Below are 244,714 nucleotides of genomic sequence, written 5' to 3'. Positions count from 1 at the left end.
GAGCTGTGCTCCAGTCCCCATCATCCAGACCCCCTTGCATGGCAGAACCACATCAATTCTACTGCTAAGCAGCCTTCTGTGGTTGTGGAGGAGGCATTTCATTTGTCCCATTATAGTGAATGGGAATCCTTACTTGTTCAAGGAAGGGCTGCAGGATCTGACCCTCTGACTAGCTACCTGCAAAGTTTGTCAACATTCAGTTGTGTATCATGTTCTCAACAGAAAAGGTTAGCGCTGAGGCTGAGAAGGCACTTCCATGCCAACCTCATTTTAGGTGCTCTTCCCTGTGGGTCCCAAGAAGTAGCCGTTCCCTGAGTACCTATGCAAAGGGAAAGGAAACCGAGTTATAGTTAACCCCTTGTTCATGGTGCCCCTACACTCTATTACAGTCATTATTAATGACTCATTAACAATCAGACTCACTATCCTTTTTTCAGGGCAGTCACTAGAATGTAACCATAACACACTAATAAGCACTGAACTGGTCTGGTTTTCTCCTGTAAGGAGAGGGAGGGGGTACACAAGCCAATACATCATGGGAGGACTCCAATGTATAAGGCACATAACAGGCAGCATCCCCACTCCCTACAATAAAGTTAATACAATATATTAAAATTAGAAATAAACATCTCCCAACCTCAACAGGCCCACCAATCTCAACCAAAGAATCTGGCATCAGGGCAACCAAATAGCCGTCAGGAAAACCACTGTACCAAAGAAAGCTTCTTGGGCAACAGCTTTAAAAGACTGTGGACATTTATGGTGTCATATAACAAGTAATGTAAATGATAATTCCCAACACAAAGAATATGGAAGAAAATGACTTAAAAGATTCAAACAAGTAAAGCCAAAGCAGTGGGGGGGGGGAAGGGGAGCACAAATCAGATAAGGACAAACTTGCCTAAATGCATCACCCTTTCATCATCTGCATCATCTGCTAATAAGGGATTTTGGTAGACTTTCTCTCCGAGAGAGTTCCATTGCTGATGGCCCTAGACTCAGGGCATGGCTACACTACAAAATTAAGTTGAGTTAATTTAAATCGACATCTAGCCGCTGCAGTAATTAATGAGTGGAGCGTGTCCACACCACGCTCATGGTCTCGGTGGAGTGCATCCTCACTAGCAGTGCTTGCATCAATGCAGAGAGCAGTGCACTGTGGGTAGCTATCCCACAGTGCAACTAGCCTCAGGGGCGTTTGGAAAGGGCTTGTAATGCCTCATGGGACCAAAACATTGTCGCAGGCTAGAATGGGAACACGGCTTCGACATCTCACAATGCAGTTTCCTCCGTTCCCTGATATCAATGGCAAACAACCCATACTTTTTGTGTCCTTTTTCAAAAGCCTGGCTTAGCCACGCATACACCATAGCCCGAGAGACATGAACCCCACTCAGCTGTGCACTCTTGTTGTGAGCATTACAAACACCTCTCACCTTAACCTGCACTATTTCCAGAGCCGAGACAGGAGCTGCCATGCGGAACATTGCAATGTCCTTCGAGCAGTCCTGCTGCAAGCTAGAGCATGAAACAATTTCCGGTTGCTGCTGGCAGCCACGCAGCGGCTGAACATATTGCTGGTCCCAGGAAACAAGCACTGACTAGTGGGATTGCATCGTTATGCAGTTATGGGATGACGAGCAGTGGCTGTAGAACTTTCGAATGGCCACTTTCCCGGAAATTTGTGTAGAACTTTCCCAAGCCCTGAAGCACAGCAACACTAAAATGAGATTTACTGTGACAGTAGAGAAGCGAGTGGTGATTGCTCTGTAGAAGCTTGCAACACCAGACTGCTACCGGTCAGTGGGGAATCAATTTGGAGTGGGTAAATCCACCGTGGAAGTTGTTGTGATCCAAGTTTGCAGGGCTATTAATTGATTTCTGCTAAGAAAGATGGTGACTCTGGGAAATATGCAGGACAGAATGGATGGTTTTGCCACGATGGGGTCCCTAATTGTGGTGGGACGCTAGATGGCAAATGTATCCCAATTTTGGGACCACCTTGCCAAAGAGTACATAAACCAAAAGGGAAACTTTTCAATGGTGTTGCAAGTGCTGGTGGATCACAGAGGGTGTTTCACCAACACCAATGTGGGATAGTCAGGAGAGGTGCATGACACACATCTTTAGGAACACAGGTCTGTTCAGAAAGCTGCAATCCGTGACTATTTCTGGACCGCAAAATAACGATTGATGACATACAAATGCCAATAGTGATCCTGGGATACCCAGCCTACCCCTTGCTCCTAGGGCTCATGAAGCCGCACACAGGCCACCTGGACAGCAGTAAGGAGCGGTTCAACAATAGGCTGAGCAAGTGCAGAATGGTGCTGGAATGTGCCTTTGGACATTTAAAGGGTCACTGGCGCAATTTGCTTACTAGATTAGACCTCAGAGAAAGCAATATCCCTATTGTTATTGCTGCCTGCTATGTCCTGCATAACATGTGAGGCAAAGGAAGAGAAGTTTCTGCAGAGGTGGGGCTTGGAAGTGGATAGGCTGACAGCTAATTCTGAGCAGCCAGATATCAGGGCAATAAGAAGAGCTCAGCAACTCTGGGATGCTTTGAAAACCTATTTCAGTAATGAGCCACAGTAATGTGCGCTGCTTATCTGCATTGTGGTTTCCCATACCGTCCCCTCCATTGCATCAGTTTCCCTGAACCTCCCCTTCCCTCCCCCAAACCCCAATGCTTGGAATAAATAAAGAGTATTTCAGTCTCAAAACACTGACTGTTATACATAGAATCATAGAAGATTAGGGTTGGAAGAGTCCTCAGGAGGTCATCTGGTCCAACCCCTGCTCAAAGCAGGACCAACACCAACTAAATCATCCCAGCAAGGGCTTTGTCAATAACCTCTAAGGAGATTCCACCACCTCCCTAGCTAACCCATTCCTGTGCTTCACCACCCTCCTAGTGAAATAGTTTCCTAATATCCAACCTAGACCTCCCCCACAGCAGCTTAAGATCATTGCTCCTTGTTCTGCTATCTGCCACCACTGAGAACAGCCTAACTCCATCCTCTTTTGAACCCCTCTTCAGGTATCATCCAATACATAGGTCTGTATTATTTTACTACCAGGCATATAGACACAAAATGTATCAATGTATTTAAAATGTCATTCACTACAATAGCCTCATAAGATGCAGATCTCTTTTTAAGTCAGGGTCCCAAGAGAAAAAAAAAATCTATTGCAGGCTGTTCATAGACTCAAGCAGACATTGCAGCATTGGTCTGTGCTCCCGTCACAAACTTAAATGGCTAGAATATTTTTTTAAAGGACAGTTTGGATTATGAAGCACAACAGGTAAATTCTGGGGCAAATTCCACAGCCTGATAATAAGGTTTAGCATTATTTTAATTTCTGAGTTTAATTTAAAACAGACACACAAAATTCTCATAAATAAGGAGATTTGGAGCCAAGGCTGGCACACAACACAGTGGAAATCTTCCAATATCCTTCATATACCAGCCGGGCTATTGCTTCCAGCTCTGAATTTATCATCGCTCTGAAGAAGCATCATTTATAATTTCTTGGTTTACTCCCAGTAAAAATACAAAACCTTGTTACTTTCTTGGAACAACAGTGGTGTCTAGAATCCCTCTCTTTGATTACTTTATTATAATAGTATGTGTAGCTATAAAATAGGTATAATGATACAAGCAGGATTTTTCTGATAAATTTAGTACAAACAAAAACTAAGGGCCTTACTTATATTACACTAGTGGGCAGCCAGTCACCAGTAGGGCTACTGTGATTATTGGACCTAAAAATGTACCCTAAGCTCAACTGAGTGAAGTACACGAAAGTTCACAAAATGTAACAACCCCCTAAGACTTTTTGCCTGCCTAGGAATTAACCATGGAAAACAACTTGACCCATTTTCAATAAATGAATGTTATGGATAGGTGCAAGAAAACCAAATAGAAAAATTGAATTAGTCCGAACAAAAATGGCCTACTGATACAAGTCAAGGATGGTGGTGAGATATTTAGTAAACTAGAAAACGTGGGAAAAAGTTACCTATGCCAAGTTTGGCTTTACAGACATAGATATAATTGGTGTACAAAATAATCAGGATAAAATGTGTCACTCATTGTTACTCTTTTTTGGGGGGTGGGGAGGGAGGGGGAAGAAAGGAGAGAGGGCTTTTCATTCAATCCTGAAATCAACTATACTGCATTCATCCTTCCTTGTTAAGAAGAAAGAATCCAATCAGATGACATCCATGACCAGAGCCTGAACCAGGGTCTAAGCAGCAGGTGCCATGGTTGACTTGCCAGCTAAAGCATCCACTTGTAATGAACCAGCTGTCCAGTCTTCAAAACACACAACAAAAGATGAGTTTCACTCATTTATTTTTTAATCCTGTTTCTGCACTACCTTGCATCTGTCTGTTAACAGCAAGATAAGTGAATGCCTTTCACACATCAGGACTGAGTGTAAAATGAACTTTTTCCTTTAAATCAGAGAAGATTATTAATGATGTTTCTATTCTAAAAGGAGGGAGACTGATAGGGTCTGACTAAGTTTGTTTTGTATAATCACTCAACCACAGTTTCAATATAAATGTTTGTTTTAATTCCTTGTTCTCTTTAGGTTTAATCAATAAACTGTCAACCTGAATTAATGTGTTTGCTGTCTGCCAAGTAACCAAGTAAATCCAAGGTTTCTGTCAAAAATAACTCTGAGCCTATCTATCACTGTTTAATGCTGGACAGTGAAAGAGTTTACAAAGATCTTTAATTCCTTAGGCCTTTAAAATCAGTATCAATACAACAGGGCCCCACTGTTCTAGGTGCTATACAATCAGAATAAATGATGGTCCCTTACAATTAATGATACAGTTTTAAAAACTTTTATTTAAATAAACAAAATAAATATTTGTAAAAATATATTTTAAATAAATCGAGACCACAGCAGTTTTTAAACATAGGAATCCAGCACCACCTTGTGGCCAACCAATGAAACAATTATTTGTTAAAATCATAGTATCATCCAGTTCAGATTCAGAACCTGTAGTTAATGGATACATTTTGGAACCATCTAAATTTGGCAAAACAAGGTTTTACCAAACCTCATAACAATTTTTTCCATGATTTTGTTTGGATTTAGTTATCCCCCTCTAGCATGTACAAACTCACTTATTGCAGGATTGGATTAACATAGGAAAGCTCGAAATAGTGAAACTGACTTTTTTATATTCGGTGCCCAAGCTGAGTGACATGAGTAGTAAACAAACCACATAAGTGTTATGAAGTATAAATTTGTAAAGCAGCACAAGAATAAAGCATTTTGGAGTGTGTTCTTTCAAGGTTTTCTCGGTCTTAAGACCACCATTTAGTCATATGCAAACCTGCACTCATGCAAAGACTCCTGCTGGGAAAGCACTTACTGGACCAGGGTCTACATTGGTAAAGAATAATATAAACGTTGAGACGTACAATAGAAACACAGCTACACTATTCATATATTGACAAATAGCATTGAGAATAACTTGCAGCCTTATTGACTATTTGATGTAGTAGGGTCAGATGAGTTCACCCAAGTTGCTCAGAAAAAACTGGATCAAATGCTGCCCGCAGTTACACCCATTCACCCCACTGGGAGTGAAGGTGCATTCATGGGAAGTTACCAGGACTGCATGAGTATTACTGAATGTGGCCCACCGTGTCACTCTTTGCGCAATCTAAACACGGAAATTGGAAGTTATCTAGTTTGTTTTAAGTAAGTTTAGCTTGGTAGCCATTATTACATGATTGCTTAAGACTCTAGGACTAAAGATTTGTTTACTTTAATGCAGCAAGCAACAGATATGACAGGTGCAACAAATAAGTTGTACCTACTGAAAGCAGAAACTGCAGCTGTTTGTTTCCAACCAGAACACCTTCTATTGCCCAAACCAGAAAAAGTCTTCTACCATTCTAACAGTCCAACTTTTTCCATGTGGTGAATCATTTTGTAACATACATCACTGATAGAGCCAACCTTTTCTTAAGCCCCCATCGGTTGATGATCAAAGTATTTCATTCTGTGCAGCAACAAGGAGTATTTGCTGGTCCAGAGACTGGAGAATAACTACTCTTTAGCTAGGTTTAGCATACAAATTTCACAACCTTATAATGCAATGGACTGGAAAACGCTTTTGTTGATTTGCATCCTATCCTCAAGAGCTTCTCAAAGTCTTAAAACATTTTACAATAATTTAAGAATTATATGCTTTCAGGCACAAACCCACTTGTGTTTTGGATTATTTCACACTACTAGAGGCTGTTGATAAATAGTAGTGAGTCACTGCACGGGTATTTGAGGAGCAAACACCTCTAGAAGTACAGAACTCTGCGAATTTTTCCACATTGACATCCACACATTGTTTTTTTTTTGTTCAAGAAGAGCAGAGTCCACATAGCATTCATCAGCATTTAACCAATTCCTTGCTTGTAGGCGCTGAGACTACTTCACCACACACAAACTGTTCCTAAAAAAAAACAAAAACGAAGTGTTATAACTAATTTCCACTGCCGCCCTCACAAGCAGTATAAAGTAAGATAATTTTGTTTTATCTGGCAAAACAGTTTTATTATAGCCACAGATGCAACTGAAGCCTGAAATTAAACTTTCATATAAAAATATGCAAGAACTGATAACATACAAGTATGTTTCAATAGGCTTGTCATTTGGCTAACTAAAAAACATCATTGCTAATTTGGATTACGGAGGCTGTGCAATTAAGGTTGTAACTAGCTTCCTATTATAAGAACAATTTTATCTACTCTTCATTTCATCTATCCTCCTACCAAAAAGGAGTTTCTTTTAAGGTATGTACGGACTGTGGGTAAGAAGGAATTGGGGGAAAAAATATTAACGTGAATTTTGGAAAAAAATTCTAATTCAATATTTAATTTCAGTGTTTGAAAAATAGTATCAACAACTAGCTCCTATATATGGCATAGAAACTTCACATTTGATTTATGTGAGCTCCTTAACATAATCTAGTCAGTGCACAGGACGGTTTCTGCTAGTTTGAAATGTTTATTCACTCTGAGTTTTTGAACATATGCATATATGATTAGATCTCAATTATCTTTATGAACATCAAAGCTCTGCTGATGGACTGCTGGGGCAGTAAAATGTGTAATACATAACAGAACAAAAATGTATTTACATTATATGACTTTATCCTTAGAGTGCCCCTTTAATTTATAAAAAAAACCCCAAAAGAATGCATCTACAATGACTTTTTTCTCATGGAAAATCTCCCACCATTGCTGGCAGCATAAATGTAAACTGGCTGTTGGCATTACCATTGTTATGTCACATAATTATCTGGAGCAGATCTAGCCACATGAGGGAAAAGACTGCCTGCAGCCATCTATACTAACACCTATGCAGGTCTTACCAGTGCAACCACACAGTTCCTGAAATACAGGTAAGAAATTTCCTAGTGTATCCAGGGCCTGAGTGCAACTTCTCAGGCGACCTACCTGGATGAGCCATTTAAAGCTACCAGTGGCAGCTGTATGCATGCAGTCAGATGTCCTGGCTCAGAACATGTCCAGACTAGAACAGTGTGTCAACCAACATGTTATAATTAACATGTTTTTAAACTAGAGTGGAGGTTTAACATCTTCACGAGTGTTTTACACAGTCACAGTTGACCCTAGAGGGAGCCTGGGGTCCTCTGCGACAAACCAGCATGCTATTAAAGCGATAAACCTTGATTACACTAAGGACTGGATAGGGTTTAAAGATGTACCAGACACCTGTTTGCCTCGGAGTTGCCTGCTGCCACAAAGCCACCGAGGGAGAGAGACACTTGCGTCCCCAGGCTCCCACTCACCCCTAGGCTGGCCCCATTCTCACCTGGTCATAGATCACCCTCACAATCAAGGAGCAGCTGGGGCAGGTGGCCACATCCTCCCCATTCTCCAAATCCTCCTGCAACAGAGCCAGGGACACAGTCATTGCTCCGCAGCTGTGCTGCACTGCTGGTGTAAGGTTGTATTCCTCTGCCTGACCCGATGTGCTGCTTAGCTGTTATAAGCTCATGTGAGCTAGAGTGCTCACTAATATCTGCTATCCTCACTCTGCCCTTACTGCCTTGATATTCACAGGGACTAAAGGGAGCAAACTGGAGGGGAGGGATGGGCAGAATCTGTGTGTGGGAGAAACAATACACAAGAGGATTAAACAGCTGGATGAAGGAGAAGGGATGGGGGCAAAAATCAGGGACAAGGTGCAAAAACCAGGGTTAAGAACCACAGTAAGGTACTGCCAGACAGTGGCAGAGGAAGACTCTGGGATAGGGAGGGGGAGAAGGGAAAACATTACCACAAATGGGAGCCATTTGCAGTTGTTACAAAAATACAGCAGGGAGCCGCTGCTCCCACACCCTCCACAAGACAGCACAGGGTTACCATACGTCCGGATTTTCCTGGACATGTCCGGCTTTTTGGGCTCCAAATCCCCGTCCGGGGGGAAATACCAAAAACCCGGACATGTCCGGGAAAATTCGGACATGCGGGGCCGGCGGTGCTGGGTGGGGCCGGGCTGGCGGTGCCGAGCCGGGGGCCAGGCGTGCTGAGCTGGGGGCTGGGGCCCGGCAGTGCTGGGCGGGCCGGGGGTGCTTGGCTGGGGGCTGGCACCCCAGGGACCGAGCCGATCCAAGCTGGAGACGCCGGGGGGGCCAGACTGGGCCACGCCTCCTCCCCCCACCCCCTCCTTACCTGCTTCAGGCTTCCCGCGAATCAAATGTTTGTGGGAGGCAGGGGAGGGGGTGGAGTTGGGGCGGGGACTTTGGGGAAGGGGTGGAGTTGGGGCATGGGCGGGGCTGGGGGCGGGGCCCCGTGGAGTGTCCTCCTTTTGGACACTCAAAATATGGTAACCCTAAGACAGTATAATTCAGCACCCACTTTCCAGTCTATGCTCTTAAAAGCACAGAGCACCCAATGACTAGACAAAGCAGCTCTTCCCTTCTGATATGATGTATTGATCCGCTAAAGGAGTGAAATTTTTTTTACATACACTCTCCTCCAAAAGTTATAATTGTCAAACGTTTTTAGTGTTATAAACTAATATGAGATTCTTTTAATGTCTGCATAAAGCCGCACAGCAGTTCACAGATTATCCTAGCTGCTGTTCTGATTACCTGAATCGGACTGCCTTTTTCTACATTTACAGTGGATCGCAAGTTTCACTTCTTTAAATGATTTACTTTTAAAATGTTATTTTTATTACTCTTAGTACTTCATCATTTACCTTTCTTAACACTGTGCAGATGGATGTTACTGTGTTTATTTGCTATTAAAAATATAAACTAAGTAAAATATTAATTAATAGTTGCTAGTAGCTTCAGCAATCACATCTCAACATTTCTAGTATTGTGATATTCGTTTTTAATTCTAAATCTGTGTTTCTTTTTTTTTTTATTAGACAATTTTATTCTTGGGGGGGGGGGGGGGTATATGACTTCAAGACTGACTGATTTCCTGGGTTCGTGTCAAAACTTCTTCAGTTCCCTTTGATCTGCAAATGGGGACTGTCTTTGTCAACTGTTATTTGCCTCCCTATTCAGCACCCTAGTACTTTTTCCACGTGTCACCACTTGTGTATAGAACGTGGCTCCAAAATAATCACTAAGGGCCAAGTTTTTAAAAGACTGAAAGCACCTAAATGCCTTTAAAAATCCCCCTAGTCACCTAAATACCTTTAAAAAACTGGTCCTAAGGGCACTGTTCTACCTTGTATGAAATCCTTCTCACAGGTAAATTTTTACTGTAATTTTTATATGCAATATACAATAAAATATACAACCCAAGATGGATTCTTGTGGTTCTCAGTCTAACAATCACGTGTTATGCGCCTGAAAGTAATGAAATTAAAACATTTCTTGCAATTTGCCTTTTTGTTTCTGTGCCTTCGGGGATACTAGCTTCATACTTTTGCTGTTACCTCTCCCAAAGAATCCATATACAGTAAAAGCTGTTTCCATGTTGGGGGAATGGGAGGTGCCAGTAAGTGAAAAACACTGGTTAACTAAGAGGGAGGGAGTTTGGGTGTGGGGCTGGGGAGGAGGCGGCTCAGGGTGCTGGATCCGGGGGGCACTCACCTCAGGAGGCTCCCCACAAACAGTGACCTGTCCCAGCTCCTACCTAGGCAGAGGTGCGGCAGCCAGCTCTGCACGCTGCCCCCGCCCCGAGCGCTGTCTCTGCAGTCCCATTGGCCGGGAACTATGGCCAATGGAAGCTGCAGGGGCAGCGCCTGCAGGCAGGGGCAGTGCACAGAGCTGCCTGCCACACCTCCGCCTAGGAGCAGCCGGGACAGATTGACACTTGCGGGGAGCCGCCCAAGTTGCACGCCCCCCCGGATCCGGCACCCCGAGCTCCCTCCCACACCCCAACCCCTCTCCCGTACCCAAACTCCCTACCAGAGCCCCCACCCCGCACCTCCTCTCGTGCCCCAACCCCTAGCCCCGCACTCCCTCCCTCACTCCTAACCCCTCATGACCGTTCCTCTGCCTAGGAGCAACGGGGACATGTCGCCATTTCTGGGGAGCCATGCGGAGCCAGGTAGGGAGCCTGCCAACCCCGCGTCAACTGGACTATAAACCGAACTTTCTATGAAGATTAGAAATACCAGTTTATAGAGCTTTCCAGTTGGTACAGGGCTGGATAACACAGCTTTTACTGTACCTAAAATGGATGTACATTCCTATAACATTAAATACGCGTTTGGACCTCCAGGAATATGACCCCCACCCTTTGTAACTGAAAATTTATTAAAAATCCTAATTTCTGTAAGTAATATCCCATCCTCCAAACACTATGGTGCACAATTTACTCTTCTATTACTTCACTTGTTGCATACATAGATGTTGATTTTTCTAGTAGATTATTTATACTCCTAATTGCATATTTTAATTTCACAGCCTTTTATGTATGCTATATATTTTATGTATCACGGAGTAGCCGTGTTAGTCTGTATCTACAAAAACAACAAGGAGTCTGGTGGCACCTTAAAGAGGTTTTTACCCACAAAAGCTTATGCCCAAATAAATCTGTTAGTCTTTTAGGTGCCACCAGACATATTTTATGATACATTTCAGTGATGTTCTTCATTCTGACATATTTACTGCTCTGTACTGCCAAAAATAAAGGATTCTTAAAAAAGGAATGATCCCATTACTTTTTCATTGATTGGGTGGGAGGGCATAGTGCTGATCTCATCTAGTTGGCCTTTGGTGGAACTAAAGTACCTTGTCTGACTCTACACTACGTTTTTACAGCGGGATAGGTAATACGTTAGTTACCCCATTGGAAAAATACACATTTTCTTAGCACTGAGAACACAGATTACAATGCTGACTTGGATGTTAATGAATCATTATTATTCATAGTTGACAACTCTAACACTGACTGTGTGGCTAACACTGTTTCTAAGTCATCAGCAGTATTTGTCTCTGATGTCTGCAGCCTCACTCCATTTGTACAGGTGTCATAGATAACCAGTTAAAACGGGGGGGGGGGGGGGGGGGAAGAGTGTGGGAGGGAATTGATGAGGAAAAGGCCTGAGAAACGGTCTTTGAAATAAAATCAGAGGGAAACATGGCGATATGTTTGTGCTAAAGTACAGAAGTGCAAGTTCAATATATCTAACAGTGACAATGAGGGTGCAAGGGAGGCTGGATAGGGAACAATGGAAGATTTTTCGGCCTTGTGTTTAAAAGGCATTCATAAGCATTGCAAGTCCTGTTTACAATGCTTTACGCTGTTTTCAGCATGCTGGGTACACCAAGTGTCCCCTTACTGCAGACACTCTGTGGACTAACCTGCAGTGGAAAGAGGCTAAGGAGGGCAGACGACACCTTCCTCCCGGGTTTTACGTACAACAGCCCCGCGGCTAACTGCACAACGCCTGCCCAGGTTACAAGACCCTACCTGGGCCCCGCCGGCCGCAACCCCCCGCCCCCCATCGCAGCGCAGCAGCCGCAGAGCGCGCCTAGCCCTCAGTAACGGCTACCGCTAGCGAGCCGAGCCGGCCGGCGGCCGTTGGTAACGTCCCGGGCCCCGCGCACCGACCGGGAGAGGCCGGGCTCTGTGCACGGCCGCCCGCCCGCCCCGCGCTCCGTACCCGGGTGATGAGGAAGCGGTCCCCGCACGGGCACGGGTAGCTGTAGGTTTCGGTCTCCTCGTCGTACTCGAAGTCCTCGATCTCCACCTCATCATGAAACACCGACATCGCCCCACGCCGCCGCCGGCTCTCAAGTGCGCATGCGCCGTCCCTCTTCCCCAGTACGCACGTCAAGTACGCCGCCAGCCTACTTCCGGGCCGGCTCTTCTGTGTGCGCCAATCGGCTGTCAAGCTGGAAGCGCACTGCGCGTGCGCCGAAATCCGTTTTCCGGCAGGCCATCGCCCATGCGCCATTCACTCTCTAGGGGGCGGGGATGTTTCTGTGACAGACTCAGCCACATGCGTCACAGCCCGCGGGGAGCCAATGGGGAGAGAGCAGGGATTGCCTCAGAACCAGCGAGGGGGGGGGAATGGGGCTGTTGGTCCCTTGTCAGCGCAGCTCCAGGGTTGAGAACAGTTAGTCTCCCCAGCCCCCCGCCCCGGGGCACAGCCCCTGACAGGGCAGGCGGTAGTTCTCTTGCCCTTTGGGCCACCGGGCCGTAGGCGCCTGGGCGGGCGGCGGGGCGTAGCCTGTCAGCGACTGTAGGGGCGTGGCCTTTATCGCGTGACTACGGCACTGGCTTCGCGCTAGGCGGGCGCCCCCATCACGTGATGCGGATGCGGCGCCGGTAGGGCCGCTGGGGTGCCGGGTGCACGAGGAAGGGGGAATGAGTGAGTTGCCCGGGGGTGAGGGAGCCAAACTGTCACTTAGCGGGCGCGCGGAGAAACAAGCCCCCGACCCCGCCTCTTCTTCCCGGGGTGGCGGCTGAGGCGTGGCTCGGCCCCTCTTCTCTGTCCCCGGCCGGGGGAGGCCCATGCGCCCGGGACCTGCCTAGGCAGCCAGTCGCTGCACGGGCGGGGAAGCGGGGCAGGGCCCTGCCAGAGAGCGAGGGAAGAGAGACGCGTCGAGCCGCACTTAGCGCCCAGAGCTAACGTTGGGACGGGCAGGACCGGTGCACTGCCTGCGGGAGGTGGCGGAGTTATGTTCGGCCCTAGCTTTAGGCGGAGGTTTCCTGTGATGCGGCTTTCGGCCGGTTGTGACAGAAATCTAATACAGGCAATAGCGGTTCAGAAAGTGACAGACATAGGAGGGTGTGAGGGGCTGACAGGAAATGTTTCGACGTGGTGCTACAACCTAATCTAGCGATGGGGATCTCCTATAACGTGTTGCACACATGTATGCACTACACAAAACCTATTGCTTATAATAGTGCCAGCAATCAGCTTTAGGATACCTCTTAAATAAGTTTGCAATTAAACCTTCTATAGAAGCGACAGTATGTTTATAAAGCCCTCGTCTTATGCTCTTAAGAAAAAAGAAAAGAAGACTGGCAGTTTTTTGTAGGTACAGTAGAACTTTAGTTATGAACACATGGGGAATGGAGGTTGTTCATAACTCTGAAATGTTCATAACTGAACAAAACATAACTTTCAAAAGTTTACATCTGAACATTGACTTAATACAGCTTTGAAACTTTACAGAAGAAAAATACTGCTTTTAAGCATCTTAATTTAAATGAAACGAGCACAGAAATGGTTTCCTTACCTTGTCAATTTTTTAAAACTTTCCCTTTTTTTAGTAGTTTACATTTAATACAGTACTGTACAGTATTTGCTTTTTTGGTCTCTGCTGCTGCCTGATTGCCTGCTTCTGGTTCCAAATGAGGTAGTTGACTGGTCAGTTTGTAACGTCACTGTTTGTAACTCTGAGGTTCTACTGTATATTGTTTTCTAACAGAACATTAATGGATTGACATTTACAGTAGTGCACTCTGCAAACATGTTGTACTGTCATCGAAAATGGCTTGCTGTCCTTGAGAAACTTGAATACCATTTGGAAAAAAACAAATACTGTGATCAAACAGAATTTTAGCCCGCGCTGTTCTTAGAGAGGGAGCAAGCAGACTGGATCCACTGTAGTGCTGTCTTGCGTGGAAGGAGAGGAACAAGGAAGTAGCACCACATCTCTAATAGGATGGAGAGGGAAAGGGAGGAATAGAGTGACTGGAACTGCTGCTGCTTTTCTTGGAGGGAACAGAGAGGAGAGGAAATGGGAAATAAGGAATGGAGCAGTTCAAATGAACAGGAGCTGGGCAAACGAAAGCCCCCGTGCACATCTAGGAGGGCAGTAGCTCCCAAATAACATATCTGTTATAGAGTGCTTATTATCAAAGCACTTCATAATCTTTTTTAAAAAAAGATGCGCTGCAAAAGATTCAGTTTGGCTAGTTTATTTTAAACAGTTGTGTTTTGAATGTGTTTGCTTCCTTTCAGTAGTTTGATAAAATTGAAGCTAATCTTCTTTCCATCTTTTCTTGACAGTGCTATGGTTCATTAATAGGCAGGGGTTGTTGTCCTTAATTCATTAATAGGAACAGAAAACATCCAGAAGTAATTTCTGGGTAGAGTGGGGGATAGCACAGAATTCATTAACTTAGGGAGAGGAACTCAGAATTTGTTCATAGGAGAGCATGGAATTTATCAATTATAGGGTGATGTGTTAGAATTGATTTTGTTGGGGGTGGGAAGTGATTACATGGCAATGTAAATTATATAGGGGTAGCTTTGAGGGAGCATGCTTGGTGGAACAGATTTTTTCCACTAATTAGTAGGCTTAGCCTTGGTCTACACTCCCAGCCTACGTCAGTATAACTACATTGCTCACAGGTATGGAAAATCCACATCCCTGAGCCACACAGTTATACCAACCGAACTCCAGGCGTAGACAGGACTATGTCAGTGTGAGGACACAGCTACTGCCTTTTGGGGAGGTGGAGTATCTGTGCCAATGGGAGGAGCTTTCCTCTCAGTGTAGATAGCATCTTCACAAAGTGCTACAGCAGCGCTGTAAGTGTAGACAAGCCCAAAGGTCATGTTTACACTACCACTTGTGCCAGCAAAACTAATGTTAGGGGTGTGAAATAAAACACCTCCTGAACGACATAAGTTTTGCCAGCATAAGTGGTAGTGTGCATAGAGCTATGTCAGTAGGAGAGCTTTTCGTTAAGTGGTTTTATTATGTTGACAGGAGAGCTCTCTTCTGTTGACGTAGAGTGGCTGCACGAGTGATCAGTACAGCTGTGCCACTATAAACTCGCTGGTATAGACATGGTCTTAGTCTTTAGGTGACTATTGTGTGTGTTAAGGGAATCTTTCAAGCCCTGATGGAGGCCTGGGTTACACTAGCGGGGAGGTTCGAACTAAGATACGCAACTGCTTAGTCGACTTACCTGGCTGTCCTCACGGTGGTGAGTCGACTGCTGCGGCTCCCCCGTCGACCCTGCCTACTCCTCCTGCCGAGGTGGAGTACGGGCATCTATTCGTGGATCGATTTATCGCGTCCAGACGAGACGCGATAAATCGATCCCCGATAGACGTACCCTGAGTATTGCAGCTCTTACAGCAAAACTCAGTCTTTGTGTTCAATATAATGATTTTTACTATTCAGCTCATATTTTGGCCTTGCCTCCCCCAATTTTTTAAAGTCTTAATTTAAAGATAAAAACCACTCCCCTCTTGAAGGGCACTGTCAAGTGAAGGTAGAAAGAAGGTTAACTTCAACTTTATCAAACTACTGAAGGGGAGCAAACACATTCGAAGCACAACTGTTTAAAACAAACCAGCCAAACTGAATCCCTAAAAGCAAGTTGCAGTAGGATTCTAAAGTTAGGCCATTTACCAGCAGATGTGGTTATGGTTAGTAGAACTGGTTTTTAAGGATATGGGAGGATTAAACAAGAAGCATCTCTGAAAAAGGACAGTGATGTTACTTGTTTTATAATTTTGTGGATTATGTCAAAAGCCTTAGGTATTCTGATATCTTATTTACAGTTGACTATTGATTTTCTGAAATGTACTTAGCATCTTTGATATTGTGATGTTGTCACATGATGTTACAGTTATCTGTCAGTACACGGTTTGACATTAATGGAAAAAACTACCTGCTGCCATGACAGGTATTTTTTTAAAATACATGCCTATTCCAGTCTTTTCCTTTGCAATTTAAATCCAATCCCACAATCAGCAACAACATTGTGCTAAGCCTTCACAGAGTTTGGGAGAAATCTGTAGACCATATTAAAAAAAACATTTGTCTTATTTTCCTCTCACTTTTTTGTCAGTTCTAACTTTTTGTGGAAATATACTGTGACTTTATATGAAAATAGTCAGTCCATTTGACAGATTGCTAATCAGCATCTTCTAAAAATGTGTGTACTGTATAGAGTATTGTTTAAATTGAGTATTCTATAGCATATACTGCAGCAAAAAGTTTTTACAAACCATTGTTCAGTCCTGGTTCCTTATGACAAGACACTTTTATAGAATCCTATATTAAAAAGTTCCAGTGTACTGTGCAGATAAACACTACAAAGTTATCACAAATTGAGAAATGTTAAAAGTAGCAGCAGCAAACACTTAAGTCTGAAATTGGGCATTTTAAATAAATAATAAATGCATTCCATTTGAGGGATCTACTTCCATTTTCTTCTACTTCTATTTTCACAAGATTATGGACAGTAGACTTTATTCAGTAACCAGCCAATGCAGTTCTTAGTGAAAGCCTAGAATATACAGTATAATCAGTCAGGCATACTGGATTGTTGCCATTTTAAAGAATTCACAGTGGAAAAAAACAAAAAAAATAATCCCTTCTAAAATCAATACATAAATCCAGTGTATGTCAAAGTAAGATTTTTAAATGTGAATGAGAGATTAAGAATACTTGTAGAGATGCAAGAGGCTGCGACATCAGTAAACTGCATCCTAAAAATGAGATCAAGAATTATGATAATCCAATCTCAAGAAAAACACAGGCATGTACAAACAGAAAGACATAGTGGTTCAGTAGGGGGCCTGATCTGGAAAGTGAAGCCAAGGGGGTTTCCTAGTTTGTTTTCTTGTACTGTTCTTGATCACTTCGCTTTTGTCTGGTTGGTGCAGCTGTTTGTTCAGATGATAGGTGGTTTTGAATCAAAGCTATATTCTCACCTTATTATGTAACTGTCTGCACCTTCAGATGAAAATTTACTGTTTAGGCTTTTACAAACATGAGTCTTATTGAGGATAAGACAAATCACTATAGTGCATTATGCTTATTGCATCATCATGGTGTACAGTCATAGTTTTTAAAGGTAGTTTTTGAATGGTTAGGAAAGAGGGTGTGTGCAAGTGTCCTAGGCGGTTGCTATATAATCTTTCCCTTGCTGTCCAACCAGTATGCCCCCTCAGTGATGACCCGGAGGAATGATTTGTAAGGGTGAGAAGATAGTTGTCTCCATGCCTGTTCAATTCTTTGCTATCTTTGATGAGATTACAATTTTGGTTGATTTTTGTGCTGTGGGCACCTGCCCCTTGGGAGTGAACTGTGACCAATCTATTCCGCATGGACCACTTAAAGAAAAAGGTTTCTTTTGAAATAAAGTAATAAGTATTTGATGGATATAAAATATATACCCCAAATTAACTATGTTTTATAGTTTAGGATAAAGGGGAGATGTTCCCAGGATATTGGAGGTTTTGAACTGTTTTCAAACCTGATGCCTATTGATTTACAGATGAAAGCAATCAAGCTGAATAATAAGTTGTTTAATAATTATTTTAAATTGAATTTTCAGGAGCTGGTGACTTTGACCAGGGAACACCATGGCCCACACTACCATTTCTGCAGCTTTTGTTATTCCTCAGTTACTGAGAGGTACTGCTCGAATTTTCCCCACTCATTCTGCATTGTTACGGTTGAAGTACTCTGCTTTGTGTTCCTGCACAATGAATGGGTAGGTTATCAGTCTACCAACACGACTAAAAATTTTGTTTTTAAAGAGATTGTGATAACCGTGTCATGAGTGTCTGAGGCTGAACAAACTCTTTAAAGAATTATAGAAATACTCTATCAATCACCTGGTTGTATTTTAAAGACATTAGTAAGTAGGGCTGGCTGGCACACAAGAATTCTATTCACAAAAAATGTTGAGGTGTTCAAATTGGGTTTTTGAAATCTTTCAACAATTTTTGTGAAAAAAAAAATATGAGGGAGACAGAAATAACCTAGTGCTTAGGGCACTTATCTGGGTTGTGGGAAACCCTGGTTCAAGTCCCTACTCTCCCTGGCCCAGATGAGTGCCCTAACCACCAGGCTATAGAGTTAGTTTCTCTCTTTCTATCTCTACTATTAGAGTTCCATATTGTATAACTAGGTAAATATTCATGGGCGAGAGGTTCTACAGCCCAGTGGCTCTCAACTAGAGGTACATGTACCCCTGGGGGTACACAGGTCTTCTGGGGGTACATCAACTCATCTAGATATTTGCCTAGTTCTACAGTAGGCTAGATTAAAAGCACTAGCGAAGTCAGTACAAACTGACAATGACTTGTTTATACTTCTCTATTTACTATACACTGAAATGAAGTATAATATTTCTATTCCAGTCGATTTCATAATTATATAGTCAAAATGAGAAAGTGAGCAATTCCAGTAATAGTGTGCTGTGACACTTGTATTTTTAGGTCTGATTTTGTAAGCAGGTAGTTTTTAAAGTGAGGTGAAACTTGGGGTACACAAGACAAGTCAGACTCCTGAAAGGAGTACAGTAGTCTGGGAAGGTTGAGAGCCACTGCTGTAGCCTGGTTAGGGCACTCACCTGGGATGCAGGAGATCCAAGTTCAAGTCTCTGCTCTTAATCAGGCAGAACGGACTTGAACTTTGGCCTCCCAAATCACCGGTGGGTAATCACCAGGCTTGGCTATTATGGTGTGTGGGGATCTCTCTCTGGTTGTGACCAGAATTTCTGCCCTGGACTAGAGAAAACTGTGTGATGAAAGTTTTGTCAAAACGAATGTTCCTGTGAAAAGTTTAGTTTTTGGCAAATGAGTATTTTCTATTGAAAATTTCCCAACCAGCTTTAGTGTTAGCATTCTAAGATTAAATGTGAGGTGAGATTAGTGTCTGACTTCATTTAATTTTTGTTTAAATTAACATAGTCTAGAATGGCAGATTGATTAAAGTGGTTAAATTGTCAATAGAAATTCCTACCATTTAAGCGAAGCACTAATGCTTTGCAGTTGCAGTAATGACGTTAATCTTGATTTGCTTTTTGTTGAAGCACAATGAAATCCAAAAGGAATACGGATCATCTGGAGAGAACGGCAAATAACTTTCGACAGGAGGTTAGTGTTCTGTTCTGCAGAACTGACATGTTTTTCTTTGTGTTATGAAGAGACTGGATAATCCTATTTGATGGTGATTAGGCTTCTTTCTTTTCTATACAAGATTTTGTGCCATTTGTCATTTTTCTTTTTTGCATTTATATTCCGAAGACACTGTTGTAAAAAGGCATGGGTTTTTTTTGGATGGTGAAACAAAATGATGTTAAAGAATGAGTGGCTGTCATTCTTTTTTTGACATGTTTAATCAGGAATTAGTAGTCTCCTAGTTCAGTTTGGATTGTTCTAGTTAAGGAAATCTTAGTCACTTATTATTTGTATTACCATCATTGATACATAGGCTTTTAAGGAACCATGGGATTTCCCACCAGAGAACATCTTCTAGAGGTATCTGATATGTACAGTAACTCCTCACTTAACAAAACAACATTAACTGGGACGATGTTATTAGGTCGCTGGTCTATTAGAGAACATACTCCTTTAATGTCCTGCACTGTTCCCTTATAACATTTGGTTCCCGTTGCTCTGCCCGCCGCTTCTGCTGGGGAGTGGGGTAGGGACGTGGGGGCTTGCCCTGTTCTGCCCGCCCGGCGCTCCTAGCGGGGAGCAGGTTTGGGGGCTTGCCCTGCTTGGAGCACCGGGCGGAGTGGGGCAAGTCCCCTTGCCCCAACCCCGCTCCCCGGCTGGAACGCCTGGAGTGGGGCAAACCCCCGCACCCCGACCCTGTTATGCCCCTGTCTCAACCAAGCTTCACAATCATCAGTGGTGAGTACAGTATTAAATTGTTTATTTAAAGTTATTTAAAACTTACTGTACATGTATACAATGTCTTTTGTCTGGTGAAAAAAATTTCCCTGGAATTTAACCCTCCCGGTTTACATTAATTCTTATGGGGAAATTGGATTCGCTTAAAGTTGCATTTTTCAAGAACATAACTAGGATGTTAAGTGAGGAGTTACTGTATTGTGAACTTCCCTACTCTTTGATTTAAAAGGTGAAAGTGCTGCATCTTTAACAGAAATTTTTTCTTCTGTTTGGAATGAATTAGTTTAAATAAGTTAACAAAAGAGTTGCAGATATTTTGAATATAATTAACTTGCTTTCTTCATTAATAAGGTTTCAGTAGTAAAGTGATTCTACATCTTTTTTTTATTTCAATGCAGCTGGGAAGTGGAGCTGTGTTAAGGGATGGGGATTGGTTAGCTTGAAGAGGGAATGGAGAACTGTGCAGGGCAAGTAAAGAAAGGAGGGTTCAGTGCTGCTACATCAACTTTCTGGAATATCTGGGAACTTATTTTTTTCCCATGCTTAATTTATTCTTAGTTGTTACATGTTGTCACTTTATTTCTGACCAGTTAGAAATAGGTCCTTTCAAATCTCCTGTTTAGCTGTAAATCCTATGTAATTAGTAATTGGCTTCCCTCTCCACATTACCTTGCTTGGTTTTTGTAATCCTTTGGAAAGATTAATGGAGGATACTTCTGTGTTGCAGTAACGTGGATGAGTACACTAGTTATCACATACTCAAGGATGTAGCACAAATAGCAAGTGCAAGAAAGACTGGCTGAAACTTTGTCCATCTACAATGAAATCCAGATGAAAACAATGAATGTCTGGGTCTTTTAGTCTGCCAAATCTTGATCTGGGCTAGTTGGTTACTCTTATGGATGGTCAGAATCTTCTCTGAAGGTCCTTGATCATCCTACATCAGGAGTAGGCAACCTATGGCACGCGTGCCAAAGGTGGCACGCGAAATGATTTTCAGTGGCACTCACACTGCCCGGGTCCTGGTCACCGGTCAGGGGGGCTCTGCATTTTAATTTAATTTTAAATGAAGCTTTTAAAACATTTTAAAAACCTTATTTACTTTACATAGAACAATAGTTTAGTTATATATTATAGACTTATAGAGACCTTCTAAAAACATTAAAATGTATTACTGGCACACGAAACCTTACATTAGAGTGAATAAATGAAGACTTGGCACACCACTTCTGAAAGGTTGCCGACCCCTGCCCTACAATAAAACTTAGTTTTCTGCACCAACTTACTACGGAGTAATAATTAAAATTCCAGTGTTTTGTCAAAAATATAGGCCAAAGAACAACTCGGGGGGGGGAGGGGGGGAGAGGGAGGGAGGGGGGTGTTAGGAAGGGATGGGGAGAAGGAATGTCAAAAGTGTATGCACATTTCCTGCACCAAGAGCATTACATAAGAGAAACATTTAAATAGCCTACCTGACACTTGTCTCGTTAACCAGTATGACTGCATTTCCTGTTTAATATTGTCTATTAAAGTGGAAAAGAAAAGTACACTACTCTAACTTTGTTTTAAGTTGGCAAGTGTCCTGTTGTTTTACTGGACAGTAGACATGTTCAAATGTTGTTTTATGGAGAAATTCATTTCCTGCCATGTGTTTTAAATTAGAACAAGACTGGTTAAAGTTTCATTTGTTAAATTATTTGATCTTGTACAGATGAGAAATAGTACAATCATGTGTTGTAGGAAACATCAGACTGGGAGAGCTAATGTAGTAGATGGCATTAAACATTTTTTAAATGTTTTACAGCCTAGGACATAGACTGACCTATTTACAAAACTAGTAATTCTGTTTTGCTGAATTTTCAACAACAACTGAAAAAAGTCAGTGGGGAAAGGAGGATGGACAGGTATCATGCAAGTTAGCTGTTGATATTATAAAACAAGAATATGTTTTGATACACATTGCTGACAGTCTGTTTGTATCCCTGTATTATTGAACATTAATATGATTGTTTTATCCTGTAGATGGATACATTCTTCACGACATGTATCTATCTGCTACCCAGTGCACCAAATGCTCCCCTGAATTGCATCCTTGCAGTCTCATTGAAGTCCAAGTTGTTGCATAAATGTAGGGCAGAATTTGGTGTAGTGTGTTTGTGGAGAAAGCATTTATGATCATGCAACAGGATCAACTTGCATGGACCCTGGCCAATTGAAGTCAACAGGTGGAGGGTTCAGTCTCTGGCAGCCTCCATTGTAAGATCTGGCCCTTATTTAATATAGTGTTATTCTTCGTAGCTCTTGTCATTAGCCTTTTACCTGTACTATTTAGTAAGTCAAAACTATGGCTTTCAGGTACCCCACTCCAACCAGAGTCTTTGTTTCCCGCCAGCAAGAAAAATATGCTTGTATAAAAGTTTCTGTCCATTCTCAGTGACATATTGGGCCTTGGGCAAAATGCTGCTATGTTACAAGTGCTCTCATCAAAACATGGAAGTTCATTATTTAACTCACTTTAATGTTCAGCCATTTATCTGATGATAGAGTAGGACCACTTTCCCAAATGTTAAATATCTCAGGTTTTTGGTTGTTTTAAGAAATCTTATTTTAGGAGGTATTGTGGCGGCTAAAGCATAAACACATACCCCTAGAATGAGATTAGTTTCTTCCAGAACCAGGTATAGAGAGTTTGGGCACAGTGAAGCAAGATATATTAAATTAGACATTTACAGCTGGATGACAAGTGTTCATGGAGGAAAAAAAAAAATCAGAAAAAAACTGAGGTTTAAAATAGGAAACATAGCATGAAAACAAAATAGTGATATTGGCCATTGAACAACTTTTTAAACTGTAGCTTCCCCCTCCCCCAAGCCTCAGAAGTAGAGCTCAAGATTTCCAAAATATTTTATTACTGATCATGCAAATAATTGATTCACATTATGTCTGTAGATGCCATAATGTAAATGTGTAAATTCATGGCTAAATGCAGGTTAAACTGCATTTTGTACAGTAAGCAGCCCTATGACATGAGGCAAGGGGAAAGATATGCCACTAATGTAGTGGAGATTCCAGTGGCCGTTGTGGTTAAATTACGTTTGACTATCTTAAATGAAAACAAGTAAATATATTAATCTAGAAGTGAAATGTAATTTTTCATTCAGAGCGACTGAAAAACAGATTTAATTAAATGAAATGACAAGTGTAGGTTTGTTTTTTCTTCAGTCATCTTAAATATCCAATTATTTATGTAGATATGTATTTATTTATTCACTCCAAACTTCTCCCAGTGATACTAGTCAGTTACTGGTCTCCTTTTAAAGGTTGCCTTGGTCAACATTTTTTACATGAAGATTTTCTACCCACTTGTTTTGATGACTTCTTTTGCTCTCAAAAACCAAAAATAAACTAGACTTTACTTTGTTTTGGTCAAAACATTTTTATGTAGCTGGGCCAAGATTTTCAAAAATGACTAGTGATTCTGGGTGCCTGTCTTGACATGGTAAAGGGGCCTGTTTTCCAGTGTGTTCAGTGCCAACTTCATGCAAATAATGCCCCTTTAAGGTACCTTGAATTGGACACCCAAAATCCCTGGTCACTTTTCCCTGAGTCTGGTACTAACCATAGGTCTGTGGATAAATCAGATTTTATACTTTTTGGTAAACTGGAAGGATCACTTGTACAGTTAGAAGTGAACTATTTACAGATAATTATTTCTGTCAGTTACACATTGAAGTTTGCAACAGAGAAACTAAGTGTAACACTATGAAGTAGTAAACTAAAAGTTAAATTTTATTGTGAGGGGAGGAAGGATTATGGGTAAGGAATTGGGAACAAGCAATATGTAAAGATCACACTGTATTTGTTAAATCCACTAGACCAGGGTTTCTCAGAACAAATTATTTGGTGGTCTCAGAGTGCAGCCACCAACTCTTCCTGGTGGCCACTCTGACAATTTCATAAAACAATTAACTTTAGGAAAAACAAATAAATATGCCCATATACACATCCAAAGCATTATAATTTATTTATTGGTAGCTAGCAAGTCTGCTGTGAAAAGTGATATTAACAAACATACAAGTATCACTTTTCACAGCAGACTTACTCAGCCCTGGCAAGTTTGTGGACAAATTAGGCCCTGGATTGGGGGCCAGGGGAGGTAGTGGGAGCCAGGGAGGCAGCAGGGCTCTAGAGCTCGAAGTCCTGTGGCCGGAGGACAGAGTCCAAAACCATGCAGCCAGAGCCTGGGGCCTGCCGTGGAGCCGAAGCCCAGAGCTGGAGACTGAAGCCCTGCAGCCAGAGCCTGCCTCTACGCTACCCAGGACTGAAGCCCAAAACCGGAGTCCCACCACCCCTGGGAAAGTAGGGAACTCACCAGCTGCTCCGCTAGTGATGTGCCCCAGCTGTCTCCAGAGGGGGGCAGGGCCCAACCCCTGCTGGCGGCCCCAGAAACCAACACCAAGGTGGTATATCGAGGAGCACCAGGGAGGGGGAGAGCTTCCCTCCCCCACCCCAATCACAGCCCAGGAGGCTATGGCTGCAAGAAAAGCCCCTGGTGGCTGCATGCAGCCACAGTAGCCGCATTTGAGAAACGCTGTATTAGAGTGAGGGCAGAATGCTTATTCTGTGAACAGCCACATGATTCCTATTGGGAGATCTCTCCTTCAGAGATAGTTTTACCTAACTAGGTAACCCAGCAGTTTCCAAACAATGGGTCATGATCCCAACTGGGGATCCTGAGTGTGGGGAAAATGCCACTTTACAAAATGGCATCCTTCCTAAGTGTCTCCTGATCAGGTACTTAACCTGGCAAATTCCTTCCTAAAGAAGCTGACCAAATGCCTCACAAAGCTTACTTAGAAATCAGGCAAGCATACAGCCCATATTCTTAACCTCGAGTAGAAAATGATATATGTGTACAAATAGGATGAATAGATATAGTAGACCATAACCCTTACGGAGATATGTTACATGGCACAGGCAGCACAAAACATATTCCAGTTATGTCATCCATACATTTATAAGCACCCCCTCCCCATAAAGCCTTATGGGGTACACTGTCACACCCTCCCCCTGAACTTACTGCCAGAGACTTGGACACTGTCCATGGCGGAGGCAGCACCTGTAAAATTTCTGTTTGTTTCTGGTCACACTTCCTTTCAGTACCTTGAAACCATATGATGTCACTCCTGGGGGTTCTAGCCCGTTTTGGGGTCCCTGGTCCCCAGATGCTTGCAAACAGGTAGGGATGTAGTATTGCTAACAGAATGCAGGCAGCAATACTCACGGGTTAGATCACAGAAACCCCCTTGGGAGCTGCCACCCAACGTGCAAAGACTACCCCTGCTTCTGTTTTCCCTGCCAGCTCAGGACTCCAGCACCCTGTCTTGCTGAGCCAGACACTCCCGTCTGGCTCCAGACACAGACCCAGGGTCTGAATCACTTGTCCCAAAGCTGCAAGTTTACCTGAAAACAGCTCGCAGTAGCGTGCTTGTCTTTAGCACTCAGATGCCCAACTCCCAATGGGATCTAAACCCAGATAAATCCGTTTTGCCCTGCATAAAGCTTATGCAGGGCAAATTCATAAATTGTTCGCCCTCTATAACACTGATAGAGAGATATGCACAGTTGTTTGCTCCCCCAGGTATTAATACATACTCTGAGTAAATTACTAAATAAAAAGTGATTTTATTAAATACAGACAGTAGGATTTAAGTGGTTCAAAGTAGTAACAGACAGAACAAAGTAAGTCACCAAGCAAAATAAAATAAAATGCGCAAATCTATGCCTAATCAAACTAAATACAGATAATCTCACCCTCAGAGAGGCTTCAGTAAGTTTTTCTCAGACTGGACACCTTCCAGGCCTGGGCACAATCCTTTCCCCTGGTACAGCTCTTGTTGCAGCTCAGGTGGTAGCTAGGGGATTCTTCATGATGGCTCCTCTCCCTCCCTGTTCTCTTCCCCCCTTTATATATCTTTTGCATAAGGCGGGAACTCTTTGTCTCTCTGGGTTTCCACCCCCCCTCACTGGAAAAGCACCAGGTTAAAGATGGATTCCAGTTCAGGTGACATGATCACATGTCACTGCAAGACTTCATTACTCACTTGCCAGCACACACATATACAGGAAGACTCACAGGTAAATACAGCCATCTGCAGACAATGGGAGTCATCAAGATTCCAAACCATCATTAATGGTCCACACTTTACCCAATTACAATAGGCCCTCAGAGTTACATTTTATATTTCTAGTTTTAGATACAAGAGTGGTACATTTATACAAATCAGATGATCACACTCAGTAGATTATAAGCTTTGTAATGATACCTTACAAGAGACCTTTTGCATGAGGCATATCCCAGTTACTTACATTCACTTATTACCGTATTTTCTCTAAAACTATCTCAGTTACATTATATTGACTTATTATCAAGTTTTTATAAAACCATATAGACTGCACAACGTCACACTGTGAACAGCCACATGATTCCTATTGGGAGATCTCTCCTTCAGAGATAGTTTTACCTAACTAGGTAACCCAGCAGTTTCCAAACAATGGGTCATGATCCCAAATGGGGATCCTGAGTGTGGGGAAAATGCCACTTTACAAAATGGCATCCTTCGCATGTACCTTTTGTGCAAGGGCACACTGTGGAGGATGCCATTTTATGGCACAAATTGGCATCTTCGATGTGCGTGACCTCACACTGTGTCTTCCATGCTGTCTAGAGTCATGGGAAGCAATACCTCTGAAAATGGGGTCATACAGAGTATAATGGTCAGTGCTCATTGGAAGCATCACCTAGTGATTAGGGGTTAGGCCCTTCTTAATGCAGAGAGGGATGGTAGGGGAGCCCAGACCCTCCCACTCCACCAGGCTCTAGCCCAGGGCTTGTAAGGGTTCAGCATTCAGGAGTACCTTACAGCTGCCCTCCCTTTTTTACCACCCACTTTGTTGTCCAAGTTTTGTTCTCTATTGTGAGACGGTAATAGAAAAAGGTACTAACGATACCTTCATTATGTCTGGGTCCAGCAGATAGGCTCATTGTCTCTAAAAGTTGGCTTCTGCAGCACCCCTTCTCAGGAGCTGGTAGGGTAGCCTTCTCCCTGCTTTGTAAAAAAACCCCTTCTGAGCTTTTTGGCTTCCTTTTAAGCTCCACCTCAATCTGGGTCATGCTCTGCAGGTGCGGCTGGGTGGGGTCATCAGAGCACAGAATTGCTCTTTAACCCCTTCAGCTCTAGTGTGAGGTTTCCCATCACACAGAGAAAAAGTTTGGGAACCACTGGTGGTAGCCCCAAATTCACCAAAGATCACCTAACATACAATTTAGCAAGCACAGTAATAGTCTGATGGAAACTGATGGAACAAGTACCGTGCTGAGTCAGGGCCATAGTGACTGTTTATAGCCGTTCCATTTTAGAGATTTTTGGATATCTGAAAAGAGTCTTTATTTTGAAGATTACTTTACGATTTCCACAATCATTCAGTTCACACTGTTTGCTGGGTGTGAATGTTGTACATTATAGATGTTCAGTAAAAATAGCCAGATGGGGATAATGTTGCATGTTTGTATCTAGATATATCTTACTTTTTTTTAAAAAAAAGTAATCTAGAATGTATACAGTTCAATTTAATCTGGATGAAAATAATTTAAATTTATACACAGGTTTAGATTAACCCTGATTAAAATGTCCAAAAAATCTTGGAGTTGTTGTATACATTTAATGAAGTGTGGTTTTCTGTGTGATTCCATTATTATTTTTTATTATTTTCCCACTGTGGTGGATACGTGGTAATGTTTTAAAATTATGAAATGCTATAGTTAATGATGCATAACTTCCATGGACGGTCTCAAGCACATTTGCTGAAAATGACAATACTGTAATATAATGATTCATTCTCCTTTCTCTAGGTTATTACTCCAGCAAAAGTGTGTGGCATCACCAATGAATCTGAAACAGTTAAAAGACTTCGCTTGGCTGTCACAAATAAGGATTTTACTTTTAAAGCAGGACAGTGGTAAGATTTCTCTCTGATTTTGTGGGGGGGAAATTGCTTACAGAAAGCCCAGGATGATGAAATGTTAAAAGGAAGATACTGGGATAATGATTCTCCATTATATTTATATAACATACTGTTTTAGTCATAAATGCTGTATAAAATAGCTGTTAAATTCAACCTCATAATTGTAAACTGTGCTTTATTAAATATATCCATATTCATACAAATAGACAAAAAATTAATATTTGCCAGTTTTCATTTTGATTCCTTCAATGATGACCTGTGGTTTATATCCATTAACTTATTGTTCTATGAATATCTTTACACACTACTTGTATTCCATTACTCTGATAGCTAGCTGCACAATGGAGCAGAGACTGAGTGCTGCAAATGTGAAAGTTAATTTTAATTTGATTTTACAATTTTATAATTAAAAAACCCTAAAAAGTGATGTTGACCTTTGTCCCCCTAAAATTAGATCTGCTGGGTTAGTTTGGGTAGGTGTATACTTGAAAACAAACCCAATTCACTGCTTAGGCCATTCTGTGGATTAACTGTTGTGACATTTCCCAGGGATCCCCAGGGCTTTAAGGCTCCTTGCTACCACCTGTCTTTAGCATGAAGAATCCTTATCTGTGCCTTTTGGGGGTCAGCTCCCCAATTCTACTGGCCTTGAGCAACGCAAGTACTCCCCTCTAAGCCTTGCAAGTCCCGTAGTTATTCTACAGGTAGCAATTGGCACACCCCAATCCTCTAGCCCTCTAATCATCTCACTGGAGTGCCCAGCCTCTCGTCCGCTGGATGCTTGCAGTGTTTACGGAATTGTTTTTTCCAAAGAAACAGTAGACCCCAGTTTACCAATTCCGCCTCCTCTGCTGAACATGGAGCTCTTAGGCTAGGTCTATACTACCCGCCTGAATCCCGTCGGGACGCGACAATCGATCCCCGAATCGGCGCTCTAACTCCACCAGCGGAGGTGGTAGTAAGCGCCGCCGACAAAAAGCCGCAGAAGTCGATTTTGCCGCCGTCCTCACAACGGGGTAAGTCGGCTGTGATACGTCGAATTCAGCTACGCTATTCACATAGCTGAATTTGCGTATCTTAAATCGACTCCCCCCTGTAGTGTAGATGTACCCTTAGATATATTTATAGTGAAATCAGGAATAAGTTTCTTTAACAAACCATGGAGATTCAAAGTAATAGCAAATAGAAGTATTGGAAACAAGAATGGTTACATATAAAATAAAACCATAACATGCATGCTAGACCCTAAACATAATTAACAAGATATTCTCATGTCTAATTAAGTTTTGCTCACCCAAAAATCCTTGCAGCGATTTATAGCTAGGCTGGCTGTGATCCTCCTTTTATGAGACAAGCATGCTGTCAGCTTGCCTTCTCGGTGAAGGACCTGGGGGTGCTCTTGCATCCCAATATATAACAGCCCAATCCTTTGTATTTATTCATAAACCAGAGCACCCCCTCACCCAGGTGTTTGTTTCCTACTGAGAATTCCCTCTCTCCTAGATTTTGCAATCTCTTAGTTAGCCTGGGGCTCGGTAGGCAAATAGGCATCCATTGTGAGGTGTACAATACACAGATGACCAGACAAGGACATAGGTGTCTGTTACCTCCTGCCTGAATGGAACATTTCCGAGTTATGTCACTTGCCTTAATTCAAGACCTCAAGAACATAATTTTTAGTATAGATATCTAACTCCTTAAATATTATTTTTGTGTACACTTCACAGTGAGTATGATGACCAGTGGGCTACTGACTCTCAGTAGGGACCTCACATGCCACCCTTCGGTGAACTATTATGCATACATCTGCCGGATACCTGTAAGAACCTATGCACCTCTGTGCCCTCTGGCAGTTGGCACCAAGCAGTCCCTGGGTCACAATTGCTATTTAAACAATGTTACAGTTTTAGGAGTGTTAGCATTTTTCAGGATCAGGAGGAATTCCATGTTTCAATTCAAATAGTATTTTGTAAGATAAGTTACAATCTGGACCTCTCACTCTTGACAGTGAGAGACAAGGTGGATGAGGTAATATCTTTTATTGGGTCAGTTTCTATTGATGACAGAGAGAAGCTTTCAGGCTTACACAGAGTTCTTCTTCATGTCCCAGCTCTGAAGAGGAGCTCTGTGTAAGCTCGAAAGCTTCTCTCTGTCACCAACAGAAGTTGGTCCAATAAAAGATATTACGTCACCCACCTTGTCTCTCTGATATCCTGGGACCAACACTGCAAACAGCTCACAGTGGTCCTTTAACTTTTTTTTTTATTTAAACTTGCTGTTGGCTTAGTCCAGCTGGAAACTGCTTTTGCTGGAATCAAAGTTTAACTGCTAGGGTGTTAACAGCATGTGTTACCAATGTAGTCTTAATATCCAGACTCTTAAATTTAGAACCAGAAAAACAAGATGTTGATTGCAATAATTTTTGTTTGTGGAGCATTTTGTTGTAGTTTTTGCACGTGTGGAGTGACGCATATTAAATTCTTGCTTGCCAGTTCTTTGAAAAACACATTTACCCATCAAAAATGTTTTAGCAATTATCACTCTGAAAAGTGAAAGCTTTAATTATAATTACTCTTTTCATATTCTTTTTCCTTGAAAGTATTCTAAGGCTGTTTTTTGGCATGTCAACTTCTCTGTACTGGAAGCTATAAACCATGGTCATGTTTTCTGAGGAATAGTGCCAAGAATCAACAATTTCCTGAATAGAAAAGCCTAACATGTCAGTGAGATGCCAGAACTAAAGTTTGTCTTCATAGTATTAACACAGAAAATGGAGCTTTCATAATCTTGGTTTACATAAGCAAAAAAAGTTGATTTGTTGTCCCAGGCTCTAATAGACTTCTGTTGTCTATCAAGTTACAAGTAATAATTAAAATGAACAAGAAGAGATTTGTTGCTATAATAAGGAATTTTTGAATTTGATAGATTGTGCATGCATATGTTTGTTTCTAAGTATCACGAAGGGCTGAAGGACAAAGGACCAGTAACTTTAAGCTCATCTTAATATTTCTAACTTCTTATTCCAGCAACTGTTGGATATTTATCTCTTTTCTGAATGTTTGGCTTTAAAAACTTTAACAGACAAAGGAGGATATGTGACTGAGACATACCTATAAGTTTACAAATTCTCTTTCCTCTTTTTAAATGCAGCATCTTCCCTTATCTTGGCTTCCCCTTGTTGGATAGATATGTTTTTCTAGAATTACTCCACTTAAACCGTCACCAGTAGTGTATTACTTTGGAAGTCCTCCCATGTCATCTCACACCCTGTTAAAGTAAGGCAAGCCTTCAGAAGCAAAAGTCAGTTCAAGATATTATATTACAGCATAGTACGTAGCCCATTAAAACTTCTGCTGTCCATAGTGAGCCAAGTTTAAAAAATTATGTGTTTTTAAAAAAAGGTACACACTTGCGTAAGTAATATTTTAGAAGGTTAAATCTTTACTGAAAATTCATGCTTTTTAATAATTTTAGTTTGAATTTGGTGTGATCTCAAACAGGGTTTTAAGAAACTAGTAATTTCCCCTGTCCATAACCAGAATACTTACTTTGGCATGATTGTGGACCGTGATTTGTGGTTTAAGTGCCCTCCATCCTAGTCTGAGCATTCCAGTTTATTCCTTTCCTGTAGAGGGTGGTACAGAGCGTTAGTATCCTCAGTTGAGGTGTTCTTTGGTACAGTAAGTATTACAGCACAGAATTGGATCACCTTTACTCAACTTCCCAGTCTAATTACTTAGAGCCTGTTTACCAAAGGTGCTGAGTACCTCCATTTGTGCTGACAGCTCCATTTGAAGGCAATGGGAGCGGCAGGCACTGAGGACATCTGAAAGTCAGGCCCTTAATTTCTCTAGATTAGACAGACTCCTCACGCCTCCTGTCTGTAAAACAATGTTTCTCAGCCTTTTCAGGTTGGCAACCCAAAAATGTCATGATCTCCTTACATTTACTGTAAAAGAGTAAAAAATGTGTTAATGATAAGTCTATGTAACTTGTGTGTGTTTTTGAGAGATTGATGGAGAATACTTCTCTCTGAAGGGTAAGGGTGTGCTGGGAGTGGAGGAGAAAGATTTTCTGTGCTTTAGATAATAACATTGCCAGTGCCTTGCCCCCTAGCTTTACCCCAAGCTGCCGTTCATAATCTCTTTTGGGCTCACAACCCACCAGTTGAAAACACTGCTTAAAAACATCCATGCGATAGAAGCTAAGCCACACTCCTCCTACCATCCTCATTTAACTAGCCAACTTAATGACTCATTGTGCATTATCTGGGGCTATTAAAGAAGCTGACAGACATAATTTTGATCAGAACTGAATATTTACTTTACAGCATTTTGTGCGGGGTGTCCTCTCAGGCCTTAATTGACTAATTCGTCATTCTCCCATATTTAGCAGTCTTTACCACAGTGCTCAGTTCACAAAGAGAGTAGCCCAACTGACCTTAACATAAAATTTATAATAAAAGTCAGAATTTTGGAATTTGCAGCAGAAAAGTGGGAATATTCTTGACTGCTTAAATATTAAGGCAGCTCTCGTTAGGAGTTTGAAAAGCACCAGTAGAAGATTCCGAGTTAAGATCTGATTTTCAGAGATGATGGAACACAGCAACTCCCATTGACCTTGATTGATGCTCATCACTTCTGAAAATTACCCCTAGCTTTCTGAAGTTATTTAAACTGAACTATGAGGTATCTCTCTTTCATTTGTGAGTGCAGCTGGATGAAAATGGAAGACAAAGAATTTTAATGTTGAGCATTGAATTTGACTTTTAGCTGCTCTGAAAGTAACATGACCATATTTTGCAATACGATGTGAAACACATTTACTCAGACTCCAAATATTTTTAGTAGGCTTCTTATATTATTTGATACATTGTTGTTCTATAGCTTTAGTAGCATCATTTGGGAATGATCCACATGCACAGAGAACCCCCAATGGCAAAGGCTTGTCTTGTAACTTGCCAGCCACTGATATACCTAGCCTTTTACAACATGTTAATTTCTGAACTTTAAGTTCTTAAGTGTGTGTTCTAAATTTAGTTTAGACCAGCGGTCTCAAACACGCGGCCCGCGGGTGGCCCTCGGGGTGACTTTCTGCGGCCCGCGAGCCCCTTGCAGCCCCCCGGCCCTCCTCCAGTGTTTACCAGAGCGGCAGCCGGACGTGCACCGGGAGCAGGGCAGACTCCCTGCCTGCCTGCCCTGCCCTGTGCAGCTCTGGGAAGAGGCTGGAACGTGGGGAAGGGGGGGGAGAGAGGCTGTGTGTGGCTGTTGCTTTAGGCAGCGCCCCCAGCAGCTCCCATTGGCCGGGAACGGGGAACCACAGCCAGTGGAAGCTGCTGGAGGCGGTGCCTCAGGCAACAGAAACACTCAGCCCCTCCGTCCCCCCTTCCCCACGTTCCAGCCTCTTGCGGGGGCAGGGCAGGCAGGCAGGAAGCCTGCCCTGTCCCCGGTACGCGCCGGGCCAGATCCTGCCCCCCAAACCTCTCCTGCAGCCGAACCCCCTGCTGCACCCTGCACCCTGACCCCCTGCCATACCCTGCACCCCTCCTGCACCCTGACCCCTGCCCTGAGCCCCCTGCCGCACCCCAACCCCCTGCCCTGAACCCCCTGCCTCACCTCACACCCCTCCTGCATCCCAACCCACTGCCCTGAGCCCCCTGCTGCACCCCACACTCCTCTTGCACCCCAACCCCCTGCCCTGAGCCCCCTACCACACCCCACACTCCTCTTGCACCCCAACCCCCTGCCCTGAGCTCCCTGCCGCACCCTGTACACCTCTTGCTGTACCCCTCACCCCTCCTACACCCCACACCCCAACTCCCTGCCCTGAGCCCCCACTACACCCCACACCCCTCCTGCACCCCCTGGGGGCAGGGAGGGGGCAGAGTTGGGGTGGGTATTTCAGGGAAGGGGTTGGAATGGGGGCAGGGAAGGGGTGGGAAGAGGCAGGGCAGGGGTGGGGCCTCATGGAAGGGGTGGAGTGGGGGCGGAGGGGGGAGGTGTAAGTAATGCAGCCCTCGGGCCAATGTACTAGTCCTCATGTGGCCCTCATGGTCATTTGAGTTTGAGACCCCTGGTTTAGACCAACACACATTATAAAAATGCTTCTTGTACATTATCAAAATGTTGTATGTCACTAGAGGGAGCTGCAGTTTAGCATGTAAAGCAGTATCACTTATTTTAGTGGCTTTCATTTTTTGACATATAAAAATAGATAGGTATGCAAAGAATTTTTTAACAGTCAGATTTCTTACTCTCAGAAGAGTTCATGTGTATGGAATTAAAATCTGTTTTCCTAAATTAGTTTTCCAATCCCTTTCCTAGTAAGGTACAGTAGTTTGAAAATCAAAGGGAGAATTCGTGGTGCTGAAAACGGTGGGAATTGGGTCCTCTGGCTGGACCATATTGACTTTTAAAATACATAACTAAACTTAAGTAAATGACTAATAACGTAAGATTGTAGTACCCCTTTTTTATACATTGTACTTAAGCCTCAAGAACAACCTAGAAATGTGCCAGTATAATACAAATGTATTTTACTTTCTGGCAATCTGGGAAGAAAAAGAAATAATCCTGTCCCTTTACAGTCGTAGGTGAAAAGAATTCTGATTTGATGGCATTACTCAAGCTGTGTGTTCGGATGCCAAATGCTTCTTGTTGTTAAGCTAGTAATAAAAAGTATTTACTCAACTTTGTAAAAAAGTTTTGTTCAGTTATTTTGTTATCGAAACATACAAATACAAAAACTGCTTGTGCACTATCTCTGTTGGGTTCTGAACCTTATAGAAATCAAAATGCATACGTTTTGGTAAATACAGAGTACTGAGATCAAGCCAGCCATTTTGAGTTGGAGGAAACTTGGTGAATGTTCTCATGCCTTGTTTTTAAAGTTTCTTTTATTTAACTATTTCTTAGGGTAGATTTCTTTATTCCTAAAGTTGCCGTAGTTGGTGGATTCTCAATATGTTCCAGCCCTGGTCTACTGGAACAAGAGGGAGTATTGGAACTGGCAGTGAAACATACTGTACATCCTCCTGCTCACTGGATTCACACTCAGGTAAATGATATTTGCAGATGATTACAGACTCAACAAGTCATTTTTCACTCAGAACTTGATTCTTTCCCATTGAAGTCAGTAGCAATACTCCCATTGACTTCAGTGAATAGGATATGGGCCCTTATTAATACACAATTTCTAAACATCTAATTTAATTGGCCTTAACATTTATCTTGAATAAAATAAACTGATTTGTAAGAGGCAGTGAAATAACATAATTTGCATGTGGTAACCTGGGTCTAAAGTTGTGATCTTCTAACTTGTTGGTGCCTCTTTTCTGAATCTTGCTCTTAGATACAGCTCTGTTATATTACTTAGCTATATCTAGCATCCTGTATTTCAGAGTAGCAGCCGTGTTAGTCTGTATCCGCAAAAAGAACAGGAGTACTTGTGGCATCTTAGAGACTAACAAATTTATTAGAGCATAAGCTTTCGTGGACTACAGCCCACTTCATCCTGTATTTGTGGAACTTTCCAGCAATCATGTGTAACTAAAGGGTCACAGTTAGTAAGTTTAAATGTTTATACAGTTACAAATGGTTGACAGACAAAAATCATATGTTATAAAAGGGACCTTTATGTCAGTAATACATAATCGGTAAAGCAACACAATACTTCAGAGATGACAAAATCCCAATACTCTGGATTACACTTCGAGACAATTTAAGGCCCCTTTCTTTTTGTCATGCTAAGAGTAGTCTGATTTCTTTTCCCTCCTGCTGTTTTGTGATGGGTACTTCTTGAGGCCTTCGAGCATTTTTTATCATACATTCTCCTATCTACCACAGTTTAATTATGGTCACAAGATTTCCTTCCACGCTGTCTGTTCAGATATCATCCCTCCTACTTACTATCCTATGCCTATCGTCCATAGTTCTCTAAGTGTGGCTGCAAGGTCTCGGCTAACAGATTCTTCCAAGGTTACAGCCATTGCTGCTCTGTTTATTGACCAGAAGAGTCACAGTAAAAAATCAAGCAGTGAGAATCCCCAGGTTGATCCTAACCCAGCAGTCACCATGTGACCTTGCACTGCACTTCTGCTGCTGTTAAATCAGGTTAGTTTCGTGCATCACTGGACTTTAAATGAAATGACTTGTTTTGAAAGGCTGTGTAGAAAATGTAGGACCAATGTCACTGGCTACACACTTAATGAGATTACACAGGGACGTTTTCTATTTCTTTGGTGTTGCTCAGTAATACCACTGAAAGCCTAACTTAATCTTCCATCTCTGCGGCATCTCTGAAGCTGTTATCCGTCCTTAACACTGCTGTTGAATTTTCTAGGTGAATTCACAGGAAAATACTCAGTTCACATGTAAACTAGTTCAAAAGTTGATGCTGCAGAAGAATCCTCAGAATGTGAACTGAGTTTTCTATTAAGCAAGTGCTTTATTTCTGCAATGAGGAAAGGGGAAGGAAAAATGTAATGACCTCTTTGAATCCTGTGACACATATTTGGTAGGGAAGCCGTGAAACTTAATCAATTACATTTAATTTGTAATGCATTTTGAGATTCCAGGATAAAGGATGCTTTAGAAATTCTAAATATTTGTTTTATTTACTTATTACACCTGATTTTTTCAAATAGATTTTTTCATAATTAACTTTTAATACCTTATTTACAATAGTATATTTCATCCTGCGTGTTTCCAATACACTTATAATCTTAACAACTTCAAGAAGACACACTTCTGTGGATAAAGTTGTAGTGTAGTTTTTTTGCTGTTGAATCCATCTTCTTCGTCTCTCAGCCTACGCCATTTCAATGCAATGCTTGCAATTTTAGTAGAATATGCTAGTTCTATGCTACAGGGTGATGCTTCCCCACCAAATCACTCCAGAATTAATAGTCTTCACTAACACGGTGACTCTTAATACACCTCTAGCCCGGAGCTCTTTAAATCACCGCTGGAGCCCTGCCGCCGCTACCCTGGGGCTCCGGCAGCTGGGCTCGGGTGGCGATTTAAAGGGCCCGAGGCTCCCCGGGGCCGGAGCCCCGGGCTCTTTAAATCCCCGCTGGAGCCCTGCCACCGCTACCCCAATATAACGGAGTTTCACCTAGGATGCCGTAGGATTTTTGGCTCCTGAGGACCGCGTTATATCAGGGTAGAGGTGTAATAAGCTTCTTCTCTAATGTGGTTTCCATTAGTATGGATGCATAGGTGTGTCTTTCTTATCAGTCAGTCAGGTTATTCCATTGGTCCCTGAACTGCACAGGGGGCTGCTGGTGTAAAAAACAGTTGCCTAACTCAGAGCCCCGCCCCGCCCCCTTCTCCACCCTGAGGCCTGTCTGTGCTAATTCTACAAGAGGCCAAGATGGTGAGGGATACAAAGTGGACGGGGGAGAGCACTTTTGTCTCTTCCTGTTTTATTTTCTGGGAGAAAGTCTGTCTTCCCCTGTTCCAGGTACTTCTTGACCTCTTCTGAGGCCTGGAAGAAAGAAGGTGCCTCTGTGAGGCATGGAAAAACGGAAAGAGCCTGCCAGTGTGCTGGAAAAAGGAGGAGGAACTGGGCTCAAAAATAACGCATACAGATTGCCTAATACCACTTGACTGGCAGATAAGAGGAACTCACTCATTTGTCCACATTACACAATACAATTAGCAAGGAAAGAAACATTTTGGGTTTTAGGGTGATGATGGTAATTACTTTATGGGCCTCCTGCTTTCTTACAATCCCAGTTGTGTGTAACACTCTGCTTCAAAGGATCTTCTTTCCTCATCTTGGTACAGGTAGTCTTTTGGGGCTTGGACCTTTACTAAATATATGCCTGTCACTGATGGAATCTACTCTTCATGGTAGACCTGGTTGAGACAATGTCACTTAACTCAACCCAAGATTCGCCTTTTTGATTTTGCTTTACTTATTGTTTTGTAAAGCACTCAAGACAGTAATTTCTCGGTCTGCTGGAGCCTGACAAGTGTCTAGCTTAATCTTCAGGTTCACTTCATAAATGGTTTTGTAGTAGTAGCATCCCACCAAAATGACAAATAAGGGTCAGTCTTCTAGCCTCCTGCCTCAACATTTCCTTTTTTGTTTTTTTCTCATCTTAACATGAAGTGATTTGGCCTCGTCTGTTTCAATTGCTATTTCCTGATAATAGAAGAGACTTTCTGGAGGCAGTGCTTTTTGTCTCTGACTGATGAATTGCTGTTCCTGGTGGATTTCCCCGCCCCCCCCTTTTCTTGAATTTTTACCTCTCCTCCTTTTTCTGTTTGTCCCTCTTTCCTGTTTGTTCTTCCTCATCTGTGTGGTCTAGAGTGAGAACATAAGATTCTGATCAGGAGTTCTGTCTTCTATTCCTGGTTCTGCTACTAACTCGTGACCTTGCTTAATTTTTCTATCTCAATTTCCCCCTTCATGCAAGGGTGTCAGTCTGGAATTGAAAAAGCTTTCTCATGTTCCAAGAGGACATTACCCCAGTGTGATATACTCAGGGCAGTTTCACTTTTCCATGTATTAAACTTTTTTTGCAGAGTTGCTCTCAGATACTACCTCTGTTTGTATACGACTGGAATTTTGATTTTGAGGGGGAAAGGGTAACATTTTTACCCTGTGGTTTTTGTAGTTGTTTAATAAAGCAGATAGAAATATCACTGTAAGAGAAGTTTCTTTTAGGGGGTTCTCTCCTTTTTTGGAGTGGCAATGGGGAAGACAGCCCTTTTTAGGTCCACACAACTGCAGCATGACTTCCTCCCGTGGCCTGCCTCCTTTCCCCTTAGCAGAGTCTTTCTGAGAATAAGGGCCCTGGACTTAATGGGAATCTCAGACTTTAACCTTGGGTCTTCACAACAACACACATTTTCATTGTGTAAAAATCCTAACATGAATCACTCCTTAGTGTGAAATATCTTGCATCAGCCCTCATGGGGGAATGTCATCAGTCCTTTATTAGGGCCGTGCCTTGGCCTGAGGGCAAAAAATAGGCCCCTTCAGGGCATTCAACCAACTAACTTCAGATAACTGGGTTAATTTTGAGTGTGTGTTTTTAAAATACTTGAGCTTTCCCTCACGGGTAAAATATGTAAAAACTAACAATGATTATCTTATTCTGAAGCCCAGCTTGTCTTATGACTTAGCGATGTATGACGACTTGTATTTTGTCCTTTGCTTTTAGTTAAAGTTAAAATATTATCTTTTTTTTCTGCCCCTAGTGCTCTCTTGACTCAGAAGTGGCTCTGCGAGTGGGAGGCAATTTCTTCTTTGATCCTCAACCTGCTGACTCCCCTGTTAACCTTGTGCTGATAGCAGGGGGAGTAGGAATCAACCCATTGTTTTCCATACTGCTACACGTAGCAGATTTTCATAGAAATCAAGAGAGTGAAGAAAATGGGTATAAAATGGGAACAGTGAAGCTGTACTATAGTGCAAAAAACACAAATGAACTCTTATTTAAGGTAGGTAAAAGGAAAGTAGTTTTCTTGAATTGTTTGTTCTTTTCAGAAGGCTTCTTGTTTAGTTGGTTTGTATCAATGTAGTGAGGAGAAGTGCTTCTCATAAACCAGGTCCCTCTTGTGCTAACGGCTCTACAAACACAGAACAAAAAGCGTGTCCCTGCCCCATTGACTTCCGTGGTGCAGAATCAGGCCCTGTATGTGTAAATTTTCTGCCTTTCCCCCTTATTGCTGTTTTATTGAACTTAAATACCTCTGATTTACTTTCTGTTTGGGAACATCTGACCTTATGATCCAGTATAATGGTTGCCAAAGAGACAATTGAAAGTTAGTCACAGGTTGTCAAGTCGTTCTAATGGAAAACATTCTAATGGAAAACTAATAAAACCAGTTCTAATGAAAAATGTCTTCTGAAAAATTCTTGCTAAAATTACGCACAGGCGCATACACATTCATGCATCTTCAAGGTGCCCACAATTGCAAAGATTACATAGTCAGGAAGCAGCATCAGTACATGCGGGGGAACTTCTAAACAAATATAGTCTTGTGGCATTAACCACAGTTGCAGTTAAAGCACAAACATTTCCAAAAGAAGCCTTCCAAATTTCTAGTCAAAAGGCTACGATTCTTGTACAGATCTAGACAAATTACCTCCTCAAAGACAATTAGCCAATTTTTCAAAAGTTGCATCTTATTTTTGATGCCTCTATTTCTGAGTACTCTTCTTAAGATACTGATTTTTCTTTCTTTTCAAGAGCACTCCTTGACTTTAGTTGGAGGTGTGGGTTCTGATCATCGTCCCTGATAATCAGACCTTTGGTATTTAAAGCTGAGTATATGAAACTAGTGACCACTCTTGAAAACAAATTGTAGTTACACCGATGGAATTTCAGAGAAGCTAGGATTCATCTTTTTTCAGATTATGTGATTCACATTCTTGGCTTGTACAATAAGAATTTATCAAACTGATCAAAATTGTTGCTTCAAAACATTTTTGCTCCATGTAAACTGTAACTGAATATTGAAGTATTACACCCTGTTGTGTGTGTCTGTGCACATCGAATGGCTGAACATATTTATTGGTATTGTTTCAAAAGATTTGGTGAATGTAGTGCTGATGACTGTTGTTGGATTGATAGTCCTGCAGATTGACATCCTTTTCCCACAGAACAGCAGCATGTATTATGCAACATTATTTTTCAGCATGCAGAAAAGGTACAGATATCCTGTGTGACGTGCAAGTTTGCCAACAGTATCCCACTAATGTGTATCAGAATCCTGGTCCAGAGATTAAAGGCTTATTTGGTCTCCTTTGGCTACATCTGGGTGTAAAAATTGTATGGCAGGCCATGAATGCTCACAAAATCGGGAGTTAGAGTGCAGGAGGGGCTGAGGGCTCCAGCTGGGGGTGTGGGCTCTGGGGTGGGGCCAGAAATGAGGAGTTCAGGGTGTGGGAGGGGGCTACGGGCTTGGGCAGGGGATTGGGATGAGAAGGGGTGCAGGCTCTGGGGTAGGGCTGGGGATGAGGTGTTGAGGGTGCAGGAGGGTGCTCTAGGCTGGGACTGAGGGGTTTGGAGGGCAGGAGGAGGATCAGGGCTGGGGCAGGGGGTTGGGGCCACGGGGGAGGCCTCAGGGGTGCAGGCAGGCTCCGGGCAACTCTTGCCTCAAGCAGCTCCCGGAAACAGCAGCATGTCCCCCTTCCAACTCCTACGCGGAGGCACGACCAGGTGGCTCTGCGCGCTGCCCCGTCCGCAGGCGCCACCCCCCCCCAGCTCCCAGAAGCAGCGGCATGCGCCCCTACGGCTCCTACACAGAGGCGCGGCGTTGGCCATGTGGCTCTGCTCACTGTCCCGTCCACAGGCGCCACCCCTGCAGCTCCCATTGGCCGCGGTTCCCGGCCAATGGGAGCTGCAGGGGGTGGTGTTTGGGGCAGGGGCAACATGCGGAGAGCCCCCTGGCTGCCCCTACACGTAGGAGCTGGAGAGGGGACATGTCACTGCTTCTGGGAGCCGCGTAGCAAGCTCCCGACCCCGCTCCCTGGCCGGAGTGCTGGAGCAGGGCAAGCCCCTGACACCGCTCCCCGGCAGGATCTTGAGGGACAGATTAAAAGGCCGGACGCGGCCGTAGTTTGCTCATTCCTGGACTAGGAACTGGAGTAAATTATACATAGGCCACTAAACAGCTGTCATATAGTCATGACTTGTTCATTACAGAACTGGGCTGGATTTAGTGACCTAATGGTGAAAAGTTCTCATTAACAATCTGCTCACTGCTATTGATACATTAAAAATAATACTATTTCAACCAGTGGAAAGAAACTTTTTCATAGAAGTATAGTGTATTTTTATCTCTATGCTCTGCCTTACTGATGTACCCTGTATTTTTTTAACTGTACCACTGTTGACCTGCTATGTCAGACATGCCAACCCTCCCTTATTTTCAGTAATCTCTTGATTTTTTTTAAATGTAATTATGAAATTACTATTCCAGGTTTAAATCTATCACTTTTGCAAGTGCGCACATGTGTGTGTGTGTGTGTGTGTGTGTATGTATATATACACACCACCACTCAGGTCCTACGAATATAGCAAATAATGTTGTGGCCACTCTGAGGATCTGATAGGAGGCAAGCCGTGATGGTTTAGAATGGGTTGGGGCACTGCTGAATTAACTGTCCAAACCACAGGCTGCGTGTCGTGCTCTAGCTGCCCCGTGTATACCCTGCTGGACTATGTTAATGTGCTGTAGGTACCTAGAGCACGCCAGGGCCAGGGGGTTCCGCATGCGGCAGTGAGAGCACAACACATAGCCTGTGCTGTGGCCCTACAGATAATCACTGCAGCTTGTCTTCTATTAAACCCTTACCAGGGAATCTGCAGGGGAGGAGAAGCCAGAGGGGTGGGAGGAGGCAATGAGAGTAGAGAAGGAGAGAGGGAACATGACAGAGGAGAGGCTCATCCTGGGAAGGAGGTCCAGGGCGAGGACTGACCAAGATAATTGAAGGCCCTAAGTGGCATAGGCAGGCAGCTTTTTTCTTCCCTACACCTGCCTTTGATCATAAACATGGAGGGGATGGTGGAGGTCCTGGTTTCTTTAGGTGGAGGGGAAGGGAAGGGAGATGGAGAGAGAGATCCAAGCAACTTTCCTAATTTTTTTTCCATAAACATCCCTAAAAGTCTCAGAGCAAAGTTGGCATTTCTACTATGTTTTGATTATGTCTGGATGAAATAAGCTGAATTTTATAACATTTTTTTAAAATGTTACTTTTTTTATTTGGTTACATAAATTTCACACCCTGAAACGCCAAGAGACTGAGAATTTCTTGCATAATTTGAAAACACAAAAAGTCACCTTTTTTGCATGAAATTTTGCATATGTGAATTTCAAATAACTGGGTTTGGTCAAATTTATACTGAAGAGTTTTGACAAAGTTAAGAAGTAGAGATGGTAGCATAGGGCTGGGAATAATGCTTCCTTACATCACAGGGGGTGCTAAGGATAAAAAACATTAGCAATTATGAGGTGCTCAGAATTTGCTAATGCTAGGTGTGTAAGTACCTATATAGATTTTCTTCAAACAACATTTTTTTAAATTGCTTCTGTTTTCCTAACTCAAAAATGTGAAAACACAAATTAAATGGGGGAAAAAACTGTTAGTTCTGTGTTTTTGCCAGCCCTAGTTTTGATCAACCATCATGTTGCTGCTACATCTCATAATACTATGTTGGTTGTTTAGTATATTATAGTCCTTGTGATAATACTTTGCCGTCATCTCAATGTTTATGTGACAGTTTAAGGATTGAGTAGTACAGCACTTGGATGTAGGGTCACTGATAACACTGTTAGTGTCAAATCAGCACAGCTTCCATAAGGGAAAATTGTCTCTCTCTAATGAGTTAGGTTATTTGAAGAAATCAGTGGCTTTTGGTCATAAAGGATTGAAGAAAATAAACACTAGGAAAAGGGCAAAGATCTGGGTGGATATAAAAAATGGCTGATCAGTATGATCTGCTTCTCTGAATGTAGATAAGTAAATGGGTTGAATGGCTGAGGTCACTACTGGGTTTGGTTTAGTACATTAATGACTTGGAGGAAGTAGACAGTGAATGGGTGAAAACTCCAGGTGAAACAATATTTTGGTTTGCAAAGACTGAAGTTTAGGAAACTCTGATGTATTTAAACACATTAGGAGATTGAGCAGCAAGATGGCTGATGTACAGGTTATCCAAGGTAAAATGTAAGGTGAAGCCTGTTAGTATAACATTGTCTAAAGTGCTCACATCCGCCGGTTGCCTCTGACTTCTATTATTCTCCTGTGTGAGAAAAAGAAAGTCAATGTGTGTAGGTCACTGAAGGTATCTACTCATTGCATAGCCAAATTAGAATAAAATAATTTCTTGCATATGAAATTAGTAAAATAATGCAGAAGCTGTTGTGACATTTGGCAATAATTTGCCCTCATCTAATGGAATGTCTGCATGTTTGATCACAGCACTTTAATGATATAGTTACAAAGTTAAGGAAGATGGCTATAGGAATGTCAGGGCTACTTTTATCCAATGATTGTATAGTGGGGTTGTTTAGTGTCTCAGGGACAGGAGTTAGGGGCTTAATATATTAAACTATACAAAGAACTGATGAGTCCCTCTTCTTAGTTACTAAAACCCTGTTGCATAGTATGAGATGACACACAATGAAATTAAAAGGCAAGATATTTAGATATAAAAGGTAATGTTTCTTACTGTGTCTGTAAGAAAAAAATCTGGAAATGGTATGACGCTTGCCAGCAAGCCCTCTGTTTGTCATGTCTATTTAGATTACAAGTTCTTTGGGATTCAGACCCTCTCTCACAATGGGTCTGTATAGTGTCTAACACATCAGGGCCCCTCATTGGGGCCTATAGACTTCATTGTAATACAAACAATAAGCAATAAATCGGGGGGGGGGGGGGGGGGACATGATCCTTGTTTCTCAGTTGTGCTAGGCAAGTCAAAATTAATCAAACCTTAGGCATCCAGTTGAAAGGTGGATTGTCTGCAGGACACAGTAAAGAATTTTCCTTCTCCACGCAGTATTGCATAATTAAGACAAATGCATCCTGCGTGGCAGAGAAAGTGTTTGCTTCCACTAAAGCATCTCATGTTCTTTGCTGCTGGGGGCAGAATAACACAGTTGCACCAATAGCTTCATTCCGTAGAGTAATTACTAATGTTCCTGTGTGGTTTATAAATATATACTATTTTGAATGGGGGTGGGGGTGTCAATACTTTATAAAAAATCTTCTTCTGCAATTTTGTGAGAGCATAGCCTTTATATTTGAGCATTTTGCAAGAGAACAGAATGTGATAATGAGATGTGACTAGAGATTGCATTGCCACATTTGAATGATTTATTATGCATGTTCTTTCTTCATGATCTCTTGAAATTTAGCCTTCAGAATATGTATGAAAAATCTTTGATAAATTTGTACACCGGACTGGGGCACGCATGATCATTGCTTGGTTCTCCTTGTTATCATGAGACAACTCCATATTAAACTCCCCAGGAAACCTTTAGTGCTTCAGCAAGGATACAGAGGACCCTTTAACCCCCAAGAAAAAATTACTTGCGAAGTAGACCTTCCTTTCTATCACCTTGTCAAATTACAGTAAATCATTGCTCTGACACTTATTCGTTTGCATGCTCTTCAGCAACTTCATAGGCAGTTTCTGTTGCCCAACTCTTCGAAAATGTAGCTCTATGTTATATTACCCACTCTATACATTATATCAAATTAATGTAGTTACTGCCAGTCTCCGCTTAAATCCGCTGTCTCACGTTTCTTTTAATGTGAACGTGACTGTTCTTCCCTTCCCATCTCCCAGTCACTATGCGAAGAGAGATTTTTTCCCCAATGGGGGGTCTCATTGTCCAGCTGCCATATTCATTTTGTACATTAGTTGTCAACTGGCAGATTCAGACAGACAGAATAAAAAAAACACCTCTGACGCACGGATGCTGGGGAAGCACTGCCTTTCTCTGCAACAGTTTTTGGCATTGAGATGTGTGCAGAATCATGGCCTGCACTCCTTGAGAGTGAATATATAGGCAATACATGTACAAGTAAGAGGGAAGCCTGTGAATCTGCTTGGGAACCTGCTTAGCCAGGTCCTGATGTCTCCAACCTTTGGGAGAAGATTTGGTTCAAACGTACCCCAGAACCCTGCACAGTTCCATATTATTGCCAACTTCTGTTCAGAAGATAATCAGGGAAGTAAAAATGGGTCAGTACGAGTGGTATTGGCAGAGCTGTTTGCAGAATTGTCTGTCTGTATGCGTTATCCTATTTGAAGTCCTCTTACTTTCATGAGCACTAAAGTTCACCCCAACATTAAAAACAAGTCTTCAAAGTGAGTTCAAGAACTTCTCTATATACCTCCCTGAATATACACTGGAGTCAAGCTTGTTCTCATTGACTGGGAGACCCATGACAGATTACTCATGGGTAAACAAACAAATGATAAAATAATCCAGGATACTATATCACAGAATATAGTTCAATTTTACTTCATAATAATCTAGCAACTATCCTATAATATATTTTCTTTAAAACGAATTTGTGGAGCACTGCCAATGCCCTTTACAGTTACGAAAGCCCCAAGTAGCTTAGAATCTAGATCAGGGGTGGGCAAACTACAGCTCAGGGACCAGATCCAGACCACCAGCTGTTTTAAGCTGGCCCTGGAATTCCCGCTGGGGAGCGGGGTCTGGGGCTTGCCGCACTCCGCCGCTCCAGCCAGGGAGCAGGCTTGGGGGCCGATCCACGCTGCTTCCAGAAGCGTAGGAGCCGGAATGGGGACATGGCTGCTGCTTCCGGGAGCCGCTTGTGGTAAGCGCTATCTAGAGCCTGCACCCCTGAGCCTCTCCCCTCACCCCAACCCCATCCCTGATCCCCTCTCCTGCCCGCCGAATCCCTCGATTCCAGCCCGGAGCACCCTCCTGTATCCCCAGAGCCTGCACCCCCAGCCGGAGCCTGCATCCTTTCCCGCACCCCTGCCCCAGCCCTGATCCCCCTCAGTCCCAGCCCGGAGCACCCTCCTACACTCCAAAATCCCCAGCCCCACCCCAGAGTCCGCACCCCCAGCTGGAGCCCTCTCCCCGCACCCTACTCCCCCTCCCGCACCCTGAAGCCCCCTCCCGCACCCTGAACTCCTCATTTCTGGCCCGACCCTGGAGCCCTCACCTCCTCCTGCACTCCAACCCCAATTTTGTGAGCTTTCATGGCCCGCCAAACAATTTCTATTCACAGATGTGGCCCTCAGGTGAAAAAGTTTGCCAACCCCTGATCTAGATAGTAACTAATGAAGTCGTAGTCGAGAGACTTCATTACAGCACTGGTCTAGTAAATTTTCACTGAGAATTGGCATGAGGCCACTGGGGTTTTGGAGAGAATGATCACATTTGTGGATTACAGAATTGAGAATTAGTGAGTTTCTACTCAGGATATTAATAGGATTAAAATTTATCCTGTAGGTAGTTTTAATTTTTTTAAAAATAGGCTAGTAACATTACCAAAGGGAGGTGGTTTCAGGCTTGGACCTAAAGGCTGGACAACTGAAATGCACAACTTGTTCATTTTAAAGTAAAAACATCAGGTTTCTGGAAGGTGGAGGGAGGAAATGGGGACCAGTTTGCCTTTTTTGACAGCTTCACAGTTGCAAGAGGAGAAGCCACAAAAGAGCGGAAATAGTTATAAGATGCAAGTGTGGTTTAATTACAAACAGTTGCAGAAACAGAGAAAAACATCAGCAGTATAATTGATAGCATATTCAGATTCCAGATAAAGAAGTCCAAAGTCCTTAAAAAGTTCTGGCTTGTTAAACTCAAACCATCAAATTCTTAAATAGAGAGAATTTGATGTGCAGAATCTTAGTAGATAGTACAATCAGCCGTGTTCTGGGATTCTGTGAACACATCTGCTTTGATTTAATAGACTCTGTGGTATGACCAAGTATGTTTAACATTCCAGAATAATATCTTTGGTTTGATGAACGAATTTCCTGGAAAGATCACATGCAGTTTCCATGTTACCCAACAGAGTTCACAAATCTGTGAAGAACTTCAGCCATATATCACTGGTACGTACTGTGGTGATGCCTAGAGATTTTAAAGTAATTGGTTCAGTGGGAGTTATGATCATAGTGTTGTTCAGCCTATACTTTGAGATGTTTGATGTGCATAATCTAATGTTTTATAATATCTAAAAAAAAAAAAAAAAAATCATACAAAATGGGATAGGAGCCCAGTGGATAGGTGGGAAAATTAGTACGTGAGAAACATGAATGATTTAATTGTATGTACTTTTTGGTCCTCTGAATCATCTCAAGTATGCTTGCACAAGTTCTGTTACACTTATGGCTGAATTGTTTCTACTTGCTGTTAATTCTTATTTACACTTCATTCCCAGTCCTCTTCTCTGCGCTCTCAACACTTGTATCTACTTTGCTTAAAACTGCAATGACAAAGCAGGATAAACCCACAGCCTTTAAGGTGTCCTTGGCATAGAGAGTGATCTATTCGCAATGAAATTATGGGATATTTTAGTTGTATGGTATTGTGTTACTGTTAATGGCAATTGAAGAACTAATATCCTGTAAATTGACACTGTGTTTTCTTAAACACTGATCTAAGCTTTCAGGTGACTGTGTGTGTGTGTGTGTGTGTGTGTGTGTGTGTGTTTTCCTAACTTGAGCAACCTTAAACAGGCCTGATTTTCAAAGGGCCGGTGTCAGAACACCAGAATCACTACTCCAAGTTAGAAACTTTAGGCCACTGCCTTTTGACTGCATAAATATCTGTCTTCATATGAATTTCTGTTCTTAACTACGTGTGTTCTCTTTGGTAGAGGGAAGAATATCTGAAAAGGAACTAGAAAAACATGTGTCTAAGGATACTTTATGGTACATCTGTGGTCCACCTCCAATGATAGAATCTATATCCAAACTACTAGAAAACTTTGGTGTTCCTACAGACTGCATTTACTTTGAAAAGTGGTGGTAGCAACAGCTACTTAGCAGAAAATAAAAACTGAAAACAACTAATTTATGTATTTTGATAAATAAAGTGTCTGAAATGCACAGAAGATGGACTCTACTATGACCTCACTGACTGCAAGATTTCACTATACGCACATGAAATCTTCTTGTATTTAGTAATAATTCCTAAATTATCCTATAATGCACTCTGATTTGGGTCATTATTGTTTTATTGCTTTTGGAAAAAAAACAATGTATTTTGTATTAAAGACATGAGCCATTTGATTTTTGTATTTCATTTATTTGCTATTGATTTTGTGTAATACTCTTTTTTGTTAATTAGGCAGCTTTTTAAACAGTCAAATACTATTTTCATTACGACTATAACTTAACTTGCAATTAACTAAATGTGTAAAAATGACCAGATGTAGTCTGTAATGTATTAATTCAGACCATAATTTTGTAAGCGAAGCAAGGCCAGACTGGGTCACTAGTTGGTGAGGGTCTCATCTCCCAGCTGTTGCAGATAGTGATATTGACACAATACCGATATTGACACAATTCCCAGAGTTCTATTTAGATGCTGCAGCTTGATAAGGGTGCTGTTTTCCTGAGACTTACATCTCATTCAAAGAAGAGTAAACAGTTCTTGACCACTTCTGGGTATTAAAGATCCTATATTTTCAAAAGTCTAGAGTAGTCTCAGCTTCTTTTGGGCTAATTCTAAATTGCATTCTGCTTACCTAAATTTTATTTAATTGGATAATTTACCCATTCACTTTGTTGTACAAGGGGAGAAAGCCATTTAGAAGGACTTCTGTATGCCACTGCCAACTGTGTTGGTAGTAAGTGAAAAGAGCGGTATACTCTGGTATGAGTATAGTTTGTAATTATGTGAAACATTTGAAGCTAACAAAGTGCTAAATAAATTGCATAATACAGTAGAACTTCAGAGTTATGAACTGACCAGTCATTTGGAATCAGAAGAATCAAGCAGCAGCAGAGACAAAAAAAATAAGTGCCAAATACAGTACAGCACTGTGTTAAATGTAAACTACTAAAAAAATAAAGGGAAAGCAGGATTTTTCTTCTGTATAGTAAAGTTTCAAAGCTGTATTAAGTCAATGTTCAGTTGTAAACTTTTGAAAGAACCATAATGTTTTGTTCAGAGTTATGAACAACCTCCATTCAGGCCTGAGGTGTTCATAACTCTACTGTAGTATGATTTGTTAAGATATTTAAACATGCATGTGATTTGTTTGTTGAAGACTTTTCTCTTAAGCTTGATAATGAGCTTACTGATTTTCTCAACATCCATGCAGAAGAGAGAACTCTTTGAAAAGGAATTATACAGGACTCAGTTATTACAAAAGACACTCACTTTCTAGTGCCTACCACGTGGAGAAACGAGTCACCAAACTTCTTACTTATCTTAGTCTCAACACTCTTAAGGATAAAAAGCAGCAAAAGGGCCCCTCTGGAGTCCTGGTACTAAGAGTGTCAGTGGTTCCTACTAAATCTACTGACCAGCCTGCATATTCTGCACCTTCCAGACTTAGATTCTCCCTCCCCAAAGAGGCAGTACAGACCATCCCAGCCAGGTCAACTAGTGCAGCCTTTGGTTCTGGAAAGACAGAAGGAGGAAAGCAAAGAATAGCTTACTTTCACATATGTTCATCCTGCCCACAGGAAATTCATCAGATTCCTAGTGTGGATCTCTTACTATTCCTGTCCTTTGGTCTTTCCAAGGTACTGAGGATATTCAACAAATACTTGACAGTTTTGGCAGCTCTTCTAAGGAGATAAAAGATGAGGGTTTACCCTGGCCCATACATTCATTACTACCTGATCCAAGGAAAATCACCCCAGAAGGATTCAAATAATCTTAAAGCTTTTTTCACTCTGAGCCTCAAAAACTGAGAAGTCGTCTCACTTACTGTGACTTAAAGCATAGAGTTCATAGGAGCAGCGTTAGATTACAAATCAGTAAAAGCTTACCTTCCACCAGGAGCGATTCCAAATTATAGTGACTCTCATCGACTGACTTAAAGCTCACTTAGACACAAGGGAGGATATGCCTCAGACATTGAGAACAGTGGTCTCAAGCACTTGTGTCACAGTTGTCACACTTAACCTACACTCCACAGATGGGCGGTTGAAATCAGCGTATTAGCAGGCATCACATTGATGTATTGGGCGCAATACATCCAGAAGTCCTCTCCTTGTTAAATTGGTGGAAAGACCACCTTCGGGTGTACAACGGAGTAGCCTCTGCATCTCTATCTATGAAGCCTGACAGCTGATGGCTCACCTTCAAATTTAGGCAGCTTCCTTCTTCCAAATTCTGTAGTCCCTGCGGGAAACACAGCTACATATAAACCACTTAGAGCTTAGTGCCATCCACTTGGCATTCAAAGCCTTCCTACCTCCATCCCAGATGTAGCCACAAGCCAGCTGCTGACAGCACATTATGTTAGGTGACAGGGAGGACCAGTTGGCTCTGGTCTTCATCTATTTACCACCAGATCACACCACTGCTCCTGCATCTGCCAGAGATTCAGAACTCTCTAGAAGATCACGTCAGCAGACAGGTCTCAGACAACACTGAGTGGTTGATCAAGAACCAGTGCTGCAGAGAGTCTTTCACAAACAGAGCTCTAGACCTATTTATTTGCCACAGACCAGAACAAGCAATGCCAAGTGTTCTGCTTGAGTGGGGGGCTCCAATCCAAGCTCACGGTCAGACACTTTTGTCATCCCCTGGATACTGGGATTGAGGTATCCCTGCCCCCTGCTCGTCATGATACTTAAGGACTTGAGGAAACTGACGCAAGAGGCAGGGTTGATGATCATGAGACCTCTGGCCAGTGGCCAAGCAGTTCTTGTATTTGGATTTGATGAACCTCTCAGTACCTTGCCTCAGTGGTTCTCAACCTTTCTGGACTGCTGTACCTCTTTCAGGAGTCTGAGGCCAAAGCTCTGCCACCCGGGGCTCAAGCCCAAGCTCTGCTACTTGGGGCTGAAGCATGTAACTTAACTTCGTGGGTCCTGGGCAGTTGCCACCCCCTAACACCGGCCCTTCACTTGCAACACGCGTAAACTCATCCCACGACCTCCCTGGGGGGTCGCAGCCCACAGGTTGAGAAATGCTGATCAAGAGTTGATGTACCCCCTGGAAGACCTCTGCATACCCCCAGGGGTACATGTACCCCTGGTTGAAAAACACTGTCTCACGTGATCTAGCTGACAGATCCTACACCCAGATCCAGCTTTGTTACATTTGACGGTCTAGATGCTTGGCTGGATGATATCACCCAAAAGTATCTGTTCACCTAAAGTTCAGAACATTGTGCGGCAAAGCAGGAAACCCTCCGCTGGAATGTCTTAGAAAACTCTCTTTCACTTAGCTTTATATGTGAGCATATCAACACCAGTTTCTTTAACACCTGTTTCAGCGCTATTGGCCTATTTGCTACCCCGGAAGCAGTCTGGACTTTCAGTAAGTGACAGAAGTGTTCATTCAGTACTAATAGCTGTGCATCACCCTCCTATCCAGTGCCACGTATTTTCTCACCCTACAAGGTCTAGATTCTTTAAGGGCTCTATTCATGTTTTTCCTCCAGGCAGAATCCCCCTCCCCTGAACCTCAATATCATAGTAACAGTATTGATGAGTCCCCAATTTCAGCCATCAGCAACCTATTCCCTTAACCTCCTATTGATGAAAATTGCCTTTTTAGGAGCCATTATATCAGTTTTAGAGGTAGAGGAAATTCAGGCCTTCATGGCAGGTTCCCCTTATACAGCGTTTTATAAAGATGAGGTTACTTTCAGGCTTCAGCCCAAGTTCTTGGCCAAAGTGATTTCAACGTTCCAAATGAACCGAGGATGGAAAATTCGTTACTAATTTCCTTTCTGGGACTGACTTCTCCCCCAGTCAGTTACTAATAGGTGAAATAGTAGGATACCACTGCTTACACGTGAATCATCTTGTTTCCAAAGGATGTGTCACAGTAATGAAGAGCTAGCTGGTAGTGTATTGATATGGGTCCATCTAGCAACCTTGGCAATTTCCTGGGCGGTAGTTGCTCTTTGGGTTCAGGTTGCTGCCATAGAGCACTGAGCTAGTTAGGGCTTTACATTGTCACCTGTCACAGTAATAACTGGTCCCTGTAGCTCCTATTGCTTTTCCTGGGGCCAGAATGGTTCTCTGATGCACCATTTTATTCTTCTGGCAGCACCATCCCTATCTAACAGCATCCACAAATGGGGGTCTTCTACTACCCCTGACAATGTTGGAGCCCCTGGAAAAATTAACCACACCACCTCCCAGCACACTGGGAGAACTGATTAGAAATATTTGCTTTCTATGGGTCAGGGCTGCGGGAAGGCGTCAGGTGTGGGATTTGCATTTGACAGCCAGAATTCCCACAGGCAGCAAATGTAAGTTTAAATGGGTCAGTGTGGCAGCCTGATGTTGCTGTTTTAAAGAAAAATAGTTGCTGGTTTGCTCACACCAGAAGTGCAGCGGGAACAAAGCAGTTGTCCACATAAATAAATGTCAGGATGTGTTGTGTTAAAGAGATCAGAACTGGCATTTCAAAGCTTAATTTGGAGGGAAGCCATCATCTGCCTGAAAAGTGAGATTCTGTGCCATTGGCAGTGCTAGAGCCCTAAAGAAGAGGCCAGAAATCAGTTTCCAACATGCTTTCCATTTCCCAATTAAAAGTCAATCTTTAAACAGATTCCCTATGACTCTTAAGCCATTAAACTGGGTTACACTATATCAATAGGGCATATTCTCCCTGTATCACAAATACCATCCCTTTCACACCCTGCTCCCTCAAACTTAAACATTAACAGAAAGTTAAACCAAGCTGGCCACTTAACAAATGACATTTCATATCCTTTTGTAATTATCACCTCCAACCACACCTCTGGCATCCCATGTTATATGCAGATTGAGACTGGGACAAGGACATGTCTTGTTTATTGTAAGTGGTTATTTACATCTAAAGTATTACAAAAATAATTTCAGCAATATGAGACCATCTGCACAAATAGGCTCAGAACTAAGATGTAATTCAAAAAATAATCAGATTCATAATACGTTTTCTTACCTTGTGACCTTTTAGCCTGTTGGCGAGCGCGCAGGTTTCCTTTAATTACATTGCACCCAGAACATCTTAAATTCATACACAACATGGTTGTAAAAATTGTGACCTACCTGGAAAACTTTCTTGTGGTCCGAAAATCCCCATGTAATTGCTACACTAAATTATGTTCTTTAGACTCATCACTAACTAGTTGTTTGTGGTGATTCTTTACTTATGAATAGTTGGCATCTTTCTTCTGCAGCTTAATGGTGTAATAGTGAAACACCAGCATTTTCATACCACATAGTAATTTATAATTCATTTGCTGTGAAGCCATCTTAATGGAAGAAGCAACAGAGGGTCCTGTGGCACCTTTGAGACTAACAGAAGTATTGGGAGCATAAGCTTTCGTGGGTAAGAACCTCACTTCTTCAGATGCAAGGCCTGCATCTGAAGAAGTGAGGTTCTTACCCACGAAAGCTTATGCTCCCAATACTTCTGTTAGTCTCAAAGGTGCCACAGGACCCTCTGTTGCTTTTTACAGATTCAGACTAACACGGCTACCCCTCTGATACTTAATGGAAGAATTATTCATGCCGCATAGACACATGCAGGCCAGTAGCAAGAGTGTTTATTTAGCCTATAGTGATAGGAAACAAGAAGAAGCCTCTGCTATTTAAAGAGCACAAATTTAAAGAGAAACACCAATCATCCTGTTGATTGTTTTGAAGAATCAATGTCGTGTTCAAGCTTTGTGTAGTAAACAGGGATAGGCCGTTACTAGAAAAAGTGGGACACTTGAAAAAACAATTTTGATGAATTCTTATGTGTCTTTTTAAAAAATGGTTTTCAAGGTACCCTTGTGTTGGTACTATATTGAATTTAATGTATTCCTAATTCCTTTTCTATCAGTCATCATGAGCGCATTTAGTATTGTGGGTATGATGCATTACTCTTATAGGCCTTCCATTAATTAACTAGTTACCATTAGCACATCACAGATATCCACTGCTTTCGCTGGCAGGGAGTTTTAGAACAAATAAAAGAAAGCTCTTACATTGTGAAGACTTTTTCCTCATATGGATGAGGTGCTGAACATGGTAATTGACTCCAGTCAACAGTATAGGTAGACTGTTGCGGATGAAAATTTTTGCACTGGTAGTCAGCCCCACTTAAATGAGACTCCTGTCACCATTAGCAGCGCTGGATATGAGTTAAACTGTGGGTAAAATCTGTGAAAAGTTTGCTGGTTTAATAAAGGTAAATTTAGTGTTTAAATAGTCACATCAGACCTGTGCATCACTGGCATGGTGAGGTATTAGCACATCCTTTGACTGAGCTTTCACCGCTCCAAGCACACACAGACCAGGATTTAACTCACCCGGAAGCCCGTTCCTAACTGCAATCAGTGCTCTCTATTGTGATGTCAGCCCTCTACAAGGCACACAGCTCACCCTCTGGCATGGAGAAAGTCCCTGGGTTGCTCAAACTTGGTCTTCCCTTGGCTTCTTCATCAAGACATAGGCATAACAGGTGGCAGACAGGCTTGTCCCACTGAATACTAGAATCTGTTGACCACAGCAAGGTAATTCTCCTCTGTGCCTGTTAGATCTGTCTTGAGGATGGTGCAGGAGGAGGGGAAGGAAAGGGGACTAGCTACTCTCCCTGCCTCTTGCCTATGAGAACAAAATTGGTTTGGGGAGAACTATCTGAAGGGGGGACACTGCTGTGAAGCTGGTTATGCTCCTCTGGCAGAGAAGCAAACTGGATCTCTCTCTCCTACACTGCACAAAGCAACAGAGAGGCCTTATCTCCTGCAGCTGGAAGCCAACTCTCTTATCTTGCCCCAAATACCATGCTTGTTTGGATTGGATACCCATGTCTGGGCAGTCCCAGCCATTTGCAGGCTAGACTGAGTATGATTGGTTGTTTAGGCATGTCAGTCAGGCTCCTCACCTAGCAATTCCTTTTCTTGTCTCTGGCCCCCATTGTCCCGGTTTCAAGCACCACACCTGGACAGTCACTTTCACTTTCTTGGCCTCTGTCCCACTCTCTTTCAAACCTCTGAGTGGCAAGGAAGGCTAACACTAAATTAGCTAAATTAAACAATTGCATGATCTTATCATTGGAACTTTGCTCTCTCTCCCCTTCTCCACCCCCATCACAGCCACCTTGGGACAGTGGGTGAGAATTTTCAAAGTCAACTAGGGGATTTACCCAAACAAATCCTGTTCATTTGAGTGGAACTTGTGTGACTAAATCCCTATTTGCCTTTGCGAATTTCAACCATTGCACCTGGGTACTGGTAAGTAATTAAAATCTCTGACTATGAGGTGTCTTGGAGTGGCAATCATTGCCAAAATTGGACCTCTGAATATTTCAGGATTTGGAAATAGTGTACACAAATCACTAGGGTGTGAAGAGGTCAAACGCTCCCAGAGAAAGGGTTTTTAAATTTTCAGTACAGTAATTATAACCCAATAAAAGAATAGAGAACTGTGTTTTCAAGATTTTTCTAATAATCACTCTGAACCTGCAAGTGATTGAAAAGTGTATCCATTGAAAAAAAAAATATTGTACCTATTGGCATGATATCTCCTCAGCCTTGTGTACATGGAGGAAGTGGCATCAGTTTAACTGAAGGTATCATTTTAAACCAATATAGTTCAACTGGTGCAAACTCTCTGTGGTTTCAAAGTGGTTTATTGCAGTTTAGAATAACCAGATTCCTAATTGATTTAATATAGATCACATTATCCTCGTTTAAATTGAAATTAATCAGGAGTTTAATTAAATAAGTTTTAAATCACCCCTTTCATTAATCTGGTTCAAATTTCTTTAGTGAATCTGGTACAAGGGTTTAAACTCAGATCCTTATGGATATTTAGGCTTGTCAGGGTTCCCTCCCCACTCTGAACTCTGGGGTACAGATGTGGGGACCCACATGAAAAAACCCCTAAGCTTATTTCTACCAGCTTAGGTTTAAAACTTCCCCAAGGCACAAATTCCTTCCTTGCCCTTGGTATCACTGCCACCACCAAGTGATTTAAACAAACATTCACGGAGGGCCACTTGGAGCCCTACCTCCCCCAAATTATCCCCCCAAACTCCTACACCTCCTTTCCTGGGGAGGCTTGAGAATAATATCCTAACAAAGTTACAAAAGAAAAAAAAACCAGGGATAAACCTCCCTCTTAGCACAGGGAAAATTCATAAGTTAAAACAAAAGATAATATAACACATTTCCTTGCTATTACTTACTATTTCTGTAATATTAGATGCTTAGTTCAGATATGGCTTAGGGAGATGTATTTTCCCTGCCCTGGTTCCTCGCTGACCCGGAGAGAACAAAGGAACACAAAACAAAAACCTTCCTCCACACATTTGAAAGTATCTTCTCCCCTTATTGGTCCTTCTGGTCAGGTGCCAACCAGGTTCTCTGAGCTTCTTAACTCTTTACAGGTAAAGGAGGGATTAACCCTTTACAGGTAAAAGAGGGATTTTATGCTACTCTTAGCTGTATGTTTATGACAAGGCTCTGAACTTCCATTAAAATCAATGAAAGTTAGGAGCCTAAATATCACTGAGGATCTAAACCTTATTAGTCTCTCCTTAGTTCTTTCAAATAGGGACCAGTGAACTAGTTAACCAGATTTGTAACCTCAGCAACTAATGCTAATAGAATATTGCTTTAACCACCCACCAGCATGACTGATTGTGCTTGTTTCTAGGCCAAGAGTGTGAAATAAGATGCCTCCCACTCACATTTGTTTCTTCTTTTAGCTTTGTAAATGTTTGACATCCAATTAGAGCAAAGTAGGTCATCATGTACAACCAAACACATTTTCCAGTGGAAATTCACTATTTAACATACATGGTCTTTATATCAACTATTTTCCTAGAATGCTGGTTGACTTATTTTTTAATTCAGAGAAACTTAGTAAGACAGAGGCTGCGTTTTAAGGCCCAGCTTTATACTCAGTTAGTGAAAAGATACTGTGTCAATAAAATCTGCAAACAAATTTTGTTAACTATCCAGAGTACAGTGTTTGTATTAAAATAGAAAATAAATGAAATAATGTTTAGGGTATGGGAACATGCCTTTGCCTCAGGGTACAGAATGAACTCACTGTAAAGTACCATAAGTTATGAAAATTATTTACAGTCCTGTTTTTTTTAATATTCTGTTAAAATAAATACCCTTCAGTTATTGTGGGAAAAAAATACTAACATGTTTTCTCAAAAAGAACAGGAGTATTTGTGGCACCTTAGAGACTAACAAATTTATTTGAGCATAAGCTACAGCCCACTTCATCGGATGCATAGAACATATAGTAAGGAGATATATATACACATACAAAGAACATGAAAAGGTGGGAGTTGCCCTACTAACTCTAAGAGGCTAATTAATTAAGATGAGCAATTCTCAGCAGGAGAAAAAAAAACTTTTGTAGTGATAATCAAGATGGCTCCAATCCCTCAGACAGAGACAAGCACCTACAAGATCTCTATCAAGCATTCTTAAAACTACAATACCCACCTGGTGAAGTGAAAAAAACAGATTGACAGAGCCAGAAGAGTACCCAGAAGTAACCTACTACAGGACAGGTCCAACAAAGAAAATACCAGAACGCCACTAGCCGTCACCTTCAGCCCCCAACTAAAACCTCTCCAGCACATCATCAAAGATCTACAACCTTTCCTGAAAGATGATCCCTCACTCTCACATATCCTGGGAGACAGACCTGTCCTCGCTTACAGACAGCCCCCAAACCTGAAGCAAATACTCACCAGCAATCACACACCACTGAACAAAAACCACTAACCCAGAACCTATCCTTGCAACAAAGCCCGATGCCAACTCTGTCCACATATCTATTCAAGTAACATCAGCATAGGACCTAATCACATCAGCCACACCAACAGGGGCTCGTTCACCTGCACATCTACCAATGTGATATATGCCATCATGTGCCAGCAATGCCCCTCTGCCATGTACATTGGCCACACCGGACAGTCTTTACACAAAAGAATAAATGGGCACAAATCTGACATCAGGAATCATAACATCCAAAAACCAGTAGGAGAAAACTTCAACCTCTCTGGTCACTCAGTAACAGACTTAAAGGTGGCAATCTTGCAACAGAAAAGCTTCAAAAACAGACTTCAATGAGAAACTGCTGAACTTGAATTAATACGCAAACTAGATACCATCAATTTAGGCTTGAATAGAGACTGGGAATGGCTAAGCCATTCATAGAATCATAGAATATCAGGGTTGGAAGGGACCTCAGGAGGTCATCTAGTCCAACCCCCTGCTCAAAGCAGGACCAATTTCCAACTAAATCATTCCAGCCAGGGCTTTCTCAAGCCAGGCCTTAAAAACCTCCAAGGAAGGAGATTCCACCACCTCCCTAGGTAACGCATTTCAGTGCTTCACCACCCTCCTAGCGAAATAGTGTTTCCTAATATCCAACCTAGACCTCCCCCACTGCAACTTGAGACCATTGCTCCTTGTTCTGTCATCTGCCACCACTGAGAACAGCTGAGCTCCATCCTCTTTGGAACCCCCCTTCAGGTAGTTGAAAGCAGCTATCAAATCCCCCCTCATTCTTCTCTTCTGGAGACTAAACAATCCAAGTTCCCTCAGCCTCTCCTCATAAGTCATGTGCTCCAGACCCCTAATAATTTTTGTTGCCCTCCTCTGGACTCTTTCCAATTTTTCCACATCCTTCTTGTAGTGTGGGGCCTAAAACTGGACACAGTACTCCAGATGAGGCCTCACCAATGTCGAATAAAGGGGAATGATCACATTCCTCGATCTGCTGGCAATGCCCCTACTTATACAGCCCAAAATGCCGTTAGCCTTCTTGGCAACAAGAGCACACTGTTGACTCATATCCAGCTTCTCGTCCACTGTGACCCCTAGGTCCTTTTCTGCAGAATTGCTACCTAGCCATTCGGTCCCTAGTCTGTAGCTGTGCATAGGATTCTTCCGGCCTAAGTGCAGGACTCTGCACTTGTCCTTGTTGAACCTCATCAGGTTTTTTTTGGCCCAATCCTCTAATTTGTCTGGGTCCCTCTGTATCTGATCCCTACCCTCCAGTGTATCTACCATGCCTCCCAGTTTAGTGTCATCTGCAAACTTGCTGAGAGTGCAGTCCACACCATCCTCCAGATCATTAATAAAGATATTAAACAAAACCAGCCCCAGGACCGACCCCTGGGGCACTCCGCTTGAAACCAGCTGCCAACTAGACATGGAGCCATTGATCACTACCCGTTGAGCCTGACGATCTAGCCAGCTTTCTACCCACCTTACAGTCCATTCATCCAGCCCATACTTCTTTAACTTGGCAGCAAGAATACTGTGGGAGACCGTATCAAAAGCTTTGCTAAAGTCAAGGAATAACACATCCACTGCTTTCCCCTCATCCACAGAGCCAGTTATCTCATCATAGAAGGCAATTAGGTTAGTCAGGCACGACTTCCCCTTGGTGAATCCATGCTGACTGTTCCTGATCACTTTCCTCTCCTCTAAGTGTTTCATAATTGATTCCTTGAGAACCTGCTCCATGATTTTTCCAGGGACTGAGGTGAGGCTGAATGGCCTGTAGTTCCCCGGATCCTCCTTCTTCCCTTTTTTAAAGATGGGCACTACATTAGCCTTTTTCCAGTCATCCGGGACCTCCCCCGATCGCCATGAGTTTTCAAAGATAATGGCCAATGGCTCTGCAATCACATATTGAATCTATTTCCCCATGTTAAGTATCCTCACACCTTCTTGTCAAACTGTCTGAAATGGGCCATCTTGATTATCACAACAAAAGTTTTTTTTCTCCTGCTGAGAATTGCTCATCTTAATTAATTAGCCTCTTAGAGTTGGTTGGGCAACTCCCACCTTTTCATGTTCTCTGTATGTGTATATATATCTCCTTACTATATGTTCCACTATATGCATCCGATGAAGTGGGCTGGAGCCCACGAAAGCTTATGCTCAAATAAATTTGTTAGTCTTTAAGGTGCCACAAGTACTCCTGTTCTTTTTGCGGATACAGACTAACACGGCTGCTACTCTGAAACCTAACGTGTTTTCTGTGCATGAAATGGAGTGATTTAAATTTAGCCACGATTATCCAAATTACATGGACATTTGAAGTTGTATGATTATTTTCTCCCTGCAGTGTTCGGCAAATTGCATTATTGCTTTTAGATGTGGACTATAGTTTAAAAAAATAGCTTGAACATGCATGATGTGCACTTAGAAAACACATTGTATTGAATTAAAATACTGTACAAAGAAAGACTAATGCGAATAACCAAGCACAAATCAGCCTATGGGAAAAACTACATTGAACATAAGAACAGCCATACCGTGTCAGACCAATGGTCCATCTAGCCCAGTATCCTGTCCTCCAACAGTGGCCAATGACAGGTACTTCAGAGGGAATGAACAGAACAGGTAGTCATCAAATGATCCATCACCGGTCGCCTATTCTCAGCATCTGGCAAACAGAGGCTAGGGACACTTCAGAGCATGGTTTTGCATCCCTGCCCATCCTGGCTAATAGCCATTGATGGACCTATCCTCCAGGGACGTAACTTGTTCTTCTTTGAACCCTGTTATAGTCTTGGCCTTCACAACATCCTCTGGCAAAGAGTTCCACAGGTTGACTGTGCGTTGCATGAAGCAATACTTCCTTTTGTTTGTTTTAAACTTACTGCCTGTTAATTTCATTTGGTGACCCCTAGTTTTGTGTTATGAGAAGGAGTAAATAACACTTTCTTATTTACTTTCTCCATACCAGTCATGATTTTATAGACCTCTATCATATCCGCCCCTTAGTCGTCTCTTTTCCAAGATGAAAAGTCCCAGTCTTATTACTCTCTCCCCATGTGGAAGCTGTTCCATACCCCTAATTAATTTGTTGCCTTTTCTGTACCTTTTCCAATTCCAATATATCTTTTTTTGAGATATGGGGGAACCAGATCTGCACACAGTATTCAAGATGTGGGGATACTATGGATTTATATAGAGGTAATATATTTTCTGGCTTACTATCTATCCCTTTCCCTAATGATTCCCATCATTCTTTTAGCATTTTTGACTGCTGCTGCACATTGAGTGGATGTTTGTAGAGAACTAGCCACAATGACTTCAACATCTCTTTCTTGAGTAGTAACAGCTAATTTAGACCCCATCATTTCATATGTATAGTTGGGATTATGTTTTCCAATGTGCATTACTTTGCATTATCAACATTGAATTTCATCTGCCATTTTGTTGCCCAGTCACCCAGTTTTATGAGATCCCTTTGTAACTCTTCACAGTCTGTTCTGGAAGAGGGCCTCATCCTCCCTGATTGAACTAACCTCATTATCTCTAGACTGATTCTTGCCTGCATATTTATATCTGCCTCTGGAAATTTCCACTATATACGTCTGACAAAGTGGGTATTCACCCACGGAAGCTTATGCTCCAATACATCTGTTAGTCTATAAGGTGCCACTGGACACTTTGTCGCTTTTCAGTAGTTTTGTATCATCTGCAAATTTTGCAACCTCACTGTTTACCTTTTTCCATGAATATGTGGAACAGTACTGGTCCCAGTACAGACCCCTGGGGGGCACCATTATTTCCCTCTCTCCATTCTGAAACTGACCATTTATTCCTACCCTTTGTTTCCTATTTTTTAACCAGTTAGTGATCCATGAGAGGACCTTCCCATCTTACTTTACTTAAGAGCATTTGGTGAGGGACCTTGTCAAAGTCTTTCTGAAAATCTAAGTACACTATATCCATTGAATCGCCCTTATCCACATGATTGTTGACCCCTCAAAGAATTCTAGTACATTGGTGAAGCATGCTTTTCCTTTACTAAAACCATGTTGACTCTTCCCCAACAAATTGTGTTCATCTATGTGTCTGATAATTCTGTTCTTCACTATAGTTTCAACCAATTTGCCTGGTACTGAAGTTAGGCTTACTGGCCTGTAATTGCCGGGATCACCTCTGGAGCTTTTTAAAATTGGCATCACATTAACTAATTTCTAATCATCTGGTACAGAAGCTGATTTAAATGTTAGGTTACATACCACAGCTGTTAGTTCTGCAATTTCATAGTTGTGTACCTTCCAAACTCTTGGGTGAATATCATCTGCTCCTGGTGACTTATTACTGTTTAGTTTATCAATTTGTTCCAAAACCACCTCTAATGACATCTCAATTTGAGAGAGTTCCTCAGATTTGTCACCTAAAAAGAATGGTTCAGGTTTGGGAATCTCCCTCACATCCTCAGCTGTTAAGATCGATGCAAATAATTCATGTAGTTATTCTGTAATGGCTTTATTTTCCTTGAGTGCTCCTTTAGCATCTCGATTGTCCAGTGGCCCACTGGTTGTTTAGCAGGCTTCCTGCTTCTGATGTACTTAAAAAATGTTTTGCTATTACTTTTTGAGTCTTTGGCTAGCTGTTCTTCAGATTCTTTTTTGGCCTTCCTAATTATATTTTTACACTTCACTTGCCAGAGTTTATGCTTTCTTCTATTTTCCTCAGTAGGATTTAACTCCCACTTTTTAAAGGATGCCTCTTTGCCACTAACTGCTTCTTTTACTTTGATGTTTAGCCACGGTGGCACTTTTCTGGTCCTCTTACTATGTTTTTTAATTTGGGATATACATTTAAATCAAGCTTCTATTATGGTGTCTTTAAAAAGTTTCCATGTAGCTTGTAGGGATTTCACTTTTGGCACAGTACCTTTTAATTTCTGTTTAACGAACTTCCTCATTTCTGTGTAGTTCCCCTTTCTGAAACTAAATGCTACCATGGTGGGCTGCTTTGGTGTCTCCCACCCCCAAAGGGATGTTAAATTTTATTATGTTATGGCTACTATTACCAAGCAGTTCATCTATATTCAGCTATATCCTGTTGGACCAGATCCTATGCTCCACTTAGAACTAAATCAAGAATTGCCTCTCCTCTTGTGGGTTCCAGGACTAGCTGCTCAAAGAAGCAGTCATTTAAGGTGTCAAGAAACCTTTATTGTTTATGGAATTACTTTGTTTACAGAAAATGAAAAATAGAAGGTATTTTTAAAAAACATACAGGACTGCCTAACTACTTCTAAACCGGGACTCTAAGGGGATTGCTTATTAAGAAAAGAAAAGCTACTACATGTTACATTTTTAAGCAGACTAAAACTGTTTAAGAGTATATTCAAATATGATCTAAAAAATTGTTACACGTACATTTTACTGTAAAAATTTTAATATGCCTCCAAACATGAAAATGTTGACCATTTTACATCATAAAGTTTGTATGTCAGCTGAAAAACATGGTTATCTGTTGTAAAAGAAAGGTTTAGTCATCAGGTTGTACTCTTCAGGGTCATTCAGTAGCTTTCACTGACATTTGCCTGACAGCTATTTGATTAAAAAAAACCCCATCTTTCTTGTGACACACACTACTCCAGTTGATAAATGATGAAAAGTCACATAATAGCAGTGCTAGCAGATGGTGAGTGTATCCACTATTAGTGAATATGTACAATTAATGAGTTACATTTTACGTGCAGTTTTCATTTTCTTTTCTATTTCTTGAAGACCCAGCAAGCATTGCCGAAGGGCTGATTAGCAACCTAAAAATCCTGAACACCAAAATAAGAGAATAGGGAATCGTAGGGATTATGTTAGAGCCATCTGCTTAACACACAACACACATTCATCAAGAGGTTTGTTTCCCCATCAGGTTCCCCTTATGTACCTACAATATTCATGGTCTGTTTATTGCTTTTATATATCTGCAAGAGTAAACTAAATTCAAGAGAATATCAATGAGTAGATATGATATGGAGATAAATACAGCTACAGCCACTTTATCAAACTTCCCAATTCCAGCCTCCGTAAGCCTAAATACCATTTTCTTGACAACATAAAACAATGACAAAACGACATGGTGCAATAATTGTTTCAGCAATGATACATTGATAAAATTATTACATAAGGAAATTGACCAACAATGCTTCTCCTAAACTAATATGAAATACTGAATACAAACCTGTTTTTGTTAAGACAGCACAGAGCAGTTTAAATATCAGCGGTTTTTCTTGAGTCACAGAACAAGCCTGACTATGTTTTCACTCCCAACTTGGTAATCACAATACATTTCATCTGTACCTTTAAAACTAAGGACAGTAGAGCCAGTCCTAATCTCAGTAAAGTCAATGGAAATTTTGCCATTGACTTATGTGGGAGCAAAAGTGGTCCCTACAGTTAGTTGAAACTTTAAGATGCCTGTGTATGTTAATTGGAGAGAATAAAATTGTATAGGGCATTTACAAAGCCAAATTAAAAATTGTATTAAGCAATTAAGTTAGTGAGGATGATTAGCAAAACTTGTCCTTTAGTTTGGCAAAAGATCTGCAACTCTTTCAGTAATCTTGAGATGCAGGTGATTAATCGCAGGAAGCATCCATGGCTCCAGCCCCATTGTCTCCATCCCCACTGTCAGTTGTTAGAACACAGCTTCCTTCATGCGTTATCTGGTTCTCACAGTTGTCCGATGTCTCATTGTGACTCAAGCAAACTTCCACTTCTTTTTGATCAGTATCATGACTTGGATGCCATTTTTCTTCTGATTCCTCATTGCCATGGATAGATGTGTCTTTGTCCTCATGCATCTCAGATGTCTTGTCTGCGATACTATCCAGTTGTTCATTCAAGACTGGTTTGCAGTTCCCAACATTTTCAATTGTTGACAATTGTGCTTCTAAATTTCTTGTGTTCTCTATAACTTCACTCTCCTGTTTTTCTTCTGCTGTTTGTTTCTCCCTTGAACTTAGTTTAGCCTTGTTAGATTTCTTTGTTTGTTTGTTGTGCATTTCTTCTTTGGAGAACCTCCAATGAAACTATAAATAAAAGATTTGAAAGTTAAAGGTCACTTTAAACATAAATAAAAACTCAAGTAGAAATTTGCTTTCTGAAATAATAATGGTTTAACTTCAGTTCAATGGTTGAGCTGGTCAAAGGATCCAACCTCAAAATATATATTGTATATGAGTACCCAGACTACTTAAAATTGTTACATGTTTGTAGCTATTACACACATGTAGATACAATGCTTCTGTTCCTTTCTCTGTCTCTATTGCTTTGTATGCCTAGTCAGTTTCTTTAAAAAGGATATTTCGGTGCTGAGGTAATAACCCACAACATCCTGTCAGACATTCCAAACTGTTCTGAAAGCAAGAAAATGGAAAGCTGTGCTAATGTAGACAAACAGAGGAAGAGATCCTGGAGTATTATCCAGTTTTTCAACAAGTTAGTAGCAGAAGTAACAAAGCCTGACTGAGAACACAAGCGCACACATTCACCAAGTGTGTGAAGACAGCAACTCAGAAAATTTACAAATTTAGCTTTTAAGGTGGAATTCCACTGCTTGTTTTATGACTATTTATCCTCTCTCAGATATGTGTAAGCACGTATATAAAGTGCGCTATGTAGACATTGATATAAAACCAAAATGTGAAAGAGCTGTGCAAGAACAGTTTTATAAGAAAATCATTCAAGTATTGTGTATCATACAGAAAAGTTCTGTACTCCTATCCTATGTATTGTTTGGAATGTGCCACAAAATAACTCTAAAGGGTTTTCTTTTTCAGAAGCCCACAGTTCCCACAGGACCAGCATTTGCAAGACTAAACCAGCATTTTGAAACTTTCAGGAACTTTTCCAAGTCAGTCTGTGGACTAAAAAATTCCAAATGTATAATCTGATCTGCTTTGCTAAGCCATACATATACAGTGCAGAATCCAGAAGTGATTTTACAGTACAATGTTTTAAACATTGAGCATTTAAAAGACCAAGTGATAAACAGTGCAAATAAGTAGCAAAACATCCTGAGCCGTTTGTACAAAAGTTTCTGGGGCAGAATGCACAAGGCCACCTTCCACAACGCACACCACAAGACTCATCATGACCACCATTTTGGATGATCTATGTTGACTAATGCTGAAGGCTATATTTTGACTAGCAATAAAAGTAACTATGGTTTCTTGAAATGTTGATGCAATAATCATAGAATTAAAATCAGAAGGGACCACCAGATCGTCTAGTCTGTCCTCCAATATATCACAGGCCACCAAAACCACCTACCACTCGCATACTGAACCCAACAACTGAAATTAGCTCCAGGTATAGCCCTCAGGAGACTATTGCGTGCCACAAGCAAAGAATAGGAGAGACCAAGGTGCACCGATGCCCAAGGCCCCTGCAAGGGCAGGAAATTGATTGAGAGGTCCCCAGATGAACCTGGCAGGCAATTTGGACAACATGCTGCAAAGGAAGATGAAAAACCCCCCAAGACCACTGGATAATCAGCTGAATGTGAGCTCCCAGTGTGACGCTGTGGCCAAAAGAGCTAATGCGATCCTAGGATGGATAAACAGGGGAATCTCGAGAAAGAGTAAGAGCAGAGAGGTTACTTTACATCTGTATCTGAGACTTGTGCACCCGCTGCTGGAATATTGTTACTCCTTGGGGGATTCTGCATGCCCGCCGAAAACAGCCCCTCCCCCTACAGATTTCCCTGCAGAAAATGACAGGGAAGCTGCGCTGGAAGGTGGGGGGGGCGACCATGTGTGCATTTTTGGGGGGGGGGGGATTACCCCCCAAACATTGCTGAGGCATGAGGGGGCACACAGGGTTACGTGCCACTGCCCCCCCCCCATTTCTGCAAACGCAGAGCTGCCCAGCTCCGCTCCACTGACTCTGAAGCTGAATGCAGCCTCCTGGCTCCTAGTGCTCCCCTTCTGTGTGCTGGGAGCCTTCCTATTTTCTGTGGAACGAGTGCCCGCAGTGGGGCTGAGAAACAGGGGGTGGGAGAAATGAGGGAAGGGGGCTAAGGGGATACGGAGGAGAGGCAGTGGGGAAGGAAGGGGGGGTGGAATAGGGCAGGGGGAGGGGAATCTGGGAGTGAGGGGGATGGAGAAGAAAAGGGAATCGGGGAATTGTGGGGGGAAGTGGGAGCTGACATGCTGTGTCCCCTCGGCAGCAGCTGGGGCTCCCCCATTAAGCAGGCCCATCGAACCCTCACCCTGACAAGCCCTACCCCCTTACACCTGGACCCCTCTGACAAGGCCCCCACCCCCAGATCTCCACCCCACTGAGCCCCAACCAGCTGCACCTGGACCCCCACCCATCAAGCCCCACTCCCCCAGCACCCAGACCCCCCCACTGAGCCCCCACACCCAGGCTCCCCCGCCAAGCCCCATCTCCCCACCCCCAGACCCCACCCCCGCTGAACCCAACCACCATCACCTGGACTCCCTGCAGAGTCCCATTGCCCCTGCACCCGGAATCCCTCAATGAGCCCCGGTGCATCCAGATCACCCACTGAGCTGCCCACACCCAGATTGCCCCACACAGATACCTCTCACCCCACCCCTGAATCCCCCCATACTAAGCCCCTCCACACTTGGATACTGCTGGGCTGAGCCTGCCCAGCCACACCTGGCACAGAGAGGCAGGACCCCGGGGTGTTTCTGGGGCAGGCCGAGCCCTTGCACTATGTCAGGGTCAGGTGCAGCCTCACTGCCAAGTCCCTGTACTGGGGGAGGTGGAGACTTTAGGGTGATCTCCCATCTCAATGCAGCCAGTGACCTGTGCTCCCCACCGCCATGCTGGAGCCACATTTATTTATTGACAAATAAATCTTTTGCAGAATTTTAAAATATTGTGCACATAATTTTTAATTTTTTGGCCCAGAATTCCCTTAAGAGTAATATTGTGTCCAGTATTAATGCCCACAATTCAAGAAGGATGTTGATAAATTAGAGCGGGTTCAAAGAAGAGCCACAAGAATGATTAAATGATTAGAAAACAGGCCTTATGGTAATAGCTTCAAGGAGCTCAGTCTATTTAGTTTATCAAAGAGAAGATTAAGGGGTGACTTGATTACAGCCATAAGTACCTACATGGGGAACAAATATTTCATAATGGGCTCAGCTGTCTAACAGAGAAAGGCATAACACATCCAATGGATGGAAGTTCGAGCTAGACAAAAATCAGACTGGAAATAAGGTGTAAATTTTTAATGGCAATAGTAATTAACCATTGGAACAATGTACCAAGGGTTGTGGTGGATTCTCCATCACTGATAGTTTTTTAAATCAAGAATGGATGTTCTTCTAAAAGACATGCTCTCAGAATTATTTTGGGGATGTTCTGTGGCCTGTAGTATACAGAAGGACAGACTAGATAATCATAATGGTCTCTTCTGGCCTTAAAATGTATGAATCTATTAATCAGACCTAGGGGAAAATTCCTTCCTGACCCCACATATGGCGATCAGTTAGATCCTGAGCATGTAAGCAAGAACCAGCCAGCCAAGCACCTAAGAGCACTGGCCAACTCTGTCCAGTGTCCCATCTCCAGCTGTGACCATCTTTGATGCTTCAGAGGGATGAAAAGAAAAAAGAAACAATGGGGAGGAGAGAATCCCTTCCTGACCCCTAATAGGTGTAATGTGCTTATAATGTCTGAAAATTACTCAGAGGACAAAGGATTTATCTGCCTCATCCCTGAAGGAAAAGTCAACCTTCCCAAGTAAAGTCATCTTAAACTTTCAAGTGGTTAGTTACTTCACCATTTAAACAAATTGCCTCACCAATTTGCCAGCACCCAGGTTCCACTCTGCATCGTGCTGCATGCCAACAGCTGGGCCTTCACCTGCCGGCTGTGAAAAACTCAGCAGCAGCTCCTATCGGGGACTGGGCAGATCCAGGAAGAGGGACGAACCCATCACCTGAGGGCTCACCAGCAGGGAGGGTAAATTAAGGAGTCGGGAGAGAAGGGAGGGAATCCAGGAGGGTCAGGTTGGTGAGGGGAGGGCTCCCTTGAGGGCCCTGGGAAGGTTGGGTTGGTGAGGGGCGCTTTGCCTCACACATTTGCAGTTCTTCTGGCACCCATGCTTTCCATACTACATAAAATATAGGAGGCTGTGGACCTTGGCTGTCTCATCTGGCTGTCCAGTTGGAGTCCAGAAGTCATTTCCCCAGTGCTACAGGTCTATACCAGAGACCACCAGGAGGACAACTCATGATCACAAATCTTTTGCCCTCCTTAGCAATCTGATGCAAGAGGACCACCCAAAACCGAATCTTAGAGAAAAAACCTTTTCCAAACCAAATTTTGAAAACCAGCCTTCCATTTTGCACCTACAGTTTTAAGCCCACAAATAACTGTGAGCACAATGTCTGCCATTTGTGATCCTGTTCTGCTCACAGAAAAGGTAGTTGTGCAAATCCCATATGTTATACCCACAATTAATTGCACATGCAATTGCTTGCAAGCATACACAAGCCTGGTTGAGACCCTTACTTCATAATGCTGAAGTAATGCTCCAGCTGGCCAAACTCCGAGAGAGCAAAAAATCCCCTAGCAGTAGCTAGATTTAGCCTATATTCTTTTATGTTTCATTTGAGCCTAGATGTCGTTCACCAAATGTATCTTGCATATATTAAAGAGAACACCACAATTTTTTAACTTGAGTGTCTACATTTAGACACTTGAAAAAAGTGTCCTGATTTTCAGAGGTACTGAGCACCCACAATTCCCATTTAAATCATTTGGAGTTTTCCATGAGTAGAGGCTGCATATCAGGCCCAAAATGTTAAAAAGTTTCTTCTGAACTACGGTCAGCCTTTCCAGGGTTTAACGGCCATGAAGCCTAATTTCTGCTGAAACGAGCCTTGATTTTGTCTCAAGAAACAGCAGATAAACTTTATGAGTAATTTGATTAAATCTGCAGCCTGTGATGGGGCAATGAGAGATACAGTTATCGCTGTCTTACTGCAGAGTTTTTACAATTCCTTATACGTTTCCTTTCTGTTCAGCTGGGGCTGAACTGCATAGCACCTGACTAGTTCATATGAAGGATTTAGTTTCCACCACTGCAATTTCATTTTAATCTTATCAGCACCACATATTCCCCCCCTCCAAGTGTTTATCTACAAAAAAGTTTTAAACATGTTGTAATCAAAAATTAAATAAAGCTATCAGATCTTAGTGTCTATGCTTTTGTGCTGTTCAGAATGCTTAGCAACTGAATCAAATGTAAGGTGGTTTATGTCAGGCACTTACCAGCAGCGGAATAACAATGACAGCTTTTTATAGAACTAGTATGAATTTGGATGATTTTACCTCTCCCGTATTTTTCTTGAACCTTTGACTGAAAACCATCATATTTTATTACTTGTATTTTTGTACTGCATTTATTTCAAACTTCCTGCATGTAAATAATCTCTTATCAATAGACATTTGTAAAATTTGAATGAACCTTTTCAATGGCATATGTAAAAATAATCTTTTCAGTCACACTTGTTGGTTTGCAGCTGCCATTACTGTCGACTCATTAGTTATGGATGTATCTATTTGAATTTATACTAATATCTATTATAGGTTCCCATCCTCTTCATTAAAACTCACAAAGCAAACAAAAGCACTGCCCATGATGATAGCCACCCCAAACCTCAGCCCAGCTCCTCCTAGATAGCCTGAGAAAGACAGGCTTTGCAGCATGCCTAGAAGACTAATAAATCTGGGCTCTGGCTAACCAAGTAGCAGAAGTGAATTCCAACATAAAGGACACCATGCCAGCAGCTTACTCTTGTTTATATTAAGGGGGATCGAGCTTAAGCATCTCTGCTGATCTCACCTGTGGCGACAATGAGCAGCTAATAGTGGAGTTTCCAGGAGGGAGTTTGGGGGATTTGCTTTATAAGTACGGTTTTGACTCAGCAACAAGGATAGAGAGTCATCAGCTAGTCTGATAGTCATCAGTGGTCTGCAGTGGATGTGCCATCTTCTGCTTCCTGCCTGAAGAGAGAGGAGACTTTGTCTGTATGAAGTGCAAGCTGATGGAGATGAAGGTTTGTGGTCTTGAGGAACAGCTGACTATCTTGCAAAGCACCAGGGATATGGAGGATTTTCTGGTCAATACTACAGCAAATCTCACAGGGTATGGTAACAGAATCAGGTGACAAATGCAGACAAGGAAATGAAGATAGGAAGATAGATTTGTCACCACCAGAAGTAGGAGAACCCAAAGGGCATCTTCACAGCTGGACATATCAAATCACTATTACGTGCTGAGTAAGACATCTGAAAAGAACAACCAGCAAGATCCAGTTGGAGCAAAGGACCTACAGACAGCAGAGAAAAGATCTGAGAACTGCTGCCCAGCTCAAACTAGATGGACTTAGACAAGTTCAAGAGAGCATATCCACAACTGGCCAGAGAGGAAGACAATCCTCAATGGGGATTACATGCTAAAGAGAATGGAACGGACATTCTGCAAGGGCTAGAAGGACGGCAAGACAGTTTATTGTTGCCTTCCAGGAGCAAAGACAAAGGGCATCACCACAGGAATAAACAAAATTCTGAAGCTGACAGGAGAGATTCTTTAGGTGGTGATCCACATTGGCACCAATGACACTACCTCTGGCACTATTCCAGAGATCCTAGAAGACTTCAGAGATCTCGGAAGGGAACTGAAGGAGAGGAATATCCAGACTATCTTCTGGGAATCCTTCCTATGCCTCAAGTGAGAGAACAAAGATATCAGAGGTGAACAGTTGGTTAAGTAAGTGGTGTAAGGGAGAAGGTTTTGTGGAATATTGGGGCACCTATCACAGTAGAAATGGTACCGATCTCCTGGGTGATAGCCCAGCAAGGGTATCTGGGAGGGCTTTAAACTAACCATGAAAGGCAGAGGGTGTTAATGGAGCAATCATGGTGCCAACACCCAAATATGTAAACCAGTCACATGGTGTCATGCATATGACAAATCCAAGTACAAAGGGTCATGTAAGGGACACATTTTTAATCATCTATATTCTGATGCTAGGAGCCTAAGTTATAAACTAGAGGAGTTGGAGATGCTCATATATGAGAAGAAATATGATGTGGTTGGTATTACTAGAACTTGTGGGATGGTTCATGTGATTGGAACATTAAAACTGATGGTTACAACTTATTCCATAGAAATAGAGGGAAAAAGAGGAGGGGGTAGCACTTTACATCGAAGACACAGGAGACTGGAGTGTTACCCAAGGACCTCTTGATGCCAATTGGCATAGGGCACAGGAGATGCACAGAGTTTTACATGGATCCCCTGCATCAGGTATGCACATAATAATTCACCAAAGGGTGGTAGGTGAGGTCTCTACTGAGAGCCAATAGTCCACTGATCATCATAATCATTTTGAAATGCATGTACAGTTAATATTTAAGAAGCTATGTATCTTTAATAGGAGTTATGTTCTCAAAACCTAGGCCTTAAGGCAGGTAACCAGGAGATGATGTGACTCAGACTGGTTCCTTCCAGACAGGATGTAATAAATGCTTATCTCCCTGTCTGGGCATTGTGTATTGTCCATGGCACAATATAGAGCTATTTGCATCTGGAGCCAACATGCTAATCAAGGGATTGTGAAATCTTCAAGAGAGGAAATTTACAAGAAGAAATAAAACAGCAGGAGGGGGATCCTGTTTATGAGTAAAGAGAAGGAATTGTTGGAGTATATGTGGGGGGGCGCAGGTACCCCCCCTGCACCCTTCATTAAGGAGACAAGCTGGCAGTGTGACTTGTCTCACAAACAGAAGATCACAACTGAGCCTGGCTGTAAAATGCTGGGAGGACTTTGGGATGGGCTTTGCTATATAAGACAGGAAAGTAACTTGTTAAATAAATCTATGTTCTAGAATGCAAGTTATGAAATTATTTTATATGTAACTATTTGTTTCCAATATTCCTACTTGCCGTCATTTGAATCTCTTCTCTTTGTTAAATAAACTTTTGCTTGTTTTCCCTATAAATATATCTAAGTGCTGCGCGTTAAATGGAACTGTGATCTGAGGTGAAACTGGTAAGCTGGAGTGCTCTGCTTCTTTGGGAGCAGCAAATCTGTGAACTCTGTGAGTGTCCAATGGATAGACAAGGGCTAGACACTCCTGGGGGACGCTTGGAGGGCTCAGCGGTTGGAGTGTGCCCATCACTGACCTGCAGAGGGCCAGCGATGCCTGCCTCGGCTGACAGAGGAGTGCTTGTGTTGCCCAGGGCTGGTGGAGTCAGGGAGTTGACACATGACAGACACAGATAAGGCTTCTTCATGCTAAGGACAGGTGGTAGCGAGGTGCCTCCCAACCATGGGTACCCTTGGGAAGTGTTACACTGAGTCATAGAGGATTCAGAATCACAGGACCTTGAAAGCTTATAAATTAAAGTTCTAACTAATAAAACCAAAGATGGGCTACTGGTGGGCATGTGTTACCTGTCACCAAATTCCACTAGTGAGCAGGATGAACTGCTCCTTAGGCATCTGCCCATAAAGGGTAGAAGGAAAAAATGTGTTATCATGGGTGACTTCAGCCTGGGGGACATTTGCTGGACATCTCATGTAACCAGTAACAAAATTTCCTTAAAGTTTCTAAACATTAATAGCTGATGATTTCTTAATACAGAAAGTCCTGAAACCAATATGATGGGGTGAGGGAACTCAATACTGCATGTCATTCTGATGGCCAAAGATGATTTAATAGCAGGCCTAAAAATCAGTGGTTGCCTAGATACTAGTGATCATGATCTGATTATATTTACTTTGTGCAAACAGAATATGGCACCAACTAGTAATATGTTTATTTGGAACTTTAAGAGGGCCAACTTTCCAAAGAATAAGGCAATTAATTGTCAATATAACTGACTGGGAATATAAATTTAAAATGGGAAGTGTTAAAAAAAAATGGTAATTGATCAAGAACATCCTACTGGATGCCCAACAGCCATGAAAAAGGTTATCCTGGGCAACAAATCATCCTGGTTAAAAGCAGTCCACATGGTGGGGCTACCCCAGAACTGTAGACTCTGAGAGCCCCGGCAGTAGGACAGTGAAACTGATAGTCTTATCAGTTTTGATGATACTAGTAACAGTGATGAAACTGACAAGACTGTCAATTTTACTCAGTAGCTGTCTGGGACTGGAGAGCAGATTTCACTTTGGAAACTCCATATGTCAGTAATTCTGAAACAAATTTTGGGGGGATTTCTGGTTCATAGGAAATAAAAAAACAAACTGAATTACTTCCCATTCGGAATGAAACCAAATGTTAAAACTGCAAAATTTCCTGTGAACTGGAAATCCCGTGTTTTGGCCAGCTCTACTCCTAATGTCCAACTCCACTTAATAAGCAGGCTCAACATTCGACACTAGCTGAACTTCTGAATGGTCCCAAGGTGTCATCCCATTGCATTGGTAACTAATGTTAGTGTAGCTGCAGTACACAGAGCAGGAATAAAATGAAGGCAACACTAGTAGCTTCTTCATCCTCTGATGGCTTGCTTTCACTAGATGGGTTGTATTTCATCTTCATACTTCACTTGTTTGGCTCCCTTGCACGCAGGCTGGGAAAGGTGAAACACATGTGAACAAGACCTGCTGGTCGGCAATCTGCCATTTTTTGCCTTGTACAAATCTCTGTATTTTCTCCTACCCTTTAAAGTATGACATGTTTGGGCCAGGCTTTCTGCCTGCTGCTCATTTAATAAAGGGAACTGAAACACTTCAGGGAAGTGGGAATAAAATGAAGATGCACTGATCCCTGTCAGCTGCATGCTCCATTAACTCTAGCTTGGTTTGGTTACTTTTTATAGCAGGGGGTCGGCAACCTTTCAGAAGTGATGTGCCGAGTCTTCATTTATTCACTCTGATTTAAGGTTTCGCGTGCCAGTAATACATTTTAACGTTTTTAGAAGGTCTCTTTCTAGAAGTCTATAATATATAACTAAACTATTGTTGTATGTAAAGTAAATAAAGTTTTTAAAATGTTTAAGAAGCTTCATTTCAAATTAAATTAAAATGCAGAGCCCCCGGACCGGTGGCCAGGACCCAGGCAGTGTGAGTGCCACTGAAAATCAGCTCACGTGCCGCCTTTGGCATGCGGGCCGTAGGTTGCCTACCCCTGTTTTATAGGTTAGTGAAATTCTCCCAATCTCATATGTTAGTATTTATTTATATTACAGAAGCACCTAGAAGCTCCAACTGAGATTAAGGCCCCACTCTACCAGACTCTGTCCAAAAATATAGCAAGAGACAGTCCTCTGCCCCCAAAAGTTTACAATCTATATGGATAAGGCAGACAAAAGGTGGGAGAAAGGAAATATTACGGTCCCCATCGTACAAATCATGAACAGGGGCAGAGAGAGAGGTAAAGTGACTTGCCCAAGATCACATAGGAAATTTGTGGCACAGCCAGGAATTGAGCCTACATCTCCTAAATCCCACTCCAATTCCTCACTGTGTTTATTGTTTTTAGTAGACCACATAGTCTCTAGCTCCCTCCAATGGAAGGAAGAGTGAAGGACAGCACCTTTCATGTCCTTTGAGTATTTTGTTATTTCTTTGGTTTAATAGTTCACATCAGAGTTCTAAAGTGTTCTGATAATATTCAGCAAACCTTCTAAGCCATTAGAAATGTTGAAACTGTTGTGGAAAATCTATTAGAGTATTAGAGTACCGCCACGATAAACGTACACAGGAATTCAAGGTCATTTACCTTAGATTCTTTCTTCTTTGCTTTCTGGGGTAGAGAGGGTCTCTGAAGAAAGACAATCTGCTTAGTGGCTAAATTCCCCTCCCTGTAAAACATAATCCTGAAAATGAGTCAAGCTCATACAAAGTAGGATTCAAAATCCAAGAAATACCTCAGTCATTTGCTTAAACTGGGCAAAAGAGAACCACCAGAAATGACCGAAACATCTGTCTCTCTCAATTGCGTATGGATAGAATGGTATTTGTTGGGAAGCATCAGCCTAATTTAGGCTCATGTCTAATTTGATGCACCTAAAATCCCAGTTCAATCGCTGATGTTTTTTCTGCCAAATGTTTTAGAATTCGAGAATCAACACAGAATAAAGTTTTTGAAAAAAAATAAGTCTATGTGACATGCACTATAATCTTTATGTGCACTACAATGTCAATTACGCATTGCAGCGTGTTTTACTAGCCAAGCAATAAGAGCTGACAGATTCTGCAATAGTGATAGCACTGATTAATGCACAGCTCAGATGTGTAGTGAAGCACAAGGCAAAGCCAAATGCCTCCATCATTCAGGCTGTGCGTTAATCAGCACTAACGACCAATCTGAAGCATTTTATGGAGGTAATTATAAAATGGTTCACAGAAAGGAGTGGAAAGAAGGGAGGACACAGCACAATGTTGCAAAAGGGGATTAAAAATCCTTATTTGTGTTTTTTCATCCACTGATCTATTCAAAAGTGTATGAAACACATTAGATTAGAATAACTCCTTCCACTGGTTTTCCCAGCATGTTTGGTCTTTATAGACTGTAAGAATTCAAGGACAGGAATTGTCTTCATCTGTGTCTCATACACCACTGGGCACAATATTGGTGCTTTAATAAAGAACAAATTGGCATATTGATCTATTTTTTTTATTCATGACTGATGAAGAACCCTATTTGAATAGCAGTTCCGGAATGTGCAGTAGTAAAGACCGACTGTTGTCACATGCCTGTATTTTTAGCCAGTCTCCATTAAGAATGTTTTAAAACTATTTACATTTCTATTAATATAATGATGCTTATGATGCAAAAGTAGATATAAAAATGACCCAAACCCACCAACAAAGGAAATTCCAATTGAAGGCTCCTACAGTACTATCAGTATTATTTCACCCGCTTTCGCTGAGCTACTGTAGCAAATGATGTATAACACCACACACTGTTCTGATAGCTACTGATGAAAGACAACATGTGCTTCTACCGCTGGGCCACACCACTCTACAAACAGCACCACAGTTAGTTAGTTTATTTTTTAAATGGAGCTAAGAACTTACACCTGCAACCCGGCACACCATATACAAGTCTGGCAGCACCGCCACCCCCTTCCTGCCCAGCAAGATTTGTGGCAGGGCTGAGGTGGGGACAGAAATGCTCAGACTGGCCCAGTGGCAGCTGCAATGTGGCTTTCCTGGACAGTTTAGTGCACATGTGCAGGGAACTCTATGTGAGGAGAACGGGGAGTTGTTAGCACAAACTATCATGTTGATACAGAGGCTTCCTTAACCAAAATGCAGTGCCCACACAGTACCTGTTTGTCTTTACAATTGGAGTAGGAAGCACACAAGTCAGCTGCCAACCGTACACCGCAAGAGAGTTCAACAGTGGAATATAATCTGTCTGCACTTCAATTCCCTGGGGAAGAAAAATCAACTGTTAGGATTATCGCTTGATGTGTGACAATTGGCTTTTTTAAAAACGGTATTTTGTGTTGTTGTTTCTTTACAAAGTTAGATCATTTTTGCAAGTTAAGAAAAGCAAGAAGGAGAATATTTGAAAACGCAAGACACGTAGGATCATTCTCCAGTTCTTGCTGAAGAGTTAAATATATTTGCTTAAACAGTGCAAATATGCAATTTCTTTTTGGGCTCTAAACCATCCATGTGACAGCTGATGAATCAGAAAAACGGGGCTAATTCATTTTGTTTTATCAGAGCTCCCTTGGACAAGTGGCCTCTTGCAATCTTCTTTGAAAAAAAGAAGAATTACATCCTTGCAAACAAAAAGGAATTCATGTGGCACAAAAACGCATTACACTGTGTGGTCCAGATTCTGCTCTTGACTATGCTGGTGTAAATCCTGAGCAACTCTCCTGAAGACAAGCAAGTTAACTTCTGCTTTACACCAGCAGAGCTGAGAGCTAAATTTGGCCCTCCGATTTCAAAGCATTTCATGGGGAGTTAAATGACATTATGGTGCTAATGAACCCATGTTATTTGCATCCAGCAGCAGAAAGAAAATATAAGTACAATTTGTTTTATTCCTTTTGTCACCACAGGCAAATAAACATTGCCTATTTTTTATTCTGAATCAGGAAATATGTGGGCGAGACCAAAACGTTACCTTTCACTGTAAAAGTCTAGCTTCACTCAGAGATGCTGTACAGTAGACCCTTGCTAATTCTCCCTCTGCTAATCTATAAACCCAATAATTCTCTCAAAAGGAACAGATAGTCTAAGTAAAGATTGCTACAGGAAGCACTAATATACAAAATAATCTATTGCACATTTACTCTTCAGTGTTACAAATCTTACTGAAGTATTATCATAAATTGCTAATACACTTGTCACTACAAATACTATTACACTACATGACAGTACAAATTATGCTTGCCAAAATAAATGCACAAATACATTCTGTGATGCTGAGAGAGAGAGTATGTGAGTGAGTGTGTGTGTGTGTGTGTGTGTGTTCATTTTCTTGTTAATTCTCAAAACAGGGTAAAGCACCACAGTGTTCCCAGTCATCAATGTCAATCAGTAAGGTTCTACTTCACTACACGAGTTCAAATCAAAATCTATACATACTGTAATAACAATCATTTGAACAGACCTAATTCATATCCTGCTGTAGTATTTTAAACAGAGGCCCTGATTTTCAGTTTTAATTGGGCTTTCCTTTTTGTGCATGCGATTTAGGTCACTTAAATATCTATATAACTGAAAGGCAGGTATAGTTGGGTAATTAATCACTTACATGACCTAAACTGTATATGAAACTAACTGAAGGAGCAAAATTGTACCCATTTAAAGGAAAGCCATGATTTGAAAATCTGCACATGAGCACACATTGGATTAACCTTGCTTTGGGTTTCTTCACAGAAGCTGTCAGATGCTCACGATGATACACCTACTTACAGAGGTCAGACATATTTGCAAGGGCTGGCAGCATCACCTTATATAAGACAGCATGAAGGTACATGAAAGGAAGAAGATGGCCTTTAAGAGAAAAGATAAATTCTAACTTAAGCTTCTGAGGAAATGACTCAAAAGCTTATCAGAACTTCTTCAAGCCTACCATGATGGCAGAAGTGCCATGTTTATGGAGCCTCAGAGCCACACAAATCAGAGACTCCACCAATCCCACCATCTTTGTCCTCCCTCCCTCCAGCTTCCAAACTGACTTTTTCCTCTTTCCAGTTTTTAAAATGGCCCAGTGCCTGAGGAAAATCTATTAAAGGTACAGACAGATGTCCAAATGCCTTTGAAAGCAAATGCCTCAGGAAAATACTAGGTATTTTGGAATGAATTTATAACAAAATCTGAGATTTGTCAGAGAGCTCAACAACTCCTTATCTCCAGAGTTATCCAGAAAAGAAGATGGTAATACCCAGGACATGTATAAAGAATGAAACCAGAATGTTTGCTGTGGCGGGCACACTACTGTACAGCTGCAGGAACATGTAAAAGGAGCTGATTGAAAAAAATCCCTCTATCGCACAGTACCATGAGCAGGAAAACTTTTGGGACTTAACAACAAAGGACATGCAAAGAGTGGCTCAGGACAGACAGGGATGGCTGAGCCTTGTTTGTGCCCTAAGCGATGACTGATGGTGCAGGAAGGATTCAGACTTCAGATTCAGCACCTGAGGGCTAAGATTATCAAAGAGAGCCTTCCTGTTTCATCGAGAAATGTGACAAACATGTCAAAATCCGAGAGTTGTTATGGCAACCAGGAAGAGCACCACGACAACACAAATCACATTTGGCTGCTGTAGGAGCCGAACCATTTCAGCGATGTGCTGTCTCCTGCCACAGCCAGTTTTCTCAGCAGGCTCCTGCAGCGGCAAAACAATGAAACCCTATGGGATTTTGACCTATCTGACTTGTCAGACTTATGCATCACCTGTAGCAGATGATGTTATATTTCTCAACAGACGCTTAGAGAGAGAAAAGAACAGGTTAGGGTTCAACAAAATGAAAGCATTTATTAGTTCAGAAGGTTGAAGTGTATAAGAAAATTGAAGGGGAAGGATTAGGAAAAAAGGGTGGATAGAAATTGTTCTAAAGGTGGTTTCTGTTTTCCGTGTTAGTCTCATGGTGCCTTTCTATCCACCCTTTTTTCCTAATACCAGTCAACTGGGTTTTTAGCACCCATGAGAAAGCATGTCCACACCCTGCAGAGGTGCATACCTGGCCCTAGAATCACTTCCCTGGTCCTCCTTAACAGCTCTGATGGAAGTCACCCAATGCCTCCGTGGAATCAGCCAAAGTACCTCTTTCCAGGTCACCATGCCAGTGATCTGCAGGCACACACCTCCTGCCCCATCTCAACTAGCTCTGTTCAGTGGTGGTAGGTAGGGGAGAGGACAGCAGCCTTTTTTCACCTTAAGTAATTTTTTTTTCAAGTTCAAACTCCTCACTGGCAAATATAAGCACTAGCAGCTTCAAAACCAAGAGCCACAGAGGCACTAACATGGAAGGGCAAGAAGAGGCCACGATGTGTAATTGTATCACAACTGGAATTTATGTTCCACCAGGAACCATAGCTGACTAAGACACATGGGAATACACATCTTGATAATAAGCCTGAGTGTGGAACCATGCCAAAGTGTCACCGTTATGGTTCTTTCCAAAACAAAAAGCATCTAAATGCACAGTAAATTTTAGCACAATCTTGCCATGCACCAAAAATAATCTTATAGTAAATGTAATTTATATTCTTGTATTAAACGTAACTATATTAAGTTCAAATACAGAAGAGCATGAGATTAAACTACTGTAATCAGGATGTTTTTGAAGCTCAGGTTTGTTAGATAGAAGCAGTAGAAAGTACATGACAGAACTCTAATGAAAAAGAAGGTGCACAAATAATACCCTGTATCAAACTGGGAGACATTTCATTCTGTGAAAGGGAGCAAAATTGTAATTAACTCACTTCCCACTCTCCTGTGGTTGGTAAGTAATCTCTGATCACACCTTGAGTGTCAAAAAACCAGAACGCATTGAGCTGTGTTTTTCCCCTGATTTGCAGCACATAATAAGATTTCATTTTTATGTATAGTTTTGCTGTTTGGTTTCAACATTTCTTCCCCCCCATAGTCTCAGCTCATTAGAAAACTAGAAATTCCTAAAACTTGATTTTAAAAAAGGTAAAGATAATATCTAGGGCAAACCATACCACATGCTGTATTAACAACATTCATTTTCTTCTACAGTTGCAGTTTTAGTCACCGAGCAACATTAAAAAAAAAAAAGACTGCTAAGTTCTTGTCCGACTGAAAAAAATTCAGTCAAAATGATTTTTTTTTTAGTTAAGTAAATGTAGTTTCGTTACAAGTGAGCCAACCTTGGTCACTGCCTAATGTATATTTTCTTGCAATGTGGAGACAAAACAGACCAAGCTTAAGGAATAAAAGATGGAGCATCCCATTAAATAAGTCTTAATAAAGCACTTAAGGCAAATCCGGATGAGCTGTGCACTGAAAGGAATGATAGGGTTTGGAGGTGGAGGAGGAATCCTGGCAATCAGGATGGGGAACAGAAACACAGACAAGTTGTAACTGTCCCCTGCTTCTCTGTGTGGGGAAATGGGTTGTCAATTATTTTTATCTATTATTTGTATTGCCGTAGCACCTAGAAGCCTCATAACCATATAGGGAATGCACACCCCTGTGTCAGATTCGGGCAACCTGCCCCCAGTCACACTGTAATTATGACTCTCTATAGCCCCATGGGAAGGGAAAGTGGGGAGAGCAGGATTTGCACCTCAGAAAAAGAGAGAGGAATAAAAATGTGTCTGGCTCGCTGAGAATAGGCTGGGGAAGGAATGTTTTATGTCCTCTGTGCATTATGAAGTGAAAGAATCCCTAATATGGAGTTGTTAATGATATTTCTGTTCTATTTTTGCACTCTTCCCATAAAGTTATTTGGGTTAATCATATCTATTTTAAAAAGATATTTATTGTTAGCAAAAGAGAAGTTGTGTGTTTGCGTATGGTACAGCAATAAAAGTTGAACTATCCTGCTCTCAGATTGGGATCTTCCTACATTTCAGTACATAGCATAACAGAACATTGCTAATTTGCACTGACTGGGAAGTCCACTGTGGATTACCGGCTTTCTAAATTAGACACACGTCCTGCAACCTCATCAGCTTGGGCAAACCCCTGCATCCATATACACTTCCAGTTGGTGTGAGTGATAGCTACCCATGCAGATCAGTTTGCAGTATTCAGACATCAGTGAGTAACTACAACAAAATGGCAGGGAGGCCTTGCACATTATTCTGGACAGGTGTAGTTCAGATAGTTCATGGTACGTGTGCACTGTGTATATTTTGAGAAAGTAACAATGCCTTAGTACAATCACTACAGCACATTGCTATGACAATTTAACTGAGAACAGGGGTGAGAGACTACCAGTTGTTTTGTAAGAATTATTGAATTTGCAGATTAGTTAAATGAAGATGAGCAAAATTCTGCTGTATCAGGTACATACTCATCCCCCAGCTCCACTGTGCATGGGCCAAATTGCACGCTCATAAATGCACCCAAATGTCACAAGTCCAAAACTGTGTGTGCTGCTGAACAGTCTTAACACCTGTGTGCATGTCAACGGTAAATCTCCTCTCCTAGCGGGTTTTGTGGATGTAGATTCTAACCCTGACACATGCACACGTATTAGGATTGTTCAAGTGCTCACACTTGGTGTTTGCACCTGCAAAGCACAGGCACGTTTATGTAGAGATGCAATTTGCACAGTGGAGGATGAGTAGAGGCTCAGCTGTAAATACGGCTCTATGCGGCTAACACACCAATACAGTTCACTCGTCACTAGAAAGTGTCTTAGTAAATGTTTTAAACTAACATTTCAGTGGCAATTCTCACAGCCAGTACTGTGGGAAACTTTCACATTCTTAGACATCGGGCATGAGAAATATAATCCAACAACTTTTTATCAGTATATTTTTTTAAAACCAATTCATCTAGACCATAGAATGCATCTGGTGTATTTCAGTAGCTACATTCTTGTGACACCTGTTTAATTAGGCTTTACTAGACTCTTACATAGCTTCACTTTGGTACTAGTTCTACTATCGGTCAGTCAACAATTTTTGGAAAAAAATTAGCTCATTTATTGTTCAGGAACTGGTATCTCTGATGATAGCCAGGCACACTTCATAGCACACACTGTTCAGTGTTGACCATTCAGCTTCCCACTGCAAGTCACTCAGGGTGAAATTCATCCCCCCTGCCTGGACAAAGCCCAAATAATCAGCCTTTGTAATGACAACTCCACGAGTATGAAATTTACCACCACCCCTGTCTTTAGGCAGTCCACAGAGCTAAAGAGCAGACCCATCACTATTCCAGTCGATGGAAGAGCAGCCATTGCCCTCCTCTATGCAGGGTTGGGGCCACTGGATATGTAGTCATGGATCCCCTGGCCTGCCTCAAGATCCCTCCAACATACTGGCCTATTCAGAGTTAGTCTGGAGGAGGGGGATGCACAGCATCCAATTCCCTGTGCAGCTGCTTCACTCCCATCTCCACTGCATGGCTTAAAGGTGACCTGCTGAGGGAATGGAAATGAATTTGTCTCTTTTTGGTTCTTTATGAAATATAAAGAAGGGCTAGAAGAGTTTTTTTCCTGCTTGTTTCCAGACTGGAAATTCAGGTCTGCGTCTGCCCTTCCCTATTTTTCCTTGAAGACTCTATGGATGAGTGGAGAACTAACAGGTTTATGACAAGATCACAAATACCAAAACAAAACATGAGTGAGAGGGAAAGTGATCATTATTAAGACTGTCTAAAATTCTGTATTTTGTCTGCTTTTGGCAACACCTATTTAACTCAAGCCCCCTATCAGTAGACAGAAGAAATACTGTCTTTGTTAGAACTTTAACATTCCTGTTCCTACAGTCAAGGGCTGAAAAAGGTCTGAATCCACATTTCTACATTCCCCAACTAAGACCTCCAGCAAAACCAAGGGAAGATCAGACTTGGCATTTTTGTTATATTTTTAAGATAAGAAACAAACATTACAAAAAAAAAAACCCCATAAAAAAAACCCAATCCCCTTCCCCAAGCTTTTTAGCTGTATATACATAATAAAGGAGCAAAACAAGGACAAACCGCCAATATTTTCCCCACTGAGCGATTACTTTTATGTGGTACAGGACTTTTATAGGACTGAATTTAGTACTCATCACCTTCAACCTTCCTGCTATTCTAGTCATGGGTCTATCTCGTGACCATAGACCGACAAGTGTAACACAGTGAGGAGATCAAGCCCACGAAACTCACTGGAATCTGAGGTAGATCAGATTTAAAACCAAATTAAGGCCAGATGTCCAGAGAAATTTCCAGAAAGAGCACTGAATTAAGGAAACTTGTCACCCAGGCAGCTGAAAGAAATAACTTTGTTTTGTCTATTTGAGTAGGTATCACATTATGAACATTTACCACACCCATGGCGGATACTATATCACATTACTTCCATTCTACCAGACACTGCAACATCACCATATATCTAGGAGCTTGTAGTTTAACTGGGGTCAACACGCTGCAGACATAGAAGAAAAAAAAATATTGAAGCGAAAGCTAAAGATGCACAGTGGGGAAATATCCTTTAGTCAAGGAAAATATTTTCGGAATGAATGTTACTCACTAGTGAGAAAAAATGCAAATATTTGAAATAATTGTTTATAGCACTTCATTTGAATGAAGTACTGGTTAATTTGTCAACATGTTCTGTTTCTTGGGTACAGGAAAGAAAAGGTGACACATTAGAGTTGGGGAGAAGGGAAACCAGACAGTCTTTGATTAATCAGAGCTGCCTACCCAAATTTGCCTGCACAAGCAGAATTAAAACCATGAAAGAAGTTTTAATGCTAGAGCTCACAGACTGTAGTGAAAATAATGTGGCCTGACATTTTTAGGGTTAAAGCAATAGGGTCGAGGGAAACATTTAGTCATTAAGAGTTCTCTGGTCATTTGCACAGATACCAGAGTTCTGTTCTGTCTGAGTGGAAACAGTTAAATAACTCAGAACTATTACATCCTGTCGGTTGCTTGGCGGACCGCATACTGTGACAGCTGCAAGCTTTACATCCTCTTGCAAACTGACATTTTATACACATACCAAGTGTTCAGCTTGTTCTCACTATTAGACTTGAAAGCATTACTGTTGTTTAATAGCAATTAAACTGGCAATATTTTCTCTGTAGAGAGGCATGCCAATTCCCCCTCATTTGCCTTTATGATGATTGGAAAAGTTTACCTTTTATTTAGTCTCAGTAGATTCACTGATCTTTGTAAAGCGCTTTGAGATCTGCTGATGCAAAGCACTGTATAAAAGCGGGGTATTATTATCTTTTTATTTATTACTTTATTATTGATGGTACTGAAAGATATATGGCATCTTTTCTTTCATAGTTGCGGATGGATTTTTTTAAATTGGAGCACAGTTAAAGAAATAACATATTTGATAAGCCAGTTCACATCCCCAGAAGGAGCACACAAACAAGGGAAGTTGGATAAGCTCTCCAGAAATTACTCTGAAATGTACATGTAATTCTGATTCCATCCCCAAAATTCTGAAGCGTCAAGATAAGCAGGTCTGATATAAGCCCAAAATGGGAGTCAATTTATCCATGAATTTCTGTCTGTCCATGGATGTTTCTTCCATCTGCCTGGAGCAAGACAGACATGTTCTAACAGGATGGAATTTTAGAAAAGATGAACATAACCTATAATGCACCAACCATGAGTTTGCGTAAGCATGAGAAAGTCTGGATTAACCAGACACTTCACCCCTCTGGAAAACTCTGCTGATGATTCTCTGGTGTATCTGTAGTAGAAGCAAAGTGCTTATTAAGGTTCCAGATAACTCCATTGTGTCTCAATGAGTTCTGTCATCCTTGAACCTAAAGTCCCTCTCTCTCCAGCTGTGATCTAATCTTCCTCTCTGCCGCTTGATGCCCCTGCATTTGTCTGTGAACAAAGGTGAATTCTAAGAACATCTGGCTGGGAGACAGTTTGGTCTACTGGACAGAACACTGGTGTAGGAGTCAGGCAGCCTGGGTTCTAACTAGAAATAGTTGTGAAATTTTCAGTAAATATTTTTTTTTTTGGTCAGAAAATGTTTATTCATTGAAACATATTGGCTTTGACAAAGCTTTCTCAGGTCCAGGATGGACCTTCTGGTAGAAATCACAGAGAGAGACCCATTCCAGAACAGCCAACTGGTCAGGGCACTCATCTGAGACATAGGAGAGGCAGATTTAATTCCCTGCTCTGAATTAAACAGACTTGAACTGGGATCCTTCCACATACCAGGGGAGTGCCCTAATCATCAGGCTACAGAGTCAATCTTGCTGACCCAGTGAATATTTAACTATTTATATAAGTGGAAAAGTGCCACCAAGAAAGATGGAGAAGAGAGCGGGAGACTAACTCTAAAAGCCCGAGAGATTAGGGCACTTGTCTGGGATGTGGATATCTATGCTATGAAGCAGGCAGAGCAGAAACTTGAACCTGGATACCCCATATTCCAGGATGAGCACCCTAATCACCATGCTAGGTGTTGGTGTGTCTCTCATTCTCATAAAAGTTTGTTCTGATGGGAAATGAAAACAAAGGTCAAAACCTCAAAATGTTTCTGAATTCTGAGTTTTCCAGCCATTTCCAATTCCAATACCATCTCTTCCACTGACTTGCTCACTTCCCCTCTCTGCTTCTGTTCCACCTTCCACTGTCTACCTTGTCTATTTAGACCAGTAGCGGGCAACCTGCGGCCTTGCAGGGTAATCCGCGGGTGGCCGTGAGACAGTTTGTTTACATTGACCGTCTCCAGGCACAGCCACCTGCAGCTCCCAATTGCTGCAGTTCACTGTTCCCAGCTAATGGGAGCTGCAGGAAGCAGCGCGGGCCGCAGGGACATGCTGGCCACCACTTTCCGGAGCTCCCATTGGCCGGGAATGATGAACCGCGGCCACTGGGAGCTGCGGGCGGCCGTGCCTGCAAACGGTCAATATAAACAAACTGTCTTACAGCCCACCAGCGGATTACCCTGATGGGCCACGTGCGGCCCGTGGGCTGCAGGTTGCCCACCACTGATGTAAACTATAAGCTTTTCAGGGCTGGGACTGTCTCTTAATGCGTTTGAACCTAGCATAGCGGGGCCCCAATCTCAGTTGCGGACTCTAAGGAAAACAGTAAGAATGATAGGAATACTAATACTGGGCTAAGTCTCTTAAGGGAAAGGATGCCATGGATAGCCAGCTTACATGGCTTCCCAACAAACCTCTGAGATACTTTTCTAGCTTTGTGATAAATTCATTGGTTCTCAATCTTCTTGAATTGGTTTGGATGCAACAGTTTCTTAGGATCAGCACAAACATAAAGAGCAGGATTGCCAGGAAGCATCCAAGTCATCCTGATCTCTCAAGTTACATCAGGTGATGATCTAACCATGGCACCTGAGTTATATATACCTAGATCCACCCAATTCAAATCCACATCCTACCCAGTTAATGACCTATCTTACAACCAAGTCAAGGAAACTGCATCAGGGATTAATTTAGCCCAGCCAGTGTGTACCCCATCTGATGTGCATGTTACCTGCTGTATGAGAACTGTTGATTTTAACGCCTAGTGTACTAGAGTTATACCTGGATATCCTTCTATATCCTGAATAATGCTGCCTGTAAAGAGCCTATCTTACTCTGCCTTTTGATGAAGTGTTTGCTCAAAAGGATTAGTTAGCCCTAGAAAAGGCAAAACAAAATTAATTAATATATCTGAAAACGTTTTTGTACTCAAGAGACTTGGAGAAACTGTCCAATTAGCACTGGCTCCAAAGTCCATCCCAAAGATGTTCTATGAAGAACCACTACGTCTGACAGATGATTACAAAGGGAAAATGTGAGGGGTAAAACAGCAGCACACCCTGGATACGGATATGCGTGGCATTCTTTTAGGTCAGTCATTTCTGCTTGTTGGCCCACTGGCCTCTGAAATGTGTTCATTCTTGCCTTTTATAAAAAGTCTTTGGAATTGTTTCCACTCCTTCAGAAGTCACTTCCAATTTTCACTTCTCAAAAAAGTCTTAGATGGTTTGGGGGGAGTATTCTCATGTCTCAGCCAGTGAGGAAAACCTAACCCCAAAGTCTATCAAGATAAACTATCGAGTGATATAATCAATAAGAAGAGAATACACTTGCCACAATCCAACTGAAGCAAATGCTATAAATGTTTAAAATATTATACCACAACAATAGTAAAGAAAATATATAGTTTTAAGGCTTGTACCTTGAAAGAAACCAATAAGACCTCCAAAGCTTCCTGTGGAAATTCACAAGATGAGTATTTATTGTTTTCTCTGAGTTGCCTGATACTTAACACCCAAAACAGTTAAAATTTATGAAAGCCAAAGTAAAGCATTGTTTATAGCAAGAAAGGCTCTGTAGCTTTCAAAGGGTTTTAATTGTTTATATAGCCTCTCTTTAACAATTCAATTTATACAACTGGAATATTTATCAGGAAAAAGGTCAAGCTCTTTCAAAAATACACCTCTACCTCGATATAACGTTGTCCTCAGGAGCCAAAAAAATCTTACCGCGTTATAGGTGAAACCGCGTTATATTGAACTTGCTTTGATCCACCGGAGTGCGCAGCCCCGCCCTGCCGGCGCACTGCTTTACCGCGTTATATCCGAATTCGTGTTATATCGGGTCGTGTTATATCGAGGTAGCGGTGTAAATGTTGAAATAACTTGGTGTTAAAATGCATTCTTAAAGCACAGACAGGCTGGACTGCACTTAGCCCATATGTGGGTAAGCAAGACAGGGGAGGTCAGAAAAAACCTGTCTCCCTAACTCTTACACTTATATAAGCACATAAGGGCTGACCACAGTTTTATTGCGTGCTCCTGAGTATGAGGACTGCTTTTGTGTAGCACTGTTACAAGCAGCAGTCACCCGAAAACTGGAAAGGCGTAGGCAAGGCCATGGCTGTCTTCCCCTCCTTACCCTGGAAAGGAGCATATGCTGCAGCTTCTGTAAGAATTTCTGCAAGGGCACTCCCTAAGAACATCTGGAGGCATAGTGCACAATTAGGATAAGATGCCTCTGTGAGATGCAATGGCTCACAGGCACTCTTTGCAAGGCTCTGTCTTAATGCCACAACTGAGCCCTAAAAATGTGCAAAAAAAATCCTGTTAACTTACTTTCAAGATTATAACTATCTGTATTAAGAGTGAACATAAGACACAAATTATTTATTCAGACACATTTAGACACAAGAGGACCCACCACTAGCTGGTTAACAGAATGCCTGTATTGTTCTTTGACAAGATCTCTGAACATTACAGTATGGACATTTTATTTCACTAAGCCACAAGTCATCCCTTGATAACCACTAAAATCGGTAGTGCTTAACTTTTGGTTGGTTGGATTTTTACATGTTTAAACTGGTGGTTGCCCAACATTTTTTGTTATGCATACTTTTTGTTTAAGCCTCTCTCAGGAATTTATACCCTTTTACTCTATATAGCAAACTAGAAGTTTAGTCATTATCTTTTTAAAAATATAATATTTTTTTCTGGCAGCACTGAAATAGACACAAAAAGCAAATTAAAGTAAAAATGTGGGTAATCATACAAATGCATTGTTCCATTTGATGCTTCATTTTAGATGCAAAGAATTCTGAAGCTCAGTTTAGTTGAACTAGTTTTGCCTGTAACTGGAGATATACGCCTTTGGGCCTGATCCAAAGAGTCTTTCTGGTGACTTCATAGCAATAAGTTGATATGCTGCATGCTTAGTTTTTCTGCACTCTGTTCCCATTTCTCTCCTTTAATCTGTGAACACTCAACTCTGGTTAGTGCTGACCGGCATTCTGGCCAAAGATGCATCTCTACTCATACCTTGTCAGTTCTTTTCGTGTTGGCCAGAGACGTCACTACAAAGCGAATTACTAGTTATTATGTGTACTCATGGCATCTATATCTATCTAAGATTTTTTTAGTATCACTACCCCCGTGATGAATGTAATGTTAGAACTTGAGCTAGCATTTGTGATTATGTTGCCATGACAACTGATGGAGATTCTCGTTATAGTTCATGTAGCAGAAGCATATATTTTTGGAACAGAAGGGTCTTGAGTTCTGTCTGTCACCAACACTCATGCCCCTCAAACAGTTTAGCTGAGAACTGCAATGTACAACACAGGAAACATATCTTATCAAGCCATGTACGCATCCCACTTACCATATCATGTTTTCAAGCCCTCTTTCCTTTACCTCAGTAACACATGTAGTATTTCTGAAGTATGTGAAAGTCTACTACACCATCTTGACAGCTTGTGATTTAGAAAAATATTACAATACCGTGAGGGTGAAAACCAAATTATAGTAAATGATATACTTACTTCTAGGACAGTCCATTGTTCCACAACAATTGCATCATAGCCCTGTATAGTTTTACTGTCTTCCATAGAAAGATCTTCAAAGACAAACACTCCATCTATCAAGCCCTGCATGGAATCTGCTAAAACAAGAGGTTTCGGTAAGCTGCACAGTAGACACCTTACACACAGCAAGGCATTTTACTTTATTAATGATCAAAATCTGATCTTTTCCCCCAGCATGTTAATGAAAAAGGACACAGGCGAGACCGCCATACATTACAGTTCAGCTAAAGTGAATGAGACTAATTCATCTTGTCGTTTTAAAGAATACCCTTGATTCTGTAAGAGCAAGTTTCATGATCACTTATGTGTTAATGTGTTTATTTTCAACAACATAACTACTTCAGTTTGAACATGCCAAATGAAATATGCCCACGTTAGGCCCCAAACCAATGGGACTGCTCACATGCTTAAAGTTACACACATACTTACATGCTTATGGATGAAGACCATATGACATAATATTTATTGCCAAATTTTCACAGGCCTCATTATTTATGCTTACAATATTAACGAATACATCCACTTGTCCACACAAGTCATGTAATCCCACATGCACTTGCAAGTACAATTATCTGATCTACATGCACAAAGTAACTATTATCATATGCACATTAAGGATTCAAGTATCAGAGGGGTAGCCGTGTTAGTCTGAATCTGTAAAAAGCAACAGAGGGTCCTGTGGCACCTTTAAGACTAACAGAAGTCTGGGAATCTGAAGAAGTGAGGTTCTTACCCACAAAAGCTTATGCTCCCAATACTTCTGTTAGTCTTAAAAGTGCCACAGGACCCTCTGTTGCTTTTTACAAATTAAGGATTGTGTGTGAGCAAAGATGTGCTCACAACTATTGCACGAATTATGAAAGTATTTTGGTCACTAGGGCCAGTATCCCCCACCCCTTCTCAGTCATATATATAACTGCATGTTCAGCCAGTCTCTTGGTTTTCATAGATCATTAGTAAGTAATTTTAGCAGCATGTTCTCCCAGGCCTTAGTCATGTACTCATAAGCAGAAGTCACTAACCAATTCTTTTCTTTAGTGTTTTTCAGTATGTGCTCCATTAAGGAGCTATTTTGTAAGATACACAATTGAGAAGCAATTGAGTTACTGTTCCTTGTAAGATAAATAATCTAAATTATGAAACAATCAACATATATTTCAAAAACAATCACAAAAGATTACTCTGTGTATGCTATAACGTACTGTGAATTATTTTTACATTGCTTAATAAAACATGTTTTCAGCCAGCCTGCCTTAAAATAGCTCCTAAATAACACATGTATTTTGGATGACTAATTATAAAGGACCTTGCGCATGTTCTCCCCTTCCCTCCTCCCCCAAAATGACATTTTATAGCGTAGTTTCTTTTCATTTTAAATTAAATTATTTTCTGCACATGGCCATGATTTGTTGTTTTGCAGTGGAACCAGATATGCCCAACCAATAGATCACACAGAGCTAATATGACAGTTAATGAAAATCACACACATCCAAAGAAAAGCAAACCTAGTGATGGATTCTCCATAGAATAGTGACTTCATGGGCATATTTTGTTCGTTAAACCTGTTATTAAAAGATTTTAGTTTCTGTCATATTTGCTACTGGAAATATTACAGGTAAACCATACAAATTAGAGCTAGAAAAGACGTTTTCAGTCTGAGCCAACGCCTATTTTTATTGTCTAGTGCAGGGGTGGCCAACCTGAGCCTGAGAAGGAGCCAGAATTTACCAATGTACATTGCCAAAGAGCCACAGTAATACATCAGCAGCACCCCACCAATCAGTGCCTACCCCCCCTTCCCCGCAATCAGCTGTTTCACATGCGCAGGAGGCTTATGAGGGGGAGGGAGAAGGGGGCAGGAGCGAGGACATGCAAGGCTCAGGGGAAGGGTCAGGGGCCTTGGGAGAAGGGGAGGAGTGGGGGCAGGGCTTGGGGCAGAGCAGGGGGTTGAGCAGTGAGCACCCCCACCACATTGGAAAGTTAGCGCCTATAGCTCCAGCCCTGGAATCAGTGCCTAGATAAGGAGCCGCATATTAACCTCTGAAGAGCCACATGCGGCTCCGGAGCCACAGGTTGGCCACTCCAGTCTAGTTCCTTGTCAAGGCTTCTATTATTTCCTTTAGTTGGGGTCTTTATTCATCTACATTTACCCGGAGGGAACAGAAACTATCCACACAGCATTTCTTTGACAATTACACTAACATGAATGAAGAGCTCACAACCCATTTGGACAAAGGCAGTGGCCTTCTTTTAAAGGCCAATGATAAAACCATGGGCTCAACTGCTGGGGGCCAGAGGGGGGCTTCTTGAACCTTCTTCTCCCTTTGTGCATCATTTTAGACAGAAGCCAGGCACAATCTGGCTCTATATCTTTTGAAGATATTACTTCGGGGTAACGTCTTACATGTTCAGATTATTATGGTAAAATGTAAAGCCCAGGTTTTTAGCAAGCCTTCAATACTGCAAGCTGTGTCCACAATTACACGGTGAAGAACTGCAGGTGTAGGCATTTGCACCAGTTATTGTACCTATTTACATGCTGAATTACTGTTTTTTTTTTGTTTGTTTTTGTTTTTAAAGATTCAATCAAATCATTAGGCTCTAAACGAATGCAACTGCAGGTGCAAATTATTCACACCCAAAATAATGAAGGCTATTTTTGTAAGTTTAGGCCTAAAGAAGAAATATGTAAGCATCCTGTTAGTGATTTCTTTTAGGATTCTGTTGGGAGACCAAAAGCACCAAGGAACCATGCCATTTTCCTCACTTACCTCTGTCCCCACCCCCCCAATGACTCCCTGCAATCCCTTTTAGAATTAAAAAAGGGTCCCAAGAAGCATGGGTTGCTTGATTAAAAAAGGGAAGAAGGAGAATCTGGTCCCTGGAAAAATCATGGAGCAGGTCCTCAAGGAATCCATTTTGAAGCACTTGGAGGAGAGGAAGGTGATCAGCAACAGTCAGCATGGATTCACCAAAGGCAAGTCATGCCTGACCAACCTGATTGCCTTCTATGATGAGATAACTGGCTCTGTGGATAAGGGGAAAGTGGTGGACATGATATACCTTGACTTTAGCAAAGCTTTTGATACAGTCTCCCACAATATTCTTGCCAGCAAGTTAAAGAAGTATGGATTGGATAAATGGACTATAAGGTGGATAGAAAGCTGGCTAGATTGTCTGGCTCAGTGGGTAGTGATCAACGGCTTGATGTCTAGTTGGCAGCGGTATCATGCGGAGTACTCCAGGGGTCGATCCTGGTGTCGGTTTTGTTCAACATCTTCATTAATGATTTGGATGATGGGATGGATTGCACCCTCAGCAAGTTCACGGATGACACTAAGCGGGGGGGTGGGGTGGGGTAGAGGCAGATATGCTGGAGGGTAGGGATAGGGTCCTGAGTGACTTAGACAAATTGGAGGATTGGGCCAAAAGAAATCTGATGAGGTTCAACAAGGACACGTGCAGAGTCCTGCACTTAGGATGGAAGAATCCCATGCACTGCTACAGGCTGGGTACCGACTGGCTAAGCGGCAGTTCTGCTGAAAAGAACCTGCAGATTACAGTGGATGAGAAGCTGGATATGAGTCAACTGTGTGCCCTTGTTGCCAAGAAGGCTAATGGCATATTGGGCTGCATTAATAGGAGCACTGCCAGCAGATCAAGGGAAATGATTATTCCCCTCTATTCGGCACTGGTGAAGCCACATCTGGAGTATTGCGTCCAGTTTTGGGCCCCCCACTACAGAAAGGATATGGACAAATTGGAGAGAATCCAGCGGAGGGCAATGAAAATGATTAGGGGCTGGGGCACATGACTTATGAGGAGAGGCTGAGGGAACAGGGCTTATTTAGTCTGAAGAACAGAAGAGTGAGGGGAGTTTTGATAGCAGCCTTCAAATACCTGAAAGGGGGCTCCAAGAGGATGGAGCTAGGCTGTTCTCGGTGGTGGCAGATGACAGAACAAGGAGCAATGGTCTCAAGTTGCTGGGGGAGAGGTCTAGATTGGATATTAGGAAAAACTATTTTATTGGAGGGTGGTGAAGCACTGGAATGGGTTACCTAGGGAGGTGGTGGAATCTCCATCCATAGAGGTTTTTAAGGCCTGGCTTGACAAAGCCCTGGCTGGGATGATTTAGTTGGTGTTGATCCTGCTTTGAGCAGGGGGTTGGACTAGATGACCTCCTGAGGTCTCTTCCAACCCTAATCTTCTATGATTCTAAGCTTGATCTGTACATTCTGTCCTTAAAACACTGGACTTCAAACTAGACAAACTGGACTACAAAGCAATGTCCAAAAGGCACCTCTTTTTTGGGCTCAAGTGGATCACTCTGTTCAAACAAGAAAGCAAATTTCTGTTAATAAATAACTAACAAGCTGACTAAGGAGCTGGGGTACAGGTTAGAAAATGTGGAGACTCGGACAAGAGCTCAGTATATGCACATGGAGTAGCTTGTATATTTCATTAAAAAATGGCACTTGTAGGACTTAGATTTAGATGCAGAATATGACCCAATTTATGTAGAAAGTGCACATGCCAAATCTATGTCCGGCAACAGAATGAATGGCAAAGCTCAAACAAACACTTTAATTTTTTAAGACAGGGATCCGAGAAAGGGACTCAAGGCTGATATATAAAAGACCTAGAATCCACCCCAGACTTTCAATCTGACTCACTCTGTGACTTTAGGCAAGTCACTTAACCTTTCATTTACTCCATCTATAAAATGGGGATAATAATGCTTGCTTTTGCAAAAGCTCTGAGACCTACAGATAGAAAACATTATGTAAGTGCAAGGTTTTAATATTACTTATTACTATTCTATTTTAGCAGTGAGACAGAAGAGGGAAGGTATATATAAGGAAAAGATCTGCCTGTACCTAGAAGTATGCCCCCACAACTCAGAGCAAATATTAGGAAAACCTCATTTTATTGCGCCTTCCTGCCACTGGGAGCAGCAATTTATCTATTCTATCTGGGCCAAGCTGCACAACATCTTTGCATAAAGCAACCATCTTTTTTGCAGGGTGGGGTGGGGAAAGAAGGGGAACACCACAGATAAACAGTTACACTACTTGAAGTTCAAAAAAGCACCAGCTGTAGACAATATCAGAGGCAATGAAGCAGCATCAAAAGAAAGCCACTAGCCAGATTACCACATTGTCGTACCAAAAACAGAGGAAGGGGGTTAAGTGAAGCTGAATAAATACACTAAGGGATAAATAGAACCATGTAAAGTAGTGGGAAAAAAATGGAATGCATAGCAATAAAGCTCCAAAATCCTGTGGCATGGATTTATTTCACTTCTCAAACCTTGGAAATGGATTTTCCACATCTGTGACTCTGTCCGATAAGTTTGGCATGGAACAGATTTACATGGAGTTAATGTTGTATATGTTTTTGATTGAAGTTTTTGAAAAGATACAAGTCTGTGAAACCACAGAGACAGAATAATCTCTTCTGTTAAAAGGAACAGATCTGGTCACCCCTCAACTGTTTGGATGCCCAACAGGCGATCATAATGGCAGGGATAGCCAAGAAATAAAGAGTTGTAGATGAACTAACAATACACTGGTCTAAATCATACAAGAGAAAGCTTGTGTGTGGCAGGAGATGCTTTGTGCAGGTTATGTGTACTCTAGTTTATACAAAAATCCAATAAAATACATTTTCATACACTTGCATAAGTGGAGCCTCCACCTGCTCACCCACCCATGCTTGAGGGTTCAAAACAAGCCAGCACACACGTCTGAGCCCACTCTGAAATCATCATGTGTGCCTCATTCCACTGCATATTAATCTACTCATGCACAATTCACAGCATTCACATATGTAAATAAACAGTATGCGGGGCCTGGATCAGTGTTCATGTCACACTCCCCATCAGTACCCAGCCCAAGCCACGGAAGCTAATGATCCAACCAGCGGACCAAATTCGGTGATAAATCCTGGTCACATGTCACCTAAAGCACATTGTGCAGACGCTAAGAAGAAGCCAAACAGTATGCATCCCTTTGAAAATTAATCTATCGTTGGCTGAGCTTGCAAGGGCATACACTCAGCCTGATGGCATTTTCTTGGCTGTCTATAATGCAATAACTTCTGAACCCCATCTTTGACCAATTCCAGAATTTCAGGGAATGTTTCAGGTATCAAAGGGCAGAACCCTATTGACTTGGGAGAGAAAATCAGAAAACTGGAAGGGGAGAAATGGGGGACACACAGAGCCCTGGCATCTGTTTAGCAGAGCCACAGCACTCTGTAATTATCTATGGATCAAAAACATCAGTTGATAGAACCCATCAAAAACTTCTAGCATAGCAATATCCCTATCTCATTTCTTCCTGCCCTCTCAATAGCATTTAACATGTTGACACCCTGAATGACTTATCTCTCAGACAGAAAGAAGAGAAATAATAATGGTGGTGGGATGGGGTGCAGGGAAAGAAGAGGTGCCCTGGTATGTGGTGGAAGGAGGGTAGAGGTAGGCATGTGTATCCACATAGAGCATGTGGCATTGGTAGAGAAAGGGGGACCCTGCGATGGAGTTGGGGGGAAGAAGAATGTATGGGGCACAGACTCATTGCCATGGGGGGAGGTGGGAATGGGGGACACCTGATACTGCTGGCATATGGGAAGGGGAAGAGGGAGTTGCAGGGAGTCCCTGAAATAAAGGGCGATGCAAAGGAGACACACAGGGTGCTTGTGGGCAGGGAAAATGGAGGGATGCAAGGAGTCCCTGGAGTGTACTATGAGCTCCACCTATTGAAGCTACTAAAGGTATGTCTACACTTCGAGCTGGAGTTGTAAATTCCAGCTCAAGGAGATATACCCACACTAGCTCTGATCGATCTAGTGCACTAAAAATAGAGTGTGGCCAGAGTGGCATGGGCAGCAGGAGGGGCTAGACACCAGGGCTTCAGTGGCACTTCAGCAGTATTTCGGCGGGCAGGGGGTCCTTCAGTGCCGCGGAAGACCTGGAGCGCCGCCGGGTATTCAAATTGGGCCCCGCAGGTCCTAAAGCCGGCCCTGCTAGACACCCCAAGCACATTCCCAGCATCTTGGACAGTTATGTACTTGGGTTGGCTAGCCTATCCTGCCGCTTGCACTGTCACAGCTACACTCTATTTTTAGCACACTAACTTTATCAGAGCTAGTGTGGGTATGTCGCCATGAGCTAGAATTTATATCTTCAGCTTGACATTGTAGAAATACCCTAAGTATATACCCTAATGTGCAAGCACATGTGTGTTCTGGGACAGAACCATCATGTCTCGTCTAGAAAAATAGCCATCCAAAACTTTGTAGGCCACTCAACAAGACTCTCTTTAAAATTCCTGCAGTAGTCTGCAATAGTTACACCATCTACCATGCCAGCATTTTAACATCTCCCTGATTCCTGTGTGTTTTTCTCATCTTTCAATAATCTCTTCATTAGTGTGATTAATCTTTTGGAAGTCAGAGTATTACATTCACCCAGTTAGTTCTCAAATACTAAGTTAGCAAGCACTGTGTTGCAATCAAACATTGGGCCATTTCCATTAGCAACAGTTCATTGGGCCACACAGCTGGTCATGCTATTAAAACAAACCACGTTTCGATTTTGTCTGGTTCATGGTGTCATTTTCTCTCCATTCTCTTAGCTCATGCAACTTCATTCTTTCTCAGAGTGAAGGCTCAGAATACAAAGGTTAAATCACCCTCCTTCACCAGCAAATGGCCCATTATCACTGCATTTTTTATTAAGGTAAAGATTCTCCCCCACTGTTCACAAAAAGCTATTTTCACTTGGCTGTATAAATATTTGATGCAGGTCTGTTGGCAAAATGCTGCTGTAATGTTCTTGCTTGTGATTTAAATGAAGGGTATGGAAAAAGATTTCTTATTTTATCATGACAGCTATACTAGTGGGCAACAATTTTCCCACTGCTGTCTTTGAACTATTATGCTACCTCATCTATGAAGCTAACCTTTATGTTGTTATTGTTTTTACTGAGTAAAACATACTGGCATAAACTCTACTTGGCACGTGATCTGTGTGTTAGCCTTTGGCTGAGCTCTCTCTCTCTCTCTCTCTCTCACACACACTCAGCATAAGTGACAAGAATCTCAGCCACATTAGCTAATTATATCAGAAAATAACAGGCCAAATGCATCCCTGAGCCAACTCCACTGAGGTCAGTACAGCCACACTAGCACTGACTATTGTCCAGTGTGACCAGTGACGTCCCAAACATTTTGTTTTTCCAAGCAATTCTTCTATTTTTTAAAACATTGTAGATATTTTTTAAAAGTTCAAAAGTTGGAAATTCAGAGTTAAGGTAACAAGTAAATGTAGAAAAATTAAGAATTGAGGACTGTACATCAACAAAAAACTTAAACAACATCAAATCTGGAAATACTCATCTAAAGTATCAAACACCATTATCAAACAAACTTAACTCTGACCCTATTTGCCTTCATCTAGCCTCTTCTTACTGGTGGAAGAATTGCACTAGCTGTCACATGAAAATCTTTGTATATTATATATGAATCACAATAATATGGTCTTTTGTTCTCCAAAGACATAACCTTCAGCTACACTTCCAACCTTCCTCAAGTACAGGAGGATTTCAAGCCCATCTTAGAAGGGTGATTAGAATATGGAGGGACCATAACTCATTAGTTCTGGACAAATATAGAAAATTTGACTTCTGATCTGTGTTTGGAATATGAGGTTTCAGACTAATACTGGGAGAGTAAATGGATGGAGTCAAGTGCTATCATCTCATGGAGAAGCAGGGACACCTAGATGTTGTAGTCTTTGACCTTTACCATAAAAGGTAGTAAAAGGGCAGGCCTCCATCTGCTATGGAGTGGGTTTAGCCACAGTTTATACAGTGATGGTCTATGGCCTGGAATTGAAAGCGATCAAGGATAAACGGCAGAGTTAAGGATGGTGTTGGCACAATACTGACTATTTGTAAGCCTCATGACATTTAGGTTGAGTCAACAACAATGTTCCAAATTCATTATTTCCATACTTTTTTCTTGATTTTCAAACTTTTTGCTTTCACAATCATAAAATTCTAATAATATTGCAAATTAATGGTCTGTTTACAACCTTTACTCTAGCTTAACTCTGGATCTGGCCATTTTTACACAATTCTAAACTAACTGTACTATTCTGTTTGTTTAGAAAATAACCAACATTTAAGATTCACCCTCTAATCCCTCTTCACTGCTGTGTGTAGGCATTTTCCAAGCATTCCAACATAGTATCTGAGTGCATGAACCTCCCCCAGAGCAATATTATGTAAAAGCACTTTTAATGTTTAAATAACAAAAGAATACTTTTCATATGCTGTGTTTAACAGTACACTGATGAGGGGCCAGGAATAAATACTTGCATTAAAAAGCAGACATAATTAGGCATATCAGGCTCAGTGACTCATACTTTATAAATTGCAATTTTTATATACACAAAATAAATGACCATTTGTTTCTAAGCAAGTTAACTACCAATTACAGGACTTGCCAGGAAGCTCTGAGAAAGCATTCCATCGTGTGAACTTTGGACCTTCTCTTTGCTGCTATTTGTTGCAGAATGAAAAATTAGGACTGACTGTTAATTTCCCAATTGAATTTTAACAGGATACATTAATTTTTTTGTGTTTTATCATTGGCCAAGAGACTTTTGCCTGCAGCAAAAGAGGAAGAAAACCTTCTGGCAGTAGTCCTTGTCTCACTTTGTCACAAACCTTGTGCCCCCAAATCAGTGCTCTATCCAGTGAATTACTACTGAGGAGTGGCTAAGCAAACTCAGTGAAGTCAGTAGAATGCGAAGGCACTCAGCATTCACAGGGTCGGGCCCTTATTTCTCTAGTCATGAGAGGACTACTACCATATTCTTCCAGGAAAGTTAGTTTGTTATCTACGTCTGGAACATTTTTTTTGTCCTAATATTTTCCCTCCCTTGGCCCGTCTTTTCCTTCCCATCCTTCCTAGGTCCTAAACACCTAAGTTAATATTGTCCCTCTCTGTAAGAGGGCTGAGGGCTTGACTTTAAGTAAAGCATTGTGGCCAACTATATTCTAAGTACTGGTTATGGAACCAAGAGAGAGGAGGGTTCAAATCCTGGCAACGATGCTTAATTTTCAGAACAAAACCACTCATTTCTTTGATCTACTCTTCTTACTGTAACATCAACAAAATAAATGAACCACCTCGCTTCTCCATCACACACTCCAGATCGGAGAAGGCAAAGTAAAAGAGAGATTTATATGTACATTTTGTAATTTTGTGAAGTACTCAGGTGATGGGTGCTGCATAAGAACCTAGACAGACTGATTAAATAAAGAATAAACGGAATCAATAGTGTCTTTGCAGTGACCTACACTCAGACCCAGAAGCAGTGTACAGCAAAGCAGTTTATAGGAAATGCTTCCCTTAGTTTATTTCAACTGCTTTAAAATGTTGAGATACTATTTCACGAGCTGCTGTGGGAGTGAAATCTACAAGTAATCTGCACGTATGGTATGTGATTCCAGAGTGTAGTTAAAAAAACAGACTATTCTTTGTTAAAACTTCAAAGATTAAAGATCAAAAACTGACTCGTGTAAATAAACTGATGCTATCTGTGTTTGCATACTTCTGCGATTGCAGAAGCATCTCTACAATGTACATAAAATATAATGCATGATCTCAGGGTTCCTCATTCAATCACCAAAGTATTTCCTGTACTTGGCTATTTCCATCACTGAAATAGGTTGATCAAAAACAAAAGCTGCTTTGGCTTATCCTAAAAACACCTACCAAATGTCTTCTCTTCAACTACAGTAAGCCCCTTAAAAGGAAAAAGAGTCACAGGGTAGTGCTTTCAGTAAATTCCATACCATTTACCATTCCAAGGCTGAAGATGGCGTTCACCAGCAAGCCTCCTTTCCTGAAGTGATCTGTCATGTGCTCCAGCCAATTTGCTTCTAAGCTGTTGACAGTCTGCCCATTCCTGGAGATCTTCATAGGAATCATCACAGTATAGTACTGGCTGCATCTTTGTTGGGTCTTTGGCTTGTTGAAGATAGCAAATATTTCCATTGCTAAAAAAAAGTTTTTAAATAGTAATACTATAATAAATATATTGTAATATTATAATTATTGTTTCCTATTATAACTATCATAATCAGATCCTTCCCCTTTTGTCTGCTTGTCATTCTATTGTAACTCTTCAGAGCAGGGTCATCTCCTTTATGTGTTTTTACAACGCCCAGCACAACAGGGTCCCAAATTCTGACTGGGGCCTTATCATAATATAAATATTTACTAGTTGTAATATGGAACTCCCTCTCAGAGGGACAGTCGACCAGCATAAATAAATAACATAGTAGAAACAAATGAGTTTTACTAGTAAAATTTATCATTGTAGAATATATTATTAGCAAATTCACCAAAATTGTATAGTTGTTTGCCTTTGTGTATGCGCCACAAAGGAGATAGCTACTAACTGTGATATCAAGGACATAGCTCAAATCTGAGATCTTACTGTAAATTTAGGGCAAGTAACATTTCCAATGATATGACCTTCCTCTAAAGAAGTAAATAACTTATTTCGGTGTTATATGGGCTGCGCGCAGAAATGGCAAATGGGAGAGCCAAGATCAGGAATGCACAGTGGATCAAACAAATATGGAGGCCAAATGGGTCTGAGAAAAGGCAAAGCAGTAAGAGATGAGCAGATGAATAGGAAGGAAAAGTGGAATTGTGAAGATCCCTAAAGATGAGGACATTAGCTAGATATTGGTGTGTGTGATGTAGCTTCCAGCCCACCTGAGGAGCGATGAATTTAATCTCATCATTAGGTAAGTCTCTGTAGACAACAAAATCACCACAGAGATCTGCAATATTGGGGCTAAGTGGAAGCTAAAGAGATAATAAAATTCCCAGGAAGGAAGAAACATTAACTTAACAGTAAAACTTCTAAAATGAAAAATATTCATATATTGTTATTTTACATATTAGTGGCCCGATTAATGGCCTAGTGAAGTCAACGGTAAAGCTCCCATTGATTTCAAACACAGCAGGAATGGACCCCAATTGAACGGATTTTTTTTCAAAGGAAATAAAAATAATAAAACATTCAGGCAGCCCATTAACTTGGAAGTATCTCATATTATATTGTAAAGATAATATCTTCTAATCCCAGGTGTTACTATGAGAGAGTCACTCTGACAGTTCTTTCTCATGGAGGCCTCATCGTGGAACTAAAAGAACACAAAGGAAACAGAGACAATTTAGAGTAAGTCACTGCTGTGAACACAGATGGTGGAACTAGGTTCATAGGATTACAATGCCGATGACTTAGCTAAAGCCTGGTTGAAGTAAGCATGGTGGGGAGCGAAAAGCGAATGAAGGCTTAATCAAGTATAGAGAGTGTACCTCAGAGAAGAGCTCAGTACTCTCTCTATTGTGACAGACCCAGACCAGTGGGGTACAGGAGTCTGGAAGAGGGCAAATATACTGGTCACTGGATGAGTAGTTTTCTGTTCCCTGAGTGACCAGAGCAGGGGCTGCACTAGAGTAATCAGGAACCTGCTAGAACCAGTTAAGACAGGCAGGCTAATTAGAACACTTGGAGCCAATTAAGAAGAAGCTGCTAGAATCAATTAAGGCACGCTAATCAGGGCACCTGGGTTTTAAAAGGAGCTCACTTCAGTTTGTGGTGTGAGTGTGGGGAGCTGGGAGCAAGAGGCGCAAGGAGCTGAGAGTGAGAGGGTGTGCTGCTGGAAGACTGAGGAGCACAAGCGTTATCGGACACCAGGAGGAAGGTCCTGTGGTGAGAAAAAGGAAGGTGTTTGGAGGAGGCCATGGGGAAGTAGCCCAGGGAGTTGTAGCTGTCATGCAGCTGTTACAGGAGACACTATAGACAGCTGCAGTCCACAGGGTCCTGGGCTGGAACCCGGAGTAGAGGGCGGGCCTGGGTTCCCCCCAAACCTTCCAATTGACCTGGACTGTGGGTTCTTCCAGAGGGGAAGGTTTCTGGGCTGTTCCCCAACCCACAGGGTGAATCTCTGAGGCAAGAAAATCCGCCAATAAGCGCAGGACCCACCAAGATAGAGGAGGAACTTTGTCACACTATGTAAAGGAAGGTTGGGAAACAACAGCTGATGGGTCCTGGAGGAAGGAGATTCAGAGAAGAGACATATCTCAAAATTAATACCATCAAGGGGATGTTAACAGGAATTCACTCACTACACACCACTTGTTTAGAAAGAACAAAATGATGATAAGTTGACTCAAAAGGGTATAATACTCAAAAAAGCATATAAACAGAGAACATAAATAAATCAGGAAAGATGTTAACTATCTGGAGATAAACCAGGACATGATTATTAAAGGTAGAAATAAATGGAAAAGGTTTTTGTGGATATGATAACTATAACACTTTTAAACTTGGAAATAAAGGGAAGTAGGGAGGTAGCTGTTTTGATTTGGTTTTGAGCTGTGCAGGTCTGATCCTACACACATCTGTGGTTAACTGGATTCTGTCATTGGCCTTAATAGGCATTAGTCCAGGCCCTTGATGACGTGAGTGAAAGTGTAAATGTAGGCAAACAAACAATAGCAAGAAAAATCTGATCTGGTTTGTAATCAGAACTAACTTGATACCAAAGAAGTCCTGTCTACACTTGAAAATAGGCCATTGTTGACAATGATTTTCAGCAAAGTATAAAAAGATTAAAATCCTCTTCAGTAGTTTCAGAAAGCATGGTATTTTCTGAAATGTTACTCAAAATATTTTATCCTGGTTACATGTACACTTAAAACCATTTTAATCCGGGTTTGGAGGACCCCTTGATGAAAGCCATTGTCGATAGTGGTTCAATGTACAAGCAAAAAGGACAAAGATTCTGAATTTCAAAAGAAATAAGAGAAGTGAGGAATTCAGTAAAGAAAAAAACAGAAAAGAGAAATGTTCAACTACTACTACTATTATTTGTGTAGCTAAGTTGGGGGTTGGCTCTTTACAGGTATAAAAATAAATATGTATGCTCAAGAATGTAACAGTAGATACAGATAATAAAGTCAAGAGAAAAACTTCTACATAAGGGGAGATTAGCTAGGTGACAAAACAAAGGCAGGTGGGAAAAGCACTGGAAGAATTTCTTGTGCAAAAGTACTGTATGCCTGTGAATTGTATAAAACTTTTGGCAATACATACACATAGGAATAGGAAAAGGTCAATGTGGATAAACAAAGACATGCAAAGAGTAATAAAAAATGAGAAAAAGTCATGTGGGCTCTACAAAATATTAGGCAAAGATACAGATCAGCTAGCATAAAAATGACATTGTAAGAGTGTAAGAATGAGAAACACAAAGGGTTCATTTATATTGCAGCTGGAGATGTAATTTCCAACTCAGGTGGACATACACATGCCAGTTTTGATTAAGCTAGAGTGCTACAAGAGCAGTGTAGCTAGAGTGGCAGCACAGGCTAGCTGCCTGACTACAATGCCATCCAAGACTCCACATAAGTTCTTGAGTGGACAGCCTCGCCTGCCGCCCATGCCGCCGCGGCTACCCTGCTGTTTTTAGCACACTAGCTCAATCAAAGCTAGTGCAGGCATGCGTACACAAGCTGGTAATTATACATCCAGCAACAGTATAGACATACCCTAAATTAAATAATGAAATAAAGACTGCACAAACTGTAACAAATACTACAACCATTTCCAAAAGATGAATTCAGGAGAAGAAAAGTCCAAGAGAGAGCAGACACTGTCTGGTGAAAGAAAAGGGAGACAATGCAAAAATTATGCAGGGATTCAGAGTTCACAAGGGAGGATGAAAGATTGATGCCAAATTCATTTTCCATGGGAGAAAAAGGAAGTACTGAAAGAACTCACGGTCACTCAAGAATAATAAAGAAATCAGCTATATGGTGGGGACAATATATTTGGAAAAATCCAGCTACAGGTGAGATACTTCATAAAACTGTCTTCTCAGATCCCCATTCTTGGAAAATGGAAGCATTATTCAACCTGTACACTGGCTGAGAAGTACTCTCAAATCAGAAAGCACTCAGAGAAAGAAGTTAAACAAAGAAGGTCAACAGAGACAGAGAAACTGAAGATCTTGCCTAGTGAATCAGCAGCTAGGGTGAAATTTTTGGGGGTTTCCAGAAGGCCTTAAAATAAGTTCCACAACTAAAAGTTTTAGTACAATTGTCAGAAAGCTGGGCACAGATGAGCTATCTCAGAGTCCGAAGATAGATGTAATTAAGGAATGGAAACCATTTGTGACAGACAGACAAGTGGTGCCCTTCAGGAAATCAAATTGGAACCGGATTTTCCTGACTTTATGTATCCAAAGACCTGGATAAACTTCATAATACAATGCACAGACTACAAGAATGGGCAAATGCAGTAAGAGGCTCATACAATTCAGTGTAGAAAAGTGTAAAGCTAAGGAGAAAATAAAACATGGGACATGAGTATTCTCAAAAGTACTCTTATGTAAGAAAGAGAGAGTAACTTGCCTGGCTGAACTGGATATACCCCTTGTTTAGAAGCAGTTGCAAATGCAAATACAATGCTGAGATGCGTAAGGGTCTAATACAAATCTGGATAAACTATTCTAATAAGAGACAAATGCAACCACTTTGGGATCTACTTTGGATAAATCTGGCTGCTTTACTGTCCCACAAACAATTAAGAAAGTACAGTAAAAGGTGGCCAGTTTGATTCAGGCCCCCTCAAAACTTAGTTATGTAAAAATACAAATAATCAGGCCAATATTCTATGGAGGAGGCTAAGAAGTCACTCTTACTGTCAGATACAGAATCCTAAGAGGAATAGAACAGTTTGGACAAGCTTATGTAAAATATAAGGCATGGGAATAAACTACAACCGAGGAGATGATGGTTGTGAAAACAATTTAGGTGGAATTTCATTATATAAAGTAATAATTAATACCAAATGGACAACTAAGCAAAACAGTATGAGAAACTAGTGTAAAAAGTGTTTTATAAGAAGCTAGACAAGAAAGGGGAAAATATTATAAGGTCTAATCGTTAAGCATGAGATTCAATTCAGAATAATTTGGGAAAAGGTAAGAGTAAACATTTCCTTCCCCCAATGACACTGTGCTTCTAAATTGCTCTAACCCGTGTCTTATTTGTAATTGCAGGTGAAGCTATTGAGTACCCCACACAGAAGTAAACAGATCAAATAGGGAGTCTGGTGGCATCTCCCTGCCAAGATTTTTTTTTTAAGTGGTTCAAAATGGCACATTTAAAGTAGAATGTGCAACTAGAGGACAACAAAATGGACACAGGGAAATAGTTTATGATGAACCACCCTCCAATAACAAATACATAAGAATAAGAAGATGAAAATGATCAAGTGTAATGAATTTATGAGAATGAACATTTACCATGAATAACTACCCCTTCCCTCTTACTGCTATCTGACCCTGTCCTAACTGGAGATCTGCAACTACCATCTCCACCTGTCTGAGAGTCTATATCCTCTGTGTTCTCAGAACTCTTGGTCTGGTTTATTTTCCACTATCTGTTCACCTACAGTGGTGCTGACACACACTGAAAGGGTTTGAGGACTGTCCCATTTGTGACTGAGAACTGTAAAGCCTTCTCGGGCACATTATCATCTTTTCAGATGGGGAAGTAGTAGATGGAAATCAACCAAGCTCAGGAGCTCTGAGGACTTCAATACCACAAGAGGGAGCAGTAGCAAACAAACCCAGCTGAACAGCAAGCATATGAACTTTCCACGTGAGAAAGAGGCAAAAATAAGTTAAAGAGGGAAGCCCAAATCTGAGATGACAACTGCCCCCTGCAAACCCCACTGAAATAGCACAGAAGGATAAACCTAACTGGTCACAATGGAGTTGCACCTGATCTTTTATTGCTCCTATGAATGCCTAAAAACTTATGATTAAATGGTCATGAAGTGTGCAGCCAAGTTGAAAAGTGGGTTAAAAGGTTTTATTATTCATAGTGTGCATCTTTTCCCTGTTGCAATGCTACATTCACTTTTCCAAGATGCTGTGAACATAACAGTTTAAAACTTGCTTGTTCATATCAAAGGTCACTACAGTACTTACTTCCAGGAAGTGGTTCTGTACACAATGCTGATGTGTCACTTTCTGCTACCCCTTCTTGATTGTCTGTTGCTTCTCTGAGTCTTGGTGAAACACTTGGGCTCTCTCCTTGAAACTGCTCTCCATTCTCCCCTGCAGAGTTTAAGCTCAGATGCTCAATAACTGGTTCTTCCCCTCTTACATCCCCACTGAGCTCTACACTCTGGTCAGCATTTTCCTCACTTGGGGCTGGTGCACTGCATCCATTAGCATCATCTGCTTTCTTGCTATCCAATGAAGCATGATCCTCTGAATAGTTTGATGTATTTTTTACATCTTGTGGTTGTGCAGAGTTGTTAGCGGTGGGTGCCACAGCGGCGCTGGCTTGGGAGTTCACCTGGGAACTGTACTGAGGTATAATTCCAACAAACTTCAAGCCTTGACTTGCTGCATCTTGAATCTACAAATCAAAGGAGACTGTTTTAATTTGCAAGTTGTCTTATAGGACTAGACATATTCTGAAAATAACACACTTAAAGGGAACTACCATGTAATTTTAGTATTTCATCTGCTACTATAGGAAAATTCTCATAATTAGCTTTACATAAAATGTTAAATTCTAGAGAAACAGAATGACAAGTTCTTTCAACCGTCTGTGAAATGTGAAAATGAAAAAAGAAAGAGAAAGGCCTATGCAATGACATGCACATTGTATTTCTTCATTGGAAACGAATATCTGTGTTTGAAAGGCTTTATTTATGACACATTACCAGATGTAGCTTTGCCTAACCCAAGTTTTATAGTGCCAAGTTAAAGACACTTGGAGTTGAACAACACTGCATATTCTGCTCCATAACAGGATGTTGTGTACTCTGCTTACTCAATGGGTATGCAAGTGAAAGTCCCACAAATTCCCTGGGCTACATATACATCTTTGTTAGCCCCTTATTTTAAATTGAGGAACAAATGACAAACTTTCACATGATGAGAGTATAAAGAACAAAGTTACTGTAGTACCATTTTAGAATTTGAACTAGTTCTAGAGATACATTTGGAGTAAAAATGTCTGTGTGGATAAACAAAGAAACATAATGAATAATCAAATTTAAGATTTATTTATAATTCACAGAATCATAGAAGATTAGAGTTGGAAGAGACCTCAGGAGGTCATCTAGTCCAAGCCCCTGCTCAAAGCAGGACCAACCCCAACTAAATCATCCCAGCCAGGGCTTTGTCAAGCAAGGCCTTAAAAACCTCTAAGGATGGAGATTCCACCACCTCACTAGGTAACCCATTCCAGTGTTTCACCACCCTCCTAGTGAAACAGTGTTTCCTAATATCCAACCTAGACCTCCCCCACTGCAACTTGAGACCATTGCTCCTTGTTCTGTCATCTGCCACCACTGAGTACAGTCGAGCTCCATCCATTTTGGAACCCCCTTTCAGGTATTTGAAGGCTGCTATCAAATTCCCCCTCTTCTCTTCTGCAGACTGAACAAGCCCAGATCCCTCAGCCTCTCCTCATAAGTCATGTGCCCCAGCCCCCTGATAATTTTTGTTGCCCTCTGCTGGACTCTCTCCAATTTGTCCACATCCTTTCTGTACTGGGGGGTCCAAATCTGGATGCAATTCTCCAGATGTGGCCTCACCAGTGCTGAATAGAGGGGAAAAGACAGTTACAGTTTCTGTAACTAGTGTTCTTCGAGATGTGTTGCTCATGTCTATTTTACAATAGGTGTGCATGCTCGCCATGTGCACTGGTGTCGGAAGTTTTCCCCCAGCAGTACCTGTAGGGGAGCGCCCCTAGCAACCCCTGGAGTGGCGCCTCCATGGCGCGGTATAAGGGGCGCTGCATGCTCTCCCCACCTTTAGTTCCTTCTTGCCAGACAACTCCAACAGAGGGGAAGGAGGGCAGAATGTGGAATAGACATGAGCTTCTCGAAGAACACCAGTTAACGGAAAAGGTAACTGTCTTTTCTTCTTCGAGTGATTGCTTATGTGTATTCCACAATAGGTGATTCCAAGCTATATCTGTTGGAGGTGGGTAGGAGTTCACAGATTCTCGGGACGGAGCACAGCCCTGCTGAACCCAGCGTCCTCCCTGGTTTCGGAGACAATCGCATAATGCGAGTTGAAAGTGTGAACTGAAGACCAGGTAGCAGCCCTACAAATGTCCTGGATGGGGACATGGGCCAAAATGGCGGCTGACGAGGCCTGCGCCCTAGTCGAGTGTGCCCTCACAATTGATGGCGGGGGAATTCCCGCCAGGTCATAACAGGTACGGATACACGATGTGATCCAGTTGGAGAGCCGCTGAGCCTTCGCGCATTCAGCCGAGGCAATGAACAGCTGTGAGGACTTTCTGAACAGTTTTGTCCACTCCAGGTAGAAATCCAGAGCCCGTCGCACATCCAGCATGTGGAGGTGGCGCTCCTCACTGGACACATGGGGTTTGGGCAGAGGACCGGCAGGAAACTGTCCTGACCCACGTGGTAGGCGGAGACCACCTTCGGGAGGAATGAAGGATGTGGACAGAGCTGGACCTTATCCTTATGGAACACCATGTATGGGGGCTCAGAGGTCAGGGCCCTGAGTTCCGAGACCCGTCTAGCTGCCGAGTCGCAAACAGGTCCACCTGGGGAGTACCCTGCCCGTGAATTCCGGGTGCCCAGTAGGTGGCAGGTCTGTAGGCAAATGTCGTGGGCTATACAGAAGTCCCACAGCCTGAGGGCTTCCTGGCAAAGGGCAGAGGATCAGGCCCCGCCTTGCCTGTTGATGTAAAACATTGAGGCTGTGTTGTTCATGAGAACCCTGACCACCCGGCCCTCCGGGTGCGAGCGGAAAGCCATGCACACCGGCCTCACCACCCTGAGCTCCTTGACATTTATGTGGAGGGCCAGGTCCTGCACAGACCACAGACCTTGAGTCTAAATGTCCCCCACATGGGCTCTCCATCCAGGTCCGATGCATAGGACACCAGTTCCATCGACGGGGGCCTGCCTCTGAACAGGACCCGTGGAGCATGTTCCCCAGGGAGGACCACCATCGTAGGGAGGCGATCACCGGTTCGGGCATAGTGAGGGCTTTGTCCATCCTGTCTCTGACCTGGGAGAACACCAAGGCCACCCAGAGCTGGAGGGGCCTCATCCTGAGTCTGGCGTGGCGGACCACATACGTTCACACCGACATGTGACCTAAGAGCTGGAGGCATGCTCTGGCTGTTGTCACTGGAAACCTTGTGACCGTGTCGATGAGCCCCTTCAGGGTCTCGAACCTGCCCTGAGGGAGGGAGGCTCTGGCCAACGTGGCGACCAGGACTGCCCCGATAAACTCTATGCATTGTACCGGGACTAACGTGGACTTGGTGTCGTTTACCAACAGGCCCATAGTGACGCACGTGGGCAGAAGGAGCACCATGTGATCCCACACCTGCGACCGGGAGCTGCCCTTGACGAGCCAGTCATTCCAGATAGGGGAAAATCTGGACCCCCTGGTGCCTGAGGTAGGCCGCTACCACCAACATACACTTTGTAAATACCCTGGGGGCAGTGGACAGGCCAAACAGGAGGACCGTAAATTGGTAGTGCTCCTGCCAAACCATGAAACGGAGGAAGCGTCTGTGCCCCTCGAATATATGGATGTGGAAGTACACGTCCTGCAGATCAAGGGTGGCGAACCAGTCCCCGGGATCCAGGAAGGGGATGATGGAGGCCAGGGAGACCATGCGGAACTTGAACTTCACCATGTACTGGTTGAGGCCTCGCAGGTCCAGGATGGGCCTGAGCCCCCCGTTGGCCTTCGGGATAAGGAAACAGCGGGAGTAGTACCCCTTGCATTTGAACTCCCCTGGCACCACTTCCACCGCTCCTAGACCAAGGAGCCGCCCCACCTCCTGCTTGAGCAGAGCCTCGTGAGAGGGGTCTCCCAGGAAGGACAGGGGGCAGAGGGTGGTTGGACAGGGTGGAGGTAAACTGGAGGGTGTAACCCTGGGAGATGGTGTTGAGGAACCATTGGTCCGAGGTCAGCTGCAACCACTCCGGGAAGAAAGCACACAACCAGTTGGAGAAGGGAAGCTTTACTGTGGGTGGATTCCTGATGAGAACTGACAGGGCGCCCCTGGGCATCCCGTCAAAACTGCCGTTTCCCTGCCTGATTGCCCTTGGAGGACCCAGGCTGGGGGGCAGGCCAAGAATGCCTCTGCAGGCGTTTCTTATAGTCCCGTGACTTTTTATAAGCGGGCTCATATTTAGAGGTTTCAGAGTAGCAGCCGTGTTAGTCTGTATCCGCAAAAAGAACAGGAGTAGTCTCTAAGGTGCCACAAGTACTCCTGTTCTTTTTGCTCATATTTAGAGTGGATGGCCTGGGCGAGCGCCTGCTGCAGCTTAAACTTAGGTTTAGCCGGAGCCGAAAGATAGAGGCCCAGAGTCTGAAGCGTCGTGCGGGAGTCTTTCAGGCCATGCAGTTTTACGTCTCTCTGTTCCACAAACAGAGCTTTGTCATCAAACAGGAGGTCCTGCAGGGAGGTCTGTGACTCACTGGACAGCCCAGACAGCAGGAGCAACGACGCCCTTCTCATGGACACCATGGAGGCCATGGACTGCGCGGCTTTATCCACCGCATCCGATGCTGCCTGCAGGGTTGCCCTGGCAGCCGCTGTACCCTCCTCCACCAGTGCTTTGAACTCCTTCCTGCAACGCTCCTGGAGGAGTCCTCGAACTTGGGCAAAGAGCCCCACAGGTTGAACTCATACCGGCCCAGGAGAGCCTGATGGTTTGCCACCCGTAACTGAAAACTCGAGGATGAATAAATTTTTCTTCCAAATGAGTCCAGCCTCCTTGAATCTTTATTTTTTGGAGTAGGGGCTGGTTGGCCCTGCCGCTCCCTGTGGTTGACCGACTCGACCACCAGAGAATTAGGGGCAAGATGGGTGTATTCATGACCCTGGGTGGGAACAAAATACTTGCATTCCGCGTTCTTAGAGATGGGGGCCATTTTCGCCACTCCCTTGTGGAGAGGGAAGGCCACCCTGACCGATACCGAGGTGGACAGTACGTTAAACAGGGAGTCCGAGGGCTCCTCAACCTCCTCTGCCTGGAGGTTGAGGCTTGATGCCATCCTTTTTAATAGTTCTTGGTGGGCCTTAGAGTCCTCCTGCGGGATGGAGGGAGGAGAGGTCGTAATTGCCTCATCAGGGGAGGGCAAGGAGGCCGGCACCATACTTTGCATACCCACCAGCACCGGAGGTTCCACTACCTGGTTGGTCTCTGGGCACGGTGCCAAGGATGTATGTCCCACCGACTCTTTCCTCAGAGGCTGGGAGAGGGAGGCTGACGGCTCTTCTGAGGCTCCGGCCACTGAGCAAACCCCCACGGGGGGCTGCGTCGGGGGCCATGGTGCCCACTAGTACCATTGCGCCAGCCACGGGGCCCAGTGCTACTGCACCTGCTGTGGCACCAGCGGAGCCGGCTGTTCAGCCTGGCTGGCCTGACCCCTGGATAGACAGCTACGAAGGAGCCACAGGCTGATGTATGACCTGCCACTGTCCCTGGACCAGGAGAAACGTTGGCAATCCTGAGACTGCGACCTCGATGTGGAGGACCGGTACCATCGGTAACAGCTGCTCGGCGATCGGCTCCGATGGGCGGATCCGTGATGGCGACTTGCTGGCAGTTGATGCCTGGGGCTGTGGAGCAGTGCCGTGGCGGGGTCCTGGAGCGAGATGACGAACAGGAATGGCATCGACATTCGTGTCGCGAGCGGCTACAATAGCCCCTCTGAGATGAGGACCCTCAGTGGCGTCTGCCTCAGTCCTGTTGGTGTTCGCTCCTCAAGGCAGAGGGGTGCCTGGAGTCTTGGTCAGATGGAACCCAGCCAGACAACCTGATGGGAGTTGACAGCGACCCACGTAAACTACGCATGGAATGGGCGCTGAGCGGTGAACTGCGTCGGGAATGTTCCCTCGACCATGACCAGCCCAGGCACACTAGCTAAACTAAACTAAAACTAATCGAGTACTAACTGCAGGTCACATACACTGAACGAACAAGAGTTCTGGGGACAAGCTACAGCAAAACTGGAGCAGAGCATTTCCGAAGCACCTTCACTGGCGACAAGAAGGAACTGAAGGTGGGGGGAGCACGCAATACCCCTTATACCGCGCCATGGAGGCGCCACTCCAGGGGTCGTTGGGGCGCTCCCCTATGGGTACTGCTAGGGGAAAAACTTCCAACACTGGTGCACGTGGCGAGAACGCACACCTTTTGTGGAATACACATAAGCAATCACTCGAAGAAGAATAATCACGTCCCTCGATCTGCTGGCAGTGCTCCTGCTAATGCAGCCCAATATGCCATTAGTCTTCTTGGCAATAAGAGCACACTGCTGACTCATATCCAGCTTCTCATACACTGTAATCCCCAGGTCCTTTTCTGCAGAACTGCTGCTTAGCCACTCAGTCTCCAGCCTATAGTGGTGCATGGGATTCTTCCATCCTAGGTGCAGGACTCTGCACTTGTCCTTGTTGAACCTCATCAGATTTCTTTTGGCCCAATCTTCCAATTTGTCTAGGTCACTCTGGGCCTTATCCTTACTCTCCAGTGTATCTACCTCTCCCCCAGCTTAGTGTCATCTGCAAACTTGCTGAGGGTGGAATCTATCCCATCATCCAGATCATTAATAAAGATGTTGAACAAAACCAGCCTCAGGATCGACCCCTGGGGTACTCCGCTTCTTAAAATTTTAGATAAAGATGAATGATGGGAAAGTGTAGGAATGAAATTGCAAGAATGCAAGAACGATAATGAGACTGTACAAGTAATAACAAATATATATTAATGGTGCAGGAAGTAACAGATGCAAGGTCCAAGACAGAACAGCAAGAGGCTGTTGAAATTCTCCTCCTGGTTACACAGGCACAATCCTACTGACTCAAACTCCCACTGACTTCAATCTGTTTGCACCAGTAGAATTGAGAGGAGAATCAGGAGCATAAGCTAGATCAGAGATTGGCAACCTTTGGCACGCAGCCCGCCAGGGTAAGCACCCTGGCAGGCCGGGCCGGTTTGTTTACTTGCCACGTCCGCAGGTTCAACCGATCGCGGCTCCCACTAGCCGTGGTTCACTGCTCCAGGCCAATGGGGGCTGCGGGAAGCGGCGCGGACAGAAGGATGTGCTCACTGCCACTTCCCGCAGCCCCCATTGGCTTGGAGCGGCGAACCGCGGCCAGTGGGAGCAGCGATCGGCCGAACCTGCGGACGCAGCAGGTAAACAAATTGGCCCAGCCAGCCAGGTGCTTACCCTGGTGGGCCGCGGGTAGGGTGACCAGACAGTAAGTGTGAAAAATCGGGACGGGGGTGGGGGGGTAATAGAAGCCTATATAAGAAAAAGCCCCAAATATCGGGACTGTCCCTATAAAATCGGGACATCTGGTCACCCTAGCCGCGGGCCAAAGGTTACCGATCCCTGATCTAGACTTTTAAAATGTCAGGGAGAGAGGAGACTGGTTGCTAATTCATGCATCAGACTCCTCCCTGGGAGAAGAAAGACACTAGTGGGTTTGTGGTGCATATTCTTAGTTATTTTGAAAGAAAAGGCCTCAAAATATAGGAGTTCTTCAACCTCAGGCTAATACTGTGTTTTCAAGGCAAATAATCCAGCAGAATCGGAGCATCCTGGTTATTCTCTACAGTTCTGATTACTATGAACCTATATAAAAGCAGCTCAGGCTTTTCAATTGCCAATGAAAGAATGAATTATCCAGTGAACCCATCACATTAGTTCTACCGCACTGGGAAGTGAGGTGGGTGGGGAAGAAGTTTGAGATATTAACAATTTTATTTAACACTAAAAAATAAAGAGGAAGCTCATTTCTGCATTTTGCCCCCACCCACAGACATTTTTTATGAATCATCTATTTCCTGAGAATCACATTACTGTGCTGAATATATACACAACCTATAGGTGACATCTGATCAACACAGAGAACTTCCTCTTTCAAACCATTGGGATTTTGCATGTTTAATTAACTTTTAAGGAGTGTGATGGTAGGAACTGAAGCATGGTTCCCCAGGAAACAGGGTGATAGTCAGCAGGACGAGTTTGCAGATGGACAGAAGCTGCTGACTGGAGTGAGGCTCGTTGCTAAAATGGGATAATTACCGCAGTGCAATCTCATCTCAATTAACAGGAAAGTAAAAATGCTATTACAGTGGCCTATTTAATAGAAGAAAGCCGGACAGCATTAGCGGTCTCTATAAATAAACTGAAGCATGTTATTTGTAATGGGCTAGAAGAAAGTCAATGTGTGACTGGCTTGCTCAGTTGATCCAAGTGCATGCAAACGATATGATGCACTCATAATAGCCTAATGTGTCTGACTCCTTGTTGCAATTTTACAAATACTTGTAATACACTCATTATTAGCAAGTGTTACAAAGTCTCTTCATCTTCCAGTGCTAATCTAAACTGCATTTGTATAGTAGAATGTCAGCTCAGCTAATTATAGCAATTTAACTAGTAGGCAGCTGCCAGGGTTTGAGCACAGTACAGGGTACAGTACAGGGTTTGAGCACAATACATAATTTACTGGTCTTGGAACCCTAGCTGTCACCCCATAGCAGGCTAACGCACACTGTGCACTGAATTACAGCAGCATTCACAGGTACTGCAGCAATGTGATAAGATTTCAGCACATCCAGAAAAGGTGTTTGTTCTTAGAAATACCTGTTCTTGGAAAATGGCTCGTTTTCAGAAGGGACAGAGGGGAACTGAGGATGGATTGATATTCTCATCATGATCAACCTAGGATTGTAACCATATCGTAGAGACTGAAAAAATCCATATAGAATTTATTTCAAGGCACTTTACAAATAAACTATTCAGCAGTAAAACAGTAACCAGGATATAGTGCCTTGTTTCAAATCCCATTGTACATGGTCCCAATAAAATCAGTGGGGCAAGCATCTAATTAATCTCAATGAGGCAGGGATAGTGAAAGTGTTACACTAGCAGTGCAATGAAAGGTATAATACATCAACAGATGTATAATTTTACTGCAATAATGCTTCCTCCCCACTCTCCACAGAAACACGTAGGAGCAAATCAAAGAATCAACTCCTAACATTTTATATTTCCAAAATGAGGCAGTTTTTATTTAGAATTTGATTTTATTTTTAGAACCCTACCTAGAGCCCTAAGAAATGTAGGTTTTGTTGGCCTAGTGGACTAATCAACTTAAGCCATCTGCACACAGTCTTACAACCTCCGTGCCATGATTGGACGAACGCATTTTCAAACAGCTAGTATTTATTGAAATCTCTCATATTTTGAAAAGTTATTACTGCATTTATTCAGCAATTATTTTTCAAATGTAAATATCTCAAACTTATATATATACATAAGGTCATTGGGGTTTACCATGCTCACCCTTATTTTAAGTTTCAATTGCCCACTGAACTTCATTGCTTAAATTTTAAACTATTTTTTGAAATCAGAACGTTATGATGAGTTCAAGCAACTTGCAGCATAGGTTCTGTTTCATTTTATTTGTTGTTGTTTTTAAAAATAGACAATCACCAACTTCCCCAATCCCCACTTCTTTTGAGGCTGAAACCATGAATGCCAAATTTCAGCTTCAATGACTGGGAAGCAGCTGACAGTAACGAAAAACCAAGCTTTGTAAGCAATATACTGGAGCTGGTGTGGGTGCTAATACAAGATAATCTGAAGTTTGATGCTTCCTATCAAAGGTATTTGAGTTGGTGACAGGACATAAGCAAGCGCTTGGGGGAAAGCCTGAAACTTGTGCTGCTGATTGAAATGCGTGTAACTTGTGCAGCACATCTGCTAAGCTTTTTTTAGGTCATTTGGACAAATTACTTTACGAATGTAAATGGCCTGGTTGTAGATGTAAAAGTAGCATTCACAACTGCTTCTGTAAGGACAGTCAGGTATAAGCTTCTCTCGCAGGCTGAAGACAAATCTTCAGCATTGCCACCCAGCAAGTTATCAAAAGGTGGAACATGCTTTCTTGTTATTTTCTACCATGAAAACTACTTGGATGGTTAAATCTCTTAAAAAAAGAAAACAAAGTGCTGCATGTGCTAGAGCTGCAACTTTTCTTCATCACAAAAAGTCAAATGTAATAGTAAAAGGGTAGCAAAGCATGCTGCTGTTTTATATTTAAGAAGCATGAGGCAAATCAAATGAAAACTCTCTGCGTGCATGATGAGACAGTGTACTTACTAGAAGTCATACAATATGCTTATAAGAACAGAGCTCTAAAATAAATAAATAAATAAATCTCCCCAGCACCATGGGAGGTTGTGCCCAGAAGCTGTGTGACTACATGGAACAAAATGCTTGTAAACCAGCTGCAAAGTTCCTTGAAGAAATGCAGATTTTTTTAACCCTTCAAGCCATCATACAGGAAATCAAGTCTGTTCCAACATACCAGCCTTTGAGGAAAATATCCCAGCAAATGCACAATTTAGAATCAACGTGGGGGAAATACATTAGTGAAGCTGGACTGAATGAAAAGAACACTATTTCATTTTGGCAGGCTAGTGCTGAAAGTATTCCAGATTGGACAAATATTACAATTGGTTGTCTTTATGTGCCAATCCACAGCACAAATAGTGAAAGGTCCTTTTCACGTTATGTTCTATTGCTAAATGAGAAAAACAAAAGCATAAAAACACAGAAATTGCATCTGTACAGCATGCTGCAGCAGAATGAACTCAACATAACAAAAACCTCCCTACAATACATTTTCCACATTGACTGAGGCTTTTATTAAAATTTGTTGCATTTTTGAACATGTTATACGCACATTAGCCTTTAATTCTTGGAATTTTTCAAAGGGAAGCGCCAATAAGATAAAAAAAGTAAAGACATTTCTTGTTTCATTCCTCGGATACATACAGAAACATTTCTAGCACCTTATAAAGCATTGTTTAGTTGATATGGGCCATTACAATATGGGCTGGTCTACATACACAACTTATTCCTGTTTAACTAGAATTTTCAAACCAGTTTAGTTCAACCAGTGTAAATCCCTACGTGGACACATTTTAAATCAGTTTACAGCTGTCTTATATTAGTGGATTTGCACTGATTTAATTACATCAATTCTAAAATAGGTTCTGTTTAACCAGGTGCAAGTTTCATGTGTAGCCACAACCTATATATTTTTGGAATTTAATGCTGCCCATGTAATTTGCTTCATATAAATGGCATTTTGTCTTGAGGAAAAACAAAACAAAAAAAGACAGCTTTACCCATTGCTGTCAGTAAAGTAAATGGCAAATCTCCCATGGACTCAAGTGGGAAGAGGAACAAAACCTTCATCAAATCTCTCCTGTAATTACCCAACTTGGAATTTGGCCAGGACACTTTGACTAACACCTCCTAACACTTGTGAAAAGCATCAAGGATTATTTCCTAAATGGTTGGGACTTTAGTTTTATGCCTCAGCTGAAAAAAGGCATTGTCAGCAGCACAGTGTAGTGTGGCCAAACACAATGCTAAGGCAATAGATCAGAGTGCCACTTACTGAATCACTTGCTGAGGCACCTGCGATTTCCTTGGAGATCTCCTATCTAATTACAGACCCATCCCAACTTTGCTTTTAAGATGTAGTAAAATCACATCTCATGGTGGGATAGCTGATTTACAAAATTCTATTTTCAAAAAATAATCTGTTTGAGTTACAGGCACCAAAAACCATCACAGAAATCCAGATTTTAGGGAATGGGGCATTGTTAGTTATAAATGAACAATTATAAATGGATTTTTTTCAAATTATTTAAATGAAATCCCCTGGCAAGTTTTTTTTTTTGGATTGTATATTTATAACTGCATTATCAACTGTCAAATAATCTCTGATGTATAATGGACAGGGTGACACCGCTGTCAATACAGAAACATGAACATTACAGATATAAACACTGAGTAGCATACTATTTTTTTGCCAGTTTCTGTAATTGTTCACAATAGCAGTCTGTGCATTTCTCCCACGGGCTGACATTTGCGGATCAAACATTTCTTTCAAGTTCAGAACAGTATTTCATCTAAATCAACAAGCACGGAAATTACAGCAGAGCAATTTAATAATGAAAGCCCATCTCTTGGAAAGGGCATTCAAGCACAAATACAGTTGATTTTAATAAGACTAGTGTTCTAAACTTCTCTTAACTTTTTGATGCCAGGAGCTGGAATTTCTTGGCATGCATTCAGAGTAAATATACATTGTACTAATGCCACCAATATACTCTAATTCATCACAGCTGGCAATGTTTCTGAGGTTGAGACTCCCTGGTGACTTAGGTAATAATTTTTCAGAAACTAGTCATTACAATTGAGTAGTTATTTCATTAAGGCTTTATAGACTGGTTTGGTGTATGATTCATGCTAGAATAAGGTGCCCAGTGAATGTAGTAGCAACCAATTAAAGGGAACTGTTGCTAACACAAAACAAACAACAGAAAACATTTACAGAGAACAGATGAAGCAGAATTCCATTTGAACAGAGGAAAAAAGTCACTCTCTAGTAACAACCCACCAATTTTCCACAAGCCATGTGCATTAGGTTAGGCCTGTAATAAGTTCAGAGACAGAAAGTTGCTACTTAGTGCTGCTGATGAGAAAATACATTGCACTAAAAACAATGGGTTGGTCAAATTTGGTCAAAAGATATTTTAAAAAATCAAGTCTAGGCTGTCCCAGTTAATAAAATAAATATTTCTAATTTTCTATAACAACTTCAGAGCAGGTATCATACACCTAATGTACATAAAGAAGTGAGCCCATGGTCATCTCTCAAGTCCCTGTCACAAGTTGTACAAATGTACTTTGATAACTGACATATCCTCAAAGGTCTTGAGGCAAAGAGGACATGCTGGTGGAGAGCAAGGAGAATAGTATGTACTGTATGTCAGGAATTGGTATGAAAATGCTGTTCTAGGCTACAGCATTACAACTGAATCATTCCTCATTGGGATTTATTGGTGCATATTTTATCATAAATACCAAACCTCTCCTTTTTTGTCACCTTGGTTTCTGTATTTGTTTCTGAAAAAAAGATATTTACAATTAAAAGCAGCTTTTAGTTAGTCTTGGACATTTTCTGTAAGTCTGCTATCCTCATGCTCATTTCCAAAACGGAAACAATAAGCCAGGCTTTAAGGCTCATTTTAAAATAGGCCAAGCACAGCCAATGGCACGAAGGAAGATTTTTTTAGTTACTTCTATAGCCACTCAGAAACAGTGTTAAACTTTATACTTCCAACACTTTTGCATCCTGAATGTTAGGTTGCAGAAAGTGAAATCTGAGTTACTGTGACAAAGGGCTGGGAGCTAGCACCTACTGAGTTCTGGGCATGGGCAGGCGCAAGCCCACCCACAAGCTGGGAACTGGCAGGTGAGCCAGCACTCTGATCACTCCGGCACTAATTCGTTTCCCCAGGGAGGTCTGACTGGGGAATGTAATGTAATTGGCAAATCAGGCTGGCCGGCTAGGTGAGCTAAAGGATTAACTAGCCCATCAGATGGGGACTGATAAAAAGGCACAGGAAGGAAGCACCGGGGAGATGAACAGGGCTAGCTGAGCTTAGGCTGATAGAGCTCTTGGGGAAGACCCTCTGTTCCTGCCAGGCCCCGGGGAACGGGCTGAAATTACAGGGGACGCTGTAAATAGCATTACTGCACAGGACTAGAGAGGTGCGGGTGGTGGGACCATAAACAAACTACAAAATATGACTATCCAACTGGCGGAGTCTGAGCAGGTTTCTTCTGATTCCAGAGAGCAGGGGCAGAATGCTGTCCTGTTACACTTAGCAAATGGCAAAGAGACACCAGCTCAATAGTTTTATATTTTATTAATCTGAAATACTATATCAGGTTTTCCAGATGTCCAACATATGGTACATTTCTGATGGGGATGTTTCACAGCTGAAGTTCTTTTTTCTGTTACGGAACCTGCATCTCCATACATCTTTATTTTCCCACTCCTTACATTCATCCATTAGATTCTGTATTTTTTTTTAATCAGAGGAGTCAGATTCAAGGCTATGCTCAGATGTCAAAGCTACAGTTGCTTTCTGTCTGAATTACAGCGGCAGAGGGTACCAAAAGCAAAACACTGGAAGGGAGAATCGCATGCAACAATGCACGTAACAGTAAAACACAAAAGCGATTTCTGGCCTTGGAATACTGATGTTGACGAGTTCCTCTATTTACAAAGGAATAGCTAACTTCTCTCTATACTTCCAGTTAAAATCTAAGTTTTTCAGCTAATGAACTTTGGAATGAAGTAAAATAAATGCTCTTAAACATGCATCTTTGCAGGATGCTGTAAAAACAACAACAATAGAAACAGGTGTCCAGCTACCAGAGCCCAAAAAGGAATGAGTGATGAAAACACTACAAATTCTCCATCAACTCCTTCAATCTGTTTTCTAGAACAATGAAATGGCACTAAAAAACGGGGCTTGGTGGGGCAGTGCACAAGCACCTTTCACTTTACATTCCGTCTTACATCCACATCAAATCGAGTCTGATGATCTCATATTAGGACTGAAATTATACCCTAAGATATGAATGTGTGGCTTTGGTTTGTGGCAGTAGGATCTTTGAAAGCAGGAATTTTTCACTTCACAAACTTATCAAACAATTTAGTATGACTGGCAATTTTTGCTCGGCAAAGGCTCCAACCTTAGCAGCCCCAAATAACACAGTATCCTGTCAAGCAAAACTTCCACTGAAGTCAAAGGAGATTTGCTTAAGTAAGCACTGGGTACTGAAATAGTAACAGGAGTTGAAAGTTAAGATTGTGGTACAATAACAGAGATCAGGGATTTACTCATCTCAATACAGCTCAACCATGCTGTCGGTGACCTTGCCTGAAATAAGATTCTTCTGAAATTTATGGTCCTAGCACCAGTGCAAGCTCCATTACAGCTAGCAGTGGTGGGAGCACTAGTGGAGACTGTCCACAAGGGTATATACCACTGTGTCATTAGAGCAGTGTTGGATGACATAATTATAAGAATTCTAGTGGCTACTGTAACCCAGGGCTAGCATGGGTGCTAGAACTTAAAAAAAAAAAACCCACCTCAGCCTAGCTATAGCCTTACTTTGTCTAAGATTTACTCTTTAAAACTGGTATATAGCTGGAACGTCCTCCAGGCTTCAAGAATCCTTCTCCTCAGTCCCCACCAACCTCGGCATACACTTTAACCACAGGTCACTTTGGATAAATCTTACTAGTGACCTACTGAAGGTTTGTTAATGGCTTGATATAAGGCTACAGATTTGTGACTGTAGCTTTGAAGTCTGAAAACCGCCCTGAATCTGAATCTTCTGTTAAAAAACACCGTTTCTAATGGGTGAATATAAATAGGGAACAAGTAAAGATTTATGCAAATACAAGTTTGAAAATTGATTTCAACAATCATGTCAGCTGGCTGAATATGATTCAGTGGTCAGTATATATCATGACAAACTGTGTTCTATGCTGGGTTTACTCATAGTCAGTTGACACAATACTAAACGCTGACTTAGTGTACCTTCATTGTCCAAGCTGGGAAAAACACAAAATGTAAAGTGTAATGGACATAAATTAGATATTACAAGTTGTCTTAGTTTTAGGGATCTACAATGTTATTTGAAGGAATTAAGTGTTATTTTTAACCTGAGAATATCAGTCTAAAACCATATTTGCTTTCTCCTAACAACCATTTAGTATCTACAGTAGAAGCTGCAGTTCAACAGACTGAACAATTTGCCCATACCTTCCTTCAGGACAATACCAAATACAAACAGATCTACTGTTTCCAAATATTTTCTTTTTTTCCCCAGACAACTACTGGAACACTGAAGATTTTACAACATCTATTTTTACCCTGGTCAAGAGGATGACCCCAAAATCTGCTGGGGCAAAGGATTCCAGAATCACATCAAGGCCCCTGGGAACATCATGAAAATAATTTTGTGACATTCATGGAGCTTATATCTCAACACCAGAATTAAATGGCTGAGTCAAAAGAACTCACATTGAAAGAAGTTTAACCAAGAACAGATGTTCCCCTTCACACTATACTGCTTAACATACAGTATCTGTGATTTTTCACCATACTTTGTTTTACATATTCTTTCAAAATGTTAACAAAACACACTTCAACAAATACCATTATTGCAGCAGACAGCACACAGCTGGGCCATTGCTGTCCAGTTTTAACCCTTGCTTCTAGATCATATCTACACCAGGAACCCAAATTTTAAAAAAATTAAGCACTATTCTGCACTGAAAACATGCAGAAAACAAAGTTGGTCTGAGATGGTTTTCATTACAATGTGTTACAGAAATAAATGTATTGTTCTCTTGTACATACACTTGAGAACGAAGGGAAGTTTTTTCTGAAGGATGGAAATGATTTGAAAGAGTTTCAGATCACATATAGATAAGTAATCCCTCTGGGTAATAAATGATATTCTAGAGGGGTCATTTCCCAACCATTCAAGTACATTCAGACTGTTTATTCCTTTGACGAATGACCCCTATGACCAATACTCATGGCCCAAATTCTTCTCCCTTTCCATCTTTTATTTCCACCTGCTCTGCCTAACATCTGATAGGCTCTGTAATAAATTTCTAAACAAAAAGCATATCAAGAGTGCCAGTTTAAACTACAAAATAATGTTTGATTTTTTTTACAAAATATTTTTCTACTGAGCTTTGACAGAGACAATGTACTCAGAGAATACAGGGAAGAGCTCTTTGTACCACTATGCAGCAAACCATCAACAGCCCAGCAACAGCATTAATAGACTCCAAAAATTGCCATGTCCAGCTATTCTTTCCTGCTGAAAAGAGGGTTAAGTCCAAAGCAAAGTACGTACTAGCAATGAAGAATTAGAGATGTGGAATAAAAGGACCCAAAAACTGGAAGAAATCAGGAACAGCCATCTAACAAATAAAATAGTCTGAAAGATTTTTTGTGTTTTTTTTTAATAATATATAAATAATTAATTAGAAATCAAAGTGTTAGTACTTTTTACTTAAAAACAAAGTTGTTTTTAACTGTACTACAGAGTGCAGCTTTTTAGCCTTTCCCCCTCTCCAGTTAATACACACGTATCTTGTCTAACTCCCCACCTGTCCTATGACACAATTGCAGTCTTCCCCATCTATCTGCCCTTTCATGCATTTAAGGAGAAAGGTGCTTCTGGAACAGCTCCACTATTGTAACTATGCAGCAACGTTGATGGAGGACGAGAAGGATTTCTTTGCTTTCCTACATCATTCTGGCAAAGATTTGTACAATCGTCTTGTGATGCTGTCCCACGGATTTAAAACTGCCCTTCCTCCAGCAACAGTCCATTATCCTACCCTCGTGTTTCATCTGTTTCAGCTTGCCTTTGAGCCAGGGAGACCTGGGTGGGATGCTGACTCCTGGGGTTAAGTAAATCAATGACTATGGGTAGCAGATGATTGTAATGTCCTAGTGATCTGGCAGTTGTGTGGTATACCTCCTCCAGATTGCCTGGAATCTCACTGCGTTGTATTGTCTCAGAGGGTGGACTGCCACTGCCCTGGCTCAGCACTTCCATTTGTAGAAGATGAGTACAGCCAGCAGTGAAGATCAGGTTCAGGGTGCGTCTGGCTATATGACTTGCTCAGGAGATCAATGGGAAGAACTCCATGTTGAAAACGGAGAGATTTTGAACCAGTGTTGGAGATGTCATCTGTGTGGTCACTGAAGACTATGACTACAGGGGGATGCTAAAAACAGGCTTGATAGCAGCTTGATTAGCTCCAGTAGGAAATCCACAGGAGTGTGATTATATATAAGTATTACGTGGCTACTCTTTAACCTGGAATTCACATACCATGCAAACACACTTGAATTAGTCCACTGTTGAGAGTGCAAAACTATGGCTGCTACTCCTTCCTTGTCCCCCCTAGAGTCAGGCATCACAAAGTTACCACTCAGCACCAGCTGTTAGTACAGGTCCACTAGAGTCATCCAGCCAGATTTCAGTGATACACAGTGAGTTTACGTCATGAGTTACAGCCATGATCGGGTTGTATATGGTGCTCATTCTGCTGAAGACCAGTTAAATACAATAAGCCTCATCTTACGGTCACTTCAGCGAAAGTGGACAGAGCAATGGAGTAAGAATTAGGTGTGGTTGGAGAGATCCGAAGACAATGCCCACCACTGGGTTTCAGATTCTGGTTTTTGGTCCAGCCTTCCCCAGGCCAATCACAACTGGAACAGTGAAGGATATTGAGTTCAGAGGAGTTGAGGGAGAGAGAAGCAGGCTGTCCAACCTCTGCAGTGGGATCAAACTGAAAGCTTTCTACAGATTAGAACATTATTTGGCTAGGAGACAAAGGTGCAGAATGATGCGCATCAGCAATTTTTTACAGCCAAAGAGCAGAACAACAATGGTGCAGAAAATGAATCACAACTACCAACTGCTTTCTAACCATGAATGCCTCACTCCTTTCCAGAATCTATCTGGAATGTATGAATCCTCCATGTTTGTTACAGAACTTCTACAGAAGAGGATCGCAGATTGATGTGTAAAGCAAAAGTCCTGAGAGCAGCATATCTATTTTGCAAAAGTTTGGTATTCACATATTGACACATTTCGAAAATTACTCTCTTTCCTACAGACATCAGTCCAGTTTCCCTTTCCCTACACTTCAGTCTCCACGTAGCTCCATAACACTTCCTTCAATGCGTGTCTCCATAACACTTCCTTCATGCATCTAGCCATGGCACATCATTTATGGGAGGTCAGAATATAAGGAAAGGTGGGAGGCTAGAGGGAGGTCCCATCATAGAGGATTCCTAACACGAGTTATACCTACAATACAGATGTGATTGAAGGATTTTCTTGGGCTTCTTGTTTTGTTTTCAAGTAAAGAGAACATATGTTCACATCATGTCTCAGTGTCTTTCAAGTGAAATATCCTGTTTTTCTTTAATCGATCAAAACTTTTTTTTTGTTTTGTGCTTCTTATAACTGCCAATGTTTGTTCAAGACCTATGGCTATACCAAGCAGAATTTCCCCTGCATTTTCCAAGAACAAATAGTCCAGTTGTGTGCAGTGTGATGGTTAGTGTCTGGAGTGAAGCAGAGAGTTAACTGAGGATAGACACTATCAAAGATGTTCCTTTGCGCAAAGTCAATGTTAATCACCCTTGTTCAGCATTGCATAATAAAACTCATAGAGAAATTAAGTTACTGGAAAAAAATCTCCACTCCAAGAAAAGTCACTGGTAAGTCAAAAGGTAGTAGGAATCCACATGACTGAGGATCTGAATATTCAATAATTATAAATTAAATAGTTTGTATTGTGTTTCATGGTTTGGGGAGATTACTGGTGGCGTTCTATTTTTAAAACAACCAACAACCCTGTGCCACCCTGGCATCCCCATATTCACCGTCATATAATTTTGCAATGTTTTATACGACATATGCCTTGTGAGGTATCATTCTAAAAGTCTTGATCTGCTAGACATTAATATCTCATTCGTTTGTATGTGCTATCATTGTATTTGAAGTTATGAAGTTTGGCTACATATGTGATACTGAAACATGTGAGGTTGAGAACACCCACAAACAGCCTTTCAGGTACAACAATAAAAAGGCCAAACAATGTTGATGGCTTATTGAGGACTGTAGCAGGATGGTTACCTGCTCCTGCCCTGAGGGGTTTAAAACTGCCCTGAAGGAGGGCTGTGGAAGGGCTGCAGCTCTAAAAGCTGGGCTGATTGGGGAAGCAGCCGCAGCTGGGCCACGCCCCAATCAGGCCACAGCTGGCCTTATATAAAAAGGCTGTGAGCCAGAGGCCAAGCAGTCTCTTTCTGCCTTCAGAGAGAGAAGGGCCTGGCTGCAGGGAGCTAAGACAGAGTACCTGGTAGAGCAGGGCTGGGGAAAGGCTGAGGAGCTGGGAGCTCCAGCCTGGATAGCCCCAGGCTGTGGCCTAGTAGGAGGCCAAGGGGTACTGGGGGTTGCAGAGGGCAGCCCATAGGTAGGCCAAGGCAGCAGGTCCAAACCCAACCTTGCCTGTGATGAGTGGCCTGTACTGCAGTCTGCCCCAGGGAGTGGGGGCTAGTTGGTGGCCTTATTCTGAGGTGAGGTAAGGATACTGGGTGGGGGTTCCCTGGGAAGGGGAGACCCTAGTACTGAGGGGTGTACTGCCAGGGGGTAGCACCCCAGATAAAAGAGCACCGGGGTATGAGAGGGACACAGGGTCAGAGGACAGGCGGATCACTGGCCTGCAGGGGGTGCTTCAGGATGCTGGAAGAGCAATTCCTGAGATGACCAGCAGGAGGTGCCTCAGGGGTGAGTCTGACCTTCTACACGGACATACGCACAAGGATTACCCCAGGAACTCTGTACAATAGAAACCTCTCAGAGATAGCACTACATAATGGGAACTGTTTGACCCAGGGCAGAGAAAAAGAGCTTTCCAGCAAACTGGAATAAGATATAAAAGGGGGAAGTGACATCATGACTGGACCTCACTCTCCTCACAACACAACACCTGAAAGTCTGGAGGAAAAAAGACTGAACCGTGGGGGGAGGGGAGTGCTGGTCCCTGGCAGGAAGGAGGGAAGCCTGCCTTTGTATGCAAAAGCTAATCTGCTTGTACTATCTAACTGATTTAAATCCTAACTAGTACATTAGGCTTATATTGTGGTTTTGTTTCATTTCTTATGGTAATCTACTTTGATCTGTTTGCTATTATTTATAATCATTTAAAATCTATCTTTCTGTAGTTAATAAACCTGTTTTATGTTTCATCTTAACCAGTTTGTTTTTGAGTGAGGTGTTTAAGGAAAAATCTCAGCTCGGTTAACAAGGGTTTGTGCATTGTCCCCCTCACATCGAGGGAGGGGCGGATTGGGTAATAAATTCATACTGGTCAAATTTTGACCAGGGTAGGACGGTACCCCCAGCTCCTCAGCCTAGGACCCTGGAGCTGTATTTTGGCTGTAGATTCTCTATTGTTGGTTCATGCAGTGGCTGGCCAGAGCATTCATGAACACAGCTGGGCATGGCACCAACCAGTGGATGTTGGTGTGAGCGCAAGCTTGAGAATTTTGCAGCTTGTCACAACGTCAGTGTGAGCAGGAATTCAGATTGGTAAAACAGAGGGCTCAGCTGTACCCCAGTCCCAGGTGGCACCCCAGAGGGGACCAGTCACAAACCCCACCATCAATTGCTTACATTTTTATCCTGATTCCTTTGAATGAGAGCTTATTGTTTTTTTTGATTGATTTGGTTTTAAAAATCTCTTTTTATCCTGAAAAGCAATGGACATTTTTGTTGTTCAATTTAGTTAATATGACAATTAATTCCTACTCTCAAACAAGTAATTTTTCTCCCCTCCTCCTGGACTAGTTATACATGAAAGTGTAGAGATTTTCACATTGGTTTTTAATCAGATACAAATGGTGAGACAACATGCACCTGACAGTAATATTTTCAAAGAACTTCAAATTCTACTACATCAAATCTCCAAAAATGAATGACATACACAACACTAAATATACACTTTTATATATCAAAATGTAAATGATTATCTTTCCAAAAGGTATTTGTATAACCCAATAATCAAGTGAATTAAAGCAACAGAAAGATCTCTGAAGACAGCATGGAAAAAAACATTCCAGAAACTGAAACCTTTTTTATTTGTGCATGCACAGGTATGTGGCTCTTGACCATCATTTTGCTTTCATGTTAGCCACACCCCTTTACTGGAATTGTGGGCATTGACGTATTACTACTGGTGGTAGCTGGTCACAGCATATCAGGCTTCTATGTAGCACAGCTCATAGAGCTGAAGAACGAATTTAAACATATTGAGACCAATTCTCCACTGCATTACTTCAGGTTTACATAAGTGTGACTAAAATAACAGAAGTTAGTTCTGAAAAATTTCAATACATCCAACCCATAAATTCAGATCCAAACTTTCCCAAAATAAAGTGTTTAGATTTTGGTTTGAGCCGGTATCTAAAATTTATAACCATACCTGTATTACAAGATGAATAGTCACCCTCTCTTGGATTTTCTCTTTCAGAATGTTACACACTCCCAGAAATCACTCCTGTTAGATTTGAACTTCAGAGGAGTATGGGGCTAATATTTAGCTTTCCTAACTACTCACCACAATTAAAATGTAAATATTTTGTCATTGCTTTTTAATAATTTATTTCAAGACCCAATAACAGAGGATGTATAATCTGAACCATGAACAATGAAATGGTGTTCACTAAACTGGATTTAATCTGATCAATTTACAAATTAATTAAATTATGTTATCACAAGTAGTAGGAAAAAGGCTACAAATCACAATTAAGAGTATTCTCTTTAAATTCCTCAGCATGAATCACAGTTTGTGAAAACCAATACTTTTCTGGGTGGCAAAGGGTTTGATTGAGCTATCGAACTTTACTTGATGCTGAAATATAGCTTAAAACAATACTCCCCAAGCCCATTCAGCCCCCAGTCCTGCTCCGCCTCCGGGTCCAGCTCCACCCTCATTCCCTCTCTGCCTCCAGACCAGCTCCAACTCCAGCCTCAGCTCCTCACTGCCCGCAGGCTGGCTCTGTCCTCATTCCCTCTCCAGCCCCAGCCCTGCCTTCTTCCCCAGCTCTGCTGCTGAGGAAGCCTTGGCTGTGCAGTAAAAGGGGGAAGGGCACAGACAGATTCCGTTACTAGTAAGGGGGGGAACTTGACTGAAAGTTTGAACACATCTGGCTTAAAATAATTCTATGTAAGGACAACTCCGGGAAATAATGAGCCTCTTTATCTACAGTATTATCCAAGTTTTAAACTCAAATAATTCCAAACAATTGGCACCAAGATGGAAATATATTATTTTAGCTGAGACTGTGCACAACAGTCAATGACAGTGCATGGATAGATTGTACAGTGGTAAAACAAGTTCATTAACATCTACTTGAGTCACTATAACGAGAAGATGCTATCCAGATATTGGAATCATAGAAGAGTAGCAAACTTTACTGAAGCCTTGTTAATATTTGAAATATACAGAACACAGGGAGGAGGAGGAGGAAAGATAAACTTGCAGTGGCTATTTGCCCTGATGGACACAACTAGCAGCAGTTATTAGGTGTGTTGTATCCTTTTCAAGTTGTTTTCCTTATACTTACTTTCTCAATAAAATCTGGTATCTTTTTTTTGTCCGAGAGTTGGTCCAAGGAGGAGCAGCATTCTAGCTCCAGTGTGTATCCTTCACTGTGAACATCACTTTCCACAGATCTGAGGAGACAGAAAACACAAGTAGAGCTTTTAAAATTAGATCCCCAAAAATCCTTACGTACTTATTCTTAATAAAGTTTGGTTCCATGTAGAACTAGCATTCAGTCAAATCTTGGGTCCCAGCACATGTTACACAGAACCCAACTCAGCTTCATAGCTCAGGTGAACCCGCAGCTTCAGAGACCTATGTATTACCTAAGGAGGGAAGCTATCCCCAAATGATGGCTGGGTTATGCCTAAGTGGCTGCCTAATCCCTTCATCTTCCCAAGGTATCATGCCCCAGCTAGGGTCCTCAGAATGATATTGGGGAGGCAGAAATATGCATGTGCCTCTTGGACTGTGGAGGGGACAGGTTCCACCCCGATGGATTGACAGTGGATCTGAACCCACACAGATAAGCATAATCAGCCTGCTTTACCAGGCTCCCCCTTCTCTGCATGTATAAAAGTGAGAGAGCCAGGCATCACAGATCTAACAGAGGGACAGAGCTAAAAGGAGTGTTTTATGGGCAGTGATTTATTTTTAGGTTAAAGTAGGGAAAGCCCTTCCATCATCTCCTATCTGGCTCCAAGAACCAGATTTTGCCTCCTTTCAGGAATAGTCAACAGTTTATTAATGTGTCTTAAACAAAAAATCAAATAACTCAGGACATTCCACATTTAAAAAAAAACAAGAATGGTGATTGACTTTACAGAATAAGGGCTATAAAAATGTGTCATTTTCTGAGCAAATCATGGAGTCAATCTGAGTAGGTAAGAAATATTTTCCAGCCCACGCAACATAATAATTAATACATAAAACTTTTCATCCATGGATCTTAAAGCATTTTACAAACATCAAATAAGTCTCATAATACCATTCTGAAATAGTCACTAATATCTCAGCTTTATAGATGGTTAAACACAGACACAGAGACCCCAGTTTTGCAACTCTTACTCCCACTGTGTTAATTAGATCACTAAGAACATAAGAACGGTCATACTGGGTCAGACCAAAGGTCCATCTAGTCTTGCGACAGTGGTCAATGCCAGGTGCCCCAGAGGAAATGAACAGAACAGGTAATCATCAAGTGAACCCCATTCCCAGGCAAACAGAGGCTAGGGACACTATCCCTGCCCATCCTGGCTAATAGCCATTGATGGACCTATCGTCCATGAACTTATCTAGTTCTTTTTTTTAACCCTGTTATAGTCTTGGCCTTCACAACATCCTCTGGCAGGTGTTCCACACGTTGACTGTGCGTTGTGTGGAAAAAATACTTCCTTTTGTTTATTTTAAACCTGCTGCCTATTAATTTCATTTGGTGACCCTCTAGTTCTCCTGTTATGAAAAGGAGTAAATAACACTTCCTTATTTACTTTCTCCACACTAGTCATGATTTTATAGACCTCTAGCATATTCCCCCCTTAGTCATCTCTTTTCCAAGCTGAAGAGTCCCAGTCTTATTAATCTCTCCTCATATGGAAGCCATTCCATACCCCAATCATTTTTGTTGCCCTTTTTTGAACCTTTTCCAAGTCCAATATATCTTTTTTGAGATTGGGCAACCACATCTGCATGCAGAATTCAAGATGTGGGAGTACCGTGGATTTATAAAGAGGCTACATGATATTTTCTGTCTTATTATCTGTCCCTTTTTTAATGATTCCCAACATTCTGTTCCTTTTTTTTGACTGCCGCTGCACACTGAGTGGATGTGACTCCAAGATCTCTTTCTTGAGTGGTAACAGCTAATTTAGACCCCATCATTTTAGATGTATAGTTGGGATTATGTTTTCCTATGTGCATTACTTTTCATTTATCAATATTGAATTTCATCTGCCATTTTGTCACCCAGTTTTGTGAGATCCTTTGGTAGCTCTTCGCAGTCTGCTTGGGACTTAACTATCTTGAGTAGTTTTGTATCATCTGCAAATTTTGCCACCTCACTGTTTACCCCTTTTTCCAGATCACTTATGAATATGTTGAATAGGACTGGTCCCAGTATAGACCCCTGGAGGACACCACTATTTACCTCTCTCCATTCTGAACACTCACCATTTATTCCTACCCTTAATTTCTTATCTTTTAACCAGTTACCAAACCATGAGAGGATCTTCCCTCTTATCCCGTGACAGTTTACTTTGCTTAAAAGCCTTTGGCGAGGGATCTTGTCAAAGACTTTCTGAAAATCTAAGTACACTATATCCACTGGATCCCCCTTGTCCACATGTTTCCTGACCCCCCTCAAAGAATTCTAGTAGATTGGTGAAGCATGATTTCCCTTTACAAAAAACACGTTGACTCTTCTCCAACAAATTCTGTTCATCCATGTGTCTGACAATTTTGTTCTTCACTACAGTTTCAACCAGTTTGCCTGGTACTGAAGTCAGGCTTACCGGCCTGTAATTGTCGAGATCACCTCTGGAGCCCTTTATAAAAATTGGTATCACATTAGCTATCCTCCAGTCCTTTGGTACAGAACCTGATTTAAATGATAGATTACAGACGACAATTTCACATTTGAGTTTCTTCAGAACTCTTGAGTGAATATCATCTGGCCCTGATAACTTATTACTGTTTAGTAGGGCTGTCAAGCAATTAAAAAAATTAATCGCAATTAATCGCTCTGTTAATAATAGAATACCATTTATTTAAATATTTTGGGGTGTTTTCTACATTTTCAAATATATTGATTTCAATTACAACACAGAATACAAAATGCACAGTGCTCACTTTATATTTATTTTTGATTACAAGTATTTACACTGTAAAAAAACAAAAGTAGCAGCATTTTTCAATTCACCTACAAATACTGTAGTGCAATCTCTTTATCATGAAAGTTGAACTTACAAATGTAGAATTATGTACAAAAACCTGCATTCAAAAATAAAACAGTGTAAAATTTTAGAGCCTGTAAATTCACTCAGTCCTACTTCTTGTTCAGCCAATCGCTCAGACAAACATGTTTGTTTACATTTGCAGGCGATAATGCTGCCCGCTTCTTATTTACAATGTCATCTGAAAGTGAGAACAGGCCTTCTCATGGCACAGTTGTAGCTGGCATCGCAAGATATTTACATGCCAAATGCGCTAAAGATTCATATGCCCCTTCATGCTTCAACCACCATTCCAGGGGACATGCGTCCATGCTGATGACGGGTTCTACTCAATAACAATCCAAAGCACTGCGTACTGATGCATGTTCATTTTCATTATCTGAGTCAGATACCAACAGCAGAAGGTTGATTTTCTTTTTTGGTGGTTCGGGTTCTGCAGTTTTTTGCATCAGAGTGTTGCTCTTTTAAGACTTCTGAAAGCATGCTCCACACCTCGTCCCTCTCAGATTTTGGACGGCACTTCAGATTCTTAAACCTTGGGTCGAGTGCTGTAGCTATCTTTAGAAATCTCACATTGGTACCTTCTTTGCATTTTGTCAAATCCGCAGTGAAAGTGTTCTTAAAATGAACAACATGTGCTGGGTCATCATCTGAGACTGCTAGAACATTAAATATATGGCAGAATGCAGGTAAAATAGTGCCAGGTACATACAATTCTCCACCAAGGAATTAAGTCACAAATTTAATTAACACATTATTTTAACGAGCATCATCAGCATGTCCTCTGGAATGGTGGCCGAAGCATGAAAGGGCATACGAATGTTTAGCATATCTGGCACATAAATACCTTGCAATGCCAGCTACAAAAGCCCCATGCAAATGCGTGATCTCACTTTCTGGCAACATTGTAAATAAGAAGATGGCAACATTATCTCCTGTAAATGTAAACAAACTAGTTTGTCTTAGCGATTGGCTGAACAAGAAATAGGACTGATTGGACTTGTAGGCTCTGAAGTTTTACATTATTTTATTTTTGAGTGCAGTTATGTAACAAAAAAAAAATCTACATTTGTAAATTGCACTTTCACGATAAAGAGATTGCACTACAGTACTTGTATGAGGTCAATTAAAAAAACTTTTCTTTGTTTATCATTTTTACAGTGCAAATATTTGTAATCAAAAATACAATCCACTTTGGTTTCAATTGCAACACAGAATACAATATATATGAAAATGTAGAAAAACATCCACAATATTTAATAAATTTCAATTGTTGTTCTATTTAACGGTGTGATTAAAATTGTGATTAATCGCGATTTTTTCCAATCGCGATTAATTTTTTTGAGTTAATCGCGTGAGTTAACTGCGATTAATCGATAACCCTACTGTTTAGTTTATCAATTTGTTCCAAAACCACCTCTAATGACACCTCAGATTTGCAACAGTTCCTTAGATTTGTCACCTAAAAAGAATGGTTCAGGTTTGGGAATTTCCCTCACATGCTCAGCCGTGAAGACTGATGCAAAGAATTCATATAGTTTCTCTGCAATGGCCTTATCACCCTTGAGTGCTCCTTTAGCATCTCAATTGTCTAGTGGCCCCACTGGCTGTTTGGCAGGCTTCTTGCTTCTGATATACTTTAAAAATGTTTTGCTATTACTTTTTGAGTCTTTGGCTAGCTGTTCTTCAAATTCTTTTTTGGCCTAATTATATTCTTACACTTCATTTACCAGAGTTTATGCTCCTTTCTATTTTCCTCCTTAGGATTTAACTTTCACTTTTTAAAGGATGCCTTTTTGCCTCTAACTGCTTCTTTTACTTTGCTGTTTAGCCACGGTGTTAGTCTCATTACTTTCAAAAGGATTATTTCCATTCGTAAGGGTTACAGGCCTTGTATGAAACCTAGGTATCAGCGTTATTAAATATTTCACTGCTTGTCATATAGGAGAATACCTAACTAATGTGTTTTTCCCACAACCTCATATTGCCTTCCATGCCTCTCCAAATCTCCCACACCTAGCTGTCCAAACTTTGTTTCCCCATCCTCAACCACGTATGCAATATATTCCTCATTATGAACACAAATATCTAGTGTATTTTTAAAACTGAAAGTGTACGGACACCATCCAATAAACAATAGAGGGACTACTGTACTGACTGCATTATTCATGTGCACATGTAAATCATGAAATCCTCCATTTTTAAATGAAGATACAGCAAAATTTCAAGTCTGCTACAGATTCCACGGACTTCGTTACAGACTTTAGGTCCAGCTTGCCACTGTGTATGCAGGGTCTTGATTACACCAAGTAAAGTGTTAGTTGGATTCATCTGTTGCTATTTTGTTATTTTTTTAAATAAATCACAAGTTATACAATAGATATAATTCTTTTTTATTTAAAGCTATGCCATTTTGATGAGTCACCTTGAACTCTCTGTCAGATTCCTTTGCAGGTAAGTAAAATTGGTATTGTCCAAATTGTGAATATTTGTGTTTTGAATTGTGGGAAAATAAAAAGAACAAAGCAGCATGATCTCATCAAGAGTGTGACTGTACAGCAGATTTCATTATTTTAACAGCAAAGGAAAACGTGTGTAAAGTTTCTGAGATAAACCCAGTGCTCTCCTTTGAAAATTTATCCCCAAATAATAAAACCACTGATTCTAAATCTGAACTGAAATTCTTTCCTTAATTATTATTTTAATGATTACAGCTGAAACCTGCATAAGATAAATCTTAAAGATTGTCAGCAATATGGCAAAAAAGACCTCGCCAGGATCCAATGTATTTTTAGCTACCTCAATCCATTACTGTACGCATGAACACACAAGCACTATTCTAAGCAAATTATCCATGAACCTAGGATGTAGATCTCCTAATGGAAGAGAATGTGGCTTTCTTTTTGGCACATACTAGTCAGGATGGGAAGTGCAAACATCTTAATTACCACTGAATTTTGAAACTGCAGCACACTAGACAGGAGTGTCACAGCAAAGGCAGCTGAAAGAGCAAAACAGGGAGGAAAAACTAAAGCAACCCAGCACTATGGAGCTGATGCAGACAACTCGTTCAAAGGCCAGGGTTGGGATTGCTCTGTTAGGTGTAGGTTTGCCGCAACAGCAGTAGATTTTCAGATCTAATAATGTGCCGAACACCTAAACAACCGATCTGAGATGAAATCTTAAAGAAAGAGTCAGAAATTAAATAGCAAAGAGGAATAGTTGGTTCCCACAAATAGACCACTAATAATCTCCTCATTTAAGATTTTGTTCCGTCTGCACCATAATAATCTAACTGATTATTCTTATTCTGGTTAGCCAGAGCCTTCTATTTATTGGAAATGAACTGATTCTCTACTTTCCATTTGCCAAGAGAAACATACTGTGATAAGCTCTCACCCTCTAGTATACTACTATCACATACTTTCTTCAAGTGTAAATCAGTGTGAATCAACTTTTCTCAAGTGTGAATCAGCAGACTCTAGGCTAAACCTTATGTTTGCCTCCCCGCCCCCTACATAAAAGAAATCCCCTCTTGAAGAGCCTGGATTCACACGTTGCATATCTTGTTTAACTGAGAAATCTTTCCTCTGAAGATCCAAATTCTCTGAATTCATCTCTGTCAGAGTCAGTCATTATTAAAACAAGATATGAAAAAAAGCACTACTTAGATCACTGCCAACTACTTTTAATTAGAGAAGTTTAAAAAAAAATAAACATACAGATTTTTTTGCAATACCCTTTGAGAAGCTTAAAATAGAGTTTTTTACCCTATTAATTTTGTCCTTTTCCATTTGAGTCCCAATCCAACTCTCACCAGTTCATTAATGTGTGAACACTCAGGGTACTACATTAACAAGGATATAGAAGTAGTTAGATAAAAATTAAAGTCAAAACAGAGTTTTTCCACTAACTTTAATGAGAGCTGAATCAAGTCCTTCATAAACATGACATCCTGCCATCACCCCTACTGTTTCTAAAGAATTAACATGCTTATATTTGTTTATGCACAATCATAATTAATAATGTCCATAATGCCATGGTGATGTTGATTGAAAAATAGCTGTTGTCTTTCTAATATTCTTTGTAACAAAGTTAACATTTTAAGAGCAAAAACCTTCCTTTAGATGCATGTGGCTCCCACTATCTGCTATGAATACCTCTCTCACATACATCCAGAAGCAGAATTTAGCCTGTTTCCATATTCACTTGAAATGGGTATTGTGGCGGGGGAACCATTTGCTCCTGCCTTTGCTCAAGTCCACAAACTGCTCAGAGACCTTTATGCTAGTAAAACACCTGGTACAGTTTATTTACAATCTTGATACCCACCACCATTGTACACCATACAGCCTTACTCCTTCAGTCTTAGGGAGCCTTCAGCTCCCAAGGCAAGCAGGGAAGAGTAATCTCTCCCTCTCTGTCTGCTTCCCCCCCCCCCCCCCCGACTTCCTTCCTTCCAGTGTTTAATTGGACCCGCAGTGACCAGAGCACTGGCTCAGCTGCTGTTGCCCAGAGCTCTCTCTCACAAATCCCCCCGTTATCTGACAGTAAATCTTCTTTCCATGTTCTCCCACCCTTACTAGAGGTTTCACCCTGTGAGAGTCTCTCTCTGTCCCTGGGGTGATCATCTGGGTCGCCTTGCGGGGTCTGCACATTCTCCACCCACAGAAATCACACTCTGTCAGGGGAGCAGACCCCCATAGCTCCATCTCAGCCCACAAGTCTTCACACCAGGGCACCCTGGGGAATTACTCCCCCTATTATCTCCCTTTGTATCTGGCAGAGGATCGAGGTTACTCCCTTTATCCCCGATCCCTCAGTCTCAGATTCTCCCAAACCTCCAAACAGTGCCTGGGTTTCTTCTCCTTGGGGCTGTGTTGCAGGGGGCACCATATGTTCCTCAACCTCTACTAAGAAGTTTGGGCGGTCTGTTTTCCCCCATACCTCCTTCCTAAATTCCTATCCCCCCCATCTTCAATTTCCTGGGGAGGTCTCCTTTCCTCCTGACTTGGGCTTTGTTGTTTAAGGGTTTCTATTGTTTCTCCCATGGGCTCATTCTTTTCTCTCCCTTCTGGTTTCCCTTTCCCCAACGTGGGATTCTTTATATTACCTTGTTTCCGTATTGGGACGGGGCTCCAACCAGTGCCCAACACAACTGGATAGGACAGCCCCTCCACTACCGCAACCTATTTCCAACTAAACCTCCCCTGGCCCTCCGGAGCACTTCGGCCATAGGGCAGTGTCTCTTATCCCCATGGACACATTCTATGTTCATAGTTGCCCCTGGAACCATCCAGTGAGACTTCACCAGCTCCCTCCAGACAAGAGAGCAACCTGAGGCCATATCCACAAGGCCCCTCCGGAATGTCCTCCCCACCATTACCGAAATGGTGGACAGTTTCTGTCCTTGTTTCTTCCCTCCAGTTCTGGCCCAGCCACAAAACTCGGCAAAACTGATTTTTTTTGACATTGTACAGCTCTTGTGTGCATTCTTGGTGATATTACAGAAAACAGAAAGAGGCCATTTCTGGTTCAAAGGGTAGGTGACTTTGCTAATGAGTTTATGCTTAGAGCTGGACTGCCTACAATCTTCTAACACTAAACATAAACCCTCATTAGGTATAATGTGTTCAGCAAATACCATAATCATCTACTTCCATCCAATTGTTAAATTTAACAGAGAGGACAGATGTCAGACCTTTGCCAAACTTAAAGATACTTAACTGATCTTTTTTACTTGATCACAGATTAATCACGTCCTTTATTTTATAAAATGTCTTCTAATAAGGATGATTTTTCTGAAGCAGCTTTGAAATCCTTTTTTCTGTGATGTAAAATCAGTGTTATTCCATTTAGACTGCAGAACAGACTGTGCAAAAAAGCCTTCTGCCCAGCCCCTTGCCACAGCTATCTGAGATCAGTCAGCTGCCCATCTCTCTTCATTCTGCTTGAGATCTTCAAAATTTGCATTTCCCCCTTGTTCCGTGGCAGTAGCTACCATCGCACATTTGGCCAAAGTCAGAGGTGCATCTAAATGATTTTAAGGGAGTCTAAACTGGTGTAATTCACCCTTCTGTTACGTTTTTTTTCCTGCTATACTCCTTTTTCATCACCTAAACACATAAATTACCATCTTAGACCCATTCAGACTCAGTGAACCAAACTGAGTGATGGGAGTTAAGGGAATGCAAACAAATGGAATGTGAATATAACGGGACTTTAACTGACTCATACTCTCCACCGCCTTATATCTTGTATACTCATTCACAGATGTGCAAATTGGGTGTAAAACACTGTCCCCAATACAAGTGAGCAGAGAATTCAGATTTGGTTCAGTTTCACACAGGTGTAAATTACTACACAAGGTGCAAGGCACTGATAAATCAAGCTCACTGAGTGTAAGATAATGTCATATACATGCGCGCTAGCCCACTTTTACAGGTCAATCCTGAACGGTGTTGAACTCTCTAGCCTAACAAAACACTTAAGCATGTGTTTAATTTAAGCAAGTAGTCCCAGTAACTTCAAGGGAGCTACTCACATGGGAACTACTACCCATTTTGCAACTGGAGAAACTGAGGCACAGCTCTGGTAAGTGACTTGCCCAATATTATTGAGGACATCTGTGAAAGAGTCAGGAACAGACCCCACATCTCTTTATTCCCAGTCCTATGTCTCAGTCACAAAACTGTGACGCCCCCTTTGCCAAGCATATTGGTAGGTTGCAAAATAGCATTAAGTTTCTTATTTATTAAACGAAGGGCTGGTCTACACTACGGGGGGGGGGAGGAGAGGAGGGATCGATCTATTTGTAGCTAAAGTCGACATACTTAGATCTACTTACCACAGTGTCTTCACTGTGGTGTGTCGACAGACGCTCTCCCATCGATTCCCCTTGCGCTTCTCGTTGAGGTGGAATACCAAAGTCGACACTCGAACAATCGGCAGTTGATTTATCACACGATAAATCGACCCCCGCTGGAGCGATCACTGCCTGTCGATCCGGATGATAGTGTAGACAAGCCCCAAAGCAGGTCAGTATAGAATGACAATTCTTTTAAGAAGTTGATCTACCTGGGATACCTAATGCCTATATGTAATTGTAATGAAACATGGAGCCTTTCTCCCTTAGGCCACTGGCTCAAATTTGGCCCTATCTGTAGTTGGTAGGGCTGTCAAGTCATTACCGTCTGATGATCATTTGGTAGGCTGTGTGAAGTGAGTCTGTGGTCTGGCTCCAATTTCTATTGAACAAGTATCCAAACCACAATTAGCCTCCTTGTCTAAATCCTCAGCAGAAAAAGATAAGGACAAGAATAGGCAAAGGAGAATGAAATACCCTCTAATTCCTAGAAATTGTTCCAGCATAGTAGGGCTTCTTCTTATGGCTGATGTAGATGTAGAACAACAACTATAATTTTACATGTAGATGGTTAAGTCAGATAATTGAATCAGGAGTAGAGGAGTGTAATGCTGTGATGCCTCCTTTGTATTTGTGAAGCAGGCATTATGTTCCACAGTCTGTTCGGGGTGCCCACAGTCACACATTGGAGGGTTTTTAATTTTCCATTTGTGCATCAAGTGTCCGCATCTGCCATGGTTTATGTGGATGCTGTTTGAGGCTGCCCATAAGCTTCACGGAAGATCAAAGCCAGAGATCTTCTGCATCAGGTCTTTCACAAGGTGTTTGTGACTTCTTGTGAACACCATTTGGCTTTCCAAGCTCCATCAGGGTTGAAGTCAAATTGCTGGAAGTTAAGTGCATAGGTCCAAAAGGGCTTGCATGACTTCAAGTGGTGGTGAGGGACACCATTGAGGTCCCAGTGGTTGGGGAGACATTAGTTTTTCTCTATTCGCTGGACTTCCCAGAGGGTTAGGGCATTGCGGTGAATGGATGGGAAAGCAATGTGTAACAGCACGGACAGCCAGGGTGTTGGGGTCAACTTGAGGGTTCCAGTGATGCATCGCCTTGCAGTGTTTAGTGGGACATCAACAAGTCGAATGTGACTACTTCTGTTCATACCGGTGCACAATACTCAGCTTCAGAATACACAAGGGCCATCACTGATATCCGTTGCACTGATGCTCCTCAGCTTGTGCTTGCCAGTTTCTGGACCAGGTTGACCCTTGTCTTCGTCTCGGTGGCTACCTTCTTCAGCTGGTCGTGGAAGGTTAGCGTGCGGTCCAGCTTCACTCCGATATAAGTTGGAGAGAGGTCATGTTGCACAGTGTTGCCGCAGGTGGTCACTTTCAGAGTGCGCTTAGCATTCCTATTATCAAGACGGAATGCAGTGACTGTTGTTCTGTGGGGGTTTGGCCTGAGCCTCCATTTCCAGAGATACTCCTCCATGGTGTTTAGGTCCCCGTTCAAGGTCGACTTGATGTTATTGAAGGTGGTTGCTTGTGTCACCAGAACAAAGTCATCTGCATATACAAATTTGCGTGACTTCATTGGAGGCATTCACTGCTCCGGGCCAATGGGAGCTGCTGGAAGCGGCATGGGCCAAGGGACTTGCGGGCCAAGGGACTTACTGGCCGCCACTTCCAGCGCCCCCCATTGGCCTGGAGCGGCGAACCGCGGCCAGTGGGAGCCGCGATCGGCCGGACCTGCGGATGGGGCAGGTAAACAAACCAGCCCAGCCCGCCAGGGGCTTTCCCTACACAAGCAGCGACACCAGTTTGAGAAACACTGGACTAGATGATCATGATGGTCCCTTCTGACCTTAAAATTTAGGAGTCTAAATGTATTTTTAAAAACTCTTTACTAAAAATTTTAATTCTATTATGAATGTTTATTCTCAATTTCGCTATCTCTTTTTGGAATGACTAAGCAGAAAAATCTATTGATTTTTATTAAATTGAGAGATTAAAACAGAAAGAATTGTGTTCCCTAGCCACTGAATGTATTACACAAAGTTACTCAATACAATTTGAAACACAGAACAAAGCAAACAGACTCATTTTCTGTTGGTTTAAAATGAATTGTACCAGGTTGGAAAATTAAAAGCACTTTGATAGTTTGGGAAGTAAAGTTTGTAGATAAGTACAAAAATGCATGTTACTTTACAATTTTCAGATTAATTGTGTTATCCACTGACTGTATGCCTCTTCAAAGTAAATATTTTTCTAGCTGTATTTAATCCAATAAATTATTAGAATAAAGCACACAAAATGGACTGTTTTAGCAAATTATTAGGCACAGGGTTTGTTTGCTTTTTCATGACAACACATTCCAAAATATAAAGCAGATTTCAACTTATTTTCTGTCTTAGCTGACAAAATGCAGATGGATTATAAACACGAAGAACATGTTAAACCTATTCAAGCCTACAAATAAATATCCAAGCCTTGCACAGCAAACATTAGCAATGACATTGCTATAATTTCCTGATCTAGGTCAAAACTCAGCAGGAAATCTCATTGTCTATTTTTATCCCAGCTCACTGGAAGTGCTTTACCTTTCTGTTTTCTTGATCAGCACAGCCCTGAAGATTTGTTCCTGGGGAGTCCTCTCTTTTTCATCAGTTGGCTGCACAAAAGGGTGGACAGCAGCCAAGATGAAACCCTGCTGATATAGTTCTTGCAGCTGAGATGGAAGATCACGCCAGGAAGAGAGCTTGATTGCAGAGGAGCTTGGTAGCTCATCTGGAAACAAAAACAAAAAATAAATCGATCGATAATCCTAAATTAAACTACCTTTTTTTGTATTCCAGCCTCTCTGGAGGTAAGCATGCTTCACACTGATGCGCACCATTCCAGCTGATATACCTGTAGCTAACTGAGGTTTACTTGATTCCAGAATTCTTAACAGATTGTCTTGCAAAAGGTTTAATTACTGCATAAATGACTGGTCCAATTAGATGTAAAGGGTCAGAATCACATTAAAATACGAAGTGTGTTAGATTTTTGGTGGATAGTGTGGGGAGGGAAGACTTAGTAAGCACATAGAATGATGCTATCCCAATATAATGATCAGCACCAATGGTCAAAATGTAACACACGAAAAAGGGGACATTCATTAATGAATGTAAAAGAAGACAAATTCAAAAATAATAGAAGGAAGCACTCTTTTTCCCACACAATGCACAGACTGCAGAACTCCTTGCAACATGATGCCATTGAGACCAAGACCCTAGCAAGAGTTAAAAAAAATGAATATTCATAAGAATAAAAAGAATATCCAGTTATAATAAGTGGGATAATCTTCCCACCCCCACTCTACCTACTGCAGATTCTTACCCCTTTCTCTGAAGCACCTGGCTATTCTCAAACAGAATCCTGTACTAGATGGACCTTGGGTCTGATCTAGGGTTACCATATTTCAGCAAGCAAAAAAGAGGACGGGGGGAGCCCCGCCCTAGCCCCGCCCCTGCCCCTCCCACTTCCCGCCCCCCCAGAACCCCCAACCCTCCCCCCGTTCCTTGTCCCCTGACTGCCCCCTCCTGGGACCCCTACCCCTAACTGCCCCCCAGGACTCCACTCCCTATCTAAGCCTCCCTGCCTCTTGTCCCCTGACTGCCCCAACCCTTATCCACACCCCCACCCCCAGACAGACCCCTGGGACTCCCACGCCCCATCCAACCACTCCCCACCTCCTGACAGCCCCCCCCCCCGAACTCCCAACCCATCTAAACCCCTCTGCTCCCTGTCCCCTGACTGCTCCGATCCCTCTCCGCACTCCTGCCCCCTGACAGCCCCCCCCAGAACTCCCAACCCATCTAAACCTCTCTGCTCCCTGTCCCCTGACTGCTCCGATCCCTCTCCCCACTCCTGCCCCCTGACAGCCCCCCCCCCAGAACTCCCAGCTCCCCACCCCCCTGCTCCTTGTCCCCTGACTGCCCCTTCCTGGGACCCCTGCTCCTAACTGCCCTCCAGAACCCCACCCCTAAGCCTCCCTGTTCCTTGTCCCCTAACTGCCCCCTCCTAAGACCCCCCCCAACTGCCCCCCAGGACCCTACCCCCTACCTGTACCCTGACTGCCCAAAACTTTCTCCACCCCCCCCCCAAGCCCACCCCCCCCGTTTCTTGACTGCCCCCTCCAGAACCTTCCTGCCCCCGGTCCCCCTTACCCTGCTGCTCAGAACAGGGTGTTGGGCTCTGTGCGAGCCGAGCCGGACACATGGCTGAGCTCCCCAGCACAACAAAACCCGGTCCCTGGCCCTGCACAGTGCTGCCGGACCGGGTTGCAGGAGAGGCCAACTCAGAATGCAGGGCAGCTCCGGCTCCTCTACAGCTGCTCAGGAGTCCAGCCCGGGATTTTCCTGCAGCCCTCCCAGCCGCTCGCTCTGCCGGGGGAGGGGGAAATCCCGGACATTGTGAGTGCTTTACAAATTCCCCCCGGACGCTATTTTTAGCGCGAAAAGGAGGACATGTCCGGGTAAATCCGGACGAATGGTAACCCTAGTCTGATCCAGTCTGGCAGATCCTATCTTATCCCAGTAGCCCTGCACAGTTGAGAAGAGAATCTGTAAATCATTTACAACAACCTTCCTGCATCTGCCTCAGCCACTCTCCATACTTTTTCAAGTGTTATCTGCAAACACATCTTTCCTCCCTGGCTCTGCTGCTTAATTCCTCTCTCCCTTGGCTATCATTTATTTTTTAACTAAGAGCCTAGTTGTGTGAGGTGAGGTGCCAAGTGCCCTCAACACCCACTGAAATCAATGGGAGTTGAGAGCACTCAGCCATTTGCAGGAAGTGCTCAGCTCCCCGCAGGACTGGACCCTTGCTGTAAATCGCTCTGGAATAGAGTTTGTTGAAAGATGCTAGTTATGCAAAATAAAGTTTTATTGTATTGCATTTCCCAACAGATAGTGTGGGTATCCTTTATGAATAATGAAAGAAGTTATCAAAAACTAATAAATATTCTAAACCAATAACAGTGGGGAATAATTTAAATAATAATAGGATAGCTATGCCACATACACTTTTTCTTAACCCATAAGAACATGTTCCAGATAAGGATAATGAAGCTTTTGATTGAAGGTGATATGACACAGTTTTTTAATTGTGTAAATAAAGAGAGAAACCTAAGAAATGTATATGGTGACAGATCTTAGAGAACTGAAGTATCTATCACAGCACACAAATCACTTATGATTCATAAAAAAAGCTATCCAATAAATAATGTATAATAAATATAAATAATCAAACACACTGTTAATTATATTGGTCCTGCTAGGGAGTAAGTGGAGGGGAAAGCCCAAGTGTCCAAACTCTATTTATGTGTTGTTCAAAACGTCTACCTCCTCTGGAGTGCTCTCCCTTCCACTTCTTCTAATAATTATTCACTGTGAGCCCCAGAGTACAGGAGAAGTAATGATATTAATAAGAAAATGTAGGCTGAAATAGCTTTCTAACAGTGAGATCTATCAAGACTGTGGAATAGTTTCTCAAAAGGACTGGTGGGAGCCTTATTGTTTGAGAAATTTAGAACTGACCTTGACAAACCCCTGGAGCATATGCAGTAGAGAACAATGCCACACTAGCCAGTAGACAGTAAAGAGCTAGGTTATCTAGTCTACCCTACGTTTTGAGATATAAAAAACTAACCACCAGAACATTTCTGCTAAAACGTTGACAGTTAATGTTGACACCCTAAAGCAATGAATAGGGGTGATTTCACTTCTCAGAGCTATTGTTTAAAGCACAATGGGAGGTGCAGGGGCCGTGCCTGCAGGAGGAGGCAGCGCACAGAGCTGCCTGGCCACGCCTTCACCTAGGAGTTGAGCAAGGGTGATGTCACTGCTTCCAAGGAGACCCCCAGGTAAGCGCCGCTCAGAGCCCGCCTCACCCCATGCTGTGTCCCAACCCCTGTCCCCTCCCACACCCAACTCTGCTGTGGGGGGGGAGGGGAAGAGGAGATGCGGTGGCCTTAGAAATGCTCCAGCAGGTGCAACTGGTGCAGGGGCTGCCTGAGCTGCCTCTGAGCCAGGCGCACTGGCCACTGCAAAAGCCACAGAGGTCACAGAAAGTTGCGGAATCCGTGACAAACTCACATCTTTACTCATGCTTACCTTGGGCATGGACAATGGATGTGTCTTTACTTATGTCTGGATTATTCTGCATACCCCCTAAAAGAAAGATTTGGGGATCTAATAGAAGGTCAGCACATAAGTCTGAGACAGTTGCCTAAATACTTCCTCCCAAATGCCAAATACGATGGGAAAATGTCAAAGCAAACATATTTGTGCCCCAAGACAAGCACTTTAAAAATCCTTAGTATTATTTCCATCTATCTTAACACTCTCATAGAGCCTCATCCAACCCCCAGTTAAAGTCAATGGAAAAAGTCCTATTGACTTCAATAACTGATAGCATTTTTCACCTGTAGATCTCAAAGCATTTTACAAAGTATGATTTATCCACATTTTAAAGATGGGGAAACTGAAGCTGTGAAGTGAAGTGTCTTACCCAAGGACACACAGCACGTCAGTGGCAGAGCAAACCTTTCCACAATTCCAGTATTTACAATAATTACACACGGAAAACCTGTGTATCCTGCCAAAGGTCCAGTACATTCTTAACAGGGTTTTCTGTTTTATCAATCTTGGGTTTAAAGTGACTATAGCGCTACTAACATTTTTGCAAATTCTGCTCCACGTTCCCATGTTTCTTGTTACACTTCACATCCTGACCTCAATGATTGCTCTGTTTATTCGGTCTAGGTTTAGACGAGAATGTGAGAAGCTTGTAAATGACAGATGCTGTGTTTTTCAATTTAGCTACAGTTGAAAGTAGAAACAGAAGTGTGGGGTGTGTTTGGAACTGATTCCCAGGCAAATTAGGTTGCTGCTCGGCTGATAATTGAAACTGCAAGTATTTCCAGCAATACTCATTACCAACAGATTAAACAGTATCTTAGAGAAGGAAAAGAATATTCCCCCATGAAACAACTGACATCCATGCGTTTCCTGGGGTCTACAACTCCGGGGTTAGCCCATAAATTCTATATTGCTAAAAGGAGAGATCTCAGATTGTCTCCCTCTTGCAGAGAAACACAGGGAGGCAGACCGGACACAGAATTCTAGAGGATGAACTGTGAAAAATTTAAAGGGGATTGTCCCCTCAGGTGCTTGGGCCTATCCGAGGGGCAGTGCAAGGTGGAGGTGCAACTTCCCAGCCTCACAGATCCTGAGGCCCACAAGGGAGCGAAAGCTGAGAATCACAGATGAAGAGGCAGCTACAGCTAGGGGACCCCTTGGAGCTGTTCTAGTGGCCTCATCTTCTCCTGACTGCACAACTCTTTCTGGAACAAGGCTACCATTTGGCGAACACTTCCTGGCTGCAAACTAACAGCTGGGCAGGAGAATCCACAGAAATCAATGCTACTTCCAACGGCATTAACTTTAGGGTGACCAGATAGCAAGTGTGAAAAATCAGGACAGAGGGTGGGGGGTAATAGGCATCTGTATAAGAAAAATCCCTGAATATCAGGACTGTCCCTATAAAATCGTGACATCTAGTCACCCTAATTAACTTCCTCTTGGAATCTGAAACAGAACTTTGAAAGGCTAGCAAGGAATGGAGTCACAGAGAGCAACTAGTATCTAGATCCATCTCCTTCCCCAAAACCCTGCAGAGAGGCTTCTAACAAGTTCTTATGGTGGGCAGATGATGCCATAAAACTGCAACTCCCCTAGTGTCCCACAGGATATAGTCCACTCTATCTCTGTCTCTGCTTGTTGTACCAGAGGGGATAATTTGGACTTCTTTACTTTTTGTCAGCCTTATCCAAAGCGACCCTCCCAGAAGCCATGGAGAGATATGGAGAGTATTTACTTTGGTAGCACTGTCCTCCTGTTTGTGTAGAAAGTGGCACTGGTGATGTCCAAAGCTCCCCAGTGTTCGCCCACTTAGGGCTATCCTGGGTCTTGTCCCTGAACCACAAGACAATCTGTTCCAAAAGACAATGGGCTAAATCCACAAAAAGGACTTAGGCTTTGCCTAGAGCAGGGGTTCTCAAACTTCATTGCACCGTGACCTATTTCTAACAACAAAAATTACTACATGACCCCAGGAGGGGGGACCAAAGCCTTAGCCTGCCCGAGTCCCACCACCTCGGGTTGGGGGGGGGGGGAAGCCCGAGCCCCACCGCCTTGGGCGGGAGGGGGGAAAAGCCAAAGCCCCAGGGCTTCAGCCTACGGCAGGGGGCTTGTAACCTGAGCCCTAATGCCCATGACTGAAGCTGTTGGACTTCAGCTTCGGCCCCAGGTGGTGGGTTTCGGGCTTCTGCTTCAGCCCCAGGAAGTCTCAGCTAATCCTGGTGACCCCATTAAAAAGGGGTTGTGACCCACTTTGGGGTCCCGACCAACAGTTTGAGAATCGCTGGCCTAGGGAACATTAATGGTGAAAACTGAGGCACCAAGGGACTTTAGGCACAACAGAATTAGGCAGCGGGTGAGTGGGATTTTGATGATCTCTGGTGCCTAAATGTTGGATTTAGGAGCTTAATGTGAAAGTTGGACACAAGTCTTTTGGGGGCTCTGGGCCAATGTTTATAAATACTGCTGTTCCCTTAAGGCCTCAATAACCCCTGGAATTAAGCCATAGATGATTTCTAGCAATTGTGTTAGGGTCTATGTTGAGATAAGCAGATGCATCCTTCATCAGATATTAAGAGAGAAGAATATTACAAACACAGTGGGCTGTTCCACCTGTATCAAACAATTAGACTTGGATAACTCTGGGAAGCTGCAGTCTACACCTTTCACAAAAAAGAACTACAAAAAGAAATTCTGTGAAATAATACATCAGTTGTCCTCACCCATGATTAAGACAACGATCATATAAATATATTAAACTTTTCATATTATGCAAATATCTTAACAAAATCTGAAAATAATCATAGAATCATAGATTCAAAGAATTGTAGGACTAGAAGGAACGTCGAGAGGTCTTCTAGTCCAGTCCCCTGTACTCATGTCAGGACTAAGTATTCTAGGACAGTCCTAAGAGGTGTTTGCTAACCTGCTCTTAAAAATCTCTAATGATGCAGATTCCACAACCTCCCTAGACAATTTGTTCCAATGCCTAACTACTCTAACAGGATTTTTTTCCTAATGTCCAACCTAAGCCATCCTTGCTGCAATTTAAGCTTCTTGTCCTATCATCAGAGGTTAAGGAGAAGAATTTTTCTCCCTCCTCCTTGTAACAACCTTTTATGTACTTGAAAACTGTTATGTCCCCTCTCAGTCTTCTCTTTTCCAGACCAAACAAACCCAATTTTTCAGTCTTCCCTCATAGGTGATGTTTTCCAGAACGTCAATCGTTTTCGTTGCTCTTCTCTGGACTTTCTCCAATTTGTCCATATCTTTCCTGAAATGTGGCACCCAGAACTGTACACAATACTCCAGTTGAGGCCTAATCAGCATGGAGTAGAGCGGAAGAATTACTTCTCATGTCTTGCTTACAACACTTCTGTTAGTACATCCCAGAACAATGTTTGCTTTTTTAGCACCAGTGTTACACTGTTGACTCATACTTAGCTTGTGATCTGCTATGACCCCCAGATCCCTTCCAGCAGTACTCCTTCTTAGGCAGCCAATTTTCCATTTTGTATATGTGCAACTGATTGTTCCTTCCTAAGGGCAGTACTTTGCATTTGTCCTTATTGAATTTCATCCTATTTACTTCAGACTATTTCTCCAGTTTGTCCAGTTCATTTTGAATTTTAATCCTCTTCTCCCAAGCACTTGCAATCCCTCCCAGCTTGGTATCATCTGCAAACGTTATAAGTGTACTCTCTGTGTCATTATTAAGGATACGATTCTGTCACAGAGATCATGAATTCCGTGACTTTCTGGGATCTCTGACACTTCCTCTGGGATAGGGCTGGAGAAGCTGTTAGTCCTAGGGCTGCCAGAGCAGTGGCCACCAAAACAGCTGGCTGGCGGTCAGCCCCGGGTCCGTTGTTGCAGCTGCTGGCAACCAGTCTAGGGGCCACCAGAGCAGCAGCAGCCAGCCCCAGAGCAGTGGCCCCTGGAACATCTGTCTGGCAGTCAACCCCAGGGCCACTGGAACAGCAGCCAGTTGCCAGCCCCAGGGATGCTGGAGCAGTGGCCGGGGGCGGGTCAGCCCCTGCCGCAGGAGCAGGGGCCGGGCTGGAGCAGCTGCAAGCCCCGGCAGCGCTCTGTCTGACCTCCTCTCAGGGTATCTGTAGTAAAAGTCAGGGACAGGTTGCGGGCTTCCGTAAATTTTTGTTTACTGCCTGCCATCTGTTCCTGACTTACTAAAAATACCCATAACAGAATCTTAACCTTAGCCATTATCTAAATCAGTGGTTCTCAAACTTTTGTACTAGTGACCCCTTTCACATAGCAAGCCTCTGAGTGCGACCCTCCCTTATAAATTAAAAACACTTTTTAATATATTTAACACCATTATAAATGCTAGATGCAAAGCGGGGTTTGAGGTGGAGGCTGACAGCTCACAACCTCCCATATAATAACCTTGCGACCCCCTGAGGGGTCCCGACCCCCAGTTTGAGAACCCCACAACTAAATCATTGATGAAGATATTGAACAGAAATGGACACAGAACTGATCCCTGCGGGACCCCACTTGATATGCCCTGCCAGTAAATCACTGATAACTACTCTCTGGGAATGGTTTTCCAACCAGTTATGCACCAACCTTCTAGTGGCTCCATCTAGGTTATATTTCCCTAGTTTGTTTACGAGGTCATGTGAGACAGTATCAAAAGCATTACTAAAGTCAAGATATACCACATCTACCACTTGCCCCATATCCACGAGACTTGTTACCCTGTCAAAGAAAGCTATTAGGTTGGTTTGACTTAATATGTCTTCCCTGTGAATTTTAACCTTTACCATTTGACAAGGAATAATGTCCCCTCTCCATACCTTATGTTTCTAACACAGCTAAAGTAAACATTACTCTTTTTGTTTTCTTTCTACTTGTGCAATGACATAATCATGGAACTTAACATAGCCCTGGGAAGAGCAATCATTAGTTATCCGCCAAAGTTGTATTTATTTAATCTCTCTGCACTAGAGGAGTATTTTTTAAAATATTTTTTTAAGATAGTTAGAAAACTAGAGGAAATCCCTCAACCAAACTATAACATTTTTAAGACAAGTGAAATGTAGAGCCTCAACTTCTGAGCACTGCCACTTAAAAAATTAAAAAAGGAGAATGGGCATAGTGCTTCCCTATAAGCTTTAATAACCTATGTTACGGGATTTTTCTTTTAAAAAAATCTATTTATTTATTTATATTTTTACTTAATGTGACTTTGGAGCATTAACTTTTAACATATTTCTCTGATTAAGCTTTTTAGCCCTTGGCCAGTCACCCACAGCTGCTAGAGGCTAATTTACCCTGTGATGACAGTGGCACTGCTGATAAAATTGTTGCATATAATCAATGTTTATTTTTTTTGGACCCATTTTAACTCACTTGTTTTCCCTTGGTACATAAGTTTTCATGCCGGCATTTCATCTTATTATGAAATTCCAAAAGATCTAGATTGCTGCACAATTTGCAGTGTGATGCAATATAGAATGGTCTATTTAGAATTTTTTATGACAGAAGGCAAAAATACATATTTTAAAAGAAATATGTATTTTCGGAATATAAATATATCTTCTCTGCTATGTGGTGCAAAAGCAAGCAGTCTACAGCAGCACATGGCTAAAACATGGTATACACTTGGTGCATAAGATGAAAACAGATAAAGGCAATGCTCCACTAGTATGGCAGTAAAGCTGCAGTGTGCCATGCCACATTGGTGGACATTCTGCAGGGTTTTACAGTGGAGCTCCCGAGGCGGAGGCGATTAAAAGGCTGGAGCACTGGGCCCTTTAAATTGCCTCGGGAACCCTGCCATCGCTACCCCAGCCCTAGCCCGAGCCCCACCACCGCTGGGTAGCGGCGGCAGGGCTCCCACAGTGATTTAAAGGGCCCGGAGCTCCGCAGCGGCCAGAGCCCCAGGCCCTTTAATTCGCCCCTGAGCCCCGGGGCTCCCAGCCGCCTCTGCAGCTGGTAGCTCCAGCGTGATTTAAAGGCTCTGGGGCTCCCAGCCGGAGCCGGAGCCCCAGGGCCTTTAAATCTTGAAAGGCCCCGCCTCTTCTGGTTGAGGCCACACCTCTTCCGGTTAAGGCCACATCCGCTCAGGACTCTGGCGTACCAGTAAGTCCTTTAAATTAATTTCACCCCTGAATAAGTCTAATTATTTATTCTGAAGAGGAGTGGTCAAGAAGTTAATATTTGAACATGATCAAAATATTGGTATTCTCTGAGGCCGTGATTCTGCACGATTAAAGCCAACAAGAGCTTTGTCATTGACATAATAAATGTAAGATCAAGCTCTAAATGCCATTTCCAAGCAAAAGGAAACAAACAGTTGCCCATTGCAAACAAAGTTTTATCCCGTGTTACATATGACAGAGCTGAACTTTCTTTGGCACAACTGTAAATAGTTTGCATTGGTTTGCCATACAATCAAGTTGGTTCTTTCTTAACTGTTAAAAGCATTTCCTTATTAAGGCTGCAAATAGGTTCTTGTCAACAGCAATGAAAGTGTCATCAAAGAATCACAATATACCAAGGAATTTCCTTCATCGGTAAGTAATGATAACATTGTTAGTACAACTTGGAGAAAACACAAAGCAGTAAACACATTTCCCATGAGTATGTGTGTCTGGACACCATTGTAAAATAATAAAATAATAATAATAAAAAATTCCTAAGAATTCTTGAACTGAAAGCAAGATAAACATCCCTGACTGAAATGCTAAACTAATTAGACTTACAGAAGAAAATAAGATGTCTCTGACACTATGCTGCTTGGATTTAATCATTTGAGACATTAATATTAAAATGCAACTTGTTATAAGATAAGCCCAATGCTTTTAAAGTAATATTTAATTAAACCTACATTATTGACTTATTTATTAATTATTATTATTTTAAAGAAATGAGAATGGAGAGCATGGAGATTCCAAAATTCTAAAGAACCTCCAAGCAAAATAATCTCAAAGCAGAGTTCAGGCTCCGTCATAGCCAGGCAAGAGACTGGTTGTTAATATTTCATGCTGTTTTCTTGATTTATTATGTTAAGTGACATTCTCAGTAGTTTTTCTTTTGACTTTGAAGGGCAGTATATTACATATTCCCATCAAAGAAAACAGTGATGAATATGCAAGAGAAATCTGGAATTTAAACAAGAGGGAATGTTCAATAAGCTCCTCGTGCTTACTTTTATGACAATATTTAATAAATGTTAAAATTAAACAAATGCATTCAAAGGCAAAATCATAGTATCTCAGGAAAGCAAGAACTGAGCATAAAGGACACTTTTAAAAATAAATATATATTTATTCTTCTGTTACCTCCAGAAAATACCAGAGACATCATTATTAGTCAAATCTAGAAAGTGTTCCAATTACCCATCAAAATTTAATTATATAAGACAGTAAAATACCACATCAAAGAATATATGTGCTCTCAGTGGTATGGAATTTGCCTTATAAAATTATATAATTTCTGCATAAATGATTTTCTCTCCCTAGCTCCTATTCTTACAGTCTCTGTCCAGCAGGATGAGTTTATGGGGGACATAGTAGCGTCTCCAAAGAATATTAAAAAAGTGAGAGTGCACACTGGCTGGGCTTGTTTTAGTTTTTTAAGAGAAACTAAGGAATTCATCTGATGCTCCTCCTGCAACTATCCACAGCCTGTCAGACAGCTTCTGTTCAATCTACATGCCCCACCAATTATGCCAGTATGACTGACACCTTCATCTGATGCTGGCAGGGGCACAGAAAAAGCAGGAGTGCAAAGTGGAGGCAAGTCTAAGGCCTGGTCTACACTGGGGGGCCAAAGGGGGGGATCGATCTAAGATACACAACTTCAGCTACGAGAATAGCGTAGCTGAAGTCAACGTATCTTAGATCGACTTAGAATCACTTACTTCACGTCCTCATGGCGCGGGATCGATGGCTGCCGCTCCCCCGTCGACTTTGCTTCTGCCTATCGCCGAGCTGGAGTTCAGCAGTCGATGGGAGAGCGATCGGGGATTGATTTATCACGTCTACACTACACGCGATAAATCGATTTGCTACCCGCCAATCCGGCAGGTAGTGTAGACGTACCCTAATAGACCAGAGCAGGGCTAAGGGAGAAGCAAAAGTGGGGAGGACTGGACAACGGGCTTCTGGGGGGAAAAAATCAGTGGGTTTTTTTATGCACATTCTACCCTGTGTACAGCATTTTATCACGAAACTGCCTCCAACAATGAATAGTAAATTGAACTTCTTTGGACCTGTCATGGGATAGGGGATAGGATTACTTCAGCCCAGCCTACCAACATACAACCATTTCCACTACTGAAAAAGCTGTTGCTTCCAGATCTTCTGCCTGTACTGAATTGCATTTAACTTTTATGACCCATGAACTTGGAAGAATGGGGGTGGCCCAGACCAGCTGCAGGAGCATAGCACTTCAGTTCAGACGGCCCTGCAGGATTCTGCAAGACGGAAAGAGCCCAACCCCATCCCTCCAATAGTAGAATTCATAGGAAGCTCTGTGGAGAGAACTTTGCGGTTATGTCCCTTCCCACATAACAGCCTGCACAAGGGGATGATTTGCTGCCATTGCCCAAGTTGATGGGGAGTTTTTCCTCACGTAAATAATACAGAACGAGACATGTGGAGGCAGAAAGATAATTTACATGCCTTGTTCAAAATTATAAAATTCCATCCGAATGTACGAATATGATCCACATAAACTGGAGAAAGGGGGTAAGTGGCTGAGTTAAGGGGTGAGTGCTAGTCATGTTACTTAAAGCTATCTAGGCTCAGCTTCGGCCAGTATACCCCATTAATTTCAAGATTTCAACATCTTTAGAAAGGAATCTAGGAATTGTCATATTGGCTTACACCAGTAAATCAACTAGTCACATCCTGTCATAGCCAGTGGTCATTACATATGCTTTAAAGTAAGATTCAAGAAACCCAACAATTATGAAATAACTTACCATCTGGAGAAGTTTCTTCCAAAATCAGGTAATTTGTGGTGCCTTGACATGAGAAGTTTGATACATTAGCAAGAGAATACGAAATAATAAGATGTATCTGTGAATGTTCTTGTTCATATACATACCATTTATTTTTTATTATATTCTTATGCAACCCTTTTTAATCTTTCTAAGATCTTGACCTCAACAACAATTTATGGCAATGAGTTTCAGAGGTTAACTATGCACTCTGTGGAAATTTTCTGTTCTTTTTAATATGCACTTCTTTTCATATGGGCATTTACACTCTGGCAAGTTTTTACTTCACATTCTAATCCTAGTGAAACAATAGAGAAACAAACTGAGAATCTTTGCCAAATCTAAATTAACCAAGTTTGGCCCAAGACAGATGTTTACAATATCACGAGCATATTTGTACCAAGTATACAGATACTACAGCTTTAAATAAATAGCAAGCTATACAAACCTTGTTCATTTTATTGCATTCTACAGTAAATGAGAAATAATCTCCTCAAAAATGGAATGTACAATTTTTTGAGAGCCTCTTATGTATTCTCACTGAACCCCATTATCATTAAAATTTGCTATCTGGTAACTGTTTGATGAGTTAAAAAGGTGCAAAGAACGCTGCATCAGCCTACAAATTTCCATCCAAACCAACAGAGAATAATTTTTGGATTATTGTTTTTTCTTAATCAAGCATAGAGAAACAAAGTAGGTTATATGCATTATATTATGAGGTTTTTCCATATTCACAAGATAATTAGTACACAGAAATCTCACTGAAGCTTCAGGGGTGGTTTCCAAGAGGTAACAAGAGAATTTCAAATAATTCATGAAAAAGGGGAAGACAGAGAGTAAAGTCAACAGCAGTTTTGATTGAGTAAACAGGATTTGAGCCTTTATCTTTAGAAAGTATATTTACTGGAGTTATAGTTTTCATGGTACACTTAAAATGAAAATTGAGGACAAGGCTTGGCCTATGCATTACATTAATACAGGTCTAAATTCTTCAACAGCACATCCACTCACCCTTGAAAAAGAGCTTTGGATTTATCCACACAATCTCTGTCCCACAAGCCAACTTATGCAACAGAGGATTGGTAGCCACCAGGGAAACCACAATCCTCTTGGCACATTATGCCTATATAGTTTATACATACTGCAAGGTGCAACATAGAGAAAAAGGGACAAATGGCTACATAAATGTTTGAGAGTTTCATACAAATGTTACCTGCTGGTTTATGTTTCCTTTCACATTAAATCTATACAGTTTCATATACATTTTCCCTTCTGTTTTTATTGTTTTCTTCAGTGCAATTTAGAAAATTATATAGGATGGTACTGGCACTGTGCGCTAAGTTTAGGATATTTTTTAATTTAGATTTTTTTTATCCAATCCCATTACTACTACCAATTCATGTCCCTGTTTCAAATGTTTCTCAACTGCATGTATTTATAACATTCTTTCTTCTGCATAGGCAATGATACTTACCAACCACTTAGTACTTTAATTAGATCAAATAAGTCACAGCAGTCATTTTCATCTTTTTATTTTACTTGGTTTAAAATATTTCAATTTTTAGGTAACTTTCTTCTCTTTATTTCAAGATTTATTCACATTTTTCATCTGATTGAAAACATTTTATTCAAAGTATAATTTTCTGATGTGCTTTCAAATCAAATTATTTTATTAGGGCAATCCTGTATGATTTCTCATAAAAGTAAATTGCCTTGTTTCAGCTTTAGTAGAGATATTAAATAGTCATAGGTTATGCAGTCAGCAGTATTTAGATAAGCATGCATTCTGCATTGTACAACTAAGAACCCAAATTTATTTAAAGACACTGTGGACTGGACTTTGCCCCCCAAATTAGGTTTTGTTTACAAAAGGGAGAGGGGATGGGTCTTGATGATACGTAATATGAACCTGTTCGTAGGGGGAGGCAATTACATTCAGAGAAAACTAAGGTTGGCAGTGTTTTGTATTTTTAAAAAAAACATTCCCTTGCAGTGATGTGAACACAAACAATACCATGGCCTTGTACATGTGAACCAGAATACAGAGTAGATAAACAAAGTGAAACTGCCCTATCTAGTTTCATACAATTTTCCACATAGAGTGAAATGCAAAATAAGTGAACAAAACAGCATGAAAAGGTGAAACATAAATTAGATTTTTCTTCTTTTATAGTGATTCCAGCTGGTTGGAAAGTTGTGATGAAAAACAAATGAAGTTTCTCAAAAAAAAAAAAATTTTTTTTTGTTTGCAATTTCCCCTTTATCCCCATCCCTTTTTTTGACTAGCTGTATTATTAATGGGTGTATTCTTCCATATGTGGGAACACCCTTGTTGGGCAGGGTGTGAGTTTCATCCTGGAGTTTCCTTCTTATTGTTGTGTCAGAGGAGCAGGGTTTACTTCCATTCTGTCAGCTGATCTTGGCATGTGGAGGCCCACCATCTTCACACAGTGGCTGTGATTGCCTCCTAACCCCATCAGTTAGCTGCTAATTGTAGTCTTCCCTGTAGCTACATAGCAGCACAGGAGGAAGTAACCCAAGGGGAGTTAATGTTGATCAGATATTTGCAGGAAAACTTGTCATGAAATGGTTGCTCCCCTCATCCAGCTCCTTCAATCTACAAATCCTCATGGAGCCCTGACTGACTCCCAGGGTGTACTCACACAGAGGTAGGCCTGTGTAGGGACAGGCAAAAACATACAGTGGTAATGATGCCTACCATGCCCCTCCCTCAGCAGTCTCTGATAGGCTTGGCATGTAAAAGTAGAGGGGGAAACTCAGCCCAGGATTTTTATGATGGCAGCACAAACTCAAATAAATTAATTCCAGGAAACATCAAGCTAGAGGAGAAAAAATAGATTCAATACATTTAGGACTAAAACTAGGTAATTATTTCCTTTAGAATCGTGGCAGGGGTAGGCTACATCCATAATGAACAGTAGCTGCATTAGAAACACATGTTCTTGGAAGTACTACTGTTGCCAACCCTCCAGGATTGTCCTGGTGTCTCCAGGAATTTAATTAAAGATTAATCTTAATTAAAGATGTCATGTGATGAAACCTCCAGGAATATATCCAACCAAAATTGGCAACCCTAAATGTGCCAACCTTTTTAGACTAGAGGTTGGTTAAAGATACACCTCTACTCCAATATAACGCGACCCGATATAACACGAATTCGAATATAACACGGTAAAGCAGCGCTCCGGGGGGGCGGGGCTGCGCACTCCAGCGGATCAAAGCAAGTTCGATATAACGTGGTTTCACCTATAACACGGTAAGATTTTTTGGTTCCTGAGGACACCGTTATATCGAAGTAGAGGTGTATTATGTAACTTATTAGTAAATTACTTACGCTATGTTGAAACAAACAAAGCTTTTATGATGCCTATTACTATTTTATACAGCACTTTTCCACAAATTGTTACTTAAAAAAAAAAAGCTTACTACACAACTAAAATCCTTTGAGTCAAAGCCTGCACCTCCAATTCATGCAAAACTCCTTCAGAAAGGTCTCCAGAATTTTGCCCTTTATCTTTAGCAGTGAATTTATCAGGAATAAGGTTTTCATAGTACACTGAAAATGACAATCGGGGCAGAGGCTGTGGCCCAGCATTGGCAGCTGAGAGAGATATGTCACCACCAATGCACCACATCACATCTAAGTAGGCAGGAGAACCTGTTAGGGAGCCAGAGAATAGTGGAAAAGGCACTTAAATATTAGCAAAGTACTTCCCAAGAGTACCATTTTGTATTTTTTAAGCACGCCAGCCAGAGCAGGGGTGATGGATTCACTAAGGAAAAATAAATTTTTGTTGCCAAAAAAATTGCTTTTTTTCCCCTTTAACTCAAACCTTGCTGTTGCCCTCCAGCAGTTGAACTTCTACTCCCCTTCTGCACAAAAATGTGGCCAGTTTCATTTGTGCGTGAATAATTCTCACAGAGTTATATTGGTAGTTTGCAAGTCTAGGGTTTACGAGGTGGTTTGCCAATAAATATGGGTCATAGGAGCATGGTAACAAACTCCAGCACCAGAGAATAGAACTGAACTGCAAAAACAAACAAGAGGCCAGTGCTGACAGATCAAAAACAGAGATCTGGACTATTTTTCATAATTATGCCTGCTAAGAATAATAGAGCATTCCCCCCAAATATCTGATGAGAAAACAGAAGTTTAACATCATTGCTTTGTACAGTAAAGAGTTCACGTGATCCTTTCAATGTGTAAAAATACTTGGTGGAAATAAAAATGCAAGTACCAGAAACATCTTGCTTTCAAAGCTGCCAAAGAATCAGTTACTGGAGGTATAATAATCTTATCCAAAAGTAATAAATGCACATAATAAAGACATAACAGATGTCCCATCTAACAGGGATAGGATTCTACTGCACTATGAAGATGGTAAACATGAAGCATCATACAGTCCATCTTAACAAGATATAAACCTCTTTCTCACCCCCTGAAATGTTCAGGCTCGTACCATCCTTTATGACAATTAGTGGCATTGAAATTAGTTTTATAATCCCACCTCCTGCATAGCATCATTTTTTTTTAAATGATTCTGAGTTCCCCCCCAATGAACATGTTAAAGGGGCTTTAAAAGCAGCAGGATACCCCAGCATAAGGGGTCTCCCGAGCCAGTGGCAGAAGCAATGCAACAACCTAATACCAGCCTCCAGCATGGAATGCATGGGAGGAGTGACACTGTGCTCTGGTTAGTCTTGGTTGTTCACAATTCTTAGCAGGCCACAGGAAACCCAGGCACGAGTTAAGAGCAGCCGTAAAGTTGCTCTAAGTTCCACTGGTGGCTAAGAAGCATCTTAGCAAGGTCCCACAAACCAGAGGGTGCAGAGGTGGCTTAAAAGCTCTTTCTTCCTCTCCTCTCCATTCCTGTGCTGAGTGCATATCAGCTGGAATGGAGAATTGCTCCCAATGTGTATATACAGCTACCAGATTCTAAGTAGTATTAGGTCTCCCATTGCCCAATAATGGAATTTCAAAAGAAGAGAAATCTTCTGAATTTAGGACTTCTGAATAATGCCTTTTGAACAATTAACCAAACTCAAAGGAAAGGCAGCTTGAGCTTCTACCACTGGTTTTGGAAAGGCTTTTCCTGGAAATATCAGCTGCTGGGCAGTTCATTTCTCCCCCCAAAAATTTACTAAAACAAAAAACAAAAAACAGACAAATATTGTAAGGGTGCAGCTTGATAACAAAAAGTCTGACAATTATAAAGTATTTTATTCAGTGCACATGTGGTGAAGAACAATGAAAATAATCCTGCAGAATATGTACAATTTTATCTATTTGATCATTTGAAAGGCTTCATCAAGGCAGTCGACCCAGCTGGAAAAAATCGGATAGAAGCAGGACCACAGAGAAAAACAGATGCTGCATCTGAGCTTAGCATTCCTAAGTAAATAAATAACAAAAACAAAACAAAAAAGATTCTGACACTGTTCCAAACTTTACACAACAATAACTTAACAAAAGACCATTTATTCTGTCGGTCTCTCTTTTCGTTCTTTTGTTTTGTGTTGTTGGATACAAGTAGATGCTAATTTTTTGCTTTTTAATAAATTGTACAATAAGTGGTGGTGAATTAACCCATGCAATTTAGCACCATTTGTCAATTCTTGTGTCAGTTGTTCAGAAATTCAGGAAATAATTGTTTAAATAAAAGAGAACCAATACAGGGCTTAGCAACCAAAGAATAACAGCAGCAGACTGGTGTTTATTTATATTTCATGAGTAACCATGTCTTGACTCATCTCTTACTTTTTCAAAACTCTTTCTATTTAATTTGTAAACCTCATACCTCATTCCCTTTCAGATTAAGGCTTTTATCATTTCATTTCAAAACACATGGCATCTTTAGGACTCCTAACTTCTTTGATGTTTTGAATTTTTTATGTACCACATACCATGTAAAGGTTCTGTTTTTCAGAGTTGAGATGAATTCTTCTACGCAATGACTGTTTAAGAGAGATGGGTAGAATTTCTGCCATTCTTAACGCACCTGATGACTGTCAAGCTTGTCTTTAGTGCATTGATCAAGAGATGCAGTTCATAGCAAAGACTTAATGAGAATTTTTCTCCCTTGAAGAAACTGTTTCTTTCAAGAAAAATCTACAGCTAATATGTGCATTTCTTATTTATTTATTTAAACTATACAGAAAGGCCTGTTTATACTAGGTAAAGAAGCTTTACAAACTACTGGTTAGAATGCCTTGAGCTTGCAGCTTCAGTACAATACCTTACTTCTAAACACAACAGCCATGCTCAACATTTTACAAAAGTTGGTCATACCAGTTGGCTGTGATGGTGGGAGGGCCTTAGGTCCAGCTGAACCTGTACAGTTTTCAACAGATTTCTCCACCATGTAAATGGAAAACTACAAATATTGCAGCTTTACTGGTTCAACTGGTCTTCTTATCTATATCCCCCACTAGAGTGCCTCACATTTCCCAGAGTGCACTTGTGTAAGCATGACTGCATGTCAACATGCCAAAGTGGTTGTCAAAGGCATTGCTGTGTGGATGAGATAAACCATTGTAAGGACAAATGAGACAACTAGCCATTTCAAGCAATGGTCGCTTCATTTGGTCTCCACTCATGAAATGGGATCTGAAATCATGGACTCTTATGAGTCATTGAGACTCCCTGTGAGCAGAGGGGTGTGCACGAGAGCGTCCATTTCAGAATGAGGCTTTAGTGTCAGTACATACATTAACTGGAGAAGAAAACTGACAATCTTATTAGAGAATTCAAGAAAGCCCATATAATTTGTACACATTATACATTAAAAATAGAAAACAATGATATTTAATCCCTCCTAGTAAAATATTTTCCCTGGAGCATGTGCTGCAATTCCTTTTTACTCTCCATTGCAAACTTCAAACATCCATAAGCCATAAATCAACTCCCCCTTCCCCCAAAAATTCATGTGAGCAACTTAAAAATGATAAGATTTTAAAAAATAAATAATACATTGCAGGGGGTTTTGGTCTGTCCTGATTTTTGAGCCATTTTAATTTTTAGTGTGATCATTTCAATTCAAAATTCAATCTTGAATGCACAAACAAGACCATGAGCCTCACTGTTGACAATCTGGAGCAGAACTCTACTTAACGTCTCCTTATTTCTTGTAGGAGGGTAGCTGCCATTCTCTCTGAATGCTCATCACTATCTTGTTGCCTGCTCCCTGAGGAAGTACTAGCCCATTGGGGGCCCTAAGCAGGAATATTGTGGGGGGGACACACAACACATACTATAAAAGTGAATAAGGGGCTGCCTTGAGCTGCTCAGGGCCCTAAACAATTGCTTAGTCTGCTTAACGCCTAGCCCCAACACTACCCACTCCTCTCCTCCTTCTCTGCCTCACTCACTTCTCCCTGTTTTCCCCTATGCCCCACTGACTCCTACCTGCCCCCTACATTCATGTGGCCACATTATTGTGCCTCCCTTTTCTCTCATGTTCTCCATCTATAGCACCCCCATGACTCCTGTCGCTCCTTCAGTGTCCTCCTGTCCTCAACATTTCCCTGTTCTTCCCACAGTTTCTGTTCTACCATTATATTCTCAAAAAGAAGAACAGGAGTACTTGTGGCACCTTAGAGACTAACTAATGTATTAGTTAGTCTCTAAGGTGCCACAAGTACTCCTGTTCTTCTTTTTGCGGATACAGACTAACACGGCTGTTACTCTGAAACTTGTCATTATATTCTCCTGTCTCCACACACTTTCCCCATACACTCTCCTAACCACAAAACCCAGGAGGCAAGTAGCCTTCTGGTGTGCAGCTAGGCTGCAGTCCCATTGGAAACAATGGGCAATGGCAATTACTGTTACAAGGGTCGCCTCGCTTCCACATTCCAATGTTGTAGGGAAATGGTGACCTTCTTGACCGAAGGCAGCCTATGGTTGCTAGAGTTGCCAACTTTCTAATCGCACAAAACCAAACACCCTAGCATCACCCCTTCCCCAAGGCCCCGCCCCCTGCGCCACCCCTTCCGAGGCCCTGCCCCCACTCACTACATTTCCCCTCCTTCGGTGGCTCGCTCTCCCTCCCTCACTTTCACTGGGCTGGGGCCAGGGGTTAGGGTGTGGGGGGATGAGGGCTCCGACTGGGGGTGTGGGCTCTGGGGCAGGAGCTGGGTATGAGGGGTTTGGGTGCAGGAGGGGGCTCTAAACTGGGGGGTGGGGCCGAGGGATTCGGAGTGTGGGAGAGGGCTGTGGGTTGAGGCAGGGGACTGGGGTGCAGGAAGGAGTATGGGCTCTGGGCTGGGGGTGTGGGCTCTGGAGTGGGGCCAGGGATGAGGGGTTCAGGGTGTGGGAGAGAGTTCTGGGCTGGGGCATGGGGTTCAGGTGCGTAGTGGGTCAGGGCTCTTGCTGAGGGTGTAGGTTCTGGAGTGGGGCCGGGATTGGGGGGTTTGGCATGCAGAAGGGGGCTCCTGGTGTGGGGGGGCTCAGGGCTGGGGCAAGAGGTTGGGGCATGGGCTTACCTCGAGCGGCTCCCGGTCAGTGGTGCAGCGGGGCTAAGGCAAGCTACTCCCTACCTCTCCTGGCTCCGCGCTGCGCTGCACCCTGGAAGTGGCCAGCAGCAGGTCCGGCTCCTAGGTGGGAGGGCCAGGATGCTCTGCACACTGCTCTCGCCCACAGGCACCGTCTCCCCAGATCCCATTGGCCGTGATTCCCACCCAATTGGAGTGCAAAGCTGGTGTTCAGGGTGGGGGCAGTGCACAGAATCCTGTGGCCCCCCGCCTAGGAGCCGGTCCTGCTTGCCGCTTCCGGGGTGTAGTGCAGTGCCAGGACAGGTAGGGATTAGCCTGCCTTAGCCCCACAGCACCATCGACCAAACTTTTAAGGCCCGGTCGGCGGTGCTGACCAGAGCTGCCAGGGTCCCTTTTCAACTGGGCATTCCAGTCGAAAACCAGATGTCTGGCAACTCTAGTGGTTGAGATCCCATTCAAAGTAATGGAAGTGGTGGCCATCTTGAATGGAAGCCACATTTTGCAAATTTCGTGCCCACAACTGATTTTAAATTCTCATGATCTACAATATCAAATCAAAACCACAAGATTCAGTAACTCCATTCACTTTTATTTAGTCGATATCTTAATAAATAGCAAATATATGTCAAAACACTTGATTTACAGAGTTATATCAGACTTTTCATGTACATTTCTCAGACTTCCTAAATACATTCCAATATCTAATTATCTAATAACCTAAAATATCTAAAAGGTAAGAAAAAACAAGTAATGATTAGAAAGTTTGAAAAATTAGTACCTCTATTAAATCAAATGTGGAGACAACACTTCAGACTAAGTATGACCATTAAACATTTTTTATATATATATATATATATATATTCTGGTCTTCTTAATATAAACTATGGTGCCCAATCCTATACTCTTTACTCAGACAAAAATCCCACTAATTTGCAGAATCAGGCCCATAAGTGAATATCTTGCAATTTCTAGGCACAATGGGAGATGGTAGCAACATTTAAATTAGCTAAAGAAAATTTTCATCTCATATTTCAGCTTTTATTGTAATGTAATGTCGCTTTTTCCATTTATGGGTTCAAAACAGGCTTTATGCTGCTCAATAACTTTGGGAGGAGGGGGTTATCTCAAAACTACACATCATGTTAGAGGAAGACAGGATTTAAAACCACAGATGTCTTGTATTGCATTGGAGAAGCTATTTTACTTTTGACCATAACACTGCAACTGCCTATGTACCCAATGCTGTGGTCCTTATGTAGCGCCAACAGACCCCAGTCGTCCGTGGGCGGGATCGAACTGGGGATCTCTGGAGCTTAGTGCATGAGTCTCTACAGCATGAGCTAAAAGCCAACTGGCTCTTAGCGAAGGCTGTAGAGCAGACTCATTTAAACACACACACACACACACACACACACACTCTCTCTCTCTCCCTCCCCTCCGTGCCGCCACTAGATGGGACAGAACACCACACCCAGGAGGTGTGTGGGTTACACGTACATAAGCAGAACTCTCAGAGAAGTCAACAGGAAATTTTCCAAAATGACTGCAGAGTCACTTAAATACTTCCTTTTCATGCTAAAATGGTGGCGTTCCTTATTTGTCAATGGAGTAAAAAAATCTTTTTTACTTACTATTCCTGTATCTCTAGTTGCTTGACTGTGGCTGTATGTATATAGATTGTTATAGGTAGAATTATTTTGATCCTATGCCTTTCTGTTATAGTAAAAAGTTCTGGCATCAGCATGATGACACCAAACCACATGCAGCCTATGACTCAAGACTAATCTGTTCACCCACACACTCAAAAGCAATTACGCTTTTTCCTCGTGGGACTGTCATGTATAACAGTAAAAGGTCCAAGTTGTTTTTCTCATGGAGAGGTTTTTACTTCCCCTGTAGTTGGTGGGCTTACAATGCAAACTAAAAAGAAATGAGTTATATTTCCCCAGGGTTTTCTTTTCAGTACGATTAAGAAAAGTGACTTCTTAGTCAAGAGCTAAGTGACACCAAGATTTCCTGTTTTCTCTCAGCAGGGAGGCTGTCATCACTCAATATTAATTGATTTTAACCCTCCATCCATCACGCTACAGTTGCACAAATTTCCAGTCAAAGATCAACTATTGTTCTGAAAGTAAACTATTCAGAACTTCTCCATTAAAATTAAGTGTTGCATATATTTTGTATGTTGTCTGTCACTTGACACAAGTTAATGGATATTTTCTCTAAATATGCAGTTAAAAAATTATGGAAAACCCCCTAACATTTTACCTCAGGGTTCCTTCCCACTTACCCCAGCTCCATCATAAAGCCATTATGGTTTCATTATTTAATCCACAACAAATTACAAGCAACTCTGGAGCCTGATTCTACTCCAATTTAAATCAGTGGAAATCTTGCCACTAATTTGAATAGAAACAGGATCAGGCCCTTTTGGCTTGTAGCTGTTGAGGAATTTTTGCCATTCGATCAGAAACAAAGCCTTTGCAATTGGCAGCTGCTAAGACCAATTCATTGACTCTGAACAACATCAGGAGCATGTAACCCTCATGCAGATTGGAAAAAATTATAAAGATGGAGGCAACAGACTCTGTAAAAGCAAAGAAGGAGATTGGGTGCAGTACTTGAATTGTTAACAGGAGGAGAAGGTTTCTTAGAAATACAAACCTTTCTTTGCAGATAGATTTGTAACTGCTTTTCCATTATGGGAAACAGAGATCAATCTTAAGAAAGAAAAATAGGAGTTCAACTACAGCTTTAAAAGAGCCTCAGTTCTTATACAAAGCAACAAATCAGAAAGGGTAAGAATGGAGAGTTCTACCTGCCTACTGCTACCTATTTTTAAGGTTAATTAAGTCAATATGTTATAAATGCTGTAGCACCTGGGAACCATGCGTTCCCATATTTTTTCATTACACAGATCTCAACAGAAAGATTGTCTTGCAGACCTCCTCGCATAGACCACCCCATCCATTTGTAATTTTTTAACATCCCTGTAGCAACTACAACTATTGCCTACCTTGAAAATATTAGTGAAGTATTTAGGCTGAGAGTGTATAAAAAAAGCACCTAAGGGAGCAATTCACTCTCAATGGAAGCTGGACACTAACTTCCTTAGGCACTTCTGAAAATCTCACCCTCACTGTATTTTTAGCATCTTGTATCATGATTTAGCAGATGGAAACCAGGAGAAGACTTAGACCTATGTGACCAGAAAGCTCTCCACAGACAGGCAGCAAGTGCTTTGCAAAGCATCGAAACATTGATCTCTAATACATACACCATAAGTTTACATACACCATAAGTGTATATTCATGAACTGCATATTTACATGTGTGTTCTTTATCAGCAATTGGTAGGTTCACAAGAAATCACCAAATCATAGCTAGGTTTTCATCTACCCTACAAAAAACTACCCTGTTGGGGATCCTGTTACAACATGGTATTTCCCCAGAGCAGTTTGGTCTTGAGGGCACAGGCAAGACTGATGGCTATTTTAAAAATTTCAGTGTATCTGCATGTTATTAATAAGACCTCAGTACAGAAATTTTGTAGCATACTTAGTAATAAAGTCAGTCTGACCTACTCCTTACTTTAGATCCATTGATGAACATGCATTTGGGCAAGACCATGGCCAGTTAGGTAAAATACAGAACTGGATATCAGGTTAGGATTCTATTCCTAGCTCTGCCACACATATAACTTTAATTAAGGCACTCAAGTTGTATGTGCCTCAGTTTCCTCATCTGTTACATGAGATTAATCTTTTTCTACCTCATTAGGATGTTGAGATAATTTATTAATTTATGTTTATAAGGTGTTTGGAGATCCTTGCACGAAAAGTACTATATAAATGAAAAATATTATTTAACATTTTGTTTTACAAGAAAAGGTAAACTGATGAAATCAACTAAGACACATGCTGTTGGAATACTTAGCATATATCATCAGTAAAATATACCTTGTCAAGAGGTATGAGGCTGCAAACAAGAAACTATCTAAGTAATCTAAAAAAATAATTTTTGAGTCTATCATCATACAGCTGTATACACAAAAAGTATGGGAAGCAAGTTTCTATTTAAAAACTAGAATGTAGTTGATATGCTTTCCCAAGCTATTAAACTTTAGTTAAAAGTCAAACAGGGTAAAGAAATCTGAAGTTCTAACTACCAGTTATACTAGTTAGAGCAATTATTTTTAATAAAAGCAATAAATCTGCAGCATACAACACTAACATGTTTAATGTTCTTTTTATGTCATATTACATATAAAAATTGTTTTCTATGCCTCAGAGGAAACATTTTATGCATTGCTGTAGTCTGATAATTGGGTTTTGCTTTGACCTATAGTGGCAAGCAATTTTACTGCAGATTGCTTTGAGCAGCTATAATTCATTTGAGGGAAATGCTGATGTGCTTATCAGAAGACAAAAAGTAGAATATTTGCTTTCATATCTGATTGTGATTCTATTACTGGAGAGGGAGTAATGCCCTGATCCTGCAAACACGTGCTTAATTTTTCATATCTATGTAGTCCAATTGAAATCAATGTGATGATATGCATGAACAAAGTTGAGCCCACATGTAAGTGTTTGCAGGATCAGGGCCTACAGCAATACAACATTTAAACTCGGATATATGAGTAATAAAAATTTTCAGACAAGTAATCCATCTAGGGTGACCAGATGTCCCGATTTTATAGGGACAGTCCCGATATATGAGGCTGTGTCTTATATAGGTGTCTATTACCCCCACCCCCTTTCCCGATTTTTCACACTTCCTGTCTGGTCACCCTAAATCCATCATCCCCTTCTCCTTCCCAGTTTACTGCTCTCAATCTGTGGATTTTATCTTTCCATATTTATCTGCTAGGAAGCCAGGTTTATGAGAAGTAAGTTCCTTTCTAATTTATCTGTGTTTTACATATGGTGCATGATCTCATTGTAGCCAATGCACAAAGATCTCTGAACTAATAATATTTTACCATGTTAACTTCATTTAATCACTCTCAAGAACAAAATGGTGGTAACCTACCTAGTCAAGTGGAAATACAAAACTAGAATGCTGATTTCCTTTAGACACTTCTGCTTACAAAATGAAAGCAGGTAATTAAATAATTTCAAATTGGAAAAAAATTGCTTTTACCAGTCTTAAATCAAATAAAAACACCTGCAAAAGTAAAAACACCTTTACTTTTTCAGTGCATGAGGTTTCCAAATCCCAGCTATGAATACAATTAGATTCCCCCCAGTGAGATTGAGATCAGTTAAACTAAGTACTTTGTCAAGACAATAACTGAAATGTGGTACTAATTTAAGTATATTTCAATAGTAAAGGTTCACTTAACTTTTGATTTTACAACATAAAATATGACCTCATAAAAGGCTCATCTATACCATAATGGTGTGTTTTGATTTAAAAAAAAAAACACATTGACTTCAATAAATCTGAAACAACTGTTGTTAGAACAATATAATTGAACATCAAAAATGTTACTTGTCTCATGTCCAATAGTGTGTCACACATTTTAAATATATATAGAAAGATAGGTCCATTCTCTGAAAAGATTATAATCTAAGATCCCAATTCTAGAAAGACATGCATGTACTTTAATTTGCACACTATGAGTAAAGAACTGGAAATATAATCTTAATACAACAATACAGATAAAGGAGTGGGGATGGATGTAACTCAAGAGTTCTCTTTTTCTAACCTTTATCTCTTTGCTTTTTTTTTTATTCTAGTCTCTTTTACTATAAAGATGCTATCTGTTACACTAAGGAATTTATTACCATACAAACACACACATAAGATACAAATCAGTTAAACAATATGCAAAACTATATCAATTTCTAATGTCCTCTCTTGGATACAGGCTTGGCAGCAGCGTGTTTATAAAGGGACTGATCCTGCAGACAGAACCATGGACATTCTTGTATATCTCCTGTTTCAGAAATTTTGCACACAAGACCTAGCGTGTGAACCTGCTAATCAAGGGACCAGGTATAGCAGGATGGATGGTTTTGTGGCTAAGACACTTAACCGGGATGCAGGAAATCTGGGTTCTGTGACAGAGTTCTTGTGTGGTTATTTGCAAGTCACATCATCATTCTGTGCCTCAGTTCCCCATCTGTAAAGTGAGGATAACAACATCTCCAAACCTCAGAGTGTTAGGAGCAGAGCTTAAATTCAGCTGGAGCCATCCGGAGCAGAACTCGGGTAAATATTTTCAAACCCACGAGAGCCCCGGCGCACCTTGCTAGGCTGAAACCCCGAGCACCAGGGCTCCAGAAAATACTTGGGGAGAATTTAAGCCCTGGTTAGGAGGATACATTTAGTAAAGATTCTGAGGCACTCAGATATTGTGGTGATGAGTGACACAGAAAAGACTATAAATAAACAAATGTCCTCAATATTAATTCATTTCCACTAGCTCCACAGTATGCAATATATCACAGTAAGATTGCTTAGAAAATCAAAGTACAGACATGAAAGCTCTCAGAATTTCAAAATGAGCTATTTGACTTGGTTTTGTATTTATTTACTTCAATTTCAACACACAAATATAAAAAGAATGCCTATCCCAGCCTCCTGATGTTCTTGACAAATAACTAGAAACGCATTCCAATTAAGATAGAAACAGCTGTAAAAATTCAACAACCCTTCTCCAACAAAAGAAACAAGTCCACAAAGCCAAAATTTCTCTACCCCACGTCCCCAAACTCCATTTCCCTCAAATCCACATTCCTACTCAACCACTCCCTCCAAATCCTCAGCTTTCTCCAAATGCCTGGCCAAACAGAAGGGCTTTGGAGCATGGAGGATAGGTTGATCAATGGCAATTAATCACGATGGTCACAGATGCAATCCCACTGGGGGTCCCTAAACGTCTGACTGCCACAAGCTGGGACTGGACGACTGGGGATGGATCATTCGATAACTGCCCTGTTCTGTTCCTTCTCTCTGAAGCATCTGGCATTGGCCACTGTCAGAAGACAGGATACTGGGCTAGATAGACCACTTATCTGACCCAGCCTGGCCATTCTTATGCCTAAAGGCTAAACAATTTGTGCTATTTTGGATGAAAAGTGAATTCTAAAATCAAGAGGCTCTCAAGGAGAACATCTTGCCAGCAATGCCCTCTCTCACATACGTGACTTCCAGCTTGAGCATCTACACTGACAGAGTTGCACCAGGAAAGAAGTGATCTCTCAAACAAACAGGTTCCTAGTCACTTAGCACTTTATAGGGCGGAACCATGATTTTAAACTCTGTCTGGAAACCAACAGACAGCCAATGCAGATTCCAAAGCACAGTTGTCATATGTTAAAAAGTGGGTCACAGCCTTCTGCACCAACTTCAGGTTCCAAAGAAGTTTAAGGTATAGTCCGATGTAGAATGTACTATAGTAGCCTAACTTTGAAATAACAAAAGGTATGGATGACTGCAGCCTGGCATTTCTGGAAGAGCTTCTAGGTTCATAGATGTCAACACAAGAGAAAATAAATGGAATATTCATGAGCAGTCATCAGATTAAGATGTGGACTATTTGGCATACTGTTGAAAGGAAGAGGCTCATTGCTGGACAAAGTTAAGATATATATTGAAACTACAAGGCTCTGTGCCTTTCAGCTGTTGTTTTTTTTAAAGTGGGCTTCTGCCATTTTCCATTTTTCCAGGCATATGAATGCAACAACACAGCCCCTAGGCATTAGTCACAGCCTGAGGGTTATGAATGACAGGTCCGCAAAGTGACAACACTGAATTCAACCTCTAAAAACAGTGATCGAGAGTGACAGTGGGAGGGGGAAACAGTGGAAAACTGTCCAACATTCCAGCTCTGAATCATTTTACCAAATGAAATCTGGATAATGTGCAAAGGTAAAGGAATCTAAACATATCCTTTCATATCAAATACACTGAATATAAGGAATCCCTTCTAAAATCTGAAGAGCTACATTTTATGCATTAGTTTAAAATCTATGGTAGAAAAAAAATGTTGAGTAAGATATTGTCAAGATGGTAAAATCATCAAGATCATTGTGACTGTATGTATTAAAGTTATTTAAGGCCAAAGAGATTAAACAAGACTTTTTAAAAAAATATAAATACTCACATGTACTATACTAGTTAAAAGCATTATGAATTGATTGGCTTCTCAGTGTCATCAAAAATAAGTGAAAAGAAAAAGAGTTTTGTACTTACCATCATTCAGAGTTGTGAACTCCAGGAAACGATACTCATAGGAAACATCTATCTTGGTTTCTACCTGGGGCCTCTTCAAAGTTGAATAGATATTACCAGGCCGTTTTTCATCACGTTTCTCTAATTTGGTTAGTCCACAACCCATTTCAACAGCTGCTGATTCAGAGAGGTAGGGGAAGGGGGAAGAAAAAAATAACAGCACTCATTTTTCTATTTCATATGCCAGTCTCAAAGTTTCTATGATTTATATTTATTTTAAAAAATACGCTGTCCATAGACCTTTACAAAACAGCATAATTTAATAAATGTTCAGATACTAAATAATCTATATTTATCACGCCTGACTCACTTTTTTAAAGATAAAATTAACAGGTGTACTATTATTTTATTGAAAGCTGAAAATGTAATGTACCTGTAATATACTCTGAAGGACACATGTTCAGTTATAGACAGTGATATAAAATGCAATATAATGTTATTAAGCAGTCAACATATATATATATATAAAGCAACAATTATATTATATATCTATGACTGCTATAGGAAAATATAGTTATACCTATCCAACTGCAAGATCTGTCCTAATATTAAAAGTTATCACTTGATCTGTATTTAAATGAAAAAAACATGTATCTGAAACTAAATGTTTCAGCTTTTATGGGATTTTAGATAAAAATCCTGTATTCATCCTATCCCTCCCATCCTTTTCAGGGTAAGCTACAGGAAATAATAGTTACCTTAGGTAGTCAACTTTAGAACAGAATAAAAGCTGGCTGGACACTAACGATTGCCTAACACAAATTGGAAACAGAAATCAACATGTGCTAAAAAGAAGATTTGTTGCTTCAGTATGAAAGTGTCCAGAGAAATGTTACACAAATGTGTGTTATATGTTGTGCCAAGCTTTAAGTGTTTTGCCATTTACCCTATGGAAAAAATAATGCTTCTCTGTTTATTTTGGCAGAATTACACAAACTTCATTATTTTAAATCATTTCTATAAAGCTGGAGTTAGATATTTTACTTAGTGAATTAAAAGCTAAGCATTGCTAATGTTTTTTCTATTTTAGACAGCATACAGTCTGCGATCAATGACGAAAGACAACATTGCATAAATGTTTAGTAGTCAAAAATATTTAACAAAGTTATGTAATGACTGAGCTTCCTTTTACGAATAAGAATTAATTTGCTTTGCTTCTTTAGCTACATCCATTCACAATACAACAAAGGATCTTGGTAATATGGCTAGCACAAAGAAAACAATATGTTAAAACAATGTGACAAAGCAGCCTATACTTTAAGGTACTGCTTTGATAAGGTACTTAAAGCATATGCTTAACTTTAAGCATGAGAGAAGTCCAACTGACTTTAACAGGACTACTTTAAGCATATGCTTAAGTTCCTTGCTGAATCAGGGCCAAAGGCCACAAGAAGTCTTATCAAGCAAATCAATATTTGGCTGTATTTCAGTGGTGAATGAGATAATCCCTATGTAGAGCATGTATAAGTATTAGGGTTGCCAACTGTCTAATCACACAAACCCAAACACCATTGCCCGGCCCCTTCCCCAAGGCCATGCCCCTGCCCTGCCCCTTCTCTGAGGCTCTGCCCCCCACCCACTCCAGCCCCCTTCCCTCAGTCACTCGTTCTCCTCCACCCCCACTCATTTTCACCGGGCTGGGGCAGGGGTTTAGGGTGCGGGAGAGGGTGTAGGCTCTGGGCTTGGGGGTGGGATGGGGCAGAGGGGTTTGAAGTGTGAGAGGGAGGTGGAAGGGGTGCGGAAGGGGGTAGCGGGGCGGCGCTTACCTCGGGTGACTCCTGAAAGCAACCAGAACATCCCTCTGGCAGCAGCTCCTAAGCGAGGGGGCCAGAAGGTCTCTGCGCACTGCCTGTGCCTGCAGGCTCTGACCCCGCAGCTCCCATTGGCCGCAGTTCCCAGCCAATGGGAGCTTGCGGAGTCGGTGCTCAGGGTGGGGGCAGCGCGCTGAGCCCCCTGACCTCCCCAGGAGCCGCAGGAACATGCTGGCTGCTTTCAGGAGCAGCACGGAGCCAGGGTAGGCAGGGAGCCTTCCTTAGTTTCGCTGCGCCGCCAGACTTTTAGCGCCTAAAATCTCCTGGTTTGTCTGCAGTAGCCTTTGGGAGATAGAGCCTTATTCCGGGACACTCCCGGCGAAACCAGGAGGTTGGCAACCCTAATAAGTATGCAAATGTTTATAAAGCACTCTGGGTGAATATTGCTATGTAAGTTGTTAGTATTACTAGCTCAGGGCCTGCAGCCCTTCTTCATGTGAGGAGTCCCAGTGAAATCCATAGGAGTCCTCATATGAGTAGGGGTGCAGGAGGAAGTCTTTAAAGGCTCAGTGATGACTTATGAGAAATTACTAAAAACATTGTTCAATTTTACAGACAATTTTGCGTTTTTTCTGACTTGGCTTGACAGCCCTAGAGAATTAAAGCCTCTGCTTACCACAGAACGGTATAGCAACAAAAGCTTCCCCAGGCTTCCCTGGCAATGTTTCTCTATCCAGTTCTGAGAAGACAATCCTTTGTGCCTTCATACTCATTCAGATCATAGAATATCAGGGTTGGAAGGGACCTCAGGAGATCATCTAGTCCAACCCCTTGCTCAAAGCAGGACTAATCCCCAGACAGTTTTTTACCCCAGATCCCCAAATGGCCCTCTCAAGGATTGAACTCATAACCCTGGGTTTAGCAGGCCAATGGTCAAACCACTGAGCTATCCCTTGCCAGATGGTGCCATCTCTGCTGAGAATGGTGAGTTTTAAGATGTGGGCACCTTTGCCTGTTGGACTGCATTGAGACCACCAACTATTTTCATATTGATGCACTGAATAATTATTTACCCAATGGCTATAACTTTCAATTAATGACCTAATGGCGAAAGATGCCATAACCCATATCTAATCCCTGAGACTGCAAGTCCCACCTTTCTTTTAATTAGGTATTTTTAAATGCCTGGGGTAAGGGTATGAAAACAGGATCTTTTCTCTGGAGTTAAAAGGATAAATAAGCAACAGAAATGGGTTTCACAGTGACAGCATAATCAATTGCTATGGAAATGATTATGATGTCACATAGGATTATGATTCAAGTGTGGTGACAGAAGAGACAAATTCTTAAAAAATAAAAGAACTTGCATTCACATGAAAATTCTTAGTAATAAAAAAAGATTTTTAAAAACCTGGAAATCTATAAATCACTCACATTTTTCTTAAAGTGTTTTTCAAATTTTCTATAGTTTCCATCATGCCAGCTTTTTAAGAGAGAGTTAATTTGAAAGTAACAACATGCTCTTATTCACAATTCAACAAGAATTTGATTATTGATCTTTATTTACTTGTTAGTATGATAAGGTGGAAAATTATTATTTTTCAACCCATTACATTTAGTATGAAAAAGAGAATAGCAAATATTTGTCTGTTCTAAGTTTTCAGACAACTGTGTTTCATTAAGAATGCATCTTCATTATCAATACAACAGCTTCACATTTCTAGAAATTACTTGAATGATTTTTTTTAAATGGCAAAATCTAATGAAGATTACTAAATATTAGAAATGAAGACTTATTCATGGGTTCTTAGAGTTGTAAGAAATACAGCTTTTAATAAAATCTCTTGAAAGTTTGTTTCACATCATTTTGGAAGACTGTTTTTAGTGGCAATTGTAAGGGCTAGGAGCCAGGACACTTCATTCTATTTACAGGTCTCTCTGTGACCGGCTTTCTGACTTTGAATAAGTCACAACTGCCTACTGCCTCAGTTTCCCGTTCTGTAAGACAGGGACAATATTTACCTACCTTACAGGGACGTTGGAAGGCTTTTTAAAAAATAACTACAGGGCTTTAGATTTGCTAGGCCGTCATGGGGATCACACATTTTTTAAAGCTCCCACAATTTTAATCCTCCCATTTTGGAGAGGATCAACTGATGGACTCGATACTGAAAAGGGCTTTGGCTCTGACTCTGCGCAGTGCTTTGGCCAGCCATTGGCCTAATACATCACTGGAGAAGGAAGCATCAAAGCTCCTCCCCAAGTATGTTACTCAGTTACAGAATGGCTCTTATGGAGGGAATTGGTGAAAGCAGCTCTGCTCTGCAGAAGTTTTAGCTTAGCTCAGTTACTGCAAGTCTAGGGCAGATGGGCACGGCCTCAGTTCTCTCCTCCCTACAGTGACTGCAGAAACATAAAGAAGTTCTCAGCCCCAAACCCACTCAGCATTTTTAAGCTAAATCCTGAGGACAGGAGTTGCTTGAAAGCTGATTCCTCCCTCCACCACCGTTAAACAAAAGTGGTTCAGTGTGAAGCAGAAGAGTGACAAGGGGGGCAAGAAGTACCAGCGAGAGAACCAAGACTGGGAAAGATGATGGACAGCATCAGACTTTGGAAACAGGGCATACAACCAACAAAAGCAGGGAGCTCATTATGCTGAAAGTGGGCATACAGACAGGGCCGGCTCTAATTTTTTGCTGCCCCAAGTAGCAAAAAAAAGCACCGCCCCCCGATTCCCCTGCCGAGCGCTGCGCCACCCCCTCCCAGCACCGCCCCCCCGCCAAGCGCCGCGCCGCCGGAGCCCGCTCCTCCCACCGAGCACCGCCGGAACACCCCCCCCCCAGCGCCGCGCCCCGCGCCGCCCCCCCCGCTGAGCGCCGTGCCGCCGGAGCCCACCCCCCCCGCCAAGTGCTGCCGGACCCCCCCGCCCCCGCCAGAGTGCCACGCTGCCGGAGCCCGCCCCCCCGCCGAGCACTGCCGGAACCCCCGCCCGAGCGCCAAGCCCCGCTCCGCCTGAGCCCGCCCCCACCCCCTGCCAAGCGCCACCGGAACCCCCCCCCAGCACCGCACCCGCGCCGCCCCCCACTGAGCGCCGCGCCGCCGGAGCGCCCCCCCACTGCCCCTTACCAGGTGCCGCCCCAAGCATATGCTTGGTGCCTGGTGCCTGAGCCGGCCCTGCATACAGAAGGGACAGTTGACTCCTGCCAAGGTCTCACAAAGCGTTGAATTCATCCTTCTTTTACAATTTGTACTCTCTCACACACTTTGTAAGAGTTTTAAGGACTTCCCTTCCCATGATAAAAGTGAAACTGTCCTGAACTATCTACATGTGTTTTATAAGTGTGTTTACAAATAACTTTGTATGTCAATATAAAAGAATAGTAGGTGACATAGCTTTGTTAAACACAGGTAGACAATGGCTCTTTATGTCAGTGGCACTCAACCGTTCCAGACTACTGTATTCCTTTCAGGAGTCTGAGTTGTCTTGCGTAACCCCAAGTTTCGCCTTACTTAAAAATTGTTTACAACATGAGACACAGAAATACAAAAAAGTGTCACAGCACACTATTACTGAAAAATTACTTACTTTGTCATTTTTACCATATAATTATAAAATAAATCAGTTGGAATATAAATATTGTACTTACATTTCAGTGTATAATATATAGAGAAGTATAAACAAGTCATTGTCTGTATGAACTTTTAGTTTGTACTGACTTTGCTAGTGCTTTTTATGTAGCCTGTTGTAAAACTAGGCAAATATCTTGAGTTGATGTACCCTCTGGAAGACCTCTGCATTCCCCCCAGGGGTACATGTACCCATGGTTGAGAACTACTAGTTTATGTAATTTATATTTCCAAATGATTTGAAAGAGCAAATTATTTAATTATGTTTCCCAGCACAACTCAGGGCTGCTGTAAGTATTTAATAATATTTATACATACTTGCTCTGCACTACATTTTCATTCTCAGACCAGGGGAATACCAATGTTCAAGGGGTGGAAAACCCCATGCCTGATGTAACAAATTTATGAGGCTCAGTTAAATGTTCCTCTAAAAAATGCAGGGAAGGTAGACTGAAATAAAGTCATAAATGTGACCACTGGTATTGTGAAAAAATACATTATTCACATAATTTATTACTAATGTCAAAAACTGAAACTAATAGATTAGAAGCACTATAAAGGATTAAAAAAAAGATTAACAACATTTTCCCCTTGTAAACTGAAGATCATTTATGTCTTAGCAAGGTTAATTATTTTTCTATTAAGTCAAAAAAAGTTAACTGAGTACTACTGGGTTCCAAATGGAACAACTGGCAGTTTCTTTTAACCAGATAAAATATCAGTTTGGAAACTACAGTATAATGAAATATTTACAGTTTTACTCCCAATAAATAATTTTTAGGATAAAACACATCTATCAATCCAGCTTGATGGCTTGGCTTAGCTGGTGCACTGTACTGCCATACAGCAGCCTCTAGTTCCACTTGCTTTCCCTACCAAGGCTATGAGTGCCATAGGAACAGCATACTGAGCCCTACAGGAATCCTTTGGCCAAGTCGCGAACATTATAGATAAACTCATCCAATTCCCATTCCATCCAGTTCCCCTTTTCCAAGAGTATGCAGGGTTACTGGGACAATGACAAGCAGAGAAACTCATAGCTCTTACAAGGATGCAGATTAAACAATGCTAGAAAAAAAAGTACATCATTCCCATTTTCTAGATTAACCAAGTTCATATTCACACACACGTAAACACATTCCTTTACACACACATTTAATAACTGTTATCCTACATTGCCAAAATGTCACGGATATCCATGATCTCTGTGAACCATATCACATCAGTGTGTCACTGTTCTTGAGTCTCAATTAATTTACCGAGGAATTTCAAGCCAGAAAGACTAACAAGCCATTACCACACTAGTCCTCAGGCATCATACAATAGCATCCTCCTCTGCTTGAAACCAGAGTTAAGCTGTACTACAGAGCTTAGATTATGTACATGGTATCCTAAAATGGTTTTGGTCATTGTGTTGCTTACCTAATGGGAAAAAAAAACTCCAATTCCTTCCTCAATTCGGCCCTTATCATATGTATTCAGTTCTGGAGATAATATCTCCACCAAGGTGGTAACTGTGACCTGACTTACCAGCCCTAGGGATATAACTGCAGTGTCCTGAAATCAAGGACACACAGCATCAAAGAATCAGAAGAGCTAGCCATGAACTAACGGGTCAGTTTTCAGCCAAGAGTATTTTGAATGAGCTGCCAGTTTAGTCCCAACATCACCAAGGTGTACAGAGCTGCTTGTCAGAGAAGAATCAATGCATGTACTTGGCTATTTATTTGGGGCCTGATCCAAAGCCCATGAAAGTCTTTGGAAACCCCAGCTGTCTTCATTGGGGTTTGGATCAGGCCCTCGAACAACAAGGAAACAAAGGGAAAGCTGGTCTTTTTCTGCCCAGCTACAGTTCATAACCCACCCCAACCCCAGAAGTGCCCTGTCGGAACTGAAGGCATCCAGGGGCTCATTAAAACACAACGCAGTAAAAGCCCGTTATCCCAGTGCTGCCGCCTATAACTCAGCTCCCTGTTCAGGAGAGGCGGGTGCCCGGGGATCCCTTGTCAAACTTCAAGAAGACGCAGAGGAAAAGCCTGAGCGCCGCTGCCCCAAGGGGCTGCTCCCCGCTGCCCCAGGCTTTGCAGGACGGAAGAGCGGGCTCCCCTCCCGCCCAGGCGCGCACACCAGCCGCAGGGCAGCGCATCCCCCAGCCCGGGCGGTGACTACAGCGCTCCGCGCCCTCGCACCTACGCCCTGGGGGCGGCGGGAGACCCAGGCGGGGTCTCGGGACAAGTCTGCCGGGCGAGCAGGGCTTGGAGCCAGCCGTAGCCCCGCGGGCTGGGGCGGGGCGGTGCCGGGCGGGGGTAGCGGATCCCTTACCTAGGGCGGGCTCCTCTCTGCTGGCTCGCTGCACCTCCGGCGCTCAGCGCCCGGGCAGGGACATGCTCTTGCCGCCGCCGCTCGCAGCCCGGCTTATCGCAGGGCAGAAAGTTTGTGCCGCGCAGCCCGGCCGGGAAGGTGGGGAGCGGAGTCTGCCGCTGCCCGGGGGAAGCAGCGCTTCTGGGACTGGGAGGCGCCTCGGCGGGGACAGGCAGCTCCGCGCAGAGCCCGAGCCGGAGCCGCTGCACTTCCTCTTCCTCTCAACCCGGCGGCACACGCTGCTCCGCTCCGCAGCCTCCCGCCAGAGCGCACGGGCCGCGGGGCTCGGGAGAGCGGCTCCTGCCCTCGGCACCCTTGCCTGTGAAGGGCATCACCCACCCACCCACCAGGCCTAGAACGGCCTCTGTTCTTCACACCCACTGCCCGCTCCCCTGGGCCACTGTAGAACTGTCCTCCCCCTCATCACACCCAAACTCCGCTCGCCTTGGCCAGTCTAGAACTGCCCTCCCCATCATCACACCCAAACCCTGCTCGCCTTGGCCAGTCTAGAACTGCCCTCCCCATCATCACACCCAAACCCTGCTCGCCTTGGCCAGTCTAGAACTGCCCTCCCCATCATCACACCCAAACCCTGCTCGCCTTGGCCAGTCTAGAACTGCCCTCCCCATCATCACACCCAAACCCTGCTCCTCTGGGCCACTGTAGAACTGCCCTCCCCATCATCACACCCAAACCCTGCTCCCCTTGGCCTGCTCTAGAACGGCCCTCCCCATCATCAGACCCAAACTCCACTCCCCTTGACTAGTCTAGAACTGCCCTCCCCCTCATCACACCCAAACCCTGCTCTCCTTAACCAGTCTAGAACTGCCCTCCCCATCATCACACCCAAACCCTGCTTCTCATGGCCAGTCTAGAACTGCCCTCCCCATCATCACACCCAAAGCCTGCTTGCCTTGGCCAGTCTAGAACTGCCCTCCCCATCATCACACCCAAACCCCACTCGTCTTGACCAGTCTAGAACTGAGTCCCCATCATCACACCCAAACCCTGCTCCCCTTGGCCTGCTCTAGAACAGCCCTCCCCATCATCAGACCCAAACTCCACTCCCCTTGGCTAGTCTAGAACTGCCCTCCCCCCTCATCACACCCAAACCCTGCTCTCCTTAACCAGTCTAGAACTGCCCTCCCCATCATCACACCCAAACCCTGCTTCTCATGGCCAGCTCTAGAACTGCCTCCTCCTCATTACACTGAATCTCACTCCCCTTGGCCAGTCCAGATCTGCCCCCCCCCCCCCCATCACACTAAAGCCCCACTCTCTTTGGCCAGTTCAGAACTGCCCCTCCATCATCACACTGAAACCCTGCTCCCCTTGGCCAGTCTAGAATTTCCCCCCTCCTTATCACACGCACCCCCTGCTCCCTTTGATGAGCTCTAGAACTGCTGCTTCCTCATCACACAAACCCTGCTCTCCTTAGCCGCCCTACTCCTATCACAATGAAGCCCAATGCCCTTGCCTATGTCTAGAACTTCTCCCATTATTAGTTTAGTCTCACCTTCAAGACACACAACCAGTGGTGTAATCGTGAAAAAAATAAGTGATTAAACGTACCTGAACTAAACTCTATATTCCTCCAGAGAAGTCGGTAAACTCCCTTTACTCAAATTACCCTCAACTACACTACTGCACACTTTCAAGTGCACTGTCCCACTTTCACCCTTAACGTCATTGGAAGTCTTTTTGCAACCCAGGCTTACAAATGCCTTCCTCCCTGCTATGCTCTTTGTGGTTTAGAGGCACATTGTGCTTAAACAGCTAAGAGAGGAGACTGTAAGTAAAGTGTAGGAATCCAGTTGCCATTATTAAAAACAAAATCTATTGTGTATTAATAGAAAACACTGCAGTAACAGTACTGAAAGCTGCAATATTGTTACCAGGACTGCAGAATACTAAAAGTATTTAAGGCTGGTAATATGCATACATGAGATCTAATCACATGTACAACTCCAGACTGAACTGTCCTCCTACCACTTTTCTGTCAGGTGCTAAAGAATATAACCATTTTTAGTGGAGAGTGGCACAGCTTTTTTACCACATACAAGCTCTCAATGCACAGTCCACAGAGTTGGCTAATTAAGGGTAAAAAGGTGTGAGATGTAAACATATAAAATATTATTCTAAATTATATTGTGTAAAGAAGACACACAAAATAGAGAAAAGATTAAAGTAGAGGGACAAACAGAAGATTAAAGACAACATCAATAGTATAAAATGCTTCTTACCTATTCTTAACTATAAAGCAGCCACCTACCGTACATTTTTGTGTAAGTTTTCCAGTAGCTTTACCTTGTCTTTCACTCCCTCTTCTCTTTCTCCTTCCTTCTATTCTTCTTCTCTCTCCTTCTTTATTCTCGCTCTTTCCTTGGAGTTTTCCCTTTATTATTTGCAGTGTTTTTCCTCTCTCTCCCTCTTTCTGTACCTCATCATTCCCCCCCACTCAATGGCTTGTCTGGCTTTCTGACTGTGTGAGAAAGCAGCATGCAGTCACATCAGGGGGCCATGTAATTACGCTGTTTTTCTGATACTGGTGTTAAAGCATATGGGGAAGAAGCACTAAATTTGTGGGCAAGGAGTGAAAGTACAGCTTTCCCAATAGCATAATAAGCAAGTCAGTTCATGAATGGCTCCAGAACGCAGGTCCTGGGTGCTAGGCAGTGGGTTGCTGATGCTACAGGATTGGTGAACTGCACATCACAGATTGAACTTGAAAAATACCTTGCTTCAAAGCGATTAGGGGCTATTGCTATGCAAATACTTCCTCTGTCATAGGAAGGGACTCCAGCCAAAAAGAGAAGGTATCCAACCAAAATGAGTCCAGAATACACTGCTGTACTCCGTTCCTGCCATGAAGCAATTTTTACTTGAGAAAAGGAAAAAAAACCTGTTAGTTTTCTAATTTCTTTTAAAATTTCCACTGGGTCATCTTTTTCAACCTTATAGACCAGACCATAGTTTTGCCAGCCACTATATATATAAAAAAATTTACTAGGAGCTGCTAGCTACTTTGAAAACTGAGGGCTAACATTAGAACTAAGGTGTCGAGCCTACTGGCTCAGCTCCTTTCCAGTACTGAGCTAATGAACTGCTTTAACCCACCTTTGCACTCCTGGCCCTATGGAAGTCAATGTCAACATCAACAATCCCATGCAAAGAAGTTCCAATTTTTTCACAAAAATCTCTGGAGATGCTAGAAAGAGTCCTGGCCTGAGTTATAATGAGCAAAAGACAGAGGCTTCAAGCTTTGTGGCAGAAACAACTATGCACCTGAAAGTGCTCTGTGACCCACCAGAGGTATACAGCCTTAGTTTGAAAACCACTTTGGTAGGCAAAGCAAAACTGACATAAAGGTTATTATTTATACTACTGTAGGTCCTAGGAACCCTAGTCATGGACCAGGGCTCCATGGTGCTAGGTGGTATGCAAACAGAGAACACAAACACTGCCCTATGGAGGTGAGTCTAGAACAAATTTAGGACACCAAGTAAAGCCCATCTTGTAAGGAGGGCTGGATTAACCTTTTGTGGGCCCGACGCCAAATATATTTGTGGGCCCCCATGGGGGCAGTGGAGCATGGTGCAGGGGGGTCGGTCCCCAGAGTGAGGGGCGGGCCAGGGGCATGGCATGGCATGGCATGGCAGAGGTGGCCCCGCTCCACCCAGCCCAGTGCGAGGGCACTATTTACAAACTGGCCCTATGCTACCAGCATGCTGCTTCCCCTCGGGGATGGCCCCATGCTGCATCACACATCCCCCCCGCCCAACACCGGAACACCCCTCCAATTCTCTATGGCCAGAGTCCTCCCAGACCCGCTATGCCCAGCGCCCCCCCAGACCCTCCCACATATGCACAGTGCCCTGCACAACACCACCCCTGCCCAGTGCCCCCCTGCCCACAGCCCAACTGCCCAGCACCCCCCACAGAACCCCCATTCCCTAGTGCCCCAACACACAGATCTTCCCCACCAACTCACAGCCCAGCAGCACCCCCTCCCCTCCCCGGCCCTCCAGAGACCCACTCCCCCAGCCCTGCCTCCTGGCCACACTCACTGGCCCTGCTGAGAAGTAACTGTGTCTGCTGGGCTAAGCTTCCAGTGCAGCCAGGGCTGGTCCTGGGGCGGGGAATCGCTCTGGCCCCTTGGGAGTGGTGCTATCAGCCAGGCCAGGCCCTGCTCCGGCCATGCTCCCTCAGGACCCACTTTCCTGGAGAGGCCCCCAGCCAACTTCCCCCCGCACACACACTATACCCCACCCTCCAATCGGCCAAGACTGGCCAGGCTTCTGCACCAGTCCCAGGCAACTCAGCTCCAGGGACGCAGGTTAGGCCGCACAGCTGGTAGGAAGCAGAGACTGCCTGGAGCCAGAGGTGCACTGGGGTCTGGCCAGGAGGCAAAGAAAAGCTGGTGGGTGGGGCCAGAGAGGAGCCCTCAGCTGGTGGGCGGGCAGGCTGAGAGGAGCAAGTGGGAGGGGAGGAAGCCAGTGGGCTGGTGGGGTCTCAGGGCACAGTGCAAGCAGAGCAGGCTGGGGCCCCTTCTGAGCATGGGCCTGGCTCCATGGCGCTATTGTAAACCCAGCACTGCTTGTAAGTGGGAAAGAGGACAGAGCAACATTTCTCTCAAAAGAGAAATCTGATGCTTGGTGAAACTGCCACAGTACGAAAAAAACCCAAACTGCTTAGACTTATGGCCACCAGCGTACAGGCTCCTGCTGAACTTGCATTACATCCTGAATCCCCTCTATAGTACCACGTGATGCAGACCACAACCACTTTGGACAATTCCATGATTGGCAGGCCCATGCAATTGGGATTTGACAGCAGCTAGCCAGGGCAAATCTACCCCATGCAGCTATTCAGCCCCATGCTGACCCCCATCTCCCTTGCAGGCCTGCACTCCCGTGAACAGTGCCACCCCCTGATGCAGCACCAAGTGCATGCTAAATATGAAAGGACCAGAAAGGAGAATGGGAGGCTAGGGAACATGTTTGGAACTGGTTTCAGTGTTTGCATTTTACATGAACTTTATTTTTGTTAAAAGTTTGGTGTTGATTTATTAATGCTGTGTTGGTGTGCTAATGGTAGCTGTCCTGCCTGACAATGGTTTAATATTGTGCTTTTCTAATATATGTTCAAAAATAAAGATTTTTATTTTATTAAAAAATTTCACTGCCATCACATCATATAATTTGTATTTCAAATAATAAAAGGTAAACACATGATCAGGGATAACTGGGAAGTAGTATGCAAATACTTTTCCTCAATACTTTTCTCTACATCAAGCCATAAATGTAAATGCACAGTCCTTGCCACTCGCCCCCCACTCTTCCATCATAAACAGTCATGTCACTCACAACTACATTGCATGACAATCCACACACCCCTCCCTAACATTTCATAAGCGGTCACATCATTCATAATGACAATGCCTGGCAATTCACCTCCCGCACACATACATTTCATTCTATGATGTGACATAAGAACGACCACACTGAGTCAGACCAAAAGGTCCATCTAGCCCAGTATCCTGTCTTCCGACAGTGGCCAATGGCAGGTTCCCCAGAGGGAATGAACAGAACAGATAGTCAGCAAGTGATCCATCCCCTGTCGCCCAATCCTGGCTTCTGGCAAACAGAGGCTAGGGACACCATCCCTGCCCATCCTGGCTAATAGCCGTTGCTGGCCCTATCTAGTTCTTTTTTGAACCCTGTTATAGTCTTGGCCTTCACAACATCCTCTAGCAAGGAGTTGTGTGAAAAAATACTTCCTTTTATTTGTTTTAAACCTGCTGCCTATTAATTTCATTTGGTGATCCCTAAATAACACTTCCTTATTAACTTTCTCCACACCAGTCATGATTTTATAGACCTCTATCATATCCCCCCTTAGTCATCTCTTTTCCAAGCTGAAAAGTCCCAGTCTTATTAATCAAATTATTCTTTGAGTGCTTGCTCATGTCGATTCCAAGTAGGTCACTCCCAAGCCTTACCTAGGCGGTAGGGTCGGAGTTCATGGAATCGCTGACTGAAGCAGTGCTCTGCCGAATGCTGCATTGTCCCAGCATGCTGGGTAATGGCATGAGAAGTGAAAGTGTGGACTGAGGACCATGTTGCCGCTCTGCAGATCTCCTGGATTGGGACCTAGGCCAGGAAAGCCACCGAGGAGGCTCTAGTGGAATGTACCATCAGGCAGGGGCAGGTATCATTGCTAGATCATAGCACGATTGGATACAGGATGTGATCCAAGATTCTATCCTTTGGGAGGATACCGGGAAGGCCCTTCATCCTGTCCACCACCATGACAAATGGCTGATTCGATTTACGAAACTGTTTTGTTCGTTCAATATAAAAAGCCAATGCACACCAAGCATCCAGGGAGTAGAGCTTCTGCTCCCAGCCATTAGCATGAGGCTTCAGGAAAAAAAATCGGAAGAAAAGTGTCTTGGTTAGGGTGAAAATGTGAGACGACCTTAGGAAGAAAGGTAAAGTGTGGCCGAGGCTGCACCTTATCCTTGTAAAAGATGGTACAAGGAGGTTCAGATGTGAGGGCCTTGAGCTCGGACACCCTTCTAGCTGAAGTTAAAGTGACCAGGAAAGCCACCTTCCATGACAGGTAGAGCACTGAGCATGTTGCTAAGAGCTCGACTGAAGGCCCCATCAGCCTTGAAAGAACAAGATTAAGGTTCCAAGCCAAGGTCAGTTGCTGAACCTGTGGGTATAACCTATCCAGCCTTTTACGAAAACACCGCATCATTAGGTTAGTGAAGACCGAGCGGCCTGCCTCTCCTGCGTGGACTGCCAAAATGGGGGCCAGGTGAACCTTTATCAACAAGAACGACAAGCCATGCTGCTTTAAATGTAGCAGGTAGTCCAAGATAAAGGGTATTAATGATTGCGTCTGAGAGGTACGGCCATGTGAACACCAGATTGAGAATCTCTTCCACCTGGCTAACTAGGTAGCCCTGATGGATGATTTCCTACAGCCAAGGAGAACCTCCCTAACAGGATCTGAGCATTTGAGCTCTATCGGGTTTAACCATGCAGCTTCCAAGCTGTGAGCTGGAGCAATTCCAGATTGGGATGCTGGAGCCGGCCGTGATGCTGGGTGATCAGGTCCGGAACTAAAGGTAGGGTGATTGGGGTGTCCACTGATAACTCCAGCAGCATGGTGAATCAGTGCTGGCAGGGCTAGGCTGGCATCACCAGCATCACTGAGGTTCTGTCCCTCCGGATCTTGAGGAGTACTTTGTGAACGAGCGGGATAGGTGGTAACGTATAGAACAGGTGGTCCTTCCATGGAAGGAGAAACATGTCTGCAAGTGAGCCCCGATTGTGATTCAGGAAGGAACAGAACTGTAGGCACTTCCTTTTGCTTTTCGTGGTGAACAAGTCGCTCTGGGAAACTCCCCACTGTTGGAAAATGTTGTTCACCACATCTGGGTGAACAACCACTTGTGATTGTGAAAGAATCTGCTGATCTTCAGTTTCTTCATGAACCTGTTGCAATTGCGCAGGACTAGGATGGGTTTGAGACTGAGTGTCAAATGTGGACCTTATCAATTTGACCTGTTGTTCCACTTGCGTCTTGGAACGGCCCTTGACCACTAGCTTGTTTTGAGATCCGGGGAGGTAGGAAGCTTCCAGGAGTATTGAGTGGGCTATGCAGAAGTCCCAGAGCTTCAGAGCTTCCTGACATAGGGGAGAGGCACGTGTTCCACTCCGTCTGTTTACATAAAACATCACTGTTGTATTGTCCATCAGGGCTGATACGCATCTTCCTTCCAAATGAACCTGGAATGTTTGACAGATGAACTGCTCTCAGCTCCCTGACATTGATGTGAAGCAACAACTCTGCTGAAGACCAGAGGCCCTGAGGTCTGTGCTCTCCATCCCATTGCCAACGCATCGGTGACCAGACATAGTGAGGGGTGCAGTTTGGAGAAGAGAACCATTGCGCACACCACTCGTGGCTTGAGCTACCACTGAAGAGTCTCGAGAACTCACGGTGAGAGTGGGACTACTTTGTCCAGACTGCGTCTGAGTGGTCAATATACTGATGCTAGCCAGGCCTGGAGAGGTCTGAGCCTCACCCTCGTCATGTGCCATGTGCCCAAGAAGCTTTACGCAATTCCTTGCACTAGTTATGGGGCACTGCCTGAGGCCCTGTATAATGTTGTGCATAAACTTGAAAATGAGACTGTGGTAGGAAAGCCCTGGCTTGCCTTGAGCCTAACACCATCCCTATAAACTGTATTCTCTGAGTAGGAGATAGAGTTGACTTTTTGCACATTCACCAGGAGATCGAGTGTCGAATGTGGACCTTATCAATTTGACCTGTTGTTCCACTTGCGTCTTGGAACGGCCCTTGACCAACCAGTTATCAAAGTACCGTAATATCAGTAACTGCCTTTTCCTCAGGAAGGTGGCTACGATTGAAGTGCGTTTGGTGAATACCCAAGGGGCCGATGACAGGCCAAAGGGGAGGACTGTAAATTGGTAGTGAGTGTGCCCCACTATGAATCTTAGAAACCTCCTGTGGGGTGGTATTATGGAAATGTATAAGTATGCGTCCTTAAGTCGAGGGCGGCACACCAATCCCCTGGATCCAGGGATGGGATGATGGCGGCCAAAGAGACCATATGGAACTTCAGTTTCTTCATGAACCTGTTGCGATTGCGCAGGTCTAGGATGGGTTTGAGACCCCTTTGGCTTTCAGTATGAGGAAGTACCAGGAGTAAACCCCCCTGTCCCTTAGTTCCTGTGGAACCTCCTCTACTGCTCCTGCCAATAGGAGGGTTTGTACCTCCTGTATTAGGAGTTGCTAATCAGAGGGGTCCCTGAAGAGGGACGGGGAAGGGAGGGGGAAGGAAGGGGTTGAACTGAATTGGAGAGAATATCCCAGATCTAACGTGCGTAGTACCCAATGGTCCGAGGTAATTTGGGACCACACCTGGTAGAAATGGGATAGACAGTCCGAGAAGGGTAGTAACATATCCAGGATTTGGGTTGGTGTATCGCCCCTGGGCACATTTTCAAAAAGCCTGCCTAGAGCCTGGGGGTTGTCTCAATGACCCCAATCCCTTGTTGTTAGGGGGTTGAGATTGGCGATCCCAATAGTTTCTGCCCCTTCTTCTAATAAAGTTCTGCCTAGAGTGCCCCGATATGGGTGTGGCATAGGTTGGGGCTTAAAATGATTGTGCTGGGTGGCGGGTGTGTGCAACCCCAGAGATTTTAAAGTGGTTCAAGAGTCTTTTAAGCTATGGAGCTTTGAGTCCATTTTTTCTGAAAACAAAGTGGAGCCCTCGAACAGGAAATCATGAATAGTCTCTTGAACCTCCCTCAGGAGGCCTGAAGTCAAGAGCAATGACGTATCACAATCCCCAAAGATATGGTGCGGGTTGCTAAGTCCGCCGAGTCCAGCAAGGCCTGCGATGAGGTCCTCGCCACCACCTTGCACTCATCAACCAAGGCAGAGAACTCAGACTTGGAGTCTGCCACCACAAAGTCTTTAAATTTGACATTGCATCCCAGGATTTAAAGTTATAGCAACTGAGATCACCTGCTGGTTCACAGTGTGAAGCTGGAGCCCTCTGGTGGAGTACACTTTCCTCCTGAAGAGATCCAGCTTCTTCACATCCTTTGCCCGGGAGTGGGGCCCTGCTGCCCCTGCCTTTCCCGCTTGTTAACAGCCGCCACTACCACCAAGTCCAGTGGTGGGTGCATAAGCAGATATTCATACCCCTTTGATGGCACAAAATATTTTCTTTCAACCCCTTTTGCTCTGGGGGTCAGAGAGGCCGGTGTCTGCCACAGGATCTTAGGCTACATCTACACTACAGGGGGGAGTCGATTTAAGATACGCAAATTCAGCTACGTGAATAGCGTAGCTGAATTCGACGTATCTCAGCCGACTTACCCCGCTGTGAGGACGGCGGCAAAATTGACCTCTGCGGCTTCCTGTCAACGGCGCTTACTCCCACCTCCGCTGGTGGAGTAAGAGCGTCGATTCAGGGATCGATTGTCGTGTCCCGACGGGACGCGATAAATCGATCCCCGAGAGGTCGATTTCTACCCGCCGATTCAGGCGGGTAGTGTAGACCCAGCCTTAGTGATTTCCTGAATTGTTTTAATAAAGGGGAGTGCCACCCTGGTGGGGCCTGTAGGGGATAAGATATCCACCATAGGGTCCGACACCTCAGTGACCTCCTCCATCTGGATACCCAGATTCTGTGCCACCCTTCTTAGGAGCTCTGGGTGGGCTCTACTATCTAGTGGGGCAGATGCTGAAGATGTTCCTGCTACTGCCTCAGTGGGTGAGGATGACGAAGAGGCCCGGGCTGATAAGAAGCCTTCTTGCTCCACCACTTCCTTGATGTGCACCCAGTAATCGGTGTCAGTGCCCATCTCTGTGCCTACTGCAGTGTCAACGATGGTGTCATCTGCAGTTCTGGTTGCAGTGCCAGCCGCGGTGCCGGTAGTGGCACCGTGAGAGAGCTCTCTGGTCCTTGATGGGGCTCGTCCATCTGAGGCGACCTAGAGGGATTGCTCTGAAAAGGACCCCTGTGATTGGTGGTATGCCCACAGGGTCCCAAAGGGTCTGCCACTATACTGGCCACGGCTCGGGTAGAAAGGATTGTACCATTTCTGGTCTCTGGGGATGCCGCTGTGCTCAGTGCCGACTCCTCCTAGACATAGGACTCCACCTCCAAGTCTGATGCAGAGGAGTCCAACTGGAGAGACCATGGTGGCGTGGTGTCAGACTGCGCTGGGGAGAGGGCGAGCAGTGCCACGTCATCACCGGCTTGTCCCTTGATGGCACCGGTGGTCTTTGCAGTGCTGGAGGCTTCAGGACCGATGACCTCTCATGTTGGTCGGGAGAGCGCGGATCCGTCAGGGCTATCAGGTCACTGGCTGCCTCAAAGGTCTCTGACGTGGAAGAGAGATCTAAGTCTTCCACTTGACCCTCTTCCCCTGGCGCCAGACTCAACGGACCCCTCTGCGGGCCTGGAGTCAACAGTGCTGCTTCCTGTACGGATGAGGCAGAGTGGCCCGGCACAGTCACGCTCCATTAGCAGGCTCATGCTCAGTCATTCGAGCAGGCAAGCACTCTCTGTCCATCTTTTTATGCTTCTTACGTGGCACCGGCGACTGCGAGCAGTGCCAGGACTCCGCACATGAGGCACTCTTCAATGCCGGGAGTGGTGGTGCCAGGACAAAATATTAAGATGTTTATGCACAGATTTTGTGCCATTTGTGTGTTATACCCCTATTCCCACACTATGTCTACCTTGTCTATTTAGATTGTAAATGTAGATTCTTTGGGACAGGGACCATCTACTACTCTGTGTTTGTGCAGTGCCTAACATGATGAGGTCCCATTCTTGGTTAAAATGATACAGCCCACTGGGGGGATAGAGTTTATCAGTACACATATGCTTACATAGATACTGCTTATTTCTGTGAATTTAGGGGGAATATGCTATAGCGACATAAGCACTTATATACTGGTATAGCTGTATTCACACTAAGGGGTTGCACCACTTTATATCTGTTTCTAAATAGATATAATTAAAGCAGTACATAAAGAGAGTGTGTGGGAAACTCCTTAAGGAGACTGTCCAGTACAGAAGACAAACACCAGCTGCAGTCAGCAAAAAAATTAAAGTCTTTTAAAACACCAAAACAAAACTCCCATCCCCAGCAAAGTCTTAAAAAAGGAGAAGTGCCAGGGATTATATGAAGTCCAGAAGGAACTTCACTAACCTCTGAGGATAGGACAAGAAGCAATGGGCTTAAAATGCAGCAAGGGCAGTTTAGGTTGGACATTAGAAAAAACTTCCTGTCAGGGTGGTTAAGCACTGGAATAAATTGCCTAGGGAGGTTGTGGAATCTCCATTATTGGGGATTTTTAAGAGCAGGTTGGACAAACATCTGTCAGGGATGGTCTATCTAGATAATACTTAGTCCTGCCTTGAGTGCAGGGGACTGGATTAGATGACTTCTCAAGGTCCCTTCCAGTTCTGTGATTCTATTGCAACTGATTTTAAATGGAGATATAAAATCTACAGATACTACAGTAATAGGTAGCAGTATAAACCCCAAGACAGATAGAAATACTGTATATTCTCTGTAGTAAAATAGATTTAGGCTGGCTTTGACCTCAATTTTTAAAGTGATTTTTAATTTCTAATTAATGCGAAGGCACATGGAAATACAATACAGAACAGATTTTCTGAATGTTTTAGAAATGTAAAGAAAAAGAAGGAAATATTTTCAGTAGAATTAGAAGCAATCTAGGGCTTTGAGATGAAGATATGCAATTTTACTTTGTTTTGGAACAGACATTGCACATTTCCTCTCTTCTGGAAATAGCAAAAATGGATTCTACATAGCTGTGGCTTTACTTTCTGCATTGGCTGCTTTTTGGCATATGAATGTAGTTAATATTTTAGTTTTGACTTCCAGAGCCCTTAATGGGTCGGTTTCTACTGTAAGTTGTTGTTCAAGCTTCTGTACCCTACCTTTGCTCTCTGGGGCTGGGGACACAAATGGTACAGCTCATCTAAGTGTCCCTCCTGCTCCAAATCTTTAGAATGCCTGTTCCCCTAACATGATGAGTGCCATGGGCTATATCTTTAAAAGGGTATAGAACTTGGTAAGAAGTTTGCCCTTAGCACTGTAATTGATTTTGTTTGATCTGTTTTTAAACTTGTGAGAATTTCAGTCCCTGTTGCCATAACTGAACTGTTATGTCTGTGAAGTGCCTAAAATGCAATTGGATCATATAGGCAGTATATATATAATAGCAAAGAATATAGGCAAAATTATAGGGCTAGGTAGGAGTCCTACTGTCTGTTCAGATTTCCCCTATTTACACAAAAGGTATTAGGGTAATTCTTTCCCCTGCACACAGAGTGCACTCCACAATGTTAAAGACAGAACTGGATGGAACATTTCTGACAAAAATAATTGTCAAGCCAAAAAGGAAACATCAGTTCTGACAAATTTCAACAAATGTAGGGGTGGAGGGAGAGAAATGGAGGATGGGAAGAAGAGAGAGAGACATGCCTATGGTTAGGACACTGGCCTGAGATGTGGGAGACAAGTTCAATTCCCCGTTCTGCCAGATTTAGAACAGGGACTCAAACCTGGATCTCCCACGAGTGCTCTAGCCACCCAGATGGGGTCGATAGACAGACACGCACATGCCCCTTTGCCAGTCAAAAGCTCAGATTTCAAACAAAAATGGATATTTTGACACAATTCTGTTTTTTTGCAAAGATGTTTGAAAGGTTTTTGTTTCAATGGGAATTGCAAATTCCAACACCACAAAAGTTGCTGTGAAATGGAATGGTCATCCTCCAGGAGCCAGCTCTAGTTAAGGGTCTGCTTGTGGGAGAGAGCATTGCTGGAGTGTTCAGAATTCACATTCCTCTACCACACGTGGCAGCCACCCAGGCTGGCTCTAGAGGACAAGGAAGAAATAAATCATCTTCTTCCAAAACATGGACATCATGGAACTTCTGTGGTTTCATGGATATTATTATTCAAGTTAACTCTGATCTAGATCAAAGCTGGCTCTTATATGTCAACACTGCTGCAGTCCCACCTCCCAACTGCAGTGTTGATATACCCTAAAAAGAACACATGTCCAGTAGCAGCCTTATACACAGTTTTGTACTATGTGGATCAGGCACTAGAGGGCAGCATGCATCACACAAATTTAAGGATGCCTGATATTCCATGCGGCATCAAGACACTAGTCAATGTATCACATGATAACCAAGCAACACGAATAGGGCCCTACCAAATTCATGGTTCATTTTGGTCAATTTCACTGTCTTAGGATTTTAAAAATAATAAATTTCATGATTTCAGGTATTTAAATCTGAAATTTCAGTGCTGTAATTGTAGGGGTCCTGTCCCAAAAAGGAGTTGTGGGGAGGTTGCAGGTTATTGTAGGGGGGGGGTTGCGATACTGCTACCCTTACTTCTGCACTGCTGCTGGTGGCAATGCTGCCTTCAGAGCTGGGCAGCCGGAGAGTGGCGGCTGCTGACTGAGGGCCTAGTTCTTCAAGCAGCAGCACAGAAGTAAGGGTGGCATGGTATGGTATTGCCACCCTTACTTCTGCACTGCTGCTGGCGTGGCGTTGCCTTCAGAGCTGGGCACCTGGCTAATAGCCACCACTCTCCAGCTGCCCAGTTCTGAAGGCAGCGCAAAAGTAAGGGTGGCAATACCACGACCCCCCCTAAAACAACCTTGGGACCCTTCTGCAACTCCTTTTTGGGTCAGGACACAATTTGAGAAACACTGGTCTCCCCCATGAAATCTGTATAGAATAGGGTAAAAGCACACAAAAGACCAGATTTCACGGGGGGAGAGGGGAAGGAATGGGAGGGGGGCGGCACACACCAGATTTCACCATCCATGATGCATTTTTCATGGCCATTAATTTGGTAGGGCCCTAAATATGAAATTACAAAGGACACAAGATGTTCAGGGTATAAAAAGCATATTTGTTAAAAAAATGTAAATCCCCTGCAGGATCCCTGGAGAACGCCTTATATATGATGTGTGTATATAATATACACTATTCGCAAATGGCACTTTGTGTACATATACACACACATGATATAGGACCTCCTTCAGGATCATATATGGAATTACCTTCCTTTTACAAAGATCTAATACCAGATGTTTATGCTGTAAACAGTATGACCTTTCAAAATACTGGAAGTGGTAGAAAACATTTGTTAATAAAGAACTATCATTGGCCTATAGAATAAAGAAAAGAAAGTTTATCTTGGGAATTTTAAAGGATTTCCCCCCACTATTACAATTTACTGAATTTTGTGAATTATCAAGCAAGCAAATGAAGGATTAATCAGAAGTGTACTTTGTTCATTTATTTGAAGAGTGTAATTCACGTTGACAGTACTTCATAATATTGTAGTAATTATTCTATAATGCTATCTTAGAAATACAGCCACAATACTACTCTGGCATTAAGTATTTGCTAAGGAATGGAAAGTAACTGTTGGTATCTTGTGTGGTATCAGATGCGTGGATTAGCAAGACTGCTGTATTTTTGCTTACTGTGAATGGTGCACATTTAAATTCATAATCAGCAATGTATACATTTGTATAAATGAACCTTAAGAATTTTTTTTAAGCTTACATGGTCAAAGTTATTTACAATAACTACATAATTATTTTTCTAAGAAATGGACTTTGTCATTGGACAATGTTAATTCCAAAATGAGAACATTTCAGAAGAAATTTTCTAGTGTAGAATCAGCCCTGGAAGCTGAAACACTGGAAAACTCCCTGATCCTCAGCTGGGCAATCCCCCAATCAAGTCAGGGCACAGGGGACTGATCTTGCGAGATGCTGGACATCTGCAGCTCCCATTGGCTTCAGTTGCAAAGACAGCATTTCTCAATTTCAGGCCCTATATCTAGCACACTTAGCAAGAGCGGATTGTACTTTAAATGAGTGGGCACATGTCAGTGTCAGACCCCTACCTGCTCATATGAATGGAACAGAGGAATTGGGGGAAATTTTGAAGAGTCGAATAACATTCTTATCCATTTAAATCCTAACTCCACTTGGTAAAGGAGGAGACAACAAGAATAGATCCTATGCCTTTCAGTTTACATTGCTAAAGATATCTATTGTGGTGTGATCATTTGTACCCTAGGAATGGTAATGAAAGACAACTCATTTCACAAAGCTAAACTGAAATTTCTGTACTTTTAATAAAAAGAGTCAGACTAGCTCAAGAGTTGCATCACGCTGTGCTGCAGGATTCACATTATGAAAGGCAGTCGCTCTAGAGTCCTATTCGGATAACAGAATATTAAGTTTCCAAAGTTACTATATTAGGTTTTTGTTAGCTTAAAGCCCCATCTGCTGGCTGATGATTAAATTTCATCATGGCCCCTACCAAAGGAAGACATGTGCCTATTATTCTAATACCTCTAGGTAGCAATATGCTGTCACAGCAACTCAGATAACTCTATGTGGAAGATGTGATGCCTGGCTGGGTGCAGTACTGTGTGTATAGATGAAAAAATGGTTACGTACCTTACAGTAACAGCGATTCTTTGGGATATGTTGTCCACATATATTCCACTTCTGACGCACATGCACCCCATTCACATGAGACCAGAATCTTTAAGAACAGCACTTTCCATTATGGCCTAGCTTGCACCCCGTATGTCCTCTGGTGCCCCATAACAGAGGGCATAAAAAAGCAGGGTGGCTGCTACCATTCTCCAGTTCCTTCACTCATGTCGAATCCAAATCGTCAGGGATTCTGCAGTAGTGGGGAAGGAGGATGGATCATAGAATATATGTAGACAATATCTCAAAGAACTACAGTTATTGTAGGATAAGTAACCATTCTTTCTTGAGCTCTGGTACAATGGATCTTAATGAGCCCAAGTGAGTCTAAATAGGCCTCTGTGTAGTGTGGCTTTAAATACAGTCCAAGACCCATTTTAATAGTCCTTGGGTAGAGATAGGTTGACTCTTCATTCTGTTGGAAAATGCTGGGAACAATCTAGGAGAGTTCCTAAAATCAATTTTGTTTTGTTCCAATAGTAGGAAAAATAACTGACAATGTCCAACATGTGGGGAGTTAAGCCCCCCCAGGCAATGTGAAGCTTGGGAAAGAAGGCAAGTTGGTGGATCAGCTGGTTAAGATGCAAGTCAGAAACCACTTTGGGTAAAAGCTTTGTGTGAGGTTTTAAACACACTTTATCCTTGTGGAATACGATATATGTCCTGTCATAAGGAACCAAACCTCTCCTAATTTTCTGGCTGAGGTTATGGCCACTAAGAATACAGTCTTCATAGAACAGTACAATGAACAGGTTGCCAAATGTAATAGAATGCTAAACTGTATTATACTGTTTGCCATTAGGTGGCACTTATGTAAAATACCTTATTTAAGCTAAACACAGACACATCTGGCAGAGCATTAAATGATCTTATGATGAACACATCTGGCATATATAAGCAAGTTCTATGTCCAGTCGATATCTGGTACCAAGGGCTCAAAAGAAGGTCCCAGGAGGGCAGAGTCTCCCTGACTGTGAAATGACATGGAAGAGACCCTTGGGAAACTGAAGCACTGTCAGATGAGAGAAAACCAAAGGATGATGGGTGGAGTTGGCTTCCAGGTGTACTCTGAACAGGCTGAGGAAAAGGTCTGAATGCCTTTAAGACAAAGCAGAAGTCCAGGAAGGCAGACAGTGGTGCTTCTGAAGAATCAAAATGGATTATTGAATGCTCAGATAACCTCTTCCATTTAGCAGTCTGGTGGAGTCCTTTCTGCTGGAAGCCAGGATGTTTTCAACTACTAAAGAGCAGGATCTGTGAATGGATGTCAGAGAATGGGGTTTCCAAACTGTGCTGGGGCCACTGATGGGACTCATGTGCCTATAATTTGCCCTACTCAAGGAGCACATGAGTACGTAAACAGAAAAGGGTACTACTCTATAGTATGGCAAATTGAAATCCCATTGGAGATATCTACAGACCAGTTTGGATACTTTGCAAACTGGACCACCGGCATGCAGGCAGACATGTGGCCCAAAAGTCTCAGGTATATCCAAGCTGCGAACTGAGCCAATGGTGCCGAATTGCTTGAAAATGGTTGATCAATAAAAGTGTTCTCAGAGTCTACTAGGGTCCCAAAGAACTCAATTTTCTGAGTGGGAACCAAAGTTGACTTTCCAGTGTTTAGGATCAGACCCAGATGGCCGAGCAAACACAGTACAATGTCAATGGGGGAAAAGATTTCCCCTCAGTAGCCAATCATCCAGGTATAAGAAGATGTGGATTCCTTTCTGAGGTACATCATCACCACGACCGTAAATTTGGTAAAAACCTGAGGGGCAGAAAAGAGGCCAAAGGGAAGCATCATATACTGAACGTGATGCTCTGCTACGACAAACCGAAGGAATCTTCACATGAAAGTAGGTGACCTGAAGATCCAGAGCAGCAAACCAGTCATTCTGAGCCAATGCGAGGAGGGTAGTCGATAAAGTGACCATTCAGAACCTCATATATTTGTTGAGGCAGCAGAGATTGAAAAGAGATTACTTACTTGTAACTGGAGGTTCTTCAAGATGTGTGGTCCTATCTGTATTCCACACAGATGCTCATGTGCACCACACACCTGAGTCTCGAAGCGTTTCTTAGCAGTATCCATTGACCCACACGTGTGTAGTGCATCTCCTCATGCTCCCAGCTCAGGGTATAAGTAGTAGTGTGAGTCAACGCCTCTCCAGTCTCCCTCTTATTGTAATGGAATCCAGTCCGAAGCGAAGAAGTTGGAGGGCGGGTAGTGGAATACAGATAGGGACCACACATCTCAAAGAACCTCCAGTTACATGTAAGTAGCCTCCTCTTCTTCATGGTATGGTCCCTATCTATATTCCATACATGGGTGACTGGTGAGAAATGGTCAGCAGAGGTGGTTGTGAGGATGCCAATGGAAGTGCAGTCCGCAGTATGGACTGGCCCATAGCGACGTCTGTAGCTGCTGCTTGTGTGATGACATGGTGTGTCATGAACGTGTGAAAGGAGCACCACATTAATGCATGACCTATGTCTTGCCACAGTGGTCCCCAACCTTTTTCGTCTGGCAGGTGCCAGACGATGAGCCACGGAGGACCGTGGTGGTGGACAAGCATCCGCTGAAATGCCACCGACAAGCGGCATGATTCAGAGGCGTCGCTGCCAAAATGCCGCCGAATGTCGGTGGCATTTCGGCGGCGACGCCTCTGGATGACGCCGCTTGTCGGCAGCATTTCGGCGGATGCTCGTCCACTGGCCAGTAAGCGGGTGCACTTAGATGCCCTGGCAGGCACCATGGCTCCCGCGGGCACCACGTTGGGGACCCCTGTCTTGCCAGGATATGTCCACCAGTGAGGCTGATGTGGTGGCCTGTGCTCACATAGAGTGCACCATGATTCTATCAGACGGGGTACGTTGAATTGGTTGTAGAATTCGCAGATGCACCCCGAGACCCATTTGGAGATTAATTAGAATGAGAGTGCTTGGATTGTCCAGCAATGGCCACAAATAGTTTTGGCGATGAGTGAAAGGGTTGAGTCCTATGAAGGTAGAATGTCAGTATACAATGGATGTCAAGGGAGTGCAAGGATCTGTCAGTAGGGGAGATGTGTGCGGTTTGAGGTGGAAATAGGCAGCTGTATGCACTGATTTAGGTGGAACTTAGACACCATTCTTGGGAGAAAGTTAGGGTGCAGCCATAAGGACACCTCTTTGTGAAATATCGTCTGTGTGGTGGTGGTGGTGGGGGGGGGGGTCTGCCACCATGGCTGTGAGTTCACTGACTCATCAGGCCAAGGTAATGGCTACCAAGAAAGTCACTTTCATTGAGAGGTAGGAAAGGGAGCCTGTAACTAGCAGCTCAAAGGCTGGCTTCATGAGGTCCGAGAGAACAAGTTTAAAACCCCACAGCAGAGTGGGCCTCAGTACTGGTGGAAAGGTATTAAGTAAACCTTTCATGAAGTGGATAGTAGTGGGGTGTGTAAACACGGAGGTGCCATCCACAGGAGGCAGAATGGCACTGAGTGTTGCCACGTGCACTCAAATAGAATTGATGCCCAGGCCAGATATCTTGAGGACAAGGAGGTAGTCAAGAATGAGTGGAATAGACACCATGCTCAGTGAGTATCGATGGGCCCATGCTGTGAAGCATCTCCATTTACCTTGATAGCAAGCTCTGGTGACAAACTGGATTAGAGCATGCACAGTTTACCCTCTACATGCATCCAAATACTAGGCTGTGAGGTGAAGAGGGTCTGGATTGGGAAGACAGAGCCTCCCCCATCTTGTGTACAGAGGTGGAGTGATGTGCGGGAGAAGAATTTGAGAAGGTCCATGAGCCAGAACAGGGCTATGAGTATGATGGTGGCTCTGTTCCAGCGAATCTTGCATAGCACCTGTGGCAGGAGGGGAATAGGGGGAAAGGCATAGTAGAGGTTGCCTGTCCAGGGGAGGAGGAAAGCATCACCCTGAGACGGCCTCCATAGAGCTCCTCTAGAGCAATAGACGGACAGCTTTTGGTTCTCATGAAAGAGATTCCATCTCAAAGAGGTCCCATCAGGGGGGTGCCCCTCTTCGCAAAGAGATACAAGAGTGTAGTGTCGCATAGCTCCACTCATGATTGAGGTGAGCAGTCCTGCTGAGTGTATTGACCAAGGAATTCTGGGGGTCCCAGTACAGCTTAAAGTGTCACATGGTTCTTTGATGCATCAGTTTCAAAGCCAGAGTGACTCAGAGCAGAAGGAGGGAGACCTAGCAACTTTTTGTTGATGTACATCACTTCCGTGATGTTGTCGGAGAGCAGTTGAACATGGAGGAACTGAATCAGCAGGAGCAAAGCTTAGCAAACAGACTACCCGCAGTCCTAGCACATTTATGTGCATCCTGGCTTCCCATGGCATCTACATCCCCAGAGCTGTATGGCCGCCTAAGTGGGCTCCGTGATCGATGAAGGAAGTGTCCATCATGATGGGGTGTATGTGTGTAAGTCTAAGGGGGTGCCTTGGACCAGGGATTGATCTTGGAGGGACTGGATCGCCATGTGAAGAAGGACAATACTGCCCCAGAAACAGTGACCCTGGACTCTCTCTGAGTCTCTGTTGGATGTATAGAAGGAGAGGAGACAAGCTTGAAGACAATGTGTATGGAGATGTGCGTGCGCTGTCATGTAGGTGCAGACTGCCATATGACCAAGGAGGGAGAGACAACGGCAGACTGTGATGTGTGGTCTTTAATGCACGTCTGCGATGAGGGTTGTCAGTGCTGCAAAGCAGTCTGCTGGGAGAAAAGCCTTCACCATGCTGGAGTTGAGTCGCGCTCCAATGAAGTGCATCATCTATATAGGCGTCATGACTTTTCCTCATTGACGCAGATATCTAGAGATGCCAGGAGACTACAAAGACAGAGGATTGCACAGATTGCTTCCTTTTGCGATAGTCCCACCAGGAGCCAGTTGTTGAGGTAGGGGAATACAGAGTAGCCTAGGCAGCACATCTGGGCTACTACCACAGCAAAGGCTTTCGTGAACTCTCTTGGAACTGTTGCTAAGGAGGACCTGAAATTGGTAACATTGGTACCCTACCTGAAAACAGAGGAACTTACGGTGGGCCGGGTGAATGTCCAAGTGGAAGTAAGCATCTTTCATGTACAGAGCTGTGAAGCAGGCTCCCTAGGATAGGGAGCAGATAATCAATGCCAGTATGATCCAGAATTTGGATTTTCTGATAAATGCATTGAGCACCCAAAGATCTAGAATGGGGCAGTGCCCTATGCCCTTTTTCAGGATGAGGAAGTAATATGGGTAGAAGCCTCACCACCTGTAGTGAATGGGACAGGCTCTATTGCTCCCTTGACCACGCTTGGAACCTAGGGCGACTTGCTCCCTCCTGCACCTGTACAAGAAGACAGCATTTTTAGTAGCCATTACCTTAGCACAGCATATAGGGGAAATAGCTGTGTTGATGGCATGCTCACCGTTCAGTCTTTTTTAAAGGCAAAGTCACCCTGAGGCCACACCTGAAGTTCCTCCCCAACTTGGTAAGTAACCTTGTCCTTCATATGAATCAACTCATTCACCTCCCCCTACCTTTTTACCCAAACCACATTGTGACAAGAGGGAGGCAATGCTTCATGTTAGGAGAGCCCTAGCATTTTATTTGGACAGGACTAAGAGACTTACTAAAGTCCTTAAACTCTTCCTTTCATTCACGGAAAGATCCAAAGGCTCCACAATATCAGCTCAAAGACACTCGAAAATGGGCCTCCAGTTGCATTAACCATTGTTACCATGCACATAACCGGTTTCCCCCATCAGGAATCCTCATGCATTACACGAGATCCATTTCCACTTCAGTTGTGCTTGTTAAAGATGTCCCCATCTCAGAAATCTGCAAAGCAGCAACCTGGGCCTCTGCCCATACTTTTATGGAACACTACCTGATTACTCAAGACTCAACCTCTGATGCCATCTTCAGCTCCACAGTACTATCATCAATAACAGACTCCAGTCCAAAGCCGCAGCCTTCCATGGGGGATACTGCTGTGAAGTCACCTACAATGGAGTGCCCACAGGGATACTACCCAAAGAAGAAGAGGAAGTTACTCACCTGCCTTGGACTTTGCAGTGGTTTAGGTTGGCTCTCCAGAGAGGCACCTGTTAGAATCAGTGTTGGGGGGGGATGTGTGAATGGGATACCTGCCCAGATATTGGATGATGACTCTTTCTGCCAGTCAAGGGAGTGTTTGTCCCTAGAAGGCATCAACAGTGGCTTGTTTAGCCTGTCCTTGTGGGACAGTAGACAGATCTGAGCCATATCCCAAAACAATCTCATGTATGATGTTTGGGGTGTGGGGTCACAAGTGTGTATGCCATCATGTGTCCAAGAAGCTGAATTTCTGGCCAGTGTTTGTGGGCTGGCCTGGACTGTCTGTCTATGAGGCTCATCAGGCTGTGGAATCCATGGAACTGGAGGAATGCTCTCGCTTACACTGCGTCGAGTTCAGCCCCAATAAACTCTAGACATTGTACTGGGATCAAAGTCAATTTCTGGGTATTGAGCTGTAGACCCAGTTGAGCAAATATGTGCATAGTTCTCTGGGTGGCTTCCAGAGTGGCTTCAAAGGAACAAGCCTAGAGAAGGTAGTGGTCCAGGTATGGGTAAATGACAATACCTAATGTTCATAGATGTGCTGCTATGATGGAGAGGATCTTGGAGAATACCCTGGGTGCAAATGAGAGACCAAATGGGAGCACTCTGTAGTGATAATGGTCCTGCTCAAAGGTAAATCAGAGGAATCTCCTGTGGGACGATCAGGTTGAAATGTGGAAGTAGGCATCTTGTCTCGGTCAAGCGCCGAAAACCAAAATCTCCTTGCTCCAGAGATGGAATGGACTTAAATCTGTCTTGCCAGGCTCCATTTCACCGTGGTTATGACCAAGGAGTTTGTGGACAGATGCGAGTAAAAAGCTTCAGATCCTTGAACTGGCACAACGTAGCCTCTCTCCATGCACTTTGCAGTAGACAGTACCAAAGCTGGCATACTCCAGAAAATCTTAATAGGCTCTAGGAGCCCACTGTTAATAATGAGAGCAACTCTCCCAGAGGCAGATGGCTGCAGGATATCCAACAACCTATGGGTATTCTCCTGCAGAAACTCTGCTTGAATACCCAGGGAAGTGGTCATGCACCAAAAGAGGTCCTGGTACACCTTGAAATCCTCTATCAAAAGGAGAAAGAGAACTAGGTACTGCAGAATTGGCCGGGGACAAAGATGAAGCAGTTAACTGTGCCAGAGTCGGATCCTGTTCCACGACTCTGACGGCTCCACTAGGGGAAGGTTCACTAGTACCTGGGCCTGTGGTGGATCAATGGTCACCACTATATGCCTTCTCAGTGATCACTGCTTACAGCGAGATGAAGAGTAGGACTACTCCATGGAATCTATGGGATGCTCCTTGGTCACAGACCACTAGGATGGTGATCAGTAGGTACCATGCTGGGGCCCCCATCCTGAGACAAGCACCAACCCAGGTACCCACAGTGCTCCAGGAACAGCCCTCGATGCGCTTCAGGTAATGGAGAACAGCAGGAAAATCCCAACTGGGATGCTGCACCCCAGGCTTCAGGGGATAACAGTGGAGCCAGCCCTGGGGGTGTAAGCTACTGGTCTAATAAATCGATAGCCCAAAATGAAGAGGGAACTAGCGCCAACAGTGGCAGCCAGTACACATCCATTGTTTCCAGTGCTGGAAGTGGTGTCAACCCCAGCAGTGGTACAGAGGTCACTAACGATGCTGAAGTGATGGGGGTGAGTGCTGCCACAGTAACATTGGCAGTACCAACACTAGCGGTGCCAAAGAGGTGACTTGCACTGAATCTAGCACCAGCCCCACTTCCACTGACTGTAAAAGGGAAACATTGGGGTTTGGGGCCAACAGACCCACAGGTTCAATGCCCCTCCTCCCCCACCAACAGATCTGTAAATGATGCAGCCCTGACAAAGTCTTGAACCAAGAGAAGTTGTGACAGAAAAGCAGATGTCCGTTGCATCCTGATATGCCGCTGGTGCAGAAACAATTGGTGTCCACATTACCCTTGTTGGTACCAGACTCAGTCTCCCCAGGGCCAGAATTGGAGTTGGTAGTATGGGGTCTCTGACTTCCCTGCATAGTACCTGAGAGCAGCTGATGGAATCTGCTTCATCTCACATCCCAGTGGCCACAATCTGTCTTACATGACTTTTTCCTTGATACACTCAACAGGGAGCGACTCCTCCATCTCTTCAGAGTGTGCAGTTCCAGGATGCATAGCAGCCACTCCCAGAACCCAGAGTGACCTCTGATCCAGCGCATGCCTCTCTGGCAAAGCAGGTTGCATGGCCTGTTCGAGCAAGCGCTGCTTTAGACAAGATCCCTTGTCACCTGAGTCCATTTCATGAACGATTTGCAAATCAAACACTACTCCTTGTCATTGGCTTTGCCTATACACAGCAAGCACCATGTGTGGGGATCATGTCAGGGAGTGATCCCCCAACAATGACAATGTTTAAATCCCAGTGAGGGCATCATCAGGAAATACTTATACTAAAGCTAACTGTATGCAAGTAGAGAAAAGTCACTAAGAAACAGAGAGGTTGTGAGGTTAGAAACCAGACAGAGCTCTGACTACAATCACGGGAGGCAAGAACGAACTGAGAGGGGTTTGGGGCAGTGCTGCCTCATATAGCCAGGGGAGGAGCTATGACCAGGAGGCACAAGCACTGTCCCTCTACAGGTACTGCTAGGCAAAGCTCTCTGGCACCAGTGCACTGGGTGTGCCCACACTTAAGAGGCATACACAACTGCATCTACTAGAAGAAAAAAAATTGCTTTCAAGGCATTTTTACTGTTTGCATTTTCTGGTTGCCATTTCCACAAAGTTGGGGGGGGGGGGAGGGGAAGAGAAGGGAACAAGCTGATGGTGGCATACAATCCACCATTAGCAGATATTGTACAGTCTGTTAGCTGGGGCTTCTAATGACTTTTGCATTGGTTCATAGTACAGAAATCTCACCCATTACTGTATTAACATTAAAATGGAGCTAGAAACTTACTGAGCTCAGGGGTCACTTCTGACCCTACTGCAGATTCTACCTTGGGCTGTTCTGGGGTGGGGGGGGAGGGGCAAATAGCTCCTGTGAGTACATCCCCCAGATGTGCTGCTGGTGCTCCTACTGCAAAGCCTCCTCTGGGACTGGTTTCAGCAGGAGTGACTGCATTATCCTCACTTGGCACCTACTGCTGGCTCCCATCAGGCCCCATGCTGGATTCTGGGCCCAGCTGAGCACCATACAGGCTGACCAAGTCATTATGCACCATTGGCTCCATGCTTGGCCCAGTACACAGCACAAGGTCAAATTCATCATAGAATGGTCATGATATAACCATGTTGCAGTTCTGGTCCCTGGTTTTCCAGTACTCAGTCTTGAGCCACTTAATCTACTGCCTGCAGTGGTCACTGGCCTGGTAAATTTGCAACACTGCCAGTTTCTTCACTATTTGCTAGTATGTATGGTCATTCCTGGTACTTTTACTTAAGTCCACTGTTTTGCTGGCCCCGCACCAGAAATTTACTAAAGTCTGGCTATGTTCCCCTGATCATGAAACAGCACACTTTGCAAAAGACTTCTTCTGTGTTTGCAATGGAGACCGAAGAGAAGGCTCTTGGATGAGTGTTTGTAGCTCAGGTGTTCAGAAGACAACGGAAGGATTAAATACTGACTCACCGAGTTGCTGCTCTACATCAAAGCAAGATGCTTCCATTCCCCTGTAGTCAATTAGAGATTCTTGAAATCAAGACAAAGGAAGTTGGCCCATGCGGTTGTGGGATACTTTGGGCAGAGTCCCAGAACCTGAGCTGGGGGGAGAACTGTGTCTGCACTGCAAAGAAATTGAATTTAAACCCTGGGTCCCAGCTTGACTCAGGCTTGAACACTTCAGTCCCATGGGGTCCTAGCAACTTAGGTCCAAGCCAGAATCAGAGAGTTGTGTGTAGACAGAAGGGAGTTGGGATCAACCCGGAGTCTGGGCTTAAATTGCAGCCTACACCTGCCTTGGGAGCCTTTTCCAATTTTCAGTAGTCTCACTGGCTTCAGATTTTATTTTCAAATATTCCCACTGAGTTCAGAATCATCTTTAAATAAAACTGACCCCCACCTCAGCAAGATGAATTAAGCTTGCCTTTCTAAGTGCCTCTGGAACCCAGATATCTGCTCAGAGACCTCCCTCCAAAGGAGCAACACTTGATACATCAGGCCATCAAGGTTAAGACTGAGGAGTATTCATGCTCCATTGAAGACATGGAAAAAGGAGGGGGGAAAAAAACCTCACATTTAGTGACATGCAATATGCTGTGCTTGCCTTGAAATATTAGGTCCACTAAGATATACCTGCGAATAGCTGTAGCTTGCATACCTTTTAATTAGCAGATTTGGAAGACAGACCATCTGTTGCTTTAAGTCATACATAAGAAAGCAAGCCCTGTGATGTGAAACACAATTAAGGAAAGATATCTTTTCAAGTTACAGCTTCAAGCATTAGATCCCTCTCACGTAAAACATCACAAGGAATTTAGCAGTCAAGGTCTGTTTTTAAACATACAAATACCTGAAATGGAAATACTTTTTTCCTTTTAGTGTGGACTTCATGTATACATCAGACACAGAGTAGGATTCTAATGGAGAGAGACAGATAGTGCCCTTCTGCCTGATACAGAGTGAATTTGTCTCACATGGTGGGGCCTGTGAAAGGAAGGCATGGGTGTACTTAACATTATGATCTAACATTATGCTGGTATATTTACCTCTCTTGTCTAAGTTCTCTTTGTGGCAGGGTCTGTTTTCTCATCCATTTCTGAAGTCCCTACCACATTTTGGATGCTACCAAAAAAACAGCTGTTCCTTTCAAGATTGTATTGGGAAAATAGTATATTTCCTCCATTGCTAAAAATGTTTGACCCCGTAAACATCAATGAGATTAAACACAGAAGACTGAGTGTTACACATTAACAATCCACTCAGATTATATACTTGGTGCAAACCTGCAAGAGGCTCTACTGTGCGTATACTCTGGTAATGCCCTCAACTACAGCCATACTAAACAGATGTTTTAAACTTCCTGAATGCAATGTACAATAGAGATTTACCTACTGTTCCTGTGTTATGGTTATTGTGTACTTCAAAAGAACATTAAAAAGTATGTTATTACTTGTTATTTTTATTGGTGTATGCTATAAAATGTACAATTCCCAGATGGGAATGAAAAAAAAAAAAAAAAACACCCAAGAATTTCCTACGGACGAGGAATAGCTCACGGAAGCAGCACAATGCTATCTAGTGAAAGAGAAAATAAATGGCACTCATAAGGACTGGGCTATGCATTTCACCACAAAAAAAAAAAAAAAAAAAAAAAAAAGAAAAGAAAATCTTCACAGCATAATCGTAAGGACAATTCATATCCAGAACAATTAACACTCACCAGATGGTGTTATTGGTAAGACTATCAAATAAACACAAAATATGTACTCTATGTAGATATCTTCCTTTTATACTTTTTGGGGGGGTTGATACTTTGTTTTTAGTCTCATTTTGTAAGTAGTTTCTTAGAGTTGCTACATAAAACCAACCAGAGATGTTAAGCTAAATGAAAGTTGCATTTATGAAAAGACAATTACCTTTCACAAAAAAAAAAAAAGGTTTTTTTTTTTTTGACAAAATCTATGATGTTGAGTCACAAAGGCAAGGGCACAGTGTTTAGTTGCTTAAGACGGTGGCAGAGAACAAAGAATCCCAAAATTTGGAAAGTAGAGAACTCTCAGTTAACTTCAGGGGAATCACTTTCGATTACTGTAAAATTGCTCAGAAACATATGTTTTGTAACTTACTACCGATGAGAACTAGAGTAAATTACAAATTAGTGACCAGATTTTATCTTTTCAAGAGCAAAAAAGGCAACTCTTTTGCAACACACCAGAAGGCATGGAATGGTAAGTGTCAGCTCTGTCTCATGTTATCCATAATCCTATAAGGATCTCCACACAAGTTCTGAAGCAGGAAAGAGGGTAGTCTCTCAGCAATTCTCCCAATGAAGCCAACCCACTAATCTGTTCCAAGTTTTTTATTCATAATGAGGAGACACCCTCAACAGGTTTTATTAGTTGTCAGCCATAGTGTCATTTATAGGTCACCATACAACAAAACATGTATTTTTACATTTTGGTTGTGGCCTGGGATCTTTTTAAAAGATATCCCATCTTAAAGAGCTCAAATGATGGAGAATCCACCATATTCCTAGGTAAGTTGTTCCAAAAATTTGTTAACCTATTAAAAATGCACACACTACTAACCTAAGTTTGTCTAGCTTCAGCTCCCAACTATTGGCTCTCATTTCACCTTTTTCCATTGGATTAAAGAACTATCTACTCCCAGAAATCTCTTCCCCATGCAGGTAGTTGTAGATAGATCAAGTGAACCTCAACCTTCTTTTGAATAAAACAGACTGAACTTCTTAAGTCTCTGATTTATTGGCTTTGTTTTCCAGACCTCAAGTCATTCTTGCATCACAAAACCTTCCCAATTTTGATCATTGTTTTGGACATGCTAACATCAAGACTGGACACAGTATTTCAATTATATAGCCTCACTAATGCCAAATGCAGTGTAGTACCACCTCCATTCTCCTACTTGTTCTTCCCAGCTTACGTTATCCATAGAGGTGTAAGCCCTCTTGGTCATAGCACACAATGGGAGCTTGTGTTCAGCTGTTTATCTATCATTATCCCCAAAACATTTTCACTGCTACTCTACTCAAGGATACTATCTCCCTCACTGTATGTGACCTCACACCCAGGTGCAGCACTGCACACATTCAATTAAGCCCTCCTGACCAAATGATCCAGAGTGGCTTCTACAGCTGACCTGTCCTCTTTGTTGTTTATCACTGCAAATATTCATCTTCACATTTTAACAGCAATGATTGTTTTCTTCCAAATCTTGGATGCGATATTAAACAGCACTGGGCCAAGAACAGATCTCTAAGAGACCACACTAGAAACACTCCCATGTAGTCTGATAACCCATTACAATTACTTTGAGATCCATCAGTTTGTAATCCATGTAACATGGGCTATATTGAAAAGTTAGGACTATACAAAAAATAAATAAATCGGAATGTTGTGTAATACTAAGACTAAATCATAAAGAACTTAAGTATATAATCTCAATGTAGCTAGTTCTTTTATTCTCAATTAAAAACAATATCAAGTGTGACAAAACCTATTTTCCACACAACTATGTTGATTGCCATTATGTTACCATCTTTTTAATTCTTTAGTGGCTGTTTCCCATGTCAATCTTCCCATTATCTTGCCCAGGATGATGTCAAGCTAACTGATTTATAGTTACCTGGGCATCCCATTTACCGTTTTTAAATACTGGCACAACTTGGTACCTGCAGATAATTCAAAGCCTCTCCCTGAACAAACTATATTTGATACCCAGAGATGCTTTCCTCTGGATGTTTACTAACATATAGTTGTGTCACACTTCAAAGCAGCACCTATACACTTTTGTACAGTCTCATCTTGGAGAGCCTAAGGCCCCAGAACATCAGTTCTCTCCCCACTTCATACTCATCTGTGGCAACTAACAGCTGGCATTATGAGAGAAACTTACTTGACAAAACCACAGCCATTTTGGTGCACTCAGCCATCATTAACTAGAAGTGAGAACACAACTAGTCGTACATAACAGCTCTGCATAAGCATATGAAATAGCCGCAGCTTCAGTTTTGCTGATACAGAAACAGAATTGGAAGAACCATCAGAATAGGTGGAAGTGTAGCTAGTTAACCATGAATCTAGGTGTTCCTGATTGAGTTTTTGCTGATATTATGACCGGAGTCGTTTTGCTGATATTAGGAAAATTGTTAGTTTGCAAGGGGTTACTATGAGATATGTGCTTTGTTTTGAGCAACCTATTAAGATAAGTCAGAGTGTGTAAGTTGGAGAAGTTTTCTATGAGCTCAGAGGGGGACATCTCACTCCCCAATGGATAAAAGGAAGGCTGGCCACCAAAAACCTGCTGCTGACTGCTCGACACTATCTCAGACTTTGGGTAACTATATCTGGGTTGCACTGGACTATTGCTATTTTAGATGTGTACTGTAGACTCAAAATTGATTTTTTGGGTGGGGTGTGTGTAAAAGCACTGACATTTGTATCAATCATTTATCAAATGGAGAAGTTGTGTCCCTATCGATTTATTCCTGAAACCACCTGAAGAGGGGGAAAATAGAAGTTACCATAGTTTTGGGTTCAGACAACCCTGGGCAACATTCGATAGGATTTCTTTTTCAGAGCCAATATTATTTGGAATTTGCCAGATCACCTTAGTGGACCTTAGTCAGTCTTTTAAGGGATCGGTGCACCATCTCTGAAGAGGCTCAACTTTGGTCTAAAAGCAAAGACTGTACTATGGTTTCAAACTAATTCATTAGACAAACTCTTTACCTTGATCTTTAGCTGCTGGTTTTAGCTACATTTGCTAAGCAACATCCAGTAACTACAAATCTGTGTAACAGTGTAATGTTGAACGTAGCACAAGTACTGCAACAAATGGTTGCTGGGAGAATACAGTGACATCTAGAAAGACAAAATTTAACACCTGTGTCAACAGCTGCAATTCTGTAATTAGCATCTCCAGTAGAAGCCAACTCAAACAAAAAAAAAAAATAAAAATTTATTGTTTAAGTTTTTCAAATACGAAACTCTAAAATCTACATAATTATTATAAAACATATTTCCTTACAAAATTCTTTGATTAACAATTTGTGTGATATAACATAAGGTTATTTTAATGTCAATATTTTCCCACAATTTTAAGATACAGGCATCGTTAAAATTTGCTCAGTAAAAAAGTGTAACCCACTGAGTAGTTAATGTAGCTTGTTATGTTCTTGGGTTTTTCTTTAAATTAGATCTAGGAATTTTAGAATTCTCTTAATTACTTTTTCCAATCAAACTGATAGTGATGCTCAGACTCCGGGTGCATAAACTGTAACTAATAAATGTAATCTCCATTGATTGGATTATTTGTAGAGAACCAGAAATATAACACCGGGTACAGACTTGAAGGGTTTCAATTGAGTTACAACTTGATGTCTTCTGTTCCACTGATTAAGAACACAATTTAAAAACTACCTTTTGGGCAAATTTCTAGTTCAACTTTTGAATTACGAGCTAAACTTGTCAGGCATTTAAGCTGTGTTTTAAGAGAAAACAAGTGCAACATGCAAACTGTACCTTAAACCCCAGAAGAAAATTCACACATTTACAAATTAAACCAAGGGTAATCTTTCCATACAAATTCCTTAAAAAACTTTAACATATTCTAGCATCAAATGAAAGGACATGCACAAAACCCAAGTAATGTAATACTGGAACTTTCTAGTCTATCATATCCTTAAAATGCTAGAAACAAAAAACAATCTAGGAACAGATAACATGCAAATATGAACAACTTCAACTTGAAGTAACTTTTTCCATAAGATTACATAATTGTACAGCACATCTTGCTATACTGAACAGTAACACCCCAAATCAATGGAATACAGGCACTTTAAGTCTTCAAGTGTCATTGGTTAAACACTTTTAAGCACTGCCCTACTTCTTCTAAAGTGATGCACCCTTTTCTCCTGTGAGGGGAGGGAAAGAAAAAAAAATAGTTTTAATTCACTGAAAGGTAACAATATTGCTAGATATTACAATATAATGAAGTAATGTAAGTTACATAAAGCAGAAATATATTTTAAATTTTGCTCCTTCAAAATCCCATGTTCTAAAAATGCAGATTTTACATAAAACTTTTTAGTTCAGATAATAGAGTAGGAGTGTCTATTCTGCAAAAACAAGTAGAAACTGAAAAACTATTCAAAGATTCAGAAAGAGCCTTAAAAAATCCTAATGGAGAGTTTAATCAGAAGATGCCAGGGTGTGTTTACATAAAAACAGTGTGATTACCAGTTGTAATTAGCCCAAACACACATTTGTTTTGTTTTGCTTTAGGTCACAAAACAAAACAACCCTGAGTGTGATTGGAAACACTACGCCTTAGACCTGAGAGGTCTAAGCATAAGCCACCATTCTCCATTTCACAGCTGGAAGGGCTGCAGTAGCAACTCTTACTGATTTTGAATGTCAGAATACAATTATGACAGATCTGAAGAACATAATTTATAGAACCCAAGTCTATTCCCTCATCCAGAGAATAAACTGCTGCTTGTTCAGTACCAACAGACCAAGGTTAATCTATTTCTCATTGAAGGAAAATGTTATGGAAAGATGTAATGTGGAAGAAAAGGCTAATGCCAATATTGCCAGTTTGAATTGCATAGCAGTTTTTGTGCAGGTTTGTGATACTGCACTGTTAAATCTAATTCCCACAAATCAAGGCCATCAGTGGTTCCATAAAGGCTGTCTTGGGTACTGGTATTAAGATTCAAGACCTTCCAAATACCATTGCAATAGTTCTATCAAAGATCTCTACAGAAAAGCAAGCAAACAATCGCAGTAAGTGTCAGAGCCAGACACAGATATGGTCCAGAGCAGCCTACAGTTGCAAAAACTGAACAAGTCTATCAGCATTTGAGTTACTTGTCACCATAGTATTTAGTGGTGGAAGAAAAAGGACATATCAAATTTTTAAAGTTTGCTTTTACTCCATACCTTGAAATAGTCCTCTTGGGATACAAGAGTGTTTCTCAGACGGTTCTCGGGATTAAACAGACAGGATACCACTGTCTGTATGCTTCGGTCCACAGACTTCTGAAATACATGTTTTCAGTAACATGCATCTACAACAATACTGATTTTATTAACTATCATGTCTATAAATCAGATGCTAAACTCTGAAGTGTAAACATTCAGAATTACTGGCAAGTGTCAATATTTATCAAGCACTTATTTGCTATAGTAGATTTGCTAGTTTATATGCACACTGTATCAATATATTACACAACAACAATTTTGTTCTTTCCCTCGGAGTTATATGAAGCGTCTCTTTTCTTTGTGAAAGGAAGTTACTAGGCTGGGGTTTTACAAAATTATCTGAAGGAGAGATTTCCGTTTACTTGTTTCCTCTAGTAACCTGGTCCACACCTGAAATGCCACTGACCAAACAAGTGTTCCATCTCCATATCGCAAGCCAGAATTTATTACTAACTGGCAATACGAGCAAGTGATGTCTACTGAATACCAAGTTAAATTTAAGTCCCAAATGTTAAGGATCTACAACCAGAAGGGGACATGATGCCCTTTCCTAAACTATGAGACTTCAACATGAAAGACAAGTGTGATACTCCCCAATGTTTTTTGTCTCCACAAATTGTCAGAAGCAAAATAAAATTAAAATTGTTAAATTGAAAAAACCAAGTTGTACCTTATTTCATGTGATTCCCACTGTAAGTCAAGCCATATGGCTAAACAAAGTTGCTTGCTGAATTAATGCTGATTTATATATTTGGCTATCATAATACCCAACCCAACAACCTCACACTGTCTGAGGAAGTATTTACCACCCCTTACTGAGGGGAAACTGAGGCACTGGGTAGCCTGTGACCTTGGACAAGTCTCTCAAAGTTTAAGACTATGCAGAAACTGAACCCAGGATCCCAGGACTGTGCCCTATCTACTACATCTTCCTTCCACCCCTTCTACACAAGTTCCTAGAAATAGGTTATACGGTGACATTTAAGAATATACATCTTCAGAGTGAACACTTGCCTTTTGTGGACTGTTTCCAGATGGTTGTGCAGGCTCTGGAACAGAACATTCTGCTTGGATAACTTCTGGCTCTACTTCACTGCAGTGGTAGTTTACAGGAGTATAAGCCTGTATAATTAAGTACTGCAGTTAAAGAATGAAAGTATAGATGCTACTCATCCCAAGGTGGATGGATGTGGGTCTACTGCAATTTGAATTGGAGCAGTTTGGAAGAACAGCAGCTGGGTCCCTGGTCCTCAACTACCACTAAGGCAGAGCAACTTTTTTTTTTTTCTTAATTAAAGTGTTGACACTTTCAAAAATTGAAAAACATCAACCCAGGAGCATCTATTGCTCCTTCCAGATAAACTGAATGACCGGTTCACCGGGATACATTTCATGGTGTAATGCTGGAAGTTAGACCCAGCTCTCCCCCTCAAAAAGGGTTATTTTAATAGGGAATTTTATCTAATTTGGGTGGAGAGGAAGGGAAGAAAAGGTGTTCACAGCTGAAGCCAATAGACTGCAGAGACCAGGCCAAGAGCTGGAAGAGAGCACAGGTATATAGTATCTGATTGCCATCAGAAAGAATCTGGCGTGGGAAGTTCTGGGGGATCCAAGGCACTAACAAACAGAGGCCCAAAAATCCTTGAGAGCCACTGAGCTTCCAGTAGTCTCCTGGTGAAAGATTCATGAGTACAATGCCATTCCATTAGAGAGAACAGGAGTACTTGTGGCACCTTAGAGACTAACAAATTTATTAGAGCATAAGCTTTCGTGGGCTACAACCCACTTCTTCGGATGCATATACCACATATACATATACAAGTGGGTTGTAGCCCACGAAAGCTTATGCTCTAATAAATTTGTTAGTCTCTAAAAGGTGCCACAAGTACTCCTGTTCTTTTTGAGGATACAGACTAACACGGCTGCTACCCTGAAACATTCCATTAGAGGTACTGCACAAAAGTAGTAATCACTTCATGGCTCAAATGGCTTATCAAGGCAAAAATGATGCGACAGTAACTCCTACCCTGTATGGACACCCAAGTGGGAGATACTTACTGAATGGCTTTAGACTGAGTTCTTAAGTTATAACTAAGCATTACAAGAAACGTGCTGGTATCTGAAGCTTCAGCCAAGAAACACTGTTGTATTCAAGGAAGGGAGCTTAGCTGACTACTCATATGGCCACCACACCCTTGTGACCACTGCCCCTCTAAGAAACCCCCTACACACAAATCTGTGATAAATTTACTTCCTAAAAACGTCTGTTCTCCCTACTTGTTTACATTGTGTCAGACTACTACAATTAATAGCTTTATTTTTCCTGTTCCAAACTATAAAATAGTTAATACATTGCAACAATGAAGCACTATACAATGAAGGTGTATGGTGCTTACTACATACATAACAGCAAAATGTCTCATTCAAAAAGCTGTGTTTCTTCTAGAAAGAAATTCTGCTGATCCATTCAACCCAATATAAGCACTATTATTCTGAAAGACAGCTCACCCTATAGCATCGGTCTCTAATGCATACTATCTGTCTGCCAGCCAGTAATTGGGATGGAACTAGAAGTTGCTTTTTAGGAGAATGTTTAGTAGCCTGTTAGAATGAATTCCTTTAAACATTAAATGTTATGTATTTTAAACTGGCTGGAAATTCAGGTGTATGGCCACTTCCAGACTGCTGTGAGTGGTGAGTGATAAGTCTGATTCTGCTTCTGGTGAGCTCCAGTAGATGGAAGACATTGTAATGGATCTACAGACTTTCCCTGCAAAGAATGTGTTGAGCACAGGGATTTCTCCCTCTATGTTAGATGTTAGAGTATGCTACCAAGAAAGCTTGGTACACATGATCTACCCCACCCACTCAAAAACAGGACAATACGAGTCTGTTCTTAATTATGACTTGAGCTGAGTAATTGTTCAACATGGGGATGGGTGGTGACATCTGCAATAGTTTGTGAAAGAGAAGTCCATCCCTGGGACTCAAAACATCAGAGTGGGAAAATGATGAACATTATTTCCAATCCCCCACCCATCCCTATAGGGGAACTGCGAGAAATGGCATTGAAGAGATACCATTCACAGAAAGAAAAACCAAGAAGTATAGCAACTTTGAGATAGACTAGGTCCACACTGGAATTAAGACACTGCAACTTGCCCATGCCAGCTGACTTTGGCTCACGGAACTCAAGCTAAGAGACTGTTTAATTGTGGTGTAGATGTTCAAGCTCAGACCCAAGCCCTCCGACCGCCAGGCTCCAGCCCAAGCCCCAGTACCTACAACTGCAATTAAACAGCCCCTCAGCCCAAGCCTCACAAGCTCAAGTCAGCTGGTACAGGCCAACTGCCAGTGTCTAATTCCACTGTACACATATCCTATCCTTATACTCAAGCAGCACAATTTCAAATCATGGCCAAATTATTCATTGCACTAAAATAATTATCCCTAAGGGGAAATCATGTCAGACCCTCCAACGGGAAAAAAAAAAAAAAGTACATCTGGATTAAATGTGGACAGTGATCGGAGTTTTAGGTTTTATACAAGTAGAATAAAATTCTTACAAGTCTCTAAAAGGACAATAAGTGTAAGAATTACACGTTTTGTCACTTCTGCAAAGCCATGGAAAATTACCTTTCTTTGGGAGTTGGAGCTGATGGCTTCCAATCATTGTTGCCAGTCCATTCAATCTGACAGAGATACTATAGTCTATCTTGCTTCAGTAGGGTTTGGAAGGAACAAGATTCAGCAATTTGTAGACACTTTCAGAGATACTACAAGCGTGTGCTTTATTATACATTATCAGAGAGCCTTTCAAAAAAATTCGATCAATAAGCAGCAGTAAAGCCCTCCCTGTACAGGTCTTGAAGAAAAAAGTTAAGGCTATCATTTTATCCCCTCTAATTTTCTATGAAAAGGAGTAGTTCAAATTATGTTATTTTAGAGCCTTATAACTCTCCCAGGGGCTTAATTGGGAGAATATGGAGGAAAAAAAAAAAAAAAAAAAGAGATATGAAACTTGTTTTTGTTCTCCCAAGAAACTCTTCCTTAAGAGAGCTTCCATGCAAGTACGAAACCCTAAACCAAGACTTAACAATCAGCAATATCAGTCATGAGTACCACTGTCAGCATTTAATCCAGAGAGGTCTACTCTTTGCAGAGCAATTTTGCACCAATAAAAGTTTGATTTTGGTTACAAGTGTTAAGATAGCAGAGCACCACTCAGACAAGAAGGTTGAAGTTTAATGCACTAAGTTTTATCATCTTACCGGAGGTATAACATAATTCCTTTGCTCCCCAGGAGGCCACTGTGGTGGGACCTTAAAGATTTAATAAATAAGAATTATCCTTTATCTTGTCTTGTGCAAAGAACACTTACAATAACTGCAGTTCTTGGAGGTAAGTGTGTGAGTGACCACAATTGTGGTGCTCATGCACACTAATTCAAACCTTTTGACCCTCAGTATTGTCTCCTTGTGCATGCCCCATGAAGATATGTAGGGCAGTGCAGCCCTTACTGCTTCTCACTTCCCTCACTAATTCAGAATCCCAGCAGACATGAACTCCAAAAGCACAGGGATAGAGGGTAAGTGAGGGAGCTACACAGACTAGACATCTTGAACCACAGTAACTATAAGTAAGGCTGCGAGTCTGTCACGGAGATCATGGAAGTCAGAGTCCTTAACTTCCAGAGACCTGCATGAGTTCAGTCCACACCAGTCAGCTGCAAGGTCCCCACCACCACCAGTGGTGGCTGGAAATTGCAGGGTACCTCCAGGAGCTCCCAGCCACCATGGGCAGCCGGGATGCCCCAGGAGCTCCCAGCCACAGGTGGCAGAGGGACCCCAGCAGTCATGCAGATTTTTAGTAAAAGTCAGGATAGGTCACAAGCTTCCATGAATTTTTCCTTTATTTCCCATGACCTGTCCATGACTTTTCCTAAAAATATGCATGACAAAAACTTAACCTAACTATAAGGAACTCTGCTCTCAGTCTTTGTCCATGTGGATCAGAGTTCTAGCAGGTTCCAAAGCAAGTGGGGGGAGGAGGTTTGAGGAGTTCTATTTATATCTAACTAAATACAGATTGCAAAACTGTTCTCCAAAATTTGGCATCTGACCTAGATGCCAAATGTAGGGCATATTTTGTAAAAATAGAAACGGATCTCCATGAGGCTATTCTGCAGATTTCCTGTACAGGAGTCTCTCTTAGGCAAGCTGAAGGGGTTTGTGTTAGCTAGTCAATAAAGAAAGGCTCTGAAGATAGGGTGTGCAATTTGGCTTCCCTGTATTTGCACAGGGTTTGGAGAAGAAAACTGGGAGATTGAGGGCATGGTTTAAATTAAAGTCAGCACCTTGTAAGGAATTTAGGCTATGATCTCGGCACCACACTTCGGAATATCGTCTAAGAAGGATATACCATTAGTGCTTGAGTTTCACCAACACTTCTGGCTGAGATGATAGCTATCAGGAAGGCTGTTTTAATGGTGAAGTGGTAGAGTGCCTTGGATAAGGGAACAAATGACAGATCTATAAGGTCCATGAGAACTATGTTAAGGGCTTAACAGTTTCTTGACAAAGGAGTTGTAGGTACCCCCTTGCCTGTTGACATAATATAGGGATGGCTAAACTGTGGCTCGTGGGCCATATGCATCTCTTTTTACTCCTAAGGGTATTCTGTACCACTGCTCACTGCAAAAATTAACATTGTGTGCACAGAATTTCCTTTCCCCCACAGAAATGGGCTGAAGTGCTGCTAGCCACCACTAGGGGCCAGTTCACACACAGAAGACACTGCTGGGGAGAGGGAGAAGATGCTAGAGGGTTCCTCCTGGCAGCTGCAGTTCCCAGGATGCCTTGAGGGAAGGAGAGAGTGGCATGCAGGGAACTCCATGCAAACCTGGGACCAAGCATCAGGCTGTTTCTTCCTCTGGATCCCTGGGCTCTGGAGGGTGGGGAATGGCTGGACTAGGGAGACCATAGCTGGACTCTGGCAGGGGAGGGAGTGTGGGAATCTGGGCTGGGGGACCCTGTGGCTGGCCTCTGGGGGAGGGGTGCAGATATCTGAGCCGGGGAGGGGGGGGGCAGCATCTGCCCTCTGGGTGGGGGAGAGAAGAGATTCTGAGTGTCTGACCTCCCAGCTGGGCTTGGGAAGGGAGGAGTGGGCAGAGAAACAGGAACTGGGGTGCCATAGGGGTTTCTTTAACGCTCTACTCCTAGGAGAGGAAGAGGGAGTGCGGGTGTGTCTGTATTGTTACAGACATATTTGGCTTACAGGCATTTTTAAATAAATTACCAAAATAATTGAAAGTGTGTGATGAGGCAGCTTTACTTCGACAAATAAAATTTGCAGAATTTTAAAATATTGTGCACAGAATTTTTATTTTTTTGGCACAGAATACCTCCAGGTGTATCTTTTACAGTTAAAGTGTGGAGTTCCCCCTGCTGCCCTTCCCCATTCTCTACCTCCCAGACTGGGTGGGGGGGGGGGGCAGCAGCTTGGGACCTCTGCCTTGCAGGTAGCAGCTTCTGCACAGCGGGGCGGGGTGTGTGTGTGTGGGGGGGGGGGGTGGAAGTCTTGGGGCTTCCGCCCTGCAGGGCATACCTGCTGGGGCTCGGGACTCCAGCAGGAGCAGGGTTGAAGCCCCAAGCCCCAGCAGGCACCTGCTGGCTCTAAAACTTGTGAAGATTGTTGTATGCGGCTCAGAAATGGCCACCCCTGACATAATATATTGTTGAGCAGGTACTTGCATCAGGATCTGCATTGCGCTTTCTTTCAGAAATGGTAGGAAGGCTCTGCAAGGTAGCCAAATTACCAAGAGTGCTTTACAAAACAAGACTAAATCCTAAATTTTTGCTTGAGTGACTAGTGATGCTGGATGCCCCACCAATCATTGATCAGTTTTGACAACTTGATCAAAGTACTTTGTGGCACTCAGGAGAGCTATAGGGGCCTGCACCATTAAATTCAGCATTTTGACTAATAATCTTGATTAGATTAAGAGCCTCTACACAGAATTCTAGCCATCCTGTAGATAGCTTTGATTGCACCCACAGATCAGTGGCTTAGACACAGCTGAACTTCAAGACCTCTCAGGATGGGGATGCTCACTTCCTGGTACCAGATGCATTCTTTGGCAGAAAGTATTATTTATTTTAAGGCAGAAAGTTAAGTAATAGAGGGTGTTTTTTAAATTAGACTAAATAAAGGCTGATTCTTATTCTCAATTTTTACCTTCTGTGTTAGAAAATGATTACATTCTTAAGTACTACATGATTAATTTTACTCATGTAGTGTGTAAAACTGCATTTGTATGGCAACTGGCATTCATAAATATTGACAAAACAGCTTTTTTTAAAAAAAAAGTTACATTAGATGTGCTGATACATAATAAAAGCTTATCAAATCTTGTTTAGTAAATCAGTTTTAAATGCTCAAAGAAAGAATTAGCGGCAGTTAGTGATCAGAATTATCTGAAGTGCTAAACCAACACAACTGGTTCCAGTTGCTTAGCCAGTGACTTCTCGCTGTTCAGTAGTCTGACATTTCAGCAGCAAGTATGTATGCTTGAATATTTTTATTTAAATAGGATTACAGTAAGTTTAGGTCTTTTCTTTAAATAAAGAAAATATGCATTTAAATCAGTTAAAAAAAAAAAAAGCCATTTTTATCCACACTGCTGCGCAGACTGTTTACCTATTCCCAAGCAGTTACTGAAGCTTCCTCAAATTGCTTGCATCATAGACTCATAGGATGCACTCATGGCCGAACAAATATCATCGAAACCATCCCTGACAACTGTGTGTATCGAAGCTGCTCTTAAAAAATCTCCAACGATATAGATTCCACAGCCTCCCTAGGCAGTTTATTGCAGTGCTTACAGACCCTGACAATTAGGAAGCTTTTCCTAATGTCCAACCTAAATCACCTTTGCTGCAATTTAAGCCCATTGTTTCTTGTCCTATCCTAAAGGGAACTTTTTTTTTTTTAAAATAACCTCCTTCTCCTAACAAACTTTTATGTACCTGAGAACTGTTCTGTCTCCCACCCCTCACCTCAGTCTTCTTCTCTGGACTAAACAAACCCTTTTTTTTCCCCCCAATCTTCCCTCATAGGTCATGTTTTCTAGACCTTTAATCATTTTTGTTGCTCTTCTCTGGACTTCCTCCCATTTGTTCACCTCTTTCCTGAAATGTAGCTCTCAGAACTGGACACAATACTCCAGTTGAGGTCTAATCAGCGCAGAATAGAGCAGAAGAATTACTTTTCATGTATTGCTTAAAACACTCCTGGCTAATACATCCCAGAATAATGTTGGCTTTTTTTTTTTTTTTTTTTTTTTTTAAATTGTTGACTCATTTAGATGGGAATCCACGATGATCCCCAGATCCCTTTCCACAGTACTCCTTCCTAGGTAGTCATTTCCCATTTTGTATGTGTGTAATTGATTGTTCCTTTCTAAGTGGTCTGATCATTGTGAATTTTAATCCTATCCTCCAGAGCATTTCCAAGCCCTTCAAGCTTGCTATTATCCGCACTTTATAAGTGTACTCTCTCTGTAATTATCTAAATCATTAAGATATTGAACAGAACTGGACCCAGAATGGATGCTTGTGGGACCCCACTTGATATGCCCTTCCAGCTTGATTGTGAACCACTGATTATTCCCAGAGAGTAGTTGTTTTCCAGACAGCCATCTTATATTAGCTTCATGTAGACTGTATTTCCCTAGTTTGTTTATGAGAAGGTCATGCGAGGCAGTATTAAAAACCTTACTAAACTCAAGATATACCACATCTACCACATCCCCCATATCCACAAGGCATCTTACTCTGTCAAAGGAAGCTATTAGGTTGGTTTGACACGATTTGTTCTTGCCAAATTCATGCTGACTGTTACTTATCACCTTATTATCTCCTGGGTATTTGCAAACTGATTGCTTAATTATTTGCTCCATTATCTTTCTGGGTACTGAAGTTAAGTTGACTGGTCTGTAATTCCCTGGGTTGTCCTTATTGCCTTTTTATAGATTGAAAAAGGGCAAATATAGTGGCACTCCTCTGGGATCTCTCCCATTGTCCATGACTTTTTGAAGATATCTGAGCCATTAGCAATTATCTCCTCAGTCAGTTCCTTGAGTATTCTAGGATTTATTTCATCAGGCCCTGGTGACTTAAAAATTACTTAAACAAGTTAGATGTCTTCAGCTTTTTCTTTCCCTACTTTAGCCTCTGATCCTACCTCATTTTTACTGCCATTCATTATGTTAAACATCCAGTCGCTACCCAACCTTTTTGGTGAAAATTCATTTAATATTTCTGTCATTTCCACATTTTCTGTTATTGTTCCCCTCTCCCTCCATCCCCTATTGAGTAATGGACCACCCTGTCCTTGGGTGGTCTTCTTGCTTCTAATGTACTTAAAGAATGTTTTCTTGTTACCCTTTACATCTCTAGTTAGGCCCAGGCACAAAATGAGATAAGTATGTAGGGACGAAATTAGAAAGTTTAGTGTTGTTTAGTCATCCTTTGTAATTTGACCTAGTTTCCACTTTTTGTAGGATTCTTGAGTTTCAGATAATTGAAGAGCTCCTGGTTAAGCCAGATAATGGTCTGGAGAACTCCTGCCCTCTCCCATCAGAATATTCAGCAACAAGATCAGCTGTCTATTGTTTACTGGCAAACAGTTTCTAAACGGCCATGCAACCCAGCAGAAAATTCCCAGAATGTGTGAATGTTGCCAGTATTCATCTACTGTTAAACAAAGTAGGGCTGTCAATCAAAAAAAATCATGATTAATCATTCTGTTAATAGAATACCATTTATTTAAATATTTTGGATGTTTTCTACATTTTCAAATCTATTGATTTCAATTACAACAGAATACAAAGTGTACAGTGCTCACTTTATATTTATTTTTATTAAAAATATTTACACTGTAAAAAAAAAAAATAGTATTTTTCAATTCACCCAATACAAGTACTGTAGTGCAATCTCATTATCATGGAAGTTGAACTTACAAATGTAGAATTCTGTACAAAAATAACTGCACTCAAAAATAAAACAACGTAAAACATACAGCCTACAAGTCCACTCAGTCCTACTTTTTCTTCAGCCAATTGCTCAAACAAGTATGTTTACATTTGCAGGAGATAATGCTGCCCGCTTCTTGTTTTAAATGTCACCTGAAAGCGAGAACAGGTATTTGCAAGGCACTGTTGCAGACGGCATCACAAGATATTTACATGTCCCGATGCACTAAAGATTCACATGTCCCTTCATGCTTCAACCACTATTCCAAAGGATATGCGTCCATGCTGATGATGGACTCTACTCAATAATGATCCAAAGCAGTGCAGACTGACATTTTCATCATCTGAATCAGATGCCATCAGTAAAAGGTTGATTTTATTTTTGGTGGTTTGGTTCCTGTAGTTTCCACATCAGAGACTTTTAAGACTTCTGAAAGAGTGCTCCACACCTCACCCCTCTCAGATTTTGGAAGGCACTTCGGATTCTTAAACCATGGGTTGCATGCTGTAGCTATCTTTAGAAATCTCACATTGGTACCTTCTTTGCATTTTGTCGAATCTGCAGAGAAAGTGTTCTTAAAATGAACAACATGTGCTGGGTCATCATCCGAGACTGCTATAACGTGAAATATATGGCAGACTGGGTAAAACAGAGCAGGAGACATACAATTCTCCCCCATTGAGTTCAGTCACAAATGTAATTAATGCATTATTTTTTAAATGAGCATCATCAGCATGGAAGCATGTCCTCTAGAATGGTTTCCGAAGCATGAAGGGGTATCTGAACGTTTAGCACATCTGGCACGTAAATACCTTGCAACACCAGCTGCAAAAGTGCTTTGCAAACACCTGTTCTCACTTTCAGGTGACATTGTAAACAAGAAGCGGGCAGCCTGAAAATGTAAACAAAACTTTTTCAGCCAATCCCAAAGACAAACAAAATAAGGACTGAGTGGCTCTAAAGTAGGGGTCGGTAACCTTTCAGAAGTGGTGTGTCAAGTTCACTGTAATTTAAGGTTTCGCGTGCCAGTAATACATTTTAACATTTGTAGAAGGTCTCTATGTCTAGATTATATAAATAAACTATTGTTGTATTTAAAGTAAATAAGGTTTTAAAAATATTTAAGAAACTTCATTTAAAATAAAATTAAAATGCAGATCTTATCAATTTAGTGCAATCATTGCCTGGGATCCTTGTCTGGGGTTCCAGCAACCAGCTCCGCTCAGCCCTCTGCCAGTCTGGGGTTCCATTCACTCAGCCGGCAGCGGGCTGAGCAGGGCCGGCAGGGGGCTGAGCAGCTCAGTCCGCTGTCAGTCTGGGGTGCCAGCAGCACTCAGCCTGCTGCCGGTCTGGGGTTCCGGCTGCCGGCCCCGCTCAGCCCGCTGCCTGTCTGGGTGAATGGAACCCCAGGCTAGCAGCGGGCTGAGTGGTGCCAGCGGCCAGGACCGCAGACCGGCCCCGCTCAGCCTGCTGTCCTGCTCAGCCCGGTGCCAGCTGAGTGAATGGAACCCCAGACCAGCAGCGGGCTAAGCAGGGCTGGTGGCTGGAACCCCAGACAAGGATCCCAGGCCCTGCTCAGCCCGCTGCCGGTCTGGGGTTCCGTCCGCCAGCTCCTGCCAGCCAGGATCCTGGCTGCTGGCCCCCTCAGCCCGCTACCAGCCTGGGGTTCTGCACACCCAGGCCAGCAGGAGGCTGAGCAGGGCTGGCAGCCAGAACCCCAGACTGGCAGTGGACTGAGCCACTCAGCCCGCTGCTGTCCCCGCTCAGCCCGCCACCGGCTGAGTGAATGGAACCCCAGGCCGACGGCGAGCTGAGCGGCTCAGCCCGCTGCCACTCTTGGGTTTTGGCCGCCGGCTCCTGCCAGCCCGGGTCTCAGCCGCCGGCCCCACTCAGCGCCTGCTGCCAGCCTGGGGTTCCCTGGGGGTCCCCAGACCAGCAGCAGGCGCTGAGTGGGGCTGGCGGTCGGGACCCCGCCTGGCAACAGGGCAGCAGCCGGAACCCCAGAGTGGTGGTGGACTGAGCCGCTCAGCCCGCCGCCGCGTGCCATCAAAAAAATTGGCTCACGTGCCACCTTTGGCACACGTGCCGTAGGTTGCCGACCCCTGCTCTAAAGTTTTAGGTTGTTTTGTTTGAGTGCAGTTATGTAACAAAAAGAAAAAAAAGGAAGAAAAAAAAAAAATCTACATTTGTAAGTTGCACTTTCACGACAGATTTCACTACAGTACTTGTATGAGGTGATAAGCAAAAGAAATAGTATTTTTCAATTCATTTTTACAGTGCAAATATTTGTAATAAAAAAAATAGAGAGTGAACACTATACACCTGGTATTCTGTGTTGTAACTGAAATCAATATATTTGAAAATGTAGAAAAACCATCCAAAAATATATAATACATTTCAATTGTTAGTTTATTAACAGTGCTATTATAATGATGATTAAAAATGAATCCCGATTAATTTTTTTAAAACGTGATTAGTTAGTTGTGTGAGTTAACTGCGATTAATCAACAGCCCTAAAACAAAGAATTTATCAAGTCAACTGGAGAAAGATTTGGTGGGGAAAAAAAGCATTGAACCAACAAATTGAGATCCAACATCTAGATATCAGAATGTTTAAAAAAAATTAATCATGAATCAGAATATCTAACCAATTAAGCCATTTTAAAAAATATGTACCTGATAGTTGTAGGCAGGCTGGTATCCTACAGGAACTTGCTGTTGTATCAGTACAGCTTGCGACCCATAAGGGTATGCCTGGAAAAAAAAAAGTTTTGCATTTCATAGGTTAAAGAGATTAGGTAAAGTACATCTACACTGCAGCCAGGGTATAATTTTCAGCTCTGGTAAACCTACCAGCACCAGCTGATTGAGATAGCACACTAAAAATGGCAATGTAGCCACATAAGCTAGCTGCCCAAATACATCTGCAGGGAGTCATGTATACTCAAGGTAGCTAGCCCACATAGTCATAGCTACATGCTATTTTTAGCACAGAAGCTTGATGACAGTGTGGAAGCAGACAACAGCTAGCACGGGTATGTGTATGAGAGCCAGTAGTTATACCTCTGATCAGTGTGGACACATCCTAAGTGTCTAAGACATATTTTCAAAAGGGAGCTTAAGGACTTGTCTACACAGCTACCTACAGAGTGGCAAGCCATGGTGTGAATCTACACCACACCAACCTGCTGTGCAGTAACATCCTGTGTGGCCACGGTTTATCATATCCCACCAAGCAGCACTTTGTGGCTTTCACTGCATTGGAGCAGTTTCCATACAGGACATCCCCACTGTAGACCCACACCTTGGCTTGCCACAGAGTAAGTCAGTCTCACTGAGCCTCAATGGGACTTAACATACATGTACTAACAGAACTTTCCTTAGCGCTTATCTCTACAAATACTGAGTTTGCAGCAAGCCAGCGTGTAAATAATCTAACTCACACTAGCTTTCTGTGCACTAAACATCTGTATAGACAAGCCCTTAGTTGTGAGTTGCATTTGAACAGGAATGGACGTAGTTGCTTCTAACATTGAATTTATTTTAACCAGATTCTGAGTTTAGGCAAAGTAAAAACTGACTTCCAACAGTTTAACATCAACAGAACTCTGAAGTAGATTGTTCTCTCAGAGGATATGCAAGGTTTCAAGCAGTTGAGTTAGAATGAAATATCTTCCCCCCCCAAAGTGTTCCACTATTTGATTTCTTAAAATCCTCCCCCTACTCTCCTTTAACTAAAGGTTTATCTAGAACAGCAGTTCTCAAACTGTGAGTCGGGAGCCCAAAATTGGTCGCGACTCTGTTTTAATGGGGTCACCAGGGCTGACATTAGACTTGCTGGGGCTGAAGCCAAAGCCATAGCCCCACTGTCTGGGGCCAAAGCCCAAGGGCTTCAGCCCTGGATAGCAGGGCTCAAATTACATGCCCACTGCCCAGGGCAGTGGGGCTTGGTCTTCGGCTGGGGCTCAGGCTTCAGTCCCTCTCCTGGGGTCACGAAGTAATTTTTGTTGTCAGAAGGGACAGTGCAATGAGATTTGAGAACCTCTGGTCTAGAGTTGTTTAATGAGGACTTGCAACTGGAAAATTGAGGTAAGATTTTACAGAGTTTATTTTTGGTTTGTTACAGCTCTTGTTTGATGCTAAATGGTAAAGCCCTTCCAGTGTCTACTTATACTATTTCAACATATGAGGCATTAGAATCATTCCCATCCCCCAAATTTCTCTTCCTTCAAATTTTAGGGCCAACTCAGAGCACATTTACCAAATATTTTACTTTTAGCAAGTTATTTTCTTAACTCACCATGGGTCGCATGCCTGTTTACCATAAATATTAGATTTGGTCATATTTAGTAGGCAATGGGATTTGGGGGAGGTGAGAAGAAAAGCTTTGAGGGGTGCTCCCAATGTGGTGTTGGGAGGGAACAAAGCATGACGACAGCTTAGGAAACTACTGCATGGATACGTATGAGCATGCATTCCATTGCCCCTCATTAGATGTATAAAGATATCACTTAAATGGTGATATTGGTCATGCCCAGAATAATGGTATGTCTTACAGAAGTGAGTGCAATATTTGTGTTTTACACAAAAGGTACTGTACCAATCCAGAAGCAAACAAACTGTTTTGCCTGGAGAAAGTGTTGACAGAGCCAGCTTTCCCGTTCCATACCTTGTTAATAAAAGGGATGCTGTACACTAGTCTTCTAACTTACTCTCAAGCAAAATCAAGATCTTTCAAACAAGTTTCTCTGCTCAAGTGTTATGTGAAGAATTGTGTGCTTTGGGAGCAACCTCTAAACTACTCAAGATCTCTTATAAGCTAGCTTACTTCCTCCATTCCCTTTTCTTGCTCCATTCTGTAGCATTACCAGGCTGAAGATGTTTGCTTTGCCAGAAGCTGGGAATGGGTAACAGGGGATGAATCACTTCATGCTTACCTGTCCTGGTCATTTCCTCTGAAGCACCTGGCATTGGGCACAGGATACTGGGCTAGATGGACCTTTGGTCTGACCCAATATGACCATTCTTATGCTTTAGCTTCATTTGAAATCATCATCAATCTCCCTAAATACAATACTTCCTCAGCTCTCGTCCACTTGCACTACACTGATGACATCTTCATCATCTGGACCCATGGGAAGGAGGCCCTTGAGGAATTCCACCAAGATTTCAACAATTTCACCCTACCATCAACCTCAGCCTGGAGCAGTCCACAAACGAGGTCCACTTCCTAGACACTACAGTGCTAATAAGCGATAGTTCACATAAACACCACCCTACATCGGAAACCTACTGACCACTATACTTACCTACATGCCTCCAGCTTTCATCCAGACCACATCACACGATCCATTGTCTACAGCCAAGCTCTGAGATACAACCGCATTTGCTCCGATCCCGCAGACAGAGACAAACACCTACAGAATCTCTATCAAGTGTTCTTAAAACTGTAATACCCACCTGGTGAAGTGAAGAAACAGATTGACAGAGCCAGAAGGGTACCGAGAAGTCACCTACTACAAGACAGGCCTAATAAAGTAACAGAACACCACTAGCTGTCACCTACAGCCCCCAACACACCCCTCTCCACCGCATCATCAAGGATCTACAACCTATCCTGAAGGACAATCCCTCACTCTCAGACCGTGGGAGACAGGCCAGTCCTTGCCTACAGACAGCTCCCCAACCTGAAGCAAGTACTCACCAGCAACTACACATGACACAACAAAAACACCAACCCAGGAACCAAACCCTGCTACAAACCCTGGTGCCAACTCTATCCACATATCTATTCAAGGGACACCATCATAAGACCTAACCACATCCGCCACACCATCCGGGGCTCGTTCACGGGCACATCTACCAATGTGATATATGCCATCATGTGCCAGCAATGCCCCTCTGCCATGTACAATGGCCAAACCGGACAGTCTCTACGCAAAAGAATGGACACAAATCTGACATTAGGAATCATAACATTCAAAAACCAGCAGAACACTTCAATCTCTCCGGTCACTATCTACAACAGACCTAAAAGTGGCAATTCTTCAACAAAAAAACCTTCAAAAACAGACTCCAATTTGAAGCTGCAGAGCTGGAATTAATTTGCAAACTGGATACCATCAGATTAGGCCTGAATAAAGACTGGGAGTGGTTGGGTCATTACAAAACCTAAACTTAACTTCCCCAAAACTAATTTCTCCCTACTGTTACTCACACCTTCTTGTCAACTGTCTGTAACGGGCCATTCTCTTACCACTTCAAAAAGTTATTTTTCCCTCCCCTGATATGCTGTGTTAATTGATTTATCTCGTTAGACTGACCTCACACTTGGTAAAGCAACCCCCATCCTTTCATGTATTTATACCTGCTCCTGTATTTTTCACTTCATTCATCTGATGAAGTGGGTTCTAACCCACGAAAGCTTATGCCCAAATAAATGTGTTAGTCTCTAAGGTGCCACAAGAACTCCTCACTGTTTTTCCTAAATACAAAGTAAGAACTTTATAGAATCTTGATATCTGCAGCCAGTTACTAACCCACTATACCACAAAGTACCTCTGTACTGTGGAAGCTTAGAAGACTAATTTGAAAGACATAGTGAGGCGGTACGTCTAAAGCAGGCAGAACTGTCAATTTAGAAGACAATTCTGTCCGCACTTGGTTTATTTACTATTGTTACAACTAGATTTTAATTTTAGGGGTATGAATGTCAAAAATTAAAAGTTCCTATTGTACATATATTTCAGAGGCCATGCAAGTGTGGCTCTCAGAAGTGTTACATTCTAGTGCTTTGCAGAACACAGTTATGATCCAAGATCAGACCATAAAGAAATAATCTTACCTGAACATACTGAGTTACTGGACTCATCATAGCTGGGGGAGGCATGTATGTTTCTGTGTTTTGATTACTCCACACGCTATGAAACTGTGGCACAGGAGGATTAAAACCCAGATGTCTGGGTTGCACATGGTAAGCACCTAGTTTAGAGAGACAAAGGAAAGATGATCCAAAACATTTTTTTGTAGTTTTATCAGTAGTTTAGGCCCAAAGTTAAGGTTTTGTGTGAGTTCAGATATGTATGTTTCCATGATTTTTTTTTTTTAATTTAAATTACAAAAAGTAGTGCAGGACAATAGATCAGTTCAGCAGTGTTTGCAATTTATATGCTGGGGCATTTTGATAGTACAAAATTAATCATAGTTTGCTTTCTTTGACAAAACTGAGTTTAAAAAAGTCTCAGTGTTTACTGGTAATTACTTAGATTTTAGTTTAGTTTTAACACTTAATACTAATAATACAAGATCGTAAGTATCACAGATAAACAAACTACTTTAATATCTTACACGCAAGCCAGCATCCTTTCATGAGGAAACAAGTTAAAGTTCCAGTCTAGATGTACTTACATAAATTCTGTTGTTTTCTGATTGCTGGGCCCAGTTTCAGTTTTTTACCATGGAAGTTTATTTGTGACTGGGGGGGGGGAGAAAACAAAAAAAACCCACCTTACTATACTTTCAGATTCAATGACAGGTCAATAACTATTTTAAAGTCAATCTAAAGGTACACCTACATTTACAGCAGCATGTAGAGCAGAGAGACTGCATGCACAGCTAGCATGGCTATAAATAGCAGTGTGGACAGTGAGGCACAGCTTAGAAGAGTAGAGTGCCCTACACACCCAAACGCCCAGGGTATATAACCTACTCTGCTCAAGCACACCGCTATTTTTAGTAGTGTAGTGTCTCACTGCTTGAGCCTTTTTTCACAGCCGTGAGGCCACAGTTCTGTGATATTCTTTGTCATTTCTATCAGTTAATAGTGCAGTTTTTACATAACTTGAACAGTCAGTGTATCTTGCCCTTAACTACTCAAGTGTGTTTGAATGGCAGCTAGGAGTGGAAGGAATGGACTTTGAACGGACACCTCCATGCAATAAAACTAAAAATGTATTAGTCTTATTTTTGGCTAAACAAGTTGTGAAAAAAAAAAATCCTACTTCAAGAGCAGGGGTGATTTTAGAAAGACTAATCAGCTGTTTTTGAACACTCAGTCTTAATCTTTGCCTCTTCCTATTCACTTAATCTATTCCAGATTCTCAGCTAACCTTTAGACAGCTCAATTTACACATCACCCCCACAAACCAACCACCACACTGCATTCTTCATTACAGAATGCAGATATGAATACGAGCATTCTCAAATAGCTAAGTAACTTACTTCCACTATTTTCTGAACATCCACGTTGTCCAAAAAGGATACAAATCCATATCTGCAAAGAAAAAAAGTTCAGTGTGACTACTGCACAAGCTACAAGCCTGTTTTGAACAAGACTCAACAGCATAAATTGGGTTACTGTATGCCAAAAGATAGTCAAGTCCAAGTCAATATCCTTCCATTGGATTCTGTGAACCAAAAAACAACGTGAAGGTGTATTTATTACAAGGTGCCAGCTAGCATCCAGTTAAGAGATTTGATTCTCATTTCAGACTGGGTGCAACCTGGTGCAATTCACTTCAGCTCTGTCTTCGTTTCCCCAATTTGGGAAACTGGGATAGTATTTGGTCCCATCACCCAGTTGATGTGAGACTTAGAGCAACAGGAGTTTATGATATTAAGCATGGACAACACTGTAGTTTTAAATCAAAATTAGTCTTCTGTCTAGCACATTAACAATAACCAAGACTTCTAGTTATCCAGGGTACATCACAACTTGCAGGGGAAAGGTTGGGGCAAGAGGTATAGAGGAGCTGACAGAAGAATTCTTTCCTGCTCCATAAGCTCATGCCTAGGAAGTGGATCCATGATTCTTTTGGATGAACAGTAACTTAAGCAGCTGTGCTAAAAAGATAAGAATTTCATCCCATCCCATCAAAAGCTTGCTGCATTTGGCAGACAAGGCAAGTTTGATGCTTTGCTTCCACCAATTCTGCAGTTATATGCTCTATATGCCCCCTGAAAAGCAAGATTTATTAAGTCAGCTAAAACATACCGTATTATTCTTTACAAGATCAGCTGTACTTAAACTGAGTCTATACGAGCCAACTGGTTAGCTGTAATTCACCACTTCTGGAAGTAGTGATACATATAGGGCTCAAGCATTTTAATAGTGTGTTGTAGGGTTGGGTTAGTTCAACTCTCCATGTGGTGCTGCTTTCTCTGGTGATTTATGGCTACCAACTTTACTAGGTTAGAAAAGGCTTTAATGACCCAAGACAAGTCATTCATGTTCTACTTACCCTTTGGAAACACCAGTTCTATCAGTGATTATCTTCACTTCTTTCACTGTACCATATCGTGCAAAGAAGCTTCTAATTTCTGTTTCATCCATCTAAGAAACAGAATTTGTTTAGCTTAAAAAAAAAAAAAACCCACACACATCACTGGCCACCACAAGAGAGTCTTAACTCCTTTTGCAAACTTGGGTTCAACTGTTTGAAGTGGTTTACAGAAGCAGGAGCCACTTTCAAACCCACCCACCACTGTTGCACAATTCAGTGCTGCTCACCTAGTTAAGGGATAAAACTGGAACTGAACTCAGATCTCACATAGCAGTGCAATACCATAAAACTGGTAGATGCCATGGGATCAGCCAATTCCTGTAAGAAGTAAGAGTCTGTTTTCTGCTCTCCACTCCCCAAAAGAACAGTCCAATCACTACAGAGTATATGTGAAAGTTAAGACATGTAAATACCCTTATATCAATTCCACCAACAAAGACTGTGTTCGGCATGATTCTTCCTTCTGGTAAAACATATCCTTGACTGGTTGTTGACGACAACTGGGTGTTATCCTCCCTGGAGATGCTTGCACATTGGGACTCTGGATTTGCTGCAGACTGCAAGTTTGATAAAGGACATATTATAACCATTTATACACTGCATTTTAGGATACTAAGGCCTTGGCTACACTTGCAGCTGTACAGCGCTGTGAGGTAAACCTGTCTTCGTACAGCTGAGTAGGGAAAAGTGCTGCAGTCTGTCCACACTGACAGCTGCCAGCGCAGTGGTGTGGCCACACTTGCAACATTTACAGCTGTGTTGGGAGCGGTGCATTATGGGCAGCTATCCCAGCATTCATGTGGCTGCAACGTGCTTTTCAAAACGGGGGGGTGGGGTGGATTATGACAAAGAGTGTAGGGGGAGAGAGAGTGCTTTTTGGAGCAAGTCAGTTCTCTATTTTGCAAGTTCCAAACTCCTGGCCCCCTGCTCATTCATTTACTCACTCAAAGCAAGCTGCAAACTGTTTGCTTTTCTCTGTGGTACGAGCTTTGAAACCGGCACTTCCGCATTCCTGCAGCCGATCACAACAATGGAGAGGATTGGCCACTTGACAAGGTGATTAGTACAGCACTGCAAGCATTTACACTCACATCTGTGAGTCCTAGCCACTCCGCTGCAGCTGTTATTCCTCTCGGGGAGGTGGAGTACCTGCAGCAGTGTACCCAGGGAGATACAGCGCTGTAAGTGCCCTGCCAGTGTGGACGGGGAGTGAGTTACAGCACTGGGGGAGGCTTTACAGCGCTGTAACTTGCAAGTGTAGCCAAGGCCTAAAACTTGAAAATGTTCCCATTGACAATACTTTCCATTTCCAGTTTACTCTATTTGGAACAGAAATGCCTCAAATAATTTTCTGAAAAAAACATATGTTCTGAATTAATTCTACTTCATGGACTGGTTTTTCAGTATTTATTCTTTTTACTTAGCACTAAGCTGCATTTAGAATAGATTAAGTATGTTTAGTTAAAGCTGCTTTTCCTCAAAGCTCCATGGTCACTTTAAACCTATACTACTAATTCTACAATGAAACTGTTGAAAAATGCACTTCAATATCTATCAAATGGGATTTAAGAGAGAGTTAGCGGACATAGAAGACTGCCAGATCTGCTTGCAGAGTTCCAGAATTCCACATTATCCTAGCCAAAAGAAATCCTTAAACAAGTAATTAATGCAGCACTCATGTATGAGCAATCCCAGAACAAAACCCAGCAGCTACACATGGAAGAAATCTATCTTAAAAAAAAAAAAAAAAAAAAAGTTATAGCCACCACAACTAGCTCTTAATAGGATCACATTACTATGATCCCCTTTGGACGGGGAGATTTTGTACTCCGTCACAATTTAAAGTTACACCAAATCAGAGGTCTATCAAGATCTGCAACTGTCTTAAACAGTCTGAATAGTTTGAGATTAAGGGACTTGTAAAAATCACTTAATTTGTAATAGGGTATACCACCACATCCCTGTTCTCCGCCCCCCCCCCCCCCCAATATTAAACAGAAAAAAAAAAACACATTCAAAGAACAATCTTAAGTCAAGCACTCAGAAGCTAAATAGTAGAATTAAGGGTGCCTACGCAACTTTAACTGCATGCATTTCTGTTTATACATTATGATACAGTCTTTAATTACATGATCACATACTATTTTCCACAGGACCCCAACTTCACTTAGTACACAGAATGGATCGAACTCAGTGAACGAACAACTATACAGTATTTTGTTCAAAGAGCATAAAGCCATGAGTGGCCCCTTGCTTTTACTGCATACCATTCAAACAGTGCTCTGACAAATGAATTATTAGTTTCCTCATGGGCTTTTCTATGGCACTCAACACTGTAGTATCAGAGAGCTTCACAAATGTGAATCTACATTAACACCCACATGAAGTGAGATGGTATTCTAAGAGCTGCACAAAGTTCTTCAACAAATAGCAAATTAATCAAAAATGCATTTTTAGAGTACTAAAACTATTTACCAACTTAACCCCAATTTTTGAATAGTTTCAACTAAAAAACCCCCTGATTTTCTCCCAAAGAAGTGTTGATTCAACTCAATGTTTTGTTTAGAAAATTGTCCATTTGAATCAAGTCAAAACTACTTCAAATTGTTTTCTGGTTTTTCATTTTGACAAGAAACAAAAAGAGTCAGTTTTAAACCAAAACAAATGGATTATTTAGGTTCTCCCACTACACTAAACTCAATTATTTAGTCAAATCTAATTATCCTCATTTTAGCCACAGGGAAAATGGAATCACAATGAAGGTCAAAAGCATCCACTAAGCTTGGGTGCCTAGGGCCTAATTTTTCCAAATAAAACTTAATACATGGCACCTCATATGTTCAAAGCACAGCTACCATGGACTTCAGCTACAATTGAGTGATCAGCACTTTTGCAAATTAGACTCCTGTTGCAAGCTGAGCATGCAAAAAAAAATTGAGCGTACAGTTAGTGACCAAACTTTTAACATGTGGTTTAAGTAGCTTGCCTAGCATGACACAGAACACCTGTGTGGCAGAGGCAGGGACAGAATCGTTGCCCAAGGTAGCATTCAATTGCCTTAACCACGAGACCATCTTTTTCCTTCCTCCGGTCCCCTGCTTCATTTAGTACACAGTTTTGGTCCATTGACCTTCACTCCCATCATTTTTTCCATTTCTTGATCCCTGCAACTTGTGGTCTGGGTTCACTGGCCTGCCCCTCCCTCCAGTAGATGGGGAGGGCCTTTAGCTCTGGGCAGGCTTAGGTCTATCATCTATCTCCCAGAACCACAGGTACACAGTTTTGGCCCTTTGACCTTCACTCCCTTCCCTGTTTTTTCACTGGTTATCCCCATTACTCACATGCAACCTAGGTCCAATGGCTCATTTCCCTCAGCTGAGAGGGCAGGTCTTTAACTTTGGGCAGGCCTAGCCTAGCCTGTCTCACTAGCCACAAACAGAGCACACACTATTTCAGCTCTAGGACCTTCACTCTCCTGCCCCTTTTTGTCCTCTCAGAGGAGAGGATGGGCCTTTTGGGCAAGTCATCCCAGTATCTGCAACAGGTACATGCACCCTTAATATCGACAACAAGTGAGGGAGGGGGTCCTATAGCCTTCTTCCATTCACAATCCTGATTCATTCTCAGAGCAGGTTTGGCCTGTGCACTGAATGAAGGAGGAGTCCTGGGAGAGAGGTGGGAGAAGCAGTAAATGCTCATGTAATCAAAGACAGTCACAATACAGATGCACAAGGCAGACGAATTAAGTTTGCACAGCCAACCTTAATTCTGGCATTTCCTAACTTCTGAGTGTTTGACTTTGCAAACTTAATATTCTTTTAGTGCAGTTGTGTGCAAGTGATTTCCTGGGTTGTTCTTTATTAAAAGAGAACACAAAGCTAACTGAAAAGCAAAAATTCCATCAGGGGGCTCATGAGACCCACAGGAATTATCTACAGGACTGGAACTTCTAGATCAGAGCTGGTCAAACTATGGCCCGCGGGCCACATCCGGCCTGCAGGACCCTCCTGCCTGGCCCCGAGCTCCTGGCCCGGGAGGCTAGCCCCCGGATCCTTCCCTGCTGTTCCCCCTCCCCCGCAGCCTCAGCTCGCTCCACTGCCGGCGCAATGCTCTGGGCGGCAGGGCTATGAGCTCCTGAGGCAACGCAGCTGCAGAGCCTGGCCTGACCCAGTACTCTGTGCTACATGGTGGCATGGCTGGCTCCAGCCGGGCGGCACGGCTGCCTGTCCTGCTGCTCTGGGCGGCGCAGCTGTAGTGCTGCCAGCCGCCAGTGCTCCAGGCAGCGCGGTAAGTGGGCAGGGAGGGGTTGGATAGAGGGCAGGGGAGTGTGGATAGGGGTCGGGGTGGTCAGAGAGCAGGAACAGGGGTGTTGAATGAGGGCAGGGGTCCCTGGGGGCAGTCAGGAATGAGGGGAGGTTGGATGGGGCAGCGGGGGGCAGTCAGGGGCAGGGGTTCCGGGGCGGTCAAGGAGAAGGGGTGGTTGGATGGGTCAGTCAGGGGCAGGGGTTCCAGGGGCAGTCAGGTGACAGGGAGAAGGGGTGGTTGGATGGGGCGGGGGTCCCGGGGTGGGGGGGGGTCAGGAATGAGAGGAGGGGTTGGGTGGGGTGGTGGGGGGCAGTCAGGGGCGGGGGTTCCGGGGGCAGTCAGGGCACAGGGACGGTGGGGGGTTGGAAGGGGCAGGAGTCCCTGGGGGGCCATCAGGGGGCGAGAAGCAGGAGGGGTCGGATAGAGGGCGGGGCTGGGCCACGCCTGGCTGTTTGGGGAGGTACAGCCTCCGCTAACCGGCCCGCCATACAATTTTGGAAACCCGATGCAGCCCTCAGGCCAAAAAAGTTTGCCCGCCCCTGCTTTAGATCCAGATAGATCTCTGCCACTTGTGATACTGGAGAAACTGATAGCAGTAGAGGATGTCATTCTCAATGTGGACCAACACTAGAGTAGGACTTGACACACACTTTGCCAATGGGTTTCAGACATTTGTCAAAAGCAGAACACAGACTTGAGTCCAGGGCCGGCTTTAGCAAAAGCGGGGCCCGATTCCTGGGGGCGGGGCTTGCTGCAAGCCCCGCCCCCAGGAATCGAGCCGCGCCGCGGGGGGGGAGGGGGGAGACCCGAGCCGCGCGGGGAGGGACGGGGGAGGGTCAGGGGGAGACCCGAGCCGCGCTGCGGGGGGGGGGGGACACGGGGAGACCCGAGCCGCGGGGGGGACACGGGAAGACCCTGGCCGCGCGGGGGGGGACCCGAGCCGCGCCGCAGAAGCTGCGGGGGGGGGGGGGGGACCCGAGCCGCGGGGACCGGGCCGGAGCCGCTGGGGCCTGCGGGAACAGGCCGCGCCTCCCCGGAGCCCTTCTCCCAACCCCACCACCCCAGCTTACTTTGTGCTGCCAGCCCGCCCCTGCTTCCTCTCAGACTTCCCGCGAATCAGGGGAGGGGGCAGGGCGTGCAGGGGAGGGGAGGAGGGGGAAGTGAGCTGGGGGCAGGGTGAACAGCTGCAGCGCGGGGCCCAATTCAGCCGAATCGGCTGAATCGGCCTAAAGCCGGCCCTGCTTGAGTCTTAGGTTCCACTCCAGGTTCTGGAGGAAAGCAGTCTCTTGCTTCCGCAGATCCTGCTTCCCCCTTAATCCCAACCCAGTGCTATCTGTTCCACACAGACCCCTCTGCTTCTTCACCCCAACCTTCCTGCCTTTCCAGACCCAGGATCCACCCCCAAGACTCTACTATTTGAGTCCTAAACTCTTCATCCATCCCTGGTTCCTCACCTGTCCCAGTCAACAAGAGTCAAGGAAGAAAGCAGTATCCTCAACATTGAATCCTTAATGATGCAGTGACCAGTCACTTCCTGGTCAAATATCATTAAATTATTCCCTTAAGCCTCACCCCCACAAAGGGGTAAATTTAAAATCTGAGAGAGCAGCAGCACAACATCCAAGACCTCAAAAAGAAATAAGTCTTGACTGTTTGAGCCTTTTGTACAAACCAAATACTTGTTAGAAATAGGTAGCAACACAGCAAGAATTAGTGCCAGACCAAGTTGTAGAGTGTCACCTGCAAAAAAGTCAGTGTATGTGTGTAATGGCCCCATGAATGCAGTCCCTTAAACATTTTCAATAAAAGTAAGCATTTATAGATTGAGAGGACATTTTCCCCACAGCATTTTTACTCAGATTTTTGCATGCCAAGGAACAAATATTGCTATATCAAGAAAACTGAATACAATGCAATCATTGTGCATGAACTAAGACAACTTTTATAGAATGTTCTATACATAGCTTCCCATAAGACTGCGACAGCAAGACTAGCTATTTCACTGGATATACCCATAGGATCCTCATCTTTTTGTGCCTGGCTATTAACTAGTTCAAGTTTCTCTAAGCAAACTCATGGAATGGTAGTCAAATTTAATGGAAATCAGCAATGGAGTTTTGTTAGTTTGTCTACTCTACTTCCAGAGCCCTCCAAAACCCTTTTAGGCTAGAGCTCTCCTTTAAACATCCAGATGCAATTACTTCTGTAGTCTTTAAAATGATAACTTTTCATAATTGGGATACCTAGCAGACATGAGGTAGCTGTATGGAAACTCATCCTCAGTTTAGGTACATCCTCAGTTTCTAGTACAGTTTGACCCAGGGTAGCTATCAAATGCAAAAGTAGAAACCAGCAACCTCAGCTTGTTTCCTACAGGTGTCTCTGCCATTAATTTCATATTCACAGGAAATAAGTGTTACTGTACATGATTAAGTATTTCTCCTCAATGGTGTTACACAGAAAGGACTGGGCACTCCTCTTTCATCTCTTTTCATAAGAGAAACTTCCTTGATTCTTCAAGGTACACATCTATCGGATTTACAGACAAGGGTGCTGGTGTAGTAGATCTTCCTTCTTCCCCCACACCCCATTATTCTTCTGTGTTTTTCTTTCAAGCCATTTGTCCCTCCATAACAGCCTTCCGCTATAATTGGAGAAAGGGGCTAGACATCCCTTATGGTTTTCCTGCTGTGATTTATGTCCCACCTAAAACTACACAGCTACAGAAAAGGGAGCGAAATGAGACTATAAAAAAGAAAATACTTTTTTGGATTGTCAAAAGGAGTTATCTTCAACTGAGGGGGAAAAAACAGCAGGGAAAGAACAAAAGTATGCCAAGCATCTACGGGAAAAGCAGCAAAAAGGTAAGAGAAGCCTCAGTGCTGTGGTAAATAATATTTTATATGTTACTTCCTTTATTTTGTTTCATTTCTCTGGAAGATGAACTCCAAACATTTGAGGGAACAGGATCAAAGTAATACTAAATTAATGTAGCATCAAAGTTATATCAGAGATCTTCAACAGGATCCAGTGTGAAGGAAAACACCCGCCCCCCCATGACAGCTCTCTCCTATATAAAAGGTACCACAAGGTTCTATTCTGTCAATCTTCCTGTTGCCTGTGTAGGCAATACATCCGGGGGCAATACTGAGATTTACAGTGCATTGCCATCAGGATGCAAAAGATAACACCTAGCTCTGGGCGGACATAGTTCTTACTGGACCTGGGTGACTCAAAATCTGTTTAAGCCAGCCTCTAACCAAATCAGGACTCAAACCAGAAGATGCCAGTGGCTGTGAAGAAAAACAGTATAATTATCTCGTTATTGGTCCCCTCTCAGATGCTGTTTGCCCATTTTCTGCTAGCAAGTGCAAATTGGGGGTGTTGGGGAAGAAGGTTTCTTCTTGTCTCTGGGCTGTGTTTTGAAGATAAGGAAGCAGCTGAAATCAAATAAAATACCAGAGCTGCTAATTTGAAGTGGCAGGGAGTTTTCAGAAAAGAGGCCTTTACTCTGAAAGTCAATCCCCATGCTGGCTCTGAAAAAAGAAGTTTGACTTTCTAGGCACACAAGATCAATACCTAAACACATGCTTTACAGAGGGGGATACTACCAAGGCAGAGGTGGCAAACCTGTGGCTCTGGAGCCACATGTGGCTCTTCAGAAGTTAATATGCGGTCCGGGGCTGGAGCTACATGCGCCAACTTTCCAGTGTGCCGGGGGTGCTCACTGCTCAACACCTGGCTCTGCCACAGGCCCTGCCGCCACTCTACTCCTTCCCGTCCCTTCCCCTGAGCCTGCCGTGCTCACTGCTCCCCCCATCCTCCCAGAGCTTCCTGCATGCCACAAAACAGGTGATCGTGCTATACCTATAGGATCTCAAAGGAATCGGGAGAGAGTGGGAGGCACTGATCAGCAGGGCTGCCGGTGGGCAGGAGGCACTGGGAGCGGGAAGAGCTGATGGGGGGCTGCTGACATATTACTGTGGCTCTTTGATAATGTACATTGGTAAATTCTGGCTCCTTCTCAGGTTGGCCACTCCTGTACCAAGGGAATGAAGCTCTCATTGCAGCTGCTGAGAGGAACCTTCCCTTCCAAGCTTCAGAGCCTTCTCACTGTTGCAAAGGGAGTCTGTTACATTATCTTTCCACAGCCTTTTGAATGTCTCCAGTACCAGCCACAACTCATGGCTTTGTAAGCAGAGTGAAAATGAAAACTGCCATTTTTGCTAGTTCCTACAAGATTCTGAACCGCAACACTGAAAGTACCCAGAGTCTACTTAATTCCACATTGTTACTGCTGCTTGACAATACCATGAGCAGCAGCAGAGGCACTGGAGCCATTTTTCTTTGATCTCAGGAAGACCACACTACATCACTTTACATTCAGAAGGTTAACTTGAACCATAAGGCTAAAAAATGTAATCCATTTAGTTAAAGGTAACTTTACAGAGTGTAATTTGACTTAGAACAGATGTTTACATCTTTCCCTGGTTTTTTTTTTACACTTTCATTGTTCTTATGTTTTGCAGTATTCAGAAAAAATACTTTAAACTGCAATAGCCATTATACGTTAATTCAATGGATACTGGGGTACTTCTCAGGTGGCTGAAGGCATTTTCAGCCTTTTGCCTCTCAATGAATCAGTCATCTACTAACCGTCTATTACGTACATCTTGCAGTATATTGCTATACTTTAGACACTTTTCCACTAGTTTAGACAAACTAGTTTGGCGCCACTGAGAGGTTTTTGATTTGTCAAGTGGACCCTGAAAGAGAGAGAAATGAAACTAACAAGTTTCATTGCTAATAATTTCTTAGGTCCAGCTACAAAATCACCTGCAAGGGAAGATAAAGTTACACTTTTTCTGCTTTTGACGCATAAAACACAACCTTAGTTTATTTCAGGAAGTTTAAGCTTTGTATCAGGAGCATATTCCTATGATTTTTCCTAGTTTTGCTGGAAGACTCGAATGTGAATTTTGCGAGAATTTTGCAGAGTTCTGGATCTAGAGATAAACATCTGGGAGAAAGGATACTAGGCACTGGGATTAAAAAGGTTAATGGCACAGATTTACACAATCCAATAAAAAAATCTTAACTTCTCAACTGCTCAGTTGTTACTCCTGTAATTGTCCTAGTTCTCCAATTATCCATGAGTTTCTGAATAGACCAAATCAATTTTTTAGTGTCGAGACAAGTTTAAGAAAAGTCTTCTTACAAAATAAAACAGCAAAGAATGGGTACGTGCCTTTTCCTCTCCCTGGTAGGTCACCTTTCGGAGTCTGTAATGTCACAGTGCATTTCAGCAGTATTCCAGTTCAATTGTCAGGAGGAAAGATTGCCCATCATGGACAATTTGGCCTAAACTTTTCATTGTCCCCATCCCAAACGGGCATCTATTTAAAAGCAAGCATGTAGACTGTTGGCCCTAATTCCAGCCGCTATGATTTAGCTAACAAGACATTAGCAGAAGGGGTTTTGCCTTAAGTCCTAGATGAGGAAAAAGCAAGAAGTTACCGTTTTAAGCTCCCATAAGACAAAGATTCTATAGCCTTTTACCATATATGCTGGCTGATCCTCAAGAGCCCTGTGATTTCCACGGCCACTGAATTTACATCTTGCTGCAGATTACACTCTAAAACGAGAATTGAAGTTCCCAAGTCTTTCTTTCCCTCATGGTTAGAAAAAAAACCTAGAAGGTTAACTGATTAAACTGAAGCAGTAATATATTTGAGTGAACAGACAGCCTGCAACAATAGCTTTAAGTGTAGTGGGGTGACATGCCTCATTCATCTCAATCTGGAGGCCTGTGAACTCAGATTCAAAAATGCCAAGGAATTCAGTATTTGTCACACCATTTGCTGTTTTACTGCAGCCATGCATCTGATATTGTTTTCTTCTTGCAGCTGCCTCTTATTCTCCAGATTTCATGACAATGGGAAGTTAAACAGATTACAGCGTATGCTCTCTCTCTGTACTGTCAAACAGAGTCAGGCAGCAGAAAGTTGGGGAACCAGAACAGGAATCTAACTTGCAGCCAGGAAGCCAAGCGAACCAAGAGTGTAAGATGTCAAGTTGAGCTTCCCGGACAGCATCATAGCAGTTAGGAGTAGCCAGCTTCAGCAGGTGAATGGAAGCTCCACCCTTCCCTATTATACAGGGGAATAGGAAGAGGTTCTGATCCAGGCTGGCTGGCCAACATCACAGGAACCAAAAGTCAGCAAAATGCAGCCAGGCTGCCTGGAAAAGTTAGTGGGGGTGGGGGGGGGGGGGGGGGAACAAAAACATTTTCAAAAACAGAGCGATAGTTGAAAGAACTAACAGATATAAAAATCGATGAGCCTTAGATGGATGTACAGAAAAAGATGGCAGATGGGAATGGAGGACATTTCATGACAATCATAAATTAGAGTTGCCAAAGAACGTAGGCATTGCTGCTGCAGCACTAGGTCCTATTCTGCCTCTGAATAGGCAGAGCCTGTTATACCCTACAATATTTATAATAAAGCAGAGTTGATATTTATGAAAAGAAACAAGCCTCAACAAACCTAACCAACAGTTCTGTTGGATCCTCACTAGAGCTTCAATTAGCCCACCCCAGAGCAGTATGCCTGTGTCTTTTTTCTCCCTAGACAGGAAGTTTCAGTCTGACCTTTCTCCACCCCTTCCACACCCTGCTCAGAATATAAAGATATGTAATGTCTACTCACACTCCTGGTATTGCACCCACATGTGCAGCATTTCTACATACAGGAGTTGCAGTTACCATGACAGCATGTTACCTGAAAGGGAGAAGGAACATGGCTCCCCGTAATAGTGATAGTGTAGTTTACCCATCAAGCAGCAGGTGGAGCTATTAGCCAAGTACTGTACATGCTTTTTGCAAACTAGTTGATATCTTAATCAACTTTTTCAGGACTTGGGTCTTATAGCTGACACCTAGGAGTATTTCTCTGTTGTACATACATCAGTGGTTCTCAAAGTGTGGGGGCCTGTCCCCTGGGGGGGCATGGAGGAACATTTGGGGCGGGGTGGAAACAGCACAGAGGGATCACCATGTTTCCAGCCCCACACTGCTCCAAGACCACCTGCACCTTCAACCCTGTTCAGTTTCCAGTCCTGCTCCATCTCCAGACCCAGCTCCACTCTCACGCCTTCTCTGCCCCCAGAGCAGGTCGCCTTAATTCCTTCTCTGCCTGTAGCCCCAGCTCTTTCCCCCCCCCCCCCATCATCCCCAGTTCCACCCCTACTTCTGCCTTCAACCCAAGCTCTGCTGCTGAGGAAGCCTTAGCTATGCAGTAATTGGAGGGAGGGCACGGACAGATTCCATTATTGATAAAGGGGGTGGGGCATGACTGGAAAAGTTGAGCACCACTGACGTAGACCAATACAATTATTTATCTATAATTAATTCAACCTCTATTTTTATCTACTCTTATAAAGAGGCTGGAAGCATGCAAAGATTCTCTAGCAA

General features: G+C 42.6%; 4 protein-coding genes across 11 annotated transcripts; 1 reads left to right on the top strand and 3 right to left on the bottom strand.

Annotated features, from left to right (window-relative positions):
* Nucleotides 1–4,845: 4,845 nt before the first annotated feature.
* Nucleotides 4,846–12,426, bottom strand: DPH3 (diphthamide biosynthesis 3). Of its 2 annotated transcripts, XM_054020026.1 has the most exons (3): nucleotides 12,133–12,426; nucleotides 7,867–7,941; nucleotides 4,846–6,481 (listed from the first exon to the last, which is right to left on the bottom strand). In XM_054020026.1, exons 1-3 carry the CDS (start codon nucleotides 12,424–12,426, stop codon nucleotides 6,419–6,421), a joined length of 432 nt encoding a protein of 143 aa, XP_053876001.1. In that variant the 3' UTR covers nucleotides 4,846–6,418. The 2 variants fall into 2 exon arrangements, with proteins under 2 accessions (XP_053876001.1, XP_053876002.1); XM_054020027.1 differs by lacking the exon at nucleotides 7,867–7,941.
* Nucleotides 12,427–12,605: 179 nt separating this feature from the next.
* Nucleotides 12,606–48,871, top strand: OXNAD1 (oxidoreductase NAD binding domain containing 1). 3 transcript variants are annotated; one of them, XM_054020510.1, is made up of 8 exons: nucleotides 12,606–12,843; nucleotides 17,787–17,945; nucleotides 19,272–19,335; nucleotides 28,010–28,116; nucleotides 35,037–35,178; nucleotides 39,333–39,575; nucleotides 47,581–47,689; nucleotides 48,457–48,871. In XM_054020510.1, exons 2-8 carry the CDS (start codon nucleotides 17,815–17,817, stop codon nucleotides 48,609–48,611), a joined length of 951 nt encoding a protein of 316 aa, XP_053876485.1. In that variant the 5' UTR covers nucleotides 12,606–12,843; nucleotides 17,787–17,814; the 3' UTR covers nucleotides 48,612–48,871. The 3 variants fall into 3 exon arrangements, with proteins under 3 accessions (XP_053876485.1, XP_053876486.1, XP_053876487.1); XM_054020511.1 differs by lacking the exon at nucleotides 12,606–12,843 and adding an exon at nucleotides 12,936–13,516; XM_054020512.1 differs by lacking the exon at nucleotides 12,606–12,843 and having other exon boundaries at nucleotides 17,792–17,866.
* Nucleotides 48,872–63,930: 15,059 nt separating this feature from the next.
* RFTN1 (raftlin, lipid raft linker 1) lies at nucleotides 63,931–183,121 on the bottom strand. 5 transcript variants are annotated; one of them, XM_054018067.1, is made up of 10 exons: nucleotides 183,031–183,121; nucleotides 172,946–173,098; nucleotides 143,669–143,855; nucleotides 131,279–131,387; nucleotides 108,105–108,540; nucleotides 101,877–102,080; nucleotides 90,964–91,082; nucleotides 77,842–77,945; nucleotides 76,287–76,368; nucleotides 63,931–65,587 (listed from the first exon to the last, which is right to left on the bottom strand). In XM_054018067.1, the coding sequence occupies exons 2-10, from the start codon at nucleotides 173,088–173,090 to the stop codon at nucleotides 65,135–65,137; spliced, it is 1,839 nt and encodes a 612-aa protein (XP_053874042.1). In that variant the 5' UTR covers nucleotides 173,091–173,098; nucleotides 183,031–183,121; the 3' UTR covers nucleotides 63,931–65,134. The 5 variants fall into 5 exon arrangements, with proteins under 5 accessions (XP_053874042.1, XP_053874041.1, XP_053874040.1 ...); XM_054018066.1 differs by lacking the exon at nucleotides 183,031–183,121 and adding an exon at nucleotides 180,685–180,898 and having other exon boundaries at nucleotides 172,946–173,101; XM_054018065.1 differs by lacking the exon at nucleotides 183,031–183,121 and adding an exon at nucleotides 180,685–180,898.
* Nucleotides 183,122–212,482: 29,361 nt separating this feature from the next.
* On the bottom strand, nucleotides 212,483–233,441 carry DAZL (deleted in azoospermia like). The gene is made up of 10 exons (XM_054020310.1): nucleotides 233,349–233,441; nucleotides 232,894–232,985; nucleotides 231,875–231,926; nucleotides 231,062–231,128; nucleotides 230,499–230,635; nucleotides 226,331–226,408; nucleotides 217,892–217,942; nucleotides 214,635–214,742; nucleotides 213,579–213,677; nucleotides 212,483–212,548 (listed from the first exon to the last, which is right to left on the bottom strand). Exons 1-10 carry the CDS (start codon nucleotides 233,385–233,387, stop codon nucleotides 212,495–212,497), a joined length of 777 nt encoding a protein of 258 aa, XP_053876285.1. The 5' UTR covers nucleotides 233,388–233,441; the 3' UTR covers nucleotides 212,483–212,494.
* Between the last annotated feature and the right edge of the window lie 11,273 nt (nucleotides 233,442–244,714).

Source organism: Malaclemys terrapin, chromosome 2, assembly GCF_027887155.1.
Source record: "Malaclemys terrapin pileata isolate rMalTer1 chromosome 2, rMalTer1.hap1, whole genome shotgun sequence".
Classification (NCBI taxonomy): domain Eukaryota; kingdom Metazoa; phylum Chordata; order Testudines; family Emydidae; genus Malaclemys; species Malaclemys terrapin.
The sequence above is the reverse complement of the archived record's forward strand: the minus strand, read 5'-3'. Positions and strand labels throughout refer to the sequence as shown.

Coding starts and splice junctions, on each gene's coding strand:
- DPH3 (XM_054020026.1), bottom strand. CDS start 12,426: ATGGCGCATGGGCGATGGCCTGCCGGAAAACGGATTTCGGCGCACGCG. Junction 7,942..12,132: donor ACCGCTTCCTCATCACCCGG/GTACGGAGCGCG, acceptor GCTCTGTTGCAG/GAGGATTTGGAGAATGGGGA. Junction 6,482..7,866: donor TGAGGGTGATCTATGACCAG/GTGAGAATGGGG, acceptor GTTTTTTTTTAG/GAACAGTTTGTGTGTGGTGA.
- OXNAD1 (XM_054020510.1), top strand. CDS start 17,815: ATGGCCCACACTACCATTTCTGCAGCTTTTGTTATTCCTCAGTTACTG. Junction 19,336..28,009: donor CAAATAACTTTCGACAGGAG/GTTAGTGTTCTG, acceptor TCCTTTCTCTAG/GTTATTACTCCAGCAAAAGT. Junction 35,179..39,332: donor CTCACTGGATTCACACTCAG/GTAAATGATATT, acceptor TTCTGCCCCTAG/TGCTCTCTTGACTCAGAAGT.
- RFTN1 (XM_054018067.1), bottom strand. CDS start 173,090: ATGGGTTGTGGACTAACCAAATTAGAGAAACGTGATGAAAAACGGCCT. Junction 108,541..131,278: donor TACCAGATTTTATTGAGAAA/GTAAGTATAAGG, acceptor TTTGATTTGTAG/ATTCAAGATGCAGCAAGTCA. Junction 102,081..108,104: donor TACAGAACCACTTCCTGGAA/GTAAGTACTGTA, acceptor ACTTTTTTTTAG/CAATGGAAATATTTGCTATC.
- DAZL (XM_054020310.1), bottom strand. CDS start 233,387: ATGCCGAACACAGTCTTTGTTGGTGGAATTGATATAAGG. Junction 231,927..232,893: donor AGAACTGGTGTTTCCAAAGG/GTAAGTAGAACA, acceptor TTTTCTTTGCAG/ATATGGATTTGTATCCTTTT. Junction 230,636..231,061: donor CAGAAAACAACAGAATTTAT/GTAAGTACATCT, acceptor TCTCTAAACTAG/GTGCTTACCATGTGCAACCC.